General features: G+C 48.1%; 1 protein-coding gene across 2 annotated transcripts; it reads right to left on the bottom strand.

The window, feature by feature from the left end:
- Positions 1-15684: 15684 nt before the first annotated feature.
- On the bottom strand, positions 15685-155681 carry Slc24a4 (solute carrier family 24 member 4). 2 transcript variants are annotated; one of them, XM_059279556.1, is made up of 17 exons: positions 155552-155681; positions 153406-153516; positions 67245-67321; positions 64509-64583; positions 61509-61593; positions 60826-60929; positions 60010-60084; positions 56717-56742; positions 54839-54892; positions 53078-53220; positions 48703-48872; positions 44260-44464; positions 28020-28186; positions 22587-22701; positions 17696-17808; positions 17194-17259; positions 15685-15847 (listed from the first exon to the last, which is right to left on the bottom strand). In XM_059279556.1, the coding sequence occupies exons 1-17, from the start codon at positions 155679-155681 to the stop codon at positions 15695-15697; spliced, it is 1869 nt and encodes a 622-aa protein (XP_059135539.1). In that variant the 3' UTR covers positions 15685-15694. The 2 variants fall into 2 exon arrangements, with proteins under 2 accessions (XP_059135539.1, XP_059135540.1); XM_059279557.1 differs by having other exon boundaries at positions 53135-53220.
- Positions 155682-202151: the final 46470 nt, after the last annotated feature.

The following is a 202151-nucleotide window of genomic DNA, read 5'->3' as shown; positions in this document are numbered from 1 at the left end:
CTTTGTGGCTATCCTGAAAACCATCAAATTATACACTTTAAGTGGGTGAATTGCATCCCAATCAAACTAGTTTTTTTTTTTTTTTGAAAGGCACAAAAAGTGTGGTCTCGAGAAGGCCACCCCAGCCATTCCAGCCCACACTATATCCCCTCTTTGTGTCCAGATTGCTGCCCGCCTCCCTCTCAGGTCGCCACAAGGCCCTACAGGCATCTCTTCTCCAAGACTAACTCCTCCCTGGGCCACAGTCACACTTTTTACCATCTCCCTCAACACTCCTGTAGCTTCCTGCTTGGAGGCTGGGCACAGACAGCCACCTGTTCAAATCCAACCCCAGGACTATCCATCTGGGCAGCAGTGGGTACGTCTTTCTCAGAGCCTCCATCGCTCGTCTGTGATAGCGTGAACCAGATGAGGTGTGGGAGAAAGCACCCCCTTCAGGAAGGAGTCTTTGGTGGTTGTTCCTCAGATAAGCCGGCAGGCCACTCTTAGGTGGCCTTGGACCTAGGTTGGTGGGCCATCCTATACTGCAAGCTGGCCAGGCTCTTCAGGCTGATAAGATTAACCCTACACGCCCAGACCCCATATGTTTCCTTCCAGGACACTGCTCTGACTCTAGACAAACCCCTAAGAGCCTGAGTTCCACAGAACAGTCCCAGGCCTTCCTTCTGTCCTATCAGAAGCCTCCTGAAGGCTGGTCGCTCACCTGCTCTGAGAAGCCACAATTCCTCAGGTATGTACCATGGAATTACTCTTGCTGATAAATGACTGGGGGGGTTGGGTGGGGTAGTCTGCCAAGATTCCAGAAGGCTGAGTGGACGCTGTTAGTGATGCTGTGTGGTCAGTTTGTCTTTACCCTCTTCCTGGATTCCCTTTCCAGTCCTCATCACTGCCCCTCCACCCCCCACCCCCAGTCTTGCATCTCAACACCCAGGAGGGCAGTATGAGGGCCCATCATGATTTGTACCTGTAAGATCCTCTTTTGATCACCCTTTTGGCAACAGAACCCAGGTTTCCTTTAAAGAGCCTCCCTTTCCTCCTCTCACCCTCCATTTTACAGGAAACATGTGATGCACATCTGGCCAATCAGAGAATTCCAAATACCTGTCACTGCGATTTGGTTTCACAGGTAAGTGTATAACTCAGCTGGGCCAATAGATGCCTCTCTGAGACTTTGGCTGGCAGGACCAGAAGTACTCCAGTCTGCTCTCGTGCCAAGCTCCTGTAACCAAGACAAGTACAAACTTGGAGTAGCCAAAGCCAGCCTGGGCTACCATGTTCTAAAAGTCTACTAGTAAAGAAAGGCGAGATGGAGGAAAGCCATGCACACACTGTCTTAGTGAGATCACCACGGAGGCCCAGAGTCTCATGTGCTTCAAGCCAGGGACTTCGTCAGAAAAACCAATGCAGACCTCTCTGTTCTTCTTATTTCTGAAAACCTAACCCATCTAGATGGGCTTCTAGAGTGGCCACAGAGACTCCAGCTCTGCATGGTGGCACCACCACCTGGTACCTTCCATTCTCTCCTTGTTGGGGGAGGAAAACTGAGGTCATTTAGGGATGAGGTATCACTCTCAGTATGAGAACTTGATCTGTATCTCTGGGTCCTCCTAGGGTAGTGCTCACCTTCACGGGCTCTTCAGCCTCCTCCTCCTTCCTCTATACAAGGTTCCAAATTGCTGGGTCCCCAGTAGGAAAATGGGGAGCGGGGCTTTGAGGGAAAAGTGGCCCTAAGCAAGGCCAACTCTAAGCTTCCTGGAGTTTGGAGGCCTATTAGTAAAGACAAAGGCCTCATAGCCCAGTTTTGCTTTTCAGCAGCCTCCCAAACCTTGCTCTGGTTTTTAGCAAACAGCATATTTTGTCTTTATATAGTGGATAAGAAGAGCAAGGGCTTCAGGGTTCAAAGCTAGGCTTTGCCACGTAGGGGCTGTGTCATCTTGGCTAGTTATTGTGCCTCTCTGTGCCTCACTGTCCTCACAGGTGTGATACAAAACGGCCTACCTCACAGGATGTCTGATACAAAACGGCCTACCTCACAGGATGTCTCGAGTACTGGTAGAGCCCATGGGAGGACAGTGCTTTGGACAGAAGCTGGGATGCATCCCGTTAGAAATGGCTATTTGTACTGTGACTAGACCCTCACTATGCCAGTCCTGTCACCTAGGGAACAAATGACTCTTCTGATTAGATTGACAGGAGAAGGATTTAAGAAACCCTCGGGAGAACTCTGGAGGCTGAAGCAAGTTTCAGGCCAGCCTGGGCTATGTGGGGAGACATTGTATCAAAGGAAAAAAGAAAGAAAAGAATAGGGAGGTACAAGTGAGAGGGCCACAACCCCCAGATCTATTACCATCCTAAGCTCCCAAGAGGAGGAGCAGGTGATTACCAGACCGAGAAATAGTTGTGCCCTGCAGAGACCACCAGGCAGAGGCTCCCGGTGAACCTAGGGGAGCAACCAGGAAGGAAACACAGGCTTCCTTCCTGACCCATTGTGACTGTGGTGGTTGGACTGCCAACCTAGCTGGAAGCTGGAGGACTGGACGAGGCAGCTCATTGGTCAGGCCCTGTGGGTCCTGGGTTGGGGGAGGAGATCAGAGCCTGGGGCTTCTGGCTCTGAGCCCTGGACAGAGTAACAAAGGCACTGAACCGTGCTAGCATGGCTGCTGCCAGATAACTGCTACTCAGGTGCTTCTTTTGATGTCGGATGAGGTAGAAGTGCCACAGATGAGCCGGTCTAAACACCTGACTAGAGAAACTGTCACAGTGACACAATGGCTCTTTAGGAAGTCTCATTCAGCAAAAAGAGATCATCAGGAAGCAGTTTGTAGGTTCTCACCTTCTTCTGATGCCCAACAGGTTCCCACACCTCCATTTCCTAAGGCTTTGGAGTATGGACATACTGTTATTGCAAAATCAGTCACCCCGTGCCATGGCCGTATAGACACACAAATATCTGCCCTGGCTGAATAGGGTTTGAGGTGATGTGCCACCAGGCTCTTCAGGGAGAAGCAGCAGCCATTAGTAAGCACAAGGGGCAGTAAACATACACATCCCTGTCTCTGAGGTATCTATGCTGAGGACTGTCTCTGCAGCCATATTCTTGTCTCCCAGGCAGTAGCTGAATGCTGCCAGGCTGGGGTCTCATCTGCATGCTCAGCCAGGGAGGAGTCCACCCCCAGGTAGGCACATGGGCAGGACTGAGATCCTTAAAGGCTCTGGGTTGAGGACTTCAGCCACCTCCCTCGGCTCCTCACACTCCTCCATGTGCTCAGACTGGGATGGCCAAGTGGAGGCTCTTGCACCAAAGCTGAGAAGTCCTGGTCTTACACAACCTGATCACCACAGAGGTGGTATCCAGTCATAGAGGTGATGTCTAATCACAGAGGGGACATCTAATCACAGAGATGGCATCTAGTCATAGAGGTGACATCTAGTCACAGAGGTGGCATCTAATCAGAGGTGACATCTAGTCACAGAGGTGACATCATCTTACCTTGTGTTGTCAAAGCCAAGTCAGGTGCATAACCGGCATCGGAATGGTGCTTGTCAGTTACCTTTGGAAACTGTCTGCTGTGGTTGAATTCAAATGTGAGGAAGGAGCCAGGGGGTGGGTGTTGCCATCAGTCACTGATATTCGAGCCCTCTTCCTGTTCTGTCCTCCTTGGGATTAGCTTCTCTAAGGTTAGCTCTCCTATGGCTTCAAGGTAGCTCATGAGAACAACCGGGATTACGTAGTCTGTCTGTGCTGTAGGAAAGGAAAAAGCCTTCCTCCTATTATGGACTGAAACTCCATGTGTTCACATGCCTGCCCTGTGAATAGGAAAATGCCAGACCCTGATGGACTCATAGCAATAAGAACCCATACTTGGTCTGAAGGTTGTGTGTGTGTGTGTGTGTGTGTGTGTGTGTGTGTGTGACTTTTCCCTTAATCAAGCCGAGGAGGGGATGAAACCTGATCAAAAAGACGCTGACATTAGCCTAAAACTATGCACACTTCATCATTTTCTCCTCCATTTGTGTCACAGCTTGGGTTCACACATCAGGACACTCCGATAAATACATTCAATATCTTGCTTATCATGGTGTTTAAAACTATTTTAAATTGCATTTATTTATCTATTTACTTACTCATTTTGTGTGTTTGATATCTATGTGTGCATGTGGGCATGCTCACAGCGTGGAGCGTGTGTGGAGGTCAGAGGACAGCTTGTGGGGGTTGATTCTCTCTTTCTTCCGTGTGGGCCCTAGGGACCAAACTCAGGTTGTCAAGCTTGGTGGCAGGCACCTTTAACACAATGAGTCATCTCGCCACGCTGCTCTGTGGTGATGGTTTCTCCGGGGCTATTCCTACATCTAGACTCACTAAACTATACACTTAAACTCAGGATTATTATGGGCGGATTAGATTTCAAAGCAGCTGATTTAAAAAGTATCATTTTGGGCTGTTACACTGTAAAAATAAAAAAAACAAAATAATTATTTTTATATTTTTCAAAAACCATTATCTGTTAACAGAGCAAAGTCACTTGTGTGATCGGGGATGAAGTCCTGACTCGTGCCTTCACGATTTACCTTTGGTAGTAAGCAAAAATATGTTCAGTTACAGTATTTGTGTCATTTATCAGTTGCAAAGAGGTTGTTATAGCCACAAGAGGCTGACAAAAAAAAAATCAGCAAAAATGACTTGTGGACACTCTGTACAGAGTTCATAATGAAGGGTATTGTGTAATTTATTATCATTAAAAAGCAAAGCCCTGAGTCACTATTGTTATTTAAATTGCTGACAGTGTGGTTTAAAAACATTAAGCGCAGAGAGTCATTTTTCTGGAAGATTCTTTCCTTGCCGCTCCTGACAGTGTAGGATAGTCACAAAGAAGAAGGCGCCTAGACAGACTCAGCCCTGAACACCAGCTGCTGGTAGCAAGCTCAGGCAGGCTCTCCCCTGCTGGCCCAGCTGGGCCTTCCCTTTGGCAGCCCTGAGAATGAGCGGATGGAAAGAGACTTTGCAACAGTGACCTCTGGGAAGCCCAGCTACATTTTTGACAAGAGGCCAGTGGTTACATATTAAGCGGCCCAGCTTCTCCAAGCGGCCTCATCTGCCAGAAAGCAAGCCAGGGGGTCACGCTCATCCTGGACAGCAGAGTTCCCACTGTGAGCCAGGCAAATGCAGCCCTACTGTGTGCTCCGGTTGAGGGAAGGGAGGCAGATCAGAAAGATGGAAAATTATGTCGACACGGGAAGGGAAAGGAGTTTGGCTACAGTCTGGCAGTAACCTCTTGCCAGCTGGGAACCAGAATTTCAGCTTGATTAACATTTCTTTAAGGCCATTCTCCCTTTGCATCCATAAACCATAAACCTGCAATTCTCTAGGAATCTCCCCAGCTACTCAGTTTATCGTAAAAAGGTGTAGTCTAGTCTCCTTCGTAACCCTGGTGGCTCCTGGTTTTACCTGATTAGATTGTCATCTTATCTCTGGCACCTTAGGAACCACCCTACAACTTTAATTACCACAATAAAAATAAATAGATAGATAGATAGATAGATAGATAGATAGATAAATAAGTAGATAAAAATGTAAATAAATAGAGATTATTTATTTAAGGAGGGTCCCTTAAAACATAACAAATTTAAGTTAAAATTTATTAAAAAGTTAAATTTCAAAAATGTAAATAAATAGAAATTGTTTATTTAAGGGACGCAGGGCCCCTTAGAAACCCTTTAAGCAAGGAAATTCCAGGTCTCTAAAATCCTGTATACAATCACCTCTAGGACATCAAAAAGCCATTCTTATTTGAGAAACACACCTATACTCTTGGGTGTGCCCTGCTCTTTCCCTGGGTGCTTTTTGTCCTATTTTTAATAAACTTCAACTCTACTTAATAGTGGCTCATTCTAAAATTCTTTTCTGTGGCAAAGTCAAGGATCCATCTTTACCTGGGTGGAGGTCCCTAAAGGCTACGGAGAACTCCTCAGGATGCTGGCCACAGTTCTGGGCCGTGGCTACTGCTGCAGTACTGCTGACACAAAGACAAGACAGGTGTGACAAGACTCCTTTCTCCTCCCTCAGAACTTGTGTAGGCAATCAGCAGATCCTTCCCCTTCATCCATGCAGTCCTGGGTTAGGGACTCAGGAATACATGGTGGAAATAGTGTATATACAGTGTTATTTACCACTGAGGGATAGAAAACTACCTCCAAACATAACAGCTTTAAACAACAATATCCATACCCCCCTCCATTTTATATCGTTTCTATGGGTCAGGATCTATCTATGTCTTTTTTTTTTTTTTTTTGAGACAGAGTGTTGCTATGGAGCCCAAATTGGCCTTGAGCTTGAGGTCTTGTTTCCAAGTGCTAGAATATGAGGCATCAGCCACCAGACCCTTGCTTGGCTAAAAATTTGGGAGCTGCTCAATTGGTTGGTTCTGACTCAAGGGTGCTCATGAGGTTGCAGCCAAGATGAAGTCAGGCGGCCATTTTGGACTTTGAGGAAGTAGCCTAGAAGGATGCTGGGTCACTGGCACCATGGAGTGCATTGAACTTTTCATCTACAGGAACGAGAAGCAAACTCTCACCCTGTTTCAGTCAGGGTTTCTTAGAGTAAGCTTTTTGTTTGTTTGTTTAGGCAGAGTCTCCCTACATCCACTATGCTGACCTGGAATTTATAATCCCCCTGCCTCAACCTCCCTATAATCCCTGAGATTATAGGCAGGTACCATCACATAAACCCTGGAGTAGGCTTTCAAGGAAATTTCAAGAAATGGAGGAAATAATGGAAGGACATCTTTAGGGGATGAGCTGGTGTATGAAAAGACCTAGAGACAAGACCATATCTCCATCTTTAGCTAGTGATGAGAGAAAAATGAATTATAGCCTGTAATAGCGTTAGTACCCATGGTGGAAACTTTTGGAATTACTAGTCTCTCTCACAGGTCTTTTCTCCCAGAGTCCAGGGCAGGGAGCCTTGTGTCTTAGCAGAGCTGGCTGCTCCCCAACTGCTTGAGGGCAGTAGTGATTATTTCTTTTTCACTCTTTGGAATTGATTAGTGTCCATCTCATGTCTCTCTGGGGAGAACATCTACTTTCTCTGTGAATCACCTTGGTGTCCTCAGGCCATCTTCCATGTGAACAAGGGAGGCTCCCGTGAAACTGACTGACAACAGGTAGGATGAAGGGACACCCAATCCTGCCTGGTGGTCACCAGGCCATGGTCCCAGCCTGGGCTTCTGCTGTTATCTCAGTTGAGGCCCCTGAGTCCTCAGGTCAACGTATCCTCAAATGGGGACTCACTCTCCCGGGGTGCTGCTAAGGGTGTGCAGTTGCTAGGAGATAGCATCTTTCTCCACTTCAGATGACAGGGTTCCAGTCTCAGCTCCCTTCTTTTCTTCCCCACAGTGTGGCTTTGGGTAAATTCCTTAAACTCCTGGGACCAACCTCCTCTAAAAGGTGGGCATCTAGGAGCCCAGCCCCAGCAGCTTGTGAGGAGTCTGTAGGAGGTGGCTAAGTGCCTGCCGAGTAGTAGGGTCATAACAAATGGTGCTTTCTTTTCACTCACTTTTTGTTGTTGTTGTTGTTGTTGTTTGTTTGTTTGTTTGTTTTTTAGTTATTTTATTATATTTATATGCGTTTTTTTGCTTGCATGTATGTCTGGTACCACATGTGTACCTGGTGCCCTCAGAGGTTAGAAAGGGGCATCAGAGCCCATGAGCTGGAGTTATAGGTGATTATTAACTCCCATGTGGATGCTGGGAACCGAACCCAGGTCCTCTACAAGAGCAGCAAGTGTTCTTAGCTGCTGAGTCTCTTCAGCCCATGCTTGTTTAGTCAGCACAGACAAGGTTCATTACGGCGCTTTCCTATACAGGTTGTTTAGGTTGGTCCTTCCCCACTCCCCCACTGCATCCTTTTCCCCCTTTCTAGTTTCCACAAGTACTCTATTCCCCTCCTCCACCTCCTCAACTCCCTCTCCTCTCTCAGGGGCCCCTTTCTAGTTTCCTGGCCCCTACACACACTCATCCCACATAAATATGACATATGGTATATACAGCTGTGGTGGTCCATGCCTTTAATACAGCCCTTGGGAAGCAGAGACAGACAAATGTTTTTGAGTTCAAGGCCAGCCTGGTTGACATAGGGAGTTCCAGGACAGCCAGAATCACAGAGACCCTGTCTCAAAAACAACAACAACAACAACACCCCACCAAATCAATATATAAATAAAAATGAGAAGCTAAGACATGAGAAAGAACATAAAGTGTTTGTCTTTTTGAATCTTGGTTATTTCACTTAATATTTTACAGTTCCATTCGTTTTCCTGCAAATTTTATAATTTTTGTTTGTTTGTTTGTTTGTTTGTTTTGAGACAGGGTTTCTCTGTGTAGCTTTGGAGCCTGTCCTGGAACTCATTCTGTAGACCAGGTTGGCCTCGAACTCACAGAGATCCACTTGCCTCTTCCTCCTGAGTGCTGAGATTAAAGGTGTGTGCCACCACTGCCCGGCAAATTTTATGAATTTTTTTATGGCTGGAATTCCACTTTCTGTCTGCCATCTTTTCTTTATTCATCCATTCTTCGATGAGCATCTAGGCTGATCCATCTCCTTGCTTTTGTGAATAGTGCAACAGTAAACACGTATGTGTAAGTATCTCTGTGGGGCCAGTGTGACGGTTCAGCACATCAAAGTACTTGCTGCCAAGATCAGCAACTTGAGTTCAGTCTTTGGGATCCTTCAATCATGGTGGAAGGAAAGATGCGACTCCCACAGGTTGTCTTCTCATTTCCACGTGGACTTTGTGGTATGTACATGTGTCCCTCCCCCAGTAAATACATATAATAAAAAGTATCTCTGTGGTCTGATGGCTCAGTCATATAGCAGCGCTGTTTTCAGTGAGAGATACTGCCTCAAAAAGTCAGGTGGGAAGCCATAGAAGACACCACCTGATGTCAATCTCAGGTCTCCAAACGTACACATGCACACCCAAAGTGTCTACAACATGTGCAACACACACACACACACACACACACACACACACACACACACACACACGGATTTCAAGGTAGTAACCACTAAGCTGAGGCCCTTTAAAGCGTGTGGTGGGGCACAGTGAGATCACATGGCTGCCACGAGGAAAGGGTGGTGCCATGTGGGCTCACTGCAGCTAGTCTAGGTGTGCTACAAGCCCAACTCTGTTTTATCCATTTCTAACCATTGTAATTAAGAGCTCCAACTTCTCATCTTTTTTTTAAGTTTATTTTTTTCTCAATATGCAAATAGAAATGGTTTTCAATGGCTGTTATTCCAGTGTAATTAAAAAAAAATACACGTCTGTGTCTATGAAAATGTGGATGAAGATCTATCAGGAGGGGTGACTTGTGCTTTTTTTATTGTATGGACAGTGTACAGGGTTTTGATATACTGCATCACAATACTGACTGCTAGGTTTCTTATAAAGGTTTAGTTTCATATTTTACTCTAGATTGTTTTTCTGCAAAATAAAAGTAAACTCATGCCAGTGTTTAGGAACCAATAATATCAATTCATTCAAATTTAATGACGGTTTTATTAAACTAAGAATCTCATATCACAGAGCATTCACAGTGCAGGAGGTCACAGTTATTGAAAAAATAAATAGCGGAATAAATATATTTATTATTTACAGCTTTCCAACCCTTTGCTCCTGCTCTGCCTGTTAGAGAATGAACAAAGATAGCGGTGCTCAGCCCAGCATGCTACGCGGATGTCTTGTGGGCACTCGGTGGCGGATGGATGGCCTCACAAGCTCTTGGTTTGGAGTGTTTTTAAGGAGGCTCTTTTAAGATTCAAGACTCCTCTGTTTCCATCTGCCTGTGACCTGGTAAGTCGAGGCTGTGTTGAGAAAAGGTCCAAATCCCCCAGGGGAAACTGTGCCCAGCCTGGCCCTTGGCATCTTGGATGTTCCTGGCCTCTTCACGCCCAGCTTGCCTTGGCGGTCCGACCTCTGCCCCGGATCTGGCGCAGCTGGCGCAGCTGGCCCAGCTGGCTGGCAGCCTTCGTCTCAGGGTGATCAAAGCTGCCTTTGTATCAGACATCAGGAAGGACTTTGGAGACACAGGGAGAGCACCCTGCCAGGAGTGAGTGCTCTGAATGGTACATCCAGCCTCACAGACTAGCAGCCAACCAACCCTCCACAGACTGGAGATCCCCAAAAGTCAGCCACTGTGGATCAGCCACAGCTTTGTCTGCTGGGTCCCCAAATGAACTCGGGGTAGGTCAAGTGGAAGAAGCCAGAGCATATTCACAGGGTCCACAGCTCAGAGGGGTAGTGGCTCAAACTGAGGCAGGACACCCAGCAGCGAGAACCCCCCCAACAGAGCACTTCCCGTAGTTGAACAGAGTGACCCTGTCTCGGTCCCAGGCATATTCAGAAGTAGGAAAGTCCTCCTATTGGAAGAGGACTGTTGTGTTTCCTCTGGAGTGGACCCCAAAACTTCCTTGTTGGGAATTCTAGAGTGATGAGGGGTGAGTGTTGTCTTGGACCCTTCCTTAGTAGAGTAAAGCTGATCACAACAAACCAAAAGCCACATGGTCTCTTCTATTAATAGCTAAAAACAGCAACAAATAAACTTGTTTTCTAAGGATGGAGTAGGGAAGGCCCAGGCTCTCTCCAGGATTAAGGATTTTCTTGAACTCACGGATGGAAAAGCCCCAACCAGCACTGTGCCTAGCCAACCACTGCTCGAATTTTGGCAGTACTGGGGGAAGAGCTGTGGGTCACGCTGGCATGTATCCTGGGTTTTAACAAGGAGTAGGCAAGCCCTGACCCTGTCAATGTAACGGATAGACAAGCCGCACAGCCACAGCCTTGACCTTCACAGAAGTAGACTGTGTTCTCAACGCTTCCCAGAGCCCTAGGACTACACTAGGGCACACCAGAGGAGATTCGATTTCAGCCCTGCTGAGGGGAGTAGAGGAAGCTATCCAACTTGGACGACTGGACCGGAAACAGTGGGAATAGAAGAAGAGTTTAGACCTCAACGGGGTGCCCTGACTCCCTAGCAGTGCAGAAGTGGGTATGCGGGTGTGTGTGAGTATTTGAGGGTTCAGCAGAGCTGCGTGGGAACTGGAAGGCAAAAATGGTTGAAAAGCTATAATGCTTAACGGACTCCCCTCCCCTGCCCTGGGGCTAACCAAAGCTCCTAAGCCACTCAGCTGGCTTTCCTAAAACGATAGCTCCTCCTGGGTGGCAGAGGTGGAGAAAAGTGCCCCCTTTCCCAACTGCATGAAGACATGCATTTGCTTGTATTGCACTGTGATGCAGGGACATTGTCCCAAATCAGACTTGAAGCGAATCACAAGGCTAGCACCCAGGTTGAGGCTGCTTTTTATCAAAAAATAGCCATCAGGAGTATCCAACATACAGCCCCCAGCCACACCAAACTATAAACTTACTTAAAATATTAGATTTTTTTGGTGGGGGGAATATATAGTATATATACATATATGTATATATATGTGTGTGTGTGTGTGTGTGTGTGTGTGTGTGTGTGTGTACACTATATATATTTGGTAACATGACTGCATGCTTCATGTATGTGAACTTTGTAGATGATGCTGTGGCTTCAGAAAAACCAAACATGGACCACTCTGCTGGCTGTGCCCTGGGAACATGCCTTTCAGGCACCAATGCTCTGTAGCAAGGCAAAGCCTTACACAAGCAAGACAGGAAGAAGGCTGGCTGTGTTTCAGAGTCCCCTCTTCTCTGCCCTGTGGGTAGAGCCCATGAAAGTCTCTCTCCTGTGCCCACATAACCGACAGTGGGAAGAGGTGCCTAGAAAATAGGAAGAGCCCCTTCCCTAGAGCAGTGGTTCTCAACCTTCCTAATGCTGCGACCCTTTAATACAGTTCCTCATCTTGTGGTGACCCCCAACCATACAATTATTTTAGTTGCTACTTCCTAACTGTAATTTAGCTATTGTTATTAATCATAATGCAAATATCTGTGTTTTCTGATGGTTTTAGGTGACCCCTGTGAAAAGGTTGTTTAATCCCCCCAAAGAGGTTGATAGTCACAGGTTGAGAACTGCTGCTCTAGACTTTTGAGGAAGTCTGGTTGGGGTATGACCCTTGAGGGGCTCATGGGGTGTAACAAGCTGCAGAGACCAGAGAACCAAGATGGAGTGTTCACACCTGGAGAAAGCAGGGTGCTCTCTGAGTAAGTCTATACAGGACAGAGGGAGCTGGGCTCAGGGAGGCAGGGCCTTAGCTAGTCAACTGGTAGGAATCAGGACTTCTTGTCACTCAAGAGTTAACTAGAGAGCATTTTTAAAATTTTCTACAAGTTTCTATGGACACGACATGGCATCTGAGCCATCCCCAGGTATGGATCACCTCAGGATGTGTCCTGGATACATCTGCTCACTGCCCCAGAGACGGAGGACCCCATGTGGAGATTGTGTTGGGAGACGTCAGAGCACCTCTGGCATGTATCTAGAACCTGACTGATGGATTCAATCTCCCGGGGATTTTTAACTCTAACCAGCAAGTTCTTTGTCCCCTATGCACCTACCAAAACACGGCCATCTTTTCCATCCATTTACAAGGGGATCTTACAAAGGAGAGGAGGCAGGCGGTAAAGAGAGGACCACGCCTTGCCCAGGGGCCCAGGCAGGATTGGGGTAGTGTGTAGGTGGACATCAGTGCCTTGGTGGGTTCAAAAGTGTCTGCTATTCGCTGCTGACTTCCCGGGGAGACAAGCCAAGGTGGGCTAGAAGGCCACTGACGTGGTATGGGACAAGAGCAGCCCAATCTTACACCCAGGGGAGGGGGAGGCCACAGAGAGTAGCCTCCAGTGCTCTTCTGGACTCTCTCCTGCTTCCCTGGAGAAATGATCCATGCCCCTCTTAGTCCCCAGTGTCTCTGTCCACAGGCTGCCCCACCTCAGTCCTGTGAAGGATTCAGGGAGGACAGAGGTCGGGAGAGAGACAGACACCTTCCATTTGAACACAGCAGTGTGCTTGTTTTTCTGCCTCTGAAGAGAAAAAAAGCTAAGTGTATTTTTTAAACTTTTTTTTTTTGTAGCAGAAGTAATTACACCATGCTAATTTAGCTTTAGGGATAAAACAAAGAAAGTAATTCTGTGTAGTAATGGAAGGATGTTTTTAAAAACAAAAGCCTATATTACCAAATGAATCTTTAAACTCATGAGGAAAAATTATTTAGTTAAACAGAGAAGTTTTTACTTTCAGCCTCTAGTTTCCTAGATATGAGAGATGCCCAGAGCCTTTGAGGACATTGGCACATAAAGACCAAAGAAAACTAGTAAGAGGTGTGCCCTACATGCTCAAAGCATAATTTTCCGTTTCTAACTGCAGTTGTGAGACATTTTCTAGCTTCCAGCAAATCCTGAAGGAGGGGGAAGGCAGTTGGGATGGTCTTTGAAAAGCTTAACGAGGACTCAGAGGATCAAACACAGTGTGGACCCTCAGAGGCTGTGGCTTGTACCTTAACAACATCTAAAAATTAGCATTTGGTCTTTTTTTTTTCCAGGAAAAAATAGGGATATTCAAAAAGGTAAGCTATTAGAATATGATTTGGGAAACTTCTGGGTAAATTTAATATTCTGAGAGGTTGGTTTTGACCCAAGAAATAAGATTCCTGCATCTCCACTCAGGGCAAAATCACACTCATGCCACTGGGCCAGGCTGGCCAATCAGGTATACTAGCTAAATCGAGACCGGTGATGGGTACCTTTGGCCCCAGCTCTGCTCCATCCTGAAGCTAAACTAGATCCACGTGATGTTAATTGCTGATGAAATGAGAATAATCCAAATTTACATCACAGAGCAGTTAGGAGGCTCAAAGGGGAGACGGAAGCACTCAGAGCTAGCATGTGCCTGTGAAAGGGAGGTGGAGGGGTGTGTGTGTGTGTGTGTGTGTGTGTGTGTGTGTGTGTGTGTGTACGAGCTACTAGGGCTTAGAGCAACCCTGAAGCCTCTTCGCAGCTGAGTTTATACTGAGGCACCTTCAGGTTCCTTCCCTTCACTCAAGCTTAGCCGTTCTTTTCAAGGGAAATCTGCAGTCTCACTCTGAAGGCCACCAAACTTATCCATATAGACAAAAAGCAAAGCCTTGACTCAGTTGAGCTACTAATACTGATGTGAACCCTGAATTGAAGGCTGGGCAATGGGAGTGAGGTCTCATCATAGTTCTGGTTAAGGGAACACAAGCTTGAACACTTTGTCCCTTGAAATTTAGAGAACATCACTACAGATTCCACCATAGGCCCAGAAGGACTCAGCTGCTGGATTTACAGTAGCCACCAAGGTTAAAAATCACTAAACTCATTACCCTGGCTCATTCCCATGCCTTCTACTGTGCAAAATATCTCAGTATTCAAAGTGCATCAGACCCGATAGACTTTTGCAATAGAAACATTAAAAAAATAAAAACCTCACTATATAAAATTAATTTGTGCTTTCTCATTAGAACCCAGGAATGGTTTATAGTCATGAATCTGTTACACAGAGATTTCAGAGCTATGAAGCAGTCAAACATTGTTTCATATTTGCCCGTGTTTGGGTCCATCTCCCATCCCTGGCCTTGCACGTGTAGCAAACTCTGAAGTTGAAAAGACTTAGCTCTAAAAATTCTAAGGTACACTTTTCACACTTGGCTTCGGCCAACCAGGAGAGTGATTTGTGGGCACTCTCTTCTCGTCATTAGCCATCGATTCTGCAATTGGTTGGGAATATAAACAACTGGGTCTTTCAGTGGGGTGGTTTTGAAAGCAGAGCATTAACAGAGACGTGCAAACCTGAAGAGCGGTGCATGGCATCCTAAGGTCTGAAATGTGTAGCTGTGACTACATTCCGCACTGTGTCTCTGAGTTAGCACCTGTTTCTGTGTGGTTGTCCACCTTTTGCTATATTCCAAACCAAATCGTCTCGGAGCCAGCACAAGATGACACGCAAAGGATTCATTGTTTTTTTTTTTCTCCAAGGGTAACCTTTTTGGTCCCTGTCAATGATCCTTTCCTTTTGTGTGGAATGATATTCTTCAAGTATGATGATCTATATGTGACGTTTTATTTTTAATATTTCATTGCTCATTTTCTGAATGTGTCAATAAAAAGGATAACAGTATTTGCTTGCTTTTCTCTCTTCTACTGGGAAATAATGCTTCCACTCTTCCTATTTTTCCTATAACTGCAGTGGTCTCAATTCCCTGCAGGTGAATGCCTTGTCTCTTCCAAGTCTCCAGTGTTCCCAGCAGAGTCGGATGCTCATCGTGACACAATCTGCCTTCTCCAGGCCCAGAGTTGATACTTGCCAACCACAGTCCTACTTTGCACTCATCTAGCACACCTCACGTTCACTGACTGACTCATTTCTGAGGTTGCCCATGGGACAGAAAGACAAACAGCACACAGAAGTCCTGTTGACTAAAGTGTGCAAGAGAGAAGAGACATGATGCATCCCCGCAGCTGGCAGCCAAGAGTCTGTGGAGTTGCTGAAATGATGCCTGAACCCTGCCATGTAGGGACAGATACCCAGCAGCCTGGCCCATGACCGGACAAAGACCATGGTGGCCCGTCCTTCCAGCTCATGAAAGAATTGACAGTGGCTGCCACGGCAGGAGAGACCTGTGTGGAGAAGGAGAGAGAGAGGACGCCAGCGTCATGGTGGCCACAGCAGTTTCTTTTCTGGGCAACAGCTCAGCTTTAGTCGTCTTCTCGGCACATGGGCAAGTTGACGAAGGTAAAGACGTTAAACTCTATCATTATGGAGAAGCACAGGAAGATGGCATACAGGACCAGCACGTAGATGCCCAGCTTTCGGTCCAGGCGCCATTTGTTGAGGTGGATGCCAAGGACCTGGGAGGAGACAAGAGCAGAGCTAGGCTTGGTGGGGCTGACAGACTCAGAGGCCTTTTAAACCAAAAATAACGGTGTGGGCTCCAGAACTTTTTGTAAAATGTAGTCAAGATTCTGGTCCAGCTGAGACTAGACTCTGAGACCTGCCCCATGACATGGCTGAATCCACGGTAACCACTCACACACTGGCCCTCCCCTAGGAGACAGGCTACTTCTTCAAGATCCAATGTGTCCTCACCATGGCCCTTCCCTAAGGAAACCAGACCTTCCCCTTTGCCTCAGAACTTGGCATCATAATTGTTTCTCTTCAGCACATTTCCCAGGCTCATCTGAGCCATTCTGGGTGAACTTCTGCCTGGGCCTCCCCCCACCCCACCCCGAGTGCCCTTGCTCTTATCCCTGAATCAAGGCTTTTCTGGGTTGGACCACAGCTGCCTCCACAGAGCACAGAGATCTGTAAAGGCAGAGAAACCTGGCTTCCAACCACATTTTTGCCAGTTGCTAACTGTGGCCTTGGGCAAATTGCTTAACTCCTGAGCCTTGATTTCTTCTGCAAAATGGGAATAATAGTACCTTCTTCATCAGGGATGGTGGGGACTGAACAAAATACCACATATATAAAGTGCCCAGCATAGGTCTGTGCATGAGAGCTGGGAGGATCGCACTGTCATTACATGTTGTCCCAAAGACTGTCATGTCCCCCATTTGTCAGCTCAGCAGGTGAGGAGAGTTTCTCCCTCACTGGATCAGTCGGAAAGAAATGAAATGTAATCATGTGACATGACAACCCTTGAGACGTGTGTGTGTGTGTGTGTGTGTGTGTGTGTGTGTGTGTGTGTGTACATGTAGAGACCAGAAGACTATCTTAGCTGTCATTCCTCAAACGCTATTCACCTTCTTTTTGAGTCTCTCACTGAACCTGAAACATTCTAATTTGGCTAGGCTGGGTGGTCAGAGAACCCCTAAGGTCTCTGCTTCCCCTGCACTTGAATTACAAGTGTGCATCACTATGACCCCTTATTTGAACAACATGGGTTCTGGGACTCTAACTTGGCTTTAACTGACCAAGCTCATCTCCCAGGTCCTCTGGTGACATCTCATTTGCTCAGGATGAAGTACCATGGTGTCTGTAGTTATTCTTGGCAAAAAAAAAAAAAAAAAAAAAAAAAAGAAAAGAAATAAAGAAAAAGAAAAAAAAAGTAGGTTTTGGGTATCTTTGAATATATACATCTCCTTGGCTTTGTCCCTCAGTGCGGAGGACAAGTAACAGGAGGTGTGCACAGCCAGGCTGAATTGGATGAAATGCAGTGTGCATGATGCTCCCATTTTGAAATGGTAAAACTCACAGTGAGAGCGACGGACCCCAGCAACAGCACCACGGAATAGACCAGTCCCCGGCTGTTGATCTTCACCTGGAAAGTGAAGCACACAGGCCCAAAGCTTGAGTTGCTTGGCCAGTCTTTTCCCCAAGCCCAGCCCTCTTCAGAATATTCACTCTCTCCTTTGGGAAACACAGGGCTCCCTCTGGTGAGCATGCAGGAATGGTCAGGACCTCATGACAAAGGGGAGCCATAGGTTCAAGTCTGCACTTGGTTCATCAGGAAGTGGCCCAAGCTGGGGATAGGTGCCAGTGGGCTTAGGCAAGAGGAAGAGACACTGATGAGCATGTAGCAAGCACAGACTCCCTCCTGCAGACAAGACTAGACTGTTCTAGAAGCCATCACACAAAGTGGGTGCTAAGGACAAAGGGTAGCACATCTCCCCGGAACTCCAGGCTGGAACCAGGTCGACAGCATCCTTCCCTCTAAAACATACCTATGCCCTTCTTCAGGAAGTGGCAGGACTTACTGTGGATCCATAATTAATAACCATGGTCTGCAGGCCCCACGGGATGCCAAGCCCCACCAGGATGTCAAACACATTGCTTCCGATGGTGTTAGAGACTGCCATGTCTCCAAGTCCTGGGGGGATAAGCAACACACACCTTCCATCAGGAGTTGGTCTCAGGGAACCCCCACTTCCTCTCTGAGGAAGTCCTAACCCCATACCAGCACTTCAGAATGCGGTCTTATTTGGAGATAACGGGTTATGATGAAAGCATTAGGCTGAACCATGGTCCAGCCTGACCGACGGGTGTCCTAGGAAAAGGAGAAATCCAGATATCAATAGTACACAGGAGAAAACCAGGCCAGGGCAAAGGTCGCCAAGTAGAGGATTCTCTCTCACAGCTGGCAAAGGTGCCAGCCCTGCCCATGCCTTGACCTTGGCTTTCCAGCCTTCAGAAATGTGAGATGTAAACACTGTTTAAGTCCCTCTGCCAATACCGGCTCTAGCAAAAAACCACAGGCTCCTCCATTATTCTCCTTCAGGTTTGTCTGCTGCCATTCTCAATGGCCTACCACTGACTCTGCCTCATTTAGTTCCTCCATCTCTGTTGGGTTTGGGTGGTGAGGGAGGCCAGCTGGGAGACCAGCTCCCACATTTTACCCCAGGGTATCTTGAGGAGCAAGGGATAAGAGATTCAGATAGAAGGAGAGAGGGGAGAGAGACAGATAGAAACACAGGATAGCCTTCGGAGGGCCTGGATCCTTATCCACCAGCCCCTCCTGTCTCTTCTAAAGGGCTATTTATAGGAATGCCAAGGGGTGGAGCAAAAAAACGTCCCCCCAGCACAGCCAAGTGTAGACCCTTTCCAATCACCTGGTAACCACACACGTGGTCAAGCTCAAACCATCCTCTAATGCAGCCCTGCTGGGTGAAGTAAGCTCAGATCTCTCTAGGAAACCTTTATGGGCCTCCACAGGGTGGGACTACCACTCTCACATGGCAGGTGACCAAGGGCTAATACTTTGCTAGAGGCTCGGTCTCAGGATGCTGGTCTAGTATCTTTCTACCAAGCCATGATACATATATTTGTGCCAAGACAGTGGCATCCATGGCCTTATCTGGGACCACAGAGCATCAGCCTTACATTCCTGTGGTTTCTGCAGGGTGACCTTTCTCTTTCCAATCGGAGGCCATTGTTGCCCTTCCTGCCCCACTGTCCAAGATCCTGTTGGTCACACAGCTGAGGCACATCCTCTCTTGAGGTGGATCATGAATTAGAACACATTTTAAGAAAAGACTCATGTTGGCTGAACTCTGACATTGTTAGCCAGCACCCACAAATGAGGGCACAGAAGGAACAAGCCTGAAACACCAATGTCTACAACCTAACATTGCTTTGGTAGCTGCGTCATTCATCAGCAAGTCCGTCCAGCATCCAGACCCGCCTCTTGACTACCCTCCAGTGTGCCAGGCCACTCCTTCTCCCTCATTCTCATCCCTGTCCTCTGATGACCCCCAGCACATGGTGTGAAAGACTTCAGCTTCTTGGCAGCTTAGGGCTCTGAGGTCTGGATCTCTAGGACCCTGGTCTACTAGGCTCCTAGACTCTAGCAATGTGAAGGAAATGTGCAGTTGATTGTTTGGGACCAGCTACTTGTACCTGGTGAGGACGGGCTAGAGATGTTGGAATTTGGAGATGAGTGGGGGATATAGGAGATGGAAATGGGGGATGATGATGATTGTGTCTCAAAGCAACTCTCTGGGCTGCACAGGTGGCTGGGAGCCTTAGGACAGTGTGTGCGACACACACCTTAATGGGCACATAAGTCACCTGGGGCTGTTGTAACATGCAGGTCCTAACTGAGCAGGGACAGTGCACGGCCTGAGGGTCTGGGTACATTGTGAGTGCCCCTGTCAATACCTGCCTGCCACGCTTTGACCTGTAGGGAGCCTGCAGAGAGGCCTAGGGCAGAAGCTCCTGTCAGAGAACCCATGTGATCTCCTGCTTCACACAGTTGACTCTGAACCCTTTGTCATAGAGAAGCTTCTAAGCCGGACCATGTCTACCTGGTTCTGTGGATCACATCGCTGTTACCTTATGACAGCTTTGCACTCCAAACCTTAGCCATATTCACACTTCTTCTGCCGTGGCTAGTGTGAGACTGTGTCCTAATGTAGGACTCTGCTTGTCCCTTGTTCCTAAATAAGACCCTTCATTGACAATGGGACCAGCCAAACTGCAATACTTCCTGCCAGCCAGGGTTGAAACCAAACATCCTTTTGTCTTGTTGTCTTTCCCTGGTGCTCACCCAGAGGTGACTTTGTCACCTGTGTGCTGTGGAGTATCCATGAGACTGACTTTTCCCAGGTTCATGTGACTGAATGCCAGCTAGGGCCCCACGTCCCTCAGCTTTCTTTTCACTCACTGTATTTGTGTAAGGGGTTGCCTGCCTCCAATTCATGACCACCCCAAGCCTCTGACTGTGACTGAATTTAGGATTTTTACAGATGACATCAAATAAAGTTATACTGAACTAAGTGGGCTCTAATCCAGCATCAGCTGTTCTTATGAGAAGGAAGCATGGCTGCAGAAACACAGAGACACACACAGCCTGGAACAACAGAAGCAGAGCCTTGCTGTGGGACGTTCTGTATGGCAAATGTGTTAATAAATAAAACACTGATTAGCCAATAGCCAGACAGGAAGTATAGGCGGGACTAACAGAGAGGAGAATTGAGGGAACAGGAAGGGAAGGGAGAGACTGCCTGCAGGTGCCGTCAGGACAAGGAAGATGTAAGGTACCAGTAAGCCACGAGCCACGTGACAAAGTATAGATTAACAGAAATAGGCTGAGTATAAGAGTAAGAGCTAGACAATTATAGGCCTGAGCTAATGGCCAAGCAGTTTAAATAATATAAGCGTCTGTATGTTTATTTTATAAGTGGGCTAAGGGACTGCCGGGGCTTGGTGGAACCCAGAGAGAAAACTCTCCAGCTACAGAGCCTAGAGGGGCACAGCTACAGGCTGGGTAAGCCAAAGAGCCCCTGTTCACAGGAAGCCTCAAGCAGGCTCTTCCTGGAATTTGAAGGGTGGGTAAGCCCCCCAGGCCCCAGGCCCTGGGTTTCAGACTTTGAGTAAGGTTAAGTTCAGTTGTATTGATCTGCCCTAGGAAGCAAACATACTAATTTGAAAGGTCACCCAATTAAATTCCATTCCCCTCAGCTGCCATTTCCAATGGCCTCTAATTTTCTATGTCAGGCACCTGCCTACCCAGAACTCAACATGTTCTCACACTGTCTTCTCTTAATGCCACTGTCTCAGCCTCTGAGTCTCTTGGAGGAATGTGTCTTTATTTCCAGAACCAACCTTTCTCCCTGGCGCTGCCTTCTTCCCCTGTCTCCTGAGGACATTCTTCCTGTTCGGCCTTCCCATCCCATGGACTTTCAGAACTCTTGCCCACCAGGAAGACATGTACTAGCCCACTCTGGGATGCTGTCTCCTGGGTAAAGAGGAGCAGAGGCTCAGCAGCTCTTTGGTTTTTGGGTCAAAGACTGCGAATCGCTCCTCATTTTGCTCAACTTGGGTCACTTCATAAACCCAAAAGAAAACTGTTATACAAAGTAAAACGCTTCACATCTTCTAGAATTCAGGAGAACAGGAAAGAGTCATTGTCTAGGATTTTCATGATTCCTGTCTGAGACAGACATGGTTCTCATTTGTTATGGCTTGAATCTAAACTGTTTCCAACAGGCTCATGCTCTGGACACTTGTTCCTCAGATGGTGGCACTATTTGGGGACACTGTAGAGCTGTTGGGAAGTGAAATCTAGCTTGTGAAAGTAGGTCACTACTTCCAGTTTCTGGTTCCCATCCACCATGATGTAAACACTCATCACCACCTACGTCCAGTGCCATGTTCTACCCTGCAGTCCCTGTCGTGATGGGCTGAGCTCTCTGGAAACTATGAACAAAGATAAAGCTTTCTTCCCTTAGGTCATTTTGGTCAGGTAATTTGGTCACAGCAGCACAAAAGTAACTAATACATATAATCACTCATTTGCTGTATGACTTCTAGGTCGAGGCTCTGTTCCCAACTCATACTGTGACCTCAGGACCCATCTCCTTTAAAACAACCACACAGGAAAATACTTTGAAAGATCTAGGGGAGTCCATCCTAGTATTTGTTGTAGTGTGGTTTTTTTTTTTCTTCTTGGCGTATCAAGATCATCCCATATCCATCCTGGAGCAGAGATAACTTTGGCCTATTGGCTCTAGCATCCCCTTCCCCATCACTCACCCCTGCCTCCTGGTTACACAAGGCTTATTGGCTCTAGCATCCCCCTCCCCACCACTCACCCCTGCCTCCTGGTTACACAGACCTATTGGCTCTAGCACCCCCCTCCCCACCACTCACCCCTGCCTCCTGGTTACACAGACCTATTGGCTCTAGCATCCCCTCCCCACCAGGGCCTGTGCAGCTGAGATGCAGGAGGGAGTGAGGCACAGATTCCATGATGCAGCTTCCATGAGGCTGTCATCCACAGTGGGGTGGGACTTTATAGTGAGGCAGCTGTTTGGAGGTTACCCACATTCCTGTAGTAGCCCCTCCCTCACCCAGACTCTGTAAGTAATGGCAATAAAGTCTCTGGTTCCCCAAGCTAACTGAGATGGAGTCATTTCTTGGGTTGTCATCAGTACCCTGTAAGGTGTGAAGAGATATTTGCTCATGTCTCCTCAGGAATAGTGACACAAGAGTAGTCTCCTCACAAGGGAGTCTAATAGATGACAACTTTTAGATACCATGGCTCCCTCTGAGCAGGACCTGACAACCGCCAGTTCTAAGAGCCATAGCTCAGCCAGTGGAGACGGGGAGCTTGCCAGGGGGCGCAGGGGGCTGAGGCTGAATCCATACCTTGTCTTGCCACAATCAAGCTGGCCATGCAGTCTGGAACACTCGTGCCTGCTGCCAGGAAGGTGATGCCCATGATGACATCAGGGATCCCAAGAGTGTATCCAATAATAGTCACCTGCAGAAGAGGCCAGAGTCAGAGATCGGGGTGAACTCATGATGCAACAGCTCTGGAAACTCTCCTTACCCAGTGAGCTTTTAAATTAAATGTGATGGTGTTGTAATTAGGAAAAAAATCTTGAATATGGTCATTTATTTATTTATTTATGGCTAAGGGTGGCCTTGCACTTTGAGTCTTCCTGCCTCTATCTACCTCTTAAAAGCTAGGATTTCTGGCATGCAGCACCACACCTGCTCTATGTAGTAGTACTGGGGACTGAACTCAGGGCTTTATTCATACCAGATAAGCACTCTACCAATGGAGCCACAGCCTCAGTTTCTTAAGAAAAAAAATTTTTTTGAGACTGGGTCTTACTATGAAGACCAGGCTGGCCTCAAACTCAGAGATTCTCATGTCTCTGCCTCCCCAGTGTTGGGATTAAAGGCGTGCACCACCATGCTCAGCAGAGAAACCTTTGCATGTTTTTTCACAGATCACACAGTATCTGCTTATGGCTTTAAAACCACTATTGACACATTACATCTGTAGGTGGGTCCCAGACTTGAGGACATTGACAATCCCTTGGAGGGTTTACTAGAACCAGACCACCAGGCCTCACCCCAGAGTCCCACTGTGAGACCTAACAACTTGCATTCCCAGGTGGTTAATACCCTGAAGCTGCTGGTCTGAAAACATCTGAAAATGTCTGTGCACTCTTGGTCTTGTTTTTGGGAAAAAAGGGAGGTCAGATCATATTATCACTATTCATTTTGTAACTGTTCATTTCATGTAATAATATACCATGAATACTTCTCCACTTGCAACCGTCACCTACATACATTTTAAAATGATGCTTAGATTTCACTGTATGGCCTGTGCATTATAACTAATCCATTACTAATATTTCAATGGCTTCTTGTTGGATCTCTATTGAGGACTTACTGTATTCCAGGTGGTCTACAAAGGTATCTTACTCTCTGTCTTAGTCAGGTTTTTTATTGCTGTGAAGAGACACCATGACCACAGAAACTCTTAAAAAAGGAAAACATTTAATTGGATGGCTCACTTACAGTTCAGAGGTTCAGTTCATTATCATCATGGTGGAACATGATGGTGTACAGACAGACATTACGCTGAGAGGTAGCTGAGAGTTCTAATCTTGCACAGGCAACAGGAAGTGATCTATCTCACTGGGCATGGCTTGAGTATATGAGACCTCAAAGCCCACCTTCACAGTGACACACTTCCTCCAACAAGGCCACACCTCCTAATAGTGCCACTCTCTTTGGGGCCATTTTCTTTCAAACCACCACACTTTTGCAATCTTATGTATTCTATTATTTTCTGCCTACCGGTAAGGAAGACACTACTGTTATGCCAAACGAGAGACAGAGAGGTTAAGTACCAATGTCCGTGGGCACCAGCTGCTTACAGTGGAGCATGGACTCCCAGCCAAATGCTCCAATCTCCTCTGCATCAATGTGTCTGTATGTCAATGTCTGAATTGTCATCTTTTTACTTCCTTAAGGAGAAACTCCAAGACACAGACCTGCTGGATCAAAGGCTTCTCAAGAAGATCTTGAATGCATAGTCACAGTCTGCCAGTGAACGCCATTTGAGATAACGACACTGGCAAGGCAGCTGGAGCTATTAGCAGCAGAGTTGGGGCAGCCGGATAGAAAGTCTTAGAGGCATCTGGACTAACCTGGTTTAGCCCTTAGCTGCAGCTTGCCTCTCTTCAGAGATATCAACAGTGATGTCCCTCAGAACTGATCATATCTCAGTTGTGAGAGTTTTAATTGTCAACTTGACAAAGAGTTATTAGAAAGGAAGAAACCTCAACTGAGAAAATGCACCCATAAGATCCAGCTGTAGGGCATTTTCTTAATTAGTGATTAATAGGCAAGGGCCCAGCATGGTCATGGTGGGTGGTACCATCCCTGGGCTGGTGGTCCTGGATTCTGTAAGAAAGCAGGCTGAGCAAGTCATAAGGAGCAAGCAAGTAAGCAGCACCCCTCCATGGCCCCTGCTTCAGCTCCTGCCTTCAGGTTCCTGCCCTATTTGAGTTCTGCCCTGACTTCCTTCAATGAACAGTGATATGGAAGCATAAGCCAAATAACCACCTCCCCCCACCCCCCCTACCCCCCGCAGCTTGCTTTGGTCATGGTTTTTCATTATAACAGTAGAAACCCTAAGATAACTTTAGAATTACCTGGGAAGATAGTAATAATGAGGGATTGTCTAGATGAGGTTGGCTTGTGGGCATGTGTGTGAGGGATTGTTTAATTGTGTTAACAGGTATGAGAAGAGCCAGCCTACTATGGGCAGCACCATCCCTGGGTTTGGGTCCTGAACTGTAGAAGCATGGAGAAAGTGAGCTGAGCACTAAGCGTTCACGCATTCACTTCTTTCTCTGTTCTTGAGTTTGGATGTGATATGACTAGCAGTCCTAAGTTCCTTTAGGTTGCTTTCTGTCCAGGTTTTTTTTTTCACAGCAACAGTTATGAAACTAGGACACTAGTTAATGGTTCTAGTCCCAGCAACTGCTGTATGACTTCAGACAATCAGGCTTTCTTCTCTAAGCCGCCGCTCTCTTATGGGCTCAGCGGCAAGGATGCAATGAGGAAGTGTAATGTGAATACCTGGCCAGGGCCACATGGCCATGGTGCAACGTTTCCTTTTATTTCAATCATTTGTTTGTATTCTATGGGGACAAGAAAATGAGAGCCATTGGATTTCAGTGTTCTGAGAGCCCCAGACTAAAGGTGCTTCCCAAGTGCCAGGCTCAGCCAGTATGTGTGGATTACAGAAACAGCCCCGGGAGAAGAGCAACAGATGAGTTTGAACATACTGGCCACACTCAGAGAGGGTCCAACACACTACCAGGTACCCCTGCTCTTGAGCGGGGACAGACAGACAGACACACACACCTCATTTTCTCAGACAGTGGCACACTGTTAACATGCCCTGGCCCTGGAAGGAGGGACTCAGGAGAGGGATAAAAGAACAACTGATTCATCATTACCAAGTCCACACTGTTGACCAAAGGAGTCTCTGCAAGCCACTAGCTGTGACATACGAGGTTTGAATCGGTGACGCTGGACATCTTAAGGGTAGCCACTGAGCTACTCTGGAGTTGCTAGGAGTACCTCCTTTTTAAACTACTGAACTGTATGGCTAAGAAGCAGCAGGGTGATGGGGGGACAGAAGATAGGCACAATTTGTAGGTATGCCCACACACTTCAGGGTCTGGGGTCAGGAATGTCACATGAGCCTTATTTTACACTGGACTCAAACTCCAGTGCTCCAAGCCTCCAGATGGGAAGCCATGTTCCCAGCTTCTCTTTGTTCCCCAGTGTCCCCAACTGTGCTTTAGAAAGGACAGTCCATTTGAAGGTCCCTCTACTTGATACTGACATTGTTTGTGTTTTTTTTTTTTAATTGAGACAAGGTTTCTCTTTGTAGCCTGGCTGTTCTAGAACTCATAGAGACTGGCCTGCCTCTGCTTCCAACAGCTAGGATTGAAGATGTGTACCTCTGACATTTGCAAGTGGTTCTTTTTAACCCCTTGGAGGTGACAGCCTTAAAGGTGATGAGTTGGGGATGGCCTGGTGGCTTCACTTCTCCCTGGTGCCCCATTAGGACATAATGGAAGCCAGCACTGGCCACCAGGGCAGGCACATCTTAGAGATCAAGGTGAACTCTGAGACACTGTCTTCTTTAGCCCCTCTTATCATCAAGACGTTTTATTTCCCCAAACTGAGGCCATCAATGCTCAAAGCCATACCACAGGTCAGACTGGCCCAGCAGGGTGGCTCTCATGACCCCAGTCCAACCTGGGCTAGGACTCTGGTTTTCAAAACAAAAGCAGGATTTGTAAATGAAGATACTGAAGGTGGGAGTGTCCCATCTCTTTGCCACCTAGAGCTCACTGAACAGTGCTGACATTTTCCGTAACGAGAGAAGAAAGAATTTCACAAATTCTTTAATTTGACCTTCCTAATTCCCCATGCCTACTCAAAGTTCACAAAATACTCTGCTTTTTTAAAAACTTGTCATGTTTTGGGACTATGACTTAGTAAACATCATTGGTCCCTTTACAATGTAAAGATGGCTGGCTTTTCGTTTTGCTCAGGGAAAGTAAGATGTGAGATGGAATTCTTTTAAGGTGCGGCTATTATCGTCTTTGAGAGGCATCTTTTTCTAGGGGTGTGGGTAGGAAATATTTCAAGCCCCCCAAACAAACAAAGAAGGCAACAAATGTAGCATGTACTATTCAGGATCCAACAACTGGGCTCTCTCCACACAGGGCTGGGAAGAAGAGAAATGAGACCGTGGCTGGTTGGAGAGCAGGATGTCTAACAATGGGCCAACAGGCTTGAGAGGCAGTGGTGGTCACCCCACCTTCACGGAAGGGCTCACCTCGGCTCCAGGAGTTGGGTCAGTCAGCCACTTGCTCAACTGTAACATTCTTAAGAGGCAGGATCAGGCTTCAAATATGTTCCCTTGGGCAGAGCATGTGGTTCAGTACCAAGTACTTGCTTAGCATATGCAGGACCCTGGGTGACTCCCCACAGCCTATCCTTCCTGCTAGCCTGCCTCTAAAGTGAAGGGAAAGAGGCCCTTGGGCTCACAAAGAACTTCTCCTGGCCCCACTGCCTCAGCAGTCAAGGCCTGCTCACCTCCCCGATGCTGCCCTCTGTGTTAGGAGGAAGAGGAAATGATCTAATGAGGTACATGCACTGACAGACGAGCTTCACAATGAATAGAAATCCAGCCATATTGCAGCCACGCCCCCTCTTATTGCTTCTAACCCCCCTGCAGGAAACAGGGGTTTTCCAGTTCCATCATTAGCCCCAGCTATTCAGACAACTGTGGGTTCTCCATGCATCAGTTTCTCCATCAGTAAAGTAGGGACACTAAAAGTATTTATCCCATGGGGATGTTAGGAGGCCCAAATGGGGCTTCTATAAAATTGTCCTGTGTGTCTGGCACAAAAAAGGGCAGCTTTTTGACAGAGGGTTCCTGCTACCTTTCAGTGACCCCATTTCCTTCCTTTACATTCCTCTGGGAACCCTAGAAATGAGGGGCCCAGGACTGGGTCTCCTTATTCTGCCCAGCCCACCAGAGCATCCTCTTGTATGTCTCCCTTCCCAATGCCTGCTCCCATCTTAGAGGGAACAAAGCATGGTGTCCCCTCTTGGTACATGGAAGGCACTGCGGTCCTGTGTTAATACCACTTTCTACTGAGAAAGAGACCAAGGTTGGCAAGGCCAGTAACTTGCCCACAGGTGGGACCGAAGCTTAGAAGAGGCTGGGCAGGGGCTGTCACTCACCAGCCACACCATGAGGTAGGAGAACACGGCGATCCACAGCGTGGCCGTGATGAAGGTGACCATGAAGAACTTCTCCCAGCGGGGCTTGCTGCAGTTGGGGATGGTGACGCAGAGGAGGAAGATGAGGGGCCAAGTGAACACCCACTTAGCCTTGTCGCCTTTTGCCTCTGCAAAGGGGGGTGGGGTAGAGCAAGGGGTGGGAGAGAAAGATATTGGGTTATGTGATTGCTAGTCCACTCCTGGTTTATTGTTTTCAAGTCAAACTTGTTGTGACTTCAAGTAACTGAGACCACGGAACTGTCCTCCAGCATGTCACCTGGGAGTAGCAGGAGGACTCAGTGCTTGTTGGCTGACCAACTTTAGTCCACTGAAATCCTTAAATTGACCAGACAAGGAAGGTGAACCAAGAGCCAGGATGACACTGGTCCAGGGGAGCTGCGAGGGGCAGGTGGGATATGGGTTCTGGAGTCAGATAGCCTGGAGTAATTCCATCAACTCTACTTGTTCCTCTGAGAATAAGGGTCAAACTAGGGCAATGACAATATAGTAACTGGACTATGGAGTGTGGCAAGCATGGCTGAGCACTTGGCATCTTGCTGTCTTCATCTGCTCATAAGAACATTCTCTTTGTCTTGGTTGTTGCAGGAATGGTGTGACACGGAGTGTGGGAAGCACCAGGCATGCAGCCCAGCGCATGGGAGGAGGGAGCAGACGCTGGAAGGCACACCGAGAACTCGTGCGCAAGACCCCAAAGCTGACGGAAAGCATCAGTCTGTGCATGCAAGAAAGGCACATGTTGGGGCCGGTGAGATGGCTCTGCGGGTAAAAGCTCTAGTGACTTATTGCACAACTGCCTCCTAAAAATTGTCCTCAAGCCTCCACACAGCACATGCATGCCTGCACTCACACACATGTGCACATATGACAAAAACAAAATATTTTATTACACTTACATACACACACACACACACACACACACACACACACACACACACATATATATATATACATTTCTGCATGTATTTATTTTGTGTGGGTGCAAGGGGGGAGTTGTGTCACAGTGCTGGTGTGTGCAGGTTGGAGGACAACTTGTGGGGACCAGTTCTTTCCTTCTACCATGTGGGCCTGGGTCACTGAACTCAGGTCATCAGGCTTGTGTCAAGAGTCGGTACCCTATGAGCCATCTCATTGGCCCTCAAATATTTAAAAAAAAAAAAAAAGTACACACACTCCCTCTGAGTACACACCCACAGTTCTCTAGAATGGACTGAACGTGGGGCTGTAAAACAAGATCCAGTGGGTTTAGAAGGACTGATATCAGGCAGTGTGTGCTTGCCAACCTCAGGGGAACGGGATTAGAACTCAATGTTGGGAGGAAAGCTGGAAGATTTGCAAACAACTGGAAGTCACATAGCACAGTCCTGGTAACTGAGAGGTCAGAGAAGAAATCACAGGGGAAATTAGGAAATACTGCAGGAAACAGAAAACAAAATGTAAAAGGTCAAAACTCACAGGATGTGGTGGAGACAGGCCCCAAAGGAAACTTCTAACTGTAAATGCCCATGTTGAAGTGGGAACCATTTGAAAACCCAGGACCTTATTCTCCTCCCAAGACAAGACAAAAAGAAGCGAGGAGTAAGTTAAAAAACTGCAGAAAGAAGGAGTGGCCCATGGAGGATCCCTGGGGTGTGGGCTAGACAGACTAGCTAAACTGGAGAACCTGTCTCAAAAACAAGGTATACGGCTCCTGAGAAATGATGCCTGAAATTGACCTCTGGCCTCCACACACACATACACTTCCTATACACATGTGCACCTGTGTGCACATTCAACAGAAAAGGGTTTTGAACAGACCATTCTCCAAAGACACATACAAATGGCCATCAAACCTATTTTATAATGCCCAACACAAAAAAATAAAAAAAAATACATAAGTGTAAATTTCTTTAGTCATTAAGAAAATACAATTAAAATTATTTTACACCCAAAACTATGACTATAGTAAAAAGACATAACAAATATTATCAAAGACGTGGAAAAGTAAAAACCCTCACATATTGGTGGAATAATACAAATGTATAGACTCCTTAGAAAACCGCCCAACAGTTCCCCTAAAGAGTTCAACAGAGCGGCCTCATCACTCACTACCTGGCTCCTCCATGCACACCCGAGAGAGAGATGAAGACAGATGTTGTCACAAAAACTCAAATGCTCACACAGTCACCCCAGCGAGGAAAGCATAAGCCAGCTGTGCTATGTCAGACCAGGGAAAGACTGAAATGCTGAGGCATGCATGCCTCCACAGGGAGGGGTGCTGGAATGATTCTCACAAGGAGGGAAGCCAGACACAAAAGCCACATAGTGCTAGGCTCCATCCAGATGAAATGTCTGGAACAGGCTAATCCAGAAACAGCCCAGTGGTCGCCAGGGAGACAGACAGGACTGAGAGTCTTCACTGGTGGATGTGTTTGGTGATTTTTTTGTTTTGTTTTATAATAAAAATATTTTGGAATTATATAGTGACAAGGGTCATATTGTTCTCTGAATACAGAAGAGAAGATGTGCGATATAGGGTCTATTTTATGGCATACAGATTATATCTCGATTTTTTTAAATGTCAGAGCAGGTTGGAGTTCATCAGTTTCAGAGCTGTGTATGTGTGCATTATTATTTCCTAAATAATTATAATCAAAAACAAAACAAAACAAATCAACAATAACAACAGACTAACCCAGGCTGCTTATTAGGAGCAAAGAAAACGTGGTTAGCTTGAGATCAGCAAGTCAGCTAGTTATCCATCCAGATGCTGCAATTAGGAAAACATCTGTCTCCTATCTCTTTCTAAAGGTACCTCTCCATACTGGGTACACCCAGCATAAACAGGAGAACAGTTTCTGTCCCATGGTTTGGCCCAAATTCCAGGCTCCCCTCTTGTCAACTACATCCCAACCCATCCGGGCTGCTGAGGAAGGCTGAGGCATTCTAAGACTCCATGCATAGGAGAATGATTCATTTCACGGAATTGTGACCCTGGTCACCTAAGTACCCAGGAACCTCTCTGCAGATAGACACAAAACTGCAGAAGGACACATTTCTTCTTTCACAGACACCAGCTCGCATCAGGCATTTGTCCTTTTGCTGGTATGGGCTTTGCATATTGTTTTGACATCTGTCATCATCTTGGCCCCACCCAAGCAGTTAGCATCAACACCCACCATAGTTTCCTTGGAAACAATCCTCTAGCAGACCCTGTCTCTACTGTTGTGGCTTTTAACAGTTGGGTGTCTTACACTGGTGGATTAGAAAAATCACTTTAGTGGATGAAACCAATATTTCCATATGAAGAAATAGAAAATAATGGGGTTACACATAGTGAAAGCTAAATATCATTCCACGAAACCAGTGTGTGTGTGTGTGTGTGTGTGTGTGTGTGTGTGTGTGTGTGTGTTTGTGCATGCACATACACACATATATGTGCATGCATGTGAGTATATAGGCCAGGGGTCAACCTTGAGTGTTATTCCTTGGGACTTACCCACCTTGCTTTTTTCTGAACTGGGTGCCATTTCCTCCAGGCTTGTTGGCCTGGAGCCTGTCTCCACTCTCCCAGCATGAGGACTACAAACACACACCACCAAGAAATAATTGTAAAAGGCTGTGAGGCCACAGGGTGATCGGAAAAATGTCCATCCAAGGAACATCCAATGCTGATGGTCAGTGGTAGCATTCTTGCCTCCCAAGTGACAGCCACCCCAATGCTTCTGGAAGCCCCTTCTGGCGCCCAGCCTTTCCCTTCCCATGCACCATCACAGGCTGAAAGATATGTCAACACTAAAGAGAAGATCTTCTTTCTTTCCCTAACTCACTGATTTCTCCCTTGAAGTAGAACATTACAACTTAATTATGTGACAAAAAAGTATTTAAGACGAACTGTAACCAAACAGATGGCCCGTCATGCCAGAGGGAAAGAACAGATGTAGCAGTTGATGAAAACCTCACACTAATTTGGATGGTTCACTAATTGGACACTTCAATTAAGGGAGTGGCTAAGTTGTGGTCCTGGGGGTAGACTGCACCCCTGGCTGCTGGAGAGATACTCTTGGGCCCTGGAGCTAAGTGTCCACATGGCTTAGACAGTGTTCCTGCTTCTCAAACGCAGAACCCCTTGGAAGGATCTGACCAGCCTACAGGTCTGATGCTTTGGAAGGTCTGGATGAAGGGTCTGAAATTTTGCATTTTTCAAAAAATATTGTATCTCCTCTATGTGGTTCAGGTTGGCCTCCCACTTCTGGCTCCTCCCACTCAGCCTGCAGTAGCTGGAACCACAGGGAGTTGTTACCTAAGATACCTATATATGGGCTGGAGAGACATCTCAGTGGTTAAGGGCACTAGCTGCTCTTCTAGGACTCAGGTTTGTTTCCCAGCACCTTACAACTGCCTGTAACTCCAGTTCCAGAGGATCTGATACCTTCTTTTGGCCTCTCCATGTGCTAGGCATACAAGTGGTGCAGACATACATGCAGGCCATCCATACACATTACAAAAAGAAGAGGAGGAAGAGGAGGAGGAGGAGGAGGAGGAGGAGGAGGAGGAGGAGGAGGAGGAGGAGGAGGAGGAGGAGGAGGAGGAGACAAAGACATATTTCTAACTAGTTCCTAGTGGTTGCTCTTAGGCTGGGCCATAGCTTGAGAACCCCACTGCAGGTTAACTCCATTTGAAAACACTGGAGATATAAGTACCACATCAAAAAGTCACCCATTTCAAGTGTTTGGTTAGGTGGGTTTTAGTACTTACATAGCCATTAAGTATGACAGCATTCGAAATAATGTCCATCATCCCCAATAGAAACCCATGCCTATTAATAACGTTCCCTACTTCCTCTAAACTCTGGGAACCACGACTTGTTTTCAACCTTCAGATTTAATTATTCTGCACAGCTCAGCTAAATGGGATAAAATGTGTCCTTTTGTGCCTGTTTTTTTTTTTTCACTTAGCACTGTGTTCATGTAGCAGGTGCTAACACTTTATTCCTTTTCACAGATGAATAATCTTCAACAATATGAATATGTTTTTTTTTTCCAGAGCTGGGGATTGAACCCAATGCATGGCATCTGCTAGGCTAGTGCAGGCAAGTGCTCTGCTACTGAGCTGCATCTCCAGTTTTGTATGAACTGTATTATGCTTATTCATCCTTTAATTAATGGAGTATTCCAACTTCTGGGCTTCTATGAATAGTGTGGTTTGAATACAAGTGTTTGTGTGTCTTCATTTCTCCACTATACTATATTATCTCTTTTTACTTTTTATTTTGAGACATACATATGTGTACACACACATATTCTGGCCTCTCCTTGCACTAGGCACATAGTGGTGCAGACATACATGTGGGCAAAACATCCATACACTTAAAAAAAAGAAGTCGTATTTCTAACTAGTTCCGAGTGGAAGCAGAGGAGTAGAATCGCAGGTCCATAGTAACTCTGTTTAACTCTTTGAGGAACAGCTGGTGTGCTGTCTAAAGTGGTGGTAACATTTCACTTCCCTTCCAGTAATGTGTAAAGTCCTTTCCCTCTACCTTTTGGAAATTTGTTATTAACTGTCTTCTTTGATTTCAGTCACGTAAAGGCTGTGAAGTGGTATATCACCGTTTTGTTTTTTGTTTGTTTTTAACAAATGATCTGGCCAAGTAGTCCAGGCTAGCTTTGAACTTGCAATCCTCCTACCTCAGTTTTCTGAGTGCTGGGATTAGAGGCGTGAGCCACCACATCTGGCCTTGCTGCATTTTTAATTAGGATTTTCCTAATGACTTAGATGTTGAGCATCCTTTAAGGCTTATTGGTCATTTGTACATCTTAAGAGAAACATCTACCTAAACCTTTTGTCCATTTTCCGCGTTTGGACAAAACTTAGTCTTCTGCTGAGTGTGCCCTGCCAGTGGCAGGGTTTCATTGCTGCTTATATCAGGTTGAAGAGATTTTGTTAAATGCTTTCTGAAAAAATTTTAATCAAGAAAGAGCATCGATCTTTGGTTATATTACATTGTCTAATATTGCCCTGACCGTGTGTGTGTGTGTGTGTGTGTGTGTGTGTGTGTGTGTGTGTGTATTGGGGATGGAACCTAAGGCCTGCTGCCTTAAACTATACTATATTACAACTATTTTTTCTTTTTTCTTTTGAGACTGAGTTTCCTGAGTTGCCCAGGTTGGCCTTGAGCTTGCTTTGTAGCCCAGGCAGGTCTTGAATTTGAGATTTTCCTGCCTCAGCCTTCCGGCTAGCTGGGATTACAGATCTGTGCCATCAGGTCTGGTGACATTGACTATCTTATGCATTGATCAAAACTGGAATTCCTGGGATAAACCCCACTTGGTAAAATCCATTTTATAAAGTTAAACCATACCTCGCGGAGACTAACGAACAGCTCATGCAATAGTAACAGCACAAACGGAGCCTTCTCCTTCCACAGGTGGCCTCAGCTGTGGGGAGGGAAGGAGAAGGGGGGGGGGAGACAGTGCTGTCTTGTCATTGGCCAACATTTACACTGTCTCCCACATTGTACAGGCACTGTTTGCGAATATTCTGCTTTCTGTATCAGGTTTTGGAGATGGTAGTCTCCCTATTTCACAGCTCAGTAAGTGGAAGTTTGGTTAAATTCAATGGCTTATTTAAGCTTCTCAGACGACAGGAGATGGTACCAGGTCTTCAGATCTCCACCCTGCTCCTCTGTGCTACTTGCTTGCTTATCCCCGAGTCTCACGATTCCAGATCCGTGGGAGTCCCTCTGTACCCACAGGCTGGCAGGTGCCAACAGTCACGATCCGTGCACCATCAATTTATCCCATAGCTTTGGAAGCAACAGAAAAGTCTGTTAAGGTTCTCCAGGCTTTGGGCTGCAGAGATGGCTCAGAGGCTAAGAGCATGTGCTGCTCTTCCAGAGAACCCAGGTTCTGTTCCCAGCACCCCCTTCAGGGGTCTCACAATGGCCTGCAACTTCAGCTCCAGTTTGATATGTATGCACTCATATGCACACACACTCATATGCACAATTAAAAATAATAGACAATCTTTAAAAAGCTTTTCCATTCTCTTAATCCTAGGAATAAACTTTACAACCAATAATTTTTGTTATTTTTATGACATTGATGAATTTAGATTCTTCTCATTAATAATTCTCATTATTCTTCTCAATAAATTGGCTGTTTTCTGACAGGCACTGAAGCTTTGTAACCAACTGTAGCGCTAATGGGAATCCTAGCTCTGATGTGCACATAGCTCTGTGAACTTGGGAGCACAGTCACCCTCTCTGCATCTTGGTTGTTTTTGTCTGTTTGTTTGTTTTTGTTTTTTAGCTGAAAATTGGGAGAGCAAGACAAGTTTCCCATGATGCACATGGTTGTGCTGAACAGGGCTTGGCACAGAGTAAGCACTAATTAGAGCTACTCTTGTCCCTCACCCCATTATCTTCCACCTATCACATGCCTCCTTTTCAAGCACTGCTTGGGGTTGTGAACAGATGGGGTTTGATCCTGAGGGCTCTAGAGGGTCAAAGAGGAGTTCGGTAGGTAGAGATCTGTGGCTGAGGTTTGCAGAAGGGGAGCATGGGAGAGATGGTATGTGGGGAAACATTAAGCATCAGTAAGGTTGGGGGCAGGTCCTCCTCAGGGTTAACACACAGGTAGGCTGGCAGGCTGGTGGACAGGGACACTAAAGGCCCAGGAAGAGTCGCTTCCCGGCAGCAGACCCTGGAGGCCTTCCTGAGGGCCTGGTCTTTCTCTCATGCTGATGAGCAACTAAGGGAACCCTGTTAGGCTTCTTGAGAGCATAGCTGTGCTGTGTCCCAGAGACCACTGTCCTCAAGTGGAAGGACAGCCCTGACCTGCATCTCTCTGTCTATGGAGAAGTCAGAGTCCCCTCATTTGGGGACTCACGAGACCCTTGTCCCGGCCCCTCTGAGCTTCCTCGTCCTCATCTGTGGGACAGTCCTGCCTACCCCCTGCCCACCTCCTCAAGGATGCTCAGGCTTGCTAAGGAAAGCTGAGGATTCAAATGTATGCTCTGCCTCTGAGGGCCTTGCCTTGAGTTCAGAGGCCCTAGAACGGGTTCAGTGGTGGATGAGTGCCAGAAGCCCCGAGGGACTGTGAGTACTTGCTGGCCCCATCCTGCCCTCTCAGCAGAGTGGGCTCTAGGGCCCAGTGCTCACCAGCCACAGACCTAGCAGCTGTCCTTCCTTCCCATTGTCTGTACCATTTTCACTGAAGTCAAAAGAGGGCACAGCCAGAGGCAACCATCTACAGACAGTCAGACCTAGGTGCCAGTCCCAACTGTGGCTCCTATTCACCTATATGGGGCTTGCCTAATCCCGGACTCCTCATTAGGGAAATGGGACTCCACTAGCTCTCCCAGCAGGGCCACTGGCAGAGTCCAAGTACAAACATGAGATGCTTAGCTGATATTAGGGACCACTGGGGGTGGGGAAGAACCCTGCTATGCAGCTAGAGCCCACCCATCTCTCAGCCTCACTAGGCTCTGTGGGCTCCCCAGGCTCCCCCTGCCTCAGGTCTTGGTTAGCAGTGAAGGTGTAGCAGTGAAGGTGCTTTGTTGCTTCCCCAACTTAACCATGACTGACCCACAGACACTGGGGTACTAAAGTGGCCCTTAGCATCTCCCATGGCCAGGTGTCATGTCTGTGGTCTGTCATGTATCCCCCACCTCACCACCCTATGTCTGTAGAAGCTACAAAGAAAGTGAAGGGCCTCCTCCTCCTCCTCCTCCTCCTCCTCCTCCCCCTCCTCCTCATTCTGGCTTCCCAGAAGGTTCCTCAATCTGAAAAGCAGAAGCGAGGAGAGGTGGGCCCCCCTTTTCCCCCTTTTCTGTGGCTTTGGGTTCATGAGCATGGAGAAGGCTGCAGAAGAATTGCATTTGCTACAGCACTGAGCACAGCCTGACAAGCTTCTTCTTAACAACCCCCTTTGGGCAAAAGGAGGTGTGTGGCTTCTGTTGCCAGCCTCAGGCATCACAGAAAAGGCCAGGGCTCCCGGACACAGAGTCCTGGGTGTCCCAGCCAGTGCTGCTCTGATCTGGTAGACGGGATGGGTCTTGGGATTTCCTAGAAAACTGACGTGATGCTTGGGTTTGGGCCTGGTGGAGATTTCCCCTTGAGTAAGGCACTGACTCAGTTTCCTATTTGGAATATAAGGGTTCTAGTCTAAAATTTCCTAGTAACACTTTAAACTTTAACATTTAGAGACAATTTGCTGCTAACCACAGAGAACTACTGCTTTCCTTGAAGAAAAAATACTGAGCCTCCTGAAATAGAGCATGAGGTTCTACTAGTTCTTTGAACAACCACTTCCAGGGCTGGAGTTATGGCTCAGTGGTAGAGCACTAGCCTAGCATGCACAAGGATACGGGTTTGATTCCCAACATGGCAAACTAATACTAATGAGTAGTTGATAAATAAACCATATTAAAACTACTTAAAGCCAAGAAGTAGAAACAACCCAAATGTCTATACAAGTATGGCATATTCACTAAAAGGAAAAGTACAGTACACATTACAATGTGGATAAGCCTTAAAAATGCTATACTAGAAGCAGTCTGGAACAAGAGATTGTACATTACATGATTTCATATGTATGAAACATGCAGGTTATCTCTCTAAAGAGATAGGAAGTAGGTTAGCTGTGGGGGCACGGGCTGCAATGGTTATACAGTTTCTTTGGAGGAATGATAAAACCCCTTAATAAGGACTGTGGGGATGATTGTACAACCTGGCAAACCCATGAAAAGGTGTGAATTATATCTCAATAAAGCTGTTGTATTTGAGAATAAGTGCTCAGCCAGGATTTGTTCATATTGGTCTGTGAGCTGATGCTTCCGGGGTGCACAGAGTGACTGACAGGGGGTTGACTGGAAGGGACAAGTCTTTGAAATCATGACCCTGACTTAGAGGCTGCACACTGAGTGTGAGGTGTCTCTGGCAGCTCCCATGACCAAGGAAAGAGCAAGGCCATTTCCGACAAAAGTTCCAAGAGTCTCTGGGGCACAGGGAACAGCAGGTGGAGCTGTGCACATCACCCTAGTAGCTGCAGATAGGGTGTCCCACCCAAGAGGTGGCAGTCCCAGGAGTTCAGCAGAGATGCTTTCATCAGTACCAGAACTGGGGGTGGAAGGACCCAAAGGCCTTCCCGACCAGAACACTATCAGAAGCCCCGCTGAGCGGAGGAAGATGAGGTGTAAGGGTAGATGCCCTGAGAAATCCTGGACTGTGATGAACTGCGTCCTTTGCTACTTCAATTGAGAGCCCAAGTATTTGGGCATTTAGGAGGCAATTCAGGTTCAATGACCTCTGAATGGCAAAGGAAGAGGAACATGATTTAGCCAGTAAAGTACTTGCCATGTAAGTATGAGACCTGGGTTCAATTTCCAGAACCCACATAAAATAATAATAATAATAATAATAATAATAATAATAATAATAATAATAATAATAAAAAGCCAGGTGTGCTGCTGTTTTTAATCCTTGAACTAGAGAGATGGAAATGGGTAGAATCCTGGGGCTCACTGGCCAGCCAGCCCAGCTGAATCCACATGTCTCCGGCTCAGTGAGAGACCCCACCTCTCCCATCTCAAGAAACAAGATGGGGAGTGACTGAGGAAGACACCTGAGGTTGACCTCTGACCTTCACATGGACACACACACAGACACATGTGAGGTTGACCTCTGGCCTTCACATGGACACACAAATGGACACATACACGCACACGGACACACAGAGAGTTGGGAAAAGAGATTCTGAATGTTCTCTTTCCAGGTGCATGCACTAAACAGAGGCAGGCAACTGAGCGTGCAATGAGCAGCCAGGAGGGCATCCCTCAGCAGAGCCCAGCCATGCTGCCACCCTGAGGCAAGACTTCAGGCCTCCAGCACTGTGTGAGGAGAGACTCCTGTGGCTTACAGGGACCACTCTATGCTGTCCTGTTTCAGCACTCTGACTAGTACAGAGAGCTAGAGGTGTTCTGTTTTGTTTGGCCCCTGGCATGTGTCCCAGCAGATGTTGGCTGACCTGATGATGGACAGGAAGGTCCTGGTAGGTACAATACAGAGTGGGAGAGAATGGTTCTATTGCGGGGTCAGGAAGGTGCCCATGGACACACAGGGCATCCCAGATCATAACACAGCTACAAACAACTCATGTCTGGGTTTCTTCTGGCTAGGGCTCAGGGTCTGGTTAGGGCAGAGCAAGGACTAGAGACCCTGGTTTCCACAAGAGGCCATGATTCTCCTTTTCCCTGGGAGACCACACCCTAGCTTCTGGGGGCCAGGGTGGGAAGAGGAAACCAGCATCAGCAAGGTGGGTCTAGGCTTTGGGGAGGCTTGGGCATTACAGCCCTAGCCTTTGGATGGTCAAGGAGGGCCTCTGCCCCCTGTTCTGGACAGCTACAGTCAGGGAAGAAGGGCATGTGTAATGGGGGTGGCTAGGCCATAATGGACAAAGTAGAATTTTCTCAGGCCATACATTAAATTTCAGGGATGTCTAACTTAAAGCCCATGGGTTATTACAACACTCTCTCTGTCTCTGTCTCTGTCTCTGTCTCTCTCTCTTGCGCACACACACACACACACACACACACACAAATTCACGCACACACGCGAGTATGCGCACACACACACATGCACACACAGTTTCTTTTTTGTGTGACACTGTGACACAATGCTGTCGTCCATAAAGTTCATGACTGAGAACTGCCCAGTTTAAAAAAAAAAGTCTTGATATTTTAGTAGGTAGATTTTGTGATGGCTGCATTCACAGCTAGCCTGGGCTACATTCAGGTTGAACGCACATGATAGAAAACACATCACGTGGTCATCTACTCAGACTTGCTTGGCAAGCCTGGAAGCTCCTAGGGAACAGTGATCATGGCCTGCCCTGTCCGAACTGCAGTCCTAAGGGCAGAACAGAGCCTAGTGCCCAGATGTTGACTGACCAGGAGAATAACGGCAAACTGCCTGTAGCCCAGTGCCTGGCATGTAACAGGCACTCAGCAGAGGCCATTTCCTTCCTTTGACCTTCAAAATGGAGGCAGGCCCAGGCCCACAGGGGCTCCTGAGCCTGTGACTTTTCTAGGACACCACCTGTGGTTGAATCAGAGTAGATGGAAGTGGGTACAGCACACACTATGTGGATGAAGCATGTTGCAGTCCACATGAATTCTTCAGATTGCCTACTGTGCATTGGACAGTATAAGGCCTGATGATATTATCATAGGAACTGTTGAGGATACAAGTGCCAGCAACCTGCTGTGTGGATGAGGAGTAGAGGGTCAGGGAAGTGAGCAGCTGGCCCAGGGTCACAGCGCTGGGGAGAGGCAGGGCTGAAATTCAAATCTAGCACCCTGGACTCCAGAGCTTGCCCCCAGCCTGCCTGAAACAACACAAAAGCATCAGCACGGGTATGGCTGACATCAGTCTCTTGAGCCCTTGATATAGCTACATGGCTTCCAAGCTGGCCCCAGGGACAGCATCCTCCCTTTCCAAAGATCTTAGCCCCTGGTATTCCTAGAGGGCCATGGTGGGGAAAGCAGCAGCCTCATGGACCCCTAAGGGGCACCTCAGAGCTACCAGAGGCCTGAGGCCTGTGAAATCAGCAGAGCTGAACTGAAAGGAGGCCAAGCAGGCCCAGAACTGAGGTCATGGGTGTGGTATTCACTGGTCTCCTCCAACTTCCTGTGAACCTGGACCTCTACCTCCCTTGGCCCAGGTCACTGTCCACACCTAGAGGGACAGCCACCACCCTGTACTGTTTCCATGGCTACTCTGCTCCCAGGGAGGAAGAAGAGGGACTACAGTTTGCATGGGCAACCCTGTAAACAGCTCTGCTACACAAAGGGAGCTTTCCCTGGATATGGGAAGCAGGCTGGATCCTGAGCATGGAGCCAGCACGGAGGGGAAGCTGAGGAAGCTGTTGTTCTTGGCTAGGCCAAGGCCACACCTCAGGACATCCTGGAACCAAGAAAGAAGGTGGCCAACTACGGTCCTCCCCAAAGGGCTCAGGGAGGATTCACAAGGCAGTCACCTAGTAGGCAGCTGGGGCACACGCGGGGGTGGGGGTGGGGGTGGGGTCCCTTGCATCAGCACCATCCTATGTAGTGACCCATCCAGAAACCCTCACAACTATATCCCTAAGGTGCTCTAGATCTGGATGCAGGGGAGACGGGCAGGTCCTAGGGGCTGTTCCACTTACTCCTGCCACATTTGAGGCTGGGAGGAAACAGGAATGAGTCATCCTTCTAAGGAGCTGCCTTACTTTACAGAGCAAGAGCTGACCCTCATGTGTCTCTCCTAACAGAAACCTCAGGATGGGAACTCTGGGTCTGGAGAAGACCACTCCTTTTGGCTTTCAGGGTCCCAGATAACTCAGAGACAGCTCCTACCAAATTCACCCTGGTCAGCCAAATGGGCTGAGCATACCCAGCGTGTGGTCCCCCAGGACACAGGGATGCATCTCTGGGGATCCAGATACCAGTTCCTTTGGGCCATCTGGATGGCAGAGGGGGCCTAGAAAGGCTGAATCCCAGGACTAATCTCCCCAGAGACCCCAGTAAGGGGTCAGATTTCATTTTTGGGGGTCTATCTTTGGTATAGAGAAAAAAGGTGTTTGATCAGGTCTAGCAGTTCCTGGAACCCAGCCAAATCCCTGAACTACTCCAGAGAAGCTTGGAGCTAGGCCCTGAGTTTGAGGAAGAGCCCTGGTGTTGTGGAATATTTGTTTACACTGTAAAGATATGTCTTTGCCAAGGCGTCTTCTGATTGGTTTAATAAAGAGCTGAATGGCTAATAGCCAGGGGCCATAGGTGGGACTTCCGGGCAGATAGAGAACTATGGGAAGAAGAAGGTAGAGTTGCCAGCCAGATGTGGAGGAAGTAGCATGGGCAATATGGAGAGATGAGGTAATGAGCCACTTGACAGAACGTAGATTAAAATAAATGGGTTAATTTAAATTATAAGAGCTGGTGGGACATGCCTAAGCTAAGGCCAAGCTTTCATAATTAATAATAAGTCTCCGTGTCATTATTTGTGAGCTGGCAGCCCAAAGAAAAATCCGACTATATCCTGGGGTGGAAGTAAGGCACATACCATGGAAGCTTTCTAATCCAGAAACTCCAGGGAAGTCTGTGGTTCTAGGAGAGCCTGTATCTCCAGACACAGCTGCCCAGGGTCCCAGACTGGCAGGCCCAGGCCAGCTACACAGATGTGGCCAAAGCAGAGCAGGTGCTTAGTGAATTAGGTGTTAATCACAGAATTTTTATTAGAACAATATGAAGCTTTGGATTGGAAAGTTCCAGAATTCTGCTGCCTCTTAGGATGGTGAGCAGCAGGACAGAATACCCAGGACTGGATCCCAGTGCTTAGGACTCCGGGCCCCACCTAGGACAGCAGAGAGCTCATGGAAGGCTGAGTCCAGTGAACAACACAGGGTGGGTTCTGGATCCTCTCACAGGCAAACTCTTGAGTTTACTCACTCAACAGGTTTCCAAGGGTGCAGACATGGTGCTGGGATTCAGAAGTCAAATAGACAAAGATGTCCGCCCCCAAAGAACAGATAGTTTGGTGGAGGGAGACACTCAAGATACAAAATTATAGAAAGCACTTATAATAAGGTGACTGAGGGGCAGGGCTGGAGAGATGGCTCAGTGGTTAAAAGCATTGCCTGTTCTTCCAGAGGACCCAGGTTCAATTCCCAGCACCCACGTGGCAGCTCACAACTGTCTGTAACTCCAGTTCCAGGGGATCTGACACCCTCACACAGATGCACATGCAGACGGGACACCAATGCTCATAAAATAAAAATAATAAGTCTTAAACAAAAAATCAGGTGACCTGGGAAGCCCATCCTGATATGGTGACACTGGAGCAGGAGTGAGGGAGCAAGTCGTGTGGAAAACTGAGTCAAGCGCATTCCAGCAAAGGGCAGTGTGACGGCATCAAGGTAGGCGCATGTGCACTGTGTTTGAGGGACGGCAGTGAGGAGGCCAGCGTGGCTGCAGCCGAGGGTACGGGAGAGAAAAGAGCAGGTAAATTCAGCAAGGACCCAGCAGTTAGGTGACCCTAGGCCTGTAGGGCAGACTCCAAGAGAGACAGAAGGATGCTCGAGGACCTGAGGCAGCCTGTGGTCTGACCTAGCTTATTTACAGAAGTGCATCCAGACACGTCCGGTGAAACTGAGTAAGGAGAAGTTTTACCTTAGACTAGCCCATCTAGAAGTGAGGTCATATGTGGACAAAAGTGTCCTGCTCCTGAAAGTGAAGGGCAAGAGTGTAAGGATGTCCATAGAGAGCATAGAGATGGCCCAGCGGGTAAACGTGCTTGCTATGCAAGCAGGAAGACCTAAGTTCGAATTCCAGCCCCTATATAAAAAGCCAGGTGCAGCTGTATGAGCTTGTAACCCCAGTGCTGTATGAGCTTGTAACCCCAGGGAGGCAGAGACAGGAAGATCAGCGGGGCTTGCTGGCCACCAGTCTAGCTCCAGATTCAGTGATAGACCCTGTCTCAAAAAAATAAGATGGAGAGTGACAGAGCAGGGCACCCAGTGCCACCTTCTTCTTCTTCTTCTTCTTCTTCTTCTTCTTCTTCTTCTTCTTCTTCTTCTTCTTCTTCTTCTTCTTCTTTTTTTTTTTTGGTTTTTCGAGACAGGGTTTCTCTGTGTAGCTTTGCGCCTTTCCTGGATCTCGCTCTGTAGACCAGGCTGGCCTCGAACTCACATAGATCTGCCTGCCTCTGCCTCCCGAGTGCTAGGATTAAAGGCATGCGCCACCACCGCCTGGCTCAGTGCCACCTTCTTTTGACCTCTGCATCAATGCCTGGGTTCATGTAACACCCTCCTGCTCACCAGGGTCCATAGAAACAGTATTACTGGTTGCCGCCTTTTTATTGTAAGACAGATCAGCTGCCCATAGCATTCAAGTGTGGCCACTAGGAGTTACTGGTGCTTCCTGAGGGCCAGATTGCCTCTCTCCAGCCCTCAGGCTCCAACCATATTCAGCGGTGTCTGCATCTACCCAACTCTTACCTATAATACTGACAGTATGCCTATCCAGTGCCTTAGGGTACCCTGGTGACCTAATGTCAGCCCTCTGTACCAATCTACCACTCCAGAGTCAGGGCCTCCATACTGAAGACCTAGGCATGGTCCCAGTGGCACCCACAGAAGCGTGGCTAGAGGGTCAGCATCCCCAGACTCACCAGGCATTGAGAATGGGGACAGGAAGACTGTCTCTACTGTCTCTGGTTCTGGAGGTGGCGGCTGTGGTGGTGGCTGCTGCTCCTGGCCCTGCTGTGGGTCTTCAGGGTTCTCCACAGGAACATTCCCATTCTCCATGTTCTCCTGTCTCCCATTCTGCAGTGGCTTGCTATTAACACCATTGGCTGAGTTGATCAACCTCTGTCGCTGTGGGGATAGGAGGCAACACAGATACCAAGCTGAGTGACATAGAACCATGCAATGCTCTCTTTCTTACAATCTCCCGACTCTTAACAACAGCCATCAGTTGCCTCCCATCCTCGACAACACTTGCTATAGTCGGTCCTTTCCACTTGAACCACTCTGGATGTGTGCTAGTATGAAACCTAGCTTCAGTCAGCCATTCTCCAACAACTAAATGCTCCAAACATCTTACTAGGATGTTGGTCAATGGATCGTCCCACTGAATTTCATTCCATGTCTGATGAGGGTGTTCTCCAAAGCCAGCAGCTTGCACCAAACCCATCCCCTTCTCTCCCACCCCCTTTGCCATGGCTAATGACAAAAGCAGCTTTGGTGCCACCCTAGCCTGGCTGGTCTTGCTTGATCTGTGGCTTCTTTGGACACAGGCATGGACTGAAGACATGTTATATGAAACTAACAGGGCTGAGGACATAGCTTAGTTGGTAGAGTATCTGCTTAGCGTGCATGAAGTCCTGGGTTTGAACCTCACACTGAATGAGCCGGGCTTGATGGCAAATGTTGGAGCCCCAGCACTTGGAGGCTGAAGGCAGTAGGGCAGTAGGATCCTAATCAAGGATTATGCTTGGCTACCTAGTAAGTTTGGGGTCAGTTTGAGCTATAAGAAACCCTATATCAAAAGAAAAAAAGAAAAGAAAGAAGGAAAGAACAAAAGAAAAGAAATGAAGAAATAAACAAGCCAGGCGGTGGTGGCGCACACCTTTAATCCCAGCACTTGGGAGGCAGCCTGGTCTACAAAGTGAGTTCCAGGAAAGGCACAAAGCTACACAGAGAAACCCTGTCTCGAAAAACCAAAAAAAACCAAAAAAAAAAAAAATTAGAAAAAAGAAAAAGAAGTAAACAGGCCTCATATTCTCTAGAACCTATCTCTCCATTCAGCTGTCTTCTCCTCATTTCCAGTCATTGCTTATGGATCAGCCCCATAGGCCATGGGCATTCCACAATGACATTCAAATCCTTCCCTACCACTTCAACAAGAGACTTGGGGATGGAGCTGTGGCCCTTAGCAAACTTCCATAATGGGGTACTCAGCACCCATCCTGGTGGTCTCATGGAGGGCATTACCACTCATAATGAAGGCTCACCCTTGCTCTGAAGACTTTTGAGCTGTCCTCATGTAGGTTTGAGACAAAGACGCCTAAGCCAGGAAAAGCATTGTGTGTGTGTGTGTGTGTGTGTGTGTGTGTGTGTGTTTACATGTGCATGTTTGCGTGCACATACAGATGCAGCTGTGTATATGCAAGTACAAATGTGTAGGTGTGCATGCAATGGTGACCACTCATGTGGAAGACAATGGGTCTCAAGAGCTGTCTGAAATGGGACATGAGTGTTGGGTTTGCAAGTACATGCCAACAGGCCTGGCTTTTTAAATGTGGGTTCTGAGGATTGAACTCAGGTCCCTGTGCTTTTTGAGACAAGCCCCTTACTGACTGAGCTATTTCCTCAGAATATCTCAATAAGTAAGTCTGAACTTGGATATTTTGTGGGTTTTGTTCTCCACTGTTCCATCCTATGATGACTGTCCTTAATGTGGTGATATATTGTGTACGCTAATAAAGCTTGCCAGAGGACAGGGCCAGCTACTAGATCGGACATAGAGGCCAGACAGTGGTGACACACATCATCTGGATCTCTGTGCGTTCAAGGCCACACTGGAAACAGAGCCAGGCAGTGGTGGCACACACCTTTAATCCCAGTACTGGGAAGCACAATGCCTTTAATCCCAGGAAGTGATGGAAGGGCAGAGAAAAGTATATGAGGCGTGAGGAAACAGGAACTAAAGCAGTTCAGCTGAGACTCTTTTGGATGAGGACTCAGAGGATTTCAGTCAGAGGATTCATGGAGTTGGTGAGGTAATAGGTGGTGGCTGTGGCTTGCTCTGCTTCTCTGATCTTTCAGCTTTCACCCCAATATCTGGCTCTGGGTTTTTTATTAAAAGACCATCTAAGATTCGAACAACAGTCCTTAAAGTTACTGCTTAGGCCCCAGGCACAACTCTCCAGTGCATGTGGATGAAATTTTTAAAATTGGCGGCATCCTGTTCAGGAACCTCAGACAGGAACTGAGGCCAAGGAGATTGAGAGGTTTAGTGGTGGGTATAAGATTAGAACTCACTTCCTTTCTCCTGAGCCCAGCCTCTGTGGCTCTCAGGCTGCCTTACAGAGCAGGGCAACGCCAGCAGTTGAAAACATTTGTGGCACCAACAGCTTGTATTCACAAGCTCATCAAAACCTGCTTCTCCGGCCTGGTGTGGTACACATAACTGTAAGATCAGTCCACAGAAGCTGAGGCAGGAGGATCTTGAGTTTCAGGCCAGCCTGGACCACACTGTGAAGTAAAGACTAGCCTAAATTTCTCAAACAAATCAACAACCTCAAATCCATGTGTGGTGAAAAACACTATAAAGCCACTGCCCAAGTCTTCTAGAGTTATTTATCACACCTCCAAAGCACCCTGGGGGCAATATTCTCATGCTTATGATAAATGGGCAGGATTCTATAAAATTTCCCTGAAATAAATTTCACTAACATAGACCAGAGTGATTTAAAGCCCAGAAAGGCATTTCCCTTGCTTAATGGACTTTCTACACATATGACACATTGAACCACAAATCAAAGCACAAGTGTCCCAAAGAGACACCCTTTAGTCACTGGGAAATAATGCTTTTGCAGACACCCATGTGCTAAGTTCTGTCCTCTGGTCACTGCGTGCTTCGGAGAATGAGTCTGGCAAGTGCTAGAATGCACTTAGAAAGGAAGGCCCAGAAACAAGTTAGGCTGCTGAGCAGCACACCATATTATCTTTGCAGTCTGGTTGAGTGATATCCAAGTTATGACTACTTTTTCCAAATGAGGAGACACCCAGAATGCCAGGTGTGAAGAGCAAATCCTCAGAGGCCATCTCCATTCACCAGTGTGGTGGTTTGAAGGCAAATGGCCCTCATAGACTTGTGTTCGGATGCTTGGTCCCCAGTTAGTGGAACTGTTTGGGAAGGATTAAGAGGTGTGGCTTTGTTGCAGGTGCATCACTGGGGATGGGCTTTGACTCCAAGAGTGTAGAAGTCTTAAAGAAAAGTGCTGGGTAGGGGGACTTTGGAGCTGGGTCCCCATAAGCTGTCCACTCCCCTGATGTTTTAGGAGGGAATCTGCCTCCAGGAGCTCCTGAGTCCTGCTGCTTCCCCTTTGTGCTGTGACTTGTGCCCCATGGCAAAAAAGATAAAAATGGCTGTTTAAAAAGCCCATACCAGCTAGGCATGCCTTTAATCCCAGCACTTGGGAGGCAGAGCCAGGTGGATCTCTGTGAGTTCGAGGCCAGCCTGGTCTACAGAGCAAGATCCAGGACAGGCACCAAAACTACACAGAGAAACCCTGTCTCAAAACAAAAAACAAAAACAAAAACAAAAAACAAAAACAAAAAGCCCATAGGCCCAGTCTGTCTGTCTGTCTCCCTCCTTCTGTCCGGCACATACCCCTGCCCACTGCTACTTGTGGATCGGATGTGAGCTCTCAGCTGCTTCTCTAGCACCATGCCTCCTTGCCTTCTGCCACACTCCCTGCCAGGATGCTGGACTAACCTTCTGACACTGTAAGCAAGCCCCCAATTAAATGCTTCCTTTTATAAATTGCCTTGGTCATGGTGAACAGCAATAGAACTCTAAGACAACTGGTGATTCTTCAAGGGTCATAATCCACAGAGAATGGGAGTGTGTTCATGCTTGGTTCCCTAATTAACACTGTGAAGAAACCACCCATACTTCAGGTTCCGCTTTCTCTAATTAGCTCAACTCTAGCAACGGACAAATAGTGAAATACCTCAGATGGGGGTTCCTCCACCTTCTGCTTAAACTTCCATGACAAGCTTCTGTAGGCCCCCACCCTTCCTTCCTCCCATGCCTGAGACTCTAGGCAGAGTCCTAAGGGGATAGGGCCCATGGAACTGCCAGACCCACCCAAGATCACTCACTTTCTGCTAGCCAGTGTGCCCAACCTTTTGACATGCACCATGGTCTTATCATCTGCAAAGTTCATGCTTGAGAACCATGCACTTGAGTTACAAAAAAAAAAAAAAAAAAAATTCATGTTTTAAGCAAGGTTACAATTATGTGCTGGGTTGCATTCATAGCCACTCTCCACCGCATGCAGTCTGAGGGTTACAGGTAGTACCCATGTGCTGGGTTAACTTACCTCATTAATTATGATCCTGCTGGCCATCCGTAGTCGGGTTCTGGGCCCAAACTTGTTGGTGATCATGATGCGCAGGCCAGCCTCAGGGAAGGTGAACTTGGGAGGGCTGGAGCTCATAATCTCATCCACCATCACCACAGGGGTCTTGCCATAGGGAAGTTTTTCCTTCACTGTAGACCACACCCCATGATCAGTGTTGAATCTTTGGAGGACAGTGCCCTAGTGATAGGGGCTAACTTCCCCTCATGGCCAACATCGTGGGGCTATGCTTGGCAGCTGGTAGCTACTCAGAGACTTGGCTTACTTTTGAAATACCCATGACTCAGCAAGTTAGACAGACCCAGCAGGTCCTTTGCTACCCATGTGCTACATCTGGCCCCTCTAATGGTTGGTGCCTGACTCTCTCAGATCCCTCTTTTCTGGGGTTCAGCCTTGCTGGCTGCAAGGGTCTTTCAGTGTCTTTCCTAGGACTCACTGGGATAGCCTTCCTATGCCATAGACAGGTCCCTGCACCTGTCACTCATGACCAAGTCAGGAACACCACCACCACCCTGATTTTCAGACACTTGGATGAAACTTTCCAAGTCAATGAGGGTCTTTAGGAGTGGGAAATGCTGGGAAACAGAGCACAGTGTCACTGTAACCTTTCCTGGGGTCCTTTTCTCTGTCTTGAAGTGAGTCATCTTCACTGCTACTGGGGTGGCTGCTTCCAATTTTGTTTCCCAGAAGGCAGGCAGGGTGGTCAAGGATTTGGCCCCAGGCCCTAAACTAGATGTCAGGGGTCCTACAAGGAGTCCATTGTCTGAGGACATGCAGCTATCTGGACTCAGTGTCTTAGATGAACCCTGACACCCTCCAAGTGGTTGGCTGCTCTCTCCAACTCGTTCCTTTCCCTTGGGAGACAGAACATAAGGCCCAGTCCTGTGCCTGTGCCCATAGGAGCTTGGCATGGCACTCCAGGTACCAGGGAAAGTAATCGAACCACTCACGAACACAGCACCTTGAAGCAAGTAGCATACCCCCTTGAAGGGGCTAAGAAAACAGGTATGTTCCTCTGCACCCATTACCAGATCCTGTGGCATCCAGCATGAAGAGTTGAGTGACCAAGGAGCAGGTTCAGAGGGCAAAGTCATGCAGAAGTTAATGGTATAAAAATGCACAAAATGCACAGCAAACAGCCCCATCCCCCACCCCACCCCCGCCCTAGCAAACACACTCACAAACACTACACCCCACACAGGCAGCAAGGCTCAGCAGACAGGAGGCAGGTGGATTAGAAATAGCCGGAGGCCCATGCGCCTGTCCAAGATGGACACTAACCTCCACAGAGGTGGACAGTGTGGGGCTTGGCTCACGGATTGTGTTTATTGCTTAAAAGCATGTGTTATGGCCAGGATGAGAACAGATTACTTACAATTTAGAAGAAGAGTTAAGGACACAGAGGCCGGCACAGATGGCCACAGGTGGGTTAGCGTGCGGCGGCAGAATCTGGGGGCAGAGCTCTTGCTGGTGATGGGGATGCCGGGGGTTACATGAAGGAGGGTGTTAGTAGCAGGCCCCTTTCACAGGGAGCCTCGATGCTCTGGGCTGCCAGAGGGAGGGGCACCAGCAAACCCCTGTAGCAGGTACTACGCTCCAATCTGTAGAACCAGCCTCATTACAGGTACCCCACGGAGAGCACTTGGCCTCAAAAGCTTGTGGAGCTGGTGAGGCAGGAGCCATGACCCCTGCCTCCCTTCCCCCCATCATGCCCAAGCTGAGAGTAGTAGGCCAGAGGGTACTCAACCACAAGATGCCTTCCAGGCATCGCCATCCAAGGCCTGGCATTGCCTTTCCCGTCTCTTTCTAAACTTAGGCTGTGTCTAACAGCAGGGCAGCTTGGAAGGGCCCCTTGGGAGCTTTCTGAGCTAGATCAACTTCATCCAGTATGGCAGCTGGTGGCCAGGCAGACTCGGCTGCAAGGCTGTGAACAAGGCCACCAGAGAACCAGTCAGGAGGCTGAAGCCATGAGCTGAGCTACATGGTGTCTAAGAATATTAAAGTACAAAAGGGCTTCTCCCTGCTTCTCCAAATAAGCTGAGCTTCAAGCTTTAGATTTTATATGAGAAATGCAGGGTTGGGGAGAGCAGGTTATTTCCTATTTATTCTTCCTAGAAGCTTGTGTGTGCCAGCCAAGCACCCTACCATTGAGTTACAAGCCCAGCCCAAGGGACTCCTTGAAACGTCAGGAGGCAATTCAGACATCCTCTTCTGGGGTGTGGCTGGGGAGCCACTTGCCAGGGGGCTGAGGATGGCAAAGGAAGTGATGTTATCTCCTGGCAACATTGTTAGACAACCAAAGTGGGAAGTCCTGGTCATCTCAGTCCTGGGGGGGTCACTGGGAGCTCTTCCTCCCACTCTATTCAGGGGAAATTATGTTGTAGTAACTTGCAAATGGTCCCAGGGAGCGTTTTTATAGTAAAGATCAGATACAACCCCTGAGTCTACATGTCTAGGTGGAGACCTCCCAAAACCTAGAAATCAAGGCCTGTACCTCATTATCTAACCTTCTGGGACCATTTCCTCCCACGGCCTCCCCTATAAATGCATCTGTTTAATAAGGGGTAAGAGACTCGCTTCTCCCTCAGTCCCAGTGCCTGGGCCAGCTCTGTGATCAGTCTTCCAACTTTCTAGAAGTTACCCTGGATGTAGAGATGGTGGTATTAAACCCATGAAGTCCTATTGTCTCTGAGCACAAAAGTGATGGAGAGTCACCACAGAGCTCCAGAAATGGGCCATGCATGTGGGCAGCAGGCTTGGGGAGCCTGGACTTCCTGGGAAAGTTCGAGCTGGGGATCCCAGGGTACTGGGAATGGCTCTCACAGGGTACTGGGGTTGGGCTTCACTGCCAGCCTCAGGACAGGAGGCAGCTCTTGGGCAGTTCATCAGGAAGTGGGCGTGTCCTGATTCTCCACTCAGATATTTCTTCTTTGCCAACCAGGTTCAAAGGACCTTCCGGTACCACTTATGTGCTGACCAGGGCAGCCTCTATCCTGCCAGACTTTGGGATCTGCAATGGGTACCCCCAGAGTCCCTGTGACTATGGAGGTTAAATCCCAAATCATGGCCAGTGTTGGAGCCTCCCCCTTAGTGGATGGTGTCCCACAACCTGCTCCCTGTGATGCCTGCTTGGAATTTAGGAAACACCATGTGTAACACCTTCATCTCCATGATATAGGCTTCCTTGGTTCTCTCCCTCATGGGTGTGCCTCCAGTGGCTAGAGTGGGTTCCCCTGAATTGAAAACCCTCTTTTGTCTCAATGGGTTTCCTCCTTCCACGTAGAAAGATGTGTCATTCAGTACAGTATCTGTGGCAAATGCCTTCCTCTTGGGAAAACCCAAGACAGGACAGGAGACACTTGTGCAAAACGTATCCGAGAGGAAACTTCTGCCTTGCTCTGCCCAGGACAGAGGCTGCAGAGGGCCGAGGAACACAGGTTCCTTAGCTACCAACATAGGCAAGGAGAACCTCTGAGATCACCCACTCTTGATATAACAAGCAAGTTAAAGACCCCTATGAAATGCTGAGACTTGCTTGGGGCATTGAAGAATAAGGGTGGAGGATGCCTGAAGTGGACCAAGGATGTCACATAGCTTTGGATTTCCTTTTCCTAACACAAGCACCATTCAGGCTTTAATGCTGGTCTAGATGGGACAGCTGTCCCATGGTGGGGGTGTTACCTGACAACTGGCTGGATTATTAAGAATTGAGGCTATTCCCAAGAAAGCAGCTCTCAGATCAAGAAAATTCAAAGGCTGTGATCAAGAAGACAGGGCGTGGCTCCAGAGGCTCCCAGTTCCCAGAGGATCCAGGGTAATGAAGCTGCTTTTAGGAGCGGGCCTGCAAGCAGGCCTCTGGGTTGGGCTGGGCTGCCTGTGAAGCTCTGAGGCTGTCCTTTTAGGTAAGAGTTCGCAAGCCTAGGAGTTGACACTTTTCAGGATGGATTTCTCAGGGACAAGGTCTGGTACTTGAGATGCACAGAGAGGCCTAGGTTCTGTCACTTAAGCTTCCTATTCTGGGCTTTTCTCTTGGGCAACAACATTGCATCTCTAAAGTCAATCAGGCTTCCCACCTGCCTCTGGAAGCATGGGAAAATGTCAATGATTTAATTCATGTTTTTTTCCTTTATAGGAATTTCCCCTTCTAGCCTTTCTTATTTAAGTGAATGTCAATCTGAGCAACATCTCAAATGTGGGTCTTCTTTTCTCATTTGGGGTTTGCATGACTAAAGGTTGATGGTAACGGTGTGAGTGTGTGTGTGTGTGTGTGTGTTCTGTGTGTCTATGTAAGAGTGGCTTCCACAAGGGTCCACAGCTCCTGTCTGCTCAGCCTTACCTTGCCCCAGCAATGGCACAGAAGGGTCGTCATAGCTACCGTCATAGAGGTCATTACCATCTTCCAGCTCGCTGCTGACTGGGTTACCATTTGCAATGCTCTTTTGTTTGGTTGTGAAAAACGTCTGCATCTTCATATTGTATCTGTGAGTCAGGTAAGGCAGGAGGTCAGAGCAGTGGAGTGGGGGATTCTCACCCTCCCAGGTGGGTGGGGTGCCAGGCATGCAGTGAACAGGGCATTGGGCATGGACGGAAACCAGGGAGGCTCTCTAATGGAGCTGAAGGGGTTTCTCGGCAGGAACGTTGGGATCATGTGTGGTCTGGAGGCACCTGCTTCTACTGGGCTATAGTGCCCTCCTGGGGGTGTCAGAAGCCTTACAGCCAAATGCATCTAATGCTTCGTATGAGCTTAGCCTAATAAAAGCAGTTCAGTCCAAGCAGCAGGACAGATGCACCATGCCTTTTCCCTCCCCCAAAAGCAACTGTTGCTCAAGTGGCTGCTTGGTGACCGTCTACCTCCCATGTCATTCATGGCCAGCACAGCCATCCCCTGAGAGAAGAGAGTGGCCCTCCATCTCTAAGCCTCTCTGCTGGTTGTTCACTAAAAAGCTGGTGATGGGCAGTCACTGAGGAATTCTCGAGCTGCTGGACACTTTAATTCTCCACTTTAGAAAACATGTTTTGTGAAATATTTATATAATACTATGTTTTATATAAAAGCGAGGACTCTCATAACACCCATGGTGTTGTCTTTTTAATTACATGAGAGAAGAGAAACCTGCATGTAGCTAGGCTCATGAGTATTCATAAGTAGTTATTTTTTGTTATAGTTATGTGCATATACACACATACGTATATATTATATACATATATATAATTTATCATTATAGTTATTTCCTATGTTCTAAGAACTCACTTTGATGATGTTGATTATATTTACTACTATACAATCATCACTAATAATTACCCAACTTTTTTTTATCATCCCAGCAGCAAGCCTACACCCACTAATCAGTCCTCATCACTCCAGCCTCTCACTGACCTCTAATCTATGTTGTCTCCACAGACTTGACCCTTTGGGATACCGTGTGAACACTGGATTATATCTAACATTGGCCTTTGGGTAATAGCCATTTTATATATACATTTGGTGAGTTTTTAAAGGTTCATCTGTACTAAGGCATGTGTCAGAATTTCATCTTTGAGGCTGTCTAGTCTTCCTTATGGGTTGTTTTAAGGTAGTTCAGACTCAAGCAGCTTCCCAAGTGGCTCAAGGTTTCCCAACCCAGAATACAGTGCTTGCACCCCCAGAATTATGAGTGGGGTTCTGTTGCCAGCATAAGCAGTGGCTCCGACAAGTGGCATCTGATAAACCCTGGGCAGAGGTTAAGTTGAGCCTTTTGAGAATGGTATTGTTACTAGGTTTATTGAAACAGCAAAAGAGTGGTTACCCTGACGCAGAGGAGTTGCCCAGAGCAGGGAGGGACACAGGCCTTTGCTGGGGATTCATTTTCAGAAAGCAGTGTCTATTTGCCCTACATCAACCACCCAACATTGTTCCCTAATCTGAGAATGGACTACACCAGTGTCTGAGCCAGTACCCCACCCTGGATGCCCTGAATGATGTACACTAGAGAATGAAGGCTTCCCCAAAGGAACTGGAAGATGGGATGGAGGATATTCCCTGTTCTGACCAAAGACATGAGTAGGATGTGAAGGAAAGGGTACCTCCAGGTCTCAAGGAAGGGGAGAGGCCACTTACTTCATGATAAGAATATAAAACACATACAAGATGATGAGCACCAGGCCTTCCCACCTTGGAGAGATAAAGGAGAGTGTGGTTAGAGTGCAGGAGGTCATGGTGCCCACAAGCTAGGGCTACATGGTCAAGATTAGTGGCAAGGTGGGATACCCTTGCTTTTCTGTCCCTGAAATTCAGGTGGGACATCCCAGCATAGAGATGTTTAATCATAGAGAGTCCTCTTGGTAACTGAGAGAAGGCTGGGTCTGGTTCTTCTCAATCATAGTGGTCTCCAGAACTCAGGAGAGCCCCACCCCCAGCTATCACTCCCAGATGCCAAATCCCATGGCCTTAGCCCTAAGAGAATGTAGGTCCACTCAAGAGTCTGTTCAGGGACGAGAGGCTATGGGAGCAGGCAGGAAAAAGCCCAACCCCTGGATGAGGGGCATGGTGGAGCACAGAAGCCTCTGGGGCCATCCACTAGCACAGTGTGGTACTGTCTTTTGGGAACGTTCTACCACTGCTGTCTTGTGGATATAGTCCAACCCCACAAGTTATGTGTGTGGGGAGTGGGGTTGAATCTGTGTTCACAAACTTGAGAAGCCACACAGTTTTTACTTCCCTGACAATGTGCTGAAGTCTCTGCATACTGAGCTTGGCCAGTCATTCTGGGAGCCCATCCTTTGCTAACATGCAGCCCATGGACCAGAAATGGACCTATAGATCATCTCAGAATGACTGTCCCAAGCCACCCACAGCTGAAGAAATTAGACCAGGGGTGGCCTTTAACTAGGGCTCTCTGGGTGCTGGGCATAAAGCTACTCTTGTCGAGCAATTGATGTTCTTAGTGGTCATCTGAGTGTATTCTCAGAAGTTGTCACCTATAGGATGCATATTCTGGACCATGTCAGTGACCAGGCAATTGTGTGGCATATGAACTGAGATGACAACATACCCCATGGAGGAGGGCAGAAGAATCAACTTATTCTTCAGAAGTTTGTACTTCATGAATTTCAATTAAGAAAGTCAATTCCAAAAATAAAAAAAAAAAGAAAGTCAATTCCTATTCAGTGTCACAAAGATGAGCAAGTCTTTGTATTTTCTTACAAAAATTATTTAAAAAAATTTGCTGGTTTTGGTGTGTATGCACGTGGTATACGTGTGTGTACATATACATATGTGCATACAGATGCACACCCACATGCACGTGAGGCCAAAGGTTGTTACTGGGCGGCTTCCCCAATCATTCTCCACTTTATTTTTTGAGACAGGGTCTCTTATCGAAACTGGAGCTCGCTGATTTGGCCAGACAGGATGGCAGAGAGCCCCTAGGGATCCGCCTGTCTCTGCCTCTCCGTGCTGGGATTAGGATGTGTGCTCCCATACCTGGCTTTTCATGTGGGTGCTGGGGATCTGAACTCAGATCCTCTCTGCTTGTGAGGCAGGTATTTCCCAGCTCCTTGATTTTTATAGTAAGACCTTCAAGTCCCCTGAGCTTGATTCTTCTACAAGTCATAAGGGAGGGATCTGCATGACATGCCTTTGTCTCGGTGGCATCTGAGACCCTATCCCTTACTCACTGCCTTGCCAGGGCACCTCTGCTTCCTCTCCCTCCCAGAAACAGACCCACAACCAGATCCTTCCTCACTCTTGCTTATCTTCACGTAAAGTATGATTGCCCTCATTAGTTTTATGTGTATCTTAATAGCAGCTGGGCAGGTACCTTAGGGGAAATGATTCTTGTCACTCTAATAGGACAAAGGCAAGGCTGGTTAGAATGATAGCCCCATCATTTCCATAAGCTAGCAAATCTATGTTTGCAAAAATAAATCTGAAAATGATTTGGTAACCAACTGGCAATTAACAACAACAACAACAACAAAAATGTTAAAAACTTACCACACAATTTCCTCATCGTATATGAACTAGAAAGCAAAGAAAACAAAGGGATACACTTATTACAAGGGAACATGTGCTTCTGCCCGCTGGCTCAGTGTGGTCATCCCAAGAGAGCTGGCCTGTATTTTCTTATAGCTCAGGTAGTTGCTGGGGCAGACCTGGCAGGAGCTTCCCCTGCTATGAGAACAGAGTTGCTAAAATTCAAGAGAATTCAGAGAAGACAGCTATACATCTATGCCTACATGTATGTCACACGTCTGTGGCTTTAGGGCTAGTTTTCTTAAAAAACAAAGAGTAACCAGCTGTCTAAATGAAGGCAGTGTGTGTGTGTGTGTGTGTGTGTGTGTGTGTGTGTGTGTGTGTGTGTAGGAGAAAAGTGGTAGAGGGACAACGATGTAATTCAACACATAGGCTAATCTTAAGTGCCAACTTGCCTGGCTTCAGGGTACCCAGATAGTTTGTAGAATATTATTTCTGGTGTGACTGTGAGGGTGTTCATGGAAGGGACTGGCATTAGAATCAGTGGACTGAGAAAGGAAGATCTACCTTCATTCATGATGGGTGGACACCATAAATTAGCTGAGGACTCAGATTAAAAAGGCCCGAGGATGGTCACTATGACCCCATTCCCTCGCCTTCCAGGTTCAGCCTTTTAACTCTACAACTTATACCAGTTGGTGCCATGGTTTCTCAAGCCCTTGGCCAGTTTACAGGTGGCATGGTCTAAGATCACTTGAGCCCATTCCTCAATACATCTCCATCCATTCATTCATCTGTCCTTCCACCCATCAGTCCATCTACCCATCTCTCAGTCTGTCCATCCACATCTACCTACTACTTCATCTATTGGTCTCATATTAGTTCTTTTTTTCTGCACAACCCCAACTAACATGCCTCCCATCCAGCATCTCTGAGACAAGACACAAATGAAGGATGCTCTGTGGCCAAGGGAAGGGGTGGACTCCACAGCCAAGTGTAGGAGGAGGTGGCAGGGACGCTCCCAACAACCTGACCATGGAAACAAAAGGGTCCCTACATATGGTACCAGAAGAGGTTAGGGGCTCTTATCTGGACTTGGGTCTACTGTCTGTTGCAATGGGCAGCACACACAGGCCCTGCTTTAGGAAGTCACTTCAAGCTCCCTAGTTAGACATCATTGGGAGCCTTTTGGACCCAAGGCTCTGAGGAAGGCCACTTGACAGAGGGAGAAGGAGAATCTGGGATGCTTTTACAGGGACAATTTTAGCTTATACAGCCCAGAGGAGGGCTACTGGTATTTACAGGCAATGACAGCAAGAATGTGAGGAGAACAAGACATGGAGACAGTTCTACACCATGAGGTTTTTTTTTTTTTCACATTTGGGATGAGAAATATATAATATATAAAATACATAGTAAATATGTTACAACAAATATCCAGGCAACAGAAAAACAATGACCTTGACTTTAACTCGACTGCACAAATCCAAGTGTTTAAAGTGAATATTTAATTCACAGTCAGGGAAATTTACAAAAACTGAAGAATGTTCCTGGGTCATTTTAGTGTTTTATGAGGAATAATTCATTATCTGGGGAATCACTTCAGAGGGGGGAGGGGGCCACCACCCCTGGGGTCAAGCCCCAAACACTGGCACCCGTCTGCTTCTGCAGTGGAGGGCTGGGAGAGTTTCTGGACGGGCAACAGATGACATCATTGAATATTCCAGGGACTTTCTGCCAAAATGATTACCAAAAGAACGTCAGGCTTTTATGAGTTATTTTTGTTGCCCATTTATGGTATGTTTAGGGTACTGTGGATTTATCTTTTGAAATTTCACATAGGTATCTTGTTTCCCCTCTCAATGTCATTTTCTGAGTGTGGTGGGCAGTTTCTGAGCTGGCCTTGGTAATCCTACTGATTATCCATGTTCCCTCTGAACACGGGGGGGGAGGGTGGGAGCTGCTGACTTGCCTCTGGCCATTTCCAAGGTGGAAGCCACAGCCTTTTGGTAACCTGACCTTCTCACCTCCTCACCTCTGTTGTGAGAGCAGGCACCTTGCAAGCTACACTGTGGGATGGCCTGCAAGGCCCTGAAGTTAGCTGACAGCTACCAGAGTGTTCCTGAAGAGGGTACTCACCTGACTGTGTGTCCTGAGACCCTTCTCTTCCTAGCTCAGCCACCTCCAGATTTCTCACTTGCGGGGTCACTGCTTGCTGTCCTAAGCTGTTAGGTTTGGGGACCCTTTTTTTTGACAGCACTCACTATAATAGCCAAGACCGGCCTGGGCCTCACATTCCTCTTGCCTTAGCTTCCCAGGTACTATACCTCTGGCCCTTGACTGCAGGTGCGCTCCACCCATGCCCAGCTTTGGAGGAATTTTGTTACAAAGCAGTAGATAACTAATATAAGGGGAGTCATACCCCTGGGTCTGGAAAGATAGAAAACTGTCACCCATGTCCTTGGAATCAGCATGCCACAGGCATCTGTCCTTGTGCTTCACTGTAGAGATCAAAACTGTTCCCCTCTGGATGGCACACACTTGACAGTGTGCGTCACTGTATGGGCCACAATGACCCCCAGCCCTTGGGATCTGAGGGAGTATATTCTACACTAACGGACCCCAGGGGTCTTCTTTTGGCTCCTCTGCCTTTTCACCCTTTCCCTTGCCCCTGGCTCCCAGCTGCCCCCTGTGATGGCTTTGAGGCTGCCCTCTCATGTGCTGCAGTGTCGGACCCAGAAACTTGCTTCTTCTTACTTACTTTGCAGTACTGAATCCAGGCCCTTCTTGCACACTCTAGGCAAGCACTCGGCCACTGAGCTACATCCACACATTTCTACAGTTTTCATTCTGAGATACGGTCGCCCCAAGTCGCCAAGGTTGATCATGTTCCTCCAGCCACAGTCTCCTGGTTATCTAGGTGATAACCCAGCTTGAAACCTGCTTCCTAGAAGCAGGTCTGAAGAATGGGTGGGTCTCAATGTAGGGTTGGGAGGGCCGCATGTGAGTTCACGCTTGAACTTCCACCCTATATATATATATTTTTCCCGAGGCTTTTAATCATCAAAATAGTCCTGGATTTAGTTGCATTATGCAGAGACCAAAGATGAGGTCTTCAGAAAGGGAGGTGTAGTGTGGGTAGAGGTGTGGGTAGAGGTGTGAGGGGCCCATGTGAACACAGAGAGGGGTCAACACATTCCATTGTTGCTGCTGTGACCTCTCTTCGTCATAGGGTCAAGAACAGACAGGCAGGCACCTGTGCCTTCGCAGGGCCCTGACCACCCAACACTTGGGGTGTTTTGGGGGTGACTCACCGCTATGAGCACGACGACAGAGAGTGTGTAATACACAGAGTCACGGCACACAGCCCACCATGTCAACCGCACCACCTGTCAGGGCAGAGACAAGTCATCAGCTGCCATTGCCTAGAGGCTGGGAATGCAGCCAGCTGCCCAGAGAGCTGAAGGATGGGCCTCGGGGTGCCTCCCCACCTACCTCCAGCTCTTGGATACAGCTGGGGAAGGCAACAGAACCAAATAAAGTTCTCAGGTGTGGGGAAACCAGAAACTGGCTCTAGTCCTCTGTGGTGGTGGCTAGGCACATTTCACAGCAGGAGCTGGCCATTGAGGTAGAGCAAGGAGCATCACCATGTCCTGTCAGCTGCCTACCTCTGTCACCCTGAGCAAGGTAGGGCCTTGCCATGATCTTCTGCTGTGAGGCAAGCCTAACATTCCCTGAGACTCTGACCTCCTGCCAAATGGGTTCCGACCACAGTTAGCCTTGTGCCTGCAGAGGAGGCAAGCAGCCCAGATGGCTCTAAGACCTCACTCCAACCAGGGTCCAAGGAGACCCTTCTTAAGTAGCTGTTGCTGTTGCATAAGTGCCCACCATAAACTGGCCAGGTCCACCAACATGGCTCTAGCCTTTCATGCTCTCAAGCTGGTGGAAGGGAAGGAGTGTCAAGGTCACTGCATAGGGGAGGACATGGGTTCAGAGGAGAATGTAGATAAATGATATGACCAGGCTCATCAGGGTGTCCCCATTGCCACCTTGCCAACCATCTCAGGAGAAGCTCACCCCCATCCTACAGGGTACTGGTTAGGCAGGCAAAGAAAAAAAAATCTACTGACCTGTCCAGCAAAGAGTCCACACACTCCAATGATACATAGGATGTTGAACACAGCAGAGCCCACAATAGTCCCCACACCGACATCTCCATGGGTAATGAACACACCTGGAATAAGATAATGGCCAAGCCAGACAGTGGGGCCCTGGGAACCTGCTATTCCCATGCACTTATGTTTTGCCATTCAATCAAATTAAATGTATCATCGTCATTATATGTATGGTGTGTGTGTGTGTGTGTGTGTGTGTGTGTGTGTGTGTGTGTGTGTATACATGTGTATACATGTATACATGTGTGGTAGTCAGAGGACAATTTTCAGTAGTGGGTTCCCTCCTTGGGTTTAGGGGATTGAACTCAAGCCTTCAGGCTTGCATGCTAAGCACTTTTACTGGCTGAGCCATCCCATGTTTTTAAATAACTTTATTGAGACATAATTAACATGTCTAGTGACGCAGTCCAGCAGTTTGGCAGATCCACAAAATTTTACAACCAAAGCCATAATCTAGTTTTAGAACACTGTCATCTCATAAGAAGCCCAGTGCCCATTAGGATCCCACACTCTAAGAAACCACCAATCTACTTCCTGCCCCTCTGACTCCTTGGGCTTACAGGTAGGGAAACTGAGTCTCACCGGGCAGCAAGGCATGGCTCTCTCTGCACTGTGTCCTAGCTGTCTGGTGTCCTTACCAATGACAGAAGCAAACAGCTCTGGTGTTGAGCTTCCTGCAGCCATGAAGGTGGCACCAGCCACATCTTCACTCAGATGAAGTTTCTGAAACAGAGAGAACACAGGCGACTGGGGTGTGACAGGGTGGAGTGGACACAGCCACTGCGCTGGTGGGCAGCAAAAAAGCTCTCAGTGGCCCGGTGCTGGTCTGAGCCCAGCTTTGCAGCCATGGCCTCTCCTCCAGAAGCACACACCCTATGCCGTCTGACAGACTTCAATTCTCCCTTTCCCTCCTGACTCATCTGTCTGTTCTTCATTCTCTACACTCTTAGATCCCTGTCCACGACTCTTGAGGAAGTCTTCCCAGCATTCTCAGAGTCAGCCACACCCTCTCAGACCCCATCTGTTTTACCCTCATTGAATAGATTCTGTGATGAGGGTCTGCAGTACACACGCTCACCTTCCCCTCTGGACCACCAAGGTAGAGCTGGCATTTGCCACCTGTGGGTCCTTAGAGCCTAGAACAGGTTGGAGTCTGCAGTGGTGTACAATGAAGGTCTCGAAGCTGTCCTGAGGCTGTGGGATCTGGACCCCAAAACATGACTGGTTCCTACATTCTGGATGCTGCTCCATGGCAAGCCCAGTACCCAGACAGAGTCTCAGACACCCGGAGGGCCTGTTCCCAGGATTGAGCTGGCATGGGACAAGGTTAGGAACTTTTTGTATGAGTCCATGCTGCTCAGCAAGGCCATATTCCGGCCATGGAGGCCCATCATCTGATCCAAAATGGAAGACAGGGGACCCCTAGGTAGCCCTAGGTGGTCTGGGCTCTGGAGTCCTGCAGGAAATTTGGGGCCAGCATCTTCTCCCCAGTGGTCAGCTAGCTACAGAAGGGTCAGAGCTCTGGTCTCAATACAGACTAAGGACCTAGCACTGCTCCACAAGTCCACCCACCTCAATGCCACCCAAGGGAAGTCTGCAGAGGAGGCAGGTGCCCCACCTAGCATCTGCAGCCACTTCTGCAGGATGGTGCCATGCTGCCTGCTGTTCTGTCACTCCCTGGCCTTGGCCTGCACCTTTCTTCTCCATAGAATCCTTTCTTCTCTGCTTGCTGAAAATACTCCCAGCTTCCCCAGCCTGGACAAATGCCATCTCCTCCAGGAAGCCCTCCTAGGCCTCTACCCAACAGTGACCTTCCCGCCCTCTCGATTCCTTGTCATCAAAGGTCCTTAAAGGAGGACTAAGCCCAGCACCCTATTCATCCTCCTGTCCTTCTGGCCACAGGCAACCCTGACAGCACCTGGCAACCTCAGTATTTGTAGCCCTAGCCTGTTTTCATGGCTTTCTCTCAACCTCAGAGGGCAAAGAGGCCCCCAATCCTACGCTGTGGTTTTCCAAAGCTATCAGCCTAGGAGGGGCCTGGATGTGTGCTCAGTGTACGTTAGTCTGACACAAGGTATTTCCCAAAAGGCTCCTGGGGTAAAGGCTTGGTTCCCAGTGCAGCGGGTGTTCCGAGCTGGGCTTTGGGAAGTGACTGGATCACATGGGCCCTGACCTCATCCGTGGATTAAGTCACCAGTGAAGTCATAGTTTTGATGCTATGATCTGAAGGCACTGGAAACTTTTGAAGGTGGGACCTTGAGAAAAAAGTGGGCCACTAGGAATGCGTTCTTGGGGTAGTGATTTTCTTCAACATCTGCCTGTCTGCTTCTGGCCACCAAGAGGGGAGTAGCTTTGTTCTATCAACCCCCCCTGGCATGGTGTCAGCCTCATTACAGCCTAGAAACAATGTAGCTAGCTGACCGTGGACTTAAACTCCTGAAATCAGTGAGCTTAATAAAGTATCTTCTTCCTTAAACTAGTATATCAGGTAGCTTGTCAGAGACGAAGATTTAACTCACGTAAGTTAGGACCCATGGCTGCATATTTTTCCCAGGTGAGGGCAGCTTCCAGAGTAGCCACAGCACCCTTGCAGGAACCACTGTCCCCCACAGCCTCCATCCTAGGGGCCCTGAGATAAAGCCCTCTACACTAACCTCCCATGTTCCGTGTGTGTGTGTGGGGGGGACGACAGGGAAGGGGAAGCCTGGAATACTTCTGCCAGCTCACAATTTGGGGAACTCAGGTTCTAAAGCAGCCATTCCCTACTGGGAATGTACTGTGCCCAGAAACAAGCTGAGCTGAAGGCAGGCATCTGTCCCTAAGAGCCATCTGTCCCCATCCTGACACTATGACCCCAAAGAGCTGGGCAAGGGGTGGCAAGTCCCCAAGGGGCTGCACATGGCAAATGCCCCAAACCAAAGTTTTTTTCCTACTTGGTTAGACGCTACAAGAAAGGCACAGCACAGAGGGGCCTGGGGTCTTGCACGTGGGAAAGGGAAGATGAATGAACAAAATAGCTAAAGGGAGAACATGCTGTAAACGGGGGACAGAGAGGACTCCTGTCACCATGGCTTACTGTTCACCCAGGGGAGCACTTAGGGAACGCGGGTCCCCTTGGGGACTGCCGGCCATGTTTTATGGGAAATGTGCCAATGCAGTCACAGGCTTGCCTGTTCCCTTGCTAGCCAGATTCGGCTCACACCCCATGGCTTCTAGAACAGTGGTTCTCAACCCGTGGGTCGTGACCCCTTGGCTCCCATATCAGATATTTACATTACGATTCATAACAGTAGCAAAATTATGGTTATGAGGTAGCAACAAAAATAATTTTATGGTTGGGGGTCACTACAACATGAGGAACTGTATTAAAGTGTCAAAACTTTAGGAAGGTTGAAAACCACTGTTTCTAGAGTATGATGGCCCGGAGGGTGACTTCACAGAGCCCATGGCTTCTGCTGAGCTTTGGGATAGGACGTCATGACTGACATTGATTGGCTGTGGCACTAGGCAGCTATATGATGGTCTTCTCTACCAGAGTGCATCTGTCCTATCCCAGCCTTCCTGTCCTTGTCATCTATATGACAGACATCTCTAGTCACCCAGGGCTTTGTGGAGGGTTCCAGGTCCTTTGCACGTACCTCACAGATCTTCTCTAGGGATGGGACAAAGAAGTCATCACACACGATGGCCAGGGCGTAGAACATGTAGAGGGCCTGTGAAGGGAAAGCTGGTTTCAGGGAAGGTCCTTTATACCCACACCAGGCAGAAGCACAAGTGGACAGTACCAGCAACTGAGAATTATTCTCCCCATATCCTCCCTGACAGACAAGGAAACTGAGGCCTAGAGAAGGGAAACAGAATTCTGAGCAGCAGACAGTCATAAGTCCAGGCCACACAGTCCTGTGTTTTCCCTCAGCATTGTCACAGAAATACAGATCTGGAGCTGGGCAGGGCAGTGCATCCCTGTAGTCTCAGCCCTCAGGATGCTACAGTAGGAAGATTGCAAATTCCAGGCTAGCCTGGGCTACCTAGTGAGATCCTATTTCAAAAAAATAAAAGAGAGGAGCTGGGAAGACGGCTCAGTTGACCAAGTGCTTGCTGTATAAACATAGGGAGCTGAGTTCGGATACCCAGCACCTATGTAAAAAGTGGGTGCAGTGGCACGCGCCTGTAACCCCAGCACTGGGGAGGTAGGGACAGGAGAACTCTTGGAGTTTACTGAACAACTGCTCTAGCTGAATTGGTAAGCCCAGGTCCAGTGAGAGATGCTATCTCAAAAAATAAGGTGAAACCCAACTGAGTAGAACATCCGATATAGAACTCTGGCCTCCATAACCATGTGTGTGCACATGTATACATGCATGACGTGCACACACAAACACATACATGCCGCAAGAGAGGGGGAGACAGGGAGAGAGAAAAGGAGGGAGGAAGGAGGGAGGGAGGGAGGGAGAAAGAGAGAGAGAGAGAGAGAGAGAGAGAGAGAGAGAGACCCACTAATATACACACATGAAGTGGTGGAGAGGGAGGGAGTCATATTTTAGCTTCTGTAGGTCAAATGGTCTCTGCTATATACTACCCCTGCTCTTATAGAACCAAAGCAGCCCTGGAATGGGTGTGCATGTGTTCTAATAAAACTTTATTCATACAATCAAGTAATGGTCTGGGTTCAGTCCTCCAGTCTTAGCTTGGTAATTACCATTCTGAAGGGTTCTTGCCAAATTTCTGAGGTACTGACCCTCAGGTTCAAACATAAAGGTTTTGTTTATGGGGCAGAGCCACAGAACTATAGGGAAAACCAGCCGAATTTACATCTCCTAGTAAAAGGGGATGGAATGTGAATGCCAGGATGTCTGGAAGATAATAACACCATCCTAGAAATAATACACAGGCCCGCAGTTCAAAATTTGCCCACAATCCCCATTCTAACTGCCACTTTCATTAGTGGTTTATCGTGCCAATCACAACTTCACTCGTTCGTCATCTTACGTCCTTGTTCTCCAGCAGAGAATTAAATTACCTCTAGAAAAGACTAGTGGTTGACCGAATTTAAATTTATAAGCAGTGCTGAGTAGCCCAACTGCTGAACGGGAGGAAATTTGCTGGGGCTGATTTGAAGGAGGAAAAAAAAAAAAAGCCAACTATGACCCGCTTCACTTTCTGGCAATCATTCAACAGAGTCTTCTACTGGTTCCCACAAGGGCCAGAAAGCAGTTTGGGCTCTGGAGACCATGAACTTCAATGCAGCTTTGCAGTCCTGCCGCTGAAGCTCAAAAGCAGAACCTGGGTGGCGGCGGCACATGCCTGTACTCCCAGCACTCAGGAGGCAGAAGCAGATGGATCTCTGTGAGTTCAAGGCAGCCACAGAGATCACAGCAATGAACGGAGTGGCTGTGTTGTAACAAAGAACTTTACTGATGAAGGGGCTGGGGCTGGCTCGTTTAGTAGACTGCTTGCCTAGCATACACAAGGCCAGGGGTTTAATCCTCAGTATGACATAAACTGGACAAAGTGGCACACCCCTATAACCTCAGCACTTGGGAGATGCATGAGAAAAGGTGGGTCGGGGGAGCAGATCAGAAGTTTTTGGTCATCCTCAGCTACACAGTAGATTTGAGGCCAGCCTTGATACAGGAGATGCTATCTCAAATAAACACATAAATAAATAAATCAACAAATCTTTGTAGAAATAGGCAGGGGTGAAATACTTTGGGCTTGACTTCCTCATTCCCACTTAAGTTGCCACTGAACTCTACTGTCTGCCATCAGGGTTTGTCTGAATATGGAGAGGAGATGGCTATGGCCAACCACCCTGAATGTGCTGGATGATCTCTGAATGTAAAGGAGAATGAGAAATGTGGCAAAGAGATAGATATCAACTAGAGTTGATATCTAGTCCTGATGTGTACATGGGGGCCATCACCCCTATTTTATGAAAGTAGAAAATGAGGCACAGGAAAAGAACCAAGTCCTTGTGCTAGGAGTGGAGACACTGGGCAAGTCATCTGACATTTAAGAAACACCTCTTGTTGGGCAAGATAGCCTAGTGTCTAGTCTCTTCCCAGGCTGTTGCAAGGATTAAAGAAGAGTTCAGATACTCTATGGCAGTTGTTCTCAACCTGTGGGTCACGACTCCCTTGGGGGTTCCATATCAGATATTTACATCATGATTCACAACAGTAGCAAAATTAGTTATGAAGTAGTAACAAAATGTGTTTATGGTGGGGGGGGGGTTCACCATAACATGAGAAAACGTATTAAAATGTCACAGCATTAGGAAGGTTGGGAACCACTGCTCTATGGTCATTATACACTGTACAGATGGCGTTCCTGCGCCAGAAGATTAGTGGCTTCTGGCCCCTGAGGACACTTACACCGAGGATGTGAAGCAGGACAGCGCCATGCTGTCGCTCTTTGTTGGAGAACAGGTCTGTGGGGAACTCGTGAATCGCTGGAAGAGAAAAGGAGACAGCAGGGTGTTAGGTAGCAGGCACCATCAGCAAACCCACCTGAGAACCACAGTCCACCAAGCAGCTCAGGACTCCCTGGTTTCAGACTAACTGACCAGGGGGAGGCCGGCTGGATCTCAGTGTGGGGCAGACCGGTGCTTTTAGGAGAATGCTGGTTGCTGGATTAGTCACAGATATCACAATACTGAAGAGCTGATTGGGATTTAGATCTGCCTTGGGTCCTGAAAGAGAGTATAATGCACTTCGCGCACACCGGGACAGCTGCAGTCAGAAAGACAGACACTGCTGGTGGAATGAGAAATAGGGTGGCTTTTGAAGCTCTCCAGACAATGACACAATTTGCCCAGAGACAACTCATCTGCCTCAGAATGCCCACAGCCAGTGGAGGAATGGTCCCTTCTCATTGTGGGTTATCCCATGCTACTGGGATGCTGTCACAATTGCCATCCCTCAGGTATCTGGAAAGATAGCTGGTCCACAGCAGGCACTCAATAGATGTCCTAGACAGAAATCCTGCTCTGTAAATACAACATGGCCCTAAGCTCCGAAAGCGAATGGTATAAAATCTCACTTTTCAACATCAGATTCCCTTGATGAGAAACTGAATCTGGCAGCTATCCAGGCACCAGAGAGCCTGCCCACTTTGAAGCAAGAAGTACTTAAAGAAAAATGTCTTCATTCCTTTCTTTATATTTTAATTTTCTAATCAAACTTCTTATTAAAGAATTACAGCTACCGCATCAAGGGCCTGCATCTGCTACTTGGAGATGGAGAATTATAGAGGAAGAGACTCCACATCCCTGTGGCTGGGATTCTGTTTCCAGAACCTCTGGGACTTTGCAGCATGGATCCTCAGCCAGTGGTTCTGCCCAGAGCTTTCAAGACATTTCCTCATTCTCAAGGCAGTGTGAGGAGAGCTGGCAATTTACACAATCCTGGGGGCATCTTTGAGAATGAGAATAAATCTCTGCTTTTCAGAGGTGGAGGGCATGTCATCTGGCCTCCAGCCAGGATGGAGCTGTGGGTTATATAAATCACTTTGTCCCTGGTACGACTAGACTTTTCATACAGTTTTGCTGCCTTCCCCGCACCCCTAAGTGCATGCTGGAAGGCTGCAGGGTACAGTGAATGTCATCCGTAGTCTTAATTTTGGCAGTGAATCAGTAGGTGACCTGTAGAGCTCCCAGCTACTACGGGCCCCCTATTCTCACGCCCACCCAAAGCTTTTCACACATTGGGATATAGGTGCTGAGATATACATGTACCAGCCTCAGAGAGAGAAGTGACTGGGTGACAGAATCCAAGACTCTGGATTCAGGGCCTCAGGTTCATCTACTTTGGTGTTTTGAGTAAGAAATGTCCCCCACTGGTGCTGGCATTTGAATGTTTGGTCCCTGGTTGGTCTGTTTAGGGAGCTTTGGGAGGTGCAGTTTTGCTGGAGGAAGGACGTCATGGCGGATGGGCTCACTGCTTCATACTTGTTGGTGAGATGTGATCTCTCTGCTTCCTGCTCCGGCCACCATGCTTGCCTGCTGCCATGCCTCCCTAACCGTGATGGAGCCTTATCCCTTTTATCCTTCTGTAGGTTGCCTTTAGTCATGATGTTCTGTCACAGCAACAGAAAAGAAACTAACTAATCCACCTACCCATGGGCTGTGGTTGAGTCACCTAACCTCGAGGGCCCTCTGCTTCTTCAGTGACAATCTGCTGTGAAAACACAAGGCTGGGTGAATATGTACGGCACTCCTTGGCTTGGACAGCAAAGGCTTCAGTGGGTAGAGGGCCGTACCGCCCCTCCCAGTTGGCTACTGTACCAGCACATTCTGTCCCCATGGCTGCAGGTGATGTGCATCCTTGGTTTGTGAAAGTAAGAGAGACAATAAAACGGTTTTGGCAGCGGGGGTGGGGCGTGGGGGGGTGGGGGGGCATGACTAAAGACAATGAGAGTAAGCCACAGACTGTAACAGGCCACAGGAGAACCCGCCTGCTGGAGCAGTGTCACCCCAGGTCCCTGAGGAAACCTCTCTCTCTTTCCGAACCCTGCCAGGATGAGGAGCACCCAGACCATGTTCAAGTGTGTGAGGCTTGCAGGTCTGAGAGGACTCATTGCACCCCCCACCCTGCTCAGATCCACCCCAGGGAGGAGGGAGGGATCAGCAGGGCACACACATGGCTTTTGAGGTCACACCTAAGCTTTTAAGCTGCAGAAATCCCTGGTGGCAGGTGTGGGGGGAGGAGAGATTTGTCTGCAGGCCCTGCAGCAGGCCCCCAAAGCTCAGGGAAGTAGGATGATGCCAGCATCTCCAGAGCCCAGGAGGAGGAGGAGGAAGGAGCCAGGAAGGCAACGTGATGAAAGGCAGCCTACCCTTTGGACCTTGGGCCCAGAAGGACTTGTCTCTCACTCCTGATTCTGGACATACTTGGGCATCCTTATACATAGTATCTCCCCATTTTGCACTCTGCTTTGGCGTATATGCAAAGCTTAGGACATCTGGAGAGATCTCTCCTGCTACCTACCTTTGTGAGCATTAAAAGGGAGACCCTATGGGCCCTGGGTCAATTAATACCCACAATTCCTTCAGCACCTACACACTGCCACTTGAAGTCCCCATGGAACACTTTAGCATGGGGGACACAGAAAGCTACTGGGTGATTTTCCTGCCAGCATAGTCCTTTTCAAGCTATACTTTTGCCAGTGGTGCTGCTCATCCAAATGTATAAATTTATTCAGCGGGCATTTCCAGAGCGCCCACTCAGTGAACCTGTACTCTGGGAAATGCTGAATACTAGACTGTGTATTTTGAGCCTCCTTGAATACAGCGACTGCATCTTAGAGGGTGACCCGATTTTCAGAGACCACCAAAGCTATTGAGAAAGCAGAAGCCTATTAATGTGAGAATACCCCTATCCTGAAAGAACAGAAGTCCCTCCAGTATTTACTCCACACCAAAGGTTAAGCAGAGTGCTGAGTCTCAGGCATCTGCCCCCGTGGCAAAACTGGCTCAGTGCATGGGACAAGCTAACAACTGCCTGTTTTAGTTAGGGATTCTATTGTTATGAAGAGACATCATGACCATGGCAACTTTTATAAAGAAAACCATTTAACTGGGGCTGGCTTACAGTTTCAGAGGTTTAGGCTATTATCGTCATGGCAGGAAGCATGGCAGCATGCGGCACACATGGTGCTAGAGAGGTAGCTGGGAGTTCTACATCTTGATCGGCAGGCAACAGGAAGTGAACTGTCTACCACACTAGGCACAGCTTGAGCATATGAGACCTCAAAGCCTTCCCTCCTCTACTCGCCTGTAGTGACATACTTCCTTCAACAAGGCCAGACCTACTCCAACAAGGCCACGCCTCCTAATGGTGTCACTCCCTATAGGCCAAGCATTCAAGCCCAAGTCTATGGGGGCCATACCTATTCAAACCACTACACTGAGCAATGGTGAAAGGCCTCTGGGACAGTGACCAATGGGTTGAGCAAGCCACCACTGACTTGGGGGAAGTGGAGGACATGAAGTGAATCCACAGAAAGGGCACCCATGTTAAGGCCTGAAGATCACATTGCCAAGAAAGCCCTAATCTCCCAGACAATCCCAAGAAACTCATCATTCCCACTTACTGATGAACAACCTAGCCTGCAAGGCTAAAGGAGTCACCTACAGCCACACAACCACAATAGTGGACAGGTGAAGAACTTGAGATGAAGCTCAACCAACATGTGGCTTTCCTCAGCTGAGTATCTTCTCTATAACAGGCATACTTCTGAGGGACAAGGCCTCTTATCTGAGGGGCAGGCTCTGTTTTCTGGGATCTTAAAAGGCCATGACAAGAGATTATGCTCCTGGAAAGAGAGATATGCCTGGCATCTCGCTGGTCAAGTTCCTCTGCAGCCCACAATCCACTACAAATTCCACAGATCCAGGGGAAAGCCAGCATGTGTGGTGATATTTTAATTGTCCTGAAATGTGATTTTGTTTGTATGTTAATAAAGTTTGCCTGGAGATCAGAGGTCATTAGCGAGCCAATCACATAGTAGGCAGAGTCTCTGTGTGGTCAAGGACACAGCCAAGCATGGTGACACAAACCTTTAATCCCAGTATCAACCATAGAGACTTGGAGGTCTGTATAGACAGGCAGTGACAAGGAAGTCATGTGGTTGGGTTTAGAGCCAATGAGAAGGCAGAACAGAAAGGCAATAAAAAGACAAGTCACACAGGAAAAAAAAAAAAAAACTCTCTCCGGGGAAGCGATGTCAGCCAGTGGTAAGCTAAAGGTGGTCTTGGCTCTTTGCTAGTGCTCGGATCTCTTGGGCTTTTAACTCTGTATTTGACTCCGTGTTTCTTATTTAATAAGACTGTTTAGAAATTCGTCTACAAGCATGGGTATTCTTCAGTCTCCTTAGAACCTTTGACAGAACTGACTGCTGCTCAGGCGGGGTAGATGGCTCCGTAAGTAAGTACTTGGTGTACAAGCATGAGGACCTGAATTCAAATTCCCAGCACCCACGTGAAAGGTGAGGTATGACAGCGCATGCCTGTAGTCCCAGCATGGATAGAGGTGGATCTCTGGGGTTTGCAGGCCAGCTTGACCAGTTATAACAGTGAGCTTCAGGTTGAGTAAGAGACTATGTTTCAAAAAAGCAAGGTGGAGGGCTAGAGAGATAGCTCAGTGGTTAAGAGCATAGACTGCTTTTCCAGAGGATCTGGGTTTGATCCCAGCCCCTACACTGTAGCTAACCATCTGTAACTAAAGTTCCAGGGGATCTGACACCCTCTTCTGGCTTCCATGAGCACCAGGTACACATGTGGTGTGCAGACATACGTGTAGGCAAAACACCCACCCACCCATGTAAAAAAATAAATCTCAAAAGATAAAAAAAACAAGGCAGAAAGCAATGGAGGAAGATACATATGTGTGTGTCATCCACCCATCCATCCATCATTCATCTATCTGCCTGTCCACCCACTCATCCATCTCTCCATCCATCCACCCATCCACCCACCTATCCATCCATCTACCCATCATCCAGTCAGCTATCTCTCCATTTTCTATATGATAAAGTCTCTATTTTGTGGCGTGTAGTTCTCTGAGTTTTAGAAATGTGTGAGGTCATGCATATATCCAACATCACACTCCAAGACAAAATAGTTCCATCATCCCCAAAGTCCCTTGTGCTGAATATTTATAATCAATACCTCCCTAGTCCCCAAATCCTGGCCACTAGGGGTTATTATGTGCCCTTTACAGAAGGTCCTATCAATGGAGTCTTATTACAGAAAACCTTTTCAGTCAGCATCTTTCACTTAGCAAAATGCTTGAAGAGACATCCATCTTGTATGCTCCACCTCTTCGGACTTCCTTGTTTAGTTTCTTTGACCCTCTTGCTCCTCTCTCATCTCCCTTGGCTGGGTCCATGTCCATGGCAGGACCCCTGAATGCTGTGTTCTTAGGGCCTCCTCCCTGTCTTCTCTTCTCTCTGCTCATTCTCTGTGGTTTTGTTTTTCTAATCTCTACAGACACCTCCCAAATTTCAACATTGCCAAGCAGCCGTTGTCACACAACCCTCGGCAATCATATAGGCACCCCAAACCTCAGTGAATGGTCCACCATCTACATGGGCTGCAGGAAGGAAATCCTGGCACGTTCTTAATATCTCCCATTTCCCCCAATCCTATGATACAGGAAAGACCATGATGCATCCAGTTTCCATTTTACTTCCTTCCTTGAACCTTCCCATGGGGGACTAGTCCCATACACCATCATATGCTGTGTTCTGATGAGCCTTGGCTTGCTTGTGCTATGGTTCTGACTGTGAAATAGGTCCTGTTGACCATGGGGACTTCCAGAGCAGAAAAGAGGTCAACTGTCTTCTCACTGCTGTTTCCATGGGCAACCATGGCTACAGACACCGGCGGGCTCTGCTGACAACAGCCCCACATCCTAATTTCTGAGCAGGGAGCTTTGGGGTTTGATTCTTCTATTTCCTGCTTGCCTCAGTCCATCTGTGCTGCTGTAACAAAAGATGCTAACACAAGGTGCTTACTAAATACAGAAAACTTACTTCTCATAGTTTTAGAGGGCCAGAAGTCTAAGATCAAGGCCTTGCTTCCTAGGTCATGGAAGCTGCCATCTCTCTGTGTCCACACATGGATGGGGTCAGGCAGCATTCCAGAGTCATCCCCGCCCCCCCCCGCCCCCCCCCCCCCCCCGTACTGGAAATTGAATCATGGGCATTATGCATGTTAGGCAAGTACTCTACCCCTGCCTATATCCCCATTGCTCTTTTAATTTTGAGACAAGGACTCTCTAAGTTGCCTGGGATGGCTTTAAACTCACTTCAAGGTCCAATTGGCCTTGACTTTGTGGATCCTCTAGACTCAGCCTCCTGAGTAGCTGATTTTATAGGCTGTGCTACTAGGTTTGCCAGAGCCTTGTTTCTAGGGATGTTAACTACCCCAGTGGTAAAAGCAGAGTGCTCATGACCTAGCCAACTCCCAAAGTCTACCTACTAACACCATCACTTTGGGGGTTAAGATTCTTTGCAATTCTTTTTTGAGATGGAATATCATTGCATAACTCAGGCTGGCCTTAAACTTGTGACTCCTGCCTGTTTCCTGAGTGCTAGGATTACAGGTATATATCACCACACCCAGCTAGAATTTCTCATATGAGTTCAGGCCACAGCACCTCTTCCTCGGCTGTTCCTGTACTTTTCTGAGTACCTAGTTCCCTGAATTAAATTCTTTTCTGTGTAAACTATCTAAGATGGTTTCTACATCCTGTAGCAAGTTGACTTAAACCACCAGCCTCCCTGAGAGCTGAGAGAGAGACTAGGAAAGCTTATTTTTCAAACCATTCTTGAATCTGTCCCCCTTTTCATCTCCACCTCCGACAGCATCTCCTGCTGGACCATCACTCTGATCTTCTAGCTAGCCTCCTATCTGTTTCCATCTAGCAGCTAGGCAGCTTCTCAGCATCCACAGAAGACAAATGTTGAAGCTGGTCCAGACCTTCCAAGCTCAGCACTGTCTGGCTCTACCTGCCTGTATGGCCTGGATCATCCCAAGGTGTACTCTCAGCTCTAGCCATGGTGGCCAGGCTCATACTACCAGGTCCTGGCACAACCTGCTACCAGACCACATTCGGGAGGTGCCTTTGAGGTGTTAAGCCTTTGGCCTCCTATCTAGCTGCAGGGCAACTGAAGAACCTGCCCAGAAGGCTTTGCGAGCCTGGCCTGTCTGGCCCTGCATCCTTGGCACTAGGCTCTCAGCCACAGTACAGTGCCCCTCCACAGACAGAAAGCCCACAGAGCTGTGCTTTCTGTTGGATGCAAATCTTTCCCAAACCTTTCAATTAGTTGATTCTCTTTAGGGAATGTAAACTGTGAAGTGAATTTTTTTTTTTTAAAGAAACTGCCTCCAAACATGCCATTTTCTTTGCTTTCTGGTAAAAATAACCCCATGTTCTAAGCCATGACGTTTATTATGAAACTATGAAAAGGAGACTGGGAGGCTGGGAAGTCGTTTAAATAGCTTCAAATTTCCATTATTTCAACTTACATAAGGTATGTGTTTTAGAAACCACTCAGGCGCCGGGAGCCAAAAGCCAAGAAATCAAGATTCCCCACCCCCAATTCATTGGTTTAAAATAACTTTGCTGAAAATCTCATGCCTTTCATGGGATTCACATGTTAAGGTCTTATACCACTGCTTCCTGTCCCAAACAGGAGTAAACATAATCAGATGGAGATGTTGCCTTAGCCAGCATGAAAAGGAGTTTGAAATCCTATCTTCAGTACATTCCTAAAATAGATTATGCACCAGAAAAAAAATAAATATGATTGAAAAGCTCAGCAATAGGATTGTTCCTTCCTGGAATCGTGGAATTTTATACCTGTCCAGATAGTGCATCTTTGTTTATTTCCACCCAGGAAGGAATGGAGGTTTATAGGTGTCAAAAGAGCTGTGGGCTCCAAGCCACCCTGCCAAGCCCCGAGGATGCTGAGCACCCTTGCTGGTCTCATCAGGCCCAAATCTTACAGGGGACGTGAGTGTCCAGAGAGGTCAGCTCTTCTACTCAGCATCCCAGGCAGTTGGTGGCAGAATGCCAGGAGCTAAAGCACAGACTATGGTAAGCCCAGACAGGACAGCACATCTGACCTGAAGTCCCTGGACCACGGGCTTTGCAGCCATCAGGCCCAGTGCCCAGGGCTCAGGCTCAGTGACCACCAGCTCCAACTCAAGCTCAAGTGCTGCAGCTTGGATCTTGAGTGTCCTCTGAAGGTTCATGTGTTGAAGGCTTAGTCCCCCAGGTATGACGATCAGGAGGTCACAGAGGCTGTAAAGGGAGTTCTAGTGGAAAATCCTGTGGTCGTCAAGGACATGCCCTCAAAGGGGATTGTGAGATCCTATCCCATCCCTCCTCTCCTTTGATGGCCATGAGATGACATAATTTCATTCTTCTGAATTCTACTGTCCACTTATTTATTGGATCATTTACTCTTTTGTTGCTTAATTCTTTGACGTCTTCCTATATTTTAGATATTAATTCCCTGCCAGATGAATAGCGACAAAAATTCTCTTCCATTCTGTGGTTGACCCTTAGCTCTGTATGTGATCCAGTCAAATCATATTTGGGTACACGATCCAAAGGACCAAAGTCACTTACTATAGACACAGCTTCCTATAGAGACACCTGTGCCTGTCACACTGTTCATGACAGCTAAATCATGGAAACAGCCGAGGTGCACAGCAGATGCACAGATAAAGAAGCCGTGCTGTAGCGGGGCAGTGGTGATGCACGTCTCTAATCCCAGCACTTGGGAGGCAGAGCCAGGTGGACCTCTGTGAGTTCCAGGCCAGCCTGGGCTAGAGAGTGAGTTCCAGGACAGGCACAAAGCTACACAGAGAAACCCTGTCTTGAAAAACAAAAACAAAAACAAAAACAAAAACAAAACAAAAACAAACAAACAAACAAATGGCCTTTTATGCTCAATATCCCATTCCATCCTCTTAAGGAGCCTGTGAAATATCACCATGCGCTCCATGCACTGAAGGGCAATCTGTCAACAGACTGGACTGTACAGCAAGAACCACGGAACATTTCTTCTCTTGGTCCAACAATTCTTCATCCCGTGTTTGTTCTAAGAATAACATTTCAAATGGGGGTGGGGGGGACTCATATATGAGGACGCTTGGTACTGCTGACCATAAGACTGTGGGAGCCACCAGCTGTCCAGGAAGACGATCACAGTCAAATTATTGTGATGCTTGTCCCAGCACTGTTGCTGATCTACATCCTTGAACAAGAAGGGCCAGAGCCCTGCCTTCCTGCAAAGCCTGTTGCTATAGATTTTAAAGAGCAACACGAGAGTCACGTGTGGTTTATTTACAGCTGTGAATGAAGACGCCTATGCAGAGATCCGGAGGCGACCCCAAGAGACTCGGGTAGGCACAGCACAGAAAGGATTCTCCATGGCTCCCCTCTGTAATGCTTTTATTATCAACATATTAAGTCAACTTACTATGATTCATAAGAAAGACTGAAGGGTAAAGGTGATGCATGTGGCCCTGGAAAGAGAGTAACAGACTTCAAGAAGGCAGGTAAGGAAAGTGCTAGAATACATATGATAGCAAAGTGAAAGGGGGAACAGTGGAGGGCAGAAGGGCACAGCAATCAGGGAATGAAAATACGGAGGGTAGGGGTGAGGGGTATGGAAATCAAACCTAAGGACATATGAAAACGTCATATGGTGACCTGTTACATTGCATGTTCATTAAAAAATAAGACAATGCATGAACGAATCCAGTACTAGACAGTACAGTGTGGCCCTTCCCACACCCATGAGGCCCAAGAACTGTCAAGACAGGGAAATCAAAATGCTAGGGTGAGGGAGGAGCTGAACAGAAAAGATCACAAGTAAATTTCTCCACTAATAGAGATATTCCAGGTTGCAATTGGAGTGGTAGGTACACCGTTAAGTACATTTGTCAAAACACAATCAGTGTGCTTAAAAAAACAACCCTGCATTTTATTGAATAAAAGTGATACTTCATAAGGGGCTATGGATGTGTCTCAGTGGTACAGTGCTTGCCTAGTGTGAACAAGGCCCTGGGTTTGAGTCCCAGCTACACACACACACACACACACACACACACACACACACACACACACCTCCCCCCCACACACCACAAACAAAAACCTTAAAAAGTCAGAGCTGACTGTGTCACAGTCCAGTAAATAGAAGCATGCCACTACTGACATCCCTAAGGGCCCCCAGGTGTGCCGTTCCTCATGACAAGGACAAACAGGTGACCAGCACCCAGTTCCCACATGTGCACAGGGCACACGTCGTCTACAGACAGATGTGACCTTGATGGAGACGGTCACCACAGTCGCTGCTTCCTGAAGATGGACGTATCTCCATTGGTCAGAAGTCAACTGCAGACGCCCCAGAAGCCACCAGGGAGGCTCTGGTATGGGGACCAGTCTCAGGTAAGTTCTTGTCAATGTGCACTGTGTCTTCCAGGAAACAGGACTGCGGGTGTCACCTGAGCTGTCATCATCGGTGACAATGGAACTCAATGTGCTGGGGCCAGGCCTCACACACTCCCTACACACTCTTGATGGGCAGAGGTGGCTGCCTGAGTGAATCGGGGCCATGTGTTAACTGGAGCTGTCTCTTCACCAGCAGAAACAATTATTCATTGTCTGGCGAGGGCCAGATGGCAGCGGGCTGTGGAAAGTCCCCAGGCTGGACTCGCCTGAGAGTGAGCTGTTTCGGCTGCGGGTCGTGATGTGTTCCTGCCACTCATAGCCAAAGGGCCATGATCTGGACACTCGGGGTAGGGTGTCACCGGCAGAGTTTCCTAGGACTGTGAAAGGAGGCAAAGTGCCATACACCTAAAGTCCTGGGATCCATCCCATGCATAGATGTGAGCTTGGTGGACATGGTCACCACAGCCACTGTTTCCTGAAGATGGACGTACCTCTATCTGTCAGAAGTCAGCTGAAGAAGCCTCAGAAGCCACTATGGAGGCTCTGACGCTGAGACCAGTCTCTGGTAAGACCCATCACACTTCCGGGCATCCAGAATCCAGGTGCTGGCAAGACTGAGTGACGGTTAATTCTGTCAACCTGACTGGCTCTGCAATCACATTGGAGACAAGCCTGGACACAGGTGTGGTGGAGTCTCTAGACTGAGCTGAGTGAGGTGGGAGACCCACCCCAAATGGGGGGGGGCACCATTTCACAGGCTGGGGTCCCTGACTGAACAAAAAGAAGAAAGTGAGCTGAGCACCAGCGTCCATCTTTCTGCTTCCTGACTGAGGACACGATGTGAGCAGGCGCATTCCAACCACAGTGACTCCACTATCGTGCTGGACCATGACTTCAGAGCTGTGAGCTAAAATAAACCCTTGTCCCCTTCAGTTGCCTTTGTTGGGCATTTTGTCTCCACGATGGAAAAAACAAGCAGTACAGACTGGTATAGACTGGTTCCCACGGCAGCCTCAGGGAGCAGATGTTCTGGGTCCCTTTCAGCACCTGGTAGTGGCCAAGGTCCTTGGTATTTACTGGCTAGTAGACATGTCACGCCTCTGTCATCCTTGGTCTTCATTAGACATTCTCCTCTTGCTGGGGTCTCCATATGGCTTTCTCAAAAGGACACCGGGCACTGGCTTTGTCCAGCATGACCTCATTTTGACTAATCAAAAAGTTCCTGTTTCCAAGCAACTGCACAGTCATAGGTACCAGGGGTTAGGGCTGTGATGTGGTTGTTTTGGAAAACAAGTCACCCTCCATCATATATAAAGGTTGACTCCTTTAACCCTGTTCACAGAACATGGGTACTTGAAGCACCCCTGTGAGCACATGCTCGACCATGGCAACAGCCTTTGGTCATGGTTAGGGTCTATAGTGTAGGTCTTGGGATTTGCTATACAACTCAGGCCAGCCTCGAACTCAAGGCAATTGTCCTGCCTGAGCTTCCCCAAGTTCTGGGATTATAGGTATGAACCACCACACACAGGTCTATTTTTTGTTGTTGTTGTTTTTGAGACAGGGTTTCTCTGTGTAGTTTTGGTGCCTGTCCTGGATCTCGCTCTGTAGACCAGGCTGGCCTTGAACTCAGAGATCCACCTGGCTCTGCCTCCCGAGTGCTGGGATTAAAGGTGTATGCCACCACCGCCCGGCTCACAAGGGTCTTTTATATCCTATGATCTATGGGCACTGCCCTGAGTCATAGCTGTTATCCAGTGAAATCAGCAGCGTCTCCCTCCAGGGTGTCACTATTTGGCTGATACCTTTCATGGGGCACACTACTCTTTTGGAGTATGTTGAGCTGGAAAGAACATCAAACCCATTTAACCAAGAGAGTTCAAATTGTTGCTCAGCCAGGAAGGATCTCTGTGATTCCCTAGGGACACAGGGTCCTTCCCTGTCCCGGCCAGCCTCACACTCAGCCAGTGGAAGATGGGTTGGGGAAAGGTAGGTTCTTGGGTTCAGGGGCTCCCCAGCCTGAGCGTGAGGGGTGGTGGTTCAGGCTCTCTCTGACAGGGAGAAATGAGGTAGGCTGGCTCTTCTGTCCTCTCACAGGCGCTGGTCTTCAGGGTAGGAAGCTGAGAGCTGGTTGCCATGTGAATCGTATGTGCCAACTTGACCAGGCTGTCAGAAACAGCTATTTAATCATATGCAAATCTAGGCTTTACTGTGAGCCCGTTGTATAAATGCGGCTAACAGTTACCATCTGCTGATTTTAAGGAAACGAGATTACTCCCAGTACTTTGGGTGTGAATTCAACTCCACTCAGGTTAGTTGAAGATTTCACAGCAAAGCTAAGGCTTCTGGGAGAAGAAACTCAGCCTGCAGACAGCATCCTAGCTTCTGTGTATGAATTCTCTACTGCCTGCCACTCATGGTGAGCCTGTAAGCCAATCATTTAAATACATCAATGCCAATAGGACACACACACACACACACACACACACACACACACACACACAGAGAGAGAGAGAGAGAGAGAGAGAGCGAGAGAGAGAGAGAGAGAGAGAGCGAGAGAGAGAGCACTATGGTTTGGATGAGTGTTCTCCCACAGATTCCTGTATTAAGGGGTTGGTCTCCTGGGTCACACAATTGGCAGGTGAGATGGATCTTTAAAGGGAAATGCGCAGAGGGAAGCCTGTAGGTAACTGGGGCGTGCCCTCAAAAGGGGATTGTGGGAGCCAGGTCTCATTCCCTTCTTCTCTTGCTTCCCACTGTATGTGTAGAGCCAATCACTCTAACAAAGACTCTGGCGATCATGTGTCTATTCAACAGAGGCTCAAAGCCATGGGGACCACCGGATTTGGACCAGGACATCCAAAGCCATATGCTGACAAAATGGAACCTCTCCTTTACTGATCAATTGCCCCAGGTAGCTTGTTATAGTGATGGGAAACTCACAAACACTATATACAAATACCATCTTTACAAGGATTGATGGATTTATAGCTTCACAGAGAGATACAAGGTGTGTGTGTGTGTGTGTGTGTGTGTGTGTGTGTGTGTGTGTGTGTGTGGTGCCTATTGGCTCAATTTCTCTGGAGAAGCTGCCATTATTCTGGACCTTGCCAGGCTTGGGCTGGGAGGCATAAGGAGCCACCCCAACCTCAAATAAGACAGAACTAGGCAGGCAGGCTAGTGAAGGGCAAACATATGAGAGTTCCTGGAGGGACTTGCATCCCACTGCTGGGAGTCAAGACTGCTCTTCCTTCACACTCTGAGTCAGCCCCTACAGCTGATCTGATTGCACAGTATCATGGTCCTTGATCCAAGCCTATCTCTTACACCAAGTCCCTACCTTCCTGCTCCTCCCAGGAGTAGACTCAAGGCAGGAAGTCTCTGGCCAGGACTTGGCACAAATAGAGGGGCAGAGTTCTTTTGGCATATTTGAGAGGTCTGCTGAGGCCTTTCTGGAAAGTTCAGAACACCCTACCCTTGTTCAGAGTTGCTTACCTGGAGCGGGTAGTCCCTGCATGAGCACTGGCTGGCAGACACACGGTCCTTGTAAATATTTACAATGAGGCCATTTACCCACCGGGGTTCACCAAATAGTATGAACCAAGGTCACAGATTGAAGGGAAGTCCCTGACAGGCCATGCGATTTCTAAGCGGGTCCATGCACAGTAGGCATGTCACTAACATTCAAATGATGTCAGGATTTGGGCATCCAACCCCTACAATCTCAGAAGAACAAAAAAGTCTGTGAGATTTCTTCTCTAGGCACGGGGCTGATTTTCATCTTGGGATCTAATTGTAAGAAGCATTTCTAAGAGTCGCTAGGGTCTAAGTTCTATTCCTGGCTTTTCCTTCACAAGCATAAAGGAGATGGTTTAGTTCGCTGCTTCCCCTACAGGCATGTGGAGTTGGAGGAGGCTCTCAGCTCATTATGAACAGGTTTTACAGAACCATTGAGCAGAATACAAGATGAGCCATACTGGGCCACTGGGTCCCTTTGGTGGCCTCCCCTCCTTCAGATGTCTTCTGGGACTATCACCTCCCTTCAAACATGTCGACAAGATCACAGAAGCTAGGTAGTGAGAAATCTGACCTTCCCACGGACTGTCAGGAGAGCTCAGCTTGAGCTGTTACCAGAGCTGGCCTCAAGAGCATGCAGTGATCTGTGAGCTGTCTCAGTGCATGTCTGCCCAGTTCAAGTTCATTCTTCTCCCTCCCACGGAGCAGCAACAGGAGGCTGATCTGGACTGGAAGACACCTCTTTGCTTCCCTGGTGTCTCTCCCTTGTTCTTCCTGCTTAATGCTATGAATTCTTCATCAAGCCTACAGCATCTCATGTCTACTCTACACAGTCAGGAAAGATGTCAATGTGCATGGCACTGGCTATGCACTTCCTTCAGCCTGCCACGCACATGGCACAGGATGCCTTCCTGACCCAGCAAGGATTGTAGGTATGTCTGCCTTTACAGAGTTTCAGGTTTAGAAGTTAAAGCATACATATCTTCATGCCGTCTCTCCCCTTGGACCATAGAACAAAAGGCAAGGACATTAAATTTCCAAGAATCATTCAACAAACACAGAAGGTAACCTGCATTCAGGGCCAGAACACAGAATATGATCCACCTGTCGCCAAGGAGGAGCTGGTAGAGGACTTGGCACCAAGACCCCTCCAGTTCCAAAGCTACCAACTTGGGGGAATGACCATGAGGTGAAACAACATGTAAGAAGATGATGAATAGGTACTGCTCCAGTCCTTCCTCGAATAAGGCAATGATGGGGAAGTACCTCTGCGGCCCCTCCCCAGCAAGATTCCGAACAATCCGAAGCTCTCCAGAGTGGCTCATCATGGAACAGGCCATGATCTGCCTTCCCACCAGATGGCAGCTATCCTTCCTTCAGGTCCTTCCTCCCACCTGAATACACATGCTGGAAGGAAAAATCAGTGTACAAAGATGATGACAAACACTAAGTCAAAAGCATTAGGGCTGTGGAGATGGTTCTGTGGGTGAGGTGGTGCACAACTGTAATCCCAGCACTGGGGAGACAGAGACAGGGGAATCCCTGGAGCTTGGTGGCCAGTCAGTCTAGGCAATGGCAAACTCCAGATATGGAGAGCAATTGAGGAAGATATCTGATGTCAACCTCTGACCCACCTACACACACACACACACACACACACACACACACACACACAGACAGACACACACACACAGACACACGCACGCACGCATGCACGCACGCGTGCATGCAGGCACATGGGGGGACACTGTTAAAAACCCTATTAAAATTCATAAGGAGTTACTTAGCTCCAGATGCCAGTAATGGCTGGCTGAGAAACCCTGATTCCAGAATCCAAACAAACTGGAATGTGTCTGCCTTCTTCTCACACTGAACACGGATGCTGGCCTCACTCCACCTTCTTGTTAATACCTTGACTTTCCCCATCTCCATCACGATTACTTGACCAGTCTACATACTGTCAGAACATGGAACACATGCTCTCCACTCCCAGGGGAGTCCTCCTCCACTTGGGAGGCTAGGAATACATAAGAATATTCCGTGACTTCACATATCTCTGTTCCATTTCTTAATGTCTCGTTAAGTCAACTTAAAGCCACATCTTTGAAGATCGGCACATCTTTTGTCTGTGTAAGTGAACAGCATAGAATGACAACATGCTCCTATTCATCTTTCCTTAATCCTTCTATTCTGCCACCCGTGGTTCTCTGACAGCATATAGCCTGCATGCTGGTCCTGCGAGCAGAAACCACTCATAACCCAGATCCTCACTGCTATCCCTGAACACAAGCACAGAGCATGCTGTACTCCCAGGAAGATCTGTACTGAGCGCTGTTATGGAGCAAGGATGGATCAGGCTCACGGTGCAGTCTGCTGGGAAGGCAGAGACAGATGTGTGACTAATGGTGACTGTAACAAGACAAGACACCACAGGAGGAGGCCGAACCTGGCTTTTGTGGGATGTGGAAAGTAAACAAGGAACTCTAGCCGAGAACAGACAGCTCAGGGAAAAGTTGGGTCCAAGGACATCCTCAGAGATATACTGAGCTAGGGATGCCCTCTGGAGCGATACTTCAGGAGGCAGTGTGGGGTTCTCAGCAGACATGGATTCAGGCAACATGAGCCACAGGTATCTGGAACTTGTCTCATGCCCCAAGAATAGGCTCAGCTGAGAGGTAGCACCTAGTGGGAGAATTGCCAGCTATGAGGACTTTAGGGTAAATGCCTAACCAAAGGATGGAGGCACTGCTCTCAGAGATGGGCAGGATTGGGGCATCACACATGCCTGTTCCTAGCAGTGGAGGGCTAGGTAGAAGAGCGAATGAGGAGAGAAAGCTCTTGTCTCCCCTCCTGACCTACTTGGGGGTGCTAGGCTGGCAGAAAGTAAGGGAAGATGCTGGGGAGGTAGAGTGGGGTCTTAGGCCAGCATTCCTCATAGTACTCAATCATGAGCTACATGGGATGTAAGCAGAGAGAGGCTGGTCAGTTAGGCACCAGCAGGATGCAGAACAGTGGGTATGGCTGCCAAGGCTAGACCCATCACCACACAATGCACTGTCTGCTTCTGCAGAGAACCTGCCCCTTCATCTGTTCACACGGAGGTTGCCTCTGAGATGGAGTGCCCACCTTTGGAAAAGCCAGCACGAATGCTCAGAGACTGCACACATACCCTCCTGGGGCACAGGAAAGGGAGCGCACAAACACCGGGGGAGGATTTCTGTTAGGGACCTAACTGTGGAGGTGGCAGTAACCTTGGTCACTCCACCTTTCTCAACAACTCCAGGGTGGAGGCACCCTCTACTTTCACCCAAGGGTGTGGCCCAGCTCTGCTGGCTCAACTCTTGTTCGGACTCCTCTGAGTGGCCTTGGACCAACTCATGCTGTGCCAGCATCCCCTATTGGTGCCACAGGGGTGATCTTAGCACCTACCTTTTAGACTGGGGGACGGGAGGGCTGAGGCCCCCAGAAGGTGAAGGAAGGGCCCTGGTCCTGAGTGAGGCTCTCCACTTTTGCAACTGTGAACAAGAACAGTGGGGCCATGACAGTCTCTCTTGGTGCCAGGAGACCTTACCTTAAAGAGGTGTCCTTCTAAAAGTAACCTCCCCTGTTTCCAGTAGAAACACAGGGTTACTTGGGGGAGGGTACAGGGACAATGGGGACGAGGTGCTCTGCGGGCGGCAGTATTTCGTTCCTTGGCCTAGACATGTGACACTGGTACGCTGAGATGACAACAGGCTGACTACACTTTTCTGTGTCTGTCATCCTTCAATAGGACTTTTTTTTGCCCCTCCCCCAACGGTTGTTCATAAGCCAGTCTTGAGCAGGCCCTACATGGGCAACCATGGCTGCTGTGCGTTCATGAGTGACGCGGCCAGGCCACACAGAAGACAGCGGTTCACAACCCTCTGTTCCTTGATGTTCCCTGAGCCTTGGAGGGAGTGATGAGTGTCCTGTTTAATGCTGAGCCCTCAACCCTCTCTTGCTCAGCACCTTGACCAGCGCCCAGTCTCCAATAATCACCTTTAGCCATGGAGGGAAACTTCTCTGATCACGGCAGGAAATCTTCCTTATGATTGTGGTGTTGGTGAGGGAACCCAGGGCCTTGTACACGTCCTGACCTCCACCCCTGAGCCATAATCAGTCCTATAGAAAGTTCTCAGTATACCTATAGCTGAGGCTGTCTTGGCTCTAGCAGGGAGCCTGGTCCATATCTGCCCACAGAGCACACCAAGAGCCACCCACATGGCGTCTGAGGACAGGCCCCCTTTCAGGGCTCTGTGCTTTCTCCAAGAGCTCCCTCCAGTCTTGGGTGTATGGATGTTGACAACGGCAGCTGAGACTTCACAGACACTGGCTGCCAGCTCCCTGTATTCTCGGGGGGTGGGGGGTGGGGACCAGTAAGGGGTGGAAGGGCACAGAAATAAACCTTCCTGACTCAGTTTCCCCAGGGAATCTTCTCTTATGGGGAACATGCAGTGACTGACCCACTTTGGGACAAGGGATGAGGTAACACACACCCAACTCCAGGGAAGAAAAGAAGAAAGCAACTTTTAACTCCACCTCTTTTTATCCTATATCCTCCAGGGAAGAGTCCACTAGCTCCAATTTGTGGGTGAGAAAAGAGGCTGAGATAGGTCCTGTGACTGGCCGGCACCATCCTATGCAGAAGGGACAGCTCCCAGTCACCAGCTTCTCTCTCTTGGCCCCCTTCTTGTGGCCTCAATCTTGAAACAGAAGTTTCTATCCCCTGTGGGCTCTGGAGAATCGGCTCCTGGGCTTACAGCAACTGCTGTATAGCTTCCAGCCCAAGGGTGCAGGCCGCTTGCTGTTCTGGGACAGCCAAGTCCACACGGGCAAGGCACTTCCTTAAAGATATACCCAGAAGACTGCATCAACCATAGTCCAAGCACAGGAGTCTAAGTCCCAGGTCAATTTAGTCACCTTCTTTGCCTTTTATTTCCATCCTGACTCATCCCCCTGTGGGTGTACACACACACACACACACACACACACACACACACACACACACACGTCCTGATGTTGTCATCCTTCATGGATGCCAGATCCCAGGATCCCACTGCTAATGGGTCCTACCACAGTGGCAAGGTCAGAGACTCTTCCTTGTCACTCCAAACACAGGTCAAAAGAAGGTTCTGTCCTCTGTTCATAACACCCTGCTGTGAATGCCAACAGCACTTGGGTCTGCTCTTTATCATGCCCAGTCTCTCTCCAGAGGGGCTGTGGCCTCTGGACAGAGGGCTACCCCATCAATTTAGTCAGCTTGGCTCTGCGTACACCATCCTGGGAGGTTGCAGAAACATCTACAATAGCTGACTGAAGGGCCACAGAGAAGTTAGGTAACTTGGCCGAAGTCACACAGCAAGAGGTCAGGTTGGGGCTTGTACCCAGACCATCAGCCCCCCATTACTACTGTGTGGCCTGCCGGTTCAGGGGGTCACACACAGAACCAAGGGCATCTACTCACTATTTTCTAATAGTGGTTGAACTAGAGTGGTTTGTTCAAATGTTTTCTTTTTAAAATTCAGCAATTATTTCCCAGGGAGTAAACAGCACCAGCCAAACACACCCCACAGAATCTGTTAGAGACGTGGATTAGAGAAATGTAGAAGAAAAAAGCCAACAGACGTCACTTCACAATCTGGTGAAAGGCGACCCTAACGGTGTCTGAAGTCAGTGACTGAGGACTCCCTGTGTGGGGCAAGGCACTGATGGGTCCTGCCTGCCCTGGGGCAGGATGAGGCTTCTGGGAGGGAGAAGGAGTGTTACCGAGGACCTGCCCCCCAGGGCAGAGGCGCTGCCTGGAAGCAAGCATCCCTGGTCTGTACCCACAGGTCACTTCTGTTCCTGGCTATGTAGCAGTGACATCTAGCTCTGCCGTACTTCTCCTTGAAAGCCACCTCCAGGAGATAGCAGAGCTTCAAGCCAGGAGCCCAGGTCCCTGCATCTCCACTGAGGTGAGCATCAAGCCAGGAGCCCAGGTCCCTGCATCTCCACTGAGGTGAGCATCAAGCCAGGAGCCCAGGTCCCTGCATCTCCACTGAGGTGAGCATCAAGCCAGGAGCCCAGGTCCCTGCATCTCCATTGAGGTTGCTGTCAAGCACCCAGACTGGAAGGCTGCATGGTGACCTCTGGGTTTCTGGGTTTCTCAGCCACCGTGGCTGTGACCTCGCACCATTTTCTACAGGTCTGGAATAGCTCGTTGGTCCACCTGCACTGCCCACCACTGTTGGTGGGAGTAGAGGGACCCCGGAGTGACTTTTGAAAGAGTAGAGCTTCCTTCCCAGGGGTCACCAAAGATGCAGACCCAGAAAAGGTAGAAGGGGGGATGTGGGTGCTCAACTAGCACACTTTGGGGAATGGGGATTGTAGCTCAGTTGGCAGAGTACTTGCTTTGCATTCATGAAGCCCTGGGTTCAATTCCTAGCATGGTATGAACCAGGCATGGTAGTGCATGCTGTCATCCCAGTGAGAAAGGGGAGGCAGGGGGATCAGAATTCAGGGCCAGGGAATACATGGAATTTAAGGCAAGGATGACTATGTGAAATCATGTCTCAAAATAATAATAATGATAACGATAACAACAACAATAATAACAGCCCACTTGGAGACCAAGGGTGGTAACAACATATGAGACCAGCGTCCCACAGCTCCCTAGGACCCACACACCACAGGGCATTTGACACATACTGCTCGCTTATTCCTGTAAACATGGACACTGCTCACCTTCACCCTGTGAGCTGATAGTCACCCGGGGACTGCAGTCAGCACATGATAACGTTGTGGAAGGTTCTAGAGCCTGTGCCTTCCACCACTTATCAGGCCACCACCCAGGAAACTGGGCAGCAGGCTTGTGACTGTGTGTGCCCCGGGTCTCTCTTCTTTTTTCATAGGCACCAATGGATTGTGCGGAATCCATTGGGCCTGGTCTGGTCTGGACCTTGGGGAGAAACTGGAGCATTGTGGGGAAGAGGAGGGAGAGTACTATTCCATAGGACTGGGGCTCTCCTGTGCTCTAGACTTGCTTCCTACATGACCACTTAGGTGGCTGGACATACTCACCTCGGGGTATTGCAGAAAGAGTAGGAGTTCAGGTAGTACACAGGAAAGTTAAATAACTTGCCTGAGTCACGCAGTAAGCAGCACAGTTGGGATTTGAACTCAGGCAGTCTGGATTTGCTATTACAAAGAGCTGACCCTCTGCATGGGGGAACGCTCTTCCCAATGAGGTTGGCCCTTGGAGGAGTCCTCCATGACTCTCTTAGGCATATGGATGGTGCTTCTAAGTTCCTCTTGGCTTTGAATACATACCTATTGAAGCCACTGTCCTGTTGTCTTGCAATTATTTCTCTGTCTCCACATGTCAGCCATACTAGCCCAAGGGGGCCATAGTTAGAAATTTTTCCCTCAAGATATTTACTTCCATCAGCCAGAATATTGTTACAACACAGAGACAAATCAACCATGTTTGCCATTTGCATGCTACCCTCCAGGGTTGTGCAAGGGACAATGGCCAGCAGCACGCATCAGTCTCTTACTAGACTCATACTACAACTTGGCTACATTTTCCCACTTGACTCCCAGCTCCTAGCCCAGCTCCAACCACACACTGGTGCCTCAGATCCTTATGGACTTGGCTGCTGAGTGTGGCTGGAGTACACTGGAGGCTTCCATTCTTCCTTTTGAATCCAGGGACCAGGCTGTGGTCTGTTCATGGTGTCTGCCTGTCTCGCTGCGAGGTAACAAGGGCTGTTGTGTGTCTGCACGGAGACACATGCAGAGGGGTCACAGTCACTGGACCTTCCCATTTCTTTCCCGGGTTCTTCTGTGTTGAGACAGACTCATCATTAACTCTTCAAATACTTGTTTGCCCCTGGCTAAAGCCTGAACTTGCATTTGCTGAGTCTCTATCTCTCAGTAAACACCAATGCCCACACGGAGGAAAGCCAAAGTGAACAGGAGACTCCCAACTCAGGTCAGCTGGATGAAGCCAAATGCATGACGGCCCATCGCTGTGGCCCATGGCCATGGGGTCTCCTTGCAGGTGACTGTGCATTCAATTAGAAACCACTGAATATGTCAGTCATGGCTTCTTGGACATGTCCTGTATCTTCTCTGTCCCAGCTGGTTCTCTCTCTCTCTCTCTCTCTCTCTCTCTCTCTCTCTCTCTCTTCCTTTCCCCCTTCTCTGAACCATGGTCAGAGATGGTGACAGACCACAGTGGTACTCCACCGAAGCTTGTGCCCTGCCTGCCATCTGCTCCTCGCCAGGGGCATCTCCAACCAGGCAGGTTCTCTTTCCTGGCCATACTCACTGCAGGCTGTTTCACTGTTCTTCTCTGTCCACCTTCTCAGGGAACAAATTTGACTCTCTCTCTCTCTTGCAATTCTCCAATCCAAGAGAACTCCAGAGCCTCCAGCCACCCTAAGAATGAGGGAGCCTCTCCTCTATGTTCACAGCCTCAGTGGCCAGCTGAATTCCTGCCCCAAAGGCCGGCATAAGGAGTTGAGGAAGCTTCCAGATTGCATGAGCAATAGAGCAGCTGCCACCAAATCATGGGCAGCATCAAATTGAAAATGTGACCGTGTGTATCTTAGTTGTGAAGAGACACCATGACCATGGCAACTCTTACAAGGAAAACACTTAATTAAAGTGGTGGCTTACAGCTTCAGAGGTTCAGTCCATTATCATCATGACAGGGAGTATGGCGGTGTGCAGGCAGATGTGGTGCCGGCTACATCTTGACCAGAAGGCAGCAGGAAGTCGACTGACAGTCACATTGAGGGAAGCTTGAGCAAAAAAGACCTCAAAGCCCGCCTCCACAGTGACACACTTCCTCCAACAAGGCCATACCTCCTAATAGTGCCATTCCCTTTGGGGGGCATTTTCTTTCAAATCACCGCAGTGTGGAACACACTTCCTTCCTCAGGTAGCTCACCATACACAGAAAGTGACTGTAAAGTCTGTAAAAACCCAGTAGTCTTTTCCTAATCCTCTAGACACATTCCTTGCCCCATTGCTGGGTATAGGAAGAGCTGACCAGGGGCTGCTGGCCTGACCTGTCTATATTGGCCATGATGGGTGAGAAATCCTTCCTCTCACCTTCAAAGTGCTGGGTGTGAGGTGATGTTCCAGCTGCCAGAACAAGCAGATGGTAATTCAGCCCCACAGGATGACACTTGTGACCCAGTGCCCACAAAATTAACAAATTCTTTTCCTGGCACCTGGGTCTGGAGAACTCCGTAGCTGCCAGAAATGCATTCCAGTCAGTTGAGGTTTGAATTGGAGGACAGGGCTTTCCCCAGTGTCTCTCCACGTGGTTAGGCTGTTGAGATAGTTAATAAGACCCTAAATCTTGCTGGAGTCCCCCTGAAGCTGTATATGTGATCACCCTTCAACACTGCAAGGTTGCTGGGCAAGCCACCCCCCACTGGGAAGCAGGGCCACAGCACTGGGCTGTACTGCAGCAGGTGGGACCGGTGTGAGGACCCAACAGAGGAGCAGGCTGGCAGGCTGCAGGGCCTTAGAGCAAAGGGCTGAGGCTAGCCCACCTTGCAGTAGGACTCTGGCAACTTCAGAAAGGAGATGTTCTTCATGAAATCAGATTTTGGAAGGCTGGTTCTTTCTTTATTCTCTCTCTCTCTCTCTCTCTCTCTCTCTCTCTCTCTCTCTCTCTCTCTCTCTCTCATCTATCTATCTATCTATCTATCTATCTATCTATCTATCTATCTATCTATCTATCTATCTACCTACCTACCTACCTACCTACCTACCTACCTACCTACCTACCTACCTATTTATTTTCTTTATTCCTTTGGTACTGAGGATCAAGCCCAGGGTCTTGCTCACCTGGTAAGAGAGTTCTCTACCACTGAGCTCTCAGCTCTGAACCTCCTTTTCACATCCAACCCTCCTGTAAGTCTTCTCTCCAAGACCATTCTTAGGTGACCACATCTCCGGCACTCCCCAGTGGTGCCCCCTCCAGCTGCGAGCTGATGCCAGCCTGACCTCTCTTGGGCCCAATGTGGTTGGGCCCTGCTTCTCCTCAGAGGCCCTTTGTGGATTCTACTGACCTGGAGATGAGAGCATCCTTTGTTCAGCACCAAATCAGCCTGTGACCATTGGTTCCCAAGAGATTTGGCAACTCTGGTGCCCAATTTTGGATGTCGACCTGAATGGATCAAGGGATACGTGGAGAACTGGGGTGTGTCTTTCTGAGATGATGGGTGCCTGGCATCCATCCATCACTCAGTTTGGTTTTATGGCTCCATCTTAGTGAGGGTGCTGAGGGGTCAGGGCCTATTGGGAGACAAATCCCATATATTCTATAGGTTCAAAACACCAGTGTGTTAGTGCACCAATGTTTAGAATGAGAATTTTGGTGCTAGTAGGAAAGACTTGGGCATGGGTGAGCTCTTATTTTAACTTTATTGAATCCCAGCATGACAATTCCAGGTCAATCCAAATAGAACTCTTAGCAACCACCTTTACCACTTCAAACTTTGACCCTGGTTATTGTTCTAGCCCAGCCAGCAGCTCTCAAAGAACCCTTCCCTCAAGCCTTATCACCCTCCCCTGCACCCACTTTCTCTTGTCTGACCTTCACACTTGCTCACTTGCCCTTTCTGGGTTTGCCAATCTAATCCTCCTTGGAATGGGAGCACAGTGCACCTCTATAATCACGACCACTCTAGGGCAGAGGCAGGAGAATCGCCTGAGCCAGGGCTTGAACCCAGGTGTTCAAGGCAAGCCTGGGCCACATAGCAAAAGCCCATCTCAAAAGCAAGCAAGTAAGTAAATAAATAAATAAATATATAACACCCCACCTCCGGAGCTGTGGGAGAGCCCTGTGACAGAGCATTGGGTTTGATCTTTCACACTCCAAACTATAAAGAAAATTCAAGTGATGTTAGCCTAGAGGGGGGCCCAGGCTCCACAGCTTTGGCCACCTTCTCACACATGCGAAAGCTCTTCCCTCATCACCAGTAGGCAAGAGAGTGAAGGAAGCTACTCTTGGCTCATTATAGATTCATTTTCAAGCCAAAGACACAAACCCAAATAACTCCAGGCCGTGATCGTTCAATTAGTTACAGATGGCCACAAGCACAGTGACTCAGGCGGGAGCCAGGCAGGAACAGCAGGTGCTGGGCACAGAAGGCGGCTCCTGTGCTGTGGGAGTCTTGGAATAGACACCTCTGCATTCCCAATTACAATCTCAGTCATCTACCCTAGTGGATTTCACACTAGGCCCAACGACAAGCAGCTGAGAACAAACTGTGAAGTACCACAGCAAAGGGCCATAGTGATAATGAAGCTCTGTGTGTGTGTGTGTGTGTGTGTGTGTGTGTGTGTGTGTGTGTGTTTTGTGGTATATGTGCACATGGGCGTGCAACTGCACACAAAGGCCATAGGATGATGTCAAGCATCCTGCTCTATGACTTCCCTCCTTATTCCTTTGAGGCAGAGGCTCTCACTGGACCTAGAGCTAGGCTGGCAGGCAGGAAGCTCCAGCAATCCTACTGTCTCTGCCCTCACAGTGCTAGGGTTATGGGTATGAGCATGACCATGCCCAGCTTTTGATGTGGGTGTTGGAGATTTGAACTCAGGTCCTCATCCTACAAGCATTCTACCAACTGAGCCACCTCAGCCCCTCATCTAATTTTCAGTAAACGATAGCCAAGATATGCACATGCAGCCAACTTCACCCCCTGATGCAAACAAAGAGATTGTCATCAAAGGAAGCCAGAGATAAAGCTAACAGTGCTTTACTTAAAACTGGAGAGCAGGAAAGGCAGCCATAAAAGATGAGAGCTATCTTAAGACAATCAATGACCAGGGCCCTCACAGAGCAAAGCACATGCCCCTAGACGGGGGAGTCCAACACTTCATGTCCACACATGCAGACAGACTTTGGAAGTGTCGACAGCAGAGCGATCCAGACTTCCTCTGGAACCCTGCCCTAGAAATGCATTAATTTTATTTTACAAAAAGATGTCTTGGGCCAGTGAGATGGCTAAGTGGGTAAAGACCAAGGCTGGTGACCTGAGTTCAATCCCCAGGACCCACACAGTAAAAGGAGAATAGTGAGTCCCCAAAGAGTTGCCTTCTGACCCCCAGAGGCACCCCCTCACTCTCTCTTAAACACACATTCTTTTTAAAAACATTAGAAATAGATGGTATTTTTCTCCAAGCTAAGCCAAACCCACCTATTTATAAAGACCATGACATACACAGATTAAGAAGAAAAGTTCAGGGATCATCGCAGTATGATCTCTATGCAGAGCTTGACTTCCTGGATGGACCTGGATACAATGGGGCTGTTTCTTCATATATGGGACTGTGGGACTTTCAGATGGCAGTGCCCACTGATCATGCTCACTGTGCAGTCCATGCTGAAGAGACAGTTCGTTATTAGCTGGACAATGATGGGACCTTCCAGAACCTGCAGTTCACAACTATCCTGTAGAAACCTCAGAAGAGGTGCTGCCACTGACACCTTGGAGTCCCCCAACAATAGACAAGGAAAGAGAGCCCTGGCCAATGTTTTAACCCACTCTGTGCTTCGACACTTCCTCTGCACACCTCGGATGGCTTTGCCGTGCCATGCCTGAGATGGAACCTCAGATCCTCACACCATACAGCTTAAAAGCAACAGAAATGTACCATTCTGGAGGCTCAGAAGCTCCAGCTCAAGGTGCCAGCATCCTCGTCAGTGACAGCTCTTTTATGTGTCCTTACATGACAGGCAAACAGGATCCCCTCAAGTCTGGACACTTCCCCAAAGGCCCTTATCTTAACACTACCACACAGAGATTAAATTTCAACACAGGAATTTTGGTGAGGAGGACATCAATATTCAAACTCAACCAGGGTATCTAGGTGACTAGCTCCTATCTAAGGCTATGGAATGATCTGGAAGGAAATACTAGCTATGAGCAGGATGTACATTGCAGCTAAGCGTCCTGATGACGGATGATCATTGCTAAGAGCCAAATCTGCCCACACCACCCAGACATGAGCAGCATCTCTTGCAGCAACCAGAGTCCTAATCTTCACGAGCCAAGGTTAGCCTTATGTGGCTATATGAGGCTGGGCTGATGCCAGCTGACACAGCTCAGGGCTCACATTTATCAGTCACTCTAAGTCACCCATGAGTCATCAACTGTTAGATATGTTTGTCAGTTCAACACATTCCTTTCCTTCATGTGGACGTTTGAGTCTGGAAGTCCCACGGTGGTGGTTTGGAAGAAAATGGTCCCCAAAGGGAGCAGCACTATTAGGAGGTGTGGCCTTGTTGGAGGAAAAGTGTCACTGTGGGGCGGGCTTTGAGGTCTCTTTTGCTCAAGCTTCCCTCAGTGTGACTTTCAGTTCACTTCCTGTTGCCTGCACAATGTAGCACTCTCGCCTCCAGCACCATGTCTGCCTGCACGCTGCCATGATGATAATGGACTGAACCTCTGAAACTGTAAGTGAGCCACCCCAACTAAATGTTTTCTTTATAAGAGTTACGGTGGTCATGGTGTCTCCTCACAGCAATAAAACTCCTAAGACACCTGCCTTATCTCTGGAAGACTTCCTGCTTGAGTTCCCGATGCCATTAAAAGAAAGAAAGCCAGATGACAGGCAGGGGACAGGGAAGGAGGAAGGAACTGACTGAGAAAGGAGCCACAGCATCCTCCTGTTGCCAGAGCAGATGGCTGAGAACACAGAGCTGAGGCAATACCATCTGCACCCAGGGGTCTCAGGCGTGACAATGGGATGGTGCTGAGGTCTCTGTCATCTGAAGGCCTGACTCAATGTGGAACACACATGACCAGCACTAGCAGTCAGCTGGGAACCTGACTATGTCACCTGCACTGCTGTGAGCCCTAGGAGACAGATGGAAGCTGCTAACGAAGTCTTCAACACACACATGGTCCTTTCTGTCACATCCTACTGATCAAGAAAGTCATATGCCCCGACTCAGAGGGAGGGGATGGTGACAAGATGGTGGCAGAGTCACACTGTGGAAGAATGGGCACAATGATGTTTCTAGGGATGGCTACAACATGACTCCCGCCATATGCTACATGCTGTTTTGGGCACCCATGGCATGGGCATGGGCATGACTGAGGGTCTCTTTCCCTGGGGTTCACTTTCCAGTGGCAACAAGCAGGGGGCACCAGGGTAGATTCTGAGGAGGCCATGAGTCACATGGCAACTCTCTTCCACTGTCCCCTCCATTCCCATATATGTCAGACACAGTCAGCGGCACTCCTGCACCCCCTGTGATTCTCTCTTACCATGGCAATGTTGCCAAGCTTCGTCCACCCAAGCACAGTCCTCACATTGCTGGTGCATTGGGCCAGATACTCTATTCTCTCAGTGCAGGGACACCTGCTCCCCAGACCCATGAGCCAGACAGTATGTTTATTCCACCAAAGAGGCGGCTGAGCCACAAGAGGGAAGGAGCCTGGGTCCCTAAGTAACATATGGAGGGTGTTCTACCACCAGGAACCCAGCCTGAAATACTACTAAGATGTTGAAACATCAGGGCCTGCCACACAGGGTAGCATCACCTCACCCAGTGCCATATCACCTCACCCAGTGCCACACCACCTCCCTGGCCACATCCAACCCGTGGTTCCTAAAGTTAAAGCCATAATGTCCCTAGGCCACTTGAGTTAAAAGCTGTTGGCTGTGGGTGAGGTAAGGAATAAAGAAGCAGAAAGGAAAGTCTGGAGGGGCTGGGGGACAGCAAAGCCACAGAGTATGATTGCCTGTTCTTATCTCATGCCAAAGGACGTAAAGGAACAAAATTCTAGAAACCATTCTAATCAGGTCCTTAAAGTGGGGAAACCAAGAGATCAGAGGCAGGTCTCCGTCTGAAGGGGCTGAAAGCAGGGCAAAGGTAGTGAGAAGTATCTGTGAGCCTCTCCCACGTGACACTGAGGAGGTGTGGGCATTGGGTCCTGTCCGTCAGCAGCTGATCCTTGTGTGCTTGGGACACACACCAGAGCGGTGATGTGGGCACTCTCTCTGTTTGTGACCTGGAGAAGATTGTCGGCCTCAGCTGTGAGGAAGAGGACCTAGGTGGGAACAATCCAGGAGAGGAGACACTGGCCTAGGCACAGCAGGAGCAAAGCAGGTTGGAAAGACAGGTCCAGAGGAGCGGGGCAGCCTGGGACAAGGGAAGGGAAGGATCCTCTATTCCGGGGTTCCTGCAAACACAGGTGAGAAGGAAGATGCCCTGCTCTGCCAAAGGGACTTGCTGGCATCAGACCAAATGAGCCGAGAGAGGCGCCAGCTGTGACACCAAACAACCGGAAGAAAACACGCGGAAGAGGGTGCTTGGGAATTCGACTCTCAGGGATCGAGGGAGCCCGAGGCCCAGCAAATATTTGAGCAGCAAAGTTCAGGAGCCCAGGGAAGGTACCGGAAGTGATGGTGGCTAATGAGCAGTGGAGTCCTGGGAGAGGGCAGGTGGTTGTGCTTTGGGGGACACAGCAAGGATGGAGACTGTGGGGAGGAGGCAAAGAGGATGCAGCGTTGCCCCGAGTCATCCGGTGTCCAGAGCCATGGCATCACCCCTCTGAACTTCCTGTGCGGTCATCTCTATCTTCACACCAAGGCAGGAGCTACAGGGAGGGAAAGGAGACGGGCCAAGCCACAAGGGAGGCCAGAGAAGCTGGGTGGGGCTGGATTCCTGGGGCTACGTTAGCTTGGGCTGCAGAACCATTAGGACCCAGACAGCAGTTTTGTGGAGGGTTAGGGTTAGGGTCTCATTCAGATCCCAGCTCTGCCACTCTCTGGGAGAAGTGTCAGGGAGCCTCAGTTACTCACACGGCAGCAACCATGGCCTGTGTATTGTGAGTATCCAGTGACAGGATGGAGGGAAGTGGTCATACATAAGAGGTAGACAAGAGATGACAGTGTGCTTCCGCGAACAGAGTGAGAAAAAGGTTGCACAGTTCTCAGGCCCTTTTGCTAGTACACGGGGCCAGATGTTCTGCTCTCACTAATTTAGAGACATGTGCCCACCAGGTTCACCAGCCACACAACATATACAATTATTCTACCAAAGGAGGCTGAGCCACAAGCAGGAAGGAGCCTGTGTCCTTGAGTGACCGTATGGAAATTGGTCTACCAGTCAGGGAATCAGTCTGGAATACTGCATAAGAGACGTAAACCCTTACTGTGCTGAGATGCTGAAGTACGGTGGCTGCTGTGCTGGGTGGCATTGCTTCACCCAGAAAACATCAAAAGTGTGTAGGGATTCAGAGAATATCATATGGACACCCACGTATCCATTGAGGCTCGGACAATGATCAGTGCAGGGCTGATGTGATCTCTCTCTCTCTCTCTCTCTCTCTCTCTCTCTCTCTCTCTCTCTCTTCACCTTTGCTGCAGTCTCCTGTGCCCCACTCTTCCTGCTGCCTTGCACATAAATAGTTAAAAAACCACAATAAACATTCTATAAGCAATAAAGCACAGAATTACCACATGGTCCAGCAGCAATTCCATTTCCAAGTGTAGACCCTGAAGGACTGAAAGCAGGCACTTGAGCGAAATTCATGCACAAATACACTCAGTGGTGTACTCATAACAACAAAGAAACTCAAGCGTCTGTGAGCAGATGATAAAACGTGCTGTGTGCAAAGAATAGAATACTATTCGGTCCTGAAAAGAAAAGGGGACCTGACATTGGGCTCAGCATGGATGAACCCTGAAGCCACTATGCTAAGTGAAATAAACTAGTTACAACAGAGCTGGAAATGCCTGATTCCATCTTCACGAGGTGCTTAGGGTATTCACAATCACAAGCCCAGCAAATGGGAATGGTTGTTGCCAAGTACAAGGGGCAAGGGAATGAGGTGCTGGTGACAGGCGTTCTGTTTGGGAGGATGCAAGATTTCTGGAGCTGGGTGGAGCAATGGCTGCCCCGTATTGTGATTGCCCTTGATACCACAGTGAAGGAAGTTGTATGTTACATGTATCTTACTTTGAAAGAGGAGTTAAATCTGTATGGCTTCTCACCACATTTGGCTGGTAATTTTAAATCACAACAGTAATAAAAATAACAACAACAACAAAACTCCTCTCTTGGATAGAACACCCCACTGTACATCCTGCTGCCTAGCCCCTCCCTGCCACTTCCTTCTCTCATTAGAAGGGTGGAGCCTTGGTGAAGGGTGTCTATGGGAGCCAGAGGGTGACAGTGGGCTCCCTTCCTGGGCCTCAGAAGAGTCACCTTACAGCCACCTTACAGACACATTTTCACAGCCTTAGGAGCCTCCTGCCTAACCCAAAATGTCACTACTGTGAACCCTGCTGGAATTTCCACCCAGGGAGTGAACAAGCCTTAGGATTCACATGACAGGCCCACAGCTCAGGCCACAGTCTGGCCTGTCACCCCTCGGGAGGCCAAGTTCTGCTCAGACAACCTGCTCACTACAGAAACAGATTACTGCCCACATCACACAAAACCTTTTAGCAGGATGGCTCACATTGTGGCCTTTGGTCTGCTTTGACATGCGCTGGCTTAACTGACCTTTGGGGTGACAGAAGAGCAGGGTTCACTTTAAATACTCATTTGGTTAGAGCACTTATGGAGCACTCCTCCTTTAGGGCTGATCCTGTGGGGCACAGGGCTAAAAGTTAACCCTTCCCCAGGAAAAGGGCTTGAGCTGTTTGTTCCCAGCTGGACCTCAGAACAGCATGGTGCTGGGAGCAGTGGCGGGGGTGGGGGGATGGGGGAGGGGGGTAGAGAGGTGGGGGGGTGCGCGGGGGAGGGGGCGTGCTAGTAGCTTAGCAGCTGTGTTGCAGGGTAGCTGCTGAAAGACCCTCTGAAGTGTGTCAGAATCTGCACAGCAGCCTCAGGAGGTAGGTATGCACAAGGCTAACGCTCACCATCAGCTTGACTGAGTTTAGAACTAGCTAGAAGGTTGCAGCACACTCTAGGTGTGTCTGTATGTTACTGCAGAGGGACTATTACAGGGTCACAGCCACCCTGGATGTGGCTGACATCTTCTCGAGGGCTGGGAGCCTGGGTGGATTGCAAGGTAGAAAGATTGCAAGGAAGCCAGCTGAGCATCAGTGTGCCCACCTCTGCTTCCTGGTTAGCCATGGTGGGAACCTTTGCTCTCCTGCAGCTGAAGCCAACTCTTCAACCCCGCCCACCCCACCCACCCCACCCACCCTGCCATGGTGGACTGAAACCCTCTGATTCCACGAACTGAAACCCAATATTTTCTCCCTGAAGAAGGTATATGGGTCGTTAGAGTTGATCTGTCCCCATCCCATTTTACAGCTGAGAAGACAGTGGAGGCCAAATCCAGGTCACGGGAGTCAGACTTGACCTACCAACACCGCTCCAGAAAGCCTTGCCGTACCCCACCTCACTCTTTCCCCCCAGAAGGCCATGCTGCTCTCCCAAATATCCTCCACTGAGCTAGAAACATCTACGGAACAGAAAGCGTTAAAGCACACTAGGAAACAGCCATAATGCCTAAGATAGGGTCTCGGAGTCAGAAAGTCACCTTTCTAGGTGATCTCCATTAAGATTTTCCTTTAAATGGGGCTGGGGCCCAGCACCTTGTGGAGGGCAAGCAAGCTCCAAACCACCTGAGTCAAGAGACCTGCTACCGGAGGCTTTTCCTCCTCCAACAGCGGCCGGTCCGGCCCTCGCAGAAGAGCACACCATCAGGCCTTCTGACCTCTCCCTTTGTATTCCAGGCACTGACATCAAGTTCAAAGGTACATGAAGTTCAGGGAGGGAAAGATACGGTCCTCCTGGTACTCCTAGCTCATTCTTACCGGACAGGGCCCCGCTATTCTCCCTGAGCTAGCTCATTCTCACCAGACAGGGGCCGCTGTTCTCCCTGAGCACCCAAAGGAGACAGCCCAGGGCTGTGGCTGAGTGACTCTGACCAACTAGTGTCTGCTAGGTAGGGCTCTAAATCTCACAGGCTGCCCTCTTACCACTCAGAGCCCCCTCACTTTCTGGGTACAGTCTGTACCTCAGTGCATCCCAGGCAGGAAGAAGGAGGCTCAGAGTCTAAAAATCACACAGCAAGTGGAAGTGAGAGCCAGGATTCAAATGCAAACAGTGAGTTCCACGGAGCTCAGCTTCTTCAGGATCACAGTCCTCTGAGAGTGGCCAATCAGAGCCAGGCCTTGCAGAAGCAGATGCGTGCTGCCCCTCCCCCTCTCCTTCTGCACATGCTGCCTATAAGATACAAATGTGTCTCCTCGCCCCTGAAACATTCCCTCCTGGCCCACACCACCCTGGCACAGAGCAAGGGACTTGTCCCTCAGCTCTTGCTGTATTTAGCCCTCCCCCTCCCTCACGTAGGGATCCCCTATTCTGCACAGGTTCTTACATGGGACCTTGTCAAGGGAGCAGTAAGTATGTCTTTCAGCAGCTGTTTCTATTCCAGCAAGGTGCCCGACACAGGAAGGGGCCAGTGTTTGTGAGTGAGTGAATGAATGAATGAATGAATGAATGAAAACGATGAGAGATGCTTCTCACCCTTCAGCATCATTGGCCTTCACACATCTTCACAGCCCCATGCTCGTGGGGCCTCTGGGTCCACTTGCCCTTTGGTCCATCCCGGACCCAGCGTTATGTGGAGTGTCTCCAGTACATAAGCCAGAATTAGTTTGTAAGAACAGCTTAATGGCTCCGGCTCGACTCAAAAGAGACATGAGCCCATCAACATGAGCAAAATGAATTTCTGATTGCTGCTCAGGCGTTGTGAATATTTCTGTCTTGCCTGGTGTTTCCCCCTCAACTGAAGCATGAAATATGCTGGGCAGCTCCTCAGAAGAGCTGTGGGGGGGTGGGGGGGTGGAGGGGGGGCAGAGCACCGAGAACAGAGAAATGCTGGAAATAATCCACAGGAGAATGGAAAGGACAGGCCTGATCCGGCAGTGGTCTTGGCTCTAGCCAGTAATTATAATTTGCTTTCAATTTCACGGCTGCATTGGTCAAGGCTGAGGGGTGAGGGCCAACAGCAAAGCACCAGCCACATTTGCGAGCCTGTGATTCTGAAGGGAGGTTCATGGAGAGGGAGGTTTTAAGACTCCTTCTAATGTCTAGAAACGCTCTCAGCGTGTACTGGAGACTGGTCTGTGCCTGGAGTGTGGGGACAGAAAGGTGACTTAGGTAAGAGCCATAAGCACACAGCTGTAGATTAGGTAGACAGGTCCTGGGGCTCAAGTAAGGGATTCTGGAGGGCTTCATGGAAGTGGTATTCTTTGCAAATCTCAGCATAATGCTAGCGTCATCCAAGAGCTAGTTAGACAGGCTTGTAACTGAGTGATCCCAGTGTTTGGATATGAAGTCAGGAGGGATGTGGCTTCTCTCCCCCTTCGTTTCCCTGCCCTGATCCACTACATCTCCCCACCCCTGCTTCCATCCCATTGCCTTTAGCCTGAGCCTGCAACTGTTAATCTCACATTAGGAGCTCATGTCTCTCAGGGACTTCAGGAGTCATGTGAGAACGTGTGCAGAATAGGGGATCCCTACATGAGGGAGGGGAGTGCTAAATACATACAGCAAGAGCTGAGGGACAAGTCACTTGCTCTGTGCCAGGGTGGTATGGGCCAGGAAGGAATGTTTCAGAGGAGAGGAGACATGTTTGTATCTTACGGGCAGCGTAGGCATGTGCATGGGGGTTGGGGGGGGGGCAGCACACACGGTGCCAGTAATACCCAAGGATTTTGGTCTTCCATCTGATGTAATCTTCATAGCTCCCCCACCCAGCTTCCATTGCACATGGAAGCTCTAAGCATTCTCTGGATCTATGAAGAAATGTGTGCAGGAGAGGAGGTCCCCAGATGAGACTAGAGGGCATGGTGGGGGCCAGGTATGCGGCACACCCACAAGCCTTTAATCAACAGGACGGCCCCTGAGCTCTTTACCTATGAAAGTAACGTGAACCAGTCTGCTGGTTAACAAGACGTCTGTAAAACCTTATGAATGAGAATTGGGGGCCTGTGAGACAGACAGCTGGCCTATGACTGCCATGGTCACCTGGGTCAGCAGGAGTCAATGGAAGGCAAGGCGGGCCTGGAGGCAAAGCTAAGAAGCAGCAGCAACGGCCTCACTGCTCCTGACCAGAGATGGACAGGGATGTGGGTTTCTGACCTGTCCAGAACTCGGGAGCCCTCTGGGAGGCTGCACGCCATAGAAAAGTTGCAGTTCCAGAATCTGCCACTAGAGGGCAGAATGCCCAAGGCAGGTCTGGGTCAGAGTCCCAGCCTGGAGGCCTAGCTTGGTCCATCAGCTTCCTGAGCAGCTTCTCCTGGATGGAGTCACAGGGCTGGGTCCTGGTGTTAATAATCAAGTGACCATGAAGGAAGTGGCTTGGATCCATGTCCAGTCCCTCCTCTATCAGTGGACTGCCCCACCCTCACAGAGAAATTCAGTGGGATGGGGAGATTAGACGTAATGATATTGTACTTAGCAGAGCCTAACATAGTCCTTTGGCATATTCCAAAGGCCAGATGACACAAATGGCATGTTTGTTACATGCTAGGCACAGTTACACATGAAATAATCCTCATAGTATCTCTGGGCATTGACTATTGCCTCCACTTAACAGAGGGAGCCACCAAGGCTCAGAGGGTTCAGCTGACTTGCCTGAGTACAAGAGCTTTGGGGTGTAGAGGGAGGGCAGATCCTTCTTCAAGCCGGAGGATTTTTCATTATGTGTGCTTGCATGTGTATGCATGTACTTGTGTGTACATGCATTTTTCTTTCACAAATTTTTCCTTATTGAAGGCAGATTTTTTTAAGTTACCACTCCAAAAAAAATCATGAAAAAAATAAATTTCCCTTTAAAATTTAATATTCCTAGTGGTAGAAAAATCTGTGCTTGCTATAGGAAAAAAAATCTCAAAATATCAAAGGAGCACAAAGAAGAAAGTGGGGTTCACTCAGATACTGACCCTCAGCTTGCAGGCTGAAATCTTTCCAGATCATCCTTTAATTGTAGATCATCATCTCTCCTGAACATGGAACTGCACAGACAGTCATTTATAGAAAGCACTGTAGTGTTTTCATGTAACCTGTGCACATCTTCCTGTGTGCTCTAAATCCCGCAACACCTAACACAATCGAAATGCTGTCTAAGCAGTTTTTGCACTGTATTGTTGGGGAATGAAAAACAAGGTCAGCACACATTCTGTACGGGGGCAGTTTTTAAAAAATATTTTCAACCCAGTGTTGGCTGCCTCTGCAGATACAGAACCCTCAGTTAGAGAGAGCTGTATCTATGATTCTGAACTGAAATTGTGCACGACAATATGGGCACCGACCTCATGCCCAGCCTCACAGCAACCTAAAGTCACACAGATTGCTCTTTTTCATCAGATGTTTACTGTATACAGAGCAAGTGAATACATTCATGCACCAGCCTCAATCAGCAACTCCACTCCAGGGCCAGGAGCTGCCAGTGGACTCAGCCCACTAAGGATTTGCAAACACTCAAAGTACACGGTCAACACGAAACATTCAACCCTGCGCACAGTAAATCAGCACTTGTCAGCGACTTCCTGCATGCCAGGCAACGGGAGCCAGTGGACGTGCCTGGCAGGGCTGGCTCTCAGAGCTTCTGATTTAAAGTAAATCAATAGATCAAACCATAGCAGCCCTAAAGCTGTGAAGGGCAGTGTGGCCCAGCATGACGGCATTGTGTTTGTGTGGTGAAGGAGTGTGTGTGTGTGTGTGTGTGTGTGTGTGTGTGTGTGTGTGTGTGTTCGAGACTGGGAAGTCTGGGAAGGCTTCTCTGAAGAGATGACAAGCAATCAAGGCATTGAATGACCATCAAAATCCAAAATGAATGTTCCAGCAAGAATAATAGCAAGTGCCAAGGCCCCAAGGCAGAAACAGATTGGGAAGAAAGTCAATGCCAGTGGTCAGGGGACGAGCTGAAGAACCACCTTGAACAACAGGTAAGATGGGAGGTAGAAATTGCTGAAGAGAAAGACCATCCATAGAAAACTGGGCAAAGATATCTAAATGTCAAGGGAAAAAAAAAAGCACTATGCAGGCCAGGAACTGGCTCAGTCAGTCAGCAGAGTACTTACAAGCACAAGGAACTGAGTGTGCAGCCCAGAAACTATGTTAAAAATGTGGAAAGAGTTGTAGTGCTGCATGCTTGTAAACCCAGCACTGTGCACAGGCAGGCAGATCCCTGGAGCTCGTTGGCCAGCCAGACTAGCCTAGCGCCAGGTCAGAGAGACAGCTTGTCCTTACATCACAAGGTGGACAGTGTCCTGAGGAATGCCATCCAAGGCTGCCCTCTGTCCTCCATTTACACACTTACACACTTACACACACACACACACACACACACACACACACACTTCTTTTAAAGGCACTTAGTGGCTAGAGAGATGGCTCAGAAGTTAAGAACACATACTGTTCTTCCAAAGGACTCAAGTTCGGTTCCCAGCACCCACATCAGGCAGCTTATAACTACCTAACTCTAGCTCCAGGGGATCTGACCTCTTGGTACCTACACTCACACTCACATACCATCCCCATGTAGACATAATTAAAAATAATATAATGAATCTTTTTTTAAAAAGTCATTCAGAACCTCGACTCTTCGGGGAATGCACCTTAAATTTACCAGATCCACGAACAGAAATGTTGGTGGTAACAGGAAGTAGCAGAACGCCTGTACTCACAAGTGGGACATAAAATGACAGGCTTTGGAGGCCATTTGCCTCTATCTGTGAATGACGCAGACTCATGGCCACAACCCAATAATTCTACTGCCATCCAACAGAAATTACACATATGCCCCTCAAACCACAGGTACATAGGTGCTCAAGGCAGCATTACCCATAATAGTTCCAAATACCAGCAGTTGAGTGCATAGGATAATTTACTCATGTTCCTACTATAGGAACATGAAAAGCTGGGGATGAGGGAGAACTTGCTACACCCAGCCCTGCAGGTGGACCTCACACGTGATGAGATGCCTAGGCAGCTGGGCTCCTGCCCACCCATTCCCAAGCCAGGCTTAACTACCCACCAGAAAAAACTTGTTTCCCACAGTGGTTCAAAGCCTTGCTGTTAGGTATGGTGACTCTGCTCCACCACAACCACCACCCTAGGGTTCTCCCTCTGTGCCATAGGGCAAGCTGACTAATAAATAGAATGCAGTATCGCCCCCCTCCATCCACTCCTCAGGCAGAACATTAGGCTCCGTGGGAAGGTTCCACTCTCCTCCAGACCCACATGTCTCTCCTGGTACTCTAGGTCAGCCATCCCTTTGCTGATGCTGTTCCACATCCTTCCCTCCTCCCTTCCCTGTGCTGCCGGCCTCCGATTCAGAATGGAGTCAGGCATCAGGCCTGCAGTGTGAGGAAGCAGGTCTCCCTGGCCTCGGTTCTTCATACTTAGCATGACATGTTTAATTTGTTTGAAAGTCTGCCTGCCCCTCCCCACCCATGATGCTCCAAAGGACTATCACAAACAAGGACAGCTACACAGCTCTCAGGGAAGAAAGGGCACTCATGAAGCCTGGCTTATCTAAGTAAAGAGTCTTCTTCCTGTTTGATCTGGTGTGGCCACAAGGTATGAGTCCGTCCCTCATTTTAACAATGGGTGACTAAATCAACAGGGCTAGACAGATCTAAGTCTGAATCCTAACTCTACACCGTGTGGTAGTTGTGGGTCTCAAACAAGTCATTCATCCCTTGTGGGCCTTATCCCATGAGGTAGAGTGACACCTTCTCAGTCACTGGGATATGGGGGTGGTGCACAAGGTAAGAGCTTGGTGGGGAGGTTCCTGGGCAGCAGATTCACTAAAACCAGGGGCCTCAGCTTCAGCACTTACAGACACCTTGGGCCACACTGCTTTGTCTGAGCTATCCTGTGCCTTGCAGAAGGTCCTGAAGCCTCCCTGCCCATGTCCAGGCACGACAACACCAAATGTCTTCAAACACTGTGGAATGAACCCTTGGAGCCACTGACTTGAGTCTGATCCCAGGAACCTAAAATCTCTGGGCACCTGTGTTAAAGCAGCTTTAATAGTTGGCCCTGGGACTGGGATATAATCCCCAATGGAAAAATTTGTGGCCCAACTTGGGCCAGGTGACCTGTGTTGCCTCCCAGAAGGAGCTAGACAGGTAGGGACTGGTCTAGCACCTGGCAGATGGCTTCAGGGGCCTTGGTCAGCTTGGTGCAGGCTCCTGTGGGCAGAGGACAGCAGCCGGGTCCCAGAAGAAAGGCAAGCCAGCAATATTTAAAAGTTTGCCTGGATGAGATTGGGGATATGCCTTAATGGGTAAAGTGCTTGCCACACAAGCATGAGGACCTGAGATTGGATCCCCTGCATCCACATCAAATGCCTGGCATGATGATGAGTGCCTGTAATCTCAGTGCTGGGACAACATGGGGGTAGAAACAGAAGGGTCCTGGGGGGCTCACTGGCCAGCTAATTTAGCCAAAATAACAAGCAGCAGGTTCAATGAGAAATCCTGCTTAAAAAATGTGATGAAGAGTGATAGCCTCCACACATGCACACACAAACAAGTGAGCACACACCCTACACATACTTATACATGTATACACCACACACTAAATAAATTCTGCTTGGACGCCTGCCCTCTACGCTGCCCCGAAGTCTGAGAGCCACTGGCTGGGGATGCAGAGTGCACTTCCACCCATGAGATCCTGCAGGCAAGAGTCAGGAACGTAATGGGATGGTTTACACTCCTGTAGAAGAGGTAACCAGAAGGCGGAATGCAAAGCTACTCTTCACAGACAATACTGTGTCGCCAGCAACCCTGTGAGGTAAGTGGGTCCTGTGGGCCACTGCATGCTGCCTCTGAGAGGAAAACTGATAACTAACAACATTCTGCAGGGAGGAGCCAGGACGGAACCACGCCCACCTCTCTCCAGAGCCCATTCTGCGGCATTGTGCTGTCCAAGCTACCAGCTTGAGGAAGCCCAGGGTCTCTTGTTTGCATAACAAACAGGAGCACAGTCGAATACTGACTATGAGAACCCAAACTGCTGCTCTTTCTCTGCCCCTGTGCAGGTGTATGTACCCAGATGCATGTCCACATGTGTGTTGAATTATGTGTGGGTTGGGGCCTGAACCCAGGGCCTTGTGCATGCTAAGCACATGCTGTGGCACAGAGCTATATCCTCCATCCCTTTTTTATTGTTCTGATGATTTTGTTGGGAATCTCATACATGAATATAATGTGTTTTGATTACATCCACCATTTTGATTATATCCACTATTCCCTATCCTCCAATCCCTCTCTGATCCTCCACTACCATTTTTTTCTACCAACTTCACGCATTCTTTCTTTTTTTTTTTAAAGCCACCCAAGTCCAATTGTGATGCCTAACTCATACAACCGTATTCATGAGCCATAAGTTCGGTGACATTTAATAGTTATGATGTCATGTAGACACACCATCTAGTTGTAAACGTTTTCCTCATTCAAATATTCTGTATCCCTTACCTAGTTATTCCTCCAAACCCACCCCCAGCACAAACAGTGCCCTTGACAACCACTAGTCTACGAATCTGGTTGAGTCATTTCTTATAAATGGGATCATTCTCTATGTGGGTTTTTTTATGTCTGGTTTCTTTCCCTTGGAGCAATGTTTTTCATCTTAATTGATATTATTGAAATAATCAGGACACTGTTCCTTGTTATGAATAAGTCATGTTTTATTTTTTGGATATACCACATTTTATTCATTCATTTCTTAGCTTGTGCTGCTGTGAATACTACTGCAATAAATATTTGTCAGCCATTGTTTGTTTGGGCATCTGTGTGTGGTTATCCCATGTGGGAAGCTGGGAGTGCCCTTGCTGGGCCATGTGGCCATTCCTGGTTTAACCTGCTCAGGGCCCCCCATGCTGCTCTCCACCATGGCAGCCCTGTTTTACACTCCCACCAGCAGCACACAGGGCTGACAGGTTCTCCGGGTCCCTCCTGGTGCATTTGTTTGAAATTGTGAACATCCCAGTGGGCCTAAGTTGGTATCTCCTCCCAGATCAAGCACTCAGCGAGCCTAATTCTAGATGTTATAGCTCACTTGGAGGAACACAGGGTTAAAGTCACCTCATCCTGTTAAATCCAATCCCTTGAGAAGAATTTGGTAAACGCTGGAATTGTTGGAGGAGAACTTAATCTTTGGTTTAATTTCTTGGGTTTCCCCAGCCCTCTAATCAGAAGTTCTGGGGTAAGACTGGCGGGGGGGGGGGCAAGCCTCCTTTCTAATGAGATTTAGGGTGGTGTTCTATTCCTGAGGGCTTCAGGCAATGAAAAAAAAATGTACTGTTTAATCTGTTGACATTTTGTTACCCCGGAGGACTCAACAATACATGTGCATTCCAGAATTTAATAAAACCCAAGGATGGGGCAAATTTAAAGAGAATTAAAGACCCATTAACAAAAATAGGTCAAGCAAGCAAACCGCAAAGCATGACACCCACCGTTTAAAGGTCCCCTACTTCCAACTGTGTAACAGCATGCGGAAACTCCTGCTTTTTTGAGGCCTAGTATACTAGGAGCACAGTTTTAAATTCAGGCCCAGAGCTCAATGGCTGAACCCAATGAGGAAATGTCAAAGATGGATGGGGGATCTGAGGAAAGGGAATGATTGGGAAAGATGAACTGCTTCCTCCATGGCATCTTGTTTAACTTCTCCAGAACTTCTACATAGTGTGGGCAAGGTGCTCAGCCCATCCTACTGACACCTATGGGGTGACCTCAGACACAGAGAGAAGCTTCCACAGTCACAGATCAACTCTCCTGTTTCCTGCCAACTTTCTAGGAAGTGACTGCTCACAGGCTGATGACCAGAGGTGGGTCCTACAAGGTGAATCCATCTTGGCCTGGTCAAGAAATCACTGCCTGGGGACAGGTTGGAGTGTTATCTTCTTGGTTAGGTGGCAGCTGCACCACCTCTGAGGTTCTTCACACAGGAGGAGGCAGACCCCTTCCCCTGCGGAGCTTCAGGTAAGCTGGCTGCAGTACATCGGGCCCTGGTGGGCTCACACTCACACTCATCTACCAGTCTCTAGTACTGGGCCTGAGAACAAGCAATGTGCATGACTTTGGGGTATTCTCTCTGTGCTGGGGCTTGGGGGCTCCCTTTCCAAGGCAGTGTTAAGCCCAGGTTTGGTGTGAATAAAAGAGATCTCCCAGGTCTGAGAATGGTATGCAGGCATGATGGTCACAACGTTCAGTAGTCTTGGAAATCGGTACTGAAGTTGACAAGTAGAATTGCCATGTAGGATTTTCCACCAAGGAATAAAGGAAGAGGCAAATGCAGGGAGAATCCATCAGGGGCTGGCCACAAAGATGACCATTGGGTGCAACAGGTGAAGGGCTAGACAGTGGTGGTTCGAATGAGAAATGTCCCACATAGGTACGGGTGTTTGAATGCGTGGTTCCCAGTTGTTGCCATTATTTGGGAAGTTATGGAACCATTAGGAGGGAGGTGAGAACGAGGGAGATGCCTGGGGCCAGAAGCCAGGCAGCCAACAGACACAGAGTAAAACACACAGAAATAAAGTTGGAAGAGGTAAAAAGCCCTGAGGCAAAAGGTAGATAAAGCGAAATAGGTTAATTTAAGTTAAAAGAGCTAGCTAGAAATGAGCCTAAGCTCATTACTGGGGAGCTGGTTGGTGGCCCAAAGGAATGCCTGGTACACAGCATCGTCTGACTGAGGCTGTCTGGACAGTGAGGTAGGAGGCCACTACACCCTAATGGGGCACCTCGTGACACGGGCTGAGTCCAGAGGCTGTGGGGTATCTTCTTCCTCTCAGATCAGGGGACCCAGTCTTGGCGTGGTCAGCAAGTATCTGACTTAGGGCAGCCAGGGAGGGCAGAGGAGAGGCTGAGTCCTTCCTGTCAAGAATATGTAGTAGACTGTGGGACCAGAGTGGAGTATGAAAGGTGGGCACCCACAAGGCCACTGTGACCCTGAGACATTCTGTGTTAGCTCACATGCCTTCCTGATTCTCTCTGCTTTGAATCTTGATGGAGGCTCAGCCTATAGGTGAATTAAGAGGAGGGACTCAAGGCTTTTCCAAGACTCACCCAGTGGCCTCCAGCATCAGCACCTCTGTTAGGAAGTCCCATGCCACGCTTCTGAATCCTCTGGTTTCGACCCTTTTCTCTGCCTTTGGAAACTTCTATACGCCTTTCTCAGTACAATCTGCCAGTGGTAAATGGCTGCAAATTGGTGAGCCCCAGATCTGGCTTTTTGCTAAGGATTTGTTTGTTTTGAGGCAGTATCTCCTGTAGCTCAGGCTAGCTTCAGACACTCTATTTAGCTGAGGTTGACCTTGAACTCCTGACCCTCCTGCCTCTGCCTCCTGAGCACTGGGATTATAGGCATATGCCACCACACTCTGTTTATGTGGTGCTGGGGATCAAACTCATGGCCTTGTGAGTACTAATCAAACATTCTACCAACCGAGCCACAACCCTGGCCCATACTGAGGACTTAACAAATACACTGTCTGGAAATTCGGTTCCACATATCCTCAGATTAATTTATACAATGCTGATCCTCCCCCGCCCCCCCCCCCGTCTTCCTTTTCTAGAATATTCTTATTATTGGACCTTGGACATTGGGCCTTCTGATGGTATTCTCTCATTTCAGATAATTTATATTCTTTCACATTTGTTTTTAGTAACAGAATGTTTTATCTATAGACACACATTTTCAAATAACGTTTCTCAAATAAGTATATAAAATGGGTCACCAAATGCAATCAGAGTAAAAAGTACAGACGCCATTCACGGAGAGAGTCTCCTGAGCCTCAGGGACCTTCACTCCACGTCAGAGCACTGTGTTTGTTTTGCATCTCGGTGAAAGGCAGACAGAAGTGACAAGCTCCCCTCCATCCCGTGAAAAGGACTGAGACTCAGGAGGTGAAGCAGACTTGGGCACCTGGGGTCCTTGCATCCCTGTTCTTCTGCTCTGCCATCTGGCACACTTCAGCTGCACTTCTTTCTGTGGGCTCCTTTCTGACATTTTTTGTATCAACTGATTTTGAGAATTCCCAAATCTAAATAAAAGTTGAAAGACTCAACAGACACCCACGGTCTTTTACCTAGATCGGCCGATGAAAACTGCCCAGCTCCTGCCTTTCCTACATGCTCATTTTTCTGTCGGAGTTGTGTGCGAGTGTGCATATGGGGTGTGTGGATGTGTTGCACATGCACTCATGTGGCAGCATGGACTCATGCATGCAAAAGCCAGATGACATGTGTGGCCTGCTCTATCACGCTCCACCTTATTCCCTTGAGACAGGGTCTGTCTCTCACTGAACTTGGAGCTGGACTGGCACCCAGCAAGCCCCAGTGACCCTCCTGTCCCTGTCCGCTCCCACAGCACTGAGGTTACAGGCATGTATGTAGCCACTCTCAGATTTTTATGTGGGTGCTGGAGATTCTAACTGGGGTCACTAATCCATCCCAAGCTCCCACACACTTGTTTGGCTGAGCCATTAGGAAGAAGATTGCTAACACATGCAATCCTACCCTAAATATTTTACTACCTTTTTCTCCCTAGAACAAAATTCTTCCCTTCCATCTCAATGGGCCTCAGCCAAGGGCAAATCTGCAGACTATCTCCCTCCAAAGGGAACCTTTACAAGGTTTAGAGATGCTTTTATTCATCAAGATACGAAGGGGACTATACTGGAGGCATCTTGTGGATGGAGACCAGGAGGCAGCAGGATGCCCTTCAAGCCCAGAACAGCCCCCAACAAGGTCATTACACCCAACATAACAATGGTATTGAAGCTGACTTCTCCCCCGCCCAAATACACACACTCTGTTATGACTGCCAAGGAATTTAATTTTAATACAACATTATCTCACATAGTCATAGTCAGACTTCTCTAATTGTTCCGGAGACAGATACAGCAAATAGTCATGGGCCCTTTACTTGGGTTGGCTGGTGGGTACTTGCCAGTTATCTTCTCTGTACCACACATTAGTTTTGCTGAGCTGTTCAAAAGCAGATTCATCAATGCATAGTGTTTCCTGGTCTAGAGGTAACATTATGGATGGTAGGTATGGCTCTCTTGCAGTGGTTCTCAACCCTCCTAATGCTATAACCCTTTAGCACAGTTCCTCAGGTTGTGGTGACCCCCAACCATAACATTATTTCATTGCTACTTCATAACTGGAATTTTGCTGTTATGAATCATAATGTAAATATCTGATATGTGACACACACACCCCCTCATGTGTCTACCCACAGGTTGACAACCACTGATCTATTGGCTCTATTGCATGTCTCCAGACCAGGTCAGCAGAGAGCACCCCATGTATGGGTTTGTCAGATCCTTGCAAGAGTACCCCATGGGGAAGATGAAAACCACTTTCCTTCAGCAGTCTGTGGTTCCCCCAGTTTTCATCTCCCTCCCTTCACAGCTGGTTGCCTTCAAGAAGTCATAACAGTGTGTTTTATGTGTGTGATGGGGAGCAGTCAACTTCAATGCTGTTGTTCTGTTGGGTGATTTACTTTGTGGAGGGTTATCCTGGGCTTTGAGGGGTATCCTGCAGCCTCCTGATCTCTATCCATGACATGCCCACATATCTTGACGAATAAAAGCTGTTTGTCTTGAACTCAAGAGAACATGCCTTTCTTGGTCATCTGTCTGATCTTTTAAGTAAGACATACGGAACGCTTCCAGCCAGCTGTAGGTGTGTGGGTGGAGTTGATGGCTGTGGACCTTGTAACAGGGTGATGAAGAGCTTTCAGGGGATGCCTCTGGAGGAAGGGTCTTCCCTTCCATCTCAATGGGCCTCAGCCAAGGATGATCAGTCTCCCCAGAGAAGAATTTTCTAGTCTTCTGAGGGGGGCCAGACCTGGGCACTAGCTGGCTTAGATGGGGAAAGGGGCTACAGATATTGGCATTCAAATGTACATTTCCTCTTAATTACTTTCTTATATACTCTCAACTTCCTTCTTTTTAGAGTGAACCCTCATTTGCTTCCAAAGGCAAAGGGTATTCTATTAGTGCTAACAGGCAAGGGGGCCTGGACCTTAACAGTTTGTGTTGGTTAATATCGACTGTCAACTAGAATGGATTAAGAGACATGTAGACTGGTGAAACATACTTGGTGTCTTGGTGTCTGTGGGGGCATTTCCAAACACAGCCAAAGGGGAGAGACCCACCATGAACCTGGGTGACACCATCCAACAGACTGAATCTGAATGCCAGGACCAAGGGTGGGGTGAGAGAGAAGAAAGATATCCAGCTAGCACAGAGGAGCCCTCTGCTTCCTGGCCACCAGGAGGTAAGCTTCCCTGTCTCACCACACACTCCCTGTAAGATGTTCAGCCTTACTTCAGGCCCTTGGCCATGGACAAGCCCAGGCTGACACCTCCACAGCCATGAGCCAAAACATACATTTTCTCCTTAAAATTGTTTCTCTCTGGTATTTGTCACAGTGACAAAAATCTCTGACTGATGCACCAAGCCTTTGTTGCTCCAACCCCTGCCCACCCTGCTACACCCCTGCCCATCCTGCTACACCCCTGCCCACCCTGCTACACCCCTGCCCACCCTGCCACACCCCTGCCTACCCCTGCCCACCCTGCCTCACCCCTGCCTACCCCTGCCCACCCTGCCCACCCTGCCACATCCCTGCCCACCCTGCCACACCCCTGCCCACCCCTGCCCACCCTGCCTATCCCTGCCACACCCCTGTCTACCCCTGCTCACCCTGCCACATCCCTGCCCACCCTGCCTATCCCTGCCACACCTCTGCCCACCCCTGCTCACCCTGCCACATCCCTGCCTATCCCTGCCACACCCCTGCCTACCCCTGCCCACCCTGCCTATCCCTGCCACACCCCTGCCCACCCCTGCTCACCCTGCCACATCCGTGCCCACCCTGCTTATCCTTGCCACACTCCTGCCACACCCTTGTCCACCCCTGCCACACCCCTGCCCACCCCTGACACACCTCTGCCCACCCTGCCTATCCCTGCCACACCCCTGCCACATCCCTGCCCACCCCTGCCCACCCCTGCCCACCCCTGCCTATCCCTGCCACACCCCTTCCCACTCCTGCTCACCCTGCCACATCCCTGCCCACCCTGCCTATCCCTGCCCACCATGCCACACCCCTGCCACACCCCTGCCGACCCCTGCCCACCTTGACACACCCCTGCCACACCCCTGCCTACCCCTGCCCACCCTGCCCACCCTGCCACATCCCTGCCCACCCCACCACACCCCTGCCCACCCTGACACATCCCTGCCCACCCCGCCACACCCTTGCCACACCCCTGCCCACCCCTGCCCACCCTGACACACCCCTGCCCACCCTGCCTATCCCTGCCACACCCCTGTCTACCCCTGCCCACCCTGCCACATCCCTGCCCACCCTGCCTATCCCTGCCACACCCCTGCCCACCCCTGCTCACCCTGCCACATCCCTGCCCACCCTGCCTATCCCTGTCACACCCCTGCCACACCCCTGCTGACCCCTGCCCACCCTGCCCTTTCCTCCCTTGCCCATCCCTGATGCAGCCTTCTCTAGACAATCAACTTCCTTCTCAGACCTCTGTTTTCCAGCTTCCAGAATTCTTGAACTTTTTACTTTCTTGACTTCCTGGATTTAAATTTGTAATTGATTTCTCGTTTCTGTAATGGGCCTCTGAGGAGCAATGAAGGTCGAGATACATTTCAGCTCACTGTGTTTAACAGCAAGCTGGTGGCCTTTAATACTGAAATAGCAACTGAATCCCAAGCCCATTTACTGGAGGAATTCAGCAGCATCTGTCCTTAGACATGTCACTTCGAGGAAATACATTATACAGAAAGCCAGTGTGATGCACAGGGGTATCCACTGTCCCTTTAAGTCCCACTGGGTTTTATCTGACAGGCCCAGGAACCACAGGCAGCCATCCTTCTTCTCCTTCCCCACATGGTCCTAAGCTGCAGCATTACCTCCGGTGTGTATCACTCTCCTGAAACTCTCCAACCTCAGATGCTCTCCATGCAGTAGAGACTGGAGGGGCCGGCGTGTGCCTTACCCACCCCTGCAGCCCAGCATACACCAGCCACCTGGCCAAGCTAGCCTCAACAGCAGGATGGGCCCTCTCTCTCCTGGAGGTGCTTGCTAGCATTTCTGTCTGGCTGCTGCTGCACTGCACAGCTGGCCGCTTTCCTTGCTAGCCCCCTCCCCCCAATTCTCAATCACTTTCCAGGTGGAACATTCCAGCTCAGAGGGATGTCTCCTTTTCTAAACCAGGCTGGGAGTCATCCTCCTGGCAACACAATTCTCTCCCATCCCTGCTCCAGCACCATGGGGTAGAGGGTGGGTCTGAGCATATGGGTGTGTATCCCAGACTCACCATTCACTAACTGCACAATGTGGACCTCAGCCTGCCTTGGTTTGCTTGACATGTCAAGTCACATCAATTTACTTTCTGAAAGGAATATCACAGGGCACACAAGAAGTCCTTGAGAACTACCTCTGACCTCTGGCTCTGACCAGCACTGAGCTAACCCATCCTATCTCTGCCACTCATACCATGTGACCTGGGCAAGTTCATTTTTCTCTTACCTTCTGCCTCAGTTTCCCTAAGTCTTGCAAGAAACAGTTATTATACATTAAACTCCAAGAACAGTGGTCAATGCATAGTAAGTAATCGCTGACCAGGAACTGACATTCTAGTCATCTTTGGTCTGCTTGGGGACCTTGTAGACATGCTACTCCAAGTGATTTTTAAGAAGCTAGGAAGGAAGTCTGATTGGTTATCCCCAACACATCACAGTGTAAGATAAGCCATGATGGACATCCAGCTCAGGGAAGGGCTTAGGAAGAGAAAGAATCTGGAATGAGCACCCAGAGCTCAACTGTCCTCAAAGCTCAGAGAGCTCCCGATACCTGGGCACCTTGAAAGACTGTGGGGCATCAGGATAAGCCCATGCAGGCTGGTTGTCCATACAAGAAGGCCCTGACCATGAGCTGAAAGTCCTACGGAAGGCCCTGATCCAAGTGAGGATCCTGGAGGTGACAGCCGAGCTGTGGAGAGCCCAGAGTCCTCTGAAGAGCCCACGTGGCTGCCCTGCAGACTTCCCAACACTCCAGCTGCTTAGCCGGGAGGATTTCAGCTGACCTCACACTTTTCATCCCCAGAAAGTCAATCAGGTAAGTGGGCCTGATGCTTGGGCAGCTCTCAAGACAGGACAGTAGCAGGGGCTGATAGGGGACTCGGCAGAGGAGGGTGATGTCAACCAAGTGGCTTGGCGGTGCTGAGGGAGGACAGACCCACTCAGACCAACATACCCCGAAGGCTCTGGGGGAACCATAGGAACTCAATGAGAAGCATGGGCAAGGAAGAGGTCAGGTGAGAGAGAGAAGCAGGGCAGTGATTCTAGGGCACATGTGGGATGTGGACAGGTCCCCAGGAGGAGGGAAGAGGGCAAGAGAGGAGGCCTGTGCCCGACACTGAGTCTGTTCTGCACCCGGGTCACTGGTGTAGTTTGCCATCTAGCAGGGCCAATGGGTGGCTCTGAGTTCCTATGGGGATCATGGGAGGGAAACCTGAAAGAAGACAGGGAACTAGCTGTGTAAAGATGGAAGAAAATTCTGGGCAGAGGGAACTCCCTCCCTCCCTCCCTCCTTCCCTTCCTTCCCCTGCCTCTCCCTCCTATGATCACAGTCATACCAAGGGAAAGACTGTCTTCTCTAGTGTCCGAAGTCACTTTTTGTGCCCACGCCCAGAGTCCCATTCTGACATCTGCTGCACACAGCTGCTGCTGTGTGTATACCATCTTTGCCCTGTGTGTTTACGGATAATTCTTCGGGCCTCTCAGTCCCTTCCTGTCCATTGTCCTCAAGAACAGCCCTCAGCCTGACTCCTCCTTCCCATGCAAGGCTTCACCACCTGGCTTCTTCTTGGCCTTCCCACCTCCCTGGAGTGGGGTAGGGGGCCAGCAGAGCACCCTGTCCATAAGTGCCGACACCCTCCATCAGTCTAGTCCACCGAGGTTAGGAACCATCATGTCCCCAGCACCAGCTGGTATGAGCCCCAGTACTCACAGCCTGTCTAGGAAGACAGCTAATTATGATAAGCTAATTATGTGACACACTAATAATTATAATCTAATTATGTCATGAAAGCGGCAGTGGAAAAACAGAATAACACTGCCTGAGCAAGCTGGGGGAATGCTTCTGTGGGGAGGTGCTGTGTAGGCTGGATAAAGAAGGAGCCAGAAGTACCTCGAAGAAGAAGCACAGAGGCAAGGGAGCACCTGAGGTGCCACAGAAAAGGAACACACTGGAATCCTATGCAAGTGTGGCTGGAATCCTATGCAAATGAAGCCATCGTGGACAGACAGGCTGCAGGCTTGGAAGTTTCTACTGCATCCCAAGGGCGATGGAGGAGTCTGGAGACTTTAACCAAATGTCAGAGGTGGTCTTCAGAAGTCATAGTGGCAAATGCAACTATTGGCCACCACCAGGCTCTGTTTCTCTATATTGTTGACACCTGGTAAAACCAGTGCCTCAGATGTCTGAGGAGTACGGGACCAGTAGCCAGCATCAGCCAGGTACTGGTAGCCAACTAGCAGCAGCACACAGCCTGGCCTGGGACAGCCCCTGGGGGTGGAGTCATCCATGCTGCAAAGCCACATGAGCCAAGTGTGTTGACCCAGCACAGAGCCAGGAGTAGCACGCTCTGTAACCCAGAAGGAAAAGGGAATCAGACATGAGGCCTCAGGACAAGGCAAGCCAGTACTGCCAGAGACTATTGCCATAACAGGGCTACTGGCTTCTCAGCCCACTCCCCTCACTTTTCATCAAAGTTTCCATTTCCCCAGCAGTCCTGGGACGGTCAGCTCCCCTGCCATGACCTCAGATCCTTCCTGTAGGTATCCATTTGAGTCTGAGCTAGGTGATGTAAATCACAAAGGGTCTGGCCTACCTGGCTTATCTACCCCACCTTCCAGTCTGCTCCAGAGTGGCAGGAGAGGACCCCCGCCCCACCAGAGAGGGGAGGGTGGATGGGAGGAGGATCACAGATCAGAAGGAGCTGGCCATGTGGAGCTGGTGTGGCTGAGGTTCTACCCAAATCAGGCACCTTGGGAATGGAGCACTGGGGCTCTCTCTCCAGAGCCCTGGGAAGCCAGACAGGAGAGGGGCAGGCCTGGCCCAGAGCGGAGCCGTCAGAGGACTGTGGGCATGAACCAGACAGCCTCATGTCTACATCCCCTTTCTGTTCTGAGCTGGATCAACACACTTGGCTCACGTGACTTCACAGCATGAATGATTCCAGGGGTTGTCCCAGGCCGTGCTATGTGCTGTGGCTAGTTGGCTAGTTGGCTCCTAGTACCGAGTACCTAGTACCTAGCCTGAGGTTTACATTCTGATCCAAGCAAGGAAGGACAGAACATTCCAGGCCTTATCTCCCAAACACAAGGCCCAGGAACCAGGCCTGCTATGACCTCCCTGAAGCTCAGGCCGTCACATTACTTCATCTCTCTTAAGCACATGGAAGCCAGACATTGTTCTGGAGTCTTTCTGGGGTGGTGAGACGACTCAAGGCTGGGTATTTCCAAGGAACAATACTCCACCTCAAGATACCACAGACAGCCTCGGACCTATCTGATGTCCAAGCTCCATTTCCAACCCCTAACTGGACACTTGTGCCTGCCGGGAAGAGCCATGGAGAGCTCACAGCCAATGCCACCAAAGCAGAGCTGCTCTCTGTGTGGCCCACACAGCCACCTTGCCTACCCAGACGCCCTCATTCAAGATGTCAAGATAAGCTGTTCATTCTCCCAAGTACAGCCCACTTGTTTACCAACCTCCCACCCTCCTCCACGATGTGGCACCATGTGGGTAAGGACCTCATTCCGTTTTACTCTGTCCCACACCTGAGCTTGTCACGGAATGAATACATCCCTGCTGCTGACAGACCTTGGGAAGGTCTGTCCCTTCACATTTTCCCTTTCGACTCTGGTCTTCAGCAGCTTTAGTCTTCACAAATACAGACAACAAGCAAAAATTTGTGTAGCGGAGATCTTATAATTAAAAAAAAAAAATTACTTCACCTGCCCCGACAACTTCAAATATGCCCAAACTCTCCAGCCTGGCTTCTCTTCCCCCGTGTGACACATTCCAAGGAGAATACACGAAGCTGAAGATTGTTTTTAAAACACTCTTTTTTTTATAGCTAGTGCAGGGAACATTTTTGCACTTTCAAACGGTATCTTCAGAACTAAAAAATCATTCTATTACATAATCGGTCAACATTCTTAAGCAGGGACGCATGTGGGGAGACAGTCACAGCCATGGGCACGCTTGGCTGTGGACACCTGTGACTTTGCACACCCTATCACCTTGGACATGGAAGCCACGCTCCAGTGCATGCTGGGACACGGCAACATGATGACCCTTTCATTTCAAATGTGTGACTCGGCCAATTTATTCTAATTTCGTTGGCACACAAAATGTCTTGTCCTGTGAAAAGTATATCAGAGTCGGACGTAAAGGATTTTTGTCGTAGAAATTTCAAGAGGAGGCTCTGTGGTCACCTGCACATGTGTGCACTAGGTAAAACGGGAGACGGCATTTCCCACGAGTGAAACTTATTAGCTGGGTCACTTGAGAAAATGACTCAAGCCGGACAGGTGACATGAAATGTGTTTGTTGGGCACTACAGACCCAGAGGAGAGGATAGCTGACTTGGGAAGGAAGACTCACACACTCAGGGGGAGAGGACAGCTGACTTGGGAAGGAAGACTCACACACTCAGAGGGGGTGAGGACAACTCAGGGATTTCTTGGCTTCTCCATGTAGCAGCTTCCTCACCCATCCATGGGTGTTTACAGACCGAGACAGATTCTTGTCCTACCTCACACAGCTTCTGTAAGGATCACATGGGGAGAGTCAGCATGTCCACATGCTAAAAACTGTATGCAGCACAGGATATACATTTTTATTAGCCAAGAGTAGAGTAGGCATTCGGCCAACACATCTTTTCAGCAACCAATAAGAATGCTCCGGATCCTTTCACTTAAGGATTTCCCTCCTGGCCCTCAAACATTTAGATTCTTCAGGATTCTACTAAAATACAAGGAGCTTGGTGGGGACATTAACTCCCTCCTCCAGCTATTAACAGGAGAAACTGAGTCTAGGTCCAGAGGGGGCTGCATATGTTGCTGGGCTCAGACCAGAAGTCGATGAGGTGCATTTCCATAGCCAGAACCCAGCACTGACATGTTCTTGCTCTGAGCTAAACCTCCAGGCCCAGCAGCCACGATGAAGCTCATCTCTGATCAGCCTTTCTTCATCCAGTTAGACTGTCTCTCCTGCTCCAACAGCTGTACACTCACTCCCCTGGGGGACAAAACCCACCAATTTCAGCTGTTTGCACCACAAGAAAGAAACTACAGAGCTTGGAACAAGAGAAGATGATTCTTGGCCAGTAAGCGGTCTTGCTTTTACACAGGAAGAGAACTTGAACTGAGCTTATGAAATTCCATAGCATCAGTGATCTAACCTGGAGTCTCCTTTCCAACATTTATTATTGTTGTGTGTAGGGGATGAATGCAGGGTGAAGGCTAAGGCATGTGGATGGGGTCAAAGGGCAACTCTGGGTTCTGAGGCTCGAACTCAGGTCATCAGGCACCCCAGAATTTTCTAATTAAAAATGGGTTTGGTAAAAAAAAAAAAAAAAAGAAAGAAAAGAAAATTTTCTATACCACACATAGTGAGCCAGTATGATCTCCTTTGGAAAGTGGATTGACAAATCAAGGCCTTAAAATCATGTGTGCTCTTGCCTAAATAACTCTACTTCCAGGAGAAAGAGCCCTACACCAGAAAAACTCTGAATGTTAAACTGATTTATGAACCAAGTGGTAAAGGAGAAGAAAAATCAGGCTAGAAGACTTCAATACACTTGTCTCTGTGGAAAAAAGAAAACAAAACCCAAAACTTCATTTATTAGAGAGGGAAAGAAATGTACCCAAGCTTTTAAAATTACTCGTGTTTACATGCAGTTCCCTTGTGTTTGCTAAATACACATGTATTTCAAGTCAACAATAAACTTATTTCTAAAAGTCTGTTCCATACAAGGTCAATGAACACATGGTTACTAGTGATACCAAAAGCAGGTTGTGCTCATGTGGAGCCGGGGGTGCCAGGGGACACTGGGGTGTTGGAGATGCTGAGGTACACACAGGGTGCACTGCATCATCCCTCTTCAGATGTGCACTTCCCAGACACCACAGGTCAGGTTGACAGAGCTCCTGTGCAATGCCACAGTAGACCCCAGTGCATGCTGGGGATTTGAGGCTTAGAATCCTAGAAAGACAGTGGTTCTCTCTCCCACTTTTTCCAGCCACAGTCTCAGACTTAACCCTTCCCTGCCTGAACATGAAGCCCAGGCTTGTCATGCCCCAGTTAGGTGACCGTAAGTATTTAATGTCATTCCTCACTTTCCTTATCTGCAAAATCGGCACAATGACACTAATTCTGACACAATGGATTTCTATAACCGAGTTCCTGTTTTGGATGGGATTTAGTATAACAATGCCTGGGATGTGTGAGCACCAAGTAAGTGCTGGTAAAGAAAATGACTCAGTACAATCAATAGTGCTTTCAATTTCCACAAAAATCCATGAGTGTGTGTGTGTGTGTGTGTGTGTGTGTGTGTAAGCCATATGTCAACCTTGAATGTTATTCTTAAGGAGTTGTTGACCTTGTTTGTTGGCTTGTTTTGACACAAGGTCTCTCACTGGGACCTGGGGCTGTCTGATTCAGCTAACTTGGCTGCCGGTGAGCCCCAAGGATCCTCCTGTCTTGGCTGCCCCAGCACTAGGATTAAATGTGCATGCCACCACTTCTGGCTTTTTACATGGGCGCTGGGCATTGAACCCAGGTATTCATGCCTCCTGACGGCATAGCACTTTACTAACGGAGCTAGCTACCTGGCCCACAAAAATCCTTTAAGGACAATGTGGCCCTTTCCCTACAGGATTTCTTGTTCACAAAATCCTTTCTTACTCACTTACTCACTCACTCAACAGTGAGTCAGTGCCAACAGTAGCTCTACTTGAGTACAACCACAGTGAAACACTGCTGCAGCGAGGTTATCATTGGAAAGGCCATCAACACTAACACTAGGTAAAATTCTAGGTTTACCAGAACTCCTAAACACCACTAGAGGGAACACAGGTTGGTGCAGATGCTTGGGAAAGTGGTTGGTTCCTCTGTTTCTGCATCTTACTCAACAGAAATGAAAGCAGGTGTGCCAGGTGACAGGCGTACCTGGTGTACACAGGAAACAACGGCCCACACGTCTACAGCGCACAGGGATGAGGTGGGCAGCATTCCACCCCCTAAAGAGGCACCCCAACAAATGCAAATGATGGGAGTAGGAGCATAACAATTCAATGTCAACTAAAGAAAGTGTGTGTGTGTGTGTGTGTGTGTGTGTGTGTGAGAGAGAGAGAGAGAGAGAGAGAGAGAGAGAGAGAGAGAGAGAGAGAGAGAGAGAGATGCCTATATTCACTAAGGGTTTTTTTTTTTTAAAGTTGAACTTAGTTTAGGAAACACAGGCAGGGGCCAGTTAAGCCTGTGGTTCTGGGGAAGGTGGATGGTGTGCTGAGCAGCAGGCAGGAGATGGCTTTTTGGGGTCCTGGGAAAGCTGCCTCTGGAATTCCAGTCCATCAAAGGCTCCCTCCATACGACTTGTTACACCTACAATTCTGCTTATATACACTTCTGTGTGTGGTGATGTTCCCTGACATTTGGGAGAGCTTCTGTTGGCTCCCGACTGAGACTGGGAGAGAAGGAAGGCAGGGGGCACAGTAAGAGGGTCTTGCACCAGGCTAGACTACCAGTCAGGCTGGGCCAGCTAACAACATAACCTCAGAACAAAGCTTGACCTGAAGAGGGCTCCTGGATAGGCTAAGACAGGGTGAAATAATTTCCTTGATGTGTTATGATTTTGAAATGCAATTCATATATTTTAACTTCTGGATATATTAGCATACACACTTACACAAATTCATCACCAACTATGTTCAAGGGCATGGTTTGGTGACATTAATTCCACACACTGTGGTACAATCACCACCATCAGTCTCCGGGACCACGTGTCTCTCCAAACAGAAACTATACCCATTCACCAGTAACTTCCCATGCTCCTCCGCAGTCTCTGCAACCCCCATTCTATTTTTCATCTTTATGAATCTGACTACTCCGGGTGCCTCAGAGACCCAGAAACGTGTAGGTTTAGGACAGGCTCACTGCTGTTAGTGTGATGTCCTCAAGGTTCATCTGCACGGTAGTGTGAATCAGAACTGCCTTTTAAAAGCTGGATGAGCCGGGTGGTGGTGGTGCATGCCTTTAATCCCAGCACTCGGGAGGCAGAGGCAGGTGAATCTCTGTGAGTTCGAGGCCAGCCTAGGCTACAGAGTGAGTTCCAGGAAAGGCGCAAAGCTACACAGAGAAACCCTGTCTTGAAAAAAACCAAAAAAAAAAAAAAAAAAAAAAAAAAGCTGGATGATAGCTCATTGTTTGTACAAACCATGTGTGCTCATCCATTCGACTGTCAATAGGCATTCTAGTTGTTTCCCCCTTTTGACTGTCAGGAATATGGCTGCTACGAGCATGGATGTACAAACACTCCTTCTAAGGCTGGCGGTGTGCAGCATGACTGTAATCCCAGCACTCGGGAGGTGGAGACAGGAAGGTAGTATGTTCAAGGCCAGCATCAGCTACATAGCAAGACCTTGTCTAAAAAAAACACCACAACTCAAGACGAAAATGAACAGGGACTGTGGAGAAGGCTCGGTCTTCAGTCAGCCAAGTGCTTGCCTCGCGAGCATGAGGACCTGAATTCAGATCCCCAGAACCCATGTAAGAAGCTAGCACAGTGGTGTGAGCCTCTACTGCCTGTGGTGGTGAGAGAGAGAGGGAGACGGGTGGCCTAGGCTACACGGTGAAGTTCCAGGTCAGTGAGAGACCCTGTCTCAGACAAAAAGACGGGAGGGAGGTGACTGAGAAGTGACATACATCTACACTGTGCACACTCACAGAAACAGGGCTGCATACACACTGACATACACAATCAGTCTCTGTCTCTCTGTCTCTCTGTCTCTGTCTCTCTCCTGTTAAAAAAAAGTCTTACCCTCGCTTCAGTCTGACTCCTTCTTTGGAAGTTCATCTTTCTTAATAAATTCTCTTACTTTGCTTGCTCTAAACAAACAAAAACCCTACCCTAAATGAAAAACACTCCACAAATATTTCTTCTAGTTGGGCATCCAGCATTTATTCTTTGTAGCTTGGTTACCTTTGTGATACTCAATAAGGGTGACCAGCTTCTGCTCTGACCCAGGATACCTGATTCTTCAGGCAACCATCCTTTCTGATGTTAACTGATAACTCAGGAAGTTTCTCCTTGGGTCCTAGCTGTGCCCAGTCCTGCCGTAGCTGACCCCGAACGTATTCCTCCAAGGAAGCCTATGACTAATGAAAGTGGTTCCAATCCTGGGGGAGAGTGGAATGCACTAGCTGATACTCCAAAGCTGGAACTACGAAGAAGGGAGGAAGGGGACAGCAGCTCTCAGTCCCAGCCCCAGCCACTGCCTGTCTCCAGGGACCCCAGCGACCTGCCATACTATGTGGATCAGCTCTCTTCAGTGCTTACCTGGTCAGAAAGGCTCTGGTAGAGTATGAGACCCCCAAGGGCATCAGAGGTGCAGAAGAGAGCCCAGCATATCTGGGCTATCAGGCTGGTGAGAAGCATCAGGACAGAACTGGAACCGAGAACAGAGCCAGGTCCCACTGAGAACTGGACATACCTGTGGCTTTCTCAACGCTGTCCTCTGTTTATAGGGATTAACCAATGCTGTGTCAAACAGGAGTGGTCCACATTGCTGGAAGATGCTCCAGGCACTATGCACTTAGATTTCCATGTACCACTTGCTCACAGCAACCCAGTCTGAGACTCACTCTCTAGTTTTGCCCTCCCCCAGGACAGTTCCGGTTTATTTTATTTGGGTACCCTACATCCCAAAATCCCGAATCCAAAGTGTTCCAATGTCTGAAACATTTTCAGCAGCACAATGTAGCTGCATACCCAACCTCATGTGACAGACCAAAGTAAAATTGTGGATACACTGAAAATATTAAATAAAATTACCTCCAGGCTATGGGTGTAAAGTATACAAAATATAAATGAATTTCTTATTTAGACTTGGGCCCCATACCCAAGATATCTCATTATGTATATGCAAATATTCAAAACTGAAAAGCATCCAAAACTCTCCTGGTCCCTGGGATGCTCAGTCTTTATTAAAACAATAGGCCAGTGTCTGCATGAACTGCAAATGTCCCCACACCTGCATCTTCAAGAAGAAACGCTAGGGATGAAGGCTTGGATCTCAGGGGAAGCCGGAGCCTCTGGGTAAGTCACCCAAGCATGCCATGCAGCTTCTACCTGAGAGCGGGACCCAGGGGGGTGGCTGCTGTGGTGTCTGTGTGCAGTGTCAGTTCCTGTTGCTATGATGGGTGACAGCAGGACACACCTGCCCTTACCCCACCTTTGGAGTTCATCCTCTGACCCTCCCTCACCTGACTTTAGCTACCCTCACCTGCTAGTCCCCAACCACCCACCTTCAGACCCACACAGAGTGGCTTTCCCCTCAAGAACCCCCCCATTTCATGCCCTTTTTGGCACAAATATCACTTTCTCAGTGAGGCCTTTGCGGGAGGACCAGGAGAGATGCCAGCACAGAAGGTCCCCTCACTCTTCCCTCTTTTCTCCATGAGGAAGAACAGCTTTCAGGGTCATGCTAGTCACCATGCACAATCTCAGGACAGGGACACACACACACACACACACACACACACACACACACACACACCCCTCCAGTCAGGAGCTGCACCTCACCAGAGTCCCCAGGTCCCACAGGCATTGTCCTGTCAGAAAGGCACGTGAGCTGGGAATTCTATTTTCACACACTCTGCCCCTAGCTCAGACAATGTGTCTGTTTCCTTCCCACCAGACTGTAAGCATCACGGGTAGACAGACATTCATCTGTTCTGAACATCACTGTGTCTCCAGATAGAGAAGAATCCTCTTCACTGCAGGCATGCCTCTGATAACAAACACATGAATGAGTCAAAAGCAGTCCAGGCCAGTAATGCGGAAGCTCGCACAGGATCTGGACACACCTCTCCAAGGGGCAGGCTGGCACCCTGAGGCCCCAGCCCCAGCTCTGGGTTTCCCACAGGCGAATCCTTATGACCAACCTCATGAGAAGGCCACAAAACCCAGGCAGTTCTCTTAGTGGGTAACCGTGGGGTAACTCCAGCCCTAGAGGGCTATGGCAGGTTCAGGTGGGACAATTGGCTGCTTGAGAGACCTGGCAAAGCCCTTCCCTGGCTGCACTAGGCTGACCACTGAGGAATCTGTCTACCAACTTGACCAATCTAACCCCCCTTTCTAATACCACTGAACCCAAGCAAAGCAAGATTAATCAAAGATCTGCAAAGAAAACGGTATGAACAACAAACAGCCTGCAGAGTGGGAGCTTCCATGGCTCAACTAGGAAAAGATGCTCAGCCTCCATCACAAGAAAAGTAGGAACCAAAGCCCCACCGGGTGCTGATTCCCCTCCACACTGACAACACCATGGGAGCTGGAGAACTGGCCTCTCTTCTGTGGAGGTAGGACAAGGTTACCAACCAATGGGAGCTTGATTCAAGACCATGTGACACTATCTGTCACAACAACACATCCTGGTCCCCTCTGGACCAGGGATTGCCATTTCTGAGTTACCCACTGCAACATTGGTTCTGTCCTCTTCTACGGCAGCAGCAACACTATAAACGTATGTGGATCGCTAGGGAACCAGTGAAATGACCACGGCCGACCGCACAGCATGCTGGGTATAGGAGGGAACTACAGGGGAGGCAGACCACTTTTCACTTATGATCAGGGCTGGCCTTCTAAGGCTGGAGAAGGAAGGCGCTGAGCAATGCTAGGACAAGGCTTCTCATCATAGCAGGAAATATCTGGATAATCACACACCTCATGCTCTGTACGTACACAGGCTGAGTGTCTCTTCTCCAGTGTGCCTGCGGACAGAAAGGATCTAGATTTTGGACTTCTCTAGACTTTGGAATGTCTATGTAGACTTGATCGGGTGAACATCCCAGATAGGTGAGTCCAAAATCCAAAGTGATCCAAGGTCCAGTTTGTCTTTTCCTTTCTTTTTGCTATTTAAAAACAATTTTTAAATTTAAATATATTTTGATCATATTTTCCCCTCCCACAAGTCTTTCCAGATTCTCTCCCTCTCCTTGCCCACCCAACTTTCTTTCTCAAAAAACAAACAAAAACCCAATGCAACAACAAAGCCCCAACACCCTAGAAAACAGAATAACACCCCCCCTATTTCACTAATGAGGGTCCACCCTCATGATCCGATCCCTTTCCAGACTCCACTTCCAAACACCATCACACTGAGGGTGGGGCACAAACATCTGGTTCTCTCTGGGTAAGCCAATAGGATTGGCCAAACTCCACAGACTACTTCTCATCAGCATCAGCTACTCTGCTAATTCAAAGAATCAAGTGGGTTTGCTGGTAACTTAGGGCTGATGTAGTGGGTGCTAGAAGTGGACACTCATGGATGCCTTCAATGTCATTTGAGAGGCATGGCTAAGCAGAGGGAATTTAGAGACCGTCTTCACTTAAGGTAACCAGGGATAGAAACTTGCGTCCTGGGTCCTTAGCAGTGGTACCCAAAGCCTGATCTCCAAATGGTCCTGAGTCTACCATGGTTTGGTGAACCTGACTGTGAGGTGAGCCGCATCCTAGTGCATATATACACTTGCTGCTCATGATTGAGGTGTATGACTGAGGCACGCTTGAGTCCCTCTCTTCTGCAGGCTGGAATGTTGAGACATCTGTGTGAGGCATAATTTCATCTCTTTCATTCTCTCTCTCTCTCTTTCATTCTCTCTCTCTCTCTCTCTCTCTCTCTCTCTCTCTCTCTCTCTCTGTGTGTGTGTGTGTGTGTGTGTATGTATGTGTGTGAATGCCTTGGACAGGTCTCTTACTAGCTCAGGACTCACCAATTAGGCTAGGTGGGCTGGCTGGCTCCATCTCCCAGTGCTAGGATTACAGCTGTGCATCACCATGTCCAGCTGTTTTTTGGTTGTTGTTGTTTTGTTTGCTTGTTTGTTTTTTTGAAACAGGGTTTCCTCTGTGTAGCCCTGGCTGTCCTGGAACTAGCTCTGTAGACCAGGCTGGCCTCAAACTCGCGAAGATTCATCTGCTTCTGCCTCCCGAATGCTGGGATTAAAGATGTGTGCCACCATCGCCCAGCTATGTCCAACTGTTTTCATGTGGATTCTGGGGGTGGCATTTAGGTTCTCATGTTTTCACAGTAAGCAGTTTATTAATTGAGCCGCCCCTGTAGCCCCCGCAACACACTTTCTTTATAACCTAGTAGCCAGGGTTCCGGGAAGCAGCTGCTTCTGACTCCCTCCTCTGAGCAGTTTCCCCAAAAGAATCTCCCCGTGTTATCAATGGCATAGGTTAGTCAGCAGCAACCATTGTTCTGTGCTGACTGTGTATGAGAAGACCTTAGCAGCCAGCACAAGCAAATTCATTCTGCCCAGCCTGGCAAGTTTCCCCAAGGTTGTTTGCTTTGAAGGGAAGATAATGTCTGTGGTCAGCCCCTAGGTTCTTTTGTCCAGCGTCTGCCAGGTGAAGAGACAAATATCCTCCCTGTGGACCCACTGGGTGGCTCATTCCCAAACCCACAAGAACGTCCATTTAGGAAGATGCTTATTTGCAAAGCTTTTGGATGCTGGTGCTGGCAACAGGACTCTTAGCTACAGGCAGCATTTGGAAACATGAGTCCTTAACACACTTGACCTACTCTTCTGGCCATCGGGTTCCCAAAATTTCAATAAGAGCTTATATTCACACCAGATATGGTAGCATATGCCTTTAATTCCAGGCATAGGCAGGCAGAGCTCTGTGGGTTCAAGGCTATCCTGGTCTACACAGCAAGCTGCAGGCCAGCCAGGGATACATAGTGAGACCCCGAAAATAATCATTCTTGGGGTGACAGATGTGCTCTGTGTCTTGGCTATGTCAGTGTTGTCTTGGAGTTGTACAAAACTCTGCCACTGAGGAATGGAAGTAAGAGAGGCACAAGGAGATGAAAGTATTTCCCCAGTTGTGTGGGAATCTACGGATAATCTATTATGCAATTAGCTCAACTGAAATGGGTATGAAAAGTGTAGCCTAAAAAGACTGAAAAAGAAAAATGCCCTCTATTCTCAAGAAATTTCTTCCAGCTGCTTTCCTTAGTTATGATGATGGGGATCTGGGGGAGCTGTCAGGATGCAGCAAGCAAGCCTCAAGCCAGACTTCTTACCTGGAAGGAGGGCTTTGTGGGGTCTGTTCGATGGGCTTCACTGAGCTGTCACCATGAACAAGGCTTTTTTCTTGGAACTGGGTCATAGCCCACCCTTGGCATGGTCTGCCGTCTGTTCTGAGTTTTCTCTCCACTCCCACAAATCACTCTCGTTGTGAGCAATACCTGCCATTCAGAAGCATCAGACTCCACCCCTCAGTGGTCCTCAGCTACAGAAAGCCTTCACCAACAGAACTCTTAGATGAGACTTTCTGAAGCCTTTACTTAGTCTGACTCTCAGAGAGAAAAATGAACCCCAAAAAGGAAGCAATGGTCAACCCCGAAGCAGTTAGTGGATAGTCCTATTTCTAATGCAGAGTAGCATGGGGCCAGAGAAAGAGCTCCAGGTTCTGGAAACCGAGAACTACAAATCAGCTTGGGGACCTCAGCTCAGTGTTAATAAAGTTTTATTGTAACACATTCATTTATAGATTCATTCTAGAATGGACAGGTTGAGTGGCTGCTGCAGATTGCAAAGGGCATGCTCTCTTTACAGAGACAGTCAGTTGACCCCTGATGTAGAGCAAAACTCAGTATAAAAGTATTCCCAAGTCAATGTTAAGAACAGCCAAGCCCTTCTTGTCCAGCCTTAATGTGAGGATTTGTACCTAGTCTTACTACATCTTGTTGTTCAGTGTTTGGTTGATATCCCTGGGAGGCCTGCTCTTTTCTGAAGGGAAACAGAGGAGCAGTGTATCTTGAGGAGAGGGGAGGTGGGGGAAGGTGGTCTGGGAGGAGTGGAGGGGGGGTGCTGTAGTCAGGATGTATTGTATGAGAGAAGAATAAATAAATAAAAATAAGAAGAAGCAGGCTCCTTGCTTAGGGCTTAGTTGCCTTAATGAATCCAAATACATGTGAATCTGTACAGCCAGTCCCATTGGCATCTCATGAATCAGGAGACTGGGGCTCAATGGAGGCTGAAACCTGCTGAGTCCACACACTTAGAAGACAAGGTCCCTGGCTCCATCTGTCAGAGTGTCTTCCTGAAAAGTCAGTCCTCGATCTTGCATGCTCATCTGGGGATGACAAGGATGTACAAGCAGCTCTGATACCTCATCTACTCTTTTCAAAATAAGGAGAACCACTCTGCCCATGAGATAGCTAGGCACAAGGCATACTTTCTTCAAAAGTGTGCATGTGCGCGCGCACGCGCGCGCGTGTGTGTGTGTGTGTGTGTGTGTGTGCACATGTGTGTGTGTGTGTTCACATGCACATACATGCATGCAGAGCTCCAAGAACAACCTCAGGTGTTGTCCTCAGGCACCATTCACCTTTATTTGGGGACAGGGTCTCTCACTGACCTAGAACTCTCCAACTAGGCTAGACTGACTGGCCAGTAAGCTGCAGGTGCCATCTTTTCTTACTCTTGGGGTAATGCTCAGACAGGATGAATAACTCATTCTAATTCTGGCCTAATCAACAAGCTCTGGGTCCCAGTGAGAGATCCTATCTCAAAAATACAAGGTTGGGGCCAGAGATACGGCTCAGTGGGTAAGAGCGCTTGCTGTACAAGCGTGAGAACCTGGGTCAAATCCTAAGTACTCACATAAAATGGTGGGCATGGTCATGAGTCCATGCCATCAACTCTGTGCTGTTGTGGGGGTAGGGAGCAGAGACAGGAGGATCATGCGGGTCTGCCACCTGTCAATATCACTGCAGGCTGAGTGAGAAACCCTATCTCAAAGGAAAAAGGTGGACGGGACAAGTCATCTACTGTCTTTGCACATGCATACCCAGGCATGTACACCTGTGCGCGCGCGCGTGTGCGCGCGCACACACACACACACACACACACACACACACACACACACACACAATATCACATTGGTTCCCTGTACTACCCTAAGAGTTTATCATTAACTCCCTGAGATAAATAAACAAAGGTTGATAGTAGATCCTGGGGAAAGTATGTCCTTTGCCTTTTTATTATGAGTAGAGCTATTCATAAAGCATTCCCATTTATTATGACACTTGTTTTAGAGATTTTGACTTTGAGGCCATTCTTTTCATGGTCTTTATTTCAGAGGAGGTGATCCTGAATCTGCATGTCCAGAATCTCCTAGAATAAGGGTGGTCACTCCTCCACCCAGCCTGGCTCAGTGATTCCTAACCACGGCCACGAGTTCTGACCAAGGAGGAAGTTTACCACCCACTCACACTGCTCCATGCCCAAACACACCATAACCTCTGGGCTTTCCAAAGCTCCCAGGTAACTCTATGGAGCAGCCACCACAGAGAACCACAGCCCAAGATACTAGCTCCTGACCTCAGGGTCATTTTCTGCTTTCACAGGGGCCATCGCCACCACAAGCAGTCACTGTGGCTTCAGATCACAACTAAGAGATAGACACTTTCCATTTTTAAGATGATTCAGCACTGAGCCATCCCTCTCTCCTGAGCTCAGGTCTTATCCTGATGCCTCACCTGGGAGATGCTTCCTTCTTGACCTCAGTCACCCGTTCTTGGGGCTAGCACTGATTCATGAGTTGTGTTTTGCTTTGTTTTGGAGACAGAGTCTTAATGGTAACCCAAGCTTCAAACTCATGATTATCCTCTTGTGTCCCAGCCTCCCAAATGCTAGGATCACAAGTGGGAACCTGTACATCCAGCTGCAGTACTTTCTAGAACACTTGCAGACTCTATGAAACCTAAACCTGTCATGGATGCAGAGACCCATGATGTCCTTAGAGGGAAGAGAAACTGTCAAAATGAGTTCACTCTGTGCTAGTCACACCCGGAAGAGACCAGCACACACTTCCTTGAGGCTTTCACGATTTCTTTCCCTTGGCCAGACATGAGACGTACGAAGTCCCCATGGTTCCCTTTCTCTACCAGACAACTACACAGTCCTCTTCCAGTGTCATTGGATCCCAGTGACCTCCAAGAGGCATCCCCAAATGTCTCACCATAGCTTTCCATATCCATCCTGGTCGCCACCTCCTTACCCACCATTTTTCCTCATGGTATTTATCACTGATGCTGGATAGACATTTACTTGTTTGCATATTTATTTTATTCTTTGTCTTCTTGAATTAAATCAAACTCCTAAGAGCAAAGGCATTATTCACTACTGTTTCCTCAGTGCCTGGAGCTTCTAAGGGGTACTCCAGAATAACACACACACACACACACACACACACACACACACACACACACAAACACACACACACTCAGAGAGAGAGAGAGAGAGAGAGAACTCATCACTTTCTCGTCCCCATTCCACACGTAAGGAAACGAAAGCACAGAAGGGTTCTCAACTGACTTATTGGAGGCCAATGCAGGAGATGGCAGAGCCATGTTTAACCCCAGCCAGCACATTCCACACTCTGCAGTCAGGTGCTAGGTTATAGGGCTGTGCCACCATGCCTGGCTCAGTCTGCTCTCTTAACATGCTACTGGATGAAGTAAGATTGATGAATGGCTTATGGTTGGTAGTGCTCTGCTGACAGGTGAGAGGGGCTGCCAACGAGATCCCTACATGGGGATCCCTTCATTTTGCTATGGGGTACAGTACACTTGAAGGGCTCACCCTCGCTGTCATCATTCCATCCATCTCAGGTAGGCCCCTCACATCTCCGTTCCCTCAAGAATAGCAGCAGAACCTTAAAGTCTGCCCAACTCCTGGCATGGCTCCACCCAACTCCTGGCATGGCTCCACCCAACTCCTGGCACGGGTCCCTAGACTTTTCGCTTTTATACAGACAAGGGCTGCAGTTTGGATAGAGGCAATGCTAGGGCACTTGGCAGACCAGCCAGAGAGTACTCACTGGGCCAGCCTATCCTCCCTGCCTGTCTGAGGAGGGTTCTTCTCCTGCAAGACACCAGCCTCACCCTCTGCCCTGCCCCCGGCAGCTGCCACATCTACGTCACTCTGACCAGGATTCAATTCTTTGAATTGGACCCTCCCCACCAGTATAGCTGTCAGTAAGTCAAGGCAAATAACAGGACAAGCCACCAGAACCCCAGGGCCTAGCTCCATGCAGTTTCCTCTACTCGTGGTATAAAATCACCCTTACCTTCAAGGCCAATCCCTCCTGGAGGCCACAAGGAAAAGTCTCTTGCTCCTTCTGGGTTATGGAATGGTTTCTTCTGCTGCCAGGATACACAGATATGCATGTCTCCAAGCACATTTTTTTCAGCTATTGGTGTTTCATGGTTTGACTTTCCTATCAGATGACAATTTAGGATCCCTGAACATGGAGCCCATCTCCTTACCTAAGCCATCTGCACACAGCATTAAAGCAATGCTCATTTAGTGGGTGGATGAGTTTATGGAGAGCTAGCCTTCCATTTGATTTAGAGATTGTGTGTGTTCAGTGGGGGGGAGGGGCGGGGGTGGAGCAGTTACATTGCTCACGATGCTTACGATGTCAGCTCTGCCTTTCCTCCCCTCTCGGTAAGCATTACTTGAGGTGAGCTTTATTCTATTCATCTACGATGGCTGAAGTCTTCCTTATATCAGAGGTTCTGGGATTTCTTGGATAAATAAGCAGTGAACAGATGCCTGAGCAAACTTCAGCCCCAGAGGTGGCGGATGAGGAACAAGAGTGGAAGCCCTGCTGCCCTGGGAGGCCAGAGAAGCTGGCTAGGAAAATCCAGCCTCCAGGATTAGCTGTTCTTGAAAGCAAGCATCACTCAAGCCCATGGAGAGTGACAGGAAATGTCTGATAAGTCTGCAGGTGCTCCTTACTGTCTGCCAACTTCTCCTGAAAAAGAGACAACAGGCACTATCGTTTCCTGACAGCTGGCAGGCAGAAGGTGGATCGCAAGACCTGACTGTAGGGGGAGGTGTGACGGGGTTCCCGAGGAAGTGGGAAGAGAGCATCTGGGGTGCATATGATCAAGATGGAACATGTATGGAACTGACAAATAATAGATTAAAGATATTCTATTTAAAAAAAAAAAGATCTGGGGGGCTGGAGAAGGCTCAAACATTATGAACACTGGCTACTCTTACAGAGGACCCGGATTCTGTTTCCAGAACCCACATGGCGTCTCACAGCCATCTGTAACCCTAGTTCTAGGAATACAGTGCCCTCTTCTGGCTTCTGTGGGCACTGCATGCACATGGTGCATACACACACACACACACACACACACACACACACACACACAGGCAAAACACCCGTAACACACAAAAATAAATAGATTTAAAATTTTTTTAAAAGATCTGACTGCAGAAGAGGGTACATAGAGGAACCATCACCAAATCCCATTAAGTACACACGAGAAATGGTTTCCTCATGGCCTCTCAGGGTCACAGCTGCTCCTCACTGCCATCCTGACCTCATCTTTCTGAAGACAAGAAGAAAGAAGAGTGGAAAATGCTGGCCAAGACCTACACAGCAGAAGGGCAAGCTGTGCAGGGTCAGGAATGGTGACTCAGGGCTTCAGAGCCAAGTGCTAGTTGATAGACCCCTAATACCTGCAAGTCCCACATCCCTGGAAGCCAGACCCACCAGCACAGGATCCCAGACTCATACACATCAAGAATGGCAATGTCCCTGCTCCATGGAATTTTCTAGCCCGTCCAAAGGAAGGATGATGATGTGTGTGTAGCACCCTGATACATAAAGGAGGAGCGGCCAGGTCAGCCTGCACAGATCTAGAGACAGAGGACATTACAAAGCCATAAAACTGGTCTTTTAAAATTTTTCCTGTTGGGGATACTAAGCAAATCCAGGACCACTGAGTTATACTCCAGCCAAAACACACCCAAATGCTGTATGTGCATGTGGATGCATTATTATGTACATACATTCTTATGTGCATACAGGTGCACATATGTGTAGAGAGGCATGTGCATGCATTATGTATGCATGTAAAAGCCACAGGTCAACCTCAGGTATCATTCCTCAGGCTCTGTCCATCTTGATATTTTTGAGACAGGATCTCTTACTGGCCTGGGGCTCACTGTTTAAGCCTAGCTAGCTGGCCAGCGAGTCTACCCAGGGATCCACCTGTGTTCATCTCCCCAGGGCTGAAGTTACAAGCATGTGTCAACACTCTCCACATATGTGCACCTGCATGTACTTAAGAATGCACATATATGCACACACAGCATTTGGGTGGTGTTTTGTCTAGGGGTATAACTCAGTGGTCCTGGGTTTGCTCAATACCCCCAACAACAAAAATTTTTAAAGGAGCTGGGTGGTGGTGGCGCATGCCTTTAATCCCAGCACTTGGGAGGCAGAGGCAGGTGGGTCTCTGTGAATTAGAGGCCAGCCTGGTCTACAGAGCTAGATCCAGGACAGGCACCAAACAATACAGAGAAACCCTGTCTTGAAAACAACAACAAAAATTTTTTTAAAGGAGAATGGTTTTCTGGCTTTTTAAGTGTGGGTTCTGGGGATGGAACTTGTCTTCATGCTTACACAGCAAGTCTTTCACCGACCGATCCATCTCCCGATCAGAATTCCTTAAAGGGGGCTATCGTTAAGAACCAGTCATCACCTTTGCTATTGCCCTTTAATTACTTCTGATATCATACATCACAATGGAGAAACCGGTTGCCGGTTTGTTCAAGCTACATCGGTCACTCTCTCTAAATAGGAAAAGAATGAGACTGATGGCCCATTGCCCCACGACACGAAGGTCAGGCAGACTGTACTGGAAGCAGATTTTCTCACCCCCAGGCTCAGCAGTCTGCCTGAGGACTGGTTACTAAGACTGAAGGGAGCATGTGGGCCCCGTTACCATGGGTTCATCAGCTCTGCTCCTGCAAACTGTGCTCAGGGAGCCAGGAAACAGACGTCCCCAGAGTGCCCAGAGGATGTGGCAAAACACTGCTAGCATCTAGAGCTTGCTGTGTTAGGGTGGGTGGGTTCTTTACGAAAGACACTGGGATCAGACACCCCTAGAAAGGCAACCGAGTCAGAAAACTTAATTTAAAATAAAAACAGACTTTGAGGTTTGTTTTTAGCAAGGCCCATCCTATACTTTAAAAGTAATAACTGAAGTTACTCCTCCATACTCTCATACATCAAACCAAAGCGAGCTCAGACATCACAATGCCAGACAGGCTGGCAGACCACTAAATAGTGGCTCCAGGGTTAAACCATGCTGAGGTAAATCTCTGTCTCTAGGGAGGGGCATCATTCACAAGCATGGGTTGTGTGGTCAGGAGCGCTAGGCCAGAGACTCCAATCTTGAATTGAGGAATGTGAACTCTGGTGCTTTCGGGGCCTCTATCAGCAAAAAGGCATTGTCCGTATAAAAAATGATCCTTTGAAGCTGTAGTTGGCCCTACATACTACAGAGAGATGGGTCCCAGTATGGGTGCTGGCTTGCATGCTGTTATCTGAATTTGCTTGGTGATTTCATGTGGATGCAGACCGGTCCCTGGCTGGGTACCCCTAGAGGACACAACACTCTCAGACTCCCTAGCAATGGAGGACTTACGGGAGCCAGAGGCCAAGGATGACCATCCATCCATCCCCTCGATTCTGTTCATTCCATCTGTGGAATGGACTTTGACAGGAACTCCAGCCTGGCAGAGGCTCTGGATGAGCCAGACTTATACAGGAGACACATCACAGGGCATTCTAGGATTCAATAGTTCTCAATTCTTTGTTTGTTGGTTGGTTTGGTTTGGTTTTTTGAGACAGGGTTTCTCTGTGTAACCACCCTGGCTGTCCTGTAAATGAGGCTGGCCTTGAACTCACAGAGATCTGCTTGCCTCTGCCTCGAGTGCTGGGATTAAAGGCATGCACCATCACTGCCTGGCTTAGCTCCCAGTTCTTGATCTGACCTTGAACTGCTGATAGATGTGAGTCTTAGCAGCTGTGCCAGAGAGCATCTTCCATCCTCGGGTCCTCAGAAAATCACCTAGGAGACTGAAACACTTGTGTCCTGGTTCCCACCTTAGAGGGTCTGATTCAATTAGCCCATGGGAGGACCTAGCATGGGTATTTTTGTCTAGCTCCCAGATGAATCTATGGCACAGCCAGGGCTAAGAACCTCAGCTAAGGATCTGTGTTCCCCTGTAAAAAAAAAAAATGGTTTAATATTAAGTTTATGAAATTTTACAGTGCAAACCTATTTTACATACATGTTTACAGTGGTATTATTTAAAATAACAAAATAAATAAAATACAAAAAACAGAAGCAACTAATTGTCCATCAGTGAATGAATAAACAAAATGTGGTTTGTGCATACAGTAAAATAGCATTTGACCATAAAAAGGAAAGAATCTCTGGGGCTGGGCAGCTATCTCAGATCATAAAGTGGTTGTTTTGCAAGCATCAGGACCTGAGTTCAGTTCCCAGAACCCATGTTAATACATGTGACATGTGCTTGTAATCACAGTCTGGAAAGGCAGAGATGAATAGAGCCTGGGGTTCTCATCAGCCAGCCTCATTCACTTGGAGAGTTATAGGCCAGTGAGAAACCCTGTCTCCAAAGAAAGAGAGAGAAAGAGAGAGGGAGGGAGGGAGGAAGGGAGCGAGGGAGGGAGGACAATGGCTGGAGTCAGGGGGAGGGGTTGACACTTCAGGAACAACACCAGAGTTGATCTCTGGCCTCCAGACACACCCATCCACATAATATGCCCCCTCCCCCTACACACACACACACACACACACACAAGGAAAGATTTTTGACACCTGCTACAACATAAATGGATTTTGAGAACACTGTGCTGAGTAGATGAAGCCAGACACCCAAGAAAGACACCATGTGATCCCATTGATATGAACAGTCACATTAATAGGTTCAGGGAGTCAGGGGGTGGCTGTCAGGGGTTAGGGAGGGAAATGGGGATCATGGTTAATGGGTGTGGGGGAACTTCACCTACCTTTTCCCCCAGGGTACTCTTCAGGAGTGAGAGATAAGAGATTTAGATAGAAATATAGAGGGGAGAGAAACAGATGGAAACACAGGATAGCCTCGGGAGGGCCTGGATCCTTATCCACTGGCCCCAACTGTCTCTTCTAAAGGGCTATTTATAGGAATGCCAAGGGGTGGAGCAAAAGACCCCCCCCCAGCACAGCCAAGTGCAGACCTTCCAAACACCTGGTAACCATGCACGTGGTCAATCCAATCCCTTATACAGCCCTGCTGGGTAAAGCAAGCTCAGATCTCACTAGGAAACTTCTGTGGGTTCCCACAAATGGACACACTGTTTCAGATTACAAAGATGAGAAAAAGTGACAGACATGGATGATGGAGATGGTTACACCACAATGTGAATGTACCAGACTCACATAGTTAAATGGTAAATTTTGTTACATGTGTTTCTGTAATTAAAATGTCTACTTTTACAGTTTAAAGATTTCTTGACTGCTAAACATCTCAGACCCTTGAATATATTACTTTGGTCCCATCACCAAGAAAGACTGAGTCTACAGTTTTGCCCCAAACTATGTGGTTATGGAAAGTACCTCAAGGAAGGAGAATAGAGATAGGGGGAAGTCACCTTGTAGACCAAGAGGGCTCCTCCAAGAAACTTGGGGGATGTTAGGGTAAGCTTCAAATGACCAGCTTCTAGCACTGAGCTCCAGCAATGTGTGGGTCACAGAGCTCAGCAGCCAGTGGGCGTGGGCTGCCGGGACTCATGCCAGGCAAGCCCTGAGACTCACTGAGAGAGAAGCAGAAGCTCAAGGAGGCCAAGCAACTTGCCCAAGACCACACGGCTCACCGGCAAACCAGGAACATAAACCCAGAGCAGGCAGACTACACTACCATCACCCAAAGTGAAGTTGGCGCCCAGGGGCTGGGCAGAGGTACAGACCTCCTGCATCTGCATTTCAGCAACAGCCCAGGTGGACATGTACATTAGTGGGACATGCTGTCTCTTCCTCTGCCTTGGCCTTCCACAACCCCACAGTCATCGTTTCACCTGGCCCTGTGGTGGTTAAAGATGCACGGTGAGCCAGGGCTGTGGAGACCACAGCAGCATCTTTCCCAGGTGTGAGGGATGCACTGTCCCCCACCTTCCCTTGCTTCTTCCTAATGATATGGGTCTGCCAAAGCCTACAAGTTATTTAGCTTCTTGTCACACCTCACTAAATTGAGGCATTTGCCAGCTAAGGAAAACGCAGGCAAGGTTTAAATGATCAAAGGGATTTCAAAGCAGTTCTTTGCAGAACCTCCCCACTCCCAGGCCTGCGGAGGAATTACCAAGAATTACAAAGTGTAAAGCTGCACTGGTGAGGCTGGCCTACCCCGATGGTGCCTTAGCATCCTCCCAAATACTCCTCCACACTCTGTTCTGTCTAATCCAAACCCCCAGGCGGTGGGGTTTCCCTGTGGTTTCCTGGGGGAGGCTGACTGAGGAACCTGCGTGTTGTTCCAGAGGCATTTTAAGCAGAGGAGGCTGACCCTTGGCTCTGCTTCTCCTGGGCCTAAGAATTCCCTGGATGCAGGCTTGGCAGGTGAACTGCTGCAAGGCAGGCAGGGCCAGGAGCCCCTTCTCACAGGCTTCCTTCACAGTGGCTCAGCTAATAAGCCAGAACCTCTTAGGCTCTCTAATCTTGCTCATAAATCATTCCATCTTCTCTGCTAATCGTCTTTATCAATGCACCTGTGAACCTCTGCAGAGCGTCTACTCCTTTCTGGAACCAGCTTCTCTTAGGTGAGGCCTTTTGAGGTGGTGATGCCCATGTCTGGCTCACACTGGCATCCCATGTACAAGCCAATGACCCACATCGCCCAAGCACCCAATCGGGAAGGCTGTTTTCATGGTCAGATTTCATCAGCCACCTTCACAGGAAAGCTGATTATCCCCTCAGCAGTAAGAAGACATTTCAGTAAGGAGTCAGGGGACCCTCACCCCAGGAACTCATCTCCAAATAGGTTCAGACATGAGGCAACCAGGCCATGGATCCTCCTCCAGGAGGCATGTGGGAGTCGGCTGGAGTCCTCCGACCTGTCGAAGGGTTCTTGGGGAAGGAGAGAGAAATGAGGAAATGATAGAAAGACAGAAAGAGATGATAAGAAGGACAGAGACACAGGATAGCTTCGGGAGGATCAATACCCAGTCACCTCATCCATTATTCTAATGGGATTTTTATACACTAGCAAGTGGAGAGGCAAAAGACCTCCCCCTTTCAAGATCAAAGCACAACATACAGCCAAGTGTAGACCCTTCAAAACACCTGGTAACCTCGCCCGTGGCCAAATCATCCCATTATTCAGCCCAGATTCTGTGACCCTGAGTAAAGTCACACTAGAGAGCCTCCGTGGGCCTCCACAGAGGCATACCCAGATGCTCCCTAAAAGATTTAGCAATGCAGCAGAATGAGGCAGAAGAGGATATGAGGATGAGAACCCTGGTAGGGAAGGTCCTCACCATAAGGGCCACAGGTCCTTCCTTGTCATGTTTTAGATACAAGGCTATATATTTCCTAATTTTCCTTGTGGTTTTAAGGGCTTCCAAAACGGCTTCTAAAAAAAAAATGTCTCTACACAGTGGTCTAGGGCAGTGGTTCTCAACCTGTAGGTCACAATCCTCTTGGGATTGCATATCAGATATCCTGCATATCAGATACTTACATTAAGATTCATTACAATGGCAAAATTACAGCTATAAAGTAGCAATGAAATAATTTTATGGTTGGGGTCACGCGAACATGAGGAGCCATATTAAAGGCTCGCAGCATTGGGAGTGTCGAGAACCACTGGTCTAGAGGGATGACTGTGGGAACAAGTCTGCTGGCATAAAAAGTGTAGTAAGTGGGTCTGCAGGGATGGCTCTGTGTTTCAGAGCACATACTATTCTTGTAGGACCTGAGTTTGGTTCCCAGCACCCACCTATAACTCCCATTCCAGAAGATCTGATGCCTCAGGCTTCTAAGGGTACCTGTGCTCATGTGTGCACGCGTGCATTCATATGAACGTGCACACATACACACTTAAAAATACACCTCTAGTTTGAAGTGTAATACACTGATGTCCACACCTGGGAGGTGTCATGCGGCCAGAGCACACATGTTGGGGCAACCCGGGCTCCCCTCTCCTTGGTGCTTCATGAATGACATTGGCACTCCCGTCATCCCTGAATCTCCTACCCATCTGACCAGTGCCAGGAGACAACAGTGATCTCTTCTGCTCTTCAAACCTCCCATGAAAGAAGGCAAGCAGAGTCCTAACTTTGGGGGCAGCATACAGGACTAGCTATCCTCTGGCCTCAGGGGTCAGCTGCAATATGACCAGCTGCCTCAGGCTCCTGTCACTACACCTTTTCCATTTTGGCGGACAGCACTCTCTGACTGTGAGCCGTAATGAGCCCTTCATTCTTTACGTTGTGTTTCTCAGGTATTTGTCACAGTGATGAGAAAAGCAGCGAAGACAGCCAGGGAGGCAAACCCAAAGCCAACTGAAAATATCCCCTTTGCCCTTGGATCTCTCTGGGCTTCCTGTTTCTATAGCCACTGTACCCACCAGCACGTCCTACCACCCCATCTGTCCAGAAAGCACCCATCTGCAGCGAGGGATAGCTGATCACTGCATCCTTTGTGAAACCTTCCAGTCATACCAGACCCTTCCACGTGCCTTTCCGGGTTGCAGGGAATGAAGATGAGCTGACCTCATCCTTCCAACCTGTGAGGATAAGGATGGCTTTCCTTAGCATCCTCCAGGGTTCTGACATGGATGCCCAGTGAGTGTCTGTCAGAGGCACACTTTGGAATATAAGGTAAAATTCAGGCAGTGTGTTTGAGGAAAAGACCTTCTTGGATTAGGGTTCCACAGAGGAGTCTATGAGAAATGGAGTGGGGAGGGAGGGACTTCCCATGCTCCCACCTCAGAAAGTGGTGGTGTTATGTCCATAGATGTCACCTGTGGTGGTGGCGCTGACAATGCCTACCTCTCATCTTACACACCCAACAATTCTGCACATCTCACTCCATTTAATAGCATCCTACACAAGACCATTATCTTTGCCTAAATTTCCTTACAATAGGTTCGAGTTCTTCCATCTTCACTTGTCAAATCCAAGGCAAAGGAAGCTTATTTAGCACAATGCTAACAACACTGATACATCTCAGTCGGAGTCCTCCATGTTGCCAGCACAAAGACACGGAGCTGCTCAGAATCCACCAGGAACTCCCACTGCCCATAGGCAGAGCACAGAGGTCCCTGGGTGTTTCAGGCTCAGTCTCAACATATAAGACAGGATGATTCTCTGACCCAACCCATCTATGCACCTTGTGCCCTCAACTTCCCCAGACTCACTACTCCCATGTCTGGGGGCATCCATGACCTCCTACCCTAAGGAACACAGGCTATGATCAGGATGCTTAGATTCAACTCAGATCTAGAGACACTGGAGAAGTTATTTAGTCTCCTTGTATCTAACTTGCAGCTTTGGAAAAATGGAAGCAAGGATGCCACCTCATCACCTTACAGGAGGAGTGACCAGGATGGGCAAGGCCATGTGTACTAAGCACTTAGAACAGTGCTGGTCTCTTACTCTTCAACACCTGCCTTTCCAACCTTTGGCGCCTCCTTTATTTAATGTTCTCTTTGGGCCCGACGCTGAAGACTTAACACCTCCGTATGTTCCACCAAGAGTGCAGTGCTGTGCGTACTACAGATTAGTTCCATAGATTTCTACCCTCTTAACTAGAATGGATGTTCCCTGGAGGCAGAGCCCACACTTAGGTCAGTTAAATCTCCCTATGGGCTCAGCCAACAAGCTGGCCCAGTCAGTATGTGTCCAGCAGCTGGCTATACTGTAACACACAGATGGCTTCCTGCTCCTAAGAAATGACCACGGAGGCCTCCTTCACAGGGCGATTTTATATCTATGTAGTTACCTCAGTAAGCACATGTTAAGCCTGAATGGAATCAGTTAGTGTGAGATCTGCTGAGTTCTCACTGGGTGTGGAGTCCATAATGAAAAGTCAGATGTGTGTGGTATGAATGAGATGAAACAATGGTGGATACATTGTGCGTGTGTGTGTGTGTGTGTGTGTGTGTGTGTGTGTGTGTGTGTGTGTGCAGACAGATGGCCTAGCGGGTGGATCTAACTTTTCAACACTGGGAATAATGTTATCATCTACAGAGTTCACGCTCAAGAACCATGTTCTCAAGTTATAAAAAGAAACACACTCACGCACACAAACACATGCACGCGCACAAACACATGCACACACACGCACTACCCTTCATAATGTCTGCAGTAAACTTAGGATTTTATAGCAATTGTTAGCTGCATGGGGTCTCATGCAGGACACCCACAGGCTGCAAGTTGGACCTTCCTGGTTCAAATGATCTTTAGCCTTCTATTCTAGCTATACACGAGATCAATGGGGTCTTTGCTTCACACAAGAAGGCACATTTTCAACAAATCCTAGTTACAAAGGGGTCAATTCTGAAAGGTCCCAAATAATTGGTTTTCTCTGTCATATGGAGTGGATGGTCTTGAGATGCATTAATACCCCAAGAAGGTAGTCACAATCACATCTACACAGCACTTTACGCTGAGCCCACAGAAGCCTGAGGGATGCCCTGGGTCAGCATTCTACCCATTTCATAGCCAGGAAGGCAAGGCTCAGACAACTAGTGTCTTCGACAAAACCATAGGCAATCAGTGCCATAGCATAAAAACTGGTCTCTGAGCTCCATGTTTCATGCCTCGGGGCTCATGTGATGCACAGAAAGTACCAGATGTAGGACAAACTCACTGAGGACCACGGCAGTGTGTAGTCAGCACTGTCCTCTGGTCATCCCTGCAAAAAGCAACAGTCTCTTCTCTCCAAAGAAACGCTAACAAGAAAGCACGAGAGTAGGGTATTTGCTCTCTGGGGTCAGGGTAGAGAGCTCAAAATAAAGCCTAAAGTCAAACATGCCTCTCATATGAACATGCGTGGTACACACACACACACACACACACACACACACACACACACACACACACACACTGTACACACTTTCTGCACACCAGTCATGGTTCCAGACCTGAGGATATATCCACAAGCTGAACAAACCTTGCCCCTTCCCTCAGGCTAGATGATCACTAGAGTTCAAGGTCTCAGAACTAGGAAGGGCAGAGCTTAGAGACCAGAAGTCTTGTCTCTGGAGTCATGTTCTTAATCCTCAACTTCCCCTGCATGAGTGTTCTGGGTCAACGCCCCATCCCCCCACCCCTCCGGTATCCACAGGCTAGAGGAGACAGTGGAGAGGCAGCGGCCATGTCTGAGGGCTACAGCCCCCCAGTGGGTAGAACCGAGGGCTCTACGAAGCCAGTCACCATGGACTATGAACTGAGTTTTTGCCTCAGCCTCAGAGGCAAGGGCAAAGTGCAAAGGTCCCTGCCCTCCCAGAGTCAGAGTTCAAAGGCTGAAGGGCAAAGAGTGGAAAATTCCTGTGTCCCTGTGTCGTTTCATCTGCAGCCTTCCACGAACTGACTCTGTGTCCAGCACAGAACTGAGATGGCTCTCTCTCCTGTTGACTTACCATGGCTGCTGGGAACCAGTTGGCAACTTTATCCTGGCCCCATGGCATACACCTATCCAGCGCCTATCCGTTTTGGCTACAGAATATTACAATCAAAGCCATCTGTCTTCACGCTCACCTTCGCTAAGCGCTGACTGCTCGCTAACTCCCTGAAGCCTAATTACTCACTACTGTGCCAGCACTCCTGGCTGCTGTTGGTTTGCTCTGTCCCCTCGGACAGCCACGAGTGAGACGCGGCTGTTGTCAGTAAGCATTCCTCCAGGCACAGAGATGCTACTGTGACTCAAATACCGACAGTGCCATCTGCTTAGCTGTCCATCCATGCTACCCCGAGCCTTTGAGGTCAGGCTCCCCCATTCAAGCTTGTACCCCTATGCAGCAAGGTCTGGGTCCCTTCTGGCTTAGAGCTTTGTACAGAGCCAAGAAATACCTGAGAAATGAGTGTTGTGTTGCAGTTGCTTTGAGTACAGGGCCGGGGCTGTGCTCTTAATTGAAGTATCAAAAGAAGCGATGGGATCACAACCCAACAGTCCTATTTGCCAAGGGCGGAGCTCCCCTCCCTTCCCTCTCAGCCACCAGTGGACTCCCATTCCTTTCCCAAGGAGGATATTCGCAGCTTTCCCAAGAGAAACACTGAAAGAATCCAGCATGGTTATTTGTCTTCCTTTTTGGTGAAATGCCATGTTCCAATACCTCCTTAATAATGGAGCACACTAAATACAAAAATCCCATCTTCAGTATGCTACTCCAGTGTGGAATCGCAGGGCTAGATTGCTCCTACCCGAGGCAGCACACGGCGGTGCTTAATCATTTCCATTTTTAACCCAGGCAGGAACACTCTCAGAGTTCAACAGGAAGCCGAGTGGGCACACTCTGGATTGCAGGAGGCCTGAGAGTGGCAAGGGTGGCTGTTAGGAACAGAGTATCTGCAAGTCCGGGGGCAGCAGACAGCCCAGCAGGGAGGAGGGTTTGCTAGCAGATGGCCCCAATGGTTTGGATAAAGGGGACTACTGGTTTTTGATTGCAAACAAATCAGTATTAGAAACTAGAAACATACCAAGAAACAAACTGATGTTTGTTGGTGCCAGGGATGGGCATACCTCACTCCTCAGAAGGGCATCCAGCAGGGATGGGCTCACTTCCCTAATTTGTCTTTTTCTACCCCATTTATTAAAACTATGGATCAGGATATGGGCTCACAGTTCAACACCCTCCCCTTACTCCTTTTTAAAGACAGGCTCTCACATAGCCCAGGCTAGCTTTGAACTGGCTATAGAGCCAAGCATGACCTTGAATTGCTGTTCCTCCTGCCTCCACCTGGTGAATGCTGAGGTTACAGGCATGTGCCATCACACTCAGTCTTATGCAACACCAGGGATAGAACACAGAGCCTCCTGTATGCTAAGAAAATACTCTACCAACTTAGCCACATTCCCAGTCCACATTTTATAAGCTGCTTCCACAAGGGACTTTTAAGGCAGCCAGATCATTTGGTATGCATCAGCAATGGTGGACACACATCTATCAGAACCCACAGGAGTGAGGACAGAGTGGCTGCTGAAGTTACTTGCAGGCTTTGGTTAATAACAATGTATGAATATTAATTCATGTGTGCAATCGTAACACCCTAAGGCTAGGTGTAAACTGCTATAGGGCCAGGACCAGGAAAGTGGATCTCTATATTTTTTTTTGCTTGTTTAATCTTCCTATAAACCTAAAACTTCTCTAGAAAAATAGTTATTGAGTATATTCTCTCCTCCCCACCCCTTCTGTTTTTTGTTCCCTGAGTGGTGCTGGTTTTCTCATCTGCAGAACAAGAGCATCCATAGCCCCTATGTAAAGAGTTCTTAGAAGAAGCAACACAGAGTGTACTCAGAATGTGCCCAACACATGGTGCCCCAGGGCATCACTGCCATGTGCTCGGTACCACTTAAGAACTTCATCTGTCAAGTGGCTCAAGTCTCATGGCAGCCTGGTAAAGTGGGTAGGAACTTCTATTATCCTCATCACAAAAGGGAAAACTTGAAACTTGGAGATTACATAACTTGTTCAAGGTCACATCACTGGTAAGAAGTAAGCTGGGACTCAAACTCCAGTGTCTGCTTTTACTACACAAACCACCATCTCCAAGATGGGCAGACACAAGCCTTTTCTGGCTCCTGGAAATCGTCATACCTATCCCAGCCTACCTCATTTTGTTCACAGGTGAGAGAGGTAGAGAGAGCCCAAATGCCAACAGGCAGAGTCTTGGTACTGCTGACATTAGAACCCAGACTTCTGCCTCCCAAAGCACTGGACCCACTTGACTCCACATCACCCCCCAAGCAGCAAAATGTGGGTGTACTGATGACAATACTGTCCCCTTCTGCCTCCACTGTGATCAGGTTGGTGGCTCTGCCACAATACTGTCCTTGTAGCCTGTACCCGGCACCTCCCCACTGATCCCGATACACTTTTTGCAGTTCAGTTCTCCTCCTCCTTCTCTTTATTTCTCATGCCTTTGGCACCTCTGCTTCCTGCATCTGTGAGACCTCTTGCTGGGGTGCCTGTCCAATGACGTCATCTATTCCTGGTCCAGCTACAGTACCAGCCTCTGTTGTCCTGTTCCTCCCATCCTTACCCATTCTGCCATAGACTTTTCTTCACATCTGCCTTTACCTCCATCCACTACAGAAAAAAAAGCAAGGGCAGAATCACAAAAGCAAGTGGACCACAAAGCATCCTCCATCCAAACCCTGCATCAGTTTTGCTTCCCTGAAATGCTACAAGGCCTGTCATCTTCAGTCTCTCTCAAGCTGGTGGTCATCAGCATGCTCCTCCCAGCCTTCCTCCCAAGGACACACAGCCAGCAGGCATTTCAGAATGCACATTCAAAAGAGGAAAGCCCAACACAACACAACAAACTCTACAGGAGGGCTGAACACCCCCAGCAGCAACGGGGATATCTATCGGGAGGTCGGGAGGGAGGGGGTGGGCAAACCAACTTCCTCTCTCCTTCACCTTTCTTGTAAAGATGCAGGATACCAGAAACCCAAACTACAGGGTGACAGAGCTGAGAATGAGGCGCTCACTCAATCTCAAATCAGGTTGGGTGGGGATAGGCACAGGGGGAGCCTTGCTCCGTCCAGTTTAGAAGGAAAAAACCCAAGTAGGAGGTAAACATTTTTCTATATAAAAATGTTCTAGTAAACTATCCTCAGAATTCGAAATCCTCCAAACATAAGACACAGCAAACTAAGAAATGCTTGTTTCCACAAGACAAGAGTAAATGTTTGGTGATATGTGTGGTTAACTCATCTTCATCAAGGTCCATCAACAAAATGGCTTCCCAGGGCTTGTGATAGCCCAGCTCTGTCTCACCCCCAGAGTGAGCAGGCGAAAAGCCAAGCATCTAACAGTCCTATAACACAGGTCAGTGGGTGTTTTATATGCCAAACACCATATTCAGGGCTGATGAGTGGTAATGTGTACAATCCTAGCCAGCCTGTAAAGCAGACGTAATTATTACTCCTGCATCCCATGCTCCAGACAGGAAAGCTGAATCGCATGCTATGGTTTTGGAGAGCGAACTAGGCTTTTGTGGTGTGTGCTCTAGAGCAGTGAGCGATGTAACAACGGGCAGAATGGACACTTGTGAGGGGCTGAAACAAGACAGCCAGTGGTTAAGGGCCTAATTAGGACTGGGTAGCCAGGGACAACCTTTGGATGTGGCAGTGATAAGCAGAAACTCATGTGAGATAAGGACAGAGAGGTCACGTGCCCAGAAGCCCTTAAAAGTTGCACCTGTCACTGGTCCTGATTTCCAGTTCAGGGCTGGGCCTTGGCATCTACATTCCCCAGGAAGTGTCTCTTTCTGCAGTCCAGGGTTGAGAAGAACCATCCTTAAGCAGTCTAGTGCTACCATCAAGAGAGGCCTGGAAACTCATTGGTTCCTTCTATAAACTGAATGGGCTCCGCGGCCCCAATCCTTATGTTGGAACCCTAACCCTCTATTTGACAGTATTTGGAGGTGATGCCTTTGGGTATACGGGGTAGAAATTAGGGTTAAATGAGACCATGATGGTGGGGGTCCTATGATGGGATTAGCATGATTATATGAAGGAGGAGGATAAGGGGCAGGAGGAAAAGGAGAGAAAGAGAAGGAGGAGGGGGGGAGAAGGAGGAAGCAGGAGAGAGGGGAGCTTAATCATTTTTTCTCAGTACCATAGGAGCATGCAGCAAAAAGTCAGCTCTAAGTCAGGCAGTGAGCCCTCGCCAGACACCAGGGCAACCACCAACTTGATCTCCAATTTCCCAACCTCCAGAACGGTGAGAAAGCATCTGGTTAGCCACCCAGCCTGGGGTATTTTATTTGGGCGGCCAGGAGTAGTAACTAAGGGACTCAAGGTCTCCGTCACTCATTACTATTCCACAGAACGTGTACACACTCAGCCCCCTGCCTGCTGTAGAGCTTGCTCTGTACAGACCAGAGTCCTCAACCGATGGGTCATGACCCTTTTGGGGGTCAAATGGCCCTTTCACAAGGGTCATTAAGACCATTGGAAAACATAGATATTTGCATTATGATTCATAACCGTAGCAAAATGGTAGTTATGAAGGAGCAACAAAAAGAATTTTATGGTTGGGGGTCATCAACACATGAGAAACTGTATTAAAGGGTCGCAACATTAGGAAGGGTGAGAACCATTGGTACAGACTGTGAAAAGAAATATCTAAGGCCTGGAGGCCAAATCATGTCTTCAAATTTCTGAGGGAAAAATATGAATTTTCTATAGACATCATTGGCCATGATGAAGTAATTATTTTTATTTCCCTATGTGAAAAATAAATAAACAAATACTTAGGAAAATTACTATGTTAAACCAAGTCTAACTTTTTATTAAACACTCACATGTGATTTTTCAGTGCTGGGACCATCAAAGGCAGAGCCTTGTGCATGACAGGCAAATGCTCTACCACTAAGCCATGACTCCAGTCTAACATTCAAATACTGATCAAGCATCTACCTCTAAGTGTCCAGCACGCACTCTAGGGCATGCTCACTGGCATCTGGTGTACACATGACTCACTGAGGACCTTGATAGAGTGTGTATTCTGATCTAGTAGGAGAGAGGGTGAGATGGCATTCCTAGCAGGCTCCTGGTGATGCCCCTACCATGAACCTCTAGGCCCCAGCCTTTGCAGCACCAACTCTGACTTCCTCTTGGAAACACCTATCACACACTTGAAAAGGATGGACTCCATCACACTCCTGAGCTTCTAACCTGGAACCCCAGCCCACCTTTATTAGAACAGCAGCCCAGGGTGAGAGCCTTGGGTGAGCATCTACCTGCTCCCCAGGTGTCCAGCCATGCTGACCAATAAGTGCTCAGCCACACCACCCGCTAGGTGCCCAGGCATACAGCCTCTCAGGTTCCCGGTGACACTAACGCAAGAGCACAGCCACACTGACCCCCAGGTGCACACTGACTCCCAGGTGGAGCTTGGAGAAGTAGTTTTATTTGCTCACTCTAGATGTTTAGCTTGTGCTGAGGCCCAAGACAATCCAGAGCCCAATACTCATCTGGCCCAAATAGTTGGCTTAGGGTTATCATATGGGCAAGTCAGGAGAACATGTCTCAGGGTTTCAGATATACTTTCTGCAACATTCAGAGCCTGCAAGGACATTAGAGTAGCCTTTTGGTGACCATCTTCCCATGCTAGAACACAATTGAGTCCAGAGACTGGGGAAGCTGAGTTATAGATACCTTCTAACCTCTGACCCCACTCCAGTTACCAATCAAAAGATTTGTGCCATTACCAGTGTGTGCATGTGTGTGTGTGTGTGTGTGTGTGTGTGTGCGTGTGCGTGTGCGTGTGCGTGTGTGTGTGTGTGTGTGTGTGTGTGTGTGTGTGTGTGTGCATGCCTCCTACTTGTGGATCAAGATGTGAGCTCTCAGTTGTTCCTACTGCCATGTCTTTGCTCCACCATCATGGACTCTTTGAAACTCTACACTCAAACACTTTTTTTTTTATAAGTTGCCCTGATCATGACGTTTTATCAGAGCAATGGAAAAGTAACTAAGATAGCACCAGAAGCCAGGTAACCCAGAGATGAGATCTTTAGAAGCCACTAAACTGGCTTTTATGTGCCTATCTTTAAAAAAAAAAATACCGCCGGGTGGTGGTGGCGCATGCCTTTAATCCCAGCACTCGGGAGGCAGAGCCAGGAGGATGTCTGTGAGTTCGAGGCCGGCCTGGGCTACCAAGTGAGTTCCAGGAAAGGCGCAAAGCTACACAGAGAAACCCTGTCTCGAAAAACCAAAAAAAAAAAAAAAAAAAAAAAAAAAATACCATGGAGCTGCATGAAGACTGTTCCAAATGTGTTTTCACTGCATCATCTCATTCACTGAGACCTTTCCATGTGCGAGGCCCCACTATGGATAGAGTCAGCATAAAGTGTAATCCGAGGGTTAATTATTGCTAAAGACATGGGTGGTTTCTGGCAGTTTCCTCTCCACAAGCCAAGGCTAGCCCTTCCTGTGAGATAGAATACACTGCTTGAAAGTCCATGCAATGCTTTTTTGACCAGACTGAAAATACAGGGACCACGATAGAGCTGAAGAAAACTCTAGCATTAGAAGTGGGGCCCTGTCTAATTCAAGATGTCAATTCTGGAATGTCAGGTCCCTGGCATGACAGAAGGGATCCAGTATTACTTGTCCCTGGCCTTACACGTGTTAATGATTGAGTAAACCCCTTGGCAGGAACCAGGGCAGTACCCAAACTAAGAAGAGTGTTGGGAATGTTAATGGCAGCATGGTACCACTGTCTAGAAGGTCACCATGATGGGTGAGATGATTCAGGAATGGATGTCCAGGCTCAATGGGAATTACAGAGCTGCTCTGAAAGTCTTCACTATTCCTCCACACTCCAAAGTCCTTCTAGAAGGCCTCTGGGGAAAGAGAAGTCCACTGTGTTGATCTCTAAGCAAGAAAGCTTAGAGAGATGACAGAAGCCATCCTAAGCACATGGAGCCCAAGACACAGTCTAGGCACACAGACCAGGGTTCCAAAGACAGCTTTGGTGCCATTGAGTTGTGTGACTTTGAGCAACTCGTGTCTCTACCATAGACCTTTCCTAACCTAGAGAAGACATTGCCTTACTGAAGCCAACCTCAGAAGCCTGGCACTCTGCATCCAAGCCCACTCCTTTGCTGTGTGTGTGTGTGTGTGTGTGTGTGTGTGTGTGTGTGTGTGTGCCATCTCCTACACACAGCCCTCTGTAGAGCTTCACCAGATTCTCCAACAACCCAGAGCAGGCAAGCACTATTCAGTCTACTTTACAGGTTAGAAATCCCCGAAAATTATGTGATTTTTCCCAGCCACTCTGTGGAAAACCCATCTACAACAAAATCTTCTATTTCCTTCAAGACTTTTGAATTCTTCACCCTACTGTATTCTCTTCACAAAGACCCCCAAGAGAATGATCCAGAGTGAATGCCCTAGACCTGCTCTATGAGAGGTCTGGGCAGCTTTCACATGCCTACTGCTGGCACGTTTACTCTCTACTCCTGAGAATCTTTGTGTTGTTTTAAGTGAAGCCTGCCTGAAGCAGAATAGACCAGATGTTACCCCTGGGAACCTACCACCCCAGATACCCCAGGAAAGAACATTAAAACTGCTTCCCAGGATAAGCAAAACCCAACTACTTGAGGACTTCCATCAGAGAAAGGGCTCAGCAACCTACCCAGAGTTCTCCCTTTCGGTGGACTGGAGCACCCCCACCCTGGTAGGTCATCTCACAAAGATACCCGCCACAAGCTATGGATTCATTTTCCCAAGGGGGTCATCAAATGTACACAGTGAGCCAAGTGGGGAACAAAGACACCAGGGCAAAGCCAAGAAAATCAAAAGAGCAGGGGAAATTCATTGCCTTTAGAACAAAAGATAACATTTTTAGACTCTTGAGTGTGACCTTCGTAGCTGCTGGATAAGGAAAGCTCTTGTGTTGCTTAGCAGCGTGGCTGACGAATGTCTATAGGTTTCATCTCAATACCATGCAGCTCCCCTTTCTCACTCAGTTTCCTAAGATGGTCTTTCCCAGCATTAACTGGGTCTGTCCACATAAGCATCAAATCCAGGCTGGGTTAAACACCTGCGGGAGAGGGGAGACTACATCTTACCGGGATCTGTGCAGTTCTTAGCCGGCGGAGTTCCATTTATCGGTGCCATCAACTTTCTATTTCGCCATGTGTCTGGCAGAACACGTTTGCTGGCAGAAGCTGTTTTGTGGCCTGGATTGGAAAAAAACAAGTCACAGATACCATCTGGTCAACATGATTCTTGAGTTCTCAAAAATGACCTTACACCTGTCCATATAGCTAGGTCAGCCACAGCCACGGGCTATTTATTTTTATTTTTTTAATTATATGTATTTGTTTGTATGGGGGGGGGGAGTAAGTGCACTCGAGTTCAGGTGTCTACAGAGGCCAGAAGAGTCAGATCTGCCTATAGCTGGAGTTACAGGTGGTTGTGAGCCGCCTCACTGGGGGTGCTGGGAATTGGCCTCAGGTCTTCAGGAAGAGCAGTACATGCTCTCAACCGCTGAGCCATCTCTCCAGCCTGAGATTTGGCTGTTTAGAGCCACCTGTAGAGAGTGATTCGGTGATTGCCAGTGTGCTATCACCTGCTTACATGTAGTATTCTGTTTCCTGAATCTAATCCATTGTTTCTAGTTTCACATGGGTCATTGTATGATCTGACCTTGGACAAGATTGAGCTGGTCTCAGCTCCCTCCATCCACCCCCACCAACAAAGGATTTCATTAGGAGCATTAAATACTTTCTCAGTAAATTTGCTCAAGGTGGTTCCTATGACTGGATGGTTAAATTTGTGGGCTCAGCTAGCTGATGGTAGGCGGCCAGGTGTGCACACACATCACCTGGGGATCTGGTCAAAATACAACTCTGATTTAGTAGGTTCAAGGTGGAGATTGAGAGTCTGTAGTAGCAAGCTCCCAGGTCATCGTACAGTGGTCCAGGGGCCACACAGAGCCATATCAGAGAAGGCATGGATGCCCCTAGCAGAGATAGTTAAATACCCAAAGTTAACTCCTGATCTAGCAAATAAAAATAGCTATGGCTTCAGACTGCACCCTAAGTATCCATTTACCTTATCCGGATGCCCACTGTTTCAGCTGGGTAGCAATGCCTCCTCCAGAATGCCTACACCTCACAGCCTAGACATTTTGTTATTTCTTGTGTTTAATTGTCCAGTTGTAAAACACTGGGTATTGAGGTGTTAAAAATAAACTTCCTTTAGCCACCCTTTAGTCCTCTATTTCCAAATCACAGTTTGGGTGTTGAAAGATAGTGGTGTCTTTTTCTTTTTAAAGTTTAATCGGGTTTCACTTGCTTTTCTCTTCACTGCACAGGTCTCTAAATGGTCCCAAGACGCTATGTTAATGAGCTTTCTAACCACTCAAAAAGGTGCCCTCTCTCCACTGTGCCTCTGCCTTGGTGGCTAAGTTGGCAACATTGATTTTACATGGAGGAAACCCCGAAAGGTTCACAGCACCCAGTTCTGAAATATCTAGGCAGAAAATGTTCTTTAAAGACTAAACAGGAGCCCCAATACCCCCGAAATAAATATTTCATAAGTTTCTTCTCTTCCCCACTCCGCCTGAAATTTGCATATCTTAACAGACTCCCAGGTCACCTTCTGCTTGGAGGAGTGTAGATCAGGGCTCTGCAAGCCAGTCCTCCCTTTCGGTGGGATTTAAGCGGAGTGGAGAGAAGCGATGCTGGAACATGGCAGCAATCTCCCACGGGAACTGCCTCTCTCTGTTTAGGATTCATTCGGGGAGGACGAGTCAGGAAACCCAGGCTACCCATGTGGATCAGGGGAGAGATGAGACCTAGCCTGAGAATCTGAGTCTCTGGGGGGCTGAGCACAACCTTTACATCTATGCAGAACAGGAAAGTGGACTGCTCAGTTTCACACACCCTAAAGCAAGAGGATCTACCCCTGGGCGGCCCTGAGTTGCCCATTGCCCGCACACTCGAGGGAGAGGTGGTGTAGGCTTCGGTCCCAGCAACACACACCTACAGCCGCGTCCCGAACCTCAGGGAGCTTGAGCAGCTTAGTGGAACCGGCGCCACAGTCCAGCGCCTCCTGGGTGAGCACTACCCCACCCCCCACCCCCCACCCCGGGCGGGGAGGGTAAACCCTGGGGACCAATCTGACTGGGAAGGAGCTGGAGCTGTCCTGAGGCTTTCCAGCTCAGGGCCCCCAACTCCCGGGGTGAAGAACATCCTTCCCCGCACCTACCCAAGCTTCCGAAGAGGCCGCACGCACAGCACACCAGAGCCAGCACAGCGCACACGAAGCCAACTTGCTGCGGCAGCATCTCTCGCCTCCTGCGAACTTTGCGCGGCCGGAGGGGTCCGCGGAGCGCCATCTCAGTGCGCCCGGCGTCCCTGGGAGAAGATCCCGAGTTTGAATGGTCAGAGCGCTGTCGGTGGTCCAGCGGCGCTGGGGCTGCAGCGGGGCGATGAGCGGCTCAGAAGCAAGGGGCTCCAGGCGATAGCGTCATAGTCCGCGAGCAAGGCAGGCGCGGGAAGCTCGGATGGGGATACCGGTGGAGGGGGCGCACTGCACGGCCGGAGCTCAGAGTTCCGCGCAGGGTGTGCGCGCTACGCGCACCATGACTCCGTGGAGAGGAGACGATGCCTGCACGGTGGCGCTGGCGGCCTTGGCTGGTAGGTTTGGCGCAGTCCGGGCGCTTGGAGTCACTACCTGCCTACCGCGCTTCGGCGCGCTGGAGCCCGCCGGGAGCGATCAGAGCTTGGCGAGCGCCCCCGCGCCCTGCGCCGCCGCGCCCACTCGCAGCATCCTCCTCGTCCAAGTTTAGTCGCGGCCGCCCGGGCTGCCCGCCCGCGAGGCTCCACTGCTTCTCAGAAGGCAGTCAAGTGCGTGCAGGCAAACGGCGCGCTACACACGCGGGACTCGAGACTGTCTCGCCAGCCGCAGCAGCTTGGGCCCTCCCGCGGGTCAACTGTCCCCGGGAACTTTCTCTCTGGCTCTTCGGCGGCCGGCGCCTGCGTCTGCGAGGCCGTGGCGCCTCCCGCAAGCTGCTCTTGCCTCCCTACTCCTCCCCTCCTGTCCGCCCGCCCGCCTGCCTCTCACCCTCCCTCCCCTGCACGTGTACACCTCCCCTAGGGCGCTCTCCCCTTGCGGTTCTCTCTTTCCCAGGGGAAGGCCCAAGCGCTGACCAATATAATCCCCTTTCCTTGACCCCCCTTTTCTCTCTCTCTCTGACTCTGGGGAGCCGAAATGAGTCCTCAGCATCTGTAGGGAGGAACAGGTTACAGCATCGCCAGCGACTCTCAAAGCCAGGGTTTCTATAGCGCTCTCGCTCGGTCCCGGCTCCCCACGAGCCCCCCGAACGACCCAGGCGGTCACCACCACCACCCCTAGGTCGCTACTGCACAAGCAGCTTAATTGCTCGCTCAGCGCTAACAAACAGGCTTGCACCAAGCCAACCGACGCCCGCCGGGACCGGTTTCTGCAGGGCTCTCCGGGCTAACTAGGGACCTGTGTAGCGGGGGCGCAACACCGACATACGAAACGCTGGTAATCTGGCAAAGGGAGAAACCTGGCATTTCTGAGGCTCCACCCCCAACAGTTGAGAGCTTTGATGTTTTGCAACCTTACCGCTTCTCAGGACTTTCTGGTTTGGGTTTATTTGCCCACCTCTCTTCCTTTGGCTCTCTAATGTAAACCGCGTTTAAAATGTGACAGGAGTGAAATTTCCAAAGAGCAACGAAGGTATCCTCCAGGTACAGATAAAAGGGGACCTTTATCTGGAAGGATCTCTAACTCAGACTTCTTCCCTGTCGGTTTTTATCCCGTGGTGATCTAGGGCCTACTAGGGGTTAAGTCTACTTAAAATCATGTTTGGATCAAAGCCAACTTTGTTTAATTAAATAAATACATGCCCACCATGTGTGGGCTCCGTGCCAAGTGCCAGCCGGCCAAGAAACAAAACAAAACAACAACAACAAAAATGTGTATTAAGACCCAGTATCTCCTTTCAAGGAACCCTGAATCAAAAGGGGCCGGTCCCTCAGATGCATGCCTGCTAAGTGGGATTCTGGAAGTCAGTGTTTTGCATAGAGAGCCTGCATTCCCTTGCTGCTCATTAGGCCACAGCCTGGTCCACAGCAGCCAAGGCATTGCCTGGGAGCTTAGGAGACTTGCAGGCAGCACAGCTCCACCCTAGACCTACTGAGCAACAATGTGAATTTTAAACCAGATCCCTGGAGACCTTGGGCACAGTCGAGTGTGAGGAGTTCCCTTCTGGGGATTGTCCCAAAACGCCTCCATCACTTGGCCACCACTTGCAAGGTTCCTTTGTACTTCATAGACAAGGCCATTTTCCATTTGTTAGCTAAGCAAAGGGACACAGGAAAGAGGTACCTAGTAGCTGGGTCCGGGAGGGAGGAGGAGCAAATCACCGTTTTCAGTATCTTCCTTTCTACATTGTCCAATATGGTCAGGAGAATGGGTGAGCGTGCCACCTTTAATCCCAGCACTCGGGAGGCAGAGGCAGGTGGATCTCTGTGAGTTCGAGGCCAGCCTGGGCTACAAAGCGAGTTCCAGGAAAGGTGCAAAGCTACACAGAGAAACCCTGTCTCGAAAAACCAAAAAAAAAAAAAAAAAAAAAAAAAAAGAGTTTATTAACTATAGAAAAAAAACCAAAGTGAAAGGACAAAAAGCAGAAAAACAGGCAGGCAGGTAAATAAATAGCAAAACATTACCAAATATGAGGTTTACAGACCCCCAGCAGAAAGGGACCTGGGAAGGTGAGGCAGTCCTCTGCAGGTCTCAGTTGAGCTTTATCTTCGTGGATGAGCTTCCCACCGCTAAACTTCTGGCTCTTGGTTCCCACGGCAGGCTTTTTTTTTTTTTTTTAAATCATGGGGTAAACAATAGTAACATCAGTTGGAAAGGCTTTACCTTCTAGTTGCTCTCAAGGACACAATGTTTTTAATTTTTGGACGTTTTGCTGTTTTTCCCCCTCTCCCAATCACAGAGATGGAGGAGGGCAGCCCATCCTCAGACAAGGGATCTTGAGACACAAACATGATAGGGTCTGAAGCTGGGAATGACAGCCTCATTTCAAACTTCTCAGAGAACTCAAACAACATGGGATAGTTTGCCAATATAACAGACATTACAAAGACACTACAAGTGTGGACACAAAACTAATTCACGAGTGGAAAGCCTAGAGGGTATGAAGCAGAAAGAGCCGAAGTGGGCCTTGTGTAGAACCTTCCAGAATTCTGTCTGGTCTGTAGTGGTGTCTCACCATTGAGGCTCATCCTCCAGTTCGGTGCTAGCTACCAAGTGCGAAAACTAGCTATTGAAAAGTTGCTTTCCACAGATCTTCAGAATTTCCTCCTTATGGAATAGACTAGACAAGGATGAATTCATCAATACCAAAGGGAAGAAGAAACTGTTAAATATGCTTCTTAGAGAGCGGCTTGGCCAGGGCCCTTGATACCCAATTTAAGGCAGAGGAAAGAGCTGGCATGATAATACACCTATGTCTGATATCCAAGACGGCATTCAGGTGACATTAGATAAAGCAACAGCAGCAAAAACAAAAACAAACAAACCCAGGGGTTTGTTTCTGAGATTTAATACTTGAAACTTGCATCCATGAAGTTTACGCAGGGCTAATGAAAACGAAGTTTTGGGTCTGGGTCAGGTTAAAGGAGTCATCAGTTCCCACCTGGAAACGTTCAGCCAGCCCTGGAGTAGAACACTTCTTCTCTTAGATGTTTTTCAACTGCTCTCAGTTAATAGTTAGAATCCTTGGAATGATCTCACATGCACAAATGGATTCCTTTTATTTGACAGTTTAAAAAGCAATTCGTTTGAAATTGTACTTTTTTTTTTTTGGCTTCATTTAAATAGTGCCCATTACCAAATAGCCTCAGCAACAGCGCTAATGACTCAGCTTGCAGAAGAGAGAATTGGATATTATGTACCTTTCAAATTCAAAGCATTCAGGAGCATTTCCTAAATCAGCTAGGCCACAGGCACAAATGGAAAGTACTTTCCTGGGTTTATCTTGAGCCCTGGCGTCAATGCCACTGGACTCCGAGGGTCTCTTTCTGCAATTGTGCATTTGCGGTAGATGTCCACACAGCCAGACAGTTTTTTAGCTCTCTAGACCGGGTGGCTCAGTCGGTGGGCGATGGGTACAGTGCTGTTTTTCCTTTAGAACCTGTTTCCATCACATAATAAATACTGTTATCTCATTACTCGGGTTTTGAAAGTTTGCTAGAATGACCTTCTCTGTGACTTCTCTAAATTTATTTTTTGGGGGCAGACATATGCATGTGTGTACCGGGGTACATTGATAGGCCAGAGGTTCACACTGGTATCTTCTTCTGTTACTTTCCACTTGCTTTGTTTTTAGACAGAGTTGAGATCTCACTGAACCTAGAGCTTACCACTTTGAGCTAGACTGATTGGCCAGTGAGTGTCAGGGATCCAGCTGTCTCCTCCCCCTTCCTACCTCTGGCACTGGAGTTATAGCTGCATGCCACCACACCTGACTTTTATGTGGCTCACGGGTGCTGTGGATTTGAACTCGGACCCACATGCTTGTACAATAAGCACTTTACCCACTGAGCCACCCTCCCACCTTCCTCTGTGAGTCCTAATTCCTCCCCTGTAAGATGACTGATTTAGTCTGCCTTGGCCAGGCAGTGGTTCTCAAACTTTCTTGTGCCTCAGCATCCCCGCCCCCCCAGAAGGTTTGTTAAAACCTACCCTGCTGAGCCGTACCCTGGTTTCTGCTTCAATCATCGCGGGCGAGGCCTGAGTATTTGTATTTCTAGCACCTTTCTAAGTAAAACAAATGCTACCTGTCCTGGGCTCACACTTAGAGAACCGAGGGGCCAGATTACACCATATGAATAAGGACAAATAAGGCAAACAACCAAAGTTTCTTTTTAGCTCCTGCTGTTTGTCTGTGAGGGACAGTGTATCAAGGGGTGGGGCCACACAGGTGCCGGGGAGCAGCCACAGCAGCAAAGATTGCTGCCTGTTCATGCCAAAAAGGAAAGGGGACCTGCAGGCTCCTGTGTTGGCTACAGAAGTTACACCCTGGAGGTGGCCTGTTGACCAAGGCTTACCACTTTCTGGCCTGGTTTCACCAAGCTGAGGGGACTTCTAAAAGTGCCATGGGAGCTGCGGGACTCCAGCTCTGCAGTAGACCATCCAGGGACATCTGCATCGGGGTAGACCTTCCCCTGCTCCTTGCCTTCTGAGACTTCCTGCCTGCCCTTCCTCCCCCTGCCGAAGTTGGTTCCACTTTGTTCCAAAGACCCCGGTATACATCACTACTGTGACATGTCTGTCACACAGTTCAGTCTCCTCCTGGTGAGTGAGGGACTCCGTCCAGGGCTTGCTATCTATCTGCAGTTTGTGGTGCCCAGCCCACGAGGTGCTTAATAAAGCTCTTACAGAACAGGAAAACACAGTTGTGACTATGCACAGGGGAGATAACGAGTGTTTCCCTGTCAGCCACTGTCACTTCAGCTCCAGCCCAGATTTCTACCTACCTTCACAGTCAAGGTCATCAGGGACTTGCGGCTCCGTCTCAATGCCCTTGGACACTCCTGCTTGGCCCCTTCTTACCATAGTCACACCATTAACTTACTTGACAGTGCTGCTTCCCGTAAATGAAGATATGCAGTTGTTAAGTACTTTGTAAACTTGCCCCTCAGGTTCTTGTGATTTCAATGCAGAAGTAATCAATACCTGTGTTCGCTGTTCATTCAGAGGACACTGCCTGGACACCTAATAGCAGAGCACTTTACACTTACATACTTTCTACATCATAACCTAAAATATATAACCAAAAGGATTGACAGACCACAGCAATGACTTCAGCACTAGAGTGCCAAATAGAACATGCAGCCAGACCAGGGGACAGTACAGTGGGTAAGTGCTGCTTAGGCATGAAGATGTGGATCCCCAGGGCCTATGTAAAGCCATCTGTAACCCCAATGTCCCTAGGATGAGATGGGAGGTGGAGATAGGAGAATCCCCAGAAGCCTGCAGGCCAGCTAGTCTGGCTTATATAATGATGATCAACAAATCACCCTGTTCCAAACAAGGTGGGTGGGGCTGGGGAGATGACGCAGTGGTTAAGAGCACTGGTTACTCTTCCAGAGGACCCAAGTTCAGTTCCCAGCACTCAAATTAGACAGCTTCTGTCTTCTGGCCTCTAAGGATGTGCAGACACACACACACACACACACACACACACACACACACACGAGAGAGAGAGAGAGAGAGAGAGAGAGAGAGAGAGAGAGAGAGAATGAATGAATGAGAATTATAAAAACGTAAAACAGATGGAAGGCAAGGACTAAGATGTCTTCTGGCCTCCACATGCATACCATAGCATTCATGCATCTGAACTCACACACACAAACACATATATCACACACAACAGGAAAATGACAATACAATACTCTTTTAAGAGCAGCCGGGTTTGGAAGTCCAGGCTCCTCATTGCCACTCAGGGCTCCTAGTCCCTTCTACATTGTGGCTCTGCCATCCCCTCGGACATTTCATCTACAGGATCACAGCTGACTCATCACCACACCTGGGTTGTGTCAATAGGTGTGGAGGAGAGCAGGACAAAGGAATACCCAGTGTCATAAATCCCAGACACCTCTCATATTCCACTGGTGGACACTCGGTCACATGACCATGCTTATCAAAGGAAGACTGGAAAAAGTCTAACTGAGCAGCTTGGCACAGGGAGACTTCTGTTAAGTGGACCATCACCCACCTCCGCTCAAGATAGGGAATTATGATCAAGTGACATGTCCAGACTTGAGCTTCCAACCTCAGATGACCCTCCACTCACTGGTCTTCTCCTCACCCCTCTCCTGTCACCCAAGGCAGGGAGAAGATCTCAGGCCCAGTGACGAGAGCTATTTGGCAAGGCATTTGGCTCCAATTTAGACCCCTGATAATGCTGTGTGACTGGCTGCTTCTTGCTCAGTACAAGCTGTGACATGGCACAAAAGCCAGACTTTCCTTTATAAGCATCAGTACCCTGTACAGCCAAAAGCGAAGGAGGCTCGGGGGTTTGACCTTTAGCCAACACACTCTCATGTTTTCATATTTCTTCATTTATTTGTTACAGTTCGAGAATCAAAAGCCTTGCCTCTCTGCCTGTCTGAAAGAGCCTTAATGCATGGGTGAGAAGCGCAATGTTATGGTGGAGGATGAAGGCACAGGAAAGAGGGGCAGAGAGAGTGTTGGGGGGCTTTATACCTGGGGCAAAGTCTGCATGTGAGGATTATTAGATGAAGTGAGGATACAGGAATGATGCAGCTCCACCTCAGATCAGGCATCCGTTAGGCAGCCACTCCCCTCCAGAGCTAGTACCATGTGCTGAGTCTCTCTCTGGCCCCCTATTTTGCAGGGACATGTGTCTATTCTGAGTTTTAATGAGGAAATGTTTCCATTTTCCCCATTCTGGGGCCCCCAGGTGGGCATTCCTGCTCATTCCCACTCTGAGGATAGGCAAGCTAGGAAGGCAGGGGGCCAACAAGGCTCTGCAGACTGAAACAATATATTTGGACGTGGGCTACTGCCTGGGTAACCCTAGCAGTTCCCTGTGGCATCTGGGCAGAAATACGCTCCATTGTCCAGAGTGTGGGGGCAGTCAGCCCAGGCGGCCAGCTTGGGCAACCATCTGCAGAGAGCTCGCCAGGTACCAGGCCAGCACTTGCCAGACATGCAAGCTTGTGTCCCCAGCTAGAGAACTGGGAGTACTTTGGTTGTTACCCAGTTAACATCAGAAACTAGGAACTGAGCGATCAAACAATTGCAACTAGATTTGGTCCCTCAGGGACAGTGTCTCAATCCCATTAGACTTGGTACCTAACCCAGGGCGTTGCTATGGGAACTCCAGTTACCCCCAAATCTCACTGACTTAGCACTTTAGGAGTTTATTTCTCTCTCACATGAAGCCCAAACTGGGAGTATCACAGGTGGCTAGTCTCCAACTGGTTGTTGAAACTTCTTTGTCCCTTTTATCCTGTGACTGTGCCATCTTTAATAATATGGCTTTCAGGGGAAACATGTTCATCTGGAGACAGCAGTGGGGGAGAGATGTAAAGAACTCCACGGGAAGGTTTTGATGGGTCAGCTCTGAACATGGTAACTCTCATGGGTTAGAACTCAACTACTTGGCCATGGCTGCCTGTCAGGATAGGAAATGAAGCCAAAGATAAGAGGAGGGTTTTCTGCCATACACGATTGATCATCTTGCTGGGGGCCTCCACAAAATCCATTATAACTGTAGATCGCGTTCATTGGTCCTCACTCTTGGCCAGACAGTCATCACAGCCTTTGATATCCATCTGCTCACTGAATCTTCCTATCAACTCTATGGGCTGAATACCATCATGGTCATCTTTAGCAGATGTCGGAGGCCGAGGTTCTGAAGAGGTAAGCAACTTGCTCAAAGTCACACAACGGGAAGTGACAAAGCTGGAGTCCAAGACCCCTGCTCCTAAATCATCTTGCCAAGGAGGCGCCTCCTCACCCAAACCCTCCTCTTGGGAAAACTGGGGCCCAGAAGTATAGAGCGAGGAGATAGGTTGTACAGTCAGTGCTCGAATGCATGTACTGGTTGCCATCACACACTTGTCTCAGTGAACAAACAGCTGCTGAGGCCGCTGCAGATGTAGAGTAGAAAAGTATTGAAGATATCAAGCACCTCTGGAATCCTAGGTCCCAACTTTTGTGTGCTCTGCCATCCTTGCGTGGAGGCCGAAAACGGAATAGAAGGCCAGAATGAACACAGATGCAGCCCCATTTAAAAATAAATTAGCAAACAACAACTCTTTGGGGGAATTTTTTTAAGGCCCAGAGGAGATTTAGCAGTAGCTTGCATAACAGAGTACCCCCAAAGTAATGCTAATACTTTAATGGCTGTTATGCAATGGGATGGATCTGAATGATTCAGCGTTTTAATTTAATTTAAAGGATTTCTGATGGATGTTCTTGGTTAGCTTTGGGGACTGCTCTTTGCCCCCTCCCTCCTTTTAAACCAGGTTTTAAAGACAAATTCTGCAACAAATTCTTACTTTCTATTAGATGGAGCAATTCCAGGTAGGGAAATGCACATTTTTTTTGAAGATCTCAAAGTGGGGACAGGAAAGAGCTTGTTGGTTCTGAGAGCAGAATAGCTTTCTGTCTTCCTCCTCACCAGCGGCTAAAACCATCCTCCTGTAGGTCACGAGTGTGAGTAGTCATGAGGCCATTGAAGTCCAGAGAATGCTAATCCCCCAGGCTGCTGGTAAATATAATATATAAAACTTATTATTAGCATTCTGTCTCAAAGGCCCGCACTCAAAAGGCAGCAGATGGCAAATAGGTGAACTTCAGAACTCTGCCTTAGAATTCCCTTCTGAGGACTTCTCACCGGGTGTGCCTTGGTTCCTAGGAATCTTCTCTTCATCATCTTAAGCTCTGTGTGTGTGTGTGTGTGTGTGTGTGTGTGTGTGTGTGTGTGTGCATGTGCACTCATGTGCACAGGTACGGGTTGTGTGTTTGCGCATGCATTGAGTGTGTGTGTGTGTGTGTGTGTGTGTGTGTGTGTGTGTGTGTGTGTCCAGGCTGTGCTCTGTAATGGGAGGAGGAGGAGGAGGAAGTCTTTGCCACCATTCTTCAGCTTCTCACCTTGGCTCCTGATTGTGAACAGAGGCAGCAATGCTGAACACCCTGTATCAGTGAGCAAGAGAGAAATGTGTACCCTTGAGCGATGACTTAATAAATGACGCCCTGGTGACCTGTAAGAGATAGACTTCTGGATATGGTAGTCATTTTCTCTCTGCCATGGAGCATCAACATTCAGGAACTGAGTTTCATAACGAAGAGCCACATGGTGGCTTTTAGAACATTCACACCAGACCTGGGAGAAAAGTTAAGGATGCCATGGCCCTCCTGAGATAGAGTCGCTGCTGGCCCCCCTTGTTTTCCATTTCTTCTTTTTCTGTCGCTTATCCCCTCTAGTTCCCAACAAGACACCATAGTCTCATCTGGGATGTTCTCATCTCCAAATTGCTACAGAACCAAATTTCATTTCCACAATTTTGGACATGCTACCTGCTCTGTTCCCTTGGGGGATGTGGACGGCATACTCACGGGGCTGAGAAGATTCACGGGAGACCATCTTTTACTTTGCTGCATTTGGGATTTCCAAACCTATATCACGTGAGGTCCTTTTTGCTCCTCCCACCACCCAGTATCCCTATAGAATGGGTGTTTAAGGAAGATGAATGCAAACTAGTCCCTGCACTTTATAGATGGGGAAACTGAGGCTCAAGGAAGGGGCATGACTTTCTCAGGGTCACAGTGAGACAGTGATGGAGTTGGATGTCTGAGCGTGTTCTCCTGTCTCAGAGCTCTTTTTTTCTTCTGAGCCCCCTCTTTGCTCTGAGAGGAAGCCACAGAACAGAGGCACATAGCCCTGTGTCTGAGAGGCTAAGGGTGGTCTTCATCTACTACCTGGGTTTAATGTTCCACTCCCTCTTCAGTCTTCCCAGCTTGGAGCCCTGACAGGCTTGTGAATTTCATCTCATGGGAAATATTCTGGGGGCCTGGGAGGAGGCTCAGGATAGAGACTTCAGTAGGACCTGCTCAGAATAGGCAACAAGCAGCAGGCCTACCTCTTGGGGACCCTCTTAGAGTTCCTTGTGACTCTAGCTGGTGTCTCTGGGGCGACCTGGTGGGCCATCCTTAGGAGGATAGACAGCAGACAAGCCCCACCCCAAGGCAGCGATGTTCTGGTGGCTGTGAGTGGAGCAGACCATAGATCCCCCAGGACACTGCAAGGGTGGCAGGTGCTCTGTACCAGTAGCACTAAGTGGCTGTCACTTGTTTAAAATCTTCCAGTGATGAGCTTCTCTATACCTCCTTCACTCCTCCAAAATCGAGCTAGCAGCTCGGTGGGAACCTCACCACCACCACCTCCCAACAGTACCCATCCCCCAGAGTGCCTGAGGCTGGCATTTTTTTCCAACTTATTCTGTGAGCCTTTCTTGAACTTCCTGAGGCCATGAGTGTCCTTTGGCTCATTGCTAAAGACACAGAAATCATGTGATCATTTGCTCAGAAGTCAAAGAACGCTAAGGGTTGCTAAGAAGTTGAAAGAAAATGGTCTGAGTTTTTTTTTTTTTTTTTTTAAAGAAGAAAGAAAGAACAGTCTCGCCTTGCTTCTGAAGATGTGGAAATTGTGGACACTACTATGTGTGGGCGAGACCGGAAACAAAAACAGCTCCTTTGATAAAAAGAAAATAGCAATGCCTCAAGCAGGGTCCTCAGCTGTTCTTGGGGCAGCAGGCTGAGTCCCCACGTTCCTTTGCAAAAAAAAAAAAAATACAACTCCTGAAGCCCCAAGAACCCCATGAATGCAGGCCCAGTGAGGTCTTTGCAGCGTGGCCAGGGTGTCCAGCTGGGCGACAGGCACAGTGCTGACCTTAGGAAGAATTGCTCAGTATGCAGGCTCTGTAGGAGAGAATGCCGAGATGCACCAATAGTGACTGCCATGGACTCAGGCTGGGGGCTGCCCGGGCACACTTAGAGGGGAAACATTTGCATTTCTCAGACAAGCCCTAGTTCTTGTCTTAGCTCTGTCACAATAGGAGCAACTTATGTCACTTCCGGGACCCTGAGACTCCACATCCCTCAGTGATGGTAGAGGAGTCCCCCGAACTCTTCCTATATACTAAATGTCCCCCCACCGAAAGAACCAAGTGATCTGTAACTGTCTGATATCTTGATCCCCACAAGCTGCTGTGGGCACCCCTCTGTGTGAATGCCAGCACCTTGCTTCTCAGTGGCCCACCTTCCCCTCTAATCGCACGCTTCTCAGCTTTGGCTCCAATCCCCTAAATTGGGAAATGTTCAACAGCAGATTGTTTACATTGTGTATTCAGAGTAGGAAGTGGTGTTTGAGGAGTGTTGCTATGGAAACAGTGAAGTGAGGAGGCAGCTAACTATGAAGAGAAATAATCCAATATTAACACATACAAGCTACGCTCTTGGGCTGTTGTAAATGAAATATCACATTACTGGGCAGGTGGCCACTGTCTGTGTACCTGGCCTTTTCTTAAAAAACAAGAAGAAATTACTTTGTGTGTCTATCTGGCTAAACGAAACAACCCAAGGCTCCTGGTTCTGCAGGTGAGGCTCCTTCCAGCTCTAAGAGCTGAACCTCCAGATGCATGGTTTTCATGTGTTGTTGCCAGGGGATTCTCTTGAAAAGGACCAGAGATCCCCTAGTCATTGCCCCCTCCAGTCCCAAATTTCCAGTGGGAAGGGAATGTGTGACAATATGCCATGCCACTTATAAGGAAATGGGGATGAAGTCAGAGGTCTGTCTTTGCACAGGATATGGATGGCTTCAATGTGAGTCACAGTGTCTGTAATGTCAGAGTCTAGTTACTCAGAAATTTAAAGCACCCCATGGTTGATTATTTGTCCACACTGCCAGGTTAGTCTAATGTCCCATTAAAGTCTCCATGGATACACCTGCTGCTGAACTCACTGCACCATAAGCCATGGAAAAGCTTTGAATGGAAGCCCATCCCACCAGATAGCACACCACTGAGAGCCAGTGATGTGAATCCTTCCCCAAACTGCAGGATTCCCAGCTGTCCCTGTTGTCCAGAGCTGGGTGGCAACTGGACTTTGTAGGAATGTTGAATAACAGCCTTCCATTGTCTCTATAGGTAGGTGTATCTGACTTTATACACACCATGCATCAGAAACCTTCAATATTCACCTTGATCATATGTTATGACAGCCATCAAGATAGTGTGCCCTTTGCTTGGAGAAAAGATTGGTGTTGTCAGGAGGGTGCCAGAAGCCCCCCAGAGGGCTGCAGATCATTCTTGAATCATGAGCACCAAAGCCAGGTACAGAGCAGTTTAAGTACTTGTACCTGAAGCTCTGTCCTTCTCTCTGGATCACCCAATGTGGGAGATGCTGAGATAGCCCCGCCCCCACCTGTAGGCCAAGCTATGTTAGTGTCATCTGGAGAATTTGGGGTGGAGGCTTCCAGTCCTGTGAATTCTTACTCACAAGATCAGGGAAACAGCTTGGGGACCAACATTTCCGAAAAACGTCTCCAGAGCAAGGAAGGAACATCCTTCTGTGGAAACTGTGGACTGGGAGCGTCAATCAGAGCAGGCGTGACTTCCCAGGCCACATCTTCCCTCCAGGAACTATAGTGAGACTGAGAACTCAATACCTCTGTGTCTCCATTGGTATCCTGAAGATGAAATATCTGCTCAGGGTGCCATGGGACTAATGGCTACAAACATTTGTTTAGTCCCTGACAGGTCCCTGCTACCATTCATTTGGAAGCCTATGAGCCCTCGGGGGCCAGGCTCACAGGGATAGCATTTATTGTTACACCTGATAACTACCTATGTGCTACATATATCTCTTTATATGTACCAAATGTTCAACCATAGTTAATTTTTTTTAAAGTTCTTGTTTTGGGGGCAGAGAATACAGTTTGGAGTGAAAAGCAACCAGTGTTCAAATCCCAATTCTCCCATTATCAGTGCCCACCAGCTCTCAAAGCAGATGCTCTCACCTTAAAAAAAAAAAAGAGATACTTTATGTGTACGTGTGGGTACCTACATGTATATATTTTCACATATATGTGAATGCTTGGAGCCCTTAGAGGTCAGAAGCAGGCATCATGTGGGTGCTGGGAACTGAACTCAGGGCTTCTGCAAGGGCTAACAGTTAGACAAGCCATCTCTCTGACTCCTCCTCCTTTTAAAAATGGAAATAACAGCTGGGTGGTGGTGGTGCACGCCTTTAATTCCAGCACTCAGGAGGCAGAGGCAAGCAAATCTCTGTGAGTTGTAAGTTCAAGGCCAGCCTGGTCTACAGAGTGAGTACTAGGATAGTCTCCAAAGCTACACAGAGAAACCCTGTCTCAAAAAAAAAAAAACCAAGACAAAACAAAAAAACTGGAAATAATAATTTTTATCTCACATGGATTTCATGGGGAATAAAAAAAATAGAATTTTACCTCGAATTCTTTTATCAAGGAACCCAGATCTAACCATTTGGAAAAAGTTAGTGGAGTGGTTGGATTAGAAGAGGGAGAAGACCACAGCATGCCTTGCCCAGTGCTCAGGGCACGGGAGGAATCGTGTGGCAGCCTCTGGTCTTGACAGGTCCTTTCAGCAAAGCTTGCATCATGGCTTATGATCACCAGATGGATATCAGGCACCCCGAAAGAACGGGGCTAACCATTGAGGTTCAGCTGGTCATAAGAGAAACGGCAATTCTCCTTCTCAAGGCAGAGGTGGCCGGCCCCCAGGTCTAAGAGGGGGTTCCCAGTAATGAGAAGAGTACAGCTCAGAGAACTGGTGCTAGATCTGGAGTCACAGGCCGGTCACTCCCCAGGCTCAAGAAAGCAGACAGCGGCACTGGTGGCAATGGGCGCCGGAGCACACAGCTCACCCTCCTTCATGCCAAGTGGAGGCTCAGGTTATGGAATCCCTTAGAGGTGCTTTGGAGTGCCAGGGCTGAGCTCCCGTCCTGACTTCCTTCACCTCTTGCCTGTGAACTTGGGCAGCCCGTCAATTAGACAGAGCCAGAGGCTGGGGCTGCAGAGGGCTCTGATTCTGCTGCCTGGTTCCGCTGTGGTTCCTCAAGGAGTAAGGTAGGATACCCTGTATGAAGTTCCACGCAGCTCTGGCCTGTGTTTCCAGCATTTGAATCCTTCAAAACCACTTCCCTAGGGTATAAACTGTCCACAGTTGGTTGGGACCTGTGTCTTCTGGAATTTAAATACCTGTTTCCTTTTGACTTCTGGCCCTCACTGATTCTCTCGTTTTGCCTCTATCCAACACCCCAGGGTATCTATTACAGGACCTGCATTGCTACTTCTGCTACCTGAACAGAGTCACTTCAGAGGAAAGGCTGGGGTCCTGGTCCTTTTCCTCAGGGAAGCTCCTTCTTTTCTTTGACATCTCTTCCCAACAAGCTGCAAGCTCAGAGAACCAACACTGTGTCTGGGGGTCATCCAACCTCATGGGCTTTTGTGGCCTAGATACGAGTCTGGGTAAGTTAACTGCCCCGGTAAGCCTGGAGTCCTCAGTATGTCAGCAGGAGGCCAGGTGGGCACAAGATAGCATTTGTTAATGCCACATATATGTATTGGTGACTGTCATAGTCTGTCCTCTGAATACCAGACTATTCATGATTCATGAATAAAAGTCGTCTATTTGGCTCATGATTCTGAAGGTCAGAAGGTCCAAGGGCACAGGGCTGGCACCTGTGGAGGACCTCCTGGTGGCCTGGGGGCATGGTGCAACATAACACATGGTGAGACAAAGCAAAGACCAACTCAGTCTAGCTTCCTTTTCTTCTGAAGTCACTAATGCCACCGCAGGGTCTCGAACTCATGACATCACTTAAACCTAATTATCTCTATATAACTTTTGTTTCTATTACTAAGACAAACACCATGACCAAAAGCAACTTGAGGTGGGGAAAGAGGATGGACTGATTTTTAGCTGACAGGCTTATTTATAGTCCATCATCAGGGGAGGCCAAGGCAGGAACTCAAGGAAGGAGCTTGAAGCAGAAACCAATGGAAGAGTGCTATTTAGTGGCTTAATCTCTGTGGTTTGCTTAGTTGACTATTTTATATAGCCGAGGCCCATCTGCCTAGGGATTGCACCACCCACAGTGGGCTAGGTCTTCTTACATCAATTAGCAAGTAAGAAAATGCCTCAAAAAATGGTCATAGAGCAATCTATTTCCACCAATAACTCTTCAGTTGAGGTTCCCTCTCCCCAGGTGACTCCAGATTTGTGTCAAGTTCAAGTTGAAAGCTGAAGCTAACAGGACATCTCTCAAAGGTCTCACCTCCAGCTAGTAACATGTGAGTTAGAGATTAAGTTACTAATACATGAACTTTAGGAGACACATTCAAACCACCCCAGTGACTTTTGGTTCGGGTCTTGTGCTGGCCCATGAGAAGACTGAGACAAAAAAGAGATAGCATCTGCCCCCAGGATGTTCAGGGTCTAATAGAGGAGACTGGAGACTATAATAATTAACTTTCTTTTTTTTTCTTTTATATTCATTCAGTTGTGTGTGGGTGGGTGGGGATGGTCATGTTCATACTAAAGTGTGTATATGGAATTAAGAGGCCAACCTGTGAGTTGGTTCTTTCCTTCCACTATAAGGTTCCAGGCATTGAACTCGGGTTGTCAGGCTCAGTGGCAAATGCCTTTATCCCCTGAGCCACATCACTGGCCCCAAGTGATGGCTAGTCCTAATTGTTGTCTTGATTTTGATGGAGAAGCACCTCATTTATTAAGGCACACTTCTTGTTTGTCTGTGAGGGAATTTCCAGATGTGTTTGACATGTGGGACAGTCACTAAGGGGGAAAGACCTGCCCTGACTATGGGGGTCACCAATGGCTTGGGGCCCAGATGGCATAAAAGGGACCAATGAAACCAGTATGTAGTACAACATCTAACCCCTTTGTCCCCGCTCCCAACGGATGACCGTATTATGTTCTGCAATTCCTTCTCCACCATGATAGATTGAAACCAAGCCAAATACACTTTTCTTCCCTTCCGCTGACTTCCTTGGGTGTTCCTTGGGCACACCATCAAATAGCTGACTAACACGGAGGACAAGTACAAATGATGATGCAGAAGGATGGCTGGGGGACAATCATGACTTCAGTTCTGCCACAGATGGGCTTCCAGGCAGTTGCCAGTGTGAGATTTGAAATAGAGAAACGTGCAAGCCCCACTAAGAGAACTGGATCAGGAGACAGTAAGAAGGTTCTGTGGTTACCATGGGGATCCCAAAGTTGGCAATGTGCAGAGTACCCTGCCTGAGACCTAGGACTCAGCCCTGTTTCTTCCAAGTCCTGGTCTGTATTTGGGATGAGGAAGGTCAATCTCCTAAAATATACTGGCCCAAAGAATACCAGGTTGCCAATAAAATGCAATATGGCAAGTCACATTGGAGTTCCTGAGACCCAATATCTTGACATAAGTATGTCCCACGTACTGCCCAGAGATTCTCAAACTGTGGGTAGTGAACCATTTGGGGTCAAATGACCCTTTCACAGGGGTTGCCTAAGACCAACAGAAAACAGATATTTACATTACAATTCATAACAGTAGCAAAATTGCAGTTATGAAGTAGCAACAAAAGTAATTTTATGGTTGGGGGGTCACCGAAACATGAGGAACTGTATTAAAGGGTCACAGCATTAGGAAGGTTTAAATGATTCATTCATTAACGGAACATTCTTCATATTACCTTGCTAAATCTAGCAACCCGAAGACACAGGTTCACCTCTCTCTTACTTGAGAGTCATATTGGTCTAGACTGATTCAGGGACCCACTTTCATCTTCCTGCTTCACCATCCCGAGGAAGGAGCTCTTGGTTCAGAAGCCAGCAGCAGCAGCATTGGGAGACTTGATAAGGATGCAGTCCTTGGGCCCCGCTCCAGATATCCTGAGGGTAGGTCCAGGGATTGATGCATTAACAAGTTCTCTAGGTCATTCCGATTAGCTTGAGTTTGACAACTGCTGGCCTTAGGTGTTGTCCTCTTCAGGTAGATTGAAATTGGGCTTTCCTGTACCCTCTTTTCCAGCAGGTGGAGGAAGGGGAGAAAACATGGATGAGCCTGCTTAGACCACCAAGAGCCTCAAATACTTTCCATTGACATCTGGTCACTTGGCCATGCCTATCCTCAAGAAGAGCTGAGAAATGTCATCTCCAGTGAGGCAGTTGGGTGTTCAGCCACAGTTCTTTTTACAAAATGAAAGAAATGGGCTGGAGATATAGCTCAGATGGTATAGTGTTAGCCTAGTATGCAAGAAGCCATGGGTTTTATCTCCCACCTCATGTAAAACTAGACATGGTAGCAAACACCTTCGATCCTAGCACTTAGGAGGTGGAGGCAGGAGGATCAAAAGTTTAGGGTCATCTTTGGCTATATAGGAAGTTCAAGGTCACCCTGAAATACATAAGACCTTGTCTCCAAAGAGGGAAGGGGAGGAGGAGGAAGATGAGGGAAGGAACGCTTTTCATCACTATGACTAAAGCATCTAAGGATTTATTCTGACTCAGTTTCAGAAGTCTCAATTTATGACCAGATGACTCCATAGCTTCCTGCCTGAGGTGGGGCAGAACATTGTGAGGCAGGAGCATACAACAGAGGAGCTGCCCGCTTCATGGTGGTCAACACACAGAGGGAGGGGCAGCAGTAAGAGACCCCCTTCAAGAACACCGCAATCTATGTTCTACAGCTAAGGTATATCTCCTATGGCTTCTGCCAAAGTCTGTTCAGCTATGAGCCTATCCGTAGATTAATCTACCATAGAGGTCAAAGCCATCATGATTCAATCACTTCCAAAAAGCCCATCAGCTAGCAACCTAACCGTTAGCACATGGCTTCCAGGGGACAGTTTAGATCCCATCAAAACAGAAGGAGAGAACAGATTTGGATGGACCACTAGCAGCTTCAGCTCGACCTGCCCTCTGGTCACCCTGGCAACAACAACACAGGGGCTTAAATCAGCTCAACCAGAAAATAAGGTGCCTAAAGTTAGGGTGTTGGTGGATCCACGTGCCAGGATCCAAGGAGGGCAGAGAAAGTGGGTGTACGGCTTGGGGAGCTGACCAAAGCCTTCCTGTCTTAGGTCTATTCTGTTCTTTTTTTAGCAGCTAGAGCACTGCCTGGGCCCCATTGGGGAGTTCCCACGGTAACCCCTTCATTCCAGCATCTCATGTTTTCTTGATTTCTTGTTCTTAAACCTTACCTTCTCTGTATGCCATAATAATTCCAAGTGGAAGTTTAGCCTAATGACTCATGCAGACCCCAGGGGCATCCATGGAAGCACAGATCCCAACCCAAGTAGGTAATAGAGGCAATTCCATGCTGTTTCTCCAGCTAAAGGTTGCATGTCATATTATGTTCTGGTGGCTGGGCTCTGAACTGAATTTAAAAATTTAAAGCATACTTAACAGCATCTGTGATGTTTGGGGAATTGTTTAGATTAAAGAGGAAATCCTCAGAGGTGTTTCATCTTTGAGCATTAAAAAAGGCGGTCATAGAAGAAAGTTTGACCTATTCCATGTAGTCAAAGTAGAAACAGTAACCATTGAGCACAAGATACAGGAGGCCAACATGGGTCCATGATGCTAAGGAGAAGCAGGATTGAGGTTTGACCAGCAATGCAGTAAGGCAGTTGTCTTTTGGAGACTAGGTCCTCATTGTTTAGATTTCTAGCAGACATGAGGTGACTGTGAGATATTATAGAAGAGATGACTCAGTTGATGAGACTGTAGCCTGCCCCCAACACAGAGCCTTTAGGTTTAAAGTATATTTGCTGGTGACTCTCAGCAAGCCATTTAACCTTTCTGTTGTTTTTGTTGCTTGGTTGGTTTTTTGGTTTTGTTTTGTTTTTGTTTTTTGTCTGTAAAAGTAGGAGCCCTGATCTGGTGTGTTTCAACTGGGTCAAATGACGAGATAGACAAAGCCCCCTGTGACTGTAAAGGCTTGTCAAATCATAGTTCATGATGACAATAACATACTCCTACGACCCAGTGCCTCTAATAATCACTAAGCATGGATCAAAGTTCAACACCTCACACGAAAGAGTGTCAGGGAGAGGAGGGTGGTACTTTGACAGGACATTTGGAACTTCTCAGCTCTCTGCACCTCTTTGGCCCTGCACTTGTGACTGTAGCTGTCAGAAGACATCTTAACTGGAACTCTGCCAGGCAAGTGGGGCATGTGTCCCCTGCTCCTCTGCTCTTGACCGTAAATCCACTTGACATTTTTATTTACAAATAGAGCTTTTCAGGCTTCTCAGGAGAGCCCCTTTGTCATCACAGTCTAGCTTGTCTCAGCTCCACTGAGGTCTCTTTCACAGATCCCTCAAGGGTAGGGGGTGGGGAAGCAGGTTTTGGATAATGCCACCCTGCAGAATCGAGCCATTGTCAACCAACAAATGTGAGGCTGACGACATGGACCTATTATCTGAGCCATGATAACTGCTGGGAAAGGACTGCTGGCTGGCTATTGTCAGGGCTCAGTTGACCAAAAAGCCAAGGGCAGTGAGCGGGGCAGCCACTGAGCTCTCTGCTGATCATTTTGCTGATTGTGTGACCAGTGGGAACAGAGAAAGTTCCATCAACTGGCTCCACACAACTGTGGCAGAGGGAGAATTGGTGGGGCTCTGTGCCTACTCTTCTTTATACTCATGCAAAAAAGGGGGGCTGGGGGAGCTCCTGAAAAAGCAGTTATTCATCCTACAGTGTACTATCTATCCTGTTGGATTCTTAATCTGTCCTGTTTATAGTTATGAAGCCAATGGAGGACATAGTGACATTTTAGAGACTGCAATGCTTATAACATTTGCTTAGATGGGTTTCTCCCACTCAGGATAGAGAAGTATGGTGATGTGGTGTACGACTGCATGTATGTGACATTTTTTAGGAGCAGAACTTATCTCTTACTAGATTAAACAAGTCATTTTAATAGGTGAGGACATTGGCTTGCTTGTTATTAGAGTCTAAGATTGAAACAGGATAGCATTCTTTCAAGTATCCATTCACTTAGTAAATAGTGATGAAGCACCTCCTATGTGGTGGGTCCTGACCTAGAGATGAGCCTGGAGCATCCATCAGACAGGTGGATGGATCCTGGAGCATCCACGAGACAGATCCTGCTCTGATGGGTTTATGCTGTATAGAGAAATTTACACACACACACACACACACACACACACACACACACACACACACACACGAGTATATTGTCTAGATCTTACCTGGTGTTGGGCCCATAACCAATTGCTTATAAATATCCAATAACTGAAAGAACAAGAGTTGGGGACATAATTCAATTGGTAAAGCATGTGAAGAACTTATAGGTATGAAGATCTGAGTTTAGACCCCAGAACCCTTATAATAAAGGCCCGATGTGGTGGCATTAGCCAGAGATTGCAAGATATCCAGTACAGACAGGCAAATCCCTGGCAGCTCACTGGCCAGGTGAATTAGCCTGCTTATGTTATAAAGCTCCAGACTGATGAGAGACCCTGCCTCAAACAAAATACATGGAAGGTGCCTGAAAAGGTGACACCTGAGACTGTCTTCTGACTTTCACACAGATGTGCACACATGTGCACTTATATACCCCCTCAACACACACACCATAAGAAAAGAAAGAACAAACGCATAAGAATGACCTTGGATCCATGACCCCTTTTCCATTTCCCAAGGCCATGAGGTGTTCTGGATAGCACTGAACCAAGATGAAGGTAAGGATGCTTGCGGATGGATTTATTAGTGCCATTCCAGGGAACAATTTGACTTTCCCATGAAGCATGAACTTGGAATAATTTCCAAATGGAAGGTGCACAAATTATTTCCCTAAGGAGAAGACAATTTCATCTTTCCCCTTTCATCATGCAAATCTTCCAAAGGCAGGTTTATAAGAAGCAGAGATGGATATTGAACTGTTTAGAAAAAAATGAGTTCCATTGAAAAAGAGATTGAATCAGACAAAGGGCTGTGGGGGAGCAGTGGCTGTGTCTGAGTCATGACAGAAGGGAGAAAGGAGGCAGGAGGTCAGGGGTTGAGAGGGATACCTTTCAATTTTTAATATGAATGTTTGATAGTCAAGGCAATGGGTTCAGCTGTTGCTTGCCCCTCTGTTCATGCTCCTGTGCCCACAGAGCCAGCCGGAAACAGACTTGCCAGGAGGTTCAAAGTCATTCATGATCAGACCCCCACCTACCTTCCTAATACAGTTACTGAAGTGGGGTCGTGGAACAGCCTTTCAGGGACCTCTTAAAGATATTCATTAGTTTGAGATGCACACAGGCTTGGGAGCAGGGGGATGGACCACAAACAGGATGGGGATGAAGATGAGGCAAAGAGAGGTCAGGGTGTCTGTCCCTGTCTGCCTCTCTTCTGGCTGGAGCACAATCTTTAGAATGACCTCTTTCTATCACAGTCTTGATCTCTCCCAGGTGGCTCCTCTCTCCAGACCCCATCTCATACCCAGACTCCACCAACTACATTCCCTTTCTTGGCCCTTCACACCTAGGGATATGGATGTCTTCTTGCTGCAGGGAGTCCCTAGAGGCCACAGCATCCCACTCTTTTTATTTTATTTGCACCTTTATTTGTATGTCTTGGCTTTCCAACTTTAAGCTGTACATGTTAAAACTCTTCATCTCTGGCAAGCCCACAGTTTCTGATTAAGAAAATGCTGGGTATCATTCTACACAGGGTATCAGCCAACATGCTTATTTTATAAACAAAGTCTTATTAGAAACACAGTCATGACTATTTGCTTACAAAGTGTCTGGCTGCTTTCAACCTATTATACCAACAGACACATAGCTCTGACAGAGACAGAAAGGCCTATAAACCCTAAACTATTTGCTATTTGGTCCTTTACAGTCAAAGTGTGCCCATCCCTGATAATTACTAACTGTGTGTTGGAAGACTGATGCTTTTTAAAAAATATTTTTTTAATTTTTTGGAGTTTCTTATATAATTGCATCTCTTCCCTTTCCTCCCTCCAACCACTCCACTCCATGACTTCTTTTTCTGTCATTGTTTACACTCTCTCTCTCTCTCTCTCTCTCTCTCTCTCTCTCTACTAAATATATGATTATAACCTGTTCAGTATATATACTGTTACTTGTATGTACGTGGTTTTCAGGGCTGACCACTTGGTGTTGGATACCCAATTAGGGGACCTTCCCTGAGGAAGACTGTTTCTTCCACTCTCAACATTCCTTGGTTTGCCTGTAGTTCTTCGTCTAGGATTGGGGTCCCATTAGATTTCCCCTCTCTGTGTTAGTGTGTCTATTGGTGTATTCCTTGTTCTACTTAGGCAGCCATGTTGACGAAACTTCATGTTGCTTTAATCCATCTATAGTGAATCCTAGGGATCACTGCTTCTAAGGTTCTGGTTCTCCCATTTGCCCTCTGTTTCTCACTATTTTTCCCATCTGTTTCTTCATGGGACTTCCAGGCAGATCCTGCCCAAACAGGTTTTGACCCTGCTCACTCTCCTTCTGGACTCCACAAGGTAAATCTTGACTCTGAGAGCCCATCTCTCCATTTTCCACCTCTCTCATCCTATTGGTCACTTGTCATGGAGGCTTCTCAGACGCAAGTCACTGTTGATTATGTTGACTTCCCAGCACTGGAGGTGGAGAGAGAGCAAGGGTTCTGCATGAGAGACTGGCATGGGCAGAGCTGTCTTTTAAAAAAACTGTTTCTTAGGGGTGTGATGGCTGCTGAGAGGGCTTGGTGGTTAAAGACATCTGCTGCTGTTCCAGAGGACCTGAGTTTGGTTCACTGCAGTCACATTGGATGTGTCACAACTACTTGTAACTCCAACTTCAGGGGATCTAACGCCCTCTCCTGGCCTCTGTGGGCAACTGCATATGCACGAGCATATGCACATACATTCAAAATAAAATACATTTCAAAAAACCTTCTGAGGAGCTGGGGTTGTGGCTCAGTTTCTAAAGCTTGCCTTACTGATAGGAGGAGTTGTGTTCAGTCCCCAGGATCCACACACAAAAGAGAGAAAGAAAGCAAGGAAGGAAAGAGAAAGAAAGAAAGAAAGAAAGAAAGAAAGAAAGAAAGAAAGAAAGAAAGAAAGAAAGAAGAAAGGAAAGAAAGAAAGAAAGAAAGAAGAAAGGAAAGAAAGAAAGAAAGAAGGAAGGAAGGAAGGAAGGAAGGAAGAAGGAAGGAAGGAAGGAAGAAGGAAGGAAGGAAGGAAGGAAGGAAGGAAGGAAGGAAGGAAGAAGGAAGGAAGGGTGTTGGGCATGGTGGCTCAAGTTTGTAATACCAGTGCTGGAGAGGAGGAGACGGGAGTATTTCTGGGTCTGACCCAGTCTACCCTAGTCAGCTAGTTGCAGGCCAGAGAGACCCTGGCTTAGTGGAGGTGGGTGATGTTTCTAAGAATGATGCCTGAGGCTGTCTTCTCTCCACATGCATGCACCCACATGTGCACCCACCCCCACATACATACATACCCCATCCCCGAGGTCAGGTATAGGGAGTGGCGTACATCTGTCATCGTAAGCACTTGGGAGCAGGAGCAGGAAGAGCAGGAGTTCAAGTCCATCCTAAACTCGCCCGAGAACATCAATTACATAGTGAGTTCTTGAGACTCTCTCTCTCAAACAAACAAAAACAACCCACAAATTAAAACCATTCTGCAACTGTCATGGAAGGAAGGTTGAAGAGGCAATTATAGGGAGGCCAATGAGTCGAAGAACACCAGTTTATCACAGGCCTGACATCAGGGCACTGACTCCCAAGAAATTCAGAGTGGAGTGGACTGGCTGGTGACTGGAAGCAGGGCTGGGACAGCAGAGGAGGAGGAGCTGGGATGGCTCCCAAGCCTCTGTCCTGAGAATCTGGAAGAACCAGATATATGCTGGGGCTAAGGGAGCTCACATGAAACCTTAGATTTCCTTCATCCTTAAACCCAGATTCAGCTTGAATAAGCTCTAATATGAGTGATGTGCCTCTTCTGATGTTACAAATGTCCTTGGGAAATCCACCATCTAGAACTGTGTGGCCTTGGCTGGCTTTCACATACCCCGAGAGGCTCCTCTGATCTGGGGGACATTCTCACGCAAGGGTACAAGTGCAAATGGCTGACTTTTCTCATGAAGCCTGCAGAATCACCCCAAGCCTTCCCAGGACACTACCTCCTCTGACTTTTCCCATGACCAGCCTCACAGGATGATGTAGCAGTGAAGAGAGGTGAAAGCCCCCACTGTCCAGGGAGCATCCAGCCCCATGAGGGGCACTTGCTCCGGAGCAGGGTCCTCCCTGTTCTGACGCAGGTGCTCTGCTGTCTAAGATCCCCCCAAAGCGTCTAGCTAAGGGTCCCCTCACTTCCTCAGCTCTTAGAAATGAATACTAACTTGTCAAAAGTAAGGTCTGTGCCCCAAGAATAGGCATCAAGAACTTTCTTACTAAAGGCAGGAATGCAAAAGAGTGGTCCCCCATCTTTCTCAAGAAATTGATGCACAAGAGATGACCACTGGCCATGGACAGCAGGTGGGAGTACACTCAGCGCTGGAGTGGCAGCAGATGGCTGAGGATGCTAGAAGCGAGAACCATCCCTCCCTTTGCCTGACCTGCTGAGAGATCAAGACCCAGGCAGCCTCAGGAGACACTTTCTTTGTAAGGAGTGATGTGAAATTAATGAAGGAGGGCATGTCAGAAGGACCAAAAGTTTCAGTTGGATGATAAAAAATGACTATAACAAAGCACCCGAGGTAGGGACCTGTATAAAGAAAAAAAAAAAAGGTTTATTTTGCTCATTTGTTTAGCGTGGTGCCAGATCTGGTTAGGCCTCCTGATAGTTATATTGTCTTGTGGTGGACAGAATTACTACAAGGGCTGGTGTGAGGAGAGAATCTCTAGCCAAAGAGAAAGCCAGCCCCAGGAAGGATCCAGTTCTAGCCTCCCATAGCCCCATCTCTTAAAAGTCCCACCACCGTTTGAAGTCTCCAACAGGATCAAGTTTTCTGTACATGACTCAAACTATAGCAGATGTGCATGTGTAGACCAGTTCCTGAAGGGCAGGGTTGAGGTTCACCTGAAGTTTAAGCTAAAGAAAACAATAGTATCCTCCCAATCCTGTTCAGATGTCTCTGGGGTCACCAGCTACACAGAGGCCATCACTTCCCATGTGTACATGTGTGACTTGCTTCCAAGACCATTCTGATTCATTTTCTCCGGTGGGTGAAGCAGATAAGTAGGGGCATCACTGTGCTCTCCTCTCCTGCCAAGAACCCAGTGACCTCACACTCTTCTGAATTCTCATAGTTGAGGGGTGGTGAAGCCTGGGGTGCTGGTTACTATTGCAAAGGGTGGGATGCTCCTAATCCATAGCTCTCTCTCCTTGACCCACAAGCTGGCCTTTAGATGTCTTCAATGTATCAGGAGAGACCCCAGAAGAAAAAGAAAGATGCTTCCATGGATGTGACCGAATCTGTCACAAAACTCTTATCATAGGTGTAAGAGGCCATGTGTTAACTCAGCCAAGATATATTTATATTTAAGTCACATTTAGGGGTGCTAACCACCCTGCACAAAGTTGACTAGATCATCTGAAATATTTGATTGCTTCTAATCACCAAATAACTATTTAAAAAAATCACCCACCCAATTAATTATGCTTTTAATTACGAGAGAATTGCAAGATTTTCTGAATGCTCCTTAATAAGGCTTTTAGTGTGAAGCATATTGTGTCATTTTGTTCTATTTACCACAAAGACCTGCCTTGGAGGAGATTAAAGTGAGGATTCTTCAAAGGGGATAATTTCTGCTGAAGTGCATAGTGAGCTCTTTATGTTGAGCCTCTGAGAACAGTGGCTTCATTCTACTCAAAACTTTTCAAAGAGAAGATGAGGTTTGAGACAGGGAGAGAGGATGAGAAGCAGCCGAGGGCAGAGAGGGGACAGGGTTGGAGAGGGAGTAGGGCCCTAAGTTTCCCCAATTAAAAGAATAGTGTAGAAGGCTGAGGACATGGCTCAGGAGGGAAAGTGCCTGCCATGCAAACATCAGGACCTGAGTTCTGATCCCCAGCCCCGATGTGACAGTTGAGTACAGGTGTCCCTGTCTGTACAGTGTTGGAGTGGCAGAGATGGGGATTCCAGGGGCTTGCTGGCCAGACAGTCTGGCAACTCTGTCAAGCTCCAGTGAGAGACCCTGTCTCAAAATTTAGGGTCTAGAATGATAGATAAAAATGCCCAGTGTTGACTTCTGGCTTCTATATGCATACACATGCACACACTCAACACACATGCATACACAAGCAAACACGCACACTCTCACACACACTCACACATACACACACACACACACACACACACAGTCACACAGTCACATATAATGTAAAGATAATATCAGTGGAGCAGGTTGGGAGTGGGGGTATCAGCAAGAAGGCGAGAGTGGGGCTTCAGCTTTGGAGATTCAGCTTCTGGTTGGAGGTCTTCTCTGCTTTGACTGGTCTGTCTACGTTCTCTGAACACTGAGTGAGAAGCAGGCAGACCCGGATAATAAATCCCACTTGCTTCTCCCTCCCTCTTGTCTTCCTTCCCCAAGAAACTGGGCTTGTGGCCACTCTGGGGAAAGCAATGCCCTCATAGGTAATCCCCATTTTGAAATAACTGGCCCCTATTCTCTCATCTGATACCCAACCAAGACAAGGAAATGGCTGGGCAGGAGTTACAGAGACATTGTACAAATGAACAGGCTGAGGTTCATAGAGCTAAATGTCTCATCCACAGTCCCCAGAAATAATGGTACAAATCTCCCCTGTCAAAGCCTGGGTTCTGAAATGAATTCCTATTCAGAAACCCAGATCCTATATTGTGTCTCTATTTGAATCTCCTTTTCCAGGCTGAACCCTGTTTTCCTATTGATGAGAGTGTGCTCACAAAGTGAGAGATTAATTGAGGTTGGGAGTCAGCAAAAGGGCACAGTGACAGAGTGGTATTTGTGAGACATTGGGGTCAGTTGGCTGAGGACACATGTTTCTCTGAGGAACCAAGGAGAAAAGGCTTCTATGTCTTACTATATCCAAAAGACCTTAGAGGGCAGAGAAGGTGGTTCAGTGGGTAAGCACTTGCTACACCAGCATGAGAGTCTGCATTCATATCCTCATGCATGCATTGAAGAAGGAGAAGAAGGAGAAGGAGAAGGAGAAGGAGAAGGAGAAGGAGAAGGAGAAGGAGAAGGAGAAGGAGAAGGAGAAGGAGAAGGAGAAGGAGAAGGAGAAGGAGAAGGAGAAGAAGAAGAAGAAGAAGAAGAAGAAGAAGAAGAAGAAGAAGAAGAAGAAGAAGAAGAAGAAGAAGAAGAAGCTGCTGCCAGGTATGGTCACATGTGCCTGTAACATCAGGGCTGGGAGAGGGTGGGACAGAGACAGGAAGATTGTTGGAGCTTGCTGGCATCAGCCTTGCTAAAAATGGTGACTTCAGATTCAGTAAGAGACCCTGTCTAAAAGGAATAAAGCAGAGAACAACAAATGTCTGTCTACCTCTGGTCTCTACATCCACTTAAGGGCACACAAATTACACACACATGTGTACATGGATGCATAAATCACACACACAACTCTCTCTGTGTGTGTGTCTCTGTGTCTCTGTGTCTCTGTGTCTGCTGTCTCTGTCTCTGTCTCTGTCTCTGTCTCTCTCTCTCTTTCTGTGTGTGTGTGTGTGTTTTAAATAAATAAAAGTGCCAAAATACCTTAGGACTCAGGGTGTCTAGGGCTGCCTCAACCAATGTCCACATTCAGGGTAGCCCAAGACAATAGAAGGTCATTTTCCTTGGTCCTAGAGGCAGGAAGTAAGATCCAGGCAGCCGCAGGAACATGCTCTGTCTGAAGGGTCTTGGGAAGAGTCCTGCCTGGTTTCCTAGGTTTCTACCTGGGTTCCGGTAGCTGAGGGCATCCTTGGTGTCTCTCGTCTCTCGGCTGGCAGCTGTGCCACTCTGGTCTGTCCCAGTCATCGCCTTCTGCTTTCCTCTCTGGGTCTAGATCTTGAAATCCAAATGGTCTCACCTTATAAAGACATCTGCCACTGGGTTTGTACTCAGCCTCCCTCATCTTAACTTGATGACATCTGCCAAGACCCTCTTTCCAATTAAGATCACTTTCACTGGTACAGCGACTTCTATCTTAACATACCTTGCTAAGAGACACCATTTTACCCATAACTGTGGCTGTCTTTCCCATTTCACCAATTCACAGGGGTTCATAAATAATTGTCAGAAAGGCTTCCTGCCACGGACACATTTCAAATGTTCTGCCTTTGGAAAAAGAAAAAAAAAAAAGAAATAACCTTAAGCAACTTCAAAGAAAAATATTTTTTTTCTGTATTTGTGCAAGAAAGGAATTGCAATGTCCTCAAGCCTATTTTTCCCAGCACTCTATATTACTTATAAGAAAATTGAAGCCCCTCTGTTGGAACTCCTCCAGGTGTGACAATCTACTTAATGCTAAATGGGGTTCATAAAGCTCTCTGAACAAAGTCGCTATTGTTGGTGGAGTTTGCAGGGCCACTCTCGCTCTGTGCACACTGTGCTTAGGAAGCCCATTCTGTGTTGCTGATCCATTTGAATGCTTATCTTAATACGTACTTTCTAAAGAGGTGGCTTTACCAGCCTCGGCCCTGAGAACTGAAGAGTGTTTTTGCCAGAACGTTAAGGAATATGGTGCTTTTGTTAGAGGTGATGTGGATTCAAGGCAAACAAATGAAAGAAAGCAGCAGCAGTAAAAATTACAGAAAAGATGTTCCCATTTTGACACATCATTAGCTTCTCATGCTGTCATGAGAGGGGTCTTGTTCTTGCTTGGTGTCAACTGGAGATGTTTGCCACTCTATCCTCTAGTGTTACTGTGCGTGCACGCATGCCGTGGCATTCATAGGGAGGTCAAGGGACAACTTTCAGAGCTGTTTTCTTTTTGTGCCATGTGGGTCTGAGGAATGAAACACAGGTGGTCGGGTTTGGTGTGGCAAATGTCTTTTTTGGCCGAATTACCTCACCCCACTCCCTACACACACCACTACTCACCTGATTCTTCCCCTGAATCTTTGCTACGTATTTCCATAATTTGAGAGAAAATATAGAAAATGTCTAATATACATGTTCTTCATTCCTTTTACATTTAAAAAATTATAATATAATTACATATATAATATAAATATTTCCCTTTTCTTCCTCCAAATCCTCCCATACACCCCTCCTTGATCTCTTTAAAATTCGTGGCTTCTTTTTTTCATCACTGTATTTTGTTTGTTTGTTTTTTTCAAGACAGGGTTTCTCTATGTAACCCTGGCTGTCCTGGATCTCACTCTGCAGACTAGGCTGGCCCCAATCTCACAGATATCCGCCTGCTTCTGCCTACTGAGTGCTGGAAACAAAGGTGTGTGCCATCACTGATCGATTTCATCACTGTATTTTAAAATATATTTTTATTTGTGTGTGTGTGTGTGTGTGTGTGTGTGTGTGTGTATGCACGAGTGCCACAGGTGTGCAGGTACCCACAGATGCCAGAGAGGGTGTTGGAACTCCTGAATCTGAGTTGTAGATGGTTGTGAGCTGCCCTGTGTGACGCTGGAGATGGAACTTAGGTACTCTATAAGAGCAACAAGTGTTCTTAACTACTAAGTCACCTTCCCAGCCTGTGTATTTTGATATTTGAGAGAAACACCCATTTGCTGGTCCTCTGTGCACCTTGGAAAACCATTAATTCTGCATCTGAGGAAAGAATGCTTTTCCTAGGACACATACAAGGTGGAAGGAGCCAGTCTACACACTGAATCTACTGTGGTTCTAGCATGTGGTTCTGCTCCAGCCTCGGACTGGCTGTTCCAGGCGACCTACAGAGCCAAGTCCTCACAGATTCTAAGAAGATAGGCCATGCAGTCCAACCCCACTTCTCTCTCTTCAGGTCTACCCCTCCTCCCTCTATTGGGCATCTGTGGGTCTTCCTTGGGATTAATGTTCTTCTTCTCACTCCCCAGCAGCCTCCAATTTCTGCCTGAGAGTCTTTTTGAGTCAGAAATAGCTACTTCTACATGATTCCAGAGACCAAAATGAAACCCAAGACTGAGCCAAGCACTGCTTTTGGTGACCCTGGCCTAGGCTCAGGTATGGGGAGACATTTGCAGAAGACCCATTGTCCCCTTGAGATAGGAATGAGGAATATCCCCACTCCGGGAGCTACTGGCAACTACTCTATGTCCAAGGTGATGCTTACTTTTGCATAGTCTACACTCTGTGTGTGTGTGTGTGTGTGTGTGTGTGTGTGTGTGTGTGTGTGCAGAGAGATGGCCTTTGAAAACACTGACCAGTTGCTTGATTAAAGCTTCAAGCAAAACCCGTGCTCCATTTAGTGTAAGAAACAATCAACTCCCCCCTAGTCACTTAAGCTCACTCATAGTGGGTTGTATGCTACTTAACAACGAAAGCCAATCTGTCATCCCTCTCTCTTATCTCTGTTTACTTACCCTCTTTTTCATGCATCCCAATAGTCTATGAGTAATATACTTTTTGTTTTGTTTTGTTTTTAGTTTTTCAAGACAGGTTTCTCTTTATAGCCTTGGCCGTCCTGGAGTACACTTTGTAGACCAGGCTGGTTTTGAGTTTACAGAAATCCACCTGCCTCTGCCTTCTGAGTGCTGGAATTAAAGGCTTGTGCCACCACCGCCTGGCAATGAGACATAACAGTGAGGTGCTTGCAGAATACCCAAGGGCAATAAAAGCTGAATAATGCTGTCCAAAATGGTTGATTTATGCCACTAACAAACCCTCAAAATTCAGCTTATATGCGTATGTGTTCATGTATGTATGTTGTGTGTGGGTATACATGTACCATGGCATAAGGTGTGGTAGTCTGAGAACAACTTGCTAAGTTGGTTCCTTTCTTCCACTATGAGCATCCCAGGGATTGAACTCAGGTCATCAGGCCTGGTGGCAAGTGCCTTTTCCTGCTGAGCCATCTTGCTAGGCCTCAATTTTACTTCAAGAATCAGTATTTGAGGAGCTGGAAAGATGGCTCAGTGGTTAAAGCACTTATTTATTTTTCTTGTAGAGGATCTGGATTTGATTCCCTGTACTTACATGTGGGGCTCATAACCATCTGTAACTCCAGTTCCAAGAGATCCAGTGTCCTCTTCTGACCTCTAATGGCACCAGGCATTCATGTGGGACACGAACAAACAGGCAGGCTAAACAAAACTCACACACATAAAAAGAATGTATAGAAATTCTTAAAAATTATACATTAAAAATTTTAAAATAATACATTTTAAAAGAAAATGGAATTTGAATAGCCACATGGGGCTAGCAGCAGCTGTGCTGAGTAACTAGAACAGTTAGGAGCTAAGACATATACTGGGTGAGGGCAGAAAGTTGGGAGTCTCAAAGGTGCTTGGAGGATGAAGAGTAAGGACAGAGCAAAGGGGCAGTTTTCCAGTGATGTCTATGCACAAGTAGAAGGCAAGGAGCCGGCAAAGGCTACTAAGAACACAGGGATGTGTGGTTGATATATTGTGCACCCCAATAAACTTATCTGGGGGTCAGAGAACAGAACAGCCATAATATTAACATAGAGGTTAGGCAGTGGTAGCATACCTTTAATCCTAGCATTCCAGAGGCAGAGATCTGCCTGGATCTCTGTGAGTTCAAGGCCACACTGGAAACAGCCAGGTGTGGTAACAAGAGCCTTTAATCCTAGGAAGTGATGGCAAGAGGCAGAATGGTATATAAGGTGTGAGGACCAGGAACTAGAGCTGATTAAGCTTTTAGGCTTTTGAGCAGCAGTTCAGCTGAGATCCATTGGGATGAGGACTGAGAGGCTTCCAGTCTGAGGAAACAGGATCAGCTGAGAAATTGGCGAGGTGAGGTAGCTGTGGCTTGTTCTGCTTCTCTGATCTTCCAGCATTCACCCCAATACCCAGCTCCAGGTTTGTTTTTATTAATAAGACCTTTTAAGATTCGTGTTACAGGGATGAGAAGTGAGAAACACATAAGGTAAGGCATGTTGAAACCTAAGGAAGGAAGGGTCCACAACAGAGCCACATGCAGTGGAGAGAAAACCAAAGAAAGTGTCCATTGACCTTATCAACAGGAAGGTCGCTAGTGATCTTTGGATGCGTGGATGGGGAAGCCAGATGGGTTGCAGGATCAGAACCAAGATGCCCTCATCATGGTCATTGCTAATCGTATTCAGACCATAGGATGTCCCGGCAGTGGCAGCCAAGGAAGTGAGGGCATCTAGTTATGACATTGGTCACCTGTCAGCTGTCAGGATTGGTTCAGCAGATCTGGTTGGCTAGGCAGGTGTGATAGTTAATACTGACTGTCAATTTGACAGACTAGAATTAATGACCAGAATCGCTGAGGGGGCAAGTCTCTGAGCACAGTTGTGAAGGATTACCTAGGTTAGGTTCATTGAGTTCAAGGGCCACTTGAGCCGTGGGTGGCACCATTCCACAGGCTGGGATCCAGAACTGAATGGAGCTGCCACTAGCAACATCCCTCTCTGCTACCTGACTTTGTATGCAATGTGGCTAGCCTCCACAGTGCCTGCTGCCATGGCTTCCCCATCATGGTGAACAATACCTTGGAACTGGGAACCAAAGTGGACCCCCTCCCTTGTTTGTGTGAGAACATTTTACGACAGCATCAGGAGCCGTAACCCAGACAGCAGACCTCCTCCTCCTGCCTTCTGTCTCCCTGTGCCTCTGCCAGAGCTGCTGGCTGACCTTCTGTCTGGGGTAAAGTAGCTGTATTCTCCTGCTAGAATTTCCATAGGAGTTCTCAAGGACCCAGCAGACAAATGGCCAGCAGCTCATACATCCCTAGCTTTTCACCTTGCTTGTCTTGACTTGTTTTTAGAGAACACAGTAATGTTTATTCCCCAACTACCTTGTTGGAAAACACTGTAGTATCTCATGATTATAATCTGGTTCTAATCTCCACACTTTTGGTTTAGGCTGACCACCAACAATTCCTTCTAAATCACCCCTTTCTTTTTTTTTCTTACCTCTGATATATATTTATTTGAGGCTTCTATTTTTAGCTCGTCTGAAGGGGGGTGGGCGGGTAATGGGAATTCACAGGATTTACTGCCCAAATTACTTCTCTGGCTAGCTCCAACCTCCATCCAAGCCTCTGACGGTGGCACTGTATTTCTTATTTATTAGATTGTTTCAGTGCTCTGTTAGGCAGTGGACAAGCTGCCCGGATGTCTCTGCAACCCATGTGCACAATGACTGCTGGGAATTGGTCACAGGTCAGATGTGGCCCATCTTTGGATTGAAATCGCAGAGTCTCATCATCTGCAGCCTAGGTTCCACATAGAGATTGTTAGAGGACTTAAAAAAAAAAAAAAGAAAGAAAGAAGAAGAGGGGATGGATTAATTGGTAAAGTGTTTGCCATGCAAATATAAAGAACTGAATTCAGACACCCAGTGTCCACATAAAAACCCCAGCACAGCAGTACATAGCTGTAATGTCAATGCTGGAGAGGCAGACACCGGACGGCCCCAGAGACTGGCTGGCCAGTCTAGAGGAAGTGGTGTGTGCTAGCTGCAAAACCTGTCAAAAAAAAAAATAGATGGAGAACAACTGGGGAAGATGCCAGACATCAATTTCAGGCCTCCATACCCACACACAAACATGTGCAAACACACACACGGATATACACATGTGCTTGTGAGTGCACGTACGTGAACACACATATACAAATTTAAAAAAATCAAAGAGAGACTAATGTCTGATGTTAGCTCATTTATTAGATACACAAGTGGAGAATTGTTTAGCCTCCATACTAAAGCCCAAAGTGAAAGTCAAAAACATAGTTTCAAATATTTGCAAACCATTACGTCTCCTACAATAGTCATAGGACTTACAGCTCACTCTCAATTTACAGCTACTAAGTTGTAAACAGGGGCTTTTTTGGTTTGTTTGTTTGTTTTTGTTTGGTTTTTCAAGACAGGGTTTCTCTGTGTAACAGTCCTGGCTGTCCTGGAACTCACTTTGTAGGCCAGGCTGGCCTTGAACTCACTGAGATCCACTTGCCTCTGCCTTCCAAGTGCTGGGATTAAAGGCGTGCACCCCCACCCCCACCCCCAGCATAAAGCAGGTTTTTGAGAGACTTCTCCTTTTACTACATTCATTTTCTCAGGTTTTGCTGCTCAGAATCTCATCAGGACACAAGAACAGCCAGTCATAGAATGGGGGAGGCAATCGTACACTTCTCCCTGGTTGAAGACCCCAGGCCCTGTGACCCTGGTTCCTGTGTGGAGACACAGCCCACATTGCTCCTGACCTTGAGCTATAGATAAACTGAGTCTTTTCAAGCTTGCTGCCTTAGCAAATACATTTTCTCTGCTTCAAATGCCTGCCATGTGTAGGTGGTAGCAAACTCCTATTGGTCCTTCAAGGCCCTTTCCATGGTGTCCCTATGTCCTATGTGTGTTAGAATTTTCAGTGTAACAGTGTTGAGACTTGACACTCAAATGAGTGGAACAGATTAATGTTGTGTGCTGGTTAGTTCATTTATCAACTTGACACAGACTAAAATCATCCAGAATGATGATTATTAATTACTGAATTACCTCCATCAATCTGTCTATGAAGCATCTTCTTGGTTAATGATTGCTAGGAAAGGACCCAGCCTACTGTTGGTGGTGCCACTCCTGGGCAGGTTGTCCTGGGGGTGTGTAAGAAAGCAGACTGAGACTGAGCAAGCAGTGAGGAGCAGGCCAGGAATCAGCATTCCTCCCCAGTCTCTGCTTCAGTTGTACCTCCAGGCTCCTGCCCTGCCTTTGGAGTCCTTCAAGAACCATGTGCTTAGAGCGTGTAAGCCAGATACACCCTTACTCTGCATGTTACCATCAGTCCTGGTGACTACCACAGTAATAGAAAACAACCTAGGCATCCTCTTATGGTAGAAGTGGATTCCTGGTTTTAAAGAGAAGAATGTGTTCGGCTCATATTCTCTGTCTTGCTCTCACTTTCACTCTCTCCTCCCCACCCCCACACACGTCACGGAATGCTTTCTACCTTGTAACGATGCTGTAGCCTGAGGCCTTCACCAGGTGCAGCCCTTTGTTCTTGGACTTCCTAGCCTCCAAAACTATGAGACGAATAAACTTCTGTTCATTATAAATTAACCAGCCTATGCCATTCTGTGATTGAACCACAAAATGAGATAAGACAACTTGACGACTTTATCCGGCCTCTGGGTCCCTCCTTGGCGCACCCACTTCCGCTTCACAGTACCAACACATTGCCTTTTGTTTATTCATGAGTCATTCCCTCCAGACAGATTCTTCTAGGGAAGGGGCCGTGTCTCATCCATGGACCCCCAAAGCCCGCTTCATCATAGCTAGCCCCCAGGTGTGGCCAAATAGAAAGCTGGAGATGAATGAATGGATGTTTTCTCCAGAATCCAAACCTGGGTCTGCGTGATGAATGCCCAGTGGAGATTTTAGAACAAACGCAAAAGAGATTTAGGGTAAAACAAAATAATCTCTGAGCAAATAAAGCGTGGTTGAAAAGAGGGACCAGCTAAGAGCTGAGATGGGGACCACAGACTGTCTCTGGCACTAAAGATGTCAGGAGTTGCTTTCATCTCTGGCTCCTTACTGGACAATATGGCACAACCCACTGGCCACTAACATGCCTTCCAGTTGCCTCTTCTCTATGCCAGTGGTGACTGACCATGTGACAGATTTGAACAGGCATCAGAGAGGAGAAATTTGAATTCATCTTGCTTCCAACATTTGGTGAGATATATATATATATATATATATATATATATATATATATATATATATATATAATGTATCCTCTTTGTTAATGCTTCACTCTTTGCCTCAACCTCTCTTACCCATCTTGATGTTGATATAAAGAAGGTTCCATGGATGTTGCTGTCCCTACACATTTCCAGGATGGCATTCTCTTCTTAGTAAGTCACTCATTTCTTCATTCCATCCATAAATCTCTTCCTTCACTCAGCCACTCGCCCATTCAACCCCTCCTCTATCTCTCCTTGCAGCCATTTGATAAACATCAGATTGTGCCAAGGTACCCAACATGGCACCAAGTCCTGAGGTGGTTATCAGGCAGCATTTTGGTGTGGGTAGTGTAGATGGTGGTCCTTACTTTGGGGAGAAATAAATGAAGAAATGAGCTATTCCAACAGGAATCTTGTCTCCAATGGCTTTGCCAGGCATCTTCACCGTGTGTGAGAAGGATGAAAATTACAGGTTCTTGCCACCCACAGAAGTAGCGTGTGGGGACCCAGGAATGGGGACACTTCCAATCTGAAGGTCTTCTCTAAATGCTGCAGCGAGGCCATCCTATACAGTTACAGGAAGCAAGTGTCTGCCTCACCTGTGAGAACACTGGCTGGGAGAGCGGTCTGGAAATGAAATGGGCCGCCAGGGAAGGTAATGAGTTTTCTGGCATGGGACATGATTGTACAAGGGCTAGATAATCATCATTTGCTGGGGCTGTCACAGAGGGAATTCAAGCATGGGACAGAGAAGTCAAGCAAGGTGATCTTCAAAGTTCCCTGTTTGCTCAGAAGTTGTAGATGGCTGGGAGGAAGACGACACTGTGTGTCCCACTCAGCACACAGCCAGGCCAGTGAGTGCCAGCCCTGCACGCCTCTCCATCCCCCAAGCTTCTGATGCAGCAGCAGAGAATATGACAACCTCTTCACCAGGCCAGTTGCCCCTGTCTGTCTGTGAAATCAGCTTAGCTGCAGAAATCCTTGAACAGGAGAGTCAGGGCTGGGAACAGTGCTGTCAGTAAAGTGCTTGTTTTACAAGCACGAGGAACAGAGTTGTATCCCAGGACCCCATGTTGTCGTTGTTTTTGTCAGCTGGCTGTAGTGGTACATCCCGTTAGTCCCAGCTCTTGGGAGGCAGAGGTAGACAGATCTCTGTGAGCTTGATGGCAGTCTGATCTACAGTGATTCCCAGGCTAGCTAGGCCTCTATAGTTAAGACCATGTCTCAAAAATATATAAATAATAAAATTTAGAAACAAAGCCAGGGCCAGGGAGATGGCTCAGTGGGTAAAGGTGTCTGCCACCAAACCTGACAACTTGAGTTCAATCCCCAGGCCCTGCATGGTGGAAGTCAAGAAGTGACTCCCATACGTTTTCTCCTGACTGCCACACACACCTCATGGCACAAGCAACCCACTCCGCAACACACACACACACACACACACACACACATAAATAAATAAATAAATAAATAAATAAATAAATAAATAAATAAATAAATAAATAAATTGAAGTTTTAAAGAAGAGTTCAAGGTCATCTTCAGCTACATAGAGAATTTGAGGCCATCCTGGGCTACATTTGACTCTATCTGGAAAACAAACAAATCCAGAAGTGGTGGCATGATTGTATTTCCAGCACTGGGGAGGTAGAGACAAGTGGCTCCCTGGGGCTTTCTAGCTAGCCAGTCCAGCCTGCTTAACAAGTTTCAGGCCAGTGAAAGAGAGAGAAAGAAACTATGTCTCAAAAATAGCCAAGTGGCTAGCACCTGAGAGACCACATCCAAGGCTGTTCTCTGGTAACACAAACATGTGTGCACATGTGCACGTGGATTTCGAACCCACTGGCTTCTCCACACTACCTTGTACCCAAATGTACCATAGAAGACAATTGTCCCACATCCCAGGAGCCAGGTGTCCTCTGCAGCTGTGTCGTTCTGTAGCTTGGAGCCTGCAGGACCAACTTGGTCCCTTATGGAATGATGAGTTTGCTGACAACCATGCCTGTCATCTCTACCTTCCCTGACAGGTGAACCCACTCTCTTAGATCATAAACCATCTCCTCTCATATTAAAAATTAAGGCTGTCAACAGAACAAAGGAAATAGCTCCACGCCACACCACCACCATCACCTCCACCAGGAATCTCACGTAGCCCTATAAACATGGAGGTAGCTGTGAGGTAGGACCTGGAAATTTGCACAGTGACCTGTGATGCTTTGGGACAAATGCCAGGGACGTTGCCTTGATCACCAACCAGCTGGCAGTAAGATTTCTGGAAATTCCCATGGTCCTTTTCTCCTGCATTCAACAACACAGGGGTTCTGGGTACATCCTGGGTCTGGCTTTCATTTCCCTGTAGGAACAGCAGATGAATGTGGCGGCCTGCAGAGTGGCGTTTATTGGAGAGATAAATCTCTTTGGCTAAATATGAACCACACATAGGAGACAAAGGAACTGCTTTTTTAATGAAGGAGGTTTACACAAAGCCCAACAGCAGAAAGCAGAACGCCAATTAAGCAGAGATGGGAACGCAGAGTCTAAGAGACCACTTACAAGCACATGTACCAGGAATGGGCTGGGCTCGTGGGATTTGAGAGGTAAGGAGCTTCCCTTGCACTCCAGGCGTGGGTACCCAATGGGGCTAGTGCTGTGTGGGGCCAAATAAAGAGGACGAAACAAGATAAGGACAACAATGGTTGATGTATGACAGTGTAGGACGAAACAATGTGAGGACGATGATTGACGTATGACAGGGCTTGGAGGGAGAGAGGGCTTCCAGAAACTGTGCCGTTGACCTTGTCCTGAAATATATGAACAGTCTAGAAGGACAAGGAGATGAGTTCATCCAGACAGGAGACAGATTGTGTGCAGAGAGCTCAGGAAAGAAGAGGGCGCATGAGGTTGGAAACAATGCCAAGGTCGACCTGAGTCTGGTTATGAGAAAGGAAACTAGGCAGGTAGACTAGATCCCGGCTGCAAATGTCACAGGTGTCGTGAAGGCTTCAGGAATGTATTCCACAGCCAAGGGCTCTCAAACACACAGGACTTAGGGAGCTTGTATCAAAGTACTGATGGACAAGACCCTGTCCGAACAAATAAACAAAGTGCTGATCCTGAGACTGTAGCTCTAGCACCTGGGAATCTGTAGCTGTGAGGTAGGACCTGGAAATTTGCACAGTGACCTGTGATGCTTTGGGACAGGGAAGTGGCTGTCTGGAAGAGCTGAGAGAGGAAGGCAAGTGGATCTGGGAGTTCTCACTGGTCTCCCGTAGGACTGACTTGAGGAGAAGAGGTGGAAAGGGGGCCCTCACAGGCTAATGTGTAGGAGGGGTCCTGGCATGAGGCCAAGGAGGTTTCGCTCTGGTGGATTGTTTGTGACATCTTGAATCAGTGCACCCAGGAAGAGGAACCTAGGCCAAAGAGCCAGGGAGGAAGAGGCAGGATCCACCTCTTTAGAGGCAGTGCCCAGGGGAAGCTAGCCATCCCAAGGGGCCCAGACCTCATTTATATGTTGTGTTACTAATTAATCCCGGAGCCCCAAGGTGAGGCAGGGGCCGGCTCCTGGGCTTGGGCCGAAACTGGAACAACAACAAGCTGGCCTGTCCCTGAGTGCAGCATGTGTGGACACCCTGCCCCTATCCGGTGACAACTGATGATGACAATCCAGTCCCCACCACTGCCCCAGTCTGGGCTCCCAGGTGTCCAGGCTTCTCAGGCTGTTACTGTTTGGCATATGTAACTGGGCTCGGAGGACCTATTCTTCCAGATATCTGCCCTCATTCTCAGCTCTTACACCAGAAAGCAGGATGACAGATGTTCAGGAACCTTGGCAGTGACCAGTCTAGCATCTGATTCACAGTCTGTTCAGGTGACAGCACAAGACTAGTTCCAAGAAGGCTCCACATCAGTCAAGTCACCCAGGTCTGGTGACACCAACAAGGTAAAGAAATGTCAGTCACCAAGAGAGCCTCTGCTTGGACAAAGGTGGTGTAGAATGGAGTCTTAGAATATCTTGTAATACGGTCCCAACCCTGATTTTAAAATATATTCAAAACTTCTCCTATACCTTTAAGTGAAGTTTTTAGATAATAAAACCACTCAACTCATTTCAAAACAATATCCAATGTGTTGACTGTAGAAAACTGAGAGGAAGTTGTAGTCACACATGTCCCAGCAATACTGGAAGACGCAGTGAGGCAGACACCTGTAGACATGAACGGAATGGCCATGGCTGAGACAATGCCGTAAACAGGAGAACTGCCTTGGGATCAGGCACCACAATCACTGTTGCTCCTAGAGACCTGCTTCAGGAGCCTGTGCCACAGGAAATAAGTGTTGTCTAAACTAAGTTTTGGTAAAGGGTTAAAGCAAGTAACACACAACCTCCTCCAGGTTTGACTGGCTAGGCGTGTCTACAAAGAGCGTGCATTGACAGTTTGCAAAGGGAAATATGGTCTTTCCATAGGGAATTGGCTCCAGCATTCCCCACAGATGCCCAAATCCAACTTCTTTTACACAGAACAGTATTGTGTTTACAACATAACCTGTAAACATCCTCCTGGATAATTTAAGTGACCTCACACTACTGATGATTCTTGATACAAAGTAAATGCTAAGGGGATGTGATGTCTCTTGGACTGAATTGTTTAGGGGATAATGACAACAAGAAAGAGAATATGGGTTCAGTATAGACACAAATTTTCTGCTATGTTTTTCTCTCTGAGGTTGGTGAATCCATGAACACCAGGGGCCCACTGTACCTTTTGATTATATGTGGAATAGAACTAGATGCTAGATTATTATGAACATTTTCTCCCACCACACGAATGTACAGAGGTAGCCGTGACGGACAGCTCAGTTCATTGTTTGGGACTATCCCTCACGTATCCACACTTCTCCCTAGCTCCTGCTCACTAAATGTTCAGGGGTCCAACCATCTTAACAACCCCACACACGTAACATAGATTTCGAAAATTCCCCTTAGGGAGTGCTGTCCCTTGGAGGGCCCTTGCTGGAGAGTTCACGTTGTCCCTTCTTGTATATCATCAGTCCCTTCACTGATGCACTCACTGCTCCCACTGGAGGAAGGCCAAGCAGCTATGAAAGTGGAGGTCCAGAGATCCCCACCAGGGGAGTTAGCAAGGCAGAGAGAGCCTAACTGCATCCTCTCCAAATCATCCTTCTCAGCCCCTCATCCTTCATAGCATAGCCGGATTCGGATGTGATTTAAAGGGCCAGGACACAGCTCATTTGGGTAAAGTACTTGCCACACAAGCAGAGAGATCTGAGTTTGATCCCCAGAAACCACATTTTTAAAAAGCCAGGCACAGAGGCACACATTTGTAATCCCAGAGGTAGGGAGGCAGAGGCCAGCAGACTCACTTGGACTTACTGGCCAGCTCATCTAGAATTAGCAAGCTACAGGCCAGTGAGAGACTATCTAAAAGAAACGTGACAGACAAGGACCTGAAGAATGACACCTGATTGTCAACCTCTGATCCTCACACACAAGCACATGTGTACTCATACAGATGAACTCAGACATACATGAACATACATGCACAAAAACAACAACAACAAAAATACCCCAGTGTGTTTAAGGTCCAATGAAGTTGTATTGTTGGGACCTCATCCAGTAGGGCCGGTGTTGGTCCAATAGGATTGGACCAACAGGCTCACGCAGACCGCATGAAAACAGAGAGAAGCGCCATGGGCAAGCCACGGGAGAGGCCTCAAATACACCCTGTCAACACTTTAATCTCAGACTTATAGCCACCAGAATTGTGAGAAAATAGACTTGCTTAATCGCAGGTCTGTGGTTCTTGGTTTGGTCAGCCCTAACAAACTCACAGGGGACTTTGCAGATTAACTTGCCCAACTGTCTGCCCTGTATAAATTGCCTTGTGACGACCAGAAGTCAGCCTTGTGGCTTCCTGTCCGCTGTTCTCCATATACTGCAGAGTTGAAAATATAGACACTGCATGTTTACTGTATAAATCAGATGAAGTAATTCACACCACACCAGGTAAATGCAAGAAGAGTCTCCCGCAAGCTGAGTCGATAGGACTCATGTAGCAACCTCTAATTGTATCTCAAACACTTTCCAGACCTGTGTGGTCCAGATGAGAGTAAATCAGACCAATTAATTACCCAAATTACACGAATTACCCAAATCTCTGTGTTGAGACCTTATCTCCTTGACCAAAGGGGAATCCTAGTCATTGCCTGGGCTCGCAGACTCACCTAGTATTGGTGACTCATGTTTAGAGCCTAGTATTTTTGCCTTCACATTCTGCTCGTCCTGAAATTGGAATGGAAAACCAGGTGGCCTGTGGAAGCCAGACTGTGCATATGTTGTCTCCTGCCCACTGCGCAGTGATCTGGGCCCCGTCTGCAGCCCTCCATCCTGAGAAAGAACTGAATTCCCTTTCCAAGCCAAACCGCCTTCTATGTTCTGCTTCCCAGGGCTTCCTGGTACAGCAGCCTTGCCCCCGTATGTCCCCTCTCCTTTTCTCTCCACAGATACAGACCTGCCCTCCCAAAGCCCCAGGCAGCTTAGGAGTTGCCCTTAGATGGACTCCTGGACTAGCTTCTTTGACGAGCCCATGGCCAGCTCTCCCACTCCAGTTTGAATCTTCCGTGATCCACAAAGAGCATTTGCTTGAAGCCTGTGGTGCTTCTGGGAGGTGGTGGGACCTTTAGAGGTGGGGCCTAGAGGAAGGGAGTTAGGTCATCAAGGGCACTGGGACCCCAGCCTCTTCCTCTGTCTCTTTTTCTCCCTAGGGCAGCTTCCTCTTCATGTGCTCCCCAGCCATGAAGCGCTGAGCTGCCACAAGCCCGAAGGAATGAGGCCAAGTGACCATGGACCAAAACTTCTGAGTTAAAGAATTCTTCCTGCTCTCCTTTCAAGTTGATTTTTTTTTTTCGGTTCACAGTGACAGAAAGATAGCTAACATATTCCTCTTGGCAGTGGTTTGGAGAGTCCCAGGGATCAGGTCTGGGGTGCGGGGTGACTTCTCTGCTTTGTCTATGTGCAGTCCTTGGGTTACGCTCATGGTTTTAAACACCATGTTGGAACTTAAGTCCCTAAATTGAACTCTCTCTCTTCTCCCAGACATCCCCATCCACACTGCACGCATGTTCTCCTCTCACAGCTGCTTCTCAGCTGAACATCTGTCAACTCCATTCCTCAGGGTCACCCTAACCATGTGATTTGGGCTAGTCACTTAGCACTCTGTGCTTTAGCAGATTCCTGTTTCTCAGCTGTGAAATATGATGCTTCATAGAGCTGTTATAGAATGGTGTCTTTTCACCTTTATAAAAGACCAAGACAGGGATCTGAGATACAGAAACTGTTACAAGCTGCTTTAACTCTCTGTTCCATTAAACCAACCCTTGTCTCTTCTTTTCCTTTCCCATTTTACTGTGTGTGAGGGTGTAGGTACATGCGCACGGATGTGGAGGTCAGAGGTCAACATCATGTGTCTCCCTTGGGCATTCTCTACTTCCTTCCTTCCTTCCTTTTTCTTTCTTTCTTCTTCCTCCCTCCCTTCCTTAGTTCCTTCCTTCTTTTTTATCTATCTACCTATCTATCTATCTATCTATCTATCTATCTATCTATCTATCTATCTATCTTTTGGGCAGGGTTCTCACTGATCCTGGAGCTCACTGATTTGACTAGAATGGCTGGCCAGTGAGCTTACACATCCCCCTGTTTCTGCTCCCCAATGCTGGCATTACAGGTGCATGCCACCATGCCTGGCTTTTTGTGAGGGTTCTGGGGGTCTGAACTTGAGTCAGTGAGCACCTTTACTGACTGAGCCAGCTCCCCAAACCTCAGATTTCATTTTGAATCCATCAGCAAATCTTCTCCACCACATCCACAAAACAGTACCTGACTCGTTCCCACTGTCTGCTCCGTCACCTCCCCAATCCAAACCAATGATTTTTCTTTGAGTAAATTTATAGTTACACAACTGTTGCCACAGTCTAATTTTAGAACATTTCCGTCATGTCTCTGAGGCATTTGACATATGTAGATCATACCATATGTGGTCTTTTGTGTCTGGCTTCTTCCATTCCGCATAATGTTCTGAGGTTATCCATGTTGTGGCATGTATGAGTTGATTCCATCTTAATGCTGAACCATGCCTGATACCTGTTAGGAATGGCCCCCTCATGGGTTTTTCTGCTTCTTCCTGTCTGCCCTAACTCCCTGAGTTCTAAGTAGAGCAGCCAGACAGATTCATTGGAAATCTAATTTAGTACTTGCTGTTCTAGACTCAAACCCTCTCACGGCTCCCAGTGTTGAGTAAAGGTCCCAGCAGAGGTGTCTTAGCCAGCTCAAGATGCATGTGAGTGGCTTACCTAACACACTTTTTCTCTCACAGCTCTGGAGGCTGCAGGCCTGAGGTGAGGGTGCCAGCTTGCCTGGGTCCTACTGGATTGTAGAATGTCTGCCAGCTTCCGTCTGTGTCCTCAAGTGGCCATTCCTCGCTAAAGGCACTCCACCTTCTTTAAGACCTTAGTGACTTCCCAAACACCTGACTCTGAATACAGCTCCACCAGGACTTAGGATATCAATAAATGGGTCGAGGGAGGAAACATAATTTAATAGACAGCAAGAAGCCACAAGACCCTGCCTGATTGTGCCTCAGAACACTATGCGGAATGGAAGAAGCCAGACACAAAAGACACATATGGTGTGATTTACGTATGTCAAACGGCTAGGGGAGACATGACGGAAATGTTCTAAAATTAGACTGTGGCAACAGTTGTGTAACTATAAATTTACTCAAAGAAAAATCATTGGTTTGGATGGGGAAGATGACGGAGCAGGCGGTGGGAACTAGTCAGGTACTGTTTTGTGGATGTGGTGGAGAAGATTTGCTGATGGATTCAAAATGAAGTCTGAGGTTTGGGGAGTTGGCTCAGTCATTAAAGGTGCTCGCTGACTCAGGTTCAGACCCTCAGAATCCACACAAAAAGCCAGGCATGGTGGCATGCACCTGTAATGCCAGCATTGGGGAGCAGAAACAGGGGGATGTGTAAGCTCACTGGCCAGCCATTCTAGTCAAATCAGTGAGTTCCAGGTTCAGTGAGATACCCTGCCACAAAAAAAGAAAAGAGAGAGAGAGAGAGAGAGAAGGAAAAAAGAAAAAAAACTCAAAAAGGTAGAGCATAATTGAGGAAACATCTGATGTTGGCCTCTGGCTTCCACATCCATGTGCATGCACCCATACTCACACTCACAGTAAAATAGGCCTCAAATATGTCCAGCACCCTCGCACCCCAGGCCTTTATCTTTGCTGGTTCCTCTTCCCCAGTTCTTACACAGCTCCCTAGCCACATTGCTCTCGAGTCAGTGCTCCATCACTCCTGAGACTGACTTGTTTATTCTGCTGCAAACTGTGACCCCTTAACACTGCTCTGTCCTGTCTCCACCTTCCCTTTCCCACTCCGGCTCACGCGGTAACATCTGACAAAATCTTGAATTTTTCTTCGTTCTTGTTTTATGTGCTTAGCGTGTAAACTCTCTGAGGGTGAGCCATCATGTTGCTTGGTCAGGCTCTATCTTCAGTCCTTCTGTGGCACACAGCAAGCACACCACAAACAGCTATATGAAGTAGCAATGAGATGCTGTTGAGTTTCAGGTCCTACTGCCACAGTTTTCCTTCCTCAGGACAGGGAGCAGATCTGAACATCACAGGCAATGTCAATATCCGGTAACAGAGATGAAGCTGAGCTCATGTAGTGGGTCAGGAAGAGTTTGCTTAGGCAGGACTGCACATGGCTCCACTCAGATTCTACCCATTCATTCCACCAAGGAATGAATGTTCTGCTCACGTGCTCCACCTGCAAAGCTAAGAGGCATAGTCCCTGTCCCTGGGAGCTCACAGCTCTGCTGGGGTGGGGAGACAGGCTCCCTACAAAGAGGTTAAGACTCCAAGCCAAAGAGGCACCGAGTAGTCAACCCCCCATCCTGAGCTGGGTTTGCTTCCTGCCTTTGGAACTGTCTTGGAAGATGAATACGTGTTGATAGTCAATGTAGTGAAGCTTATGTTCTTATTGCATGGGGATGGACTGGAAAGGTAGGGTCAAAGAGGAATAATGTAGACAGGCTGGACCAGCACACAAGGGCCATGTACTAAGGCTTTAGAAGTTTAGTCTGTAGACCAGCTTTGAAACTTTGCTTTGAAGGTCTCTGTGAGGTCTTTACAACCACCCAAGGTGAAAGATAGGCAGAATTCTGAACTGCTTCAGTCAGAACTTTCTCTCCCATCAGTTTTACATAGAGGACCACAGTGGTTTGGATGTGGTCTAAGTGTGTTCCCCACATGTTTGTGAATTGGAAGCTTAGTTTAAGTGTGATAGTGTTAAAAGGTGGTGGGACATTTAAGAGGCAGGACCTAGTAAAAGGCCATTAAGCCATTG

This window comes from Peromyscus eremicus, chromosome 14 (genome assembly GCF_949786415.1).
Source record: "Peromyscus eremicus chromosome 14, PerEre_H2_v1, whole genome shotgun sequence".
Classification (NCBI taxonomy): Eukaryota; Metazoa; Chordata; class Mammalia; order Rodentia; family Cricetidae; genus Peromyscus; species Peromyscus eremicus.
The sequence above is the reverse complement of the archived record's forward strand: the minus strand, read 5'-3'. Positions and strand labels throughout refer to the sequence as shown.

Excerpts from the sequence above, each read along its gene's own strand:
- Slc24a4 (XM_059279556.1), bottom strand. The coding sequence starts at position 155,681 with ATGGCGCTCCGCGGACCCCTCCGGCCGCGCAAAGTTCGCAGGAGGCGA. Across the intron at positions 56,743-60,009 it reads CTGTCGTCGTGCTCATAGCG|TTCATATACGATGAGGAAAT; the intron begins GTGAGTCACCCC and ends TTTGCTTTCTAG. Across the intron at positions 44,465-48,702 it reads GCAGGATCATAATTAATGAG|CGACAGAGGTTGATCAACTC; the intron begins GTAAGTTAACCC and ends CTATCCCCACAG.